This window comes from Pholcus phalangioides, unplaced genomic scaffold (assembly GCF_987345545.1).
Source record: "Pholcus phalangioides strain wild (caught in Gottingen) unplaced genomic scaffold, Ppha-v1.0 ptg000008l_1, whole genome shotgun sequence".
Lineage (NCBI taxonomy): Eukaryota > Metazoa > Arthropoda > Arachnida > Araneae > Pholcidae > Pholcus > Pholcus phalangioides.
In genome coordinates this window covers 37,990,305-38,201,843 of record NW_028301601.1, presented here as the reverse complement: position 1 = coordinate 38,201,843, position 211,539 = coordinate 37,990,305, and the positions used below count along the sequence as shown (strand labels likewise).

The window sequence follows — 211,539 nt, the reverse complement described above, 5'->3', positions numbered from 1 at the left end:
TAATGGAAGAAATTAGGTCAGAATGAATAAAATTTAATGAAAGAAATTATTTCATAATGAATTAAAATTATTGTCAATGAAAGAAATTATTTAAAAAAAATTTTTTAGAAATTATTATTTTTTATTTGTTTATTCTATTTTATTTTTACTATTATTATATTAATTATTATTATTTTCTCTTTCAGCCACCTCGTTGGGCACTCTGCCTGTTGTGGCCTTTGCCTTTGTATTATTTGTATTCAGAGTGAATAAAAATCTTCTATATTATGCCCCCCCCCCCGTTTCGTTTAATAACGAAAAATGCCACAGTATAACATTGTGGCCCGCGTACTTTATAAAATGTTTCAATATGGCCTGCTATGCCTCAAAGGTTGAAGACCACTGCAGTAGCCTCTCGCTAATCCGGTACGTATTAGACCACGGTGTGCCAGATTTTACCGAAATTGCTGGATTAACTTTGAAGAAACCCATTGAAATAATATATGAAATTTCGTGCAAAGACATAGTCAGGACTTGATCAGCAATTAAGAAATATTAGAACGTGTTAAGGGGTTAGGGCATCAGGAGAAAAGTGACACCACACCACCTAAATATCCTGGACTACTGGACGTGCTGGATTAGAGCACGACCGAATTCTCCAGAGACTACTGTAGTTGAATTGAAATGCTCAAATAAAAATTTATCAGATAATTTATATATTTTTAGTTTTGCTTACCGTTATTTTTGAAGACTCTGCAATCTATATCCTAAAGGAAATCTTGAGGATCGGCATGGAAATTTTTTTCATTACAATAACACACATTACAATTACATTAACAATAAACACTTTTCGGTCTGACACAAAGATGTTGTCTACCCAAGCCTCCCTGACCAATCCAAAAATGTAGCTCTTTTTTTTTAGAAAGAAGGAAAAGAAACCCCCTTGATTTTTTTCAGCCGGGGAGGGAGTGTTAAAAGAGAAACAGAAAAATCACGTGATTCAGAATGCATGTCATTCAGCATTCATTTCAAACCCCACTTTTTTTTTGTCATATGGTCGTATGGTTCCAGTCATAGATTGCAAATGTATATGTTGTTTGAACCAGCTTATAGTATTTCATTCAAACAAGTGGGAGACAAAATCACAATAAGAGCTCTACTACATTCATTTTAATTAGTACGAGTGTCTCTTCCTGTCGATGTCGCCGATAGCCATCTTGTCATCCATTATACTGTATACAAAAGCTTACACCAAAGCTGTCGTATTATTGGCGCCTATAAAAGCATTTAATATTGTGGAATGAGACATCTGTTTATGCCTTCACTCCAATTTTCATTTCGGACAGACATTAGGACCTGCTGTTCTCACCCCTCCTCCTGCTTGTGCCCTTAGGGAAATACTGTTTGAAAATGACCCTCCCTGAATGATCGCTTTACAATGTCTCTTCTTTCTTTGTCGGGGAAGAACTGGCCCTTGAGAGCTGCGTCTTGTAAATTGTTCTTTTCTTTCAGTTCCCGTTTTTCTTCCATAACTCTTATAGGTACAGTATACATTAAAAAAAAAAAAATTGCGGTTAAAAAAAAAAAAAGGTAGAGCAGATACTGTACTTAGTTCAAGAGATTTGTTGATGCGCATGTAAATTCATATGTAGGATGAAGCACACAACTATTTGGAGGCCCCCCGCTCTGCCGAGGCCCCAGGCGCGCGTCTCATGCGCCTGTGCGGTAATCCGCCACTGAACATGGGCAGATAAGTTATCCACAACTATGCCAAGCACGTCAAATCAGAGTTCAGTGAACAACCCCCGATTGCGTAGCTTCTCTGTTCTAGCGCTTACGCGAGTGCAAGCCAACTGTAAAGAATTTTGATGCAGTGAAACCAGCTACATCTATAACTAATTATGTCACGAAGGAAACAACTGTAAAGGCTTAAATCTTGTGAGCATTGAAATTGCCGAAAAGGGAAATCTTTCATTCCTTAATTGTGTTCCATTTTTCTTCTCCATCAGGTGTATTTGAAAAGCATAAATGTGTGTAAAAAAATCGACGATTATGATGTCATTATGATATTGTAATTAAAATTATTAATTTTATAATTTAATTAATTTTTTTTAAATTTTTATTAATTTGTATCAATTTTTTTATTTTAAAAAAAAAACCTGGAATTTTTTGAAAATATTACTGGAAAAGTCAGGGAAATTTTTTACGAAAATGAGTATGAACCCTGATTTTGTATGAACCCTGTTTAATATTTTCAGTCAAGAAAAAGTATGGGATATTTTCAAAAATATTGTATTCAAAAAACGGGCTTTTAACTCTAGTTAAATGTGAAGAAAGATTTAAAATATGTTAATTAATATATATATATATTAACATCAAATAGAAATTTTGTTGCCAAGTTTTGAATTTTAGTTTACACTATTCATGAAAACATTTATAATCACAATAGCTTGACTATTCAATCGTAAATATCAGATTTAAAAATATTGGATATTTTCAAAAATATCATATTTACCAGGCATGTAGTGATTTAAATCAACTGGTTTTTTAAAAAAAATCACTGATTTAAATCAATTTATTTCAGATATGAAAAAATATCTGTTTTAATCAAATAAAATTACTTATGCAGCTTTAAAAAGTGATTTAATTTTTTATTAAATTATTTTAAAAATATTTTCAAAAAATATTATTTATAGTATTATAATACAGTCAAACCTCGTTAATGAGTCAGTCTTGGGAGAGCAGAAATATGACTTAGTAAGCGGAGTGACTCGTTAAACGGAGTATGCCATAGCTGTGCCAATGCCTGCCTGAGGACAATTGGGACTTCCAAAAAGTGACCTGATAAGCGGAGTGACGTGTTAACCAGGTGACGCACCAACGAGGTTTGACTGTATATACTAATATATATATATATATACACACAGTAAAACCTTGTTAAGTCATCATTTTTCTTCATGCCTATCTAGCTTTCATAGATGAACAATGTTATTAAACCCTAGTTTACTGGTCACCATGGAAAAGTTCGAGAGAGAGGAACAGATAATTTCTATGGCTTCCTTTAAGAAAAATAGCTTGTTAACAGCATTGTCATATGCTTAAAAGTCATCATAAAAGCCTTATGTACCAAAACAGAACAGTTCAAGTAACGAAAGTTACGCTAGGAAAGTTCATTTGCAGACTAAATTTTTTGAAACATTAAGGACTATTCGAGCAAGACCAGATTTCTGCATGGGCCCCTCTAATTTAGGGCTTCAAATTTAAACAAATTATCCTTGTTGAAAAACCACACATTTTTTGCCAAAGTTGAGGTCTTCTAATGTGTGCTTTTCCCTACTCTGGGCCCTCCACAAGTCCCTGAAAGTGGACCCTGTGTTTGAGATCATCTTGTAGTTAGTATTTGAAAGATTACCTTGATTTCCAAGATTATCTTGTAGTTTCAGGAACAACTGATAAAGAATTAAAACACTAAAATAAAATTTCATCTATATGTAAAATTGATATGCAATAGTTCTGTTGTGAAGAAAAGCTAACTATTCTAACAGTTGCTCTGATTAGTCTAAATTAAAAATTACTAGTATAATCAAAGTGTACCAGTACATTTTAGCACATAATAATTAAGTAATAAAAGCTCTAAAAAGGGGGAAAATATGTTTTTTTTCCCCTTTTCAATCTATAAATTCTATTAATATATCATACAGAAGGTGGAAGTGCACTAATGTAGAGGCAAGATGAAATACTTATTGTCATTCTCTTGAATCTTATGTTAAAATTGGTCAGTTGTTACCAAAATTTGTCAAGACCACAGATCTCAAATAGATAGTCGAATCCTTTTATAACAAACTTCAAGAGACCAGAGATATCGCTTCATTGAAACAATTTCTTTATAAAGGAATTCCAGGTTTTTGCATTGTAACCTATGTAAACTAAAAAAATATCTAAGGGATTAGAAAAGAGATTGTTAAAGCAAGATTTTTTCCTGCTATAACGGTATTCGTTAAAACAGGATTCAACTTTAGTGACATCTCCAGTAAAATCTTAAATATTTGTTTAAAAAGAAATGAGGACATGATTGCGATTCTGAAATCGATAGCCAAAACTATTGATTTTGTACAAAGGAACTATTACTCCCTAGCTGAGGGGTATTCCTAACTATATAGCATGAAAAAGCTGCAAATGAAGATAGAAGTATCAACATCAAACAATAAAAAGGTTTTGTCATCAGAGTATAAAAATATGACCAATCTTAACAGATTATCACTTTGCTGCATTTTTTCTAGCTAATCAGTGTTAATTTCTAATATGGGAATTGATGTCTCAAAAGAAGAGAGAAATAAGGGTCTTGAATTTATCAAACAAAACTGTGGCTCTAGGTTCCTGGCAATTACATTGAAATTTTTGGGGAAGTTGGAACTATTTTATGCTAAAAACATTTTTTTCTTCCTCCCCTAAGGTTGTTGATACAATGTCTGATTTTGAGTAAAAATGTAATTATGGAGAGTGATATGTGATTTTTGAACCTGCTAACCACAGCCAAAGCATCCACTGCCTGTATTGAAAGAATTTTTTCAACATTTGGTGTAGTTCATTCCAGATAGCGAAACAGATTAGCAGACAAAGCTAGTGTTTCTAATGAAGCAAATGAACAATTATTGAGGGTAAAATTATTCAATATGATATACATAAAATATCTATTCGAAAAATGTACTTTTTCTCTTTTTCTTAATAAAATGTTCTGATATAGATCTCAAGTATATTATTCTTTTTCTTTAGTTCGTAAAATTTTGTCTATAATTTCAGTCTATTTTTTAAAGTCATTATTTTTATAAATTAAAATTTTTTTAATTGTATATTTTCTAAGAAAATATAGATTAATGACTAGTGTGATAGTAATATATATATATTTATTTAAATATGTATATATTTTGTTTAAAAAATCATTAAAATTAAAAAAAAATCTGATATAAATAAAAAAAACCCTGATAATTTACGAACCCTGACAGTAGCATATGTTATCACAATCTTACATTAATTGGATGTAAAGTACATTTTATTGGGCAACCAAAAGAAATAGGGAATTCATGTATAATGTGAATGTGTGTATTTAAAAAAAAAAAAGACATGCAAATAGATAGACATGAACCTTTATTAGTACTAGTGAAACTATACAATTTTGTTGAGGACAATCACTGCAAATGCACCGGAGAAGTATAAAAAGTAACTTATAGATCTTTTTTGCGTACAGATCATCTGCACACAATTAAATAAAATTGCTAAAAAAAATAATAAGCACATAAAATAAAAATGACAAGCTGCTTTACATCCATAGTTGCAAGGTGCTCCATTTTTAGCTGCCTCTGGTTGGGGGTGGGGGAAACAAGAGAAATAAGGAGCACCGCTACAACTACAAAATTGAGTCACACATAATTAGCATGTTTAGTCATCCAGGACTACCCAGTTAAAAAAAAATAGCTGCCTGAGATTTTTTTCTTCAAAAAATAAAAACAAAGTTAAAAGACAACGGCTAAACAAAATAATTATCACTGCACAATCTTAAATTAAAACACAACAAACGAACACATAATTTATTTTTTAAGCTTCAAATGAGGTTTGGCACATACGGATATTCATTGAAGATTAAAATCATATTAAAGGAATAGAGAAAAATGTCGCATTGTGTTTCTGCAACACCTGCCTGCTAATATTTACAATATAGCCAAATCACTTGAACAGAGATCAGACTTCTTGGAGTGGAACTTCATAAAGGATTTACCGTGTTTACCAAAAACAGGAAACTATCCAACCCGACCCCACATTTTACCCTTCATACATTTCAAATTTATTTAGAATATTTTTTTACATATTTAATCTATCCTTCAATATGATTTCTCTCCATAAATTTTCTACTGTGAGCTTAATGTGTTAAACCTCATTTGAGGCGTTATATAAACGATCAAATAACGCCCAATCACCACACCTGGCTTTAGTGAATTCCCCATTCTGGAAGTAAGAAAAAATATTTAAAAAAAGTAACCCAAAGTAGAGATGATAGCTCATTTCCCTGACGAACAGCAAACATCCTTGTCTGCTGGATTATTTTCATTTAAAAGGAACATTTCACTGCTCTCGAGGGGGAAGGTTTCAACTGAACAGTTTGGCACATAAAACACTATACCAGCTAGTACAAAAACTGTTTTTTTTCCAACTTTTTTTTTCTTTTTTTTTTCAGGAAAGCGAGCTATTTCTCCATTTTGTGCCATTGGCTCCCTGTTCAAAAAACAAAAGTGCTCATCCAAAAATTTTGGGATGACTATAAAGGATGACGCATCCTTCAGAAGTAAAAACAAGCACTTTTAAAAAATATATATCCCAGTGAAAACACACACACGCGATCATCGAATGTTCATTATTGTCTATTATTTTATAAGCTGTTATGAGATGAAGGATAATAGTCTGGAGATGGCTCTGCTACAGGTTCCGGAGTTGTGTATAACGGATTTGGAAAATCGGGTGGATGTGGCAGTGGACCAGCTACTTTTGGCCTTCTCCTGTAAGCCATCAACCAGCACGATATCGCTACAGCTACTGCAACCAGTGCTAGCAGTGTAGTTATCACTAATGATATTATCAGTCCAAGCTTTGGTAAGCATACATTGTCAATTTCTTCTATAGATGGTCCTGTAGAAAAATTAAAATATGCAGTATTTAAAAAAATGAAGAAACATGTTTTTTTCATTTTAATGAAATTTAATTATAAAATCATCATTTGACTTACCTTCTGTAGGTTGCGATACTTGACTGTCTTTCTTTTCAAAAGTCAAAATTGCATTGGATTGGACCATAATTTCTTCCCTGAGTGCACCTTCCTGGAATCCATCAACTGATAAACCTCTCTCAGGTGCTTGACGCTTCTTTCTTCCAAAAGCATCAATGCCGTCACAATTAACCTATTAAATGTGAAACATATATTGATATTAAATATATTATAAAATAAACTATATACAGTGAAACTGCTACAATGATACTCTGTATGACAATAAATCCCCTTTACAATGATATTTTTTTCAACTCTTGTTTGGAATTGCCTATAGTCTAATATTAAACTCATCTCAGTACAACGATAACCTTTACTACTTACTATAAACTCCTCTGTATATATAACAATATTTTCCGAGGAGATTTCCACACTGAGACAACCATGTCTTTTTATATTTCTTGATCAAAATATTCTTGGTCATATATAACTGATCACATATTTCAGTTTTGAGGATGTCTAATATTATCAGTATTTGGTACAACGTGATCACCTAAAGTGTCATATTGCTACTTTTTGGCATAGTACTGTTACTGTTTTTGTGTGATCGTATCTTTTTTTTTATGATGTGTGTATTGTGATCAACCTCTTTACAGGGGCAATAAAAATCTAACTGAATTTTGTTTATCAATTAATCGATTAAAATTTTTGTGACGAACAAATACTCAAAAGCGCATTTTTAGGTGGTACTAACAATGCTTGATTTTTTAGGAAAGATGCCAACAGCAGCATAATTTTGATGGCACATGATTTTAATGTTGCCTTTCTACATGACTAATCCTTCTACAATATTTTTTCTTGGTCCTCGAAATATTGTTATATTGATGTTTCACTGTAGTATACAGCACTTTTGAGCAAATTTTGGCTGTTAGCGAAACATTCAGATTTCTAAAAAAATCTTATCAGAAGGAGATGTCATTGAGATATCATATGGAGGTCTGTCATCAGACAAACTTGTAATTTTAGGTACATTAATTACAAGTTTGATTCATAACCGAAATGTGCATTTATAACTTGTACCTCAAAGCCAACTTTCCCACTTAAATAATGGAAGTCTTTGAGATTTGTTCCACATTTTTACAAAAAAATATCAACAAAAATCAATCCTCATGGTAATTGTATATTTCATGTAGAACAAAAGTACTGTAATTGCCATAGTAAAGCCAGGGCTTATACAGCTTTGAAAGTTTATTCGGTTTCCCTTAAGTCTAATTCATAGCCAGGACCTATTTAGCACCTTTTTTTAAAGTTTTTTTTAGAAGTGTTGTGAGATGTGATACTTCTTTCAATTTGAGCACAACTCTGGTCTATCGCCATTGGACAATTTAATCCTTTATTTCCTTTCAGGGGTGAGTAAGTTGTGCTGGAAGTATGCGTGTGTGTCTGACAGTCTGTGCGCGTATGAAATTAGCACCACCATCTATATTTCAAATTGTGAGTGAAGTGTAATGACTAAATATTTGTACTATTATATGATCTATTTCTCTCTACGGTGAGACTTTTAACAGATCATTTCAGATCTCTCTGTTTAAATTCTGCTTAGTGATTTGAAGTGGTTCTTTTATGAATGCAGAATATCTAACTGGACTCTTGGGAGGCTTTACTACTAAACCACATATGCAGCACCTCGCCCATATTCCTCGATGGAATTTCTGATGAATGGGTATATGTCGGAATCTGCGTGTGCAAGTTATGAACATAACATGAGGTTTATTTCTGAGGAATGCTCATTATGTTTTGGTTATTGAATGCTGCTATCTGTCTTCCAACTTCAGAAGCAGACAACTGGGCAGGTATTTTTTTTATTGTAGAATCATGAATGAATATTTTGAATGTTGTAGGCCTAATTGCTCTTTGTAGTGAGACTTTTTTTTAAATGGGAGATCAGTGCCTTGAAGTTGGAAAACCACAGCAAACCAACTTCAGCCAACCACTTGGGGAGCCTCTGACAAATGATGATTAACGCAAGGGAGCCACAGCTGAGACAATAGTTTGAGAATCGCAGCACTCTAGTTTCAATTGCCTTTCTCTTTTCCCATTTAAGCCTATAATTTTCTTTTTTTTTCCCCATCTGAAATCTAAAGGGGGTTTGTCTTGTAGGCAATGACGTTGGTCACATAGGGAGTCCATACTTTACTACCTTTATTCTTTGGTATACTTTATTCTTTGCTCCTCTCTTTTTTATTGCTGATTGCCACTCTTCGATGAGCCTATTATTCTCTGGAACTTCACTGGACAGGGAATGTGAACATCAATGCTTGTACAAGTCTCAGGAGAGACATTATACTTATTTATAAATCAACTACAATTTAACTTGTCAGTGCCTCTTCTATCACATTTTAATAAAGTTTCATGAAGACTTATTAACTTACTGGAGGACATGATCCAAAGCAGACCCTTATGTTGCACTGGAAGCGCAAATTATTGCTCGTTGGGAACTTGAAGGCATTGAATCTAGCCATGAGAACTTTTCTATCTGGATCAACTTGCCAGTTGCCGAAAATGCTAGGATCTGTCGCACAACCACTAGAATCTGTCACTTCGTATTGTATTTCTTCATTATCTTCCATTGTCTTCGCGACACAGCTTCTTGCAAAGCCACCATAAATAACTGCAAACAAACAGAATTGTTTTTACTATCGTGATGTAATTGCTGTTTATAAAAACATCTTAACTTTTTTTTAAACAAAGTTTGAATTCTTCAAGATATGTATCAAAGCTATTTTAATATATATATTCAACTCACAGTCTGGCTGCACGTCAACTCTTAACAGAAGATCATCACCGATTTCAGCACTGTTTACTTCATTTCCATCAGCATTTGAGATGGTCATGATGCATGTTGGTGGTGGTCCTGTGTTTGCTATAGTTCCAGATGTTGTGATCATGCTGCAAAAAAATAAATGAAAAGATAAAAAATTCGACACAATAATCGTATATTTTTTAAAGTGTGTTATTTTTTAATAGATATATATTCAGCATATTAAATGGCTGTTCAAGTTTCGAAATAGTGGATTCAATGAAACTTCATGTGTTACCTGACATTGAAGCCGAGTGTAATAGTTTTTTCTCCGGTATTGTAAACACATTTGATATGATACGCTCTTGCCCTGTATGTCATAAGTTTTGGATGTTTCTGTATCACCAAAATAAACGATGCTTCACCCTGTAATAACAAACATAGATTGAAATCGAAGAACCATCAAACTCTCACAAGAGGAAACAATTATTTATAATTTTTGTATGAAGTATGCAAGATGATGTTATGCTTCCTCTAAATTTGTTACTTGGCTGTTCCACCACACCAGTGTGTTTTCCACCATGGGAAAAGTCATAAAAAAGAACTAGAGGCCACAGAAGTCGTGAAATAGAAAAAGACAGAGGTCACAGATATTTTTTTCACGAATCAATTTTTTGATATTTTTCAGAGGCGTATTCATTTCTCAATTGCATTTAAAAAATCATGGCCCTTTATCAAGCTTCCCATCACAAAGCTAGATAACCATGACCATACAGGGGTGGGTGGGTGGCTAAAGATAGTGTTGTCTGGTTTTTTTACTTTAACAACTTTAACTTACATTGATTTACTTTAAAGTTAAGTTGTTTAAAATAAGTCGGTGTCACCAAATAGCAGTATTAAATTGCCAAAGCAAGTATTTAATTGCCTATGGAAAGTAGCAGAATTTTCCTTTGCAGTCAGTGACCATCCATGAATAAGAAACCAAGTTTTCATATTGTATTCAAGCTGATTATTCTGGCTCTTGGTAATAAGGGGGGGGGGGGCACACAAATTCTGACTCTGGATGCAAATAGGTTAAAATGATAGCAGCATGGAATCAGATAACCAAGTATTATTCCCAAAAACATGACTTCATAAAGTTAACAAAATATAGGTAATTAAAATGCTCCCTAAAATGAAAATTTCCAAGTTTGATAAGTATAATTAATAATATAAGATTTTTAAGTAAAATGAATTAATAATAAAAAAATACTGAATAAAAAATACTGCCTCCAAGCCCCGAAATGTTCAGTTAGCAAATTTATCAAAGATTTGGCTTTAAAATAATTGTAATGATGGCAAAAAATTATACTTACATTCACATGAATCAGTCCACATGTGTTGAAAAGTACTTTAAAATCAATTATATCTTTTTCTCTACTGCTCACTATTCTACGACACTGTGGATCTTGGCTGTGTCCTTTGACATATATCACACCATTGAAGCCATCTAATTCGATTGATACCTGAACACCATCAGCCAAACATACAACTGTCGAAATAGAAAGAAAAATTTTGGAAAATGTAAAATAATTTTATGTGTACAAAGCCATACGTTATCAGATTTTATGCTACATTATTTCTAAACATTACCATTTATATATTTATCATGATTTCAACAATTTTTTTTTATTTTCCATCATCAAAATGAGACATTCCTATTACCTGATAGTTCACTTGGTGGCGGCACAGTTCTTGGTATCACAGGTACTGCAATTTAAAAAAAGTATGCTGATTGTATGCATAAGAATAAACAAATCTAAAAAATATACATAGTAAAACAGAGATCTTCAATCCATGGCCTGCGGCCCTTCAAGCTTTTTGCTGTGGCCTGCCAACTATTTTTAGAAAATAGCTACTTTGCATCGAAAATGATTAAATTCCAAAAAAAACGTTAAAAAGAGCTGTGACCACTGGAACTGATGTATATTTAGAACTGCAAGATACTTTCCATATTCAATAGTAATGCTGTGCATTTGATACATTAAAAAACAGTTTTGAGGTCTCTGATTTCATATAGGCTACATACATATGTCGAGAGGCCAAAAACCGTCATCTAAAAGGTATACATAATTGCAGAAATGCTACAAAACACCTTAATGACAGAAAAATTTTAGAGAGAGAGTGTGTGTGTGTGAGTGAATGAATGAATGAGTATTTCGAGAACCAGGTTTAATAACAGAGAATACCATGGCATGACTGAGTGACCTGTGGGCTTTGTGGAAAGCTTAATTTCACCTGCAATGTCTGAAAAGTGGAAGACCCCTGCAGTAGAACTTCAAAATTTGGAAATCAAATACAGTTCAACTTCATTAAGACAAGGTCACAAAAATATTTTGTACAATTGGATTTTGTATTAATGACATTTAATTTGTGCTGAGCGAGTTTGTCTCAACAAGATTCGAACTTGAAATCTCATCCACCATCATATCTGTCTATATACCTCTCTACCACCCTCTATATATATCTCTCCACCCTCTATATTTTATTAAAAGAATAAAAAAAAACCATTTTTATATATACTCTGTTGTATTGGAGTTAGGTTTTAAGTGAGGTAATCTATGTCCCTAAGGGTGGTATTCACCGACTTGATTTAAACTTTAGTCACACAGTTTTTGGATAGGAGATTGACACAGATTGATTAAAAACCTGAACTTAACCAATCTGTGTCGATATTCTATTCAAAAACTGTGACTTATTTAAACCATGCCAATGAATACCATCCCTAAGTCAAACTGTTTCACATCAATAATTATACGTATCCTCATGGATGATGATGGGCAGGAGATAACTATTCAGTGAATGTAAAGAGTCACACTCACCCTCTTCATAGCAACCCCTAGCATCATCATAAGGGTCTCCAACATATTGAGGAGGACAACTGCAAATGGCTTCATGATCTCTGGCAGTGCAAACAGCTTTTTCTCCGCAAATATCGCAAGGGCCTGAAAAAGTATTAAAACACATGAAACAAAAAAATCTTTTTTTTTCCCGGTTAAAATAATATTTGTATGAAAAAGCATGGTAGTTGACAACACCCAACTGTTTTACAATCCATATTATGATTAAAATTAAATCATTTGAAGATTTTTTGATGAAAACTACTTACTCGAACATTGACCAGTACTGAAATCACATTCTTTGTCAGACGGGCAATCATGATGGGATCTGCATCCGTTATCAATGGCTGTACCTAAGAAAACAAGCATACATAACTTAAATAGTCTATAAGGTTTTCGCGGCCATCATTTGATAAAAATTGTTTTTTCGGGTTCGAAGACCGTCGTCCGTTTGAGTTTGTTCTCAACGTTTCCCCAACACTAGTGGTTGGCATCATCAGGAGAATTGATAAACTGGATCAAAGTCAAGTTTTCCGGAGCCTCAGGTTGTATTTATGCACATAAGTGGCTTGAACTACACTATTGTTTTGCGATTGGTCAGTTGATTCTATGGCTGGCAGCGTATTGTAAACAGTTGTTATGCTGGTAGAACCTGATTGGCCGAGAGATGTGGAGTTATCTGATTGGCTGTTGTCATCATTCTGTTGCTGGACCTTGAAGGGTAAGGTTCTTGTTCTTCTGAGAGCTGGTGTCCAGGATCTGCTCAATTTCAAAGTTTCTTCTCTTCTATTATAGCTGTTTTTGTGCTTGTATATTTCAATAGCCTCTCTGTAGATTCGTGGGAAGAAGTGGTCAACATTAGCTATTACCTGTGTTTTGCTGAACTGTACACTGTGGTTGTCGTAAAGCGCATGCTCTGCCACCAGGCCAAACAGAAAAGTCGGCGGTGGCAGAGCATGCGCTTTACGACAACCACAGTGTACAGTTCAGCAAAACACAGGTAATAGCTAATGTTGACCACTTCTTCCCACGAATCTACAGAGAGGCTATTGAAGTATACAAGCACAAAAACAGCTATAATAGAAGAGAAGAAACTTTGAAATTGAGCAGATCCTGGACACCAGCTCTCAGAAGAACAAGAACCTTCCCCTTCAAGGTCCAGCAACAGAATGATGACAACAGCCAATCAGATAACTCCACATCTCTCGGCCAATCAGGTTCTACCAGCATAACAACTGTTTACAATACGCTGCCAGCCATAGAATCAACTGACCAATCGCAAAACAATAGTTAGTTCAAGCCACTTATGTGCATAAATACAACCTGAGGCTCCGGAAAACTTGACTTTGATCCAGTTTATCAATTCTCCTGATGATGCCAACCACTAGTGTTGGGGAAACGTTGAGAACAAACTCAAACGGACGACGGTCTTCGAACCCGAAAAAACAATTTTTATACATAACTTACACAACAAAATAATGTAATATAAAAACAAGCAAAATCAATTAACACAACAAAATAATTACTAAAGTGAAATATAATTTTAAGGATAGAATCAAAACTTACATCCTCTAATGATTGGATCTCCAATGGTATCAGGAGGGCAATAGCAACGATAACCACCCTGAATATTGGTACAACGAGCACTAGGTGCACAAGGCTGTGTTTCACATTCATTGATGTCTATAGAGAAAAAGAAATTAATATGAAATCCAAAAAAAAACTTTTTCAATGGTGTGAGGTCTGCACCTCATGCAGTGTAATTCATCAATTTGTAAAGCATACCTTTACAAAATCCATTTGGCATCAATTCATAGCCTCTTGGACATACACAGAAGCCTTGTTGAGAACCAGTGTATAGACACTCCTCATTTGTTGGACAGGGGTTTGTAGTTGTGCAATTGCGACTCGTTACTACAGAAAGAAGAAAATTGATATTTGAATGCAACAATCGGTCCAAAAAAAATAAAAGGTATAACTAAATTTTCTGGACTTTCAATTAAAAAAGTATGTAACATCGATATTAGGTGGATATTGTATCAAATCTGCATTTCCTTATATGTTTCAGACATTAATATTTTTCTAACACAAGCACTTCTAGCTTAGTATCGTACTAAAATTTATAGTTAGGTGGTTATACTGGCCAAGGTCTTAAAACCACAAAAAATAGAAAATCTGATCCCGAAATATTTTTCTAACCATCAGATTTAATGACGATAGGTCTGAAAGCCATGTCCAGACTGACCTGAGAAAATGAAAGTTCTACAGAATTTCTAAGAATAAAAGGCAAGATGAAATACAAAATAGCTAAAGGGGCAAAAAGATATAAAAAACCACCATCCTTTTTTATGATCTCTAAAGATAAGAGTGATTCAAAATTCCACTGCCAAAATTGAAGAGAAAGGTGTAAATGACAAACATTTCATAGGAACATAATGACAAAAAAAGCCATTTAAAGTAACATACATCAAGGTATGGCTTTGATAACTGCAACAGACAAGCCACAGTTTGCCTGTACCGTGAGAGATTTCCAGACAGACGAGTGCCTGTTCAGGTAATGTTCACCATTTTATGTCGGCAACTGTAAAACTTTTGCTTATGTTGCCTCTGCGGAAGATTCACTAAGAAGAGTTGTGGCAACTGGATATATCCTAAATATGACCCAATGAATGCAGCAGCATTTTCATTCTTGTGGATGGAACTTGGAATACTTCCTGTACGTAGAACTGTTGTTCTTACATTTGTAAGTAAAATAAATCTGATAAATCTTCGAGAAATTTCATGTAAAATGAATGATTAAGCTAACAGAAAATACATTATAAAAAATTCCTCAGACTTGAATAGTTTTAGTGCATGCAGTAAGACTTAGTGCCAACAGTCTGGACATTCTCGGAACTTATCTTTTCCATCTGCATGTGTGTGTGAGAGAAAAATGAGCTGACTAAATCACACAGACTCACACACTACCCCTATGGCTCACGAACCTGACTGCATGGCATACATAGTTTAAAATAAAAGATATGTGTTTAGTATCTCCATCTTCCAATAAATTCTCCTTCATCTAATTGTGAAATGTTTTATGAAACTTAACTTCAAATTTTGGACCGTTTCTGGAACTAATTAAATGATTTTCCATAGAAATCAACCAAAAATTGTGTTTCATCAACAAAGATTTTGGCTTAAAAATGTTATTCCGGAATGAATTATCTTTGTTAGCTGAGGCATCACTATTATGCGATGTGATGTCTGCTGATGGTGTTTACTTCAATATGTTTCTATACAAGTTTTGTTTGTTTTGGTACACCTGACTTTTCCTGCCATTTTGAATATGAAATTTGAATCATCTTTTGCGATCATATATTATTATATAGTTTTGATTAGAAACAGCTTTACTGAATTCCATTTAAAAAATTTTGATAAACACAGTTCTTTTTAAATTATATTAAAATCCAAACAATTAAGGAATAAATTTATTTATGGAAGAACCCTTACTCAAGCAGTAGTCACCCATTCGATCGTATTGTGGTGGGCAACCACATTCTTTGTCATTCAAACAGATCAAATTTCCAGGGCAAGTATAATCCACTCCACACTCTTGAACTATAAAGGAAAAAGTGTAGATATTTATCAAATAAAAACCATACATTTCCTAAACACAATTTCTAGTGAGCTTCATTACCCAAGTTCAGACAAATTATTCCTTACCATAATAACAGTGGATTAGAGGATTGCCCCTATATCTAGGAGGACATGTGCAGGAAGTCTTATGGTTTTCACCTCTGCATATTGCATTTTGCCCGCAAGGATGTCCATGTGTGCATACATCTGAAAGAGGTATAAAAGCTTGTTGGAATGCAGATTTTTTTTTTTTTTGTACACTCCTAGTTTAACACTAAAGTCATAAATCAAATCTATTAGGTCTATTTTAAGAATAAGTATAGTTGATATTTATTGAACAAATTACCATAGCAAGTTCTTGTTGATACATCACACGCCTCATGATACAAGCAATCTCTATTACTCTTGCATCCAGGTTCTTCTCGCAGCCTACATTCTCCACCATATGGTTCACCCTCGTATCCTTCTAAGCAATTACATTCGTAGCTGCCTGGTGTATTTACACATTTTGCATTATGGCCACACAGATCATGACTGGCTTCGGCGCATTCATCAATATCTAGAATTTTCATTCAAAAATTAAATTTATGAAGTGGTGTATGCTCATGCATAATCAAAGATTTTATTTATTCAAGTGTGTATTATAATTATTATGCTCAATTTATGAATACGTACCCATACAAACACCACCGACAAGCAGTCTGTAGCCTCTGGGACATACACAGAAACCAGATTCTCTTCCGGTGTATACGCATCTCTGATTGTCTGGACAAGGATTTGTCGTCGTGCAATTTATGCTTGTCACTAAAACGAAATGAATTATATTAAAATAATGTGTAATATGAACAGAAAATTTATTTGTCAGGTCATCTATAAATGATGTTATTCTTTTCCTGCACGAGAAATAAATCAACAAGGCACGTGCCTGGAACACAATTTTTGATCATCATAATGATTGCCTCTTGATTTGACATGTCTTTGTCACTTGCAACAGTTTTGGAAACTGTTTGAAGCTAGTCATAATTTTGGATGGAAAAAGAACTTGTCCACTGTACACCATTTGTATCAGTTTTTTCCCTTTTTTTTTGGAACCATCAAGAATTTTGGTGAGACATTGATGCAAAACTGGCTTACAATATATGATGAGATAGTGCATAACCTCATATAACGAATGCCATGACGTATGCATGTTTAATTTGTATTAAAGGCAATCCAACAAAGTGTTAGTGTGAATTCTTTTTTGGACAGGCAGGGTATATTCTCTGAAGACAGCACCCATAGAGTGTTTTAATATGTTAGGATTCATATTTTTTTTTTTGCTATCATATTATTAATTAGAAGATATTCGAATAAATATGTATTGTTATAATTGATGGTTTTTAAATCTTTCATTAATAGGAGTGCATGAAAAATAGATTTCAATGTTTCTCATTTATGTAAAACTTATGAAAGATTGTCAAAAAAAAGAGCTTCAGTGCTTTTTGATTGAATTAAAATACTAATGAAAAAAGAATGAATGATATTTTTGAAAAACTGGCTCTTGTGTCTAGCTAAAATCATAAACTTACAGATACAGAAATCAGACATTCGTCTGAAATCTCCAGGGCAGCCGCATGTTCCATCAGGTAAGCACAGCAGATTTCCTGGACAATTGGAATCACTCTGACAATGAGGTCCAACTGAAGCAAAAATGATAAAATGAATGCTCAAGGGAAAAAAAGAATAAGTTCTCAACTTCGACCATCAAACAAAAAAACAAAAATGAGAGTTATAAAACCTACTTGTATAGCAATGTTCAACAGGATTTCCTCGGAATCCCGGCAAGCATTCACATTGCGGACTGTGATCATGCACGGTGCATTCTGCATTGTGACCACATGGATTGCTAACTATACATGGATCTATATGAGAAAAAAAAAGCAGTAATGTTATATTAACTGATTTTACTGACTAACTTGATGGCTTCGATTAGCTATCTTTAGCTATTAGCCTACACTTTGATCGTTGCCAAAAGGCCAAGAAGTTAGTGATCTCTAGATTTAGGCTGAATGCACTTACCATAGCACTGTTCTGCAGCAATGTCACAAGCCAGTCGATATGGGCAATCCAAATCAGATTGGCAATAGCCCTCTCTTCTATGACCTAGATAAATTAAAGTTCAAAGTTAGTTCAATTGTATTTTACTATATAATAACAAAAAGTAAACACACGAGATATATCTCTCTCTACATTCAAAAACATTTCTAATTTACAAAAAAAATAAAAATAAATATGTGTTGTAAACGTTCAAATGCATTCTAATAATATATCCATCCCCTTTATGCTAGAAGCATGAATGTGCAAATTTTCACTTTTTTATCAGCTGGTTGGATATCTTATTTTGCTATCTAAGTTTTGCCTGAAATGTGAATGTATATCCCTATTTTTTTAAAACACATGCTACAAAAACTTTTAAGAAAATAACACCCATAGAGTAACATGGGTATCATTTAAACATCATTTTCCAATTTTCCACATCTTTTTTTTTTCGAAGACATTTCACATTCGTGCTTCTAGCATGGGGGGGGGGACAAAATATTCTTTTAAAATTTACTTATAAGAGATACAATGAAGAAAAACTCACATCCTGAATGGAAAGCTTCTCCAACTGTTCCAGGAGGGCACTGACACCGGTAACTGCCAATGGTGTTAAAGCATTGAGCACCAGTTCCACATGGGAAAGGACTTGTATCACACTCATTAATATCTGAAAATAAAAGAATGAAGCAGTTCTTTTAGATTACTAATGCTATGAGAAATAAAATCATAAAATAAAAACGAGTACACACTAGACGAGACCATGTTCAAAAAATGGAGGGATAAAGCTTAATTTTACATAACAATATTCCTGAGTTAAGTATAGGTGAAACCTTGTTATTTTGGGAGTATCAGGGATTGCAAATACAGGGTGGGCAAAAGTCTGTAGAAACTTTAAAAATGGATAAAAACTGGAAAAATAACCAAAATAAAAAACGGTTTGCAGGGTTAGCATCGCTAGGTCACGAGAATAAAAAAACTCAAAACAACCGATAGGTGGCGTTGGCACGAGCGACTTCAGTGGAAATACGCGAATGAAACGGTTATAAGAACTTGCGCTCCTGATCCACAACCAGTTCACCATTGCAAACGGTGTATGTGGACCTGCTGCATTCTGCTGTTGCAGGATTTGTAACTCAACTGCAATGTGTTATCCATGTGGTGGTCATGTGGAACACATACTGCTGTAATAAACGATTTGGAGGCATTCTGTTTGCTATTTACGTATCTCTTCTTTGACTTGTGTACGTCAGCTCCATCTATTGTCTGTTTTGTATTTTTTCCTGTCAAAAAAGTTCCTGTGACCTAGCGATGCTAACCCTGCAAACTTTTTTATTTTGGTCATTTTTCCGGTTTTTATGAATTTTTAAAGTTTCTACGGACTTTTTGCCCACCCTGTATTAAAATACTATGGTAAAAAATTTTGCTTGATGCCTTTTAAGTTATATGCCTGCATAAAAACTTAAGAGTGATTTGATGAGGCATAACCAGAAAAATTGATTTAATAAAATAACAAGGGGCATTATGGTATGCATTTTATATCAGGTGCAGTAAAATGTGGGAATTCCACTGTATTATGGATATACAGTAACTAATGCATGGCTTATAACAATATTTCTTGAGGGACAGAAAATGTCCATTGGATTAAGCAATAAAATTTTTCTTTCTTTAAAATAAAATTTTACTGCAATGATGTATAAGAGCCAGAATAATTTGTGTGTACAAACCTCTGCAGAGTCCGTTTGACATAAGAACAAAGCCCCTGGGACAAACGCATATTCCAGAAGGATATTCAGATGACACACATTCTTCATGTTCTGGGCATGGGTTGGATGTGCTACAATTCCGACTTGTCACTAGTAATAGGAAGAGGGAAAAATTGTATTAAAAACAATTATATTTGTAATTTGACAATACCAATTAAACTTTCATGAAAAACAACACGCCAATACTACATTACCATTTTTACCACTGCAGATAAATTTTCATCAAATGTGGATATAATATATGCATAAAATACATTTCTGGATCCTTAATGTTAAAAAAACAAATGCATTAGTCCTTAAAAAAGAGATAAACCATTTAATTACTTTAATTTGATATTTAACTTCTACTTACATATACAGAAGAAGCCTCTTTGCTCAAACGGTGATGGACAACCGCAATGAGTGCCACCAAGACATTGCAAATTCCCAGAACATGGATTATGGGATCCACAGGTCTCCACTGGAAATATTAAAAGCACATCATATTAAATTAATGCATTTGTGAGATAAATGTAAGTGCTGCTTCAAAATATTCATTGTATGGCAGATGACCAAAAATAGAATTTGAAATTTCTGAACTGAAATTTGATCTTGCAAGAATTCTTCCGTCTCATTTACATCAGCTGTGCTTTAACATTGATGAATCTAACATCTATTACAGATAAAATGTTAGGTTTTAGTTAAATCCCAGAACTACAGAATAAAAGCATAAGAACAATATTGCTTAATTATTCGAATGGTTGTCTTTATTTCTATATGAATGGACTAAACACTTGTGATCTAAAATACCATTACATAAACCAGTGTTCCCAAAGTGGGAAATATTGCCGCCTGGAAGTCCGGAAGGTGGCAGAAGCTTCAGGTTTAGGATAAGATATGGGTTGACTTGTGTTGGGGGGGATGAGAAGATAACTTTTTTTGAAGAAGAAGAGGGAGAGCACACAAAAAGCTTGGGAAACTTTCTATATTATATTACACTCACAGTATTTACTACTTGTGGGTTTGGAAAACAGTTTTTGATAAATGCACTTACATATGCTGCATTCAATGTATGGGTTGCCAGTCAATCCAGGTGGACAGTAGCATTCGTGATGGTGATTTGATGCTGTGCATTCAGCGCCTCGTCCACATATTCCAGGGCGATTACAAACCTCTGTTCGAATACATATTTGAATATTATACATTATAACTATCATGAATGTCTTGTAAGCAAAATAACAACAATAAAGATTCAATAAATATATGAAATAAAAAGTGTGTGAGTTAATGCCAAAGTTGAGAAAGAGTATGACCACTTATGATTATTATAATCATAAAAAAAGCAAAAATAAAGCATCAAAACTGCACATACCATAACATTCACCAGTTAAACGATTGCAAGCCTCACTATCCTTACAGTCTTCATCTCGTCTGCATACTTTTGGCATTTGGCGACCTGCAAGTAGAATTTCAAAGATTAATATAAAATAATCCATCAGAGCATTATTTGGCAAGCTATTTTTTGTCGCAAGAATTTTTAGCTTAACCAAGTGATAAGCTCAGTTTGCATGGATGTTATTAGACAACATAATTAGATATTAAAAAACATTGATCTTGTTTTTAATTAACATATATGAGAAGGTTAAAATTGGCAATAAAGACTTACATCCTTGCCTGTATGGATCGCCATCCAATCCAACGGGACAGCTACATTTGTAACCACCAGGCAAATTATTGCATATTGCTCCTAGAGCACAGGGGCCTCTGCCTCGTAAACACTCGTTGATGTCTGAAAATATGATTTGAAAGTATGTTTAATAATTTAAAAAGGAGTGTATATATATATAAAGTTTAGTATAAAAAGTCATATTTTGATACATAATGACAATTCCGAATTTGTCTCTGATTCAAGGACAAAAACAGATTAAGAGGTTATATTTATTCCACAATAAATTTACAAGCTGCGTTAACTGCAACAAATGCGAAAGAAATTCATGTTTCCCCTTACCTTTACATTCATGGTTGACACAGACAAAATTCCTTCCACAGTGTGCATCAACTTCACATTCATATTCAACTGCAATGAAATTAAAAACATATTTGTATTTTTCTACCATTTTAAAAAACTTTACATGGTAGTGATGAAAATTACAGCTTTGTTTTTGTTCAGCACTTCTATTCATCAAACTATGTATTTATAATAAAAACATTCTAAATTACAGCATCTACGTTTACTAACAATCTTTCAGGATCATGTAAAATGAGGTTTTTGTATGACTGACCTTGGGTTAACTTATTTTGCATTGCAAGGTTTATTTACATCGCTGCTTTACATACATTAAAACATGACATCTACCAGTTTTATGATTCTTATGTTTTTCTTTTTTTTAAGTGGTAAAGTATTGACAAAATATTTTTTTTTTCAATTTTGATTCCCTTCTAACACAATCTTGCATACATATAAGGTGAATGATTTTGAAAAACAATTTTTGAGATCCATTTCTAAGATGATGAAATATGTTTTTTTTAATACCCAGAACATTTAAATTATGACAATTTTACAACATCATTAATTTTGCAGGTTTTTTTAAGTTGCCAGCTTTTATATTATCTTCATGCAACAAGATGCTTGCTTATAATGCATCAATAAGAGCACTTACTTCTTGTGCACTGTCTAAGAGGATCTCCAGTGTAAGATGGAATACATGCACAAACAGCTTTGTGATCAGCAGCATGGCACTGTGTGTTGACACCGCAAATGCTTCCAATAGTGCAAGGATCTTGGCACAATCTATTAACACATGCTTTATCGAATGGACAGTTACTGTGAGATCTACAACCAGCTGAAAAGAACAAGACAACCGTGTCAAATGACAACAAATAAATAATACAAACAATTGTTTAATCATAATTTTAAAAGCAACATATTTGAGGGGGGGGGGGAGGTGAAGAATTTGCTCTTGAATTTAGTAACAATTTCTGAGAAACAATACAAAGTTTCATTCAACATTTTTCCATATCATCTGCATCATAACAGTCATTAGGTGGTGTGGGATACACACACACACACACACACATCTCAAATAATAAATATCTTCACAACATCCATTCTTCTGTATATCTTGTATTAACAAGTGGAGAGCGACATTCACGTCATTTATACATTAGATCAGTCAACTCCACCAGGGGGGACAGGGTCCTGGAATTGGTGAAAGTCTGCTTTTCTTTTACAGAAATAGAAATAAAAAAAGAAAATTCACACAACAGGCAGCTCCACTACAGCTGAAAATCTAAATAGCATAAGGAATAAGCAAAAATTGTTTGTCCTTCAAAGGGGATCTACAGTTGGTATAAGGACACAGCCCTAGTGGCATTTGGCAAATGCCAGAAGAAAAAACTATTTAAGTTAAAAATAAGTAAATAATAATTAGAGTTCATCATACATTTCAATTACCAAAATATCTTACCTATGCACTCAGACTTGACGCATATCTGACTTACTCCACAGTCACTATCACGACGACATCCTGGCTCTGGAACTGCAACGATTACAGAAAACAAAAACTGTTAGTCCTGTAACTATAAATGCTATTGTTATTTTATAAAACATAAGTTCTCTACAGTTTTTGCATGAGAATATAAGATTCTTGCGGATAGATATGAATCCTTTTTAGTGTAGAAAGAAAGACAGTAATAGTAAAATAAACCTTAATCTCTTAATTGTTTCACTCAGAAACAATTGTATTTTGTTCTCGTGCAATGTGTGTGATCAGCACGTATTCCCAAGAGATCTTTACGATCTGTCCAGGGAATTTGTTAGTGTAAGTATACATCCATGCCCGAACAGGGATTCGAACCCAGACCTGAAATTGATGTTTTTGTGGAGTACCACCAAGACAGAATATCCTAATCGCCAACACCATGTGTAATAAATGTAGTTCGGAATTTTAGCATAATTACTTGGTAAACAGGCAACAGCAGGATCACCAGTATAATCAGCTGGACAACTGCAGTGTGGGCGATGGCTTACAGGTGTGCAGTGTGCATTCTGTCCACAAGCACCACTGAGTTCACAGACCCTTTGGCACTGTGTATGTAAACATGTCATGTCATATGGACAATTGACATCAGAGCGACATCCAGCTGCAAAGGAAATGTATATTCAATTAACATGATTTTCAATTTTTTTTAGAGTATTATATTAAATTGGATCCAGTTTCATTAATATTTCTATAAATTTCAATCATTAAAATTTTTCATAATATAATTTTTATGGTTAAACATAGAAATTTGCATTTAACATTGCTCAACAGACAAAAATATAAATACAGATATACAGTGAAACCTTGCTACAAGGATACTTGATATAATGATAAATCTCTCTACTTGTGTATGTGTGTTTAGAATTTTTTCCAATTCAAAGTACACTTGGTACAACCATAATAAATCCTTCTATGACGATAGTTTTTTAGAGATTTTGAAACTGCTGCAACAATATTTTTATATAGCGCTTGGTTTTGCGAAGTGAATCTCAAAAGTGTAGTGCAGTAAACTCGTTTAGAGGGTTAAATGCCAATAACTGAATTTTATTAATTAGTTGTTATCTTGTGTGGCCATAAATGCTCCAAAGCACACTTCGTGGGGCTACCAACAATATTGATTTAGAACAGATGGCAACACGGCAACATAAATTTGTTGGTGTGTGCAATGATGGTACTGCTCTTGATATAACGATGAGATGGAATGAAGGAAGCGAAAAAGAATTTGACTAACTAATTATGATAAAAACAAGATTTTTCACAGAAATTAGCTCACCAATGCATCTTAGATTCTGGCATATTTGTCCCAGCGAACAATTTCGATCAACTGTACATTCTGGATGGACACGTACTAAGGACAAAAAAATGGTTTAAGTGATCATTGATGAAAATTCATTTATCAATATAAACTGAAAAACGCTTCTTCATATTTATCAATGATATTGAAAAGTGAACCAATTAACTAAAACAAAAATAATAAATGTTTTTTTTTTTCAATTATTCTTTTGTTCTTAGGGGCCGTTCAAGTATGTTACGTAAGCAAATTTTTTGACATTTTTGACCCCCCTCCCCTCCCTTGTCAGCAAAATTTCGTCATCAGCTCTGCCCCTCTGAATCCTAACTCATATTTTCATAAAGGGTGGTTGCTGATTATTATCCAGACCCCCCCCCCCTTGTCATCAAAAGTCAGCAAATCGGAACCCCCCCTCCCCCAATCAATAATGACGTAATACTTTAACGGTCCCTTACCACCATTTTTTGAATAGAAACTACTGAAGATACATACTACCCACGTCCACGCATTTAGGTGTGAAATGTAAAAAAAAAAATCAAATATGAAACTTACTTCTACTGCAGAGAGTATGTGGATTTCCAGTGTAATCAGGAGCACAAGTGCAAATTCTGTCATGGTTGATAGCCTTACAGATTGCATTCTGACCACAAGCACCATACACTGTACATGGATTCTGGCAATAATGATTTATACATGTCTCTTCAAATCTACAATTAGCATCATTCCTGCATCCTCCTAAAATAAGTAGAGAAACATAGAATTTTAAATCAAACACATAGGACAGAAAAAAAAACCAATATGAATACAGATAGCTATTTGCATTCATGTTAATTTTTTCTATCCAAGAAATCTTTTTGAAGAAATTTTTTGATTCTACCCAATAGATAGAAAAGCTCATACTTTTTTATATTAATTTGATTAACCCATTTAAAATCATCTCAAGGTAAGACCGAAACTAGTAAACTAAAAATTTATTTGTGTAATCTTTGAAAATATCACGCCTATGATTTTATTTTTATTTTTTTAATTTCACTTACTTATACATCTTGTATTTTCACAGATCTTGTCCACAGAACAATCCAAGTCATGTTCACATTCTACATCAGGTTGAGCTGCAAAAGAAAGAAATGGACCGACTGAGTAACTTTTAACTATACCAAAGTTTTTGATGATTTAAATTTTATTTTTAAACGGTGCATAAAAACAATTACTGATGGTCCCAGTGCATCTTAATTTAGCATTATTTATTTGATGATACATTATAAAAAAATTTTATCTATCTTCTGAAAAATACACACATTTACAATTGACACCCGCCTTCCCATTAATAATTTTTCCTCAAATGCAAACATGTTAAATATCCGGTAGCTACTACCTCATCACAGACTCCTCTGAAAAATGACCAAAAACTTATGTGGTTGAATTAAAATCAAGTTTTTATAAAGCTAAAAAAACTGATTTCAACATTGGCTTTTAAGACCAGAGAAATATTGCAGAAAATTGGAGTTACAGCATTAATGTAGCTTAGGGTGGAACGTCTCTCCCATGCCCAACTAGACAATGACAGAAAATTGTACTTTACAATAGCTAAAAAACTGAGCAGCAACACTATTTGATAGTGGGTTCATATGGGCACTTTGAACACACACACACCTCAGACAATTATAAATGCAACAGAAACACACACATATAACATAAATTTCCCATCCCACAACAATTAATTAGAAATTCCCCCAAAATAATTTTTATGAGTTAGTTGCATGTGTATGAGTGAAACTTGCACTATATGTCTAAACTTCAATTGTCGGTTAAAATACTATTAAAATGGGAGAAAATTTGGAGGTTCTCTTCATTTACCTATTCTGCATTCTATGTATGCATCTCCTCTGAAATTGCTTGGACATGTGCAGATCGGTCTATGGTTATCAGCATGACATTCTGCATTCCTTCCACAGGTATTTTGTAACAAACATGGATCTGTACATTGACGATTGACACATGCCAAATCATGTGGACAGTTATTGTCATGACGGCAACCAGCTAGAATCAAACACAAGTAAATTAATTCATGAAACAATGGGGTTGTGATAAAGAAATACTGTCATTAAATGAAGATATGAAAATAAAAAGTTTGAAATTTTCGCGTGTTTCCATTTTACGTACATTTCGAAATTTCTTTTGCCATTCTAAATACAGAACAGTACTGATGTAAAATAAGATGTCAGATTTTAAAGATGTTTTATGGCTGTTATTTATTATAGTTAACTAATATTGCTGTGGGATATTTTTCCACCTTGACACTAACACAAACTGGTTATTTCTTTTCATTTGAGGATGATAGTAATAACATGTTATATATATGAACGTATCATATCAATAATAATAACAAGAGCAATGAAAAGGCAAAGACAGTGAGAGACAGGAGCAAAATTTATACAATGAGAAGATAAAGGAAGATTTTTGAGCTTTTCAATGGATGGACTCAAACTTAAACACAGGTGGTGTCTCAGATGAAAAACTGATTTTATGCATTTAAGATTTAAGTTCTAATTAACAAAGAGAAACATCAGAAAGGGAAACATCACTCACCGACACATCTAGTATTTTCACAGATGTAGCCCACATTGCATTGATTATCAACTTCACATTCAGGTTCAACACTCTCTACAAAAACAAATTCAAATGATAAATCCCTAATAGTAACTTTCGCAAATAGAAACTGAACTGAGAGAGATATAAAAAAATAAAGGCTAATCAGATATAGCCTTCTCACATACCCTGTTCACAAACCACATTTGGATTTCCACGGAAACCAGATGGACAAGAGCACTCAGGTTTGTGGTTGATTGGTTTGCATATAGCATTTCTGCCACAAGCTCCAAATATGCTGCAAGGGTTTTGACACACTCTGTTGATGCAAGCTTCTTCAGTACCACAGTTTTCGTCATTTCTACAACCAACTGGAAATAAAATTCAATGAAGTGTTGAAGAAAAGTGGTAACATTTTAAAATACAGTAAAACCTTGATAAGTCGTCACCTCAAGTTATCGAAAAATTATGACGGCTTAAGTGGAGTGACGACTTAAGCGGAGTTCCGTCAGTTTTAATGTGCAATGTTATGAAAATCATATAAATTTAAAGTAATATGACATTTACTAAAGTATGAATCAAAATAACAATATATTAATAAAATTTATAGATTGCGAAAGAAAAAAAATAATAGCAATTTTTTACCTTTTTCATCTGTTATTACTTAAATTATTGTGGTAAAATGTACTGTACACTTTGATTTATACTAGTAATTTTTAATTTAGACTAACAGAGCAACTGTTTGAATATAAGTAGCTTTTCTTCATAACAGAACTCTCTATCGCACATTAATTTTACATATACATCAAATTTAATTTCAGTGTTTGAATTCTTCATCAGTAGTTCATGATGCAACTACAAAGTAATCTCGAACACTTTTGACTTGGTGGAGGGGCCCTGGGCAGGGAAAAGTAAACAGAAGACCTCAACTTGGGAAAGAATGTCTCATTTTTTTCTACAAAGATATTTTGTTTAAATTTCAAACCCTAAATTAGTAGAGCCCATGCTTTCTATGATTATTTATTATCCGTAGCCGTTGCACTTTGACTTTAACTTGATTAATTTGATTCTTCGATTTACATAATTTTTGATTTCCTTGCACTATATGTTATCTTTGACATATTAATAAATTTTGGTTTTGCCGGAGATGCCCTGTCCCCCCCCCCGGGGGGGGGGGCGAAGTGCTTACGTTGCTTCTTGCGACAGAGCTTGGGTGTCTCACGGTTTTTCCATTTTCTTCCATGGAGCCCAGGCAGAAATGAGATCTAGCTTGAACAGTTCCCAATGTTGCAAAAACCTTAGTCTGCAAATGAACTTCCCAGCGTAACTTTCGTTACTTAAACTGTTCTTTTTGGGTATATAGGATTTTATGGTGACTTTTAAGCATATGGCAATGCTGTTAACAAGTTCTTTTTTTAATGGGAGCCATAAAAACAGTCTGTTCCTCTTTCTCAAACTTTTTCATTGTGACGACTTAACCAAAATTAGTGACGAGTAAACGAGGGTTTAATAACATTGTGGTCTATGAGAGCTGGAAAGGTCTGAAGAAAAATGACGACTTATCAGAGTGACGACTTAACGAGGTTTTACTGTATATCCTCTCCATACATAAATTATATACATTTTTTCCATTATTATCTCTCACTCTATGAAACATTGTTTGCGTAATGAAAATTTAAATCGGTTTTTTCATTTTGATTCACTTAAAATAAGCTACGTGAACATACAAATTTTAAATTTACTCCATTTTCACTGGCATTTGGATCATTAAGTTTCAAACTCAAGATACCTTCAATGAACATAATTGTTTTATTTTGTACATCAATGCTTGTTCTAGCAACCACATCGGTTTCTGTCAAAAATGGACGTTATATCAGGTGATCGTTATATCGAAAGGAAAAATATAGGATAGTTGCTATATGAAAATATTCAGGATTTATCCTACCAGTTGTTATAATGGAATGGCTGCTATACCATGGGGTGCCACTATAACAAGCATCGAATGTATAATGTTATGCACAGATTGAATAATATTGTCTCTCACTCTCATAAGATTTAATAACTATCGGAACAATTATTTTGTAATGGTGAACAGTAACTAATTAACCCTGTCTTGAAAATTCAAGATAATTTAAGATTTTAATTTTTTAAATTTACTTATGAAAAAACCTTCCCCCTTTTTTAAATGAATGCAAGTATTACTGCTGTACACAGCAAAGAGGTAGAGGTCTCTTGCATATGCTGATGGTCAAAACATGCACAAAGCCTCTCATAGACTAGTCCTCTTATAGGATGCTTTGAAACGTATTGTAAGATTTTGATTGTTTAAGTGAAAATTGTTGCTTGTCTTTCAAAACACCATGAACTGTGTTAGTCGTAATTCAAAGCTTTACAGTACAGCTTCAAAATCCAGTATATACCATAACCAGCTTTGAAACAAAAATTCCAATGAATATGTTTTCCAGCAAATTCATCAAGTTACACATTAAAAAAAAACAGAGAGAGGATTCTTACTTATACATCTTTCATAAACACATATGTGACGTATAGGACACTGAGGGTCAGATCGGCATTCAGGCTCTTCAACTGAAAATGTACAAAAAAATTGAATTCAAATACTCTGTAAAAGAGAGAGAGGGAGAAAATCTCTAGCATCAGAGTGCACAGCTCACAAAAACAGCATAGTATAACTCTCACCGATTCGACATTCAACCCTTGCATCTCCAACATAGCCAGGATTGCAAGAACAGATAGGCCTATGATTATCAGCTATACACTGAGCATTTATACCACAAACACCAGGCTGTGAACAGACATTTTCACATCTTCGTCTAACGCAAGCAGCTTCTGGTGGACACTGGTAATCATTACGGCAACCCTCTGAAAGGAAAATAATATATTTATAATTTATATGAAAAAACAAAATTAAATTTTTATCGAAATTTAAATGTACCACTTCACTTACATTTTTGTGCCTACAAATATATAGAATTAAAAAATGGTGAACATTTGAAAAATATAAAATATTCAACTTGTTGCAGAAAGACTGATAATAATCAGATTCATTTACCTCTGCACTGTTCTCTTTCACAAATAAAACCATTTCCACATTCAGAATCATCAGTGCATCCAGAAGGTTGTTGTTCTGGGAAAAAGAGTTTGAAAAAAAAATTGTAAATGCAGGCAGGTAATTTATACTGAATAAAGCATTTAAAATTTATCTATGGTCATTGAATACATTGGATGTTTATAGTTGATCCTGCTTAAGCGGTCATTGTGGAGACTATATAATAAAAAAAGCACCAAATAAGGTCCAAATAACGTATATGCCAAGTTTTAAGAATTGCGTCTGCCACAATGGGCACTATACAGGTCGGAGTAGTGTCAGTATAATTCAGCTGATACTACTCCAACCTGTGTAGCACCTGTTGTGGTGGATGTAGTTCATTGAAACTTGATATACACTCATGTCCATAAATTAAGGATAATTCAGAATCACACGGAAATCGAAATCTAAAGTAAAAATTTCACCTGTAGAATTATCACACACATCTGCAAGAATGATATGCAAATTTCAGGAAGCCACCAGATGATGCCGATAGTACGTCACAATGACGAAAGTGTAAGAGAGGGGTATATAAGGAATGGTGGCAAGGAAGTGAAAATGTTCACAAGAGTTCTGTAAGGCGCTCAGTGCCATAAGTGAATAGTTATGACACAGTGCACGCATGTGGATGATTTTTTACGTGGTAGAATTATCGGCCGTCTGGAATGTGGGCGTACTCAGATGGAAGTATCCGAGGAACTTGGAATTGCCCAAAGTGTCATCTGTCAAGGTGGAAAAGTCATAGCACACTTTTCCCCCTCTTTTGACATATGACATAGAGTTTTTGTAATCGAGAGTTATTCATATCATATTTATGTGTGATATTTTTGTGTCAAATAGTAGATATGTGTCATTTGTTTTGTGTTTTAAGAAAATTAGTTTGTTGTTCTTTTTCAGTTTGGAAAACGAGGAGGTTACGCACCTATTTTTAGTACACACAGTATGTGTTTTCAAAATTTTGATTTTCTATACGATCCCGATATCGTAGACTTTGACCGATTATTCTAAATTAATCCTTTGGAATTTTTGCTCCTTGGTGTCAAGTGTGAGCCGATTTTGAGACATCTTCGTTGGAGAAATTAAGAGTTTGTAAAAATTTAAATTTGTTCCAGGATAGTAAAGCAGGAGATGGCCATTTTTAGAACTTTCATTTCCTATCACGAAGGTGACGTGGAGGAAAACTTTTTTTTTTTTGTTTATTTTTGCGGATGGAAACACACAAAATTACCGTTTTTCATGTTTGAAACTTTTTGCCATGTCATCAGAATTTTTCTGGAGGATGAGACATACATGCTGAACTATTTTGTGGAGTCATTAATTAAGTAATTCATTAATAATTTCATTTTTTTTTAAAGGAAACTTACACACGTGCCGTTGATATTTGTTAACGTTGAATTTGGATAATAATTCTGATTGGAAAATATTTAGATAATTCAAGAAAGTGTATTCTATGTATCATCTTGAATTTAAAATCGTGTTAATTAATTTTTTTAATTTTCTTTGTCATATGACGAAATTCTTCCTGTATCATTAATTATGTATCGAAGTATGTCATGTGACCTATCATTGGAACGCGGAATTAATTTCCCATCTAATGGTAAAATTTGATTTGTATTTTTTTAATGATGTGTGTGCGAAATTAAGCGTTTTCTTTTTTGTATAACATTTAGTGCATTGTCCTTGGGATCAGAAGAGTCTCCCCGTAGGAAGAAAATTTTGTTCAGGGCGTTATTTTTGTCCAGATTTTAGACTTGCCCTTTCACCTTAATTGGTCAAAAGTGATGTCGTAAAAATTTACGCCACGAATCAAAGTGTGCGCATTTCGAAGCCACGCCCACTTTTCAATTTATTTATACCCTCCAAACGTCGATGGGTGGGTTCAGTCTTCCATTTTCTCTCGTCTGAAAAAAAACGCGGTCCATTCGATGTTTGTAATGTGAAATCGTTCTCGCGAGATGTTGTCGAGGCGATCCTCTGTCACCATGTCCAGAGCAGAGCCTGAGAGCGTTCTATGCCAGCTGAGAAGGATCTGGAGAGTTTTGTCCTATCTTGGATAGGCCGCCTGTTTCCCGATGTCACGCGAATTTGACTTGAGATCCAAGAACTGTGGCAGTTACCTTTAGAGGATATGGAACACTGATCCCTGGGTGACAGAACGTCGAGTCTCTCGGAATTTGTAAGTATGTGAAGTTATTTCTTGATTTTCTCTCTCATTCACCATCTTTTTTTTTTCGTGGCGGTGATCTGGGAATTTGTAATTTTTTTGTGACTATTATGATTCTTTAAGCTTAGATCCAACTTCCCCCCCCCCCCGTTGAAATTTTCGGTTAAGTATAAAGTTCTTTAAGGTGTCTTAATTCTAATGATCTCTATTACAATGCACTATTTCGGGTTGATTTTGATATGTTTGTTTCGCTGTTTAAGGTAAAGGTTTGTTAAATGTTGATGTTGGAAAAGCATTTTTTCTGCAATGAGAGACTGTTTTGAATTTGCTCAATGTCAGTTTTTGAAGTATTTTAAATGATGCTGCTGTATTGTTGAAATATCTCTTTTGGGAAGAAAAGTAATTAAAATTTAATTATCTTAACTATTATAAATGTGTATGTGTGACTTGTAGTAATTTGGTTCTCTTTACTTGTTTTCATGTGGTAAATCTTAATTAAGATGGAACTCTAGCACTCCCCGTAGATAAGGGTTATTTTGTGGTCAAGGTAACCATGCTCTGTATGCCCTATTCGAATCACTGGCCTGGGTGTTGAAAGATACTCATATAAGGAGCAAAATGGTCATAGTTCTCATAAATAATATTGTTTTGGTGAAATAGTGTCTCTTTTGGAACTAACATGATATAATATATTGGTGCTGTGATTGTAAAATTAAAATTTTTTTTTTTTGATACTAAACATAACACATCTCTAGGCTTTGGCAACGATTCCAAGATAACGGAAATGTCAGTAGACGTTACAGTACAGGTCGCCCCCGAGTAACAACGCCGAATGAAGACCGGTATTTGGCAGTAACTGCCAAAAGAAGCAGACGGAGCACAGCATCCGACCTGTCTCGTCAGCTATCTGCAGCCACGGGTACCACAGTTTCAAGGCAAACCGTCTACAGACGTTTGGGAGATATTGGTCTATATGCTAGCAGGCATGTCAGATGTGTTTCGCTCACTGCAACTCACTGTCAGCATCGATTAGCCTGGAGTATATTGCATGAATATGCAATGTGGACATCGTCACAGTGGGTTTTCCGACGAGTCCAGGTTTACCTTGCAGTCTGATTCACGTCGGACTTCCATATGGAGAACGCCAGGTACCCATTACCACCAAGACAACATCATTGAACGACACCGTTACGGTGGTGCAGCATTGCTCGTTTGGGGTGGAATTATACTGGGTTCCAGAACAGATCTGCATGGAACCATGAAAGCCCAAATTTATCGGTACATCATTCTGGAACAACATGTACGTTTGTTTAGGGGTACCATGGGCGCAGAATTTGTGTTTATGGATGACAACGCCCGACCTCACCGAGCAAACATCGTAAACGAATGCCTTGAATCTGAGGATATAACCCGTACGGAATGGCCAGCATTCTCACCTGACTTGAATCCGATAGAGCATGTGTGGACATGCTTGGCCGACAAGTTGCAGCCCGTCAACCTCGGAGAGCATTGCTTGCTGAGTGGAGTGATCTTCCCCAAGATCAGATCGATAATTTGATACTCAGCATGCCTAGGCGTTGTACGGACTGTATTTCATCCCATGGGAGACATACAATGTATTAACCATCATACCAACCATGTAATATAAAGTTTTTGTAAAGGAGATATATTTTACAATTGCTCCAGGGAGCAAAAATCGTAGTTTTTATGAATGGTATCATACATACACCATCCTTTTTGTTCTTTATCTTTTGTTCAATAAATGGGCTTTATGAATAAGTAATGTTTGTTTTGTTTCTGAACCTTTATTTGCCGGAGCTGGCATTATCCTTAATTTATGGACATGTGTGTATATGTTACTTTGGACCATGGGAAAAAGATAACTGTGATAAAAAAAAAAGTTAACTTGGTGGTCAAAAGTTGAACTATTTTTTTATATTGAATCTTTATCTTCCCCCATGGTCCATATATCCTATATACCAGCTTTCATCAAAATACCACCCTCAGAATGGGAGCTACCTATGTCTGAGTAGTGTCTGTTTATTTATACCACCTTGTAAAAGTAATGTGCTTGTATTACTTGATAAAGACATTCATTCTATTTCCTCAAATTCAAGATATTGTATATGTTTTCAACAAACTTGTCTTACTGAAGTGCAAAGAACACAGTTTAAACAATCAATCAAAAATGTCATCATTGAATGTCACAGAAGGGGAGAGCAATTGATAAAAATGAAGCTTTTTATTTTGTCCTTTCTGAAACTTTATTCACCTCATTGAATTTTTAAATTTGTGTGATTGTTATGAACATACTTACCAATAGTACAACTGCGTCTTGGATCACCAGTGTAACCAGGTGGACAAGTGCATACAGCTTTGTGATCATTAGCGTGGCAATTCGCACCAGTACCACAAGCTCCAAAGAAACTGCAAGGATCTTGGCAGCGTTTGTTAATGCAATCCTTATCGTATGGGCATGTGTGATAAGTCCTACAGGCATCGATGCATCGATTATTTTCACAAATGTGACCAGCACCACAGCCGTCATCGGTGTAGCAGTGATCAGGTGGAACAGGCATACACTGAATATTCGGATCACCAGTTAGTGAGCTAGAGCATATGCAAATTGGACGGTGATTGTTCACTAGGCATTCAGCACCTATTCCACACACTTCTGGATATGAACAAGGGTTTTTGCATTGACCGTTGATGCATCCACTATTATATGGGCAGTTTTCATCTGTACGACAACCATCTAAGGGGAAAAAAATGTGTTAGATAAAAATCTAACAAAAATTAATTAAAAATTAATTTCATGAAATTAATAATTGCACCGTACCAAGACACCGAGAGGCTTCACAAATTTTTCCAAGAGAGCAATCAGTATCAGATAAGCATTCCACTTGTTGTCTTGTTGCTGAAACAAACAAAAATAATGCATCATATTTAATGAAAAATTGTATTTGTTACTGAAAATAAAAGATGCACCTCTAGTGTGCAACATGCTACATATGTACAATTTTATCGCTTACATTCTTTACAATAGTCAAATGGATTTCCTTCAAAGCCTGATTTGCATGTACAATGAGGGCGATGAACAATTGGGCGGCAGTCTGTGTTACGACCACATGGATCTTGGACTGTGCATGGATTAACACAACGGCTACTCACACAAGCTTTGTCATACGTACAGTCTGAATCACGCCTGCATCCAACTAAAAAGATAAGATGTAAGACTCATTAAAACAAATAAAGTTTAAGAAGGAATAAAATTAAAAAAGGACTGCATTTTTTCAACCGAGCAAGGTCTTAAAACTTCAGATTCATGCACAAAAAATAGAACTTACTAATACACTTTCTGTTTTCGCATATCTCTCCCACATTGCAAAATGAATCAGAGCGGCAACCAGTAACAACTGAGAAGAAAGACAGATATATATGTTTACATAATATTTAATTAGAAGCAAGCCAATGAAATCAGCTAAACTCAATAAAGAGTTTTCCTTAAACTCTGTAAATTAGTATGATAACAAAGAAAATTAATAAAAAGACTTAATTATTTCAAATGCTCACACATCAAGCAATGCACATTATTTCTTGGTGTAAGTGCAGCATTGGTTTAATTGTCACAGTAAATAAGAGCATTGAAAAAAAAACATATATTTGTTTGATGTAAGCACTAAACATTTCCAGAATTTAACCGTCATATAATTATTGTTTCCTATCATGCTAAAAAATATGTTTATTAGAAAAATTATTGCTTAATGCTCAGAATCAATTCTGAATAGTTGAAATGCAATTAGATTGGTTGATATTTGAATGTTATATAATAATGTTCATAGTCAATTTTGTGGAAATTAAAATTAGCATAGTTATCATAACCTTGAAAAATCATATCTTTAAAAATGTAAGTGTAGTGGACAGGCTAAAAATATGGGACATGAAATTTGGCTGGCAACACTCTTATCTCTAAATGCTGTGGTGATGATGATATATAATCTTGTATATGCTTCACATATTATGCATTCACATTACGATTATATTTATACAAAAAAAAGTTTTCCCAATTTATTTTTAATTAGAGAATTTTTTGATATTAATTCAGAGCATCAATTTGAAACCTTGATGACATATTGATTTTAAAACACTAAAAATATAATTCAGTCAATTTGGGTGCTTAGCAAGACCTTTTAACCTATGCAATGTAGCCATGTTTGTTGTCGCACAAAATTAAATACTATTTTAGTGCATTATAAACCCTAAATTACTTAGCCTTTAAAATGGTAAAAATAGAGTTATCTGGTTTCCTTCTTGTGCTGGGCTTTCCATTTAATTGATAGTAGTTAAAAAATATAATTTATAAGCAAAAGATAGAGTATATATAAAATAAACTTACTGATACAGTAATCGTTCTCGCAAACTTCATTCGGACCACAATCAGAATTATGCGAGCAGTGACCTCTCTGTTCAGGTAAACATTGAGTCTTAGCATTTCCAGTGTGCTCGAATGGACAAGTACACTGAGCCTGGTGATTAGCTGCTCTGCAGAGTGCTTTGAAACCACAGGCTCCTGGTCTACATGGTGTATCACAACGGCCTTGTATGCAAGCTTTATCATCTGGGCAATGCTGGTTGTATCGACAACCCTCTATAAAAAAAAGAAAAACATTTAAAATAATAATAGTTAAGAATTTTCTGGAAGCTTTAAAACATTTCTGGTAGTGTAATTAATATTAAAAACTTTTCAGCTATAATTTTGTAATTGGATGTAAGCAAAAATTCTCACCAAGACAGCGATTACTGATGCATATTTTTCCAAGACTACAATCTTTGTCAACGTGACATTCCAGTTGAACTGCAAAATGAAAGTAGGATCAAACAATTGTATGGAGTGTATGTATAACTTTTTCTTTCAAAACAAGCTGATCTGCAAAGCCTATTGCGAATTATTTTACCACATAACTTTTGCTGTATTAAACACAATAACACAGTGGAAAGATTTGAAAAGTACTGAATAGTAACGATTGAGTTCTGACTTACTTGCTCTACAGAGAACTTTGGGATCCCCTTCATGATCAGGCGGGCAACGGCATAATGCTGCATGATTAATAGCTCTGCATTCAGCATTGATTCCACATTTTCCTGGTCTACATGGGTTTTGGCATTGGTTTTCAAAGCATTCTTGAGTGAAGCCGCAATCACTGTGACTTCGACATCCATCTAAAAACAACGTGAAAATTAAAATTTTCTGTATAATTAGAGTAAGAACTTGACATCTCAAATAAAAGAGTTGTATAAGTAAATAAATAAGGGATCCCTATATCAATGCTTTAGAACTTACATAAGCATTTAGTGTTTTCACAAATTTGTCCTGGGTTACAATCATTATCGGAAGTACAACCAGGAACAACTGAGAAAAACAAAAAAAGTCAGATGATTAGAAGAAACAACATTCACACAAATAAAAAGATTTAGTCAACTGCTGCATTTATCAAAATGGTTATTGGTTATTGCTTAATCAAAAGTTGGTAGTTTCAATAATAGTGGACATAATTGGAACTTACCTGCACATTTTCCTCCTTGGCACACTTGGCCTGGATTACAGTCACTATTTCGTCTACATTCAGGACCAACTGTTATAAAAAAAGAAATAAATTTACTTTAATTTTGAAGCTTCATATAATTTCAGAATAATGTATATATATAATAAAAAAAAGGTGACTCTTGAGAAATGCTTGAGCAAGAGTATCCTTATGATGAAGAATTAAAATGCCTTACACAGTCAAATCTTGATAAGTCGAATATGTGGTGGCTGATAAAAAACTTGAAGTTATCTTGACATAAGCCTACAAGTCAGTTTGACTTGTAGAAAATTCAGATTTCAGGGAGGGAGAAGGAAGATTTATCAAAATAACAGCAATATTTACCATTATCGTATTAGTGAAACATGTTAAACTTCTAGAGATGAAGAAAAATTTGAGAAAATAATTCATTCTAATTTAATCATATTCAATTATTGGATGAGACTATTTAGAAATAAAATAGGTGCACATACTGTATACAGTACTATACCATAATAAGTATTATGGAAACAGACTCGCATATATTGAATTGACTGTAGTTATGTGCTGATTATTTGCATCAAATGTCATGTCATTCTAGAGCACAGTATGAAAATTATAGTCTGATGTTATGAGACAAGTAGTTCATATAAAGAGTAATGTGGCACTTGCTTGAAAAGAAAAAGGATGCTGTAGCCCAGGTCGATAACATACTTGCCTAAAGTACCAAAGGATGTTTAGAGGTGTTGTGAGTTCGATACACAGTTCAACTTCGTTTATCCATGTCAGAAACTTTCCCGACACAGGAGTACAGACAGAAAAAGATTGCTACGTAGGGAGTCCCACACCAATGGGCTAGCGCACCAATCTTTCTGTGAGTATAGAAAAATCTGTCGTTCGGAATCGGCAATAAATTGTAGGTACTAGTATAATTAACCCTTGTGTGCAGAAAATAACCATGGTGCAACAAAAATGATCAAATGATAGAAAAGGAAATTATTCAACTAGTGCGTGTTTCCAAAACACTAACTTAAGAAGCTGAAACATGCAATGCAAAGCCTGCAGACAGCACAAAGAAGCATGGAAAGATGCATGCTAGGCTTTATATGAAGAGATAGAAAATGAATCACTTGGATAAGAGAAGCCAAACACAGCATATGATGTCATAGAAAGAACTAAATGCTTGGAATGAAAATGAGCTGGACACATTGCTAAAAGACAGGCCAAGAGATAGACTTCATATATTCTGAATTGATATCCCTGAAACATTAGTGTGAAAGAAAGTGCTGTCAAACAAAATGGAGGGATGAGATCAGAAAAATAACTGGAGACAACTAAATGACTGAAGCAATTATGGGCCATTCAAGTATTACGTCAGCATCGATGGTGTGGGAGTTTCGGGTTTGCTGACTTTTGATGACGGGGGGGGGGGGGGTTTGAATGATGCTTATGTCATCAACCACGCTTTATAAAAATATGAAATATCCTTAATGGTATCTTACTCGGTATGCCAAAAACGAGAAAAACCTTTCCCTAATTTGTGGGCACCTGAACTAACGTTCTCCCTATTGATATGTCCTCTATACAGTCATGTTAGTGATCTCTAAATATTCTGCGAACCCTTCAAGTGCTCTATAAATATGTTGCGGGCGACTTGAGTGCTTTGGAACCATGCCATGCATCACTCAAGTGGTTCGTAATTATGGCATGGATTACTTAAGAAATCTGGGAATGTACCGCAGGTAACTTGAATGATGCAGAACTGCACTGCAGGCTACCCAAGTGCTCTAAAACATACCACATGTTATTTAAGGGATCTAAAAATGTGTTATGGGCTGCTTAAATGCTCTGGCATTGTGCCACGAGTTACTTAAGCGATCTGAAAATTTGCTGCTTAGTTCACTTTTACAAAATTATATCTGAGTTGGCAGGCCACATCAGATAACTCCAAGGACCACATTTGGTCGGTGTGCCATAGGTTCAGCATATAGGCTTAGATGGTGAGTCACAATAAATATCTTAAAGATAAATTTTGAGTTCTTAACCTTCAAATAGAATTGAAATTAACAGAAATTGGTTATAATGACATATAAATGTATTCAAAAATTTTAACAGTTTAAAAAATATTTTTTGCATGAAAAATAAATTTTGATTGTCTGAGGGGTGCAGTGGGGCTTGTGCCCCTTCCTCTCCCGCATACCTCTCTGATCCCAATGTGTGCTAGGAGGGGGGCAGAGCTGACGAAATTTTGCTGACGGGGGGGGGTCAAACATGACTAAAAGTCTTGCTGACCTAATACTTGAATGGCTTCCTTAGACAAAGAAAAATGGAAAAATTTAGAGGAGACCTACATACAGGGTTATTGTTGATGAGACGATGAACTCGTTTAAATTTTATAAATCACAACCTTTAACCAACTGTAATGATTACATTTTACTCACTTGGTCGGCATTCAATCTGCGGATTTCCAGTGTAGCCAGCATGGCAAGTGCAATGAGGGCGATGATTTAATGCCTCACAGCGGGCATGTTGACCACAAGCCCTTGGCAATGAGCACACTCGTTGACATTGAGAGTTATAACATCCTTCATCAATTGGGCAGTTTTCATCACTCCTGCATCCAACTTGAAAGTGGAAATACAAGAAAAAAAAAACACGATCAATTATTCAAGCCATATTAAAATTGGTTTTTTAAATACTCATCACAATTAAAATCCACTAATATTGAAGTCAAAAAGTTAAAACTATTACATTGCTCACAATTAACTGAATTATCTAAAAATATTAATAGTAGTTTCTAACAGGATACTTAGGAAAAGTAATCAAAGTTCAGTTGAACATCTTCAGAATAAATAATTACATAAAATCTTTAGACAACAGAAATTTTATTTTTTAAGCTCTCATGTAATCAGAGTATTCAACTTTCAAAATTAATTAAATAGAATTGCATGTTTCCTTTATTTTCATTTGCACGTAATTATTGTAGTCTGCTCTCAGTATTCGAGGATTTCATATTCACCGTCTCTTCCCATTTTTCTGGAAAACACTTTTTTCAGTGCTAGCTCTCGTAATGGAACTAAATATAAATTGTACGTGTTAAATAAATGATTTAATTACCCCTCCTAAAAGTTTTCCCTAGTGCTCCTGGAAGTGTTTCTAAAAGACTATTATTTAAATGAAAAATTATCGTGAAAGTGAAAAAAAGGGGGAAAAATCAAAATATTGACAATGGTTAGCGTCATTTCTGCGTTCCCCATTATTACAGCATCAATGAATCTACAACCAGATATATTAAGAAAAAGAACTTCGATCAGCCATTGTTGTGGCTACACTTGCTATTATATAGCCTTGAATTTACATGTCTATCACTTAGAAAGTGATGTTTTCCTGTGGTTACAATAAAAAAGATATGCAAGTTATGTATTGCATGGCCGTCAGTATTAAAAGTTTACGCTTTCCATTGTTTGCAAAGTTTCTGTATTCACCATGAGCCTTGGAACGTGATCCCCTCCCAAACACTGAGGAATGGCTGGATACTTATATATTTTGAATCTCTAAAAATTTGTGTATTGTAGTATTGGTCTGCTTCTGCGTTATTTTGTAAATGAAGCAATTCTTTTTATATATAAAATTATGTCCAGAAAATAATTTTTACTGGGCCTCAGATCTCAAACTTCTCTTGGAAAACTCTGGATTTACCTTCGTCTGGTTTTCGCAGGACCCTAACATAGCTGTAGTATGGAATGTCCGACTTATAAGTTCTATAGGAAAAAATATTTTTCCAATATCCTGATCGATAATAATTAGAGCCTGGAAGTTTAGGCATTAAAAACGGTCGAAATAGGCAGGCAAAAAGGCACTAAAAAAAGGCATTTATAATTTTTTGGAAGGAAGAAGAATAACAAAAAACAAAGTTATTAAGGGTCCAAAAACTAACTAAAAAATCGATTACATTTAATCCAGCTATTGTTTTAATTGCAGTTTACAATAACTGCATTATTATCCAAGTTAAATTGATTTCAAGCACAAAATAAAGTGTTAGTGAACCCTCAGGATTAGGCTGATTCCAGGGACACCATTATCAGACCTGGAGTCGGTAGAGGAAAATTATGTGTGGGGCTCCCTTGAGTAGCGAATAATTCTCGTTTACTTGTATTATTTGGAATAATAATTATAATTTCTATAGTTGAAACATGGCTATCTTGTTCTACTTTTGCAAAAAAAAGTGACTTTTTTAAAAATATTTTACCATGTATGCAGGACTCCTTCAAACGTGGGGCCCTGTGTGGGTGCATATGTCACACACCCCAGGGCGACTCTTGTCAATTTAATCGAATACTAGGTATGTGTGTCTTTAATAAATAGCCATGGTGTGTGTTGTGCATTTAATGTTTGGTTGTTTAATAATGGCCAGCTCTGTCTGCACCTCCCCACCTTCTGTGAACCATGACGTTAATTTGAGACCTCTTGGGAAAATCATCGGTTCGCTATACCAGCACCAGCTATACCATAGCAGAAAGCCTCAACGCAAAGCTCATGACGTCACCAAAGTCATCCATTTCACCTATAGTCATTGCTGCGTTCATCTGAAACAAATCATTCACTTCTAACACGATCCGGCCAAAGCAATGTTAATGTATGACAACGCCAATCTCTCAGATCACTTGTTTGCATCTAAATGGAGCCGGAAGGGGGGGGGGGAAGTGGGCTTTCTTACGGTACTTAATAATACTGAGAGTTGGAAAATTTTAAGAAAAGCAATTCTTTTGAAGTTTTCAATGTCCAAAATATCCAAGTTTTACAGATTATGGCCTCTGAAATTCACTAATAAACTTAAAGCTATGTTAAAATAGGCATTTATGGCTCAAAAATTTCAAAAAAGGCATTTTACCAAAAAAGTTTGAAAATAGGCAAAAAAAGGCATTTATGGCATTTTGCCTGAACTTCCGAACTCTAATAATAATATACATTCTTTTCTAACATACGGACATAAAAAATACCACCAAATAGTAAACTTTTTCCTGTCTACCCTAAAACTAAGAAATTTCATTTTAGCAGAGAGCAAGGGCATATAGATGTTCTGAAAGATTCTCGGGAAAAAGGAAAACAATGAATGGGAGCCACTATCTGCTATTCTCTTTCCCCCACTTTCTATTGTTAATTTATATATATATATGTGTGTGTGTGTATGTATTCATTTATGCGCACAATTTTCCATTTTATTTTATTTCTCTAATCATTAATATATATGTATCTATTTCTTTTAGTTTGGTCGAACGTATACTCACGCATGCTTTTCAACTGTTTATAATTTGTTTGTTTTTATCTTTTTTACTCTCTCTTTTTGTTTTTGTATATATTTTTTTCCATGCACGTATTTCATATAAAATAGAAATTTAATTGTTCATCTTGTTTCCTTGTAATGGGGGGATTGGCCCAAAACAATAACGATCATTATTATTAATTCTTTTTATAGATCTTTCTATGTTTGAGTTATTGATGTAGCAATCTATCCACACTTACTGAAACATTTGTTTTGACGACAAATGTGACCGAGAAGACAATCTTCATCTTTGCGACATTCAACATCCTCTATCAAAGACAAAATTTGAAATGATTAAAGACAGGGCAACTTTAAAGGTGAAAGAAACTTCAAATTCACAAAATGTTACAAAAAGACTTTTTATTATCTTAATGAGTAAATGAGTATGCTGTTTCTCAAAGGAAATATTATAATTTTTAGATATAGGGACATAATGACCAAAAAGAAACAAAAAATTTGAACATTTATTTAAAATAGTTTCTGAGACATGACAAGATTTCAGTTGAACACATACCTTCACATCTTCTGTTGATACATATTTTTCCATGGCTACAGTCAGCATTAGTTTCACACAAACCATCCACTGTAAATTTAAAAAAAGTTGTTAGTGTGAATAACATGCATAGAATGATTGAGAACTTAAATAACACCAACAAGTTACTGCAGAAAATAATGCCTTCTCTGCAATACAACTTCCAAAATGTTTTCGTATAACAATCCCATTCGTTTTTCAAATAAAAATACAGTAAAACTCCTCTTAACGGTCACCCCTCAGATGCAGTCACCCTTGTTTTATGGCCAAATAAAAACATCCCAGCAAAAGCCTATTTGAATAATGTATTTTGAGTTCCTGTTTAACGGTCGTTCTCAGATATGGACATAGACACGATTTTCATCATTTGTTCTTTTGGACTAAAACCTCTTTATCGACACCAATAGTTGTATATATAATTTTGGTTCAAATTATTCTCACTAGATGGTAGCAAAAGTTTAAATATTTGATCAACTTTTAATATTTGGCTACTTTTGAATGAAATTTTGACTTTAGAGTCTGAAATCATGTGTTGCTTTTTGTGCTCTTATATTTTACATTATTCCACGTTGTTTAATGTGGCCAACTCTAGTAATCGTCACTGTCTATCACTAAGAGAAAAAATTGATGTCAAATACAGTGGAAAACGTAAAATTGGAGTTCATGCTTTTGCAAATGAATTCAATGCATTGATTAAATACATTTTCCTGTAAATGCAATGATGGAAAATCATTGTGTATTTAGTTTCACAGCTTAAGTACATTTTGAAGGCATTGAAATACTCAGCAAAACCCACCAAACTGTGATTGATAAATTTTTCCAAAAGATGTTAATTCAGTATATAAACTTCATATAATATTTCTTTTATAATTTTAATTTTATATCCATGCAGTAATTATATATTTCATGACTTAAAGCGCATCTCTTATTGTCAGAATTTCATTCATGTTCAAATAAAGAACCATTTCAGTTATTGTGAATAGTGTATAATAAAATTAAAACAGGAACTCCCTATGATATGGTCGCCCCTTTTTTTGTGAACAATTTTTTTTGTCCCACGAGTGTCTGCAAAAGAGGGGTTTTACTGTACAAGGCCACAAAAGGCAAAATGCCCAACGAGGTGGCTGAGGAAAAAGATACCCATAAGAAATATGGATGTTGTATATTTCTAAAATACAGCAACTCCCCATTAAAATATAATTATATAAAAACTATATATACACGATAAAATATTATACAATGCCCATAAAAATTATTTATGGTTCTCCTATTACTTTCCTTTTAATATGATGTTGATTTTTGACTACAGGCAGAAATGGGGGTCATTATAATGATCATTGACTGTATTCATAAATGGGAAAATTACGATTAAAATATAACACAAGTTTAAAAAATTATTCCTACTGATGTTGCATGCATCCAAGATCTTATATACTGTCAAACAGGGCCGTAACTATGCTGGGGCAACTGGGACACTGCCCCAGGGCTCCAAGTTGAATAAGGGGAGCCCCAAAAAGTTTATATTTAGTTTTCACAACAACAACCCTTTCACAAAGGACCCCAAGGAAAAGTTTATTCCAGGGTCCCGAAAAGGCACACTACAGCCCTGAGTCAAACCCTGTTGCAACACCCCTGATGTTGTGCCAAACCTGCTTCATGCCAAAAATTTATAATGAAGAAATTTTCACTTTCTAGACCCAACATGTGTAAAACTGTAATTTGATAAAACGCCAAACCCGTTATAGTACCAGAATTTTGTGAAATAAATGGTGGCGTTAAATTGGGGTTCAACTGTAAATATGTTTTATAATTTTATGTTCATGTGAAAAATATTTGTGCATGTAATTGAATTTAATTAGACAATAAAACGCTAAATTGACAATAATGTTTTTCCTGACCTTTTCTGCATTCAAATAATGGATTTCCAACATGATCAGGTGGACATGAACAAATAGCTCTGTGAGCTTCAGCATGACATAATGCCCTGGTGCCACAAGTATCACTGAATTTGCATAGTCGTTGACACTGTCGACTGATGCACACTTCATTGTCATGGCAGCCTTGATCAGATCTGCAACCAACTGAAATGAATTGAAAAATTAAGATCAATCATTGTGTAATTTTAATTCAAGAGACATATCAACATTTATTGAAGATCATGTGTTAATCAAACATACATATAAACCAGATCAGCATTTCACCAGTGCCGTCTTAATGCATGGGCTCACCCAGGTACGGCCCAGGGGCCTCAGAAAAATGAGAAGTAGTTGCATTTTTTGAGAATTGTCCTGAAAAATCATTTGGCCCAGGGACCCATGATGCTCTTAAGACGGCTCTGCATTTCACTTAACCTGGTAACACGATTGTCTGATTTGTCATATAAATTGAAATACTAGAGCATTTTGCATACCCAGACAACGATAGTTCTGGCATATTTTCCCACTTCCACAATCAGTATCAATGATGCATTCAACTGCAATGGAAAATAACAAAGCTCAATTTTCGAGTAAGATATCAGAATGCAGTTTTGCATTTTTTTTAAGAATGATGTAATTTCAAAAAATGAATGAATGTGTGTAAAAAAAAATGCAATAAATTTGACAAATTAACTCTATTTCTTTTAAAGAAAATTATTAATTGAAACACATGATTTTTATGTAAAAACTGGTATTTCATTCACTTGATATAATACAAAATAATGAAAAAAGAAACAGACCCCTTGAGCATTCCACTCTTGGATCGCCAGTGTGTTCTGGAAGACAAGTGCACAATGGACGATGGTTGACTGGCTGGCATTGAGCTTTTGTGCCACAAGCAGTTGGGCTTGCACAGGGATCTAAAAGATAGGAATTTTATTAGGTATATTAAGCATGAACAGTGTTGTTTATTAGAGACCAATGTTCTTTGAAAAAAATACTTCTGAAAAGTTTGATGCTATGATACATGGTGCTACATGTTTTTTTTTTCTTAAATTCATGAAATTCTTTTTTCATTCAGTTTACTGTTTCCCCCTCCTTCCAAAAAAGATCCGGTCTTATATTAATTTTTGCTTCAACAAATGCGTTAGAGTTTATTTTCGGGTAGGGCTTATGTTAGCTGAAAAACCCACGCTAAGGCTTATTTTTTGGTAGAATAGCTATTTCTTTTTTTGAATGATGATTACATAAAAATCAACAAAAAATTGCAAATGCTGAACTGATGTTCAACAGAACATTTGGGTGTTGTTGTTTGAAGTAAACAAGAAGTTCACAGTTCAGATTTTCAGGACCAAATGAGGTGACCCCATATGTCCAAGTCAGCTGGAAATACCCATTACTTCATTTGATTCTCAGCATCAAATTGTACTGGTTGTTTACTTGTTTACTTTGACAATATTATTCATTGTGTAGCCACAAAATATGTCATACGTTTCTTTTTTATTTATCATCAGAAATGTAGTGAGCAGTAACTTTTTCCATTTCCTTTGGTAAAAGCCAAAAACTCAAATTTATCTATTTACATAGACATTCACCTCTCGTCCAAGGATGCCTGCTTGAGTGTTAACAAAAATTTAATTATATATAGCTTATATTATAATTTATTTCAAATATTAATTTTAATGATATCATTTATTTATATTTTTATTTAATAATATGTAAAAATAAAGTCATTATCATTTTATATAGTTTAATTCATTCATTGTGTGTTGCAACAACAAATGTATAATATAATGCATCTGACTGACAATTTCGACTAGGGCTTATTTTCGTAGTAGGTATAATATTAGGAGCATCCTGAAAAATCATGCTAGGGCTTATATTTTGTGAAAATACTGTATTTATTATTTCATTATTGTTACAAAACATGTGATAAATAGCAAAATAACAAGGAAACATGTTTAATAGTATAACTCACTTAAGCATTGATTGTTTATGCATGCTTCAGTCAAAGGACATTCTATATCACGACGACAACCAGCTGCAACAAAGAATAATTTTTTAAAACCAATAAGGCATGGGAAAAAATCTCTCAATTAGATAAAATACTTAAAATTTAATTTACTACATCGATTTCATGAAAAATAAATCCAATGATTGACAGAATTTAAAGAGGGAAGAGCAAAGCAAGTACATACCTAGACATTGACCCAATTCACAAATGAATCCTGTTGGACAACTCTTGTCATTTGTGCATATGACTGTAAGTTGGAAGGAAAATATCAAACATAACTTAATTATAAAACTTTGTTAATAATTTTTAGGGTGGTTATAAGCAGTTAAAACAGCTTGGAAAAATGAAGGATTAACTTACCACTGCATCTTCTTTCAACGCATTTCTCATTGTCAAGGCATTCATTATCACTGCTACATGTAACTATAACGAAACAAAGTTACATGCAGATTAATACATATACATATATTCTCATATATTTACTGTATGAAAATATGAAATGAAAATGACTTTAATAACTATAAATTGTGAAATATAGATTTATTAGACACTATAAAATGTAACACAGTAACTATATGTTACTGTGTTACATTAGTTATACAAAGTTAAAATTAGTTATACAAAGAAAAGAAAAACTAATATAAAAAAGGACAATCAATTAAAAAAAATTTAAATAGTTGTATGACATAGTGCTAATTTGTATGCACTGAAAATGTCATAATATTGTGCATGTGCACACTGTCTATAAGCACAGAAAAATACAAAGTATAGTGCATATAAGTAATTAGGAATTTAATCTCAGTGATAATGCAATGATCATGATCAAAAACTTGTCAATTGCCATCAACCAATAAGGGAGTAATCACAACCACTATTTTGATCAATCGCTTAATAATTCTTTTTCTGATGATTTTCCTTTTAAAATCCTTGCAATAAAAATTTATAAAAGAATAAATTTAAATATTTTTAGTTGCATTTCGAAAAGTCGATAATAAGAAAAGATGAAGCATAAAGAATTTCTGGGTAGATTTGGTGGGATGTACAGGAAAACGTAATAGCAAAAACTTGCAACATACAGCAGAGTTGATGCTTAGTGAGCAAATCAAGTAGCTCATTGGTTAAACTTAGTTGCTGATCCCTGCTCTAGAGTAATAGATTAGAAAAAAAGAGAGAGAGATGGAAGATGTGTTTCAAAATACTAAAGCGTTACAGAAAATAAGATGCTTTTCAAATGCAGATTATAAAAATAATTTTTACTGTTAAACATTTATAAAATTTAATTTTTACCTCGACAGATGGTATCTTCACAATATCTTCCCAAGCCACACCTGTCATCGGCATCACATCTATGTATAACTGAAATGAAAAATCTTATACTTAGTGATTGTAAGTAGCAAAATTATTCATTGCAATGGCCATAGCATATTATTCTTCATGTGATTATATGTTGTGCCTTCATATGCCATATGTTGTTATAACTTCATTTTTAAGTGTTAGACATTTGTTAGACAGTGCTTTGTGTTAGACAGTGCTTTAAAATTTAATTTGCAGTTGGTTGCATTTATAGAATTTAATATCACATCCAAACCGTACCTGAATTCAAATCAGAATATTTTTCTAAAGTTTTTTATCTTTTCAAAATTTGTCAATGTATAGTCATGTATGAAATTGCCTTCAGAAGGCTACAAATCAAGATTGGCCCAAAATTTCAGCAGTAACTAAATGTGTAAAATGTTATTTTATAAGCCATGTAATATGAGTAACATTAAATTTTGAATAAAATCATTCGTACCTCTGTCACACTTGGTGTAGGCATCTCCTTCGAGTCCACTCGGACAAGTACAGTGAATGGAATGACTTATGACATCACAGTTGGCATTTGTACCACATGCTGTTGGACTATCACATGGATCTATAAAAGATAATTAGCATTAAAATGAATACCTGAATAACAACTTATTGGAAGACTTACAGACCCAGAAGAAATTTAGAAATATATTTAATCTGCTTTCATTTCATGGGTGAGTATGCACTTAAACATACGTTTATATAGGGGAAAATGAAGTTCAATAAGAAGTCTCATAATTTTCAATCAACATTGTATGTTAATAAAAAACAATTTAATGCACTTAAAAAACTAAGAAGAGACATTATTTAAAATAAATCATGTTCCTAGAATTTCATAATTGCTAGAGCCTAATTCTATCTTATGAGAGCAATATGGGAATTTACAGAATTCAATAATGAATAAGAACATTTAGGGGCCATAAAAGATATCCATAATATGATAAATATTTTATAAATGATTTGAAAAATAGGCATCTCCTAATAATTTAAAAAATATTACTTACTGATACAATGGTTGTTTATACAAGCCTCGTGGAAAGCACATTCAGTATCTGCTCGGCAACCAACTATAAGATGAATATAATGTGAATTAGTTTTCAATCTATGCAAAGTTTTATGGTGGACATACTAAAAAATGAAAATAATCATATGTGAAATAAATTTTTTTCTTTTTAAAAAAAAAATTTTAATAATTAATTTCATTTTTATTTCCTACTTGGATTCATCAAATGAGTAAGGAATTAGAAATTATGATCTCTCAACAATTTCCATACACAAAATTCTATACACTTTGAGTAACTAACTAAAAATTATTGTAAAAGTTCTGAGAACTGAACTCTTTTAGTTGAGAGTTGAACCCTCAAAAGAAGAATCTGATATAGTCAATAATATTGTAGTTGGTGAAGAGCAAAAGATTGTAGAGCAGAAGATAATGTGCAATCTCTTTCTTCCTCTGTCTCTCTCCAAGTCGTACCTGTACAACATGAAAGTGTTTATGAATAAATACCTCTCTAGACGTCTCCCCCATCATGATTGTCTCTTCTTTAAATGGTTCTGTCAATATCGACATTTTATAGCATACAAATACACAGATAAACAAAATTAAAGATTAATCACTCACCTCTGCAGAAATTCTGTTCACATATTTCACCAGAATAACAGTCCCTGTCTCTGATACACTGCACATAACAACGAGTGTCAATACATTTTTCATTAACCGCACAATCTCGAACTGTATTACAAGGCACTATGGAATAGAAAGACGATATCAGAATATTGAACAGAATTATTGCTAATAACAAAAAATGGGAGTCATTTTTGGCCAGAAACTTTTATTAAAGACTAAACTTCTTTCTTTATCCAAGAATATGCATCAATAGCCTGATACATGCGCGTCTTATGGCAACTTTGTTTGGAAATGAGAAAATAAAATGAAAAATTTACTTCTGCAGCGTCCATTGTGGCATGTAAGTCCTGGTGGACAAGGTTCATTTGCACATACAACTAATGGGCGCATGCAGCCAACGTTAGCATTTGGTCGCCCAACAAAACCTTCTCTACAGCTACAGACAGGACGATGATCATTAACTCTGCATTCTGCATTTGGTCCACAAGTTGCACTTCCCTCGCATGGATCTATGAATGAAATATGAATGTCAATATGGGCAAAAGATAATGAAATACACACAAGTCTTTGTCACGGCCATAATTTAAATTGCACAATAATGTTGATATGTATAAATGCATCCCTGTAAAATAAATCGATATTTATTTTCAGATTCATAATTTTCATAATAATGAAGGTAGTGTCTACTCTCATGTATGATAAATAAATGCATAGCTTCAATTGTGTTTATGTCATAATTATGTACTTACCTCTACATTGATTGCTTACACATGCCAAATGATCAGGACACTGCTCATTTGTTCTGCATCCAACTACAGAGAAAGAAATAAAGAAAGCAGTGAATAGTCAGTGGGAAAAAAAACTATTAAAGATCATTTTCAATAAACAAAAATTATAAAAAATGTAGTATATAAATTGTATTTTTCACTGACATTTACTTATCTATATAGCAAGTCATTATCTATATATATACATAACATTGATTGTCACTTTATATATATTCAATATATGCATATTTCAAAATATATATGAGAATACATATAAGTGTATATACATATATATATATTCTCAATACAAATCTTCAGTTTTCAACCAATCTTCACAAAATTTTGTAGGAATACTAAGCAGAACACAACTTTTAAGATAAGATACTTAATTTTTCTTTAAACTATAAAGATATTAAAATGTATAAATAAATGGTCAAATCATTGTTTCATTGTTTTCTTATTGGTTATGTTGGTGAAGAAGTTTCTTCTCACTAGCAGGAGGGAAACTAATTTTTAAAGACAAAATCTCTGCTGAGAAAATGGCTTCATGCAGAAAGAAAACTTTTTTTTTGTCCCAACGCCTTTGTGGAGACAAAATCTCTGCCTTTTAAAATCAGAGGTCACATGAAGGAGGGAGAGAATTTTTTTTTAAAGAAAAAAATGCTATGATAGGGCCTGGCATAAAAGTTTAGTTAATGCATGATATCCCTCTCTCCTTATACTGAATAGCTTGGAAGTTTAACTAGAGAAAACAGGATAAGACAGTGATCAGCACCCTATTGATTGTGACCCCTATTTCAGTTGCTTGTGAGATCCTTTTTTCTGTGAAGAGGTCTCTTTTGATATGAGTCCCTCACCTCAAGTGTAATTGTGATGACCAATGGATGACTATTGGAGGGAATTTTCTTTTGTGGGGAAACTGCAGAATTAATTTTTTCATGTGATAGGAGTTGGCATTATACATCAAAGAATGGTATAGTTACTGTACCTTGACAATGATTTCTTATGCATATTTCACTGTTTTGACAGTCCTGATCTCTGCGGCACAAAACTATAAAAAAAACAAATTGTTTGAAATAATTTCCTCATCAATTTACAAGTACCACATTTCTTGGCCTATCCTCCACCACACTTACATTAATAAAACATAATTATTGTAAATAATATGATATTGAATTAGAAGGGGGAAACAAAGATGAGCTCACCAAGGCAGTGATTATTAACACACTTTTCTCCAGCACTACATTCACCATCTGTGTTGCATTCAACTGAAAGAGGGAAATTGAAAGAATGGGGCATTAGTTTTGATTTAAAAAGTTGGTTATGAGTAGTTTTTTTTTCTATGAGGACTATAAATATGTAAATGAAGAGATATGTAAGTATGTCACAATTTTTTATATTTTTCCTCTTCTATCTACATTATTTTCATACCTTCACTCTTCATCACTTAAAAACTGAAATAAGCGATAGAAAAATGTCTAGAAATGTTTTAGAGAAGCAAAGTAAAAATAAACTCTATTTTAATACTAAGTTTTTGATCCTTTTTTGAAATTCAAAAACATTAAATATTAAATCAATTCTCACTGTTGGATTAATATAATTTACACTGTTACAATTACTAATATTTAGAGACAGATTTATATCAGGAATAATTAGAGATTAAGTAAGTCTAAATTACATTTATTGGAACAGTTTAAGCAAGTGTGAACCTAAAAGTTTGAAATTTCTCGAGAAATGTAGAACTTTCAAAAGAAAGTAATAAAATCTTTAAATGTGGATTCTTCTTTGGGAGAAGTAAAATAGCAACTGAAATGGATATTTGTATTATAAAACGAGATAATTTTACTTATAAAGCTTGTTAGCCGAAGATTCAATTAACTGTTAAAACTATTTATGTTAAATTAAAACTGAATTAATTTTTATGCACGAGAACTATATGAAAGTATTTAAAAATTTATTAAAGTTTCTCATTAATGAGTTAAGAAGAGATTTTCACCTCTACACTTTCCATCCAAGCAGTAATGATTGAGTGGACAATCAGCTTCAGAAACACATGAAGGCAAAACTGAAAAAAAAAAATTTTACGTTAAGAAATGCAAAAAAAAAGCACTGGGGGAAAAATATATTAATAGATGTAAAAAAAAAAAAAAATAAATAAATAATATATATTTTTTGTAGAAAAATAGTTAAGCTGTGGGTTGCTCAAGCGCTCACTGCTTCGATATTGATTTGTAGCGTGGAGCAGAATCCACAAGAAATACCATATATACTTGTGTGCGCAAGCCAAGTTTTTTTTGTGGAAACATTCGTTCCTCAAGGGAGGGGGGGGGGGGGGTCGGCTTATACTCGGGTCAGTTTTTGATGAGAAAATATCGACCCCAGCAATCAGTAGTCATTTTTGTAGTAGTGAAACCCCACAGAACCGATAATGTCAAAGCCGAGACAAAGAAATCGAAAACATTATTGGCTTTGATAGCAGGTGTGGACTAACGTCGATTGTACAGCCTTTAGATGTGAGCATCAACAAGCCTTTCGGAGACTATTTGAGGAATTTGTGGATCGAATGGACGAGTTCCGATGAGAATGAAACTGTAAAAAGTGGTGCCTTGAAGAAACCTGACACCTGCCTAGTGTGCAAATGGGTACACGAGGCGTGGAATTCTGTTTCCGCCGATCCTTCAAAAAGTGTTGCATCAGCAATGCGATGGATGGAACTGAAGATGATATCCTCTTTGAAAGTGACAATGGCGATGACAACCCAGATGAGGATAAAAACGAAGATACCACACCCCTATGATGATCTGATGGATTACACTTGAAGACTCAGAAGAAATGGATTATAAAGTTTGAATCATTTTCTATTGTTAATTTCCGCAAGTGATTCATTTTGCATGAAAATATAAGGATTTTTTTTTTCTTCAAAATGCACAGATTTTTTGGGGTCGCTTATACACGGGTATTCAATTTATTGCGGTTTTGGTGGTCCTGAAGCGGGGGGGGGAGGGGAGGTGAGCTTATACATGAGTATATACAGTAATTCTAAAATCAAAATTGTAGATACATGTAGTAAGCATAAAGCTCAAGTCGAGCATCCACAATTCCATAACTTTTAAAAATCCTGTGAAATAAGGTTCATGAATGAACTAACTAATGTGTAAATTTCATACTTCTTTGACATGCAATGTTTGGATTTCCAGTAAACCCTGGAGCACAAGTACACTGTTGCCTATGTTGCTGAATCTTGCATAGAGTATTGGTGCCACAAGCAGTTTGACTCTCACATGGATCTGAAATTTAATAGAGTTTTGTTCTTTACAACAAAGAAAGATTTTCTCTAGAAAATCAGAATATATTTCTGAAATAACAAAATATATTTCTGAAATAACAGAATATATTCACTATACTGCACTATAATAATCTATTCATATCCATCAATCAAAAATGCTTCATTATTTCTAAATACAGTAGAGTCTAACTTATCTGAAGTTCCATATTATCCAAGGTCCCACCACAAATGAAAAAACAAAACAAAAAGATCAAGCACCAACTATTGAGCCTCTCAGAATTTGACATAACGACTGAGTTAAGACTAGAAACTGCAGTTAAATACATTGAGCATCAAGGAGAAGCTACAGCAATCGACATAATGATGTTGCAAAGATAGTGACTTGGCAGCGAAGAAATGGCACTCATCAGAAAAGCAGACTCAAAATTTCTTTAAATCATCAAATGACTGAACTTTTCAAGTACTTGTATTTAACTTCAGCATATTCTGTAACTGTAGGTAAATTTTTTCTGTTGTTTTGTTATAAAACATTATTTTTAGGTTTGTAATGATGTTTAATAGACTTTTTCTTAACACCTCCTTATTATCCAACATTTTTGCTTATCTGGGGTTCTGCCAGACCATTTATGTTGGATAAGCACAACTCTAGTAGTAAATAAGAAAGATATTACAAATCAATAATTGTGATCAATATATACGTATAATAGAATAAGTCATAGTCAGCAACTGCAAGATGAATATTTAAAAACTACTTACTTGTACATGTATTTAATATGCAGGCCTCTAATGGTGAACAATCAGAATCAGTTCTACACCCAACTGAAATTTGATAAAAAAAAATTATAATTTAATTATTGTTACTATTATCACCAAACACATTTTACAGCATTAAGAGATGCTACTAAGCCATCATCGTATAATCTTGTTTATGATTTTGATTTCCTATCAGCGTTTGTTGTTTCGATTTTAATTACCTGTTATATGATCTCAGATTGACAATCATTTTTATATATATTTTATTTTTGTTGCCATTGTCCGAAGTGACAATGTTTTGTTGTTTATAATAAAACTTTCCGGATACACCCATCCTTCGGGAACGCTTCGATATCTCTCTGAGATGGGAAGCGGGGTGTGTCTGGTCTTCAAAGGTCAAAGCATTAAGACATGGTATTTTTTCTTCCTAAAATATACTGAGAAATTAAATTAAATTTTTTGGATCTTATGCTGAAACTAATATTTAGAAAGAAAAGTGATTTGTCTCCTCCGTGAATTGAATGTGGGTCCCCTTGCATACTGGGCAAAGTACCCATTTGAAATTGAGATAATTTTTATTAATAAATAAACTTTTTAATAGTTAAAACTTTAGTTAGCCGAGATTTTCCTTTGAAAATATGTTTAAAATTATATTAAAGTTTGTGCCAAGGTTTGTGCATGGGAAAGTTTAAATTACACATTTTTATCTATTATTCTTCCAAAATGCACAAAGAATAAGTGTTTTATGAAATTAAATTTTGCATATTATTTTAATGTTCATGAGTAAAAATGAACTGACATGTTGAACATAACCTTGGACATGTAATGCACTAAATTCCTACAAAAAAAACTTTTTTTGCTAATTTATTAGTTAAAATGCAGTATGAATTCAAGTTAACTGTATTAGAATATTTACTTAATTTTTAAAAAAAAGATATGATCATAACGGATTAATTTTTGATCTTCTTGAAAAATTGTATCTCTCAAGTTCCACTAAATTAAAAAAAAAAAATTTAGGAAAAAATGAATTTTTTTAATATTATAATTAATACATAAACATATATGACTGAAACTAACCTATGCATTTATTTGCTGCACAAATTTCTCTCGACAAGCATTCAGGATCTTCACGACAACCAAGAACACATTGACCTTGATGACATAACTCTTTTGATGCACAATCATTATCAGAACGACAACGCACTGAAAAATAAGCCAGAGTTCATCAAAAGTGGAATCTTGTACCTCTTACTGTTGAAAATAATAAGGAAATTTATTTTTTCCAACAGAAGAGAGATAATACTCACATTTGCACCTTCTATCTAAGCACATGTAGCCAGAACTACAGTCTCTATCTACAGAGCAATCATTTGTAACTGGGAAAGAGAAAAAAAACATGTTTCAAAACTCTAAGAAATCAGTAAATTTAAAGCACTTTCATTCTAAGCAAAACAAAGTGTACGAAAATGAAGAATTTAATAATAGCATACTTCTTATACACCCTCGTGATGAATCCCAAGGATTTCCAGTAAAACCTGGAAGACAATAACATGCAGCTCGATGGTTCTCAACTCTGCATAAAGCATTTATACCACATACTCCTTGTGTCTGACATGGATCTACATTGAAGGGAAAAAAATCAAATTAATGAGAGCATATATAATAAAATGAATTGAACACAAACAATGCATGGAGTATAGACAGCTATAAAAAGAAGTTATATTACTAAAACTAAATAATCTATCTTCAACTTTAATTTTATGCAAATCACACCTTTAATGCAAAAATAGTTTAAGTATAACTTTGATATACATTTGTAATTGATTATTTTTAATTTTCATTATCAATTCTTTTTTTTTTTAATCCAAAAATACATTTATATGTCTTTATGAACACCTTTCCTGAGTATCAAAAAGTTATATCACTAGAAATGTTGACAGTCATACCTCATTCAAGTTCTAATCTAAAATGCAATTCAGCAGTTTTGAATGCATGATACGGTACTTACTTCTGCACATGGGTGGAATAGTAGTTTTATCACAGAATGCAGTGAAAGGACAGTCAGAATCTCCTTGTGGACATTCATTCTCTCCCCGACCTGAAATTAAATTAGGGTTAACTAAACAACTACACAAAAAGGTAAAAACTTTAAAAAAAGCTTCAGTAATTTATGGACACAATCTTGGTGGGGGGATCCTGGAAATAATTGCGCCGAATAAAATAGTAGTAACAGATCATGAAATATATAAAAATGAATCTGGGTAATGGAACAAAATATTTTCATTCATTTTTTGATGTTCCTTCTTCAAATAACTTGCTTCATGTGAAAACAAACTTATATTTCAGGGTTACACTAGATGCCCTATTGACCCAGTGAAAATTTTAAGCAGATTTCCTCTGTTAAAATGAAAAAAAAAGTGGTTTGTAATATTCTAACTTAAATTACTTACATCCAGGATCTGAGTAAGGAGTACCAATGCTTCTTTCTGGTGGACAGAAGCAGTCATATCCTCCAAATTTGTTTTTGCAAATAGCACTGTGGTGGCAAGGTCTGTTTGCACAATAGTCTTTAGGACGACACCCTACAATCGGGTCACCTTCATAACCTTCGTGGCATCTACAAATTGGTGAATGGTTCCTAGATTCACAGAAAGCATTGGGTCCACAGATGTTTTGTAATTTACATGGATCTGGAATGATAGAAGATTATCAATTATACTCTTCAAAAAACTCAGTGAAAGAAATAAAGAAAGTAATATAACAATAATGACACTTACCAACACATTCATATTTTTCACAAACCTCAGCACTCGGACAATCTTCATTACGTAGACACTCAACTGAAAATGCAAAGCTCTTCATTACCAAAAACTTTAAATTAAAAAATTATCCATGCAAAGCAAGAACATGCATACACCCCAAGTGCAAAGGGTAGGTAATAAATACGTACCTGGTTCACAACCCCTGTCCACTGGATCTCCAATGTATCCCTCATCACACCTACAAATTGAAGCATGGCCTCTAGACACACAATGTGCATGTGGTGCACACAGAACCAGATCACATGGATCTAAAATAAAGCAAAATGATAGAAATGAAATATGATGAGAAAAATGGAAAATGATGTAGGATGGGAGCATATAAGAAACCAAACATTTTTGATTTCACACACAGAAAAGATGTGAAAATGAAATTATGTTAAAAAATAATATTTTTAGTAAAAATTTCATAAATATATCAATGAAAGGATTGTATCAGAGAGAGAGATAAAGAGTGATAAACATTTTGGGAGGGAAAAATTCATGTCTTGTAATGAAACCTTGAATAGCTAAATTACAAAGAATTAGGTGTTTCACCAAATCTATTGCCATATTGCAATTGAACTCGCTTATAACAAAGTTGGAAAAAATGACCTAAGTATTGATTATATGCAAACTTCATTATATCTGTACCGTCTTGATAAGCATAGATAAGCCAAACAAAATTCACAAGAAATCAAAAAACTTTGTTATACAAAATGTAAAAATTGGTAATATCCATTTTTGTTGTAAGCAAGTTCGACTGAATTTTCAACTATATGCATTTCTATAGCCAGGGTACTAAAATACTTCAAAATAAAATAATTGTGATCTTATAGAAATATGTAACATCATGAGACATGTAAAAACTCATGAGAGAGAGAGAGAGTGAGAATTTGAGGAAAGAAAATTATTCTCACCCATGCAATCGTTATATCCTTTGTCACTGGCTCGGCAAACCTGATTATCATTGCACTGTGTATCTCCTCCACATCTGTCAACTAAAGAAAAAATTTATAAATCAGGTATTATCTCTTAACCATTTCAAAGTCAGATTGCATAACATGCATAGGCAGAGATTGACTTGGAAGTCGGGGGGGGGGGGTGATGATGATGTCAATTCATATATACATTAAATCAGTCGACTCCACCTTTGATGCTGGGGAAGCATTGACCCCCCCCCCATATCTCTGCCCACGATAACATGCATATAAAACACCATTTGCACACATATAAAACACGTGTAAATGTAAAGCAGATTATGTTATGGACATTGTGTACTCTTTATATCCAAATAAAACCTAAAAATTCATTTCGTGGTACATAAAATTTTTATCCCTACTGATATAACATATTAAGTATGTTGTCAAAGAATCATTTGAATATTCTTTTAATTTTCTTATTAACGAAGGCTATGATTGGTAACAGTAAAATTTACCTGTTATACACTTTCCAGCACTGCACACCTGGTGTTCTGGGCATTCACTGTCAGATAAGCATATAGCTACAAAAATAAATATATTTAAAATCAATCATCGTATAGAAAAATTATTTTAAAAAAATGGATATAAAAACTTGGATTATGAAAGAGTGAAAACATTGCCAGTGAAAAACTTACAAACACAACGGCCAAATTCGCATCTCTCATTTGAGCCACAATCTCTGTCTCCATTGCAGGGTACTGAAATAAGAGAATGAATATGTATTTTTAGTTTGCAAGTATCATGCTGAACTATGAATATGAGTAACACAGATGTATCACAATAAACAGTATGTGACACAGTTCATCTTACCATTGCAAACTCCTTTTTGACACAATTCACCAGCTGGACAATTGATATCAGATTCACAAGATATTATTTCTGGAAAAAAAATCAACAAACAAAATTAGTTATATTAAGCTCCAGAAAAGCTGTTGGACCATTGATTTGAATTTTACAACAAAAATAGCAGAGTTGTAAAAAAATATGTATAGTCCCTGGTAATAAGACCTATCTTGAATTTAAAAACATTATCCCCTGAAATGAGGGATTTTTGTGGCATTTATTTCTCAGTTTCTTTCAACATATTTGCATCTTAAATCATTGAACTTTAAATCCTCAATTAGAAACTTTTGATATTAAAAATGATATTTTTGTTGAAATTGGCTATGCTGTAGTAGTAGTAATGCAAGTAAATTTTGGGACCTTAAAAGTTTTTGGCTAATGAATCATGTGATAAGTGCCACCATAATTTTGTAAGCTTTTCTTTGAAAAACATTCTCAGATAAAAAATCAAAGCTCCTCGTACATTGAGATAACTGCATACTTACTTCGACATCCTGCAACTGGATCACCATAGAATCCATCACGACACCTACAGTTTGCCCCATGATTTTTTGATTGACAGACTGTATTATGACCACAGTTAGCTTGGCTAGAGCAAGCATCTGGAATTTAAAAATATATATACAGTGTAAGTCGTAATCGAAGGAAACAATTTTGTAAATACAGATATTGAGACATTTTTAATTTTATTAGCTATGGGCTTTTTAATTTGCCACTTCATCATCTGCTGAAGATACCAAGAAAGAGTTCATTTGCAATAAGGTGTGGTGCACAGATATTGACCCCCCCCCCCCCAGAAAACCACATTCAGTTACAGTAAAACCTCCCATAACAGTCATCTCCAAACAACAGCCACATTCTCTTTGAACGCAGAATGCATCGCATTTGATTAACATTAAGGTTTAACCCTGAACAAGGATTTCTGAATAATGAAAATAAAAGAATAACAATGCATATCACAAGAAAAATAGTTTTCAATATTTTTCTCTGAAGGAGTTTTTCTTCCTTGAATCCCATGAACACGAATATGAGTGTGGATTTTTCCTTGCATCACAGGGGCAGTTCAAGACATCGTTTCAGTGTCCCTGTGGTGTATAAGCTGCATCAATACAAATGACCATGAAAACTCCAAGCTAGATGAAATGCATTAAATTCATAGACTGGAAATTTCAGACAAAAAAAAATTTTTTCCCCTCATTTACAGCTGATTTGGCACTATTCCTATAGCTGTGCCCCATGCAGCTGCACAGCCCTGCAGCCACACCTGTTACATCAGTGATTTTCAAAATGTGGTTCACAACCTTAGGGTTTCACAAGTAAGTTGCTAACGGGTGCGCCGGATCTTCATGCTAAATTTGCACATTTCCAATGCAGAATAAATATTAGGTGCTGCAAAAATGCTTCTTTTGAGTGATTATAATATTGATTCTTACAATTTTACATGAAAAATCAAAATTTTTAATTTTTTTCCCCTGAGAAATATTGAACTTTTCAGCAATGCCAACCTTTCAAAACAACCACATTTTCTCGATCCTGTTAATGGCAGTTGGTGGGAGGTTTCACTGTAGCAAGAATTTTTATTTTCATTTTAATAGCTTGATGGAACCTCGTGAATTAATTATGCATTTTGTTTATTGCAACATTAAAAAATTTGGCAAAACATACTAAAATTTATAAATTAAAGCTTACCTATGCATTTGTTCTTTTCGCAAACTTGGTTGTCTTTACATTCCTCATTGATGGTACATTCGACTGAAACAATAATAATTAAATTACATTTCATTTTATTAGATAGAAATTTCATTAAATCCATGATTTACAAAGATAAGAATAAATATATATTTCCCTCACGGCAAAAAAAAAAAAATTTCCACTGACCTTTGTTACATCTGTAGTGAGGATCCCCAGTATAGCCAGCAGGGCAAGTACAAACAGATTGGTGTTTGATCGTTCTGCAATTAGCATTAATACCACAAGCTGTTGGTGCTTCACAAGGATCTGAAAAGTGCATGTGTATAGAATTAGATTGATATAAAAAAAATTTCCACCCGAGTACAAAAAATTTGAATTTTTTTCATTACTTCCGAAACTTTTCACCCAATGTTTTTTTTTTTCATGAACCATTGGTTTATAACTCAATTGGTAAGTATATAGTCAATCATAACCAATAAAATGTGTGAATCAGAAAAAAATTCCAAGTTCTGCGATTTGACAGAAAAGATTTTGAATTGTGAACAAGAATGATATCAGAAATATAACTAAATGATACTGTATGATTAATTCTTGGGATAATATGGTTCATGCTCATGGGAAGGACTGAAACTGACCTCTACAATAAGGTTCTCCCTTTACTCGGGTGCATGCTGCTGAATCATCACAATCAGAGTCTCCATTGAAACACATATTTGGATCGTGACACCCTGGTGATATGAGTGGATTTCCAGTAAGACCAGAGGGACACCTGCATGAGAAGCTCCCAGGAGTGTTCTCACAAACAGCAGATGCATGGCACGGATGTTGCTTGCACTCATCAATATCTATAGAATTAGAAAAAAAGGAAAAATTAGTCGAATGAAACAATTCACATCACTATTTACCTCATAAAACTAATCAAAATTAGTGAATAAAATGAATAAAAATGAAATCTATATAATCAAAACACCTCTTTCAATACAATTATATTCCCTTATTTTTGTATTATGTTCCCTTTAATTTCATAAATTTATGTTAGCAAATGTGAAAAGTGTTTCAAAGAAATATAAATTTTAATCAATTGGGTAAGTACAATTTCCATTCAAAACAGATGAAGTAAACCAACAACATACCAATACAGGTTAGGCGACCATTGTTTTCATACCCTGGTTCACATCGGCATGAAGCTTGTCGGTTTCGTACTATGCATGTACCATATGGGCCACAGTTAACTTTGAGGCAAGGACCTGAAAAGTATTTGTACGATTAAAAGTGATTTTGATATTTTAAGAAACTGAACAAGGGTAAAAATATTTCTACAAGTTTGTCATGCTTTTGACAAAACAGAATATTAGAAAAATGTTACAAACTATCAGATTGAATGTTAAACTTCAGTTATATTGATTGATATGGATTAGATTCATTTACATTCATTTACTTACTTTCACAAACAAAGTTTATGCATTGCCTGTCAAAATTACAATCACTGTCTTGAAGACAATCCACTATAAAACGAAAAAAGAAAATTAGTCACATTTTGAAAGTTATTGTCAGGAGACAATACAAATTCTTTGGAATTTTTAATCAACATAGAAAAGGACCACTAAGTCGAGTTAAAGTGGGGAAAAAGCACTATTTTACACCACTTTTCTTGGAAAAATGTACGCCTTAAAAAATTTTGGCTGATGCCTAAATTATTTTTTTACTCATCACGAGGTCACTTCCTCAAATTAAAAGACCCTGAATGCATACATATAAATAGTATCAAGTAAATATTAGATATATTGTAGCAATTTGTCTAAACCAAACAGCATAATAAACTCTGTACAGTATTTCAAAATTTATTCCTATAAAAAAAATATGCATAATAAGCAGAGAAAAACTTGGTGGTAATACCAAAAAAAAAAATGCTGATATTAATGAATTAATTATCATTTTTATTACCTTGGATACATCCTCTTGATAGTTCATATGGATCACCAGTAAAAAGACCAGTTTTAGGACAGAAGCATTGCGGTGCATGATTTGAAACACTGCATTCTGCATTAGGACCACATGGGCTGTCATCACATGGATCTATTACAAGAAAAATTAAGACGTAAATTAGTTCGCATCTAATAGCATTTCAGATATTAGGAAAAAAAGGAGAAAATACGTGAATAAACAAAAGTAAATAATTTACTTACTTATGCATTTTGGAATTCCTTCAGCATCTCTTCCACAAACAGCGCTAGTTGGGCAATCATGATCCCCATTTGGACATTCCCCTTGTGGACGACCTTACAAGTTTGAAAAGAAACACAAATTTATAATTACAAGCAACTTTTGATAAATGTTGATCTCATAAATTCTTTTTTTTTTTTAAATCATGTTACCTAAGTCATTATAGCCATTAGGCCAGAAGAATTTATTGATTGAGATTCTATTCAGGATTTTTCATTCACTAAATGTTTCAATAACATTCATCTCATCCTTACACACAATTTATAAAATTATTTGCTGTGTATTTTATTATTATCACTTAATTTTATTATTATTATTATCACTTAATTTTATTATTATTATTATCACTTAATTTTATTATTATTATTATTATCACTTAATTTTATTATTATTATCACTTAATTTTATTATTATCATCTACATAATTGATTTTTAAAAAGGCAATCAAAACTTACATCCAGTGTAACCATCTCCGATATCTCCTTCTCTGCACTGGCAATAGTAACTACCAGCTGAATTAACACAAAGTGCTGTCGGATGGCAGGGATTTGAAAGGCATTCGTTGTTATCTTTGATAGAAAATATATTATTGTAATTAAACATAATAAAACCCTTTAACATAGAGATAACTACAAATACTTTGTTTTAAACCTGTTATTATTTTATAATGCGAACAGAATTAAAGATATTTACTGTTATTATTTTTTGGCACTTCAACAGCTCTTTTTAAATTTATATGCATTGAATGCGTTGAATGACACAAAATATAGTGCTGGCTTTTAGTAAAAATTGTGAAGGACTCCAAACCCATGAAAAATAGATAGAAATACACCCCCAATTTGAGAAAATGAGGCAAATGAGTTGAGTTTTTCTTCATTTGCCCCCACAGGAGAAAAAATTTTTACATTCTGTAATCAAATTTATAACAAACAGTTTTGTGTCCTAATGGTAATGATGCACCATCCCCCCCCTCCCACATGGAAAAAAAAAATAGACATGCTTCATTCAGTCTTGATTGGACAGTTTTTTTTAAGTATAAAGTTTGTAAGTCTGGATGCAATTGTACTTATTGATACTTATGAGAAAAATTTTACCTTCGCATCCAGTTTGAGTTGGATTAAAGCCAGGTCTACAAGAGCAGCGATTTGAGCTGCAGACCTCATTCAGGCGGCAGTCCCCATCTGTTCGACAGCCAACTAGAAGAGCAAAAAAGAAAAATGTTCATGAATACAGCTAAACAGAAAAAACCTTTCTTATTTTGTCTTATGCTTTCTTTCATGAATCAAAATTTTCACATTCTAATTACCTTGACAGTACTGGTTGATGCACACTTCACCAACAGGGCAGTTACTATCAGTCGAACATATAACTGAAAGGAAAAGTTTTCTTTAAAAATGATATACAGGAACAACAAAAATTGGATATCTCATTTGGTAAATTAACTGGAACAGATTGAATATAATTTAATCTGTTATATTTGTCACTTTTCTTCTTTCTTTGATAGAAGATCAGTGATAAGCTCTGTTCAAACTATCATTTCCTTTCCACAATAGAAAAAAAAAAATCAATGAAACTATATTTTATTTTCCTCATGAGAGAAATTTTTTCCCCAGATATATCAGATATACCAAACCTTTTTTATCCCATGGCCGCCTTTAGATAATATTTTTTTCTTGTGCCTCCTCCCCTCTTATCCAGGAGCAAAAACCTTCCTACTAATTGATTTGAATGTAGCCAAAACTAAATTTCAAAAATGAAGAAAATTTTCATAAATAAGGTCAATCTGGACCCCTGGGTCAGGCGCAGATCCAGAGGAAGGAAGGGGTGATTAAAGATTATTCTTCATAAGACCTGAATTTAAGTGTAGAAAATTGGTCTGTTTCCTTAAAATACAGGCCGATCTAACAAACCTATGCAATAAATCCCCCATATCATCTTGGACCCATTCCTACCTTGAGCTAGAGTTCAATGAACTTCCTTCTTATGAGGGGTTCAGTGCAGGGCCGTCTCAACATCAGGAGCATCTCTCGGTAAAGTGATGTTTTAGGGTCCCATACTCAGCTGGAAATAACAGTTAATATATATGCCTAGTTATACTTGGAAAGGCTATATAGTATGAGCTGTCATCAGTAGACCTTCTATGGGCATAGGCCTATGCATTAAGATGGTAAGATGATGTAGGTTCTAATGGACAGCTTTGCTGGATTCTGATATTAGTCACATTTTTTTCCCCACCATATTTAACTCAGAAGTTATATTTCTTCACTGCTCTCTGTGGCCCCCATAACTACCTTTCATGGCTTTCTTTTCACCTGATTTTCAACTGCGGTCTTCTGAGAATAACCCAGGGCCATATAGCCCCAGGTTGAGAACCACTGAGATATAACATGAATAAAACAAATTATATTTACCCATGCATACTCCATTGACACAGAGTTCGCCATCCACACATTTGCTGCAAGGAGCTCTGCATCGTTCTCCTATGCAATTCAAACCAGTTGGACAGCGAATTGATGATGAGCAAGGTTGGTAAACACGTTTGCATCCTAAAATAGGAGTAGGTGACCCTTCAAATAAGGGTGGACATTCACAAGTTGCCTTATGGTCCCTTACTGTACATATTGCATTTGGCCCGCATACACCTCTGGTATCACATGGATTCTGGCACTTATTTTGTATACAAGCCTCTTTGTAAGGACAGTCATTGTTGTCTCTACAACCAGCCTGGCAGTAGCCACTCGGTATACAAGCTTCTTTAGCTGGGCAACCAGAATGAGCAAAACATGGAAGAACACATCGCTGGTTCAGACAGCGCTCACCAACAGCACATTCGTTATCTCTGTTACAGAAAAGGCGACACTGTCCATCAACGCATGCTTGATTGTCCCTGCACTCTTTGGCATCTCTGCAGAAAACTGAAGTTCTCAAACAAGCAACTTCTGGGTCAGGATTAGCTCTGAAACCTGATGGGCACTGGCATCTTGGCCTGTGATTTACAACATCACAGAAAGCATTAGGTCCACAGTTGAATTGTTCACAAGGATTTTTGCACATGTTTTCACCGCTTACATCTGGTAGGCAAGCTGCATCAGAACGGCAATCTTCATCACCTCTCGGACAAGAATTTGGATGCCTGCAGCCCTCTCCATAGGGATCACCAATGTAATCAAGAGGACACTGGCAAGTATAGCTTCCTTTGGTATCTATACATTTAGCTGATGGGTGACATGGATGGCTGTCACAAAATCTGATAGCCTTGCATCCCTTACCATATGCATCCCCTGTCATACCTGCTGGACACTGACATGTTTTATGGTGGTTTTCAGCGACACAAATAGCGTTCTTTCCACAACCATCTATGCATGGATCTGAAATAAAAATGCATATTTCAGATTTTTTTAAATTTGCCTTTTCTAAAATCAGCCTTTTCTTAAAGCAAGTGAAAATTGTGATGCCTTAATTTGCCAGGACTCTAACTTATAAGCATATTGGTTAAAAATGTGTGCATAAAAGCAAATAAAAAATTAATCAACATGTGTTCTTGATTATTTATTCTTGAAAATGATTCTTATTTATTATTAAAAATCACTTATCATCATCAAAAATCATTCAAGTCAGCATTGCTATATAAAATAATGAAAAGAGTTGACTAATTAAGCATCAGAAAACTTACTTAAACAATAGTATTCTGGAGTGCAGCTTTTATCGAAATGACAATCTTCATCTGTGATACATTCAACTGCAAAGTTAAAGATAAAAATATCAGTTAGTTGATATTGGAAGTCCATAAAACTCTGAATGAATTAATGAAGAAAAATTATCATTTAGCATTCAAGTATGAATCAGGAATGCACAAATACATTCATCATGGAAAAAAAAATTTAAAAAATTTCATTCGCTACTTAATGAAATCTTATTGTAAGTAAATAATAACACAATCTTCTAAAGCTTCAATTTGCATGAAAAATATAAAATCATAAAATATAGGAAGAAAATATGCAATTTCTACTAAGAATTAAAATTATTCTGATTCTTTAAGAAATTTAAACCATTTAATTACAGATTGCAATGAATTTTTTAGCCAAAATTATGCAACCCATAAATGGTCCCATCAAAGGAAGTTTCAAGTGAAACCCACATACTTTAAAAAATTTAATTTTTACTGTATCACCATGTCAAATGACTAAATAAAATTTTTATAATTCACAATATTTTTCACAATAAGTGCTACTAAGCTTATGTTTTGGAGAACCTCATCTAAGAATTTAGCAGTTTTTATACTATATGCGATCTGAGGGCAGTTGCATGTAACAGTTGATGTAGCATGCACGTGAGCATTTATTCAAAAAAAAAAAGATTCAAATTGAGGGCAAGAGTACAATTAAATATTTTTATGCAAACATTCACTTAGATGAAATATATGGCATATTTTCTCATCTATTTAATGTGCATATATATAAATATTCTACAAAAAAACCCCAATTTCAAAGAAAAAAGCCAATTCACTGAAAAGCATTGCAACATTACCTTGTTGGCAACCTCTGACCAAGTCATAAGGATCTCCTACATACAAGCCATGAGGACACTGACATTGTGATATATGTCCTGAGGCAACACATACTGCATTTGGACCACATTGTGCATATTCACAAACATCTGCAAACAAGAGTGGAATTTTGAAAAAGAGAAATAAATTTCAAGTATTCAGTACAAAATTATCAAGTTGAAACACAACTATCTCCTTCCTCTCTCTCTCCATTTCTCAAAAAAAAAAAAAAATCAACATAAATAACCAATCATAACTAAAGCCAATTTTAAATTTACTTTTTTCAAAATTATGTCAATTTTTTTCAGCATTATTTGAATATTGATAAGCAATTTATTAATATTTCAATATGTTATTGTCATTCAATATATATGTATTATTAGTTATATACTGACCCACACACTTTAGAATGCCCTCATCAGACCTTCGGCATTCACTAGCTGACCCACAGTCATCATTCAGTTGGCACTCATTTCGATCAATTGCTAGAAAAAATAAAATAAGAACTATTGAAATATTCATAAAATTTCAATTTCATCACATTTACTGTTGAATTTTTCTCTTTAAACATGTTTGTATCAGCATTGTAGCATGATCCAATCATATTATTGAATACATTATTTTTACTTACGGATACAACCACCACGTTTTCCAGGATCACCGGTAAATCCTTCGGTGCACTTGCATTTTCCCTTATGATTGATAGCAATACAATTCGCATGTGGCGAGCATGAAAAGTCCAAACAGATTTCTGTAATTGAACACATAAAAAAAAGGAATTAGTATCAAATATATGACAGTTTGAAGTATAAAAAAATAGCTGAAAGCCCATCAAAATTTCTCTAATTTTAATGCTATCATGTGGCTTTTACACGATAAGATGTTTCTTTTATTTTAAAACGGTAATAAAAAGTCTGAAAATGAGCTTCTACTTTGAAATATGAATAAAAATAAAGCAAAAGTACTTGAAAACTTATTTTGAATGGAAGACATTAAATTAAAAAAAAAAAGAGTTCTTTTTAATTTTGACACTGCTATCACAATGTCAGAAATAATTGACTGAATTTTAAGTAAGTATCAAAGTAAAAATATATTAAACTACACAAAGGAAACAATTCATAGCTGTCTTCCATCAGAAAATTTGTGATTTCTCTTCAAAAATAGTGTTTGAATATATATATATGAATACCTGCACATTTCATTGTTCCAAAAACATTTGCTTTGCACTGTTCAAAAGATGGGCACTGCATATCTTCTTTGCATTCATCTTGTTCCCTGGCTAGAAACCAAAAGTTGTATCATTAGTTTATGGATAGAGGTTTTGAGTTTTTGAGTAATGTGCAACATTTATCATGTGAAAAATTTGAGCAAAGTTAATCTTCTTTATTAATTTTGAAGTAATGAGATCAAACAACTTTAAAATTCAGAATTCTTATTTTTTTAGAACACTTGTCTATTTTCTCAGTAAGAATAAATAATAAATTTAGGTTAAAGTAACTAAGTTTTTCCCAAAGTGGGTAATACCGCCCTCTAGAGGACAATGGGATAGTCTTGGGGGTGATAGAAGATGCGAGTATAGCACCCATAGGGGAATCTTATGGGTTGGTTGGAGGACGATGGAAAAAAATTATTGAAGAAGAGGGTAATAAAAAGTTTGGGAAACTTAATGTAACTAAATCTATAAATATAAATTCATATTTGCGAAAATGTAAGAAGAAACTGAGATCAATATCAATTTGTGAAAAATAAAGCACATAAAATTTAAGTAAAAAATTATATTTGAATCAAAAAGTGATACACCCACAGAAAATATTTATGCAAAAATCATTTATAGAGATTAATCATTTCATAGCTAAAAATATAAAAATCAGCTCAGCCATATCTATAGTATATCACACATTCAGATTATGGCACTGTTTCGGATTATGACAATAAGAAATACCACATAAATGCATAATCCTCACAAAAATACATGAAAGATATTGACAAACACTGAAATTCACTTATTTTTTTCCTCACAACTTACTAAGACATGATAAATCACTATTGGGATCTCTGACATAACCTTCTTTACATTGACATTCGTAGTGATGGTCTATGGCTTGACATAGTGTGTTGGATCCACAAGGATTGAATGTACATGCATCTATTATTAAAAGAAAGGAATCGAAGGCATAATTATAAAAGTATAAAGAATTATTAAATATGCTTTTATAAAGAGTTCTTGAGTTTCAGTCAGTCAGAACATTTATTTTACATGCATAGATTATAAACAGACTATTACTTTACCCATAAATTAATATAAATATTAATACAAATTTCCCAAAGATACATTATATCTTTGGAATGGAAAAATGAGTTTCAGCCCAGAAAAGAAGTTCTTTATATATTCTTTTTTTAACAGATAGCAGCAAATAAATATTTAAACTAATGTCATAATCATTTAGCATTAATACATCAAGCTTCAGATTTAGAAGGGGAGTAAACAAATTCAATTATGAACAGTATAATAAAAAGAAGAAATCTTTTTCGAATGACTTTTATGCAGATCTTTATTGATAAAATAGTTTAAAAAAAACTGTAATTATATGTTTTTCTTGAAATTTTATTATACATGAAAAATGCTTACCAACACAGTGTTTCACTCCAAAATTATCAGGTTTGCAAACATCTGAATTCCTTCTGCAATCATAGTCTGCCTGACATTCATCACGAACAGGAGCTGTGAAAATGTTTTGTATGTAAGAATGAGATGATTGGAAAAAATTAAATGAATAACGAAATCAAGAGTGAGATAAAAAGTGGTTTTGGAAAAGTAATAAAGACTTACGCTTGCATCCATTCAAAAGATTGTAGGGATCTCCAACATGATCCGGGAGACAATCACATCTGGTTTGATGGCCTTTAGCAGAACACACAGCATTTGGACCACACTGAACATAGTTGCATGCATCTGCAGAATGAAAAAATATATATATATGTCATTCTAGAAATCATAAAGCTTCATTTTTATGGTTTTTTAAAAAATTTATTTTGCAATGTATTCACTAAATGTTTATTTCACTGCAGAATAGCGATAATTACAAACAATTAAGAAAATATTTAATAAATTTTGAAAGAGTAAAAGGAAAACTGTGAGCGAATTCTGTAACTGAAAATCCGAGTGAAGTTACCTCTGCAGTCAAGAAACCCATCATTTACAAGTTGGCATATTTCTTGAGAACCACAATCTTTATCCTCTTCACACAAATTTGGACTTCGCGCTGATGAATAAAAACAAAACATGTATACAGTTAAATAATTCATATGAAATGAAATTGAAGTAGAAAAATAATAAAATGCAATAAGTAAGTAGATGTAATGCTTGATATGGGAACTGTTTACTAATTTATGACATAACAATGAAAATAATAAAGCGAAATCAAATATACCAAGTAAAATCATTTACAGCATTTAAATTAAATGGTTGAGCTAAGGAAAAAATTATTTTTAAATGTTGCTACAAACAGAACTGCTTTCCGTGTGCACTATCTGTAAAGCTTGCTTTGCATTAGAAGTGTAGATTGGGCAATGGTTTAAAATAGTCGAAGAAATGACAGACAACTATGCACCTATGATTAGATTTTTCTCAACAAACAGAGAGGCTTTTAACAATGGACTTGAGAAATTTCATTACTACTTACGAACGCATCCAGTATGAGGATCAATGGGATTTCCTTCAAAACCAGATGGACAACGACATACAGCCAGGTGGTTTTCACCATAGCATTCAGCATTGGGACCACAACGATCAAACATACAGACATCTGAAACAAAAAAATTGTATTTCCAATCATGACTGAGGGGGAATGATTTCTCCTCAAGGTAAAAATGTAAAAAAATATAAAAATTCAAAAAAACTTTGTAATATAATAATTAATTGATCGGAAACTGAAAACTAATTGTTATTCATCATTTACTACAAGAAAATAAATACTCACAAACACATCTTCTAATAGAATCTGTATGTTTCCTGCAGACTTCATCCGACTTGCAATCTTGATCTGAGTTGCAATCATGTGGCACTAAAGAAAAAATGGAATTTTTTAACAAATAATAAACTCAATTCAGAAAATCAGTAATAGTACAAACAACAATAATAATGGCAACAAATAATAATAAAACTATAAATTTTCTTACTCTGGCAACCTTTGATCTCATCATAAGCATTTCCTTCATAATTTGGAAGGCATTCACACCTAGCAACATGATTATCAGATATGCAAGTTGCATGAGGTCCACATCTCACATCTTCACAAGCGTCTGTAAAAAAAAATTCTGAATTTAAAAACTGTTTCATGTTTCCACAGCTCAAACTCTCCTATATTTCTTTCATGAAAAACACTGGAATGAATTCCAGTGACTGTTTTTGGTGAATGGTCAAATGAATTATAATTTCGTTAAATGATAATGTCTTTACACAGGTTAAATTAATAATCAATCTCAATGATAAATTATAAAATGATATCCATATAGTTGAACATTACTCACCAAAGCAGTTCCTGAGACCTGTGATATCTGGTCTGCAAACAGAATTGGATGGACATTGGGAATCGCTATTGCAGAGATCAGGTGCTAAAAAAATAATTAACACTCAATCAATTTTTTTACCTGTAAAGGCAAAGACATAGGCAAAATACATACTATAATAACCTACAGAAACTCCAAAAAGGTATTTGCAACTTACGTCTTGGTTCACATCCAGCATTTCTGTCATATGGATCTCCAAGATAGTCTGGTGGACAGTTGCAAACCACTATGTGAGAAGACACTGAACAGAGAGCATTTCTACCGCACAGAGCCTCAAGACAGCCATCTAAAATTGCAGGGAGAAAAAGTGATGTTAGAAAAAAATGTAAAGCAGTCTTAATCAAGTCTGGATCTTGAACCCTGCCGCAAAAGGCGCCAACTGAAGGGGGGGGTGGAAAATTTTTTTACCACCAAAATATTATTTTCACACTTGAAAATGTCTAGAACTGGATATGATTAATACATTTTGGGTACCAAAAAAACTTAAAACAATAATCACGCACACACAAGGTGCAAAATATACCTATGCAATCTTTAACTCCTTCGCTATTCAAGCGGCAAACTTCTCTACTGCTGCAGTCACTGTCAGTCTTGCATTTGTCTCGAGCTGCATGAAAAATGATCAAAATCTTCATGTCTTTTTGCAAAGGATATGTGAAACATAAGAATGATAACTTCTCTCATAAAATCTGATTTGATTAATTAGAAAGCACTTACGTCTACATCCTTTTTGCAAATCATCACCATTACCAACAAATCCATCTCTGCATTCACAGAATGCTGAATGACCCGTAGCAATACACTGAGCATTTGGTCCACATCTGCGATTTTCACATGGATCTAATTTGTTTTAAAAGAAAATGGAAGCAAATAATCAACTTCAAAGCAGCAATAAACAAATTAAATACTAAAATTAAAACTGTACAAATAAAAAAAACCGATTGAAATAATCTTTTTTAAATTAACATCAAACTTTCAAATGAAGAGAAGCTCATTAAAATTCATTAAAATTCATTTCTGTAAAAACTGAAATCAGCATAAATGATAATCAATTTTATGAAACCAATGAAGACATTAAAGAATAATCGAACATACTTAGACAGTCCCGGATTCCATCTCTTGTAAGTTTACAGACTCTGCTATCAGCACAATCCCTGTCCGCGCTGCATAGATCAGCTGTTTAAAGGGAAAAAATAAAAATTTTACCAATAAGTTTCAAATCAAATACATTAATTAGAAGAAGTGTCATAAATATAGTTTTCCAAACAGACCTCTCTGTTTAAACTAATTTCATGGATGAAACTTATTTTTTAACATTTAGGAATCTAAAAAATAAAAGTGTGAATAAATAATTTACTTGAATCAAAACCTCTGAATTTCTCAGCAAGATACAAAATGCGTTTCAAGGGCAGAAGATCATGTTTAAGAAGTCTTTGCATTTTTCCATTTAAAAAATCTTCCAGAGTCTCTCTCGATTTTTTTCCCACATACTTATAATTTCAAAAGTTTTTCCCCTCCTTAATATATTTAAATTGTTCGTCCTGACAACACTGCATTAAGTAAAATCTACTGTACACATAAAATAAATATTAAGTAACCAAAATTGTTATGAGTTAGTCAAGGGATAAATTTTGATTGTTGATTAAAAATTTCTAAATTAATATTTAAAAATATGTATACAAAAAATATGAAAATAGGGGTTTTCCCTTATGTGCGTGGTGGCCATAGGCTAGGCAGCCACAAAATGTTAAAAAAAGAAAAGAAAATTCAAGCAGATAAAGCTGAAATGTAGCACCATAAAGTTCGAAGCTGGGCTGGAAGAGATCTCGGCAACGGGATAAGTCTGGTGGCAGAGACCCTGGCGTTTATTCAGCACCATAAAGTTTATAAAGAATAAGCGTAAAACAATAGTGAAAAATAGCTACATTATTTTATCACTGACCTTGGCATCCTCTATTTGGATCTCCTGAAAATCCTTGGGGACATTCACATTTAGGACGATGATTTTGTGCAACACAGATTGCATTTGTTCCACACCTCTTAGTTTGACATACATCTAAAAAAAATAGGAAAAATTTAATTTCTAGGTTGCAATATGTCAAGATGTGATGTGCAAAATATACAGGGTATTTCACAAAGAATCACCTGATTTGAAATGCATATATTACGAAAAATATTGAACATAGACACTTAAGATAAATTTTATATTACATGGCTAATCATAAAGTTTTTTTACAAACCAAATGAAAGGTGCTCAATATGACCACCTCGATACACATGGAATATGTTTATATGGTAGTCAAAATCGTCCCAAAATTTGCGAGCATGTTCGCACCCACTGCGAGTGGATTTATGTGAACTATGTGCGAAACTCTATCGGATGCGCTCCATATTTTCGTCTGACATGCAAAGACAGCCAGAGGATTTCCCTTTACACAGACGACCTGTGTCTCAGAATTATTTATACCATCCCCTAATGCTCTAAGCAGTAAGAAGTTCAACACCAGGGTATTGTCAACAAAAAGCACGATAACGTGAGTCCGTAACAGTTGTTACAGACTCACACTTCGCAAAGCTTAGAACACAAAACGGTTTCTGTTGTGCAGTCGCCATCTTGACAAACACTGAAGTGGCGGCCGAGGGAAAAGCGTTAGCGCTACCTGTTGGCAACTGTGTGAAACTTGAGATTTATCTCTTTCTACCTATACATTATTCGTTCAAAATGGATTAAAAGCTCAGGGCTCCCACTCAAAAAATGAGAAAAAGTAGGAAAACGCAGGACTAAAAAGTAGGATGGGGGAGAGTAACCCCCTTAGACAACATAATCATAGCGTAATGGAAAAAAATCCCTAAAAAAGTTTTTTTTTTTTGAAAAAAAAATTTAATTTTCAATTAACTTTTTTTTTCATAGCACCATTTGAGTTTCCTATAAGATTGACTCAAGCCAAAGCAAAATGATAAATGACTTGGTTACAAAACCAATTTTTGGCAAAACAGTGTACTAGCAACCACAGATAATTCTTTGCTGTCTCTCCTCATATAAATTATATTACATTCTTTTTTGGAGTCTTCTAAAGTTCAGAGCTTGTCGACTCTCTTCGACAACGCACAAAAAATTTTGAAGACGTGTGTTTTTTAAGAATGACGCTCCTTTGAGACCACTTTCAAAAGCGCAGTGTGCAAAATGTGTAGATTACAAGATCCGATATAAATAAGGCAAGTTGAACCAGATAGTTTTACTGCGTTGTCCATAATTTTTTAAAGGGATTTGTTCACATTTTACTGTTCAATGCCAGTGTTGACAAATGAAGCACTTCCATTTCTAGCTCTTTGCTGAGCCGCTGTGGTGGTCGAGTGGTTATAGCGACGGACTCGCGATGCGAGGATCCGGGTTCGAACCCCACAGTGGTGGTCGGCTGAAGTGGTTTTCTGTGGTTCCCAACTTCAAGGTGCGAATGCGAGCTGATCTCCCCGTTTAAAAGTCTCGCCACAGAGAGCAACAGGCCTAAAACGTTACAAATATTCAATCATTACACTTCACTCACAATTTGAAGTATAGATGGCAGCACTGAAATATCATACACAACACTACCTACACACTCAGACTGTTAGGTGTACACACTCACTTTGTTCCAGACTCTGCCACGAAGCTGGGCTGGAAGAGATCTCGGCAACGGGATAAGTCCGGTGGCAGAGACCCTGGCGTTCATTCATTCAGCTCTTTGCTGAGCATTGTAAATATTGTTTATTCCTCTTCATGCCTTAAAAATACAGAAGACACTGAATGCTATTGGGTAGCATCAGAATCACCAAACCTAGAATAGGCCTATGTATCCAACTTCTTTGAAATGCAAATTGTTGTTTCACCTATTTGCACCGTAATTTTGAATGATGAATGTTAGTTACTGTCCAAGACCATGAAGTAATAAATACAAAATTATTTTCCCATCCAGACAGAAGTTTTTAATGACTACTATACTTGTTGAACCCTCAAACTAAGCAAATGAAAAATTAATCAACTAAATGGTCCACATACACCCCCCCCCCCCCCAATAACCTTAAAAATGATAAAATTTCTGCTTTGGCAGAATCATTAATTGCATTCTTCAACATTTGTAATATTTGGCAATATATCAATGATTTCCTGCTCAATTAAAATCAACTACACAAATTTTGTCTATAGGATTTGGTAAAAAAGTAGGAAAAGTAGGACACAACCGAGAAAGTAGGACAAAACAGAAAGTAGGACAAAAGTAGGACATTTTACCAAAAAGTAGGAAAAGTAGGACGAGTGGGAGCCCTGAAAGCTGAATAGTTATGATTTTTTTAAATCGGATGATTCTTTTTGAAACACCCTGTACTTTCACATGATTGAAAAGTTATTCACGAGTAACCTATTTCCAATCAATTGTGTACCAATATTGCTAGCAAATTATTTTGCATATTCAAGTCTAAAATATATATATATTAAAAGTTACCTATACAATCCTTGATGCCAGCAGGTGTCTGTCGGCAAACTTTATCAGGTGGGCAGTTGCTGTTAGTTTTACACTTATCTTTTGGTACAGCTAAAAAAATAAAAATCATTAATTTAATTTAAGAAAATCATTATCAAATCTTCACTGAAAATCATATATTTCAAGTCAGACAAAAATACCATTGGGAAGACAAAAGACTGAATATGACTATTGTAAAACAAAACTGAGATTATTCATTCAAAGAGGTTAAAAATAAAATGACACTCACGTTGACATCCAATACTGAAATCAATTGGATTTCCAGAAAAGCCTGGGCGACACTCACAAAGTGATTGATGATCTTTTCCTCGACAAAGAGCATTCAACCCACACTGAGTTGTTTCACAGACATCTGAGGATATTAATTTGATACATCAGCATGAAAAACTACTTCATTAATTAAATAATGTTGAAATGACAAAAATAGTAAATGTCACTCATTGGAAAATAATATCTAGTCTGTACATGTGTAGAAAAAAATTGCCTAAATAAATCATTACTTACATCAATAAAAGTTACACACAACCAATAATTTATCCAATAGTTTCTCAATTTCTCAAAAAACTCACATTATGTTTTTCATCTTAAGTAACTACTGCCAAACCTCTCTATCTCAAAACTAACAAGACCAAAAAAAATTTTGAGATAGAGATATTTTGAGAAATAGATTTTTAGTTAGAAAGGAAAAACATGCCTAAAATGGGAAAAAAATTTATTGGTAAAAACTAAAAAATACCAAACTATTTTACTACATACTAATGAAATTATTGGTTCAATCACACTAACTATTACAATATAAATATATGCAAATATTATTACAATATGTTGTCAACATATTGTTACATATAAACAACAACATACAATTTCAACTTGAAATTTTTTTTGTTCAATTCAAATTTTATTTATATCTCTTGTTTAAAATAATCCGTAACTAAAGTAAATTAATAATAAAGCTTAGCTTCTCTTTGCTTCTTTAGCTCCTTCTCAATACATACATTTATATATTCTCAATTTCATGTATCCTAGCAAGAGCTGCAAATATTTTAGGCCCTATCTTTTCAATTTGCTCCAGAAAATGATGCAGCAATTATTTACAGTGTATGCATTTAAAGCATTTTTCACGCTGTTGCTTTTTCTAATTTGTCTAGAGTATCTTCTGCTGTATTTTTGGCTGAGTTGGCCATACATTCAGCAATAATATTGGTATCCCACAAGGTGCTGCAAGTTTGTAGTGAACCTATCCATTGCCACAAAATCGGAAAATTAAATTTCTAGCTTCAAAAGTGTTTTTTAGTAATGCCCTAATGTTCTAAAATTTCATGTTCAACATTGTTTCTGAGATTTGTTGAAATTTGAATGAACCACCAGATGTGATTCCTTCATCACTGAGATGACTGGTTCCAAACCAGGGTCATCTTAAGAACATCATGGGCTTTCGGGCAAAGTGATTTTTCTGAGGCCCCCACTAGCTAGAAATGCCTACCTAACAAATAATATACTTACTCTTGAAAATTTGAACCAGATCTAGAGACCCCTTTGCATTTGAGGCCCCCGGGCCATGTCCAGGTAGACCAATGCATTAAGACAGCACTGTTCCAAACCTGCAGGTTTCTTGAAACAATTTTGAATTGTTTGTTGGCTGACTTTTTGCCATGCTTGAACAAGCCACCCACCTCCTGTCAATCATGGCATCCACCTATGATTAACTAGATCCATCAACACAATGGACAGTAATGCGAATAATCCTTTCTTATCAGTTTCTTTCAGCTCCACAGAAAAGCCAGATTTATACGAAAGAAAAGTAAATTTCCATGTTTTCTTTTTTATTATCATTGGGCTTGGCCTTTGAGATAGCGTTTTTTTTAAAAACTATTTTCAGACGGAGAGGTGAAAATGCATCATTGATTTAGAACAGTAAATGCAAGGATTTTTTTATTTTTTGAGATACAGTCAAACCTCCCTATCTTGAAACTGACTGGGCCAAAATTTTTTTGAGAAATAGAGTTTTTAAGTAAGAAAGGAAAAACATGCCAAAAATTGCAAAAAATTCAATTGATAAAAACTGAAAAAATAACATATTATATTTTACTACGCATTACGTAAATTACATAATCAATGTTCAATCACACTACATGCAAATACAATCAAATACATTCAAAATTTCTTTTGTTCAATTCACTTTTATTTACATACCTTATTTAAAATAATCAATGCATATTTTTTGCTCTTTGAGCCTTCACAGCATCGTCTTTACAAACAAGAGCTGCAAATATTACTTGCCTTATCTTCTCAGTTTGCTCCAGAACATGGTGCAGCGTTTTTACAGGCATGTGTTTAAACATTTTTCACTGTTTATTTTTTCTAATTCCTCTGGAGCATCTCCTGCTGTATTTTCATTATCCGAGTTGGCCATATATTAAGTAATAATTTCGATATCAGTCATGGTGTTGCAAGTTTGCTGCTACAAAATTGCAGCACCATTGGAAAATGAAATTTCTGGCTTCAAGTGTTTTTTAGTAATGCTCTAATGTTTTGTAATTTCTGACTTTTTGAAAAAAAAGTTAAAATTTATTTCATTAAAATATGCATTTCTCATCGAATATTAAATTTTTAAATTTTAAATGTCTTCACTGTGTGTTTCTTGTATAGCATCAGTTTTTGCCAAGAGCAAGCAATGAACAAGCCATTTACATGGTATCCACCTCATGCCAATTATAGTATCCTTCTGTAATCGACAAGATCCATGAACACCATTAAATGGGCTGCAATATGAATAATATTTTCTTATTAGTTTCTTTCACCTTCAGAGAAAAGCCAAATTTACACAAGAGAAAAGGAATTTCTGAGTTTTTTTTTTGCCATGGCTTGGCCTTTGAGATAGAGAGTTTTGCGAAAATTACTTTGAGACAGAGAGAAATGAAAATGCATTAATTTAACACCGATGTAAATGCGAGGATTTTTTTCACCTTTTTGAGATAGAGTTTTTCAAGAAAGAGAGGTTTGACTGTACATCAGGTAAATCTCTAAGAGCAGTGACACTTTCAAATAGATTATGGAATCTGGGATTAAATCAGTTTAGTTACTATGAAGTACAAATTATGTTATCATTTGTTTTGTGCATGCAATGTTGCTCTATTGAGAGCTATATTTGAGAAATTAAGTACTGTGTAATTTTCTTCATGTCAGAGAATCTTAAAATAAGAAAGAAAAATTAACTGGTGCTATCAGGATGTATTAACATATCATAATATTTGAAATAATCATAAAACATGAAACTTACCAAAGCATTCCTTGTATCCCTTATCACCAGTTCTACAAACTTGGTCATCTGGACATGTCGAACTGTCACTGCAAAGGTCCAGTGGAGGTGCTGAAAAAATTATATAGAAAATTTTACCAGTTACAATAAAAAACAATGAAATTAAACAACTAAAATTAAAAGTAGAAAAAGTTAAAAATGATGTAAAGCTGCTTTGAATATTTGAGTAGAATTTGATAGATTAATTTCATAATTGACTTCAGTACTGTCTATTTATTATTAGGCCAGGATTACATTATGAAAGTTTGATAAAAGTTATTTAATGAAGCTTGAAAAATTCAACCAATGAGCCTATTGGCTACATTCGCTCAAATACGCTTATTGGTTTCATTTTCCAAGTTTTGTAAATGTTTTATCAAACTTTTATAGTGTAATCCTTGCCTCACACTCAAATTCTATAAATAATTTGCATTATTTTGACTTTCCATGCTTGGGAACCAGAGATAAAGAGCGTGATATTAAAAGTAGACATCGATTGTATTGAATTCATTTACTTAATTTTAACAATTACTTAAACAATTTTGAAAAAATTACTTAAACAATTTTGAAACAATTACTTAAACAATTTTGAAAAAATTACTTAAACAATTACTTAAACAATTTTGAAACAATTTTGAAACAATTACTTAAACAATTTTGAAACAATTACTTAAACAATTACTTAAACAATTTTGAAACAATTACTTAAACAATTTTGAAACAATTACTTAAACAATTTTGAAACAATTACTTAAACAATTTTGAAACAATTACTTAATTTTAACAAATTCAGTAAAAAAAATCAATTTGCAGATAAAACAGAGAATTGGAACTTTCACATAATAAAATTTTCCACAACTTACGTTGACATCCTCTTTGAATATCATAGGCATCGCCGGTGAATCCCTGTCGACACTCACATACAGCAATGTGTCTCTTGCCTTCACAAATTGCATTTGGACCGCATTGGACACCTTCACAAACAACTACAGGAAAAACAATAATATGGACAGATTTTATTATTATTCATAGACTTGGCTTACATTATTCATGTACGTTGGTTTTTGTCTCAGAAAGTCATAAAATCATTACTGATTTAATTTTATTGTCACAAAATGCTAGTATAATATCTAAACAAAAGTTGAAGTTTATAGTAATTTTCATAAATTTTCTATGAATACAACCAATGTTTTTTTCGCAACTGCAAGCATATTCAGTTATCCACTGAAATAAAATGCAGTGAAACCTCAATATAACGATACTCTGCAGACTAAGAAAAATATCATTGTAGAGGGATTATCGTTATATCGAGAGGCAGTAGTTTAAAAAAGGCACCTATTAAAATAAATAAATATTTATAACATGAATGTCGCTCTCCACTTGTTAATACAAGATATACGGAAGACTGGATGTTGTGAAGATATTTATTATTTCAGATGTTTATTTTTTAAGGAAGGAAAAAACTCATCTTTGCCTCCACCGGGAGTCGAACCCGGGTCCCTCGATTGCCGGACGAGTGCTCTGACCACTAAGCTACAGAGGAGATAGAGATTTTCCTTCGCTAGAGCGTATATATATGCCGAACGGAACCGTGCAATGGACGGTGAAACCGATCAGCTAATAGCTCATTGACGACGAGCCACCAGAGGGCTATATATATAACATGAATGTCGCTCTCCACTTGTTAATACAAGATATACGGAAGACTGGATGTTGTGAAGATATTTATTATTTCAGATGTTTATTTTTTAAGGAAGGAAAAAACTCATCTCTGCCTCCACCGGGAGTCGAACCCGGGTCCCTCGATTGCCGGACGAGTGCTCTGACCACTAAGCTACAGAGGAGATAGAGATTTTCCTTTGTTCGTCGTCAATGAGCTATTAGCTGATCGGTTTCACCGTCCATTGCACGGTTCCGTTCGGCATATATATACGCTCTAGCGAAGGAAAATCTCTATCTCCTCTGTAGCTTAGTGGTCAGAGCACTCGTCCGGCAATCGAGGGACCCGGGTTCGACTCCCGGTGGAGGCAGAGATGAGTTTTTTCCTTCCTTAAAAAATAAACATCTGAAATAATAAATATCTTCACAACATCCAGTCTTCCGTATATCTTGTATTAACAAGTGGAGAGCGACATTCATGTTATATATATAGCCCTCTGGTGGCTCGTCGTCAATGAGCTATTAGCTGATCGGTTTCACCGTCCATTGCACGGTTCCGTTCGGCATATATATACGCTCTAGCGAAGGAAAATCTCTATCTCCTCTGTAGCTTAGTGGTCAGAGCACTCGTCCGGCAATCGAGGGACCCGGGTTCGACTCCCGGTGGAGGCAGAGATGAGTTTTTTCCTTCCTTAAAAAATAAACATCTGAAATAATAAATAAATATTGTACTTACCCACACAATCCCTTATTCCAGTTGCAGTGAGGAGTTTACAAACTTCATCACTTCTGCACTCATCATCATTTTGACAACGATCAGTTAAATGCGCTAAAATGAAATCGAAAAAAAAATTGAAATGTATCAATGGCAGCAAGATATATTCAAATATATAGAGAGATTATGTGTAAGTGGATTGATAGATTATACAATGTTACGGGTCCACAAAATGAAATTAGAGCAAAAATTCACTCATATTTGAGTTTGTGAAGATTTCAACAAAATATGCCTATCTTTTGCATTCGTAAATAAACAAGTAAGTCACTACAATGATACGTGGCTGTCAGTAGCTACACTGATAAATGAAAAAACCATTTCATAGCCAAATAAAGTATGTAACTTAGCCAAATAAAGGAAATATGATTAGTAACTTACGGTTACAACCAACAAGCGCATCACCAGTAAAACCTTGTGGGCATTCACAGATTGGCCTATGACCTCGACCATGACACAAAGCATTCAAACCACAAAGTTGTTCAGAACACACATCTGAAAGAAATATATACATATATTTACAGTTTGACTAAGCAATTTTTAAAGTACATAAAAGAAATACATGAAAAGTTTATCATCACTCTCAGAGTAAAAATATCAAAAAATGTTGAAAATTGAATATGGTTGATTAATATTCATATAAACACAAATGCTCACTTTCACAAATTCTTACTCCTCCAGCAGTTGACTTACAAATATGTGAATCTGGGCAATTGGAGCTCACTTCACACTCATGTGGACTCAAAGCTACAGTAAAAAAATAACTAGGTTGAAATTATGCCTCAGAAAGAGTGACATAATCAAAATAAAGTGAAAATCTAAATTTTAGTGGGAAAACTAGCAGGATTTTCAAGTGTTACAAATTATAATTTAAATACAGACACTCATCAGCATACAAACACTTGTCTGATGTATTTAATTTAATATTTAGTTTATTAATGTACTGAAATATTTGACGATTTTGGAAAATTCTAGATTCACATCTATAATGTTTGGCATAATTGTTATGACAATACCCGTCTACTGGGCCGCAACTAGAAGCTTGGTCACCCGGGGCAAGCACAGATTTTTGTGTTTCCTTTTGTAATGTTGAAGAACAGGTTTAAGGGTGAAATTTATACCCCTCTTGTTTAGCACTCAGGGCCAGTGGTGGATTAATTGCAAAAGAAAATATTGGGCTCCTTAAATTTCCCTTTCTTAAATTTCAGTCAATTTAGAAGTTGGAGGCTGGGACGCACTCCCGTCATTAAATCTGCCTCTATCCGGGGAACCAGACATGCTTGTTCTCCCCCCCCCCCCCCAGTTGCAGACCCGCTCATCTATCCCTTTAGTTTCAGCCCTAATTGCAGAATTGGGTATTCAAAGAAATGAGATATAAAATTGATAAAACATTGAAATAATTTCAAAAAGGGTGCAGCCTACTATTACTATAGTAATAGTAAGTATACTAGTATACCATACATGCACCTCTTACACATTACTTCGAGGAATTTCTAATGAATCAGTACATGTCGGATTGTATTGTGGGAGTGTGTGTATATGCATGGTCCTAATGTATGTATGTTGTTAGAATTGTCATAGTTTTGTGTTCTTGTTGGTGCTGCCACCTGTGTCATACATATTTTGAAGTAGAAATGGCAAATGCTTGAATTTTCATGTTATGTAAGTACCATTTTGAAGGTCTGCCTGCTCTCTGTGGAGACACTTTTTGAAATGGGGGAATGGTTTGCATTCATGTCTCAAAGTTAGAAAATCACAAAAAAAACTGACTTTAGCTGAACACCATTGTGCTGTCAGCAGGATTTAAACCTGGATCTTCACGATCCAGCACGATGCCCAAACAACCTAGTACAGCAGTGGTGTAGAGCACTGCATGTCCCTCATAACATATCATCTGGATAAGACAAAGTGACCAAGCAGAGCATGAAAAAGTACTTTGAAGATTTATAAATAGTTTTGAATATCTCTTGAGAAATAGAGAGAATTTTTACACATCAGTGAAAAACTTGTGGATATGGCAAAAAGGTTGAATTCAAAAGCAAAAAGTGAGGGCCACAGGCATCATCCAAAAAATTGATGCTTGAAAAGTATTCAGCTACAGTAATGCACTTGATAGAGTTAGAAACTGGTAAAACAGATGGAGATCTTTTAGTGAAATTTATATTTCCATCACAACCACACCCTCCAGAGCACTGAGCTCACATCGCTAATTTGACAGACCTGGTCATGATTGGTTTGCTGAGTTCAATTCAGTGAAATTTATGAAGACCTTCAGATTAAAAAAATAGAGGAAAATGCAGCCTTATTTAAGAAAAGGAAATACATATTTATGAGGGAAAATCTATCTATGAAGTTTTTTTTTCAAAATGTTTTTAAGTTTCGATTGAATAGATTTTGAATCACAATCTGTATCAGTTATAAGAATAAAAATTTCTTTAAAAATTATTTTTTTTAACTTAAGCATATGGTCAATGGGACTGCTCCATTTCTGATTCCAATCAACAAACTCTCAATTTCACTTGACACAATTTGGATTCATGAACAATGCTTGGAATGTATCCTGTTCATAAGTTGAGAAGTATATAGAAATGTCCTCTCTACTTGTTAACACAAGATTCATAGAAAGACTGATTATTTGTGGAGATGGTGATTACAAGGAAGAAAATTCATATCAATTCCGTGGGGGGGGGGGGGGAAGCAGAGACTAATTTTCTTCCTTGTAATCATCATCTCTACAAATAACCAGTCTTTCACTGAATTTTGTGTTAACAAGTGGAGAGGACATTTCTATATACATGTGGCCATCTGGTGGCCTATATCATTCACAAGCTATTAGTTGATTGCTTCCGCCGTCCATGTACGGAGCTTTTCAACATTATATATATATATATGCTCCAAGGTTGAAATATTCTATCTGTTTCTATAGATTAGTTGGTGGAGCACTCATCTGGCAAATGAGAGACAGGGGGTCGAGTCCCTGTGTGGGCAGAGATGAGTTTTCTTCCTTGTAATCATCATCTTCACAAATAACCAGTCTTTCGATGAATTTTAAGTTGAGAAGTGGCTGTATATCTACATGCTTAAGGCAGGATTACACTATAAAAGTTTGATAAAAGATCTTTTACAAAACTGGAAAAAAAACAATCAATAAGCCTATTTGTTTACATTCGATCAAATGCAACCAATGTGCTTATTGGTTGCATTTTTGATGTTTTATAAATGAATTTTTGTGAAACTTTTGTAGTGTGATCCTGGCCTTAGAATGTATTATTATGATATTACTCTCTATCTAACCACTTACGTTGGCATCCTTGGATGAGATCATTAGGATCACCCACCATGTCTGATGGACACTGACAAACTGCTTGATGGTTCTGCCCATTACAAATAGCATTTCGACCGCATACCACTGATGCTGATTCACAAACATCTAAATGTTCATTAGAAAATAAAAATTAACAAAAATGTGCTTATAAATAGATGTATAGAGAAGCAGATAAAAAGGGGTAGAATTACAGATATCGATATGCTGGTTCAAGACGGCAGCAACTCAAAGTTCCCTGTTTTGAGATATCAGCATTTTGAAGACTCACTTTTTATGAAAGGGGGAGCGTATAAGCAGAGTTTAGAGTTGAGGGTATTGGGGGAATATTTACACACGTTTTCACCATTCTCATTGTCTGCATCACTCAAAAATACAATTCTTTGAGTTGTTGTTGTCTTGAACCAGCCAATTGATATGCATAGATACACAAAAAAAAGTGGGGAGTAGGGTAAAATTCTTATTCAGATTTTTGAAAATACTGACCAAAGCATTGCAGTAATCCATCAGTATTTGATTGACATATGGAGTTTCCACCACATCCTTCATTGTCTTCACATTCATTTGGACTAATCACTGGTGAGTCAGTTGATGCTGAAAAAATATAGGGTAACAGTTAATATTAAAAAATAAAATTTAAATATGAAAACTTTCATTTGGGTGAGTAAATGGATATTCCACGCAATATAAATACTCACTACTGCATCCAACAGCAAGGTTGCTTGGCTGACCAGACATTCCTTGGGTACACAAGCATGTCCCTCGAACACAATTAGCATTGGGACCACAAAGTATACCCAGACAAGCATCTACGATGAAAAAAATACCGAATATTTTTTATTTGTAACCTCAATAACTTACAGAGCAGGAAGAGACACCAGCAAGATAAGGTACCAATTTATTTTAAAAAATAAGTACTATGATCATTTTTTTAAAAATGAAATAGAATTATTAAAAAACCACATGATTTTAAGCTTGTGTGTATAAATTAATCAGCCATTTGAATGTTTGCAAAATGAATTGCACGTCTCATAAAATAAAATAAGAGGTACATGCAGATTTAGCATTCATTTATTTTGTCATTAATTTTAATACCTTGACAAACTCCGCCAGAACCACAGATCTCTCCACCTCCACAAGCAGCATCTGAAGTACATGCACAACTTTGTCCAGGTTCACAGGCTACATTTGCAGGTGCTGTAAAAACAATTGATAAAATTACCTGAAATGAGTGAAAATAATGAGGGTGCACAAAGAAATGTAAAAATTTCTTAATTAAAACTGTATCTTTCATTACTAAATCATAACTTTGTACATAGAATCTTATATTCTTGTCAGAATATGAGATTCAAAACCAGTATGTTTCATCTGATAAAGGGACATTCTCATTTAATTATATAATTTTTTATGTTTTTGCACTAATATCTTATTCTTGATCATCATTCTCATTGATTATATATGCCAAAGTTTTAGACAAAAAAAATGTTAATTTTGAGCTCTGGATCAACCATAATATTCAATCTGGAACAGGAAAAATTGACCTTTATTATACAAGTTATAATAATCAATGTATTTCGTGTACTTGTGCAGTAAGTTTGAAAATTTCATAACATTTTGAACCAGCATAAACTAATAAACATTTTAAAACTGTATGTAAACATAGTTAATGAAATTTGTATTTATATTATTTATATAAATTATCTTGAATGTATTAAGTATGTAATTCATATAAATATTGAAGTGAATAATTTTAAAATTCTAGTGAACAGTATACTTTAAAAATTTCGGCATGTGAAAAATGGGTTTTTATTTATTTATTTCTAGATACAACTTGTTTTGTAGGTACAAAACACTAGAGCTATTTTGAAATGACAAACTTCAGCACTTACTACATGAGAACAATGGATTGCCTGTTGTTCCTGATGGACAAGCACATAAGAAACTTCCAACACTATTAATACAGTTGGCACCAGTACCACAAGGATTGCTTCCAAGACACTCATTCACATCTAAGTATGAATGAAAAAATATTACCATGAAACACTTTCTTAATATTAATTTTTACATTAAGTATTTTTCTCATTTCAGAAGTGAAAACGGCTTCAAGCAATTTTTAAGCGGATATCAATGTCAGAATATAAGCTATACCTGTGCAACCCAGGAAAGGATTTCCTTGAAGTCCAGCAGGACATACACAGTCTATACGATTAGGACCTTCAACACATTGAGCATTTTCACCACATCTTGTCTCTCCACATCTTTGAGATGTACCTAAGAAGAGTTTCCAGGAAAAATAATTTATCACCATTTAACTTCAAAATAAAGTTTTATGACATGATCTTTTGTTATGAATATTTTAAATTATAAGATGAAAGGAATTTAAATCTCAACCTTATGAATGCCTCCGCAAATATTATCAAAGAAACTTACCACAGACTGAATATGGATTTCCAGAAAAACCAGGATTGCATTGGCATCTATTTGGCATTGAATATGTGCAATGAGCGTTGACACCACAACCAGGAACACAAAGAGGTGGTAAAAGAGCTATAATACAAAAAGGAAAAAAAATGAGTATTTATAGAAATAGAAATAGTTTATTAAGAAAAAAAAAAACCAATATATATAAATATATAAATACAGTATTCTACTCAAGGGATCGATTATGCAATAATAATCCATGCTGAAGAGTTATAATCTGTCCATTAATGTGGCAAAATTAATGACTCAAAAGAGTTTTTTTAATCATTTTTCATCAGTCTTTTCCTTTCATTTGCTTATTATAATTTTATTATATCCTTAATAAAATCATAACAATCAAATTAAAAAAATTTGTACATCAACTTACGAGGAACACAGAGAACAGCAGGATTTCCAATAAAAAATGGCAGGCAAATACAATTTCCAGTGTTGATATCACAACGTGATCCAACACCACAGCTGACACCATCGCAACGTTCTAATTTAAATGAAGAAAAATGTTATTATACATTCACTTTTTTTAGTATATTTTTTCAAATGGTTATTCCCAATATACCAGCACTTTAATAATACACTAAAAGCTCTTAAACTGATATGAGACTACTGTTAAAAAACAAAAACTGACAACCTACCAACACATGCATTTTCCGCACATACTTGAGACTGACCACATGGACGTGAAGTACTGCATCCTCGATCTATAAATATCAAAAGATAACCATGAAAATTTGACTTTTATAATGCTGAATGAATGAATGAACGCCAGAACTTTGCTACTGGACTTATCCCGTTGCCGAGATCTCTTCCAGCCCATAGAATGACATGCTGTAATTTCCAGAAGATTGGTAAAAAGATTGTGCATTCAAACTGCCCCTGATAAGTAGTTTTTTTATTGAAAGACTCTGCAGAAAGCGAAAAAGTCCTTTGAAGCAATAAGTCAGGGATGCACAACCTCTAGCCTGTGTGTCAAAGGGTTTCATCTGGCCTATGAAAGGTGCTTCCGTAAAAAGTATCAATACACACAACACAATAAATAAATACATAGGCTGATTATATTTCCTTCATAAAAATATGGGACATTGGGAATCAGGACTGGCCAATACTGCCAAAATATTGTCAAAGGAAAGTTATGTTGCCAATTATAGTCAAACGTTGTCAAAGGCAAATAAAGTTGCCACTTACTGAAACATATTGTCTAAGTAAAGCTCTCAATTATAGCCAAAAAATTGTCAAAGGCAAGTGGAATTGCCATTTTCATCCAAAAGAATTGTCAAAGACAAGTAATCCTCCAAAAAACATATATGTTTGACAAATATGTGAAATGAATACAGTCGAGTCCAGTTATAACGAACTCCAAGAGACCGGAAAAATCACTTCTTTATAACGAAATTTCGTTATAAAGGAATTTCAGATTTTTTTGCATTGTTCCTATGTAAACTTATTTGAGGAATTAGAAAAGTGTTTGTTAAAACAAGATTTTTGCTATTACGGTATTCGTTAAAACAAGATTTGACTGCATATGTATATGACTATAATATTAATTACATTTTTGATAGAGTCATAATTGCCATAATATAATTTATAAGTCATAAAAATAATTGTAATTCTTGATTCCAAAAATTCAACAAAGCCTTGTTGAAAATGGAGAAAAAACAGGACATTTCATAAAAAAGTTGGGGTCACCAAAATTACAGGAATATCCAAAAAATACGGGCCACATGGCTACTCTTTATATGCAAGCTTCTGGCCTGTGAGTCACAGAAATACTGCATACCTGTCCAGTGGACTGAAAAGGTTGTGCATACCAGCAATAATGATTATTGTATAACAACTCATTTTTTTTGTAGTAATGTTACATTGAGATTTGATTTATAGGTATTATAAAATTATAGGAAATAATCTTATAATAGTATTATAATAATTTATAGGGAAAAAAGGAAATAAAAATGCTTATGATGTGTACCTGGATAGCATCCGCCACCAGCCCATGGATTGCCAACAAATCCTTGAAGGCAATGGCAAACGCCCTGGTTATGAGAATTGACAATACAATGAGCATTCACACCACACCATACACCTGAACAAGCTGTAAAAAGGGGAAAAAAATGATTACAGGATTAGAATTCATCAAAGTGCAATACATTTACATAATGACTAGAATTTTGCTAATCATAGAAATCTTATAAAATAATTATGAATAATAAAAAATATATTTTTAGGTATTAAAGTAAATTCTTGAGGCGAAAACTAGGCAATACACAATACTTTGGTTCGAAAAATTTAGTGGTAATATTGAGATGAACTTACTGAAAAAGTTTAACTCATCAATAAAAAAAAAAAATCAAGACTTTTTTGTTACAATTATTCCCTAAAATAAACAGATTATTTATTGTTCAATAAAAATTATTATTAAACTCACATACGGGAAGATAGTATTAATTATCCATTCCTAAAATCAAAATTATGCTTCAGAATGTGCAGATTTGATAAATATTTTTATATGCTTACGTGATACACATCCTCTTTCAAGATCATTTGGATTGCCCGAAAATCCTGGACGACACCTACAAACAGCATTATGGTCATCAGCAAAGCAATCAGCGTTTGGTCCACACCAGGCTGTGGAGCAAGGATCTGGGCGAAAAAATATGAATCAATAAAATAAAATAAATTCAAACCAAAGACTTGAAATGCTGACAGATTTTTTTTCTGTAGATCCTAAATTTTCAACTCCTTGCTTTGTTATCTTATATAATCGAAATCCTTATGGTAAGTTTACTTCCACAAAATGAAGTGAACATACCAACACAAGCTCCACCTCGAGCATCACAGGCTGCATTTCGAGGACACTGTCTATCTGATGTACAACCAGTCGCTCCACGACCTATGAAAATGAATATTACAAGTTTAATTAAAGTGAATTCAACGAGCCTTTATCACAAGTGTGTGAATGTCTATAAAAAATTTATTTAAAAATCTTTCCTAAACTCAAATGGGAAAAAAACAATGACGATTGTCACAAAGAATCTGGATGTATTTGACCTCTTACAAATGAAGTTAATTATCTATTATAAGGATCAGTTTGAAAAAATTGAAATAAAGGTGGAGAAAAATCAGTTTGTGTCACTGATATGTTAAAACATATGCAAGACGTTTAAACCATCCTTTACTTCACAAGTAAATGTTTCAGCCAAATGTGTTTATTCAACTGAACCATAAATAATCATAAAAAAACTATGTCAAGAGTGAATGGAGTATTCATCTCACACATATAACAATATAAACAACGTAAAATTTTTAAAAATCTTTAAATCTTAAAAATCTTTTCTATTGATGTAAGAAAGTAGTTTCATTTGTTTTAAAATTGATAAGGATGGATATAAATTTTTTTCACGCTGGTTTTATGTTGGAGTTAAACAGTAACATATTGTTGAACATGTTGAATTGAATGTACTAATCTGGCATACATCAGACCTGGGTATGCCAGAGTACCCAAAACTGCCAGATTACAGGAAGTTAATTGAAAAAGACCATTTAAATAATATGAACTTTTGCGCACACACACACATGCAGTGAAATGTTTTTCTCCCCTACACTGAAAGAAAAAACACCAAATTACACCGGGCCGGACTGACACACAACCAGATTATAGAGAGTCTACTGTGGTTTAATGACAGCACAGATGTGAGGAAGAAAACTTACATCCATCTTGATAAGCATCACCAGAAGTACCAGGTGGACATTCACATTGGTACCCTCCAACAATATTGATGCATACTGCTCCCACTGAACATGGACCATTAGGATCAAGTGGAAGGTCTGCAATGCACTCATTTATATCTGAAATTGAGATGGTTTGATTCGAAATAGGTCAAATTAAACATGAATGCAAATCACTAAATTTTCCATGAAAAACAGTAATTTTGAACGGCTGGAAAAGTAATGAAAGTAATATATAGCTCGGTTCAAATACAGAAATATTCAATAAGAAAAGCTTTCGTGTGAAAAACTGCTAACTATATTTTTTAACAACGGAAATTTTCTTATGCAATAACAGACAAAATATGAGAGTAAAGTGTATATAAGAAAAGAAAAATCAAACATGCAAATAACTAAAGTATACTGTTTATCCATGTTTACCTTGACAAGCATTGTTTGGGTCACCTGTGCAGCCTGGTATACAAACACATCTTGGGCCACCACCTTTAGTCAATTCACATTTAGCATATTGACCGCATGAATGCCATTCACATGGATCTGTGAAACAATGAAAATATTTGATAAGCAAACAACAATCAAATAAATGAAGTAATTAAATTTAATACACAACTGATTATTTAATGGCCTAACTACACTAACGTTTGCAATCTGATCCTTCAGCAACATATGGTGGCAGGCACTGGCACTGGCCTTTCACACATTCCATATTTGCAGGGCAACTATTAGGTCCACGACATTCGATTTCTGCAAAATAAATAATTAATATATATATATATACATACACCTCTCTTTTCTTAATTATAATAACTAACATATTTGTGAAATATATGGCTATAGAAGTTTTTGGCTCAATAAAATTCAAATTAGACAAATTAGATTGTTTCATGCCACCAAAATTCATTATTATGATGAATAATTTGAATGATGGCATTCTATGTTTTGCTTTTAAATGGCTTGTAAAATGCATCACGAAGAAAAGCTATACCTATTCTGCTACAGCCTTGCCTTGGATTTCCTGTATAACCAGCTGAACAAAGACATTGATATGCTCCAGGAAGGTTCACACATTCAGCATATGATCCACAAAGAGACCAATCTTTAATTTCAGTGCATTCATCAATATCTGTTTCAAAAAAATGTTGAATAATAGTTCATATTGACTCCTGAAAATTTTAGTTCATTGATTTTTATATGTGGCTTAATACAACGTTTATAAGCATCACTCTTACCTCTACAGAAACCGGTAGCATCCATTGTATATCCTCTAGGACATATGCAAAATCCATATCCAACTCCGGTATACACACATTCCTGATTCTCAGGGCAAGGATTGGTCGTAGAACAGTTTCTACTGACCACTGCAGAGAAAGAACTCAGCATCAGAAATGCAATCATTTGAATAATTTTTAATGCAATTGAATAAATGTTCTTAAACACCCAAAATATTTCATATGGAAAGGTGAAATTTGATTCACTGTTTAGTCAAATTTTTAGTACCCAAATGCAAAAAGAGGTTTAAGTATTTCACTCACAGATACAATATTCTCCTTCCTGTACAAAAGGGGCACGGCATCCACAATGTTCTCCTTGATGTCCATCATCCAAACAAATAGTGTTTCCAGGGCATTGATTGTCACGTGTACAAGATATCACTGAAAAAATATATACACATCATCAAATTCAAAGTTTTCATAGGATTAATAACATTTCAAGATGGGTAAAATGTAAATATAATGGCTTACATTCAGGGTAACAAGCACTGTATGGGTTTCCAATGTGTCCAGGAGGACATCTGCATATGTAACTGCCTTCCATGTTGAGACAGAAAGCATGTTGACCACATGGAGATTTATCTCTCACTTCTGTGCATTCATTGATATCTGCATCAATGGGAAAGGGAAAAACAGCTATAAAACATTGCTGAACTATATAAAATGTATATAAGTTTGCTTAATTTTTTAAATGTAGAGCTGCATTTTGATTTGATTTTACCTCTGCATTTTCCTGAACTGGAGTCGGTTGTATAGCCTCTCTTGCAAACACATTGAGGAGATGAGCCCACTGTGACACATTCTTGCTTTGCTGGACAGGGCTTTGATTCAGAACAAGCTATTAGAGATGAATCTGCAGAAAATTCAAGGGAAAAGAACATTTTTGTCAAATTTAAATGTTCAAAGCACACTGACCGACACAAATTAAAACAAAGCAGTGTACACATTCAAAACAAATAAAAATATAATAATATATATATATATATATATATATATATTTGAAATTTATTAATTTATATCATAACACGTAGATTAAGTTCTGATAAGTAATATAAAAAATAAACAGCATGATAACTCACCAATTTTTATGCAGCCTCTATATGGATCACCTTCAAAACCACTGGGACATATGCATTCATATGAACCAGGTACATTACGGCACACAGCATTTTGACCACATACCCTTCCACCAGTGTTGCACTCATCAATGTCTGTGAAGTTTGAAAGAATGATGCATAATTATTTTTGGAAGACTGATAAAAAGTTTTGACAAAAAGTGTTAAGGCAAAACACAATGTATACATGACACATTACTACTACTACTTAACTCTTTAACGCCCTGATAGAAAACCTGGGAGGGTCATAAAAATACCAAGTTTTTTGTGTTCAAAGTGGACTCGTCCAAATTTCGGCCACTTTCCCTCTCCCCACCCTTTCTCCATGAGTTTCTATTCATGTCACCCTTTGCATTGACGTTCAAACTTTCATTTCAATGGATTTTCGGGAGATAATTTGTCTATTGAAAACACCCCTTTCCTCACAGTATTATCTCTTTGTAAAATGCATCGAGTACCCTTAGTCCATTCTCAAGGAACATTCTAGTACATCAGCTTTTAAAATCCCATTGATAGGGCGTTGCGGTTGTCTTTTCCGTTCCCGCCTCTGACAAGAGCTTTCATCTTCTTCCCGTTGGTGAAAAAAGCCCACCAAAACATACCCATACCCCCTAGCTGGGCCGACTTGAGGCGGTTATGGGCATTAACCTACTCTGCCGACTTCGGGCGATCTGGGCATTATAGAGTTAACCATAAACACCTTGGGCACATTCCTTTGCAAAATTTTTAACAAATTGGTACATGCCTGAATACATGTTCTGAGCGTATGTGTGGCCCTAGCATATTTATGTTGCCGGAGTAGCGCTTGTTTTGTGTTACTGTTGGTGCTGCCATCTGTCTTTCAATATTTTAAAATGAGGATGGTAAATGCTTGAATTTTCATGTTCAGTAAGTATTATATTGTAGGTCTACCTACTCTGTGCAGAAAATAATTTTCAAAGGGGAAGGGGACTGGCTCATCACTGATAAAATGATAAGTAAGGGACTTGAACAATAGCTAGCTCAGCCAAAATGTGATTGGTCATGCCCAAACAGCCTTTTTTAATAATTAAACATCAAGGAAAAATATTTCTCTTTTCTGGAAACACACACATCCTTTTGTGCTTGTTTGGAATCTCTTACCTGGGTATGTGATTGGCTTTCACCTTTACATTTGAAGAAAAGGTAAGGGCTGATTAGATGTAGCATGTAGGATGTAACTACAATTCTACTTATTCATATAGTTTAGGTTATTTATAGCTTGAATAGTTAATTTATAAGGTTTTAGTTAAATAGAAAATTAATTTGTAAGAACAATTGGAAAGAAGAAAAATCATGTATATTACATAAGCACAAATAAAAATTCTTACCAATGCATCCCGGCAAACTGTTGCTTCGTCCTGTATAACCAGGAGAGCAAACACAAACAGTTTCTCTATTCAGATCCAGCTGACATGTTGCATGGTCTCCACAAAAGATTTCATCACATGGATCTGCAAATATACAGGTCATTTCAAAATATGAAGCACAGAGTACCAAAATAGTTATTATATTACCAAAAAAAAGATTAGTTTTCAGAATTTCAACTTAGATACACATAAAATAACAACAAAATTCTTTTCAAAGTATATTCAACCAAGATATAACATTATAATAAAGGAATCTTTTGCAGTTAAAACACCAAACAAAAGGATAGAATATTTGTTTTAAATTGAAGAAAATGTTCAAGGCTAACAAAACTACATACGTTTGCACTCTTCACCAAAATATGGTTCTGGACAATTACATTGGTTTCTACTGCATACAGAGTTTCCTCTGCAAGATCTATCATCTGTACACTGTACAACAGCAGTACCTGTTATAAGAGAAGGACAAATGAAAATTGAATAAAATTTTTAAAAAAATATTTTTTTGTGATAAGAAATTAAATAAAAAAACACAATCCATGAAAAATAATTAAGTTATTGCTAATTATGTATTAAACTTTCCAATTAGAGAATCTCACAAATGTGATCCAAGAACAACTTATTTGAGGTTTTCCTAAACAACTTAAAATATGAATTCTACAATAGAATGAAAAATTAGAAAATGTGTATTTCTATAATTTAATAATGAAACTCTTACATCTGTTGAATGGATCTCCAGATGTTCCGGGTGGGCATCGACATTCAAAGCTTCCAGGGCGGTTCGTGCAAATTGCAGATATTCCACATTTTCCATTTGGACCAAAAGCTTGTGAGCATTCATTGATGTCTAGATAAAAGAAAACAAAAAAAATTACAGCCAGTGATTTAGACCATAAAAAACAAAAAAATTGATATAAATTTTTTTAAGTTGGAAATCATTCATTGAACTCACCTTGGCACTTCACTCTTCCATTTCCAGTGAATCCAGGAGGACAATCACAAGTAAAGCTGCCTAGTGTATTGGTACATATAGCTCCTTCACCACACTGTCCACTTGGTCCGAACCGTCTATCACACTCATTTATATCTAGATGTAAAATATAAGAATTCACTTTTGTATGAGTTCATATTTAAATAAGAGTGTTCATTTAAAAACTTGTGACTATTATTGTCTCCTATCTTTTTAAAAATTAGGCAACTTGATGACACGTTCACGAAAATAAGACTAACCTTCACAGTATCTGAAAGGATCACCGGTGAATCCTGGTGGACAGTAACAGTGGTAACTACCAGGAACATTGCCGCATATTGCTCCTTGTCCACAAAGTCCTGAAGGTCCATGATTCACATCACATTCATTTATATCTATATATTAAAATAAAGAATGAAAATGAATTACATAAAAATATTGGTTAAAATAAATTTCTAAATGCAAGTGCATGAAAGATATGTATATGCATGCATACTTATGCTAGAGTCTCGATTGTACAGAGTGAATTAAATTTTAAAACTTTGCAGATGGTGAATTTAATTTTCATTTTATCTCAAAAACTAGAGCCAACCTGTCAAAACCAATGCAAGATTCGGAATCAGCAGTCCCAGTATGCACTAAAATCATTAAAATTTCCTTTAAGAACATGATTTGTTGTTGTTGTTATTCAGTGTTATTAATCTACACATATAAAATTGATTTTGTGTTTGCGTGTGTTATAGAATACACAGAAAATCAATTTTATATGTATAGTTTATCAATTATATATATATATATATATATATATATATATATATATACCAAAGGGGAACCTGGCTTAAACAATAGACTACTTTACAAGTTTGTCAGGGCTGGGAAAATGCCCAAAGTAGACAAAAAAACCTGGGCAGCACCAGATATTTTTGCTAGTAAAGAATAATTTGAATACCTTGGCAGCCAGCAGCTATATTCAATGGGTCAAAGGTGTATCCCAAATTGCAAATGCAAGCAGCTTCTTGACCATTAACTTGACAAGTTGCATGCTCTCCACAATCAACATCAGAACATGGTGCTACAGAATTAAGAAATACAAACAAATATCAGAACAAATGGTTCATCTCAAAAATGCATCTCACAAATTTTAAAATCAGGAAGAATATTTTTCTGTGTTAATTTTTATGGTAATTTTTTTACCTTACTTAAGCAGAAAAGAATTTGTGATTGCTATTAATTATCATTCATATTATGTGACGTTGAAAATAAGCAAGAATATTTGCAGTAGCACTGAGTGTGAGTAAAATCAACTTGTTTCAATATCATGTGCAGTATATTTTACCAACGAGTTGAAAAAATTTAATTGTTCATGATTTAAACAGATATACAAAACATTCACACTCAGAGCAAGTCAGAGCTGCCACAAAATGGGAAAGTCAAGAACAGAAAGGAGACATTAACTACAATTTTACAGCACTGAAATGTTAATAATTGAAATAAAATTAGAACTCACATTTGCATGCAATCTTTGCATCTCCAATCAAATTGTTTGGACACACACACTGGTAACTGCCATCATTGTTTATGCATTTGGCATTCTTTCCACAAGGGAAACGCCCAAAGAGACATTCATTGATGTCTACACGAAACAAAATAAAAAATAATTAATGAAGTGCATAGATCAAAGAAAATGTATAGACTTGTACTTCTACTTTGGAAATAAATTGATAGATTTTCTATCATCTAAATGTTTCCATACCTTTGCATTGGCTTTCCCTAGTAGATGATATCTTTTCATATCCTTGCTTACATTCACAGCTGTAACCCCCAACAACATTTCTGCATGTAGCACTTCTTCCACAAATATTTGGTGTTCGACATTCATCAATATCTAAGCAAAAAAGAAACATTTATGAAAAAATTTATAACTTGGAAGATCGGAAATAGATACAAAATAATATTAATAATAATTAGAATAAGTGAAAATTTCCAATCATATGGGGGGTGCCCTTGTTTGTTGACTTGTGACCCTATGTCAAGGCTCCATCTACCTGTAAAAGGACATTGTGAACACATGTAGATCAGCGTGAATGGGTAAAGTTGATGGCGTATAACAAGAAATCCGTTTTTTAAGGGAGAGTTTAGATGCTATAATTTCATTCTAGCATTTGCAAAGGAAAGGATAATATTCACAATAAAAGAAGAAAAAAAGATGCAGATAAAAAAACTGACAAGTTCCCATGTACCAAAGATGAATGAAGGTAGAAAAGAGTGAGGCAAATTTTTTTTTAGAAGATTTTCTACTTTGCCAGCTGCTAATTCGTTTGGTTTCGCATGGGAAAGAAAAAGAGAAGGAAATGGAGCTTCTCGATAGAATTCATCACACTGAACGTTTTAAATAGGAAAAAATTCATTGTACCTATGAAAGAAAATAATTGATATTTCTCTGGAAAGGGAAGCATCTTTTGACCCTTTGAAAAAACTCCATGCAGTAAAATTGTTATTGCCGTCTCCACTACGAACCCAAATGCATTGTGACGAGTCTTTTTCTTTCTTTTTTTTAAGGCTCGCACCAACACCCCCTCCCCCCAAAGAACAGGAAAGAGAGACACCCACACCCCCCATGGCCTCCACAAGGGTGGGGCTGACAGCAGGGCTGCCCTTACCAGATGCTGGGCTCCGGTGCGAAAATAATAGAGAGGCCAGAGGCATATTGATAATTTCGGGGCAATTAGCCCCGAATTTTATATATTCTGTGGAAGAGGAGAATCAAAAATTCACAAAAATTCATAACAAAAAAATCATGAAAATTCCAGAATAAATGCAATGAATAAATGAAATATTTCCAGCACTGAAAAATATTCAGAATAAATGCAATAAATAAATCCAGCATCCAACAAATTTCAGAATAAATGCAAGAAACATATTTGCAGAAATTTATCAAAATTCAAAATAAATGCATGAATTAATTCCAGAAATTTATGAAAATCTCAGAATTTTTTAAAATAAATGATGGAAGTTCAGAAAATTCCAGAATTATGGGAAGGGGTTATTATATATATTCATGTGTATATATTGTTTATAATTTGTGTTAATTGCATTTTTAATTGGGTTGCTGTTTTTTTTAAAATATATGACATCCATATTTTTATGGGCATCTTTTTATCAGCCACCTCGTTGGGCATTTTGCCTGTTATGGCGTTGTATTTGTATATTACTGTAAGTGCGGGGCCTTCCTAAACGCGGGGCCCGGTGTGACTGCACCTTTTGCACACCCCTTAAGTCCGCTCTGTCTGACAGGGCTCCAGCCCTGCGGCCCAGCACGATTCCCATCATTTATTGTTTCTCCACGCTATAAATGTAGTATAGAAGGGCCCATGAAAACTCTGGCCGGGGGGCCCTGCTCTTTTTTAGGGAGTGTTACTGGAGCTCTAGTGAGTTCCAGCACTTCTGAGGGCAACTTGGCCATCAAGGACCTACCACATACTCCCGCGCCATTCCAAAAGAGGAAAAAACCGTATTTTGCCTAAATTATGCCATCGTTTATAATGGGTACGTATTCAGTGATTACCGGTCCGACCCCTAAGTCGTCGTCCCCCCCCACGCTACGGCCTTGATATTCAGTACATACCTCACGCGAAAGTCTGAATTTTTTTTTTTTACATTGAATACACTCTAATTATTTGACATCTATAAAGGGGACCACTTCCATGAAAATCTAACTAATGCGCGGAATTAGAGGAAGAATTCATCCTCCCCGAGCAGGAGGCTAAAGGCTTGCTTTCGCACAGGGTCCTGAGTGTGGTAACAACGTTCCCGATGACACACATAATCGTTCGTACAGTAAGTTCAAAACATCTTTCCACTTAGGGCTATTCTCGCTTTCTTTTGGGAAAAAATATACAGCAGAACTAGAGGGGGGCTATTTTTTATATTGGAAAATGATGCTTTTTGAATAGACGCCATCATCATCACTTTGAGGGACAGGCACAGGATGTCCCATAGAAATAAATGTTAAACTTGCCGATTTTACAGTAGAAATGCGGAAATTAAGTGGGGATTTCCACCACATCAATAATTTTAAAAATTTACGAAACATTGAGTTTGCTTAAAGATACGAAGCCAAAAAAATTAAATATAAAATAATTAGCCGGACCTACTTTCCACACATGCATTGATTTCAATTTTTTATTTATATCTTCTTGAGTGTGAAATTAAAGTTTGTCCCCTTATATTGACTTTCAATATTCAACTGCAGCAATTGATATAAATTTTTAAGGTTTAGTTTCTTTTTTAAATTATTAATAATGGCCCATAAATTGCATTGAAATAATTCCGCAGCAATTGATATAATTGGACAGGCAGATAAATAACTTGAACTTCAAAAAAAAAAAAAAATAGAAATATTTAGCGCCTATTAATGAAAAAATATCTATTTCATTTCTACATCTCCTCAATTTATATTTCTTCTTTCACCAAGGCCGTAGCGTACCTTGTCGGCGTCGCAGGGCAGACATTTTCTTGGGGGGGGGGGGGGGCTTACTTCACACCGGCTGTAGTTTTTGCGGTTTATGTTCAACAAAGACGTTTATTATCTTTAGACTTTCATTAACTTTAATTATCTTACCAAGGGTCCCCTAGCAAACTCTCGTGGGACTGTACCTCTAAAAAGGAAAAAATGATACAAAATAAGTATACATTTTCTGTGAGGTCCCTATTTGGCCCGCTGCCCCGGTTGCCTCAGCCTAGTTACGGCCCTGTCTTTCACTCTTTCATGAGCTGCGGAGGAAGTTGCCATGTTGGTTGCTTTGGATGCGGTTTGTATGTCTCAAAAAAAGAGGAAAATATCAGATCCAAAAGGCCTCATTAATTAAGTTCAAAGAAAAGTGATTAAACATTTTATTTTACAACAGCAAAAGGGGGAAAAAATGAATACTCTTGAATTAGATACTGAATCTCTTGCAAAAAAAGTGAAGAAAACTTTTTTCTTTTTTTAATCATTACGTTAATTCTTTAGTCTATGCATCACCCCCTTCTTAAGAAATTTTTTACCTCTCATCGCCCCCCCCAACTCAAGTGAAAGCATAGGATCCCATGTTAAATCCGTAGCCCACTTTGGAAAACACTACGTTAATATAATGACATAAAAATTATTCAAACTCACCAACACAATTTATTCCTGATATCTGGAAACCTGTTTTACATTGACAACGGCCCCTAATGCATTGAGCATTATCCGTGCACTCGTAATTTCCTTGGCAATGCACATCGACTTTAACTGCACAGAAGAAGAAAAATGTAATTCAACTCGCACAAATATGAGAACAAAAAAGCATTGAAATTGAGCTGGAAAAAGAGACTGGATTCGATGTCGAGCGAATTTTATTACCTCTCGTACAAGCTTCTCTGGCGTTTCCATCATATCCATCGACACAAGAGCACTCGTAGCTCCCTGGTATATTTCTGCAGATCGCATTTTCCGGACAAGGGTGCTCCAAACATTCATCAATATCTGATCGAAACATATTACCATAAGTTCACAAGGCAAATTAACACATATTAATAAAAATTCGTGCTAATTTTTCATAAAGATAATTTCATCAGGACAATGCTAGAAGGTGTGACGACACTCGCTGGTGACTTAAAACATAGGGTTACCAGACGTCCTCATTTGGGAGCTCAATTACTATTCTAGCCACACAATTTCAGGTGCTCCATAACGGAAAAGTTCTGAACACTTCCTTTCGGATATTCCTTTGGGACTGCTGGAAGGCAGGACTTTTCAGTCCCTCCAGGCTACAAAGTTTTTGTTTGTTATATGTGTGTATTTATTTTTTGTGTATTACATGTTTGTATTCGTGTACAAAAAAAAAGAAGCAGCATCCAATACTATTGTTTGCTTAGCACAGGGGTTCTCAACCTGTGCTCCACGGAGCTCTTAGGGTTACTTGTACACTTCCCATGGGGCTCTGCGGCCGCTCCAGGACAATAAAATAAATCAGTAAATTTGATAAATAAATAAAAAAGGGGACTTAGGGGCTCCGTCATTGAAATTGTAAACAAAAAAGGGTTCCGCGAGTCAAAAAAGGTTACTACGTTTCACTACTAAACCACACATGCACCTCGTCCATATTCCTCTGTGGAACCTCTAACGAATTGGTACATGCGGGAATGTGCGTGTACGTGTAGTGAAACCTCACGTGAAGTTTGTTTTTCGTAATGCTTGTTATGTGTAGTGCTGCCATCTACCACCAGTTTTTCCAATCTCTGAGTGAAGTGTAATGATTGAGAATTTATCGTTGTAGGCTTGTTGCTCTCTGTGGCGAGACTTTTTAATGGGGAGATCGACTCGCATTTGCGCCTCGAAGTTGGGAACCACAGGAAACCAACTTCAGCCGACCACCACTGCGGCGACTGTGGGTTCAAGTCAAAAAAGGTTGAGAACCGCTTTCTTAGCACAAACTGATGACGTGCACTGGGAGGAGGTTACCCAAGGGTGACTCAACAGCACGATGGTCTCCCGCGCAATGTAACATTGCTTGGCCCTTCTACCTGGCACAAAATACCCCAACCTATCAATTTATATACTTTTCAAAATCGTAGCACCACATGCCTAATATCGTGCGTGTTGACCTATGCAACCGAGGCCTCCGGGGCCGTGCTCGGATGGGCCAATTCGTTAAAACGGCAATGGGGTTGCCCCTCATTCTTGCATGCAGTGCAAAGAAAATGGGTGCCCCAACATTCAATGAGCGTATTCCTTAATGAATACCCTCCGCTGAAAAGCACCCTCTACACTACACGATACCGTAATTGAAAGCGGTTCTTTGGTTGAAAGCTCTGTTTTGGTTGACAAACAATTGTTTTTCTTTGTAGGTGTCGTGGTGCCATCTGTTACAAACACGTGCAAGTGACGCTGCCCATTCGTCCTCATTCCGAAATTTGGTAACCCTACGTTATACAGGAGGGATATATCTTACATCCCTCCTGGAGTACAAAAATCTTAGCTGAATATAATATAAATTTGTATATATGGTCTCTTACCGACGCAAACCTGCAGCGCGTTTCCGGTGTACCCTTCGAGACAACTGCACTTGTATGATCCGATCGTGTTGAAGCACTGCGAGTTGAGCCCACATGCGTTTGGCCGCAAACATTCGTCGTCATCTGCAATCGATTTTAATTCGTTTAAATAGAGAATAAAAATTTCAGAAATTTAAATTATTCAGTTAACGCCGCACACATTGTCATGTGCCTCATCACCATAACTTACCGTGGCATCCCGCCGACAGGTAGGGGTCACCAACGTGGCCCGCTTTGCATCGGCACGTGTAACTTCCTGGAGTATTCGCACATTCAGCATTGGCTCCACAAGCGTGAGGGCATTCGTCGATGTCTGGGAAAATGTGAAAATGATTATGATGATTTCTTGTTAACATTCATGACATTCACAAAAAATAATAATAAATAATGAAAAATTGGTAATCGTATTGCTTGACATCAACATCTTAACGCATAAGCCCAGAGTGGATATAGGGGAAGAAGAGCTCCGCGATAATGAGATCTGGTACTATGATGTTCGAGAATAAGTGGTCAGAGAGGTGTATTTTAAGGGGGCGGGGACTGAGCGGACTATAGGCCAGGGTCGTAGGGGGAGGAGGATTTTAATAAATGGTAGTCAAACCACCATGAAATTATAACGGGAGACAGCGGAAAAATTTATACAGCTCACAGGTGGCAAAGCTATAAATCCGCCTCTGGGGCTAGGACTGTACATCCGGTCTGCTGGGGGGGGGGGGGGTGGGGGAGATCTCAGGGTATCGTTTACCCGGAGGCCCGCAGTTGGTCCAGAATATCACCGGAATGTCATTCAGAATTATGTACTGATAATTGAACGTGAAAACTTACTTTTTATTTGAATTCTCGACCGACACTAGAAAGTGTTTTATCTTATTTTCATTCTTTGTATTCAATTCCGGAACCTAGATGTCGTTATAGTTCCAGTGAATTCGAGAGCGTTCGAAGATTTTAGAAACTTAATCATAGCCCATGATCATGAAGGCATCCCGCAGAACTATCCATCAGCAGGGCCGTCAGTCTCAACAGCATCATTAGCCCCTCAGACAAAGTGATATTGCGAGCTCCCCCCTCATCGGACTGAAAATACTAGCATCCAATTTACATACTTATTCTCGAAAATCATAGTTCCAGATGCCATTATCGTGAAACCTCTTACACCTCAGAGGGCCATGACCGGATGGATCCATTCATTAAAAGACTGTGCCCATTAGGCAGATACCTACCTACGCATCCAGAAGCAGGATTACCCGTGTAACCTTCCGGACACTGACAGTAATAACCACCGACAGTATTTATGCACTGAGCACCTTTTCCGCACGGAGGTTTAGGTCCGAAACACTCGTCGACGTCCGCGCAACCGGCATCTGGTGTCGGACTGCCAGTGTAGCCTCTAGGACAACTGCACGTGTAACCACCTTTAGTGTTCGTACATTGAGCTCCGTGGCCGCAAGGATTTCTCCGACATTCGTCCAAATCTGCAATTAAATAAAACTCAATAAGTTAGAAATTAACCAAGCAGTAAATTATAAAATACCGAGGAATAACAATAATAATAATATTGATAACCACAATGGTCTCATACACGGGTATAGTTCTTTCAAGTCCGTATCAAGGACTTGGGGGACCAGACTCCCAAGTCCTCCCCACCGAAATGCGAGACAATGACCGAAAAAAGGGAAAAGATGTCCAAATATATTGTTCTATCACTTTGTCCCCCCCCTCCCCGAAATGAAAGTGTTCCCCCCCCAAACGAAATTTCTGACTACGGGCCTGAGTTCTTTACAATACAGACAGACATGACAGCTGATCTCCCAGAGAGACAATCTTGGGATGGTTTGTGCTCGTTCCCCAAATGGATGGATAGTCTAGGAAAGCTCTTTACAATACGGAAAAACTCGGTTATAACGACACCTCACCCACATACATCACTAATTGGTAGTCCCAGCCAGAATTCCCCTTAGAGAATAACGTTTGTGAGCTTTGCTTACTATGTCGATCAGAACTTAACGACCTCGGTTTTAACGAAACATTTTTCGTCACATTTGCTTCCGGTTTCACTGTGTTTTTCCTAGAAATTCCTAAAATTTGGGCTCATCACATCAAGGGAATGTTCATATACTGTATATTGTCCTATTATACCTAACGATTAAAAAAAAGAGAGTTATTGCATGTTTGACGCACCTAATTGCTGATTTGTATGAACGTATACGAGGCATTCTCGTAATTTTGGCAGATTTTTTTTTTACAATAAAACGTCCCGTTATTCAATGAAGCTTCTTTTAATTTTCAATCTTTACTAGAATCGGGGATGGTGATAATTTTATTTGATATTTTACATAATACTATACATAAATATGACTATAAATATAAATATTCATCTTATATATTTGTCATGGTTTTTTTTTTCAACTTTCGGGAAGTACATTTCAAACAATATTTGGCAATGTCGCTGCCAATCGGCAAAATTTTTTGTGAGAATTGACTACGTCTCGTATTTCTGATTCTAATTCCACGTGTTTTTCTCGCTTAACTTGATGCACAATACTTTATTGCATATAATTAGGGTAATCATGACCCTGTATTTCAAAACAAAAGAAAAAAAAGAAACATTCCCGTGTTTCCTTGTTTTTATGAAAATGTCCTGCCTTCTCCCTTGCATTCCAATGAGGCCAACACAAAACTTCATTCTTCAAAGATCAAGGATGAAATTATTTTCCCCAGCTTATGTAAATTTATAAATTTTTCTAATGATAATCATAATTATAAATATCAACAATCATCTCACATATTTGCCCTGTAAAACATGTTTTTTTTCATGAATTGCATTTCAAACTACTGCATTCTGCTGTAGCAATTTATTTCCCACCATTTGGCAATTTTGTAGTGATTTCAGTCATTATTAGCAAGTCTGCTTTTCTACGGCATCATTTTTGACGCCATTTGACGACTTTCTGTATTTGGAATCCCTAATTCCCGTATTTTATAATCTAGGAAATATGGTCAAAGTATACATATGGTCAAATACATCCAGTCATACTTTTCATTCTTACAAGGTCTAAAAAACGTCAAACTTGGTTATAACAATACCTCGGTTGTAACGAAAAAAGTTCGTATAAAAAAATATGCGATGTCGTTATAGTTTGACTGTTATAGTTTCGAATGTTTAACTTGTATGCCAAAATATGAAGCATTAAAGAAAAATGGAACACTTGCCATAGCATTGCGCGAAAGGATCACCGTCGTAGCCGATTGGACAGAAGCATCTGTAACTCCCGGGGATGTTTTCACATTGAGCACCTTGACCACAGGCTGATGGATCTAAGCATTCGTCGATATCTGTAATAAAACGATCGATACACTCATTTTCCCCAACAATTGGTACCTATTTCAATTCAACGGAAAACCAGCAATTGTTTCTCCAGTGATAAGCAGAATAAATTATGGCAGGGAAAATACCTGTGCAAGAAACTGTTGCATTTCCAGTGTATCCAGGAAGGCATTTGCATATGAAATGGCCAGGTAAATTGCAACACTCTGCATTATCAGCGCAAATTGCCGCTAAAGATGGAATCTCACACTCGTTGATATCTGCATAAAAAACAGAGAAAACACTTATGCGATTTGCTTTCTTTAAAATTATATACAAAATATATAACTCGAAAAACCAATTACATGACACATTTCTTGGATCAATCAAATCTGTCATAGATGATCGCGATATTCTAATAATAGCGGCTACACGAGACAAAACAATGATAATGGTTCTCGAATTACGTTTTAGAATAGTTTACTTATATAAGTTTATAGATTATTGTTATTTTTTTTTTGCAATTGTCAATATTTACCATCTGTATACCATATTTACCACCCATGTATTATCATCTTTCGTATGGAATTGAAGTAATTTGGGAATGACGAATCGTCGTCCATGTGATTCGATACCGTTTAAGGGTGAAGAAAGATAATTCTAAAGAAATAAAACACACAGTCAAGTGAGCGCAGGGGTGGGCCGAAATTCTCCCCCCCCCCTACTTTTCAAAAATTGAACAAAGTAAGGAGGTATTTGTGTGTGTGCGCCAACAGGGCTGGAGAAATCTCTAAAAATTTCGACGCTCGACTTGAATTTATACAGTGAAACCTCGCTGCAACGACAAATCCCCTCTACAATATTTTTCAAAATCTTTTTGTAATGGCCGATAGTCTAATGTTAAACTCCTCTCGATACAACGATATCCATCCGCTATAACGATATTTTTTTGAGGAGATTTAGACACTGTTACTACGATATTTTTTATATTTTGCTCACAATCACCTTTAATATATTTTTAAATTCTTCACCAGTTTTTGTTCTTTCGAAGGTGTCTACTAGCATCGGTGTTTTGCACTATATCTATCTACCCTCCGAAAGTGTTAATGGAGTTGCCGTGAAGCTATTTTTTGTGTAGTACACAATAGGATTGAACAGTAAACTACTTCACGGAGACAAATAATTAACTGAATTTTATTCATCAACAATACAATTTTTTTGCTGTGAATAAACACTCCTTAATGCAATTTATGGTTGTACTAACAACGCTAATTTAGAAGAGGTGCCAGCAACAGCATAAATTTGGATGATAACGCCAGATGATAATGCTATTTTTTGATGTAACGATTAACTTTTCTATAACCATATTTTTTTTCTTGTCACACAGAGTATCGTTATATAGAGGACGTGCAAGGATTTGGCAAGAAATTTGGATTATCTCTATTTAACGAATCAGCGATAAATCTGGTAACCTTGTCTTAACCTAACCCTTACGTTGGGGGAAAAAAAGAAGTGGGGGAAAGAAAAATATATAAAAAGGAAAAGTATAATAGATAGGGTAGATAAAAGAGGGTTTTTTAAGTGTCCTCTCTTCACCCTCACCCTACGTGTTTTCTTTAGCTTTTACACACACACACACACACGCACACACACACATATATATATATATATATATATAGTAGAAAGATACATTATAAAGAAAGGAGGGAAAGAAAAAGCAACTTCCGTAGATAACAGGGTTGCTATAAAGCTTCGTGATGGTGAAGAGAGAGGAAAGAAAACAGAGAACTTGTTTGAATTTATTCCGCTGGTGTTTGGACGCGATATTACGCCCGTGATCGTAAAGAGGTTAAAAGCAGCTTCATTTCTATGAACCGTCCCCTATCGACAAAATTTAGAAACTACTATAAATTGGAATTAAAAAATCCTAATTCATGATATAAACTACATACACGCACACATGATTTTTACGCATATTTTAAAAAGTCTTGTGACTTTCGATCCACACCGTGCTACATACCAGTCACACGCTAGTATTATTTTCGAAACAGGATTCAGAGAGGGTAAATTTTTCTCTCCTACTTCGCAACATGCTTATCCCATTCTTTGAATCGTTCTAAAACTTAACGGTCAAAAAGAAAGAGAAATACGTAATCGTATTTCATTTCTAAATGGACTAATTCAACCGGTTTTTTTAGTATAGTATAATATAACTTTATAACCGGTTCGAATGTGGAAAATAACAATAATAAAAAAAGAACCTCACAAAAAGATAAGAGAAATTTTTGTTTTCTTATAGAAACAAAACAAAAAATAAGAAAAAACAAGAAATTTTATCTCTCTTCTTTTATCTCAATTTTATATTGTTTTTTAGCTTAGCCCTATGTACTGTTCGTCCAACACGGTTTGTGCACAGTAAGCACTCAAGCATCAATCACTGCCTTATAATCAAGGAATTGGAATCGGAAGAGGGCTGGTCCCACGAATCCGCAAATTTTCTTTCAAATACGATTCATTAAAAGCTATCACTAGCTATAGATGTGGGAGCCATGTCGGTTCGTGTGCGATTCTTATCGGGATAAAGTGCTCATAATTGATTATAGACATTGGGCCTTCCTTGAAAAAAGAGAAACAAAAGTTCAGGGGTTGGAATTATGACCATGAATTTCTGTAGGCTATTTTATATATTTTTATTATAAAGGGACTTTCCATGCATTTTAAAATTATCTCCTCAGTGTTTAAAATGAGATATTCGATGGATTTGAAATACTCGGAGCATTTTAGATATTAGCTACTGAGGAATTTTAAAATTCTTAACAATAGATTTTGCATGCATTAAAATTTTTTTAAATAGACTTTGCGTAAAATTTTTTGTTACATGAATTTTGCATGCATTAGATATTAAAAAAATTAAAAGGATTTTTGGATGCATTAAAATTTTTTAAATAGATTTTGCAGACATTAAAGAAATTTGAATGGAATTTATATACGTGCATTAAAATAACTTTGGAGTTTGTACGCATTAAAAAATTTAAATTGATTCTGCGTGCAAATTTTTTTTTTTAAATGAACTTCGCACGCGTAGAAAAAGTTTTAATGATCAGCTTTACGAGCATTTTAAAATTTAGAATAATGTACTTTGCATGCATTTGAAAAATACCTTTGCGTATATTCCGAAAAGAGGGGGGGGGGGGGGCCTTCAATATAATTTAAAAGTTTCCTTTGCATATATTTTGAAAAGAGGCTTAGGACGTATATGCATTTGTAAATGTTTACTTACCGTGACATTCAAAGCCGTCTCCTTCATAGCCAGGAAAGCAGGAACAGTAGAAACTGCCCATAGTATTCGTGCAGTGAGCGAATACGTCACACGGTCGATATTTACATTCGTTTTCGTCTAAACGAGGGATGAAAAAAATAAAAGTATTATTCAAAATAATGACTCCTTACACTCAATCAAATTAACTTGCGGTACATTTACTTTCTCAGAAAAAGTTTCGTAAAAAATTATAATAAATCTTTTCGAACTAAATGGTTTTTTGTTGTTGCATATATTCTTTAATTTTTTATCTGTATCACTTGAGCTGTGTTCTTTGTTTTCCTGACAACCCACGAAGAAGGTCTATCACGATTGAAACAATTTAGTAGAACTGAAACATACCAAAGAATATTAAGAAAAATTGCTCTTAGAATTCTCACCTGGCATTTCACAACCTTTGCCGCCATAGCCGTCGTTACAATAGCACAGGTTGTCGAGGCATACTCCGTTGATGCACCGGGCCATCTTCGGGTGACAAGAATCTAAATCGGATGAATAGTTGATACAGGTCAATTAGATACTACAGTATTATTATAACTCAGATATAATTCAAGATCATCCGCAAGTGCTTCTCAACGTCAGTGGGGCAGCTGATTTTTCGAAATTGAAGGAGAATTAAACTATAATAATTATCATTCATTTCGTAATTGAAAATATTAATCATGCAACTGTGATACAACAGGGGTTATCGTATCCATTCTTAAGCTACGGCCATTTTAATGCTAAGTAGATAGGTGATTTGGAAAATAAAATCTGAATTCCCGTAAAAATTTTTCTGGGGAATTTCTAACAATCGGTACATGCTGGAGCGAGTATTATGAGTGTATGTGCGGCTGTGGTGATGCCATCTGTCTTCCATAATTTGAAGTGAAGATGGCAGATGCTTGAATTTTCACTCTATGTAAGTATGTTGAAGGTCTGCCTGCTTTCTACAGAGAGACAAAAATTATAACTACTGATGGTTTCCCATTTTTGATATTCTGTTTACGACGACTATTTTAAAAACGAATAATCGAACTCAGTAGATTTTAAATTTCCGATCAATATCTTAATACAGTGCAGAAATGGGCGGGCACGAGCATATACAGGGTGCATAGGTAACAGGGCGTATGACATTTTACTGGCAAACCATTGATCCTAGAGGCATACTTCCAATTAGAAAAAATATCCAAATAACGTGTAGTATATTGATACGTCATTCATGTTGCAAAGGGTTTTGTATAGTTACTAAAATGTCAACATTTTTATTGTAGTAACTATACAACGCTTTGCAACATGAATGACATATAAAGTATATACCACACGTTATTTGGATACTTTTTAATTGGAAGTATGCCTCTAAGATCAAGGGTTTGGCAGTAAAATGCCCTACGCCCTGTTACCTATGCACTCTGCATATCGGCCATTCCTAACTCCAATGCACTTTGGTGCTTGTGAGTAAGCAATAGTTTAAAATGCTTGTTATATAATACTAATTTTCTAATTAAATCTCTCACTTATTTTGTTGTTTTCAATGTCATGCAATTCTATCGAGTGGCAAAACGTTATCCGATATTAATGTGGAGGTTGTACACTACTGTAATAAAATTTCACTATGAGAAATCCGTGTGGATATTTCAGTTGGAATCATTTTTCCAGAAAATCCAAAAATAAAAAAATTTTGAGTTAAAAATTCATACATTCAAGTGATATCAACACATTGTACATCAGACACATATTTATGATAACTGATAAGTATTTTAGCGTATAATTACATCATACATTAATTTCATTAACAATGATTAGGTTGCGCATGATAACTTAATAATTGCTCTTGAAAGCGTTATGCGATTATTATGGACATGCTTTTGTAAACAAGGAGGGAGGGAGAGGACAAATTTACCGTATATACTCGTGTATAAGCCGAGTTTTTTTTGTGGAAAAATGATGGTGGGGGGGGGGGGGAAAGGGGGGAGGTCGGCTTATACTCGGGTCAGTTTTTGATGAGAAAATATCGATCCCGGCAATCAAATACAAATACAAATACAAATACGACGCCACAACAGGCAAATTGCCCAACGAGGTGGCTGACTTAAGAACATCATGGATCCCCGAGCCATTTTTTGGAGGCCCTACCTACTACTGCTACACCACACCCCACCCCCAGTGGAACCCCCAACGAATCGGTACATGCGGGAATGTGCGTGTACGTGTAGTGCAACCTAACGTAAAGTTTGTTTCTGTGTAATGCCTGTTATGTGTAGTGCTGTCATCTGCCCCCAGTTTTTCTAACTGTGAGTGAAGTGTTATGGTTGAATGATTTACCGTTGTAGGACTGTTGCTCTCTGTGGCGAGACTTTTTAACGGGGAGATCGGCTCGCATTTGCGCCTTGAAGTTGGGAACCACAGAAAACCAACTTCAGCCGACCACCACTGTGGGGTTCGAACCCGGATCCTCGCATCACGAGTCCGACACTATAACCACTCGACCAGCCATTTTTGAAACCGGCATTATTCATATGGGATATGTTCAAACACCACAGAACTGATAATGTCAAAGCTGAAGCAAAGAAATCAAAAACATTATTGGTTGGTGGTGTCTAACGCGCGTTGATTGTACAGCCTTTAGATGTGAGCATCAACAAGCCTCTCAAAGACTATTTGAGGAATTTGTGGATCGAATGGATGAGTTCCGATGATAAATAAACTACCAAAAGTGGTGCCATGAAGAAACCTGACATTGGCCTATAGTGTACCAATGGGTACATGAAGCGTGGAATTCTGTTTCCATCGAAATTATCATCCGATCCTTCAAAAAGTGTTGCATCAGCAATTCGATGGACGGAACTGAAGATGTCAAGATGATATTCCCTTTGAAAGTGACAATGGCGATGACAGCCCAGATGAAGATAAAAACGAAGGTGCCGCACCCCCTATGATGATCTGATGGATTACCATGAGCTTGGAGACTTGAGAACCGGATTAAAAAGTTTGAATCATTTTCTATTGTAAATTTTCGTAAGAGTTATTCATTTTGCATGAAAATATAAGAATTTTTTTCTCCGAAATGTGCACGGATTTTTTGGGGGTCGGCTTATACACGGGTTTTCAATTTATTGCGGTTTTGGTGGTCCTGAAGTGGGGGGTCGGCTTATATACGAGTATATACGGTATATATATAAAAGCGCGTACATATGCATACTCTAGCACGGAGTAAAAGCTTAAGCAAAATAACAAAAATTTGGTTATAAACTTGTGCAGATTGGCTTATTCTTTATGGTGGGGAATGTTTTTTTAAATGGAGGAAAACGTCGAATTCAATGAAATAAAAAAAAAAAAAAAGCCATGATTTCAGAATTGAATTTTCTTCATCGGAATCGTATTCATGGATGGCTGACTCACAAAGAAACATGAGCTCCATTTGTTGACAATCGCAATCATCACGTTCACATGTCAAAAGGTATCTGCAAACCCTGCTTGTTACGTTACACATGTAATAACTCGCGAGTTCGAGTTACAGCTTTCTTCCTCGTGTCACTAAAGAAGATGTGAAGATGGCTTCGAGTCGTATAATACGGTACTGTAATACTTCGACTACTTAATTATGGGCTGTCATACTCAGAAGCGGATTTGTCGTTTTGCCTCCAGTGAGCTACACCAATTTTGTCACCTTTCTCACATTCTATTCTAGGTTTCTATACAACCTATTCCCGAAATTGGCCGATCCTCTGAACTTCCCATTCTGAGCTATAGCCCACTCAGATCCCCTATAAATACGTCTCAGGATCCTATTGTGAACGACTACAACAAGCAATGTTCATCTCCTCATGACAATGATGTGAAATAATTTAATCTTATTTGTAATTGGACGGCTAATCAAGTGACATATAGTCTGTGTGCACTTGAACCAAGTACCAAACTGAATAGATAACTGAATCGAAGATAACTTTAAATAACTTTTTCGGTTTTGATCCATGGAGCTTAGTTTCTTTTATATAAAAGCCGTCCAATTAAATATTGCCAATTACAAAAATTTCACGACAAACAGACTGAATAGCCCTGATGGCTGAAATAACTTATACGTAGAGACTTTCTAAATATTACTGTCCAAGCAAGCGAACTCGGAAAGAAAATTTTGCTGGTCTCTATTTACTGTCGACACCTGGAACCATTTTTTGAAGTTAAGGGAGGCTGCGAAGCCTCTACTTCAGTGTGTCACGCTACCGTGCGTGTTATAAGGAAAGTAAAAGTCGTGTCTTCGTAGTATATTGGTTAGTGCACTTGCCCGGATTACGGGGGAACCGGGGTTGGATTTTCGGTGAAGACTTGATATCTTCTTGATATCTGTCTCGAGTATTCAAAAAGTCCTTTTACTTGATGTACTATGAGCTAAGAAAAATCATCTATCTCTACACTAGGGGTTCTTAACCTTTTGTCATCCATGCTTAATTTTATACGCCAATAAGATTGGGCCCACGTGCCCTTGCAATGAAGATCAAGAACCTGCTTACAAAATACAACATGTAATATTCAGTACATAGCGATACAAAACAATTGAGTTAATTGTTTTTTTCCCCAGAAATCTTTCCAATGACTCGCAAGGGGAAAAACCCCTGTTCTTTATACTAAGCTTGAGGCACCAGAAGTTTCACTGTTTTTGTAGACTAATGGCTAAAGCCCTCAATCTCAATTGAATGAGAGGTGTACCTTCATTACTTCTTTCAGCTTTCTCACTACACCTGATATCTGGTAGGGTGAATGAAGCATTGTTCAGAGAGCCTCAAATACAAACAATATATATTCGCTAACTAATCAAAACCTTTTCGGCTAAGTCATGCAGCCTGTCTGATGTGCCTAGGACCCTTGAGTCGAAGCTGAACCTTTACGGGTCAACATTATAGAGAGAATTGAGAGAATACAAATGACGGTCATGAATCTGAATCATGACCCGAAATCTGACGAGGAAGAATATAAAAAATAATCTATATGGAAAAAAATATTTTTAGAAGGGAAGCAATTGATGATTATATATACTATATTCTCAAAGCAAAGAAGTGGAAGTTAAAGCAAAACTACTGGATGCGTGACATAAAACAAAATAAAATAAAAAATTAGATGCGATTTGCGGATGCAAAAAAATGGCGTATATATGTAACTATAGACGCAATTGCTGTTAGCGGATGCATGCTGCACTACTGTTGTTAATTAATTACAGTTATTAAAAGATTGATTAACTAATGATTTCAGGCTGTGGCGGGAAGCTGGCGCTTTGCTGTAACGGGGGGATCAAAATTTACTTACCGCAGTCTTTGACGCAATTGTCTGAAAGAAAATTGCCACATTTTTGAGAAAAAAATTTCATTTGAAAAAAACAAAACATCGTAATTCATGAATCGCAAAACAAAAATTCATATTCTATAAAAGAATAAAAATGCGTAAATTGTGTGTTACACTATGAACAAAAATTGTGTGTTACACTATGAACAAAAATTGTCTGCCATCAAATAAAGATTAACATGTTTCCCACCAAAAATCTGCTTGATCATTACCCTTACCAGAAAAGCAATATGATTATGACAATCTTAATTTTACAAAAACATTTGAAGTTTGCTTTTTTCTTTCGCGGAATTTTTCTCTGACTATAAAATATGTATTTTCATATTTCTCTGACTTTTTGCTAACATTTTACGTTTCCTCAGATTTTTCCTCGGCATGTTTCATTTCCCTGTCCTTTCCAGGTCGCTGGTCTTGAAGGGGTTCCAAAATAAGTGTTTAAATCCTTCAATTGTTTTAAGCGTATAAAGGGGAGCGTGTTTGTCATTCATGGGAGCGTGTTTGTCATTCATGTTTGCTGCTCTAAGTGATGTAATCGATGAAAAGAAAAACAGGATAGGAAACAGCAGTTGGTTATAGGGACAATACTCACTTCCCACTTTTGCTCGAAGATGGTGCATATGCCAGCCTCTGGTATTTGGAGCTTTACTTTCATTATGTCGAGCGTTTCTCAACCTCTTTACACTGGCTGAACTTTTGAAATTATATCCATGTTCAAGGGAACCACACTTGGAAATAGTTCTCTTGAACTACGCTTGTGTGAACAGATGGCTACTGTTATGCATTATTATTTCACGCGAAATCCCAGTTGAGAGACCCCTTGTTTATTGTATTAAAAAACGATTGCGAAAAAAATTGTGATGCGAGATAGCCCGAAATCTTTCGAGAACATTAATAGTATCAAGTTAATGTTATTTGGGAGTACTGATTTCCGAAAGTTAATTTTTTATATATATTGAAAACAACAGAGATGCGAATAATAGTGATAATGATGGTATGATAATATGGTGCTGTACTCACTTCTGTCGGTGCATTTCAATTCGTTCGCTACCTCGTCAGAGCCGAGAAAGCACTGAGGTATGCCGTCGCACAGTTTTGAAAGCTCGAATAGTTGCAACACGTCCACGGATTCATTGACCTGACAGCCAAAGAATCCATCTTCCAAGTTTAGGACGAAAATTTCTCTTTGTAAATACGGATTTGGATAGTGTGGCCTATACTGCGCTGTAACCTATAATGGAAGAGTAAAGAAATAAAAATAATTTTATTAATTCACAGAAAAATAATGAATACTTATGCACGTCACTGATATTATCGCATTTTAACCCCAGCGGCCTCTTATATCGGAATTTTAATGTAGTTGGCCAGTTAAAATGAGTCGTAGTCATCTTCGGTCTTTTTACCAAAGCAACTACCGGTTACAGGAGCGATTTGCGACCGTTTCGCCCTTGAAAGTGTCGGTATTGTGTTCTGTACTACTTTTGTGAAAACCCTAACTGTGCGGGTACGAGCATGTTACTGCCATACGTGTTATGTGCTCAGATGTTGCCATCTATCTTTCAAATCGGAAATCTGGCAAATTGAGTGAATATTCTCTGAGTGTAATATAATGGGGGTCTGGTGCTCGCTGTGGTGATACCGTCTTCGGAGCGTGTTAGGTTTTTGTTGATATGGTTTGATACCATTGAACCACTCAATATCAAGAAAGAATCTAACACACCGTGTTTCTTATACTCTTTCCGCCCATGGGCACCTTCTGAACCATATTTTCTTCTCATAGCCACTGTGTCTTCGTCATTGAGCCGCCCTAGGCCAACTGTTAGCGTTCAGTGAGCTTCATTCATTAATTCATTCGTTCAGCGAGCTTCATTCATTCATTCGTTCAGTGAGCTTCATTCATTCATTCATTCATTCTTTCAGTGAGCTTCATTCATTCGTTCAGTGAGCTTCATTCATTCATTCATTCGTTCAGTGAGCTTCATTCATTCATTCATTCGTTCAGTGAGCTTCATTCATTCATTCATTCGTTCAGTGAGCTTCATTCATTCATTCATTCGTTCAGTGAGCTTCCTTCTTTTTGTGGTTCTATGCAGGAAAGCCTCAAAATCATGGGCCACCGTACGAAGGGATGTTATAGAGCAATAGTGCGTAAACTTTTTGAAGCGCGACCCCACCTTTTGACCAAAAAAATTATCTGCTACCCCTACACAGGCTGACCCGCGACCTTAGCATGGGCTGATCATTTGTCCTGGTTTTCCGGCACATCCCAGTTTTTTGCTAGTAAATGAACTGTCCCGAAAGCCGTTTTTGGAACGCTTGTTTCGTTTTCGAGAAGGCGATGTTGACTTCCAAAGATATTCAATTTTTTTTCATATCAAATAACTATTTACTTTGCTTTTTGATGTACTTAGTGTCCCTTATGCAAGATAGAAGTGAAGTGAGTCGTATGGTTCTAGATTTTCGTATACAGGGTGATTAAGAAAGAATCATCCGATTTCAAAATGATTCTACACTTGAAATCGACCATTAAAATTTTTTTTTCATAAAACGTAGACGCATTCTTTCTCTCCCCCCCCCCTACATATATTCGCATATCACTTATCATTCTAGTGTGTGATTTTAGTTTTTAAGAAATATACAATTTTGAAATCAGGGGATTCTGTCTAAAAAAAAGTCACCCTGAAAAAAAAGTTCTAACTTGATATCGTCCGCCGCATGACAGAAGCACAATGTACTAATTTTCCTTTTTTTTATATGAGCTGTTTGGATGCCTTGTTTTGCTATCTAAGTTGTGCCTGAAACGCGAATGTAACACACATTCAATGTTTCAATAATGCCCTACACACGTGACAAAACATTTTAGGATAAAGTAACTGGTAGAGTAAACATTCAAACGTCATTTCCTTTCCCACATTCGTGATTCTGGCATGACGGAGCCGATAGTATTGATTATTGTACAAGTAGAATTTGATACAATCACATTGAATGATACATGGTATAATTAGATCAGCTGAATAAAGGCATTCTTTAGTTTTGGCTCATTTTTCAATAAAAACGAATTTCTTATTTGGAAATTTTCATTTTGGAGAATCTCTCTCGACCCCCCCCCCCCCCCGTGGGGTCGTGGGACACCGTGCATCAGGATGGTCCTGGATTTATTGGCAGTTCTGGGTTCTGAAAAGTCACACTTTTCTCCACCAAATTTCACTTAAAAGCTTTATCTTTTCACATCTCTTTTTTTTTTTTCAGTGCTCTCTGTGGCCCCACTTAACCACCTGTCACGGCTCCCTTTTCATTTGATTTTAACCCGTGGCACCCCTGCCCTTTATAGCATCCCAGGACACCAAGAACCACTTATCCTGTATATCGAAACAGAGTGTTGAAAAAAAATAATTTAAAAGTGGAAATTCTCGGACGGAAATTTATTGGCCAGAATATATAAAAATGTGGGAACAGAAATCGTTTGAATCTCACACACATTATGGTTAGTCATTATCATCAATACTTTGGAGAAGTTTATTATCATCAAAAAGAGAGAAGTGGTGCCGAAAGAAATATCAGCAATCCTGATTTTATGTGTGAAACAACACTTTACTCATGGCTAGCTTCGAAGAGTGTACGAGCGGAATAGTCCGCGCACAAATAAATAGAGGCATAACAAATTGTTGTAGGGAATGACACTGTTCATGTCCACCTGCAATTCGCTTTACGGTCGAACGAGATTTCATTTTGCCTTCTCACGCTGTAGGAGGAAAGGCCCCCCAAACATATAATATGACGATTCGGAAAGGATTTGACGGACCCGACCACCGTCGAAGACGTATTAATGTTATTTGATGATACTTTGAAGCAAAAAAAAGAAAAATAGATGGAACTAAATTCGTTTCACAAAGACGCGGAAATGAACAAAATTGTAAGGTACGTGATACACGATTTTCTTTTTTTCTCGATGGAATCGAGAGCCGAAACGCATTGTGCGTTCAGCGTAAAATTGATTCGTGATCCACTTCTTCATTTCCACAACCCCCTTCACCACAGACACACTGAATAACGAAAATTGTCATCAAATGACCATCTAGCCCACTACATACGTATATGTATTTGAAATTACGAGTTTGCGGCTCCCTCGAGGAATTCCGACACGACAGCAGCAATTACCAGAGACACTCTCACTGATATAAAACGTAGATGTTTGCAATGGAATGTTTATATTCACTGGAATTGGAATGTGTATATGTGTGTACGAATCGCACCGTCATTTAATTTTCCCAGAGGTGATTGCTACTCGGCAAAGTATTTACGTTATTAACTGCATATCCGTTGAAATAGGCTCTTACTATATACGAGTCGTGACCATATAAGGGGGCGACTCGCAGGGCGCAGGATGAACGCTGATATTTTTCATTTTTAAAACCATAAATTTATTGAAAAGTGGCCAGCAAATATCCTTACGTTGAGCTCTGCATACAATGGACCATTGGTTTCCAAAGCGTGGGTACCAACCCCCCTCAGGAGATCCCGTTTGTAAACTAGAGATGGAGGGTCGCGAGAGGATTTACAAAATTAAAACATGTTGACAAGAAATTTATTTTTAATTAAATAATAGTAAACCAAATAATTTTAATTCAAACCAATAAATGCCCTAACTCTTCTCACTGAACAATTTTACTTAGATGTAATACTTTTTTACAATCATCAATACATATTTTGAATAAATAAAAATTCTTGCCGTAAGGGGTTGGGGGTTTCACCGATACAATTCTTGGCTAAAGGGGTCGAAGGTGTCAATGATAAATACTTGGTTTTTAAGAGGGTGTTAACTTGTTTTTTATTGAAGCAACGATAAAATTCCTGTCAAAAGGGGAAATAATGATCATCGATAACGTAGCACCGATGAAATTTCTGTGAAAAAAGATCGTCTCTCAAAAAAGCATCGTTTCCCAACCTTTTTTCTCCCATCGACTCCCCAACGCAATCTAACCCATAGGATCCTATGTTATACCCGTTGCTTCTACCGCCTCCGTGAAACATTCCATCGCCCCCAAGGGGGCGTTAACGCCCACGTTGGGAATCACTGCTGGTCAAAAGGGATCGGGAGTGTGACCGATGAAATTCTTTTTTGGAAACGGGAGGGGGGGGGGGACATCGATAAAGTCTTATTATTAAGGGGAGTGCCACCGATATAAAACTCTTGTCAAAAACCAAGGTGCTCCGATAAAGTTCTTATTTGAAATAAAAGGGGAGGGGGGGGGGTCACCGATAAAATTATCATCAAAAGGATTCAGGAAGTCGCAGGCCAAATTCTTATTTAAAAGAACCCAGTGGAGGTCACCAATAAAAATTATACCAAAAAGAAGGGATCACGCTTCAAAAATGCTTGAGAAACACTGCAGTAGACTACATCGACTTATTCTCACTTCATTTTTGTCGCACATTCATTATTGCACATCGGTGCCTACAGTACATAATCAATTCAGACGCTTTTTCTTCCTTTTGTCCTTCTTACAGACGCGACAAGTTGGTGAGCAAACACCCTGAAGGGAGGACTACTTGCTTGCTCTGGTGACATTTCCTTTTCACAGTTGCAAACACTAAAGATCCCGACAACAAAATCGACGAAAAATTATGACGTAAAATCCGAAAAAAATCACTGCGTTTCCATCGACATTATTAATAAGGTTCATTACAACATTCAAAAAAATTCTCTATAGGATTCGGCCCAGACCGTCTATTATTGGCATTAAAGTCAAGGTGTCCTAACAACCGAACACCTCTTATGAAAGCAACAGCACCTCTCTGTCATCCTTTTGAAAGCACACAAGCAAAGAACTTTTTTTATTTCTATAGTCCGTTTCAGGTTAACTTTGCAGTGAAGGGGAAGCTACGAGGGAACCGCATCACTCGTTGCTATGGGAACGAAAGCCTCTTAACCAATGTATCGATGCGCGGCCTCGGTAAGGTATGGCCGATTCTCGCCAATCTCACTGATAAAAATCTTTTTTTACGTGTAACGTAATTGCACAGTTAAATTAGTAATAATTATAGAATTAAAAGAAAACCACTGCCGATACTTTCAGAAATTAAAGTGAGGTTTTTGAAATCATTTGTTTTGTTTTTTGATTAGAAAGTGTTTTAAAATTTAGAAAAAAATAATTATCTTCTATCAGCGTGTCACTTACTCTTCATTGATATGCCGTAAGTAACATTAAAAATTTCAAAAAAGTCATATATTTTTCTGCAATATTTCCCTTCCCTCAGCTGAAATTTATTTCCAAAAAAAAATCTAAACAATATTATGAAAGCAACGTGTAATTTTAAAATATTGTATATTAACCATGGCTCTCAAAAACTTGGGGATTTTTAATTTTTTCTTCAATTTATATGGAAAAAATTAATGTTAAATAAATTAAGAAGAAGCAGGTTAACTCTGTTTTCACGTGTAAATGCAGGAATAGCACCAAATAATAATAATGATACGGAAAAGTTTAGAATTTTTTTACTCACTTTTCTTGCCGAAATTTCCGTCACTCGACCTCCCCCTTCCCCGAACGGTATACGTCGATGCCACTTGTTTTCCCGACAGCTTTAGTCTTTTGTTACGGTTGATGTGCTGCTCATGGTTATTACGGATTATTCTTATGGAGAATATTTACAGAATATTTATTATGGAGAATATATACAACGAATATTCAAAAACCAAAAATATAGTATTCAGGAATGGAAGAGCAGAGAACTTTAGCGTGGCTATCTCTGGTGAAAATTAAGACACAACTGTCACATAACAGATGAAAGCCCAAACCAATGTGGACCCCCCCCCCACTCATTTATTGTATCTGAAGAGACGCTAAAGGCAAGGGGCATGAGGAGAAACAGGTGGGTGGAAGATGGCGTCCGTTCGTGCGAGTGGAAGTCGCGACTCTGTCAACACTCTCCGTGATCGGAAACTAAAACTATCCCATAAACATGGCAAAAAATAAATAATTAAAAAAAGGAGCACCTATAACCAAAACTTCTGCACCCATAGAGGGCCTCTCACAAGTCACAATAGTATCGGCACTCTCGTGGAAGAGAAACACTTCTTGTAATCTATGAGTAAATATCTGAACTCACTGAAGCCTATTTTTAGGAGAAAATAAAACTGATTGAATATTCGTTTTTATGTAAGCCTACAACTGCATGTGAAACTGAATGAAAAATTGTATCGTTATGGAAAATTCAACCAAATAACGAAAAAAAAAATGTATATATACAGTATATAATTGTGTAACGAAAAAAAACACGACAGTGATATTGGCGGGGGAAATTTCTAGGATATTGCGCCAGAGTGTCGTTGCGTTGCTATGGATTTTTAATAATGGTAACCAATATTTTTTATAATTTAAAAATTTTAAACAAGTAAACATCGGTTCAAAACGATTTTTTTTCAGTATTTTTTTCAAAATCATAGAAAAAATTGAAATATTCTGTATAAAGGTTCATCATAAACCTCCGATATATGAGAACTATATTTTGCGGCGAAGGAATACACTCTCTACCTTTCTCTTCACTGCAAAGTTAACCTGAAACAGACTATAATAGTTTTTTCTTTTATCAAGTTGTCGACGTCGTAGAAGACAACTTCGGAGGTTGTAGGAGGTTTTACACGCTGCTTTTTGTACAGGCTATCTCTGGATCATTAATTTCGGGGTCGATGCCGTAGCTCCTGACACCGACTGCTTTTTTTCTTTCTAACACGCATCCCCGATGTAGCATGACCCCAGAATCACACCTTACTAGGTCTCCACCTGGCATTGTGGCCCCATCTTGTTCTTCTCAGACGACACAAATAAATAAAATAAATAAGAGTGAATATCTATATCGCTCCGTTAAGATGGCCGCTGCGGCCCCAACTTTTTTTTTTCATCCGAAATCCTTCTTTTCAACTTTTTTTGTGTGTGCGTGCGTGTGGACATTTTCTTTCTTTTTCGTTTTTGGCAGCGAATCACTGAACCCGAAAAACTTATGAAAAAAAGAAAAAAAAAATTGAAAAATCGATCATGGGCAGATCGGGAGAATAACGCTTCAAATAGCGTGATGTACGATTCATTTGTTCAAGAGACGAGCAAGTTGTTGTCGAAAGTTCACTAAAGATGTGAATTATTCAACTCGATAACAGGCGATTTTCACGAGTTCAGTGTTTCTCAAAAAAAAAACACCAAAAAAAAAACCTATCGAGATCATTGGTCGATATTTATTCACCGAAACGATGCTATTTGGAACTTGCAAGAAAAATACAAGTACTATGGCCATAACAGGCAAAATGCCCAACGAGGTGACGGAAGAAAGATGATCATAAAAAAATATGGATGTCAATTATATCAAAATACAGCAACCTAAAATAACAGCAATTATCACGAAAAACTAACAATTACGATAAAATATAATACACTGCCCACAAAAAATTATGGTTGTCTTATTTAAGTGTGGATAGTTTCTCGATTTATCCCGATATGCGCATCGTATTTATTTTTAAACGTGTCAATTGTAGTAGAATGGACGACATCGGGAGCTAAGCTATTCCATTCATTTACAACCCTGTTTGAAAAAATTCCCAGCGACTCCATAACCTGCAGTTGTCCCTCACCAATCGATACTGGTATTCCCTTGTCGAAGCACCCAATTGACGGTGTATTGACTCATAGTCCATCCTATCCGTCCCGTTGAAAATTTTAAACGCTTCGATCATAACCCCCGCCACCTGCGTTCTTTCAATGTCAGCATATTCAACAAATCAAGTTCCTCAAGTGTCTCAAGGACACTTCCTTGAGGGACTTTGAAAATTTACTCATTTATTAAAATTTACTTAATCCACTTATAAAAGCTGATAAGCGATTAGGTCGTAATGACGCCAGTAATAATAACATACGTATTTACTTACTCATCTGATACGCAATATTTATTTTACGATCTGATTACGATCCTATTATCCAATAAGAATTTTCTTAATTTCCCCACAGAAAAAAGTCTAAATAAAACGCCTTTTTTGCTCCTCAGAGATTCCGAAGGAGATCGATTTCACAATACGTCAGACTCGTTTTGGTATCAGAGGCGTTCTCCACAGTTTAACGCACCTTGTACCAGAAGAATTCTTGACGTGTCATCATCTTGAAAGAAGGGTGCAGTTTAAAAAGGAACAAAGAAGAAGAATAACCAAGAGAAAGAGTTTGAAAGGGCCCATACCACCATCTTGGCATCCACTTGGCCACCAATTACAGCGCGCCTCTTAAGTATTTGAAAAGGGTGGAATTTTCTGTGAAGTAAAATTTTTTTGATTGATTAGTCAGGTTTCGGGGCCATTGATCCGACTGACCGCGAGTTAACTTCCATCATCTGCGTCGAGATTTACGTCAGCCTCTTCTCTTTTCGTCGAAATTATAGATGATCGAAAGCAAATAAATGGAAGTCACCGTTTAATGGAACAGTTTCGAAACGAAAGATTGGACGGAAAATCGTTTAAACAGCAAGCAATAGCTCTCTGATGCTGTTTTACGGCTTCTCTCTAACGGGAATTTAACCATTTATCTACCACATTATGAAAAATGAAATAATTATGCAAATTTTTTTGGTAGGTAATTTTAGTTCTAATTAACACTTTCGGCTCATTCATTGAATTTGGTAAAATCATGCTGCCAAACCAACTCCCAATTTTTAAATACAGGTTGTCCTACAAGTGCTAATGCGGTCTTTATCTCATCAACCTTCCGTCGAAAAGGTATGATTCCAATTTAAAAAATGCTCAGTGATCGTTCAAAAATTACAGAAATTACAAATACACAGTGCTTTCTAATTGGACTTTAGATGAAATGGGGACCGTATAGAAATGTAGATTTTTTATTTTGTTACACACTGTATTTTCACTCTAAAAAGTGGAACAGGGTAATTTTTGAACGTTTTTTAAGAATTTTTTTAACAGAAACTATACCTGTACGACGGGCGGTTGATGAGACAAAAGCCGCATTAGCAACTTACAGGACACCCCATCCCCATATACTAGCATATTATACCATGAAATGATGGTTCTGTCCTAATAAATATAGTATTTTAGGGGAATTCGGCAGGACCCTAAAAAGAAGTAAAAATGAACTCGACTGAAACTGAATAAAGAAAAGAATAAAAGAAAAAGAACAATAATTTATTTCATGCATTTAATGTGGGAACATTTTGTAAGAGCAGTATTTTACAGCATTACACAAAAGTGTGATGCAGTAAACGCTTTTAAAGAGGCGAAACATCTTACTGAAAAAATTGTATTAACATATTTAACACCTCCACGTACAGGCTTTTGGCAACGGATTTGGATCATCTATATTTGAGGTATCGGTGATAAATCTGGTAACCTTGACCTAACCTAGCCGCACATTAGAAAAAAGAAGAAGGGGAAAAAAAACAGAAGAAGAAAAGGCTGGAAAAGAGTAAATAGAAAAGAAGAAAACAGTGTAATAGATAAGTTGATACCAGAATATGTAGTGGATTCCTTTTTACACCTTCACCTTTCGTTCTTCAAGTATATAATATAAAGATACATTATATATGGGGGGGGGGGGATCAGTGACAGTATAGAAAAAACGGGATGATGAGGAGAGAGGAAAGAAAACACAGAGAAATGAATGAATGAATGAAACGTCAGAACTTTGCCACTGGATTTATCCCGTTGCCGAGATCTCTGCCAGCCCAGCTTCATGGCCGAGTCCCGAACACTTTATTTTCAGTCAAAAAAGAAAAAAAGTAGCAAACATACAAGAGAAAAGTTCCGGGTTTCGTTGAGAAGGATGAATGTACATATATTAGAATGAAGGTATATTTTAGAAGCAATTGGAGGCGCCCACGCCATCTCATCTGCTATCTTACGCTTTTCATGTTATATACATAGGATACAACAAATAAACAAAACGAGAATCTTATTGTATAATATAAAATATCTATCGGGGCGAATCATCTCACTTAACCCCTTGTTAGTGAGCAAATGGGTTTGATAGGATGGGCAGCGTAACTCAGAGAGAGAAATGACTAATCTGCATCTTCTTGAAAATCATAGTGCCAGATCTAATTATGATGGAGGCCCCCCCCCCCCCCCACCATGAATTTTGAGATAATCGGCCAGGTTGTGCTCGGGTGGGGCCAGTGAGTTCGGAATCCCGGTAGAGGAGCGCTGGTTAATACTAACCGTATTTAGATATTTAGATAAGAAAGCCCGGTATTGAAAGAAAGTGAAAAAAAGAGGAGCTTATACACGAACTCTAAAAAACTTTCACCATTTTTTATTAATTTTATTTTGGGCAACTGCAGGCATTCCGCTTCGCCAGCCAGCAGCATCGCATCACGACGGAAAATTGATGATGATGGGCTTGTGGAAGGAACGGCCTTGAGAAAAGCAATGGCCTTCGAATGAACGCCCTCTGGTGGTCAACAACCATTATTTCTTAAAGATAAAAATAAAATACCTGTTACGTGTGTGTGTGAAAAGACTTTTGTTTAATAAAATTTATCTTCTCCCTCTTAAACCTGTTTTATAACTTTGCCCCCCCCCCCTATATTCTATTCTCTTCTTTCATTTTAACTCACTCACTTATATGGGGAATAGAACGGAGGGAGATAACACATATTGGAAATTAACCATACGGGCAATACTTCTTTTTTCCAATAATTGTCAGAAACAAATTTCTGCCCGTTCATTTCTGGGTCAGCCATTGTGCTGTAAATTAATAAGTGAAATTCAGAAATTCACGCGCATTAATTTTCAATCATGACGGGTCTTCGTCTACAAGAAAAATTACAACTTTCATATCTCAGAACCATACTATCGTATGTCCATTTCATACAATATGTCCTCTTTTCGAACTGTAAAATCACTCAAATATACGAGAGTATGGTTCTGAGGTACAGATATATGTTACGGTAAATGTAATAAATCGGCTTTTTTAATGACAACCGGTTACTATGCATACTTACCAAACGTCTTTGGTATGTTTGATAAATTAATCACTTTTACCGGCAAATATGCATAATAACTAATCTGTGATTATGTACAGTCGAATCCCGTTTTAACGAATACCGTTATAGCGAAAATCTCGTTTTAACGAACGCTTTTCTAATACCCCAAATAAGTTTACATAGGAAGAAATCTAGGTAATCTGGAATTAATTTATAACGAAATTTCGTTTTAACAAAGTAATTCCTGCGGGCTCTTGGCGTTCATTATAGCGGGATTCGATTGTATAATCAACCCTCCTAGAAGTAGTATCTAGGAGGCTTTGGTGTAATACCCTACTGTGTAATTGGTATTACGCTTGGGTATTACGCATAATCGACGACAAAACTGATAACTTTTTAGTACTTGTTAAATTTACCAACGACCCCAACGATGGGTATTATGCATAATCACCGGTAAAAGTGATTAATTTAGGTAAATTTATCAAACCAAAAAAATGCTCGGCGATTATGCCGAATAATAATCGGATTTATCAATATTTCGGGGAACACTAAGGGTCCACTGAAAACCCGGAGGAACGCTGCTGACAGTGAGAACGATTCAATGGTTTCTCCAGAGCTCTTCTTCATATCCATCAATGCATTTCCTCCACATGTTGCAGCAGGGCCCCCAGGATGGGATCTTTGGCGAGCCCCTCCATTGTGCATTTTTTAGTGAGAAAACACAAAAATTATGAAAATCGTTCTGGCCCTCGGGGAGCCATGTCAGTCCCCCCATGTGGGGGCCATGCATTAATGCGTATGCGTAGCAGTCTCCGCCTCTATACACAGGGCTCAATTACCACATGGGCAAGTGAGGTATTTGCCCGAGGCTCGAAATTTAGCACATATAAAAACAGCTCATATTCTAGTGGCTAACCAAGATTTTGGACACTAGTTGAAGCCCCTGCCTCCCGGTTGCCGCTTGTTACACGACCTCTATATGTCATAATCATGCTCTGTCAACACCAGCTAAAGCAGAAAGCCTCACCCCGACCCGAGATTCGTGACGTCATCGTCATACGTCCTCGAAACCTGTCTTTCCTGTAAAATCGTTTTCCAGCAGCACTACAAACGAGCAACACACACACTGTAACGCCGATATGTTATATATATGACCCACGTTGCTATTACATTTTTTCTTAATGTTATAGAAAAAGACAAGGCCACAACTAGATGTTTGGTCACCCGGGGCAAGTACGCATTTTGGCGCCCCCTTGTAATGTTGAAGGAGAGGTTTGAAAATAAAATTTGCGCCCCCTCTGGTTCAACGCCCGGGGCATGAGACCCTCCTGCTCCCCCCACCCTAGTTGTGGCCCTGGAAAAAGAGGTCGAATTAGTAAAGAATTAAGAACTCGAATATAGACGAGTTTATACTTATAATTCAACATTATTTTCAAGTATCAATTAGGGCTAGAGTTTTTAATAAAAACTTAACAGTATTTGAAAAAATTACCCTTTGACCTGAAAACTTTCCCCAAGAGTATTAATTTTTCATAATTTCTGCTTTAGCTGGTGTTGGCGCTGTTATCGATCGTGGCTCCCCTAGGCCAGGATTTTCAGCGAATTCCCGTATCGATTTTCCGTTCGAAAATTCCACCATTAGAGAAAATTTAAAAAATATAGGATTGATTACCCCCACAATTATTCTCAGCATTAGATTTTCAGACAACATGCGCTATATTGACTATGCATTATTGCAAGCGTTCCATTATAACGGTTGGAACTGTAAGTCCCCAATGTTTTCCTATTCTTCTCATGTTATTTTCCAACGACAAAAAAACATTAAATGCAATGTAGTGTCTGAAATTTACTCTGCCCGTATCTTTTTTGCAAAGAAATAAATGAAATCCATCAGTTTGTCTTACTTTGGTGTTGGAGAGTTCGGAACATTAGTGCGCGCGCATGCATTATTACAACTTTCCTATTCCTTTCTGACCTGATTTATTTCCATTGCAACTACATTCGTTTTATAACAAAATTAATAATATAATTTTTAATTTCCCACCAAATATGGAATTCTCTTTGAAAAGCTAATTTTTTTCCCCGATACCATGACGTCTCAATATATCGTCTGTTTTTGGTGAAACAATGGGGGTCGTTATAACGAGTGGCGACTGTTACGGTCCATTTCCAATAACTTGTGTCTTCGCGAAGTGGTCAGTCTGAAGTTTGGGCAATAAGCCAAAGACGCTAGACTTCGGGAACTTTTGGACCGAAACAGATATAACAATTCCTTCCCTCTTTCTTGATCAAGAGGGTGTCGTTAATATTATCATTATCATTTCGCTTTTCGACCCGCTTATTTTGAGCAAGAACAACACAATGACCGATTGCCCTCGACTTAGTGCACTATCAATGAATATCTCATCAATGCGATGGGTACAGGCGTCTTATAGGTGCAGTAGCAGATAACACGTTAACATTGAGGACGCGTCGTAAGTTACCCCCGTTTAACCTTAATTACGGAAAAGATGTCTTTTAATCACGCGGAAGTTTGAATGATTCTTTGAACTATAACTGCTCGGTCAATGCGTCGGTTCAGGCGCAACTTCTCTTTTTCGTGAATAATTTTTTGAAAAGCGTCTTTTCCCAACGTGGGTTCGATGGCAAGTCAACCAACCAACTGACTCATGGAGGCAGAATCCTACGGACTACCCACAATAAGAATTCGAGTGATAAAGTTTATGCCCACGCGTGGTAGTCGCCCCTTTCCACCGGTTCTTTTCTCCCGATTTCGGGTTTCTGTGTGGTATAATTTTTTTATATTTTATTTCACTCTGTAGGGCAGGGCAACTGTATTTCAATACACCCGTCTCGTAGCTCAGATCAGGAAGTTGACAAACGGCGTGCGTTCGTTCTCACAAGAGGAAAAAAACACACCCACGTCTTGAACTCGCGCGGAAAAAAGACGTAGGTAGAAAGTCCTCGGTTCTGATGTTGCTGTTCAATTCACAGCCGCTTATCTATTAAGTTGCCGTTGTGTTGAGCTACGGATTCCCATCACCATTTTAATGCATCAATCTTCTTTGTCGTCGTTCTTCCTTCCACACCCTCCCCCCCTCCTTCTCTCAACTAATTGAGATGGTGAAGGACGCCAATGTCGTTCAATGTTATTCACCCGACCTTTACTTCAAGCATTTGCGGCCCTCACCATTGAAAATCAGTTTTGGCCAAAACGATCCACATTACAGATAAAATATACGTTTCGCCCCAACGATCTTCATCACCATCACCACGATAGAAAGTGTGTCGATGTGCAGGAGAATCATAATTAAAGTAGAGACGTTTTGAGCTCGATCGTGAAAACTCTATTGGGCCAAACTCGATTAAACTCAATGTAAATGCTATTTAATGTTTTGATTTTTACAAGAAAAAGAAACGTTAAAGATTTTCACCTCAAAGGCCTCACCTCAAAATGTGGCGATACAAGCTTCATTTGTTTGGAGAGGAATAGGCATAAGAAACACGGAAAATTAATGTTGAAAAATTTTATAGTGGCATTGATATTTTCAACTTGCATTTCACATTTTGCAACAAGCCCGTGTTCTCAAACATTTCCTTGATACACCAAGTGCAATGTAATCAGGACCTCAACTAGGGAGGAGCAGGCGGGTCTGGTGCCCTGGATGCTGGACCAGAAGGGGGGGGGGAGTCGAATTCATTCTTTAACTGCTTCTTCTACACGCCAGAGGTGCCAAAATTCCAGCTTGGCCCGGGTGACAAAATATCTAGTTGCGTCCCAGAATGCAATCTCCAAGTTTTCAAAAGTATAAGTTTTCAAAAATAGAAAATGTGAAAATGCTAACTTTTTCACTATGTTTCTAATGCTTCTCTATTTTTCACACCTATTTCCAGACGGGAAAAAAAAGTCAATTTAGTTACTGGTGGTGAAAATTGAAACTTTGACTCAAAAGAACAAAATGCAACCGGCATCTAAATTTCCTCAATAAATTTCTTTCCCATCTTATTTGATCATTGTCACCATGAAGATCAGGGATTCTTAACCTTTTGTGTTTCACGGACCTGCTATGTCATTAAGATGAAGTCTTTGATTCCCCCCAATAAATTCCATGCCAATAAAATGAAGGCCACAGACCCCTTTACAGAATAATACTCAGTATACCTACGTATAGCAATATAAAAACAATGAGCTGTGTGTGAATATTTTCTGATTTAAATCTCACGGACCCCTGGTTAAGAACCCCCGATGTAAATCAAAATTGGATTTTAATATAGGAGAAGCATTGTGAAAATATTCCTTATATTCATGGAGCCACATTCCGAAACTTGCCGATAAAGCCCTTCCGAAAAAAGAAGCTTTTAATAATTTTCCCCGATGTGCCTGGCAATTGATACCAAGGATCGATCGATCGATCATTATCGCGTACCAAATAATAGCCGAATCGGTAAATATAATTTTTTCGTTCCTCGAAAAAAAACCCGTTCGTCCATTCGTCCTAAAATTAACGGGACATATATTCTGTGAAACACCAAACGGCAGAAAGAAACGGTCTTCACATTTTTTTGTTTCCTCTTCTATTTTTGGTAAGTAATAAGAATTTCTCTTCTATAACAATATTACGTTTGCCGTTAATGAGAAACTGATGAGAGATAACGAAGCCCGACTTCTCATATTACGAAGAAAAATAATGTAGTAATTGAATTGAATAATGTCTGTGTATACAGCTTCTACTCTTATTACAAGGACAAGAAGAAGAAGAAGAAGAAAATAAAAATAAACTCCCCGTGATCTCGCAGCAGTTGCCTAATAAGAAGCCAAACAAGGACCAGATAGCAGTTATAATGATAAAGTGCGAAGATACCTAGTTTCATTCAACGCATGAATAAAATTCGAATGAAATAAAAAAAAGATTCTTGTATACAATTCTTGAGAGAATAAAGAGCGCTACTAACGGATTTTCCAGCAATTTTCTTTTGAAAGAAAGAGCCTTTTTTTTCTGTGTTTTTCTTTAAACTGTAATTGCTGCTCTTCCACGGTCTTTTCTTATTCTGGTTTCCAGTATGTATTACATATAGAGATGGCCGCTACTGCCACATATATAAGCTTGTCATATAGAATGAAGACTAATAAAGAAAATATGGGTGTCTGGTTTTGGACGGGACTTGAAGGTTGACTAAACAAAGAAACTCATCGATCATTGATACTGAATCGATTTCATTGATACTGAATCGATTTCATTGTACATTTAAAAAAAAGTGTGTTCAATTTAAGAGGTTCAATTGCAGGTAGGGGGGGGGGGAGGTCGTTTTGTGATATATTTAATTACATTTCACAAAACACTTCTTCTTATGCTGGTGAATTTCAGCTGTAATGGTTTGTAATCGTTTCTTCTAGACGCAACACTGCCACGATATTGCAACCCTATCGAGGACAAGATTATTTCATACACCCATCCACATTTCGCGTTCTTGTTGTTTTTAAATCCTCTCTCTTCAGTACACTGTATATATACATGTATATAAACCCAGAAGAGAGAAAAACTCTTTTTCTTTTTCACCACCCCCTTGTATTAGAGACAGACAAAGGAAAGGGAAGGGAAAAGAATCTGTTTAATTCTCTCGAACACCATTTGCTTTAAAAATGTGACAAATGATTCCACATTCGGCAATTTTCTGCAACTGAAGAACGAGTTAATTCCAGTCAGACGAGGTTGGACTGAGATACATCTCAGTCCCCCCGCTTACGATGTGTTAAAAAGTAGAGGATATTCAATGCTGGAAAATCACAGTCCACGACGTCGTCAAAACTTGACGAGTCAGATAAAATAGACATTTTTATTCGTCAAGATTAACATTGATGGGTTTGAGATCAACACAGGTATTTGCACAGAGATTTCTAAAGAAAAAGGGTTAAATCGGAGTTTACTGTACGGGGCCTGACTGTATGTTAAATAAAAGAAAAGTTGAAAAGTTTCGAGTAAAATAAAAGGTGCAGAAGTGTTGCCATTAATAAATTTAACACCGAAAAATCATTTTAATCATTTTAATCATTTGCAATTTCAAAGATTTTTTTTTATGTTCAGTGGAAATATGCTGAACTAATCACTAGAAGCAGGACAACAAATGAACTAAAAACATTCTCAATTGGATTTATCGTCGAGATATCAATCGTCCGAAAAGGTTCCTCTTCTAACAACACTCCAAAACTGTTTTCGTCTATGAAGTATCGATAGCCCGTTATTATAACACATACTTATTTCCCTTGTTTTGTGTGCATTCGAGGCATATTCAGACTAAAGAGTGAGAATAAAACTGCTCAATAAGAATGAAGAATGAATAAATAAGGACGTGATACTCACTGTCGTCGTTAGACAAATGCTTATGACGGCTCCTAAAAGCATCTCCGTCACGCCTGTTGGGAGATAGAAAAGAGAAAAAATTAATCAACATGTATATATATATATAAAACACTTCGGACAATAGTCATGTTTCAGTATTGCATTAAATAAATGAAATTGTTACATATACACGCTACCACATGTGCATAATCGTTCAAACAAGTAGAGAGGTGATTCCAAAACACCGTTCCGAGCCAAATCGTAAGATATTTTGCAGGTGAAATATCTTTTCAAACCCGAAAATCCATTTCTTAGAATTTTTAAGATGTATTTGCATTTTTTTATACTCAAAAAATATTAAAAACACAAATATCAGCAAATCTTTATTTTTTTCTTTTCAAATTTTCAATTCTTTTTTGAATTTTGTTTCAGTTCGTTTAAATTTTTTCAGCCAACACGATGCACAGGGTATATATATTCATATCCCCATATAAATTTTTTTTCTAATTTCAATTTTATAGCTAATTTCATGTAATAAATTACACTTTTCCCGGAGGCACTTTCTCCTGGAAACCATCTTTAAAACTCCCCGAAAGTTCAACTTTATGCGCTGCCCTCTGATGGAAGCCCCCAAAGTTCACACGTATTCACCGTATTTCTAATTCAAAACTTACACACAATTAATGAATAATAAACGATAGAAACGAACACGATATTTATCTATAAAAGTTCAAATTTCAGCGAATGAATCATGATTCAAGTGCATTAAAAATCATAATTTTCCTTTTTTACTCAATCGAAAGATCTTTGAAATTCATTGATTTTAATCAAACACTAATCAAAAATTACCTGTTTAAAAACAATAATTTTTTCTTGTAATATTTTCATCTTTTTTTTTATAAATCTTCCGAGTGAGAAAAAAAACGACGGAGCTTTTGCTGTTGGATAATTCTAATCAGGCTTATATTACAAAAAGAATTTTTGTAATACTCCAGATTTTAGAGAAATATGAAATAAATAACGAAGAAGGAGAGAGGCGCTGGAACCCTGGTTGCATGGAAATTTTCAGTGCGTCTCATCAGGTTTTCTTAATCAGTACGTAGGGCTGAATTATATTCACACTACATTACACTAATATGGTTACAACCAGGGCCGCAACTTGGAACGAAAATTTAGTCCGTCGTTCGAGGCCAGTGTCCATTTAGGCACGCCCCCCCCCCGGGTGATTTTGAATGGTAAAACATTAAACTCAGCGCCCTTTCCTATTCAGTCTCACACACAGCCGCTGTGGTGGTCGAGTGGTCGTAATGACGGACTAGCGTCGCGAGGGCCCGGGTTCGAACCCCACCGTCACCACAGTGGTGGTCGGTTGAAGTTGGCTTTGTGTGGTTCCCAACTTCCAGGCGCGAGTGCGAGCCGATATCCCGTTTAAAAAAAGTCTCGCCATAGAGAGCAGCAGATCCACAAACAGTGCAAATCAATCATAACACATTACTCACTTCAATTCTGAAATATAGATGGCGGCACTAGAAAAATCGAAACAACACTACATAAGCACTCAGACTGTGAGGTACACATAGACGGTGATAGACCTGAGTTGCGCTCGGTTTGGAAGAAAAGTCTCGGGCACTATACCCTCCCCTCCCCTAGCAACGGGGTCCCCTGGTTACAATATTCAGTGACTTTTTGCCCTTTTTCTGTCCTTTCAACTTGAATTTGATGCCCTTCTTAGAGCGGCGCATTTGTCGCATGACCCAAGAGCCCCATCTCCCGATAATTATATAAATTTTTAAATTTTTATAGTGAGAATTTGCAGAGAAAAATCGCTGCAAAAATGGTCCCGCGATCGACGGATTGTCGATCCTTACGCCACACTGTTTTGACGAAATTGGCATCATCTCGTTGATCATCCAGTCACTCACAAAAACAAGAGACACGTAAATCATGAGAAATAGATTCCAATATCGAAACTAGACCTTGAAATGCAAATATAATAAAACTCTTCTTTTGCAGACACCGGCGGAACAAAAAATTCTTCCGTAAAACAGGGGTGATCGTAAATGAGTTGTTATTGAAGAAATTTGAATAAAGGGTATTACCCGTGAAAAGGGGGGGGGGTTACTATACATATTTAATTAATGAACACAGGCTACTCCACAACATGTTTCTTTGCAAAAAACATAATCAAGCTCATTCAAAACGATTTCTTGGTGTCATCACGTTTAACACATCTTCGGAGGTGGAGTCGGATATGCGTAAAATTCTTGTTTGTGGTTTTGAGCTGAGGAAAATGATTGGATTAAAGGGGTGTCAAACAAGATGTATCTCCCACGACGTTATCCGCTTAATGAATTTCGTTTTCAAGTGAAATTTGTGTCAAGAAGAGTGGACATAACTCCAACCATAATCACAGCTTTGCCGACCAATGATGATGATTTAAATGCGACACGGCACGTAGTTATTCCTATATGAGGTGAGACTGTTCGAATACAATATGCGTGGATGCGTCCGAGATTAATGACCGCTCGCACCCGAAGAAAAAAAAAACCAAAACTGCTCATTCATTGATGTTGGGTGATTATGATTTGTTTTGTAATCACCTATTCGGAAGAAGGCACCCTATTGACTTCCGGTATGACTCTTGCCACGGATAAGCGTTGCTCGTTCCACGGAAAGGTTCACTGATCCTGAGTGTTTATGCATGCACGGCTGAAGTAGCACGAATTTAATACGAGAGAGAGATAGAGGGATATTCCCGAACCTCCTGCCTAGACCGTAACCTTCTGCACCATCCTTGCATTGCATGTGTGATTTACTCATTACCAACTCCAAATTGAAGAGCAAACAAGGAATGAAGTGCGTACGATGCTCATTCTGGCCCGAGATTTATCCTATATCCCAGAGGTAAAGGTTGCGTCACAGACACGGCCCGCAAGTTTTTTAAAAATGTTTAAAAACGTTTAAAATGTTTTAAAAATGTTTAAAAATGTTTTAAAAACGTCTTTAACATCGTTAAATTGTAATATGTAGTACCTATTTGGTCTTTTGAAAACCAAACTCGAAGATGTATTCGTGTACCATAACTCGGTATATTTGTCTAAACGAGATTTATCCGTAGATAACGTTCGCTTCTATTTGCGCCAGAGCCTCTCTTACACAAAGCGAGCACTCTTTGACTCTTCTAATTTTCTCTGACTCATTAATTTATTCACATTATCATAACCTCTTTATTCCTGAACCAAAACTGGCTTTAAAACCTAAACCAAAAAAATCTTTTGTTATTGATTTGTGTTTATTGCTTGTTAAAATGCCCCTTAAAATTAGTTTCATTTAAAAAATAATAATAATAATTAATTTGGGTCCATACCTTTACTTGAACAAGTACACACATGTGTACCTCAGGTCTTGAAAAAAGAACAATTAAAAACCATTAAAAACCGTTTAACCTGAGGGTGCACATACGTGGACCTCTAGAACAAAGAGGAAACATTAAACATTTGAAAAGATTAAGCCCACCCTTATATAGAGGAGATATATTATACCTCCTTTTTTATTATACGTTTTTTTTTACAGTGAATCCGGGGCTCGGTGCACTCGCTCATCCCCAAGGACAGCTCCGATTTGCCACGTGCACTTTTTGAGAAATATATATAGAGAGAAAAAACAATTTTTCTTTTCCGAAAGATCTTTCTTTACCCTGAAGATGAATTCCAGCCAGTAGGATTTCCTTTTGTTGGATTAGGACCAGTAAATTTGTCTAAACGGGATCTATCAGTTACGATATATCAGATACGATACCATTGACGTTTATATCTGCATCTCATACCTGCGAGCCAAATGCGACCCGTCAAGGGGTTCCATCTGGCTCACGAAAAGTGTTCCGGAAGAAAAGAATTAACACACACACACACACAAAAATGATATACAGTGGCTCTCGCTTATAACTTTTTTCAAAACCCGCCAAGAAAAAAAGAAATAAAACGTTGTAAGCGAGAAAATGCTTTAAACGGAAAATCTCGATGAGTAAGAGTTGGGATCACGAAAATAAGTCGTACTAAACGGGAAACATTCTAATGGGGAACGTTATAAGGGGGATCCACTGTTTATACTCCAAGGCTGAATATACTGTATTTCTTCGAGAAAAATACGGAGAAATTATGATCCTCAAATCATCGCCAAAAAAGTTTCTAAAAGTAACTACAGTCTTTCCCGCTTATAAAGTTCTCACTTGGAACGTTTTCCCACTTAGTAAGACGAATTTTCGTGGGGTCCAACAGCTCTAACTATATAATTCTCATTAAGATTTCCCGTTTAAAGCGTTTTTCCGCTTACAACGTTTTTCATGAAGGGCTTTTTAAGACGTTATAAGCGGGATCCACTGTAATAAATGCGCCAACATTGCCATTTATCATTGAAAAATTGCCAAGGGCGGGAAGTGAAGTGCTACTGCAAATAGCAGTTAGAATGATATCCACGAAAAATGTTTAGTTCGACACATATGTGAGATGAATATATATTTCTATTACTAATTTATATTATAATTTATAAGTTATGAAAACAATCTCGCTCCTTGATAAGTGTAGAATAAATTAAAGATAAAAAAAAAGTGAAGAATGAAAATTGAAGTACGTTTCTTCCAAAAAACGGGACATTTTCATTTGAGAATTCAGGATGGAACGATATATACGGGGTAATTATAAAAAAACTATCCCGACATATGGGCCCCTAACTATCATACCATTCACAGAAACTGAATGAAATTTTGGCATAAGGTATTTTGAGGTATGCGCTCAAGAATGATATGGAAAACAACAGTGTCACTCTAACAGTTACGGTTACAGTGAGAAAATTTCGAAAATATCAAATGGCAACACCAAGTTTTTTGTATTGGAATGCGATCTCCATACTGTAAGTAAATAGCGTTGGAATGGCACCTGTAGCACGAAAATCCCCGGAGCTAGGCAAGGAAAAAGTAAAAAGGACTTTGCCGTGCACCAGAGCATTAATGTTCGTTTCATTCGGCTGAGATGCCAGCCTGATTAGTCCTCCACAAGGTCATGTGGAAAATTTGTGAAACACAATAAAATGCTTTATTTTATGCCGCTTCTCTGTCCTTATTGGTTGTCCTCACTTTTAGCCTATCTACCGCCGGTGATTTTCATGCTACAGTTGCCGTTCGAAGGGTTTTTCACAATGGAGATCACATTCCAATACAAAAAACTTGGTGTTGCCATTTGATATTTTCGAAATTTTCTCACTGTAACCGTAACTGTTAGAGTGACACTGTTGTTTTTCATATCATTCTTAAGCGCATACATCAAAATACCTTATGCCAGAATTTCATTCAGTTTCTGTGAATGGTATGATAGTTAGGGGCTCATATGTCGGGATAGTTCTTTTATAATCACCCTGTATATATGTAGCAGTTTCTGTCCCAATAGATATCACGTATCTGGACCGAAAAGTTTGGTAAACACTTCGCTAACTTTTCGGAAATGCATTCGGTTCGGTAAAGATATGAAAGACGTATTCACTCAAAGAGGACGTTATCTCTGTTTTTTTCCGATCTTTGATGGCATTGAGGAAAAAGACATTAGGAAAATAGGTTCCTCCTTGGATAAGTGGATGATTCAGGAACTTGGCGATTTGTCGTCACGAATGAGAGAAACGGATTTTGTGTGTGCGTGTCGCATCATTTCCCATTTGAACTTGAGGGGTTGTTGTTATGATGTAAAGACGACGAAATGCAATAAATGCATGCGTTTGTTTGATTTGTCGCGTGACAGTTGCCGGAGGAGGAAAAAGGTGAAGGTCATTCACGTCTTCTTGTGTTGTGAGTCGCTCGGTGTTCTTCCCGGTAAAAAGAAAGGTGTTGTTGTTATGTTATCGGGTATGTGTGACTTCGGATGAGCACCGATCAGATGAACTGTGAAAACTGCTAAAGAATTTCCACAGCGAGTTGATTTTTTCCCCCGATTCGTTTCGGTTACGTGGGCAGGCACGGCGCCGACATAATCCCCTTCGTACGAGCATACGCGGATTTGCCGAGAAAAATCGTCGGTGTGACATTTCTGCGAGGGGTACAATACCCATCCCCCTGGTTTATTCGTACTATTCCTGCTGTTTGCTCATCACCGAAGCAAGTCAGTTAGTTAGTCGTCGAGTCTGTGTGAGCGGAACTGTGAAATCTTGCGGCACACTAATTCCAGTATCTGTATTTCGGGATGCGCGTGTGTGTGTGGAGACGAGTCCAACCCCCAAAAAGTGTTTACATGAGCGAAAGAAAGAGTCAACGCCTCCATTAAATTCCGTCAGAAGGAACTAATGCTTTCTTCTTTTCTTTTATTTAATACGTATATACTGTATATACTCTTCGGGATGCGGAGGAATTAAAGGAACCAGTTTGGGGCTCAACGGATAACAAATCATGATGTTCCTTGACAACACCGAGAGAAAAGGTGAAGTAACTAAAAACCAGTTCTTCTGTTCATTCCATTCGATTGGCGCCCAGGGATGCTGATGCCTCAGAAAGTGGCCGATGTTGGTTTATCAAAAAAAAAAAAAATCGCCCATGTGGGGCCCTTCATCCACCATCGCATAAAAATTCTTTGAGGATAACAATCGGATTCTCCAATATGGTCTAACCACTTTATCTCACACAGCCAAGAAGGGCTTGAATTTAAATGCCTGTGCGTGTGTGTGGCTGAAATGGAATCTAATCCCTTGACCAAATTTGCTGAAATCATGTAGCTACATGTTACGGTGAAAGGGATAAACCCGGTGGGCATGCATATACAGTAAAACACCCTCTTAACGGTCACCCCTGTTTTACGGCCAAATGAAAATTTCCCGTCGAATAGCCTATTTAAATAATGTATTTCAAATCCCTGTTTAACTGTAACTCTCAGATACGGTCACGGAGAGGATTTTCATCACTCGCTCATTGGAGTAAAACCCCTGTACGGACACCAATAATTACAATTTTCGAAATAGATGGCAGCAAAAGCTTTAACACTCATATTTGGCTACTTTTGAATAAAATTTTGGCTTAAAGTTCGTTAAAGTTTTGCAACTCTGATTGCCGTTTAGGATCTGAAGTCACGTGTTGCTGGTTGTTCTCGTATATTTTCTTACAGTGTTTAATATGGCCAGCTGCAGTAATCGTCGCTCTCTATCACTAAGACAAAAAAATTGATGTCTTGAATACAGTGAAAAATGTAAAATTGGAGTTCTTGCAAATGAATTTAATGCATTGATTAAATAAATTTTCCCTTAAACACAATGACGGAAAGTCATTGGATTTAGTCTCGCAGCTTGAAATATATTTTAAAGGAGTTGAAATATTCAGCAAAACAAACAAAACATCGATTGATCAGTTTTTCCAAAGATGTAAATTCAGTGTGTAAACTTTGTATTGCATTTCTCTTTTGTAATTTTATAATTGCTTATCTATGCAATAATTATGTATTTTCATGACTTACAAGTGCATCTCCTATTGTCAGAGCTTCATTCATTATATAGCGAATCATTTCTGTTATTGTTATTCGATGTAATACAATTTTAACCGAAACCCCTTCTGATACTGTCACCCCTCTTTCACGGACAATTTTTTTCGTGGCCCGTGAGTGTCCGCAAAAGAGGGTTTTTAGTATGTGTATATACATATATATAATCACACAGAGATAATTCTTGTCAGTTTGATAAATTTTGTTCATATATTGTGAGTTTATGACCTTTTTCCTGTGATTATGTGTAATTCCCACTTGTACAGGTAAATACAGTACAATAAATCGTCAACTTAGCGGACATTATACAAAAACTTCAGTCTAGGATGATGAATTCGATCGATAATGTTGGTTATGTTTGCACATGTGAAAAAACCAACAACACACGACTGATTAAAATTTTTCATGTGTGTTTCTATCTTCTTCACACTTATTTCAATTTAATTTTTGTGGCAAAACATGTGAAGTGCACGCATCACATATGAACAAAACTGATAGATAATTGAATTAGTGTGATATTTCCGTAATTTTTACATATTCATCAAATTTGCCAACTTCATTTGGAAATTATGCATAATCACTGATAAAAGTGATGAATGTACCAAAATGTATCGAATTTACCGAGACGAATAGCGATTATGCATTTTACCAATCACATATACCTTAACATATGCCTGGGCCAGTGGTTCTCAATGTTCGAAAGCCCGCGGCCCGGATGATGTCTCTTTTTGTACTCAATCGGTAGTAAATTGCCTATGGCGATAGACCGGAGTTGTGCTCGGTTTGAATGAATGAATGAATGTCTCTTTTGTGAGAGGAAAATCCAGCCCGCGACACACGACTAATGGGAAATGAATGAGAAAAAATGAAACAGCAAATCGCGAACGGCCCGGTTTGACCAATGTCAGGGATCAGAACCGGGCCACGGCCAGCTGCTGGAAAACGCTCAGTCATGGGATTTAAGAAGGGAGCTGGGAAACTTCTCCATTTAGGGTCTAGTTTAGGATCTAAACTAGTGGTTCTTGAAATGTGCGTAGCGGCTCCTACGGGCGTCATCAACCTCTGTCAGGAGAAGTTGGTGTAATGATTTGCGCCTGTGTTTTAAAGTGATTCTTTCATCGAATATTCTTGGCAGCCACGAATAAACAATGGTAAGGCCAAAGGAGCAGTGGATGGAAAAGGTTTCAGAACCACTGTCCTAAACTGATGGTCGAGGAAAACTGCACTTCAAATCCTTGTTGTGCATTTCTCTGAACTCTTCTTCGGTCAACTGCTCGCTCATTAATTTTTTTGAAGTCTACATTTCCATATTTTGCCATCGGCTGAACTCAAGTTTACAAATTTTCAAAAAAAAGATAAAATAACTTTACAGCTGAGACATCCTCAAAGAGTAAAGGATGCCTTTGAGTAGTTTCAAACTGAAAAAAGAGCATTTTTCTTTATCAGGATTGTGAAGTCCTCCCAAAGTGCAAGCAAAGCCCAAGACTGCACTTTGTTCACCTGTATGTAAGGCGGCTACTGTACTAAAGTAACACATCGCATGAACTATACGAGGAATGCAAGAACAGGTCCAAATTGGAATCGTGGGAGTGGTGATTTACATAGGAATCCCTCGCGGGAAACGATTTTCACCCCTTTACATACATATTCACTCCTCTGCATGCACTGCCAAGTGATTCATTAAAAACCCGTTCCCTTTAACGAATGAATTGCGATTCCTAATCAATTTGCATTTCATTACGTGAAATAACATGGTTAAGCATGTCATGAGATGCCATCTTTCTCTTTTTTTTGAAGAAAACGTATACGTTGCGCAAAACATGACTCGCTCCAGTAGAGCAGCGTTTCTTAATCTCTTTACGGAAAGCTTGGAATTACACGCATGTTCCAAGAATCACCTACAGAATATTCATGGTCTAGTGGTTTCTAAAAGGTGGTCCTCAAGGTCGCTAAGGGGATCCACGGATTCAGGCGTACGCAGAATTTTTTCGAGGGGGTTTTCAAATTTTTTTTCCTTCTGAGTGGGGTTTACGTTTTTTTCTGCAAAACAACACTATAATCTTGGCTCAAGAAGGGGGGGGGGCCCTTTACGTACGCGAATGCACGGAATGTGTTTCACAAAAGCAAAAAACAGCTATACAAAAATTGAAATGAAATGGGTAACGAGCGGCTATGGTATAATTTAGGGAATCCTTGGGTTTCTCGACGGTTAGTCCGGTTGACCAGTGGAAGCTACTACGAGCGAAAACAAGTCGCGCGTGTGCACAAGACTACTATAGCGGTCTTACGATGAACTTTCCTATTCATAGCTTACTGAATAGGAACTGACGACTTTTCTAAGCACTGACTTGATAGAAATAGGGTAGCGTTTCTCAACCAGTGGCTTCCTTGCACCCATAAGGTGAGATAGCCCTACGTAGAACCTATGCAAGAGGAAAGCTCCGTAAGCTCTTCAATTTAAATCTTTGTTCGCTATAAATTTACTCAAAAAATCTATTATATAAGTGCAGAGGGTCTCACTTTTGGAGGATTGGATGAGGGTGGAGGTTGAGGGTCTGGATCAAACGGGGGGGGGGCATGGGCGAAAAAGGTTAAGAAGCACTGCTCTACACCATTGCTATTTTTCGTGGAAATTCTAGCAATGTCTCGGTTGAAAAACACGCAGTAGTGTGTGTGTGTGTTGCATGTCAGCGGTCCTTTAGGAGTGGGGGGGGGGAAGGAAGAATAGGCAATCTGATAGTTTTTTTTGTGGTTTTTATAAGTAGAAATATTATATAAATACCAAAAAAGAAAACCCAGAGTCAATTGGTTTGATGCTATTTGACTTAAAAACACTTTTTGAAAGGTTTTCTAGACCGGACCAAGAGAAAAGATTACAAAAAGTAAATGCGGTCATTTGCCTTGTGAAGGAGAATAATAAAAAAAGAAGTAAGTGTGTGTGTGTGTGTCTCTGGGGGGTAAGTATGTGATGTGTCCGTCCGTTTCTGATCCTCAAGGTCACTTTCACTATTCGGCCACAGAAAAAACAGAAGAAAAGAGTCACAGTATAATTCAGGTGATAACGTATTATAACGTTTCCCGCACACGAAAAAAAAAAACCACAAAAAAAAAAAAAAAAAAATCGGAATTAACTCTAGTCGAAGCATTATATATTTTTTCTGCTTAGATAGAGGGCCAGGGCAGTAAACATCAGGTAAGTCATGACTCAGCAAAAGTAAGTGTCGGGGGTGGGCAGTGTCCAAGACAAAGAAGCAAGTGGCGTAACAAGGTATGAAAAAAAACGTTATTTTTTTCTGTATAGTTCGATGCCAGTGGTGGAAAAAAGAAGCGGCGGATGCGGGAGGAGAATCGAAAAAAGAAGAAGAAGAGGCGTAAGAATAAGAAAAGTTCGGAGTTGAAGGACGTCCAAAAAGTCAGTTCACAAAGCTTAACCCCTCCATAGACACATACGTACCTATCTCAGAATAAAAGGGGGGGGGGGAGATTAAGCCTCACTCTATCCTTTGGAAAAGCTGATCATGGCGAGTGACATCAAGGGATATTATAGGAGAAAAAAAACCAAAAAAAAACCACATTTAGTAGTAGATGAGGAACGGTGAAAGGGAAGGGGAGGGGGTAGACACGCCAAAAGAACCACAGGTTGTCACGATCTGGATGCAACCAATAACGGGTTGTACATAATAAACCACCTTCATCAACCTTCAGTTGACTCTTGAGGTCGAGTTGTGGAGACCGAACAATTCGTCATCATCATTCTCCAAACATTATGATGACGCTCTTCTCGTTCAAAAATCGACGTAAAAATGAGGTCTGGCATCATTCCGAGAACTTCATTACGATACCGTGCAGTCAAACTCGGTTATAACAACACGGGATTCGTATATGTAAAGAAAGATGTAGACTTGTTAATACAAGATATGAAGGAAATTGGTTGTTACGTAGAGATGATAATTTTTAGCAAGAAAAATTCACCTTTGCCAGGAAGAAATCTGAGATCAAGAAGAAATCGATTTGCTTCTATAGCGTAGTGGTAGCACACTCATCCGTAATGCGCGAGGGCGTAGGTTCGTGCTCCCGTATAGCAGAAGTTCTTAACCTATGGGTCGTGACCCAAACTTGGGTTGCAATGGCTCCTCAGATGGGTCGTAGGAACCTACTTACTATACAGGACTGAAAAACATTTCCTTATAAATGGGAAATAATTTTATAATTGATGGAAAAATAACTCAAGAATTAAGGAAAAATAATTCTAAAATTAATGGAAAAAATATGAAAAATGATAATTGTGTGAAAATTAAAGAGAGAAATAATTCCAGAATTAATGAAAGTTCAGAATTTATGAGAGAAATAATTTAAGAACTATTGGAGGCTTTGACTTGACCTCCTCCCTATTAGATTCAGGTTCCTGGGCTCAAGCCCTGTTGGCCCACTTGTTAAGATACTATGGACTGGGTTTTACTAGATTCAAAAAAACTAAACATGCAGTTAATCAGAAGTATTTAATAAGAATTTTTAAAATCAAAATTAGTCGATGGGTCGCGAAATTTATCATGTTGTTGATTTTGGGTCGGGGCTGAAAAGGGTTAAGAACCCCTACCGTAGAGGCAGAAATGAACTTTTCTTTCTAAAAATTATCATCTCTACAAAACAACCACTTTCTTGCGTATCTTGTACAGGGGTCTCAGCAGAATCTGGTGTTTTTGCTGACTGAGAAACTCCTGCAGAAAGAAGTATAGTTAAACATCTTTAATCCTTTCAACGGCCTAGCAAAAATCATTTAACTCCAATGTCATATCTAGTTTTTTTCCTTATGAAATGGGCTTTCTTCCAAATTTCAGTGGGTGCAAAGTAAGGAGAGGGGGCAGAAAAATGTGTTTCATTGAGAAATCAGATTTACAAAACTTATCTGGGTTTGTCATTGCCAAAGTATAAGGCTTTTTTTTTTAAGAAGGCGAGGTATCTCGACAATGACACTGACAGAGTTAATCTTTCAAATATACTTTCTGAGTTTCAGTTTTTTGTCTCTTCATAGAATTTGTCCCGGACAAAATTGAGCTTGAATGAGGAAAAAAACAAAAACAAAAAAACTTATTGTCATTACATTGCTATGTACTGAATATTATTTTGTAAAGGAGTCCGTGCCCTTCGTTACACCAGTACGAAGGACAGGCCAGCCATATGTATATATATAATATATATTTGTTACGGTAAATGTGAAAAATCGGTTATTATTAGAGATACGTAAATTTCACAAAAAAAATCAGAAATTTCTCAAAAAAAATTTTTTTAAATCAGAAATTTCGCATTTATTCCCAAAAAAAATTCAGGTCAGAAATTTCGTAATTTGTTCACAAAAAATAAAAATGTTAAAAAATAAATAAAATGTATTTAAAAAAATAGAACATCATAGGTCTTCGGCTGAAATGATTGTTCTGAGGCCCCCTCCCCCTACCTTGCTAGAAATGCTTACTCTCGATAATTTGAACCAGATTTCATTTTCATGAGGGCCCCTCTGCACTTGAGGTTTATGGGCCGTGCTCGGTTGAACCCATGCATTAAGACGACACTGGTTGGATGTCATGTTTTAAGTAAATTTATTTTATGCTGCTCTTTTTTTCTGCTGCTGCGTCTTCAGCAGAATACTATGCCGTTCATTAATTCCAACATACAGTAGAGTCCCGTTTATCCGACCTTTCGTATTATCCGACGTCCCACCGCAAAAAAAAAAAAAAAAAAAAAAAGATCAAGCACCAACTGTTGAGCTTTCAGAATTTCACATAACAACGGAGTTAAGGCTCTAGAAAATGCAATTAAATACATTGAGCAACAAGAAGAAGCTACAGGAATCGACATAATGATGCTGCAAAGATGGCGAGATTTGGCAGCGAAGAAACGGCACTCGTCAGGATCTCGTACGACTCGTACGATCAAAAAGTTTTTTAAATCATCACAGGACTGAACTTTTTAAGTACTGTATTTAAGTACAAAATATTCTTTAACTAAGTTGATTTTCTCACTCAAGTTTTTCTGTGAACATGATTATTAGGTTCGTAATGTGCAAAATTATAACATAGTTTGACGTTTAATAGGCTTTTCCTTAATACCTCCGTATTATCCGACGTTCTGCCGGTCCGTTTATGTCGGATAAGCGAGACTCTACTGTACTCATTTGTCAATTTTTTTTCTCGTAAAAATGCTTTTGAAATTTGAGCCCAAAAGATTTCAAATCTACAAACTTACTCCACAAAACATGTGCGAATGGGAAGTTTGATCTTTTCAAAACATTGTCGATTAGTATAATTTTCCTACAGAACTCGGAAACGGAAGTCAAGTGAACCCGTATTTTAGGAGCTAGAATTTCATTGTCAAAACTTATTTTTAAGAAACTTATGCTGGAATAATCGTCTTCATATGTATTGAGAAAAGCATCAATATGATATTAGCTCAAATGAATCACACCTTTGAACCACAACTTATACAGTGATACTTTTTTTCTTTTTGGTAGCTTAAATACGTAGCTTAAAAGTTATCTTCGTCTTGGCCACAGCAGAATTAAATTCTTTGAATTCTTTAATGAATGCGTCACCCACAAGATTCACTTTATGTGTCCAACATTCTTTCAAGTGTCAATTATAGCTTGGAAACACACGGAAGAAGTAACGATAAAATTTAAATTATCGAGATTTCGCAAAAAAAGTAGTAAAAATTCAAATTTTTGCATTTATTTCGTGAATTTCGCATTTATCGCGGTTATTTCGTAAATACGAAATTTACGTATCCTAGTTATTATACATAAAAACCGGTTATCATGCATACTTACCAATCGTCTTGGTAAGTTTGATAAATTTACCACTTTTCCCACGAATATGCATAATATCTAAGCGTCGTTGGTAAATTTGATAAATACTTGAAATTTATCGCCTTTCACCTGTTATTATGCATAATACCCTAGTGAATTTGATGAATATGAAAAATTTCAAATGAATCTAATATGTGTGATGAATATAGTCGGACCCCGATATAATGATAACAAATTTTACGATCGTATCCCGATATAATGACGCAAGACACGTACGAATTATCATGTACAGTATATCATATAGTACAAGATTCATCATGTTTACCAACGACGTAACGATTGGGCACTATGCATAATCACCGGTAAAAGTGACAAATTTAGGGAAATTTATCAAACTCGCCCAAGTTCTTCGTAAGTATGCATAATAACCGGTTATTATGTAATAACCGCATTTTATCACATTTACCGTAACATATTAATATAATATATGGCCTATTCTATTATATATATACTATATACGAAGGTTTTTAACAGCTGGCTGATGCAAAGATATATTTAGGAAAGAGAGAAAATTCTACTGCCCTTGCAGGAAATCGTACCTACGTCCTCTCCTCGGATAAGTCACCATCTGGTGGCAGCGTCAGCAATCTCGAGCTTTGACCTGAATTAGGTCCGACCGCCCATGTACGGTTCCGTTCACTGCACACTAGCTCCAAGGAAAGATTGAAATCTTCGTTGCCTTTGTAGTCTAGTGGTCTAGGGCGCTCTCCCGCAAGGGCAGTATAATTTTATTTTTTCCTAAATATATTTTCGCATCAGCCAGCTGTGAAAAACCTTCGTATAGATATCGGCATCATCCTCGGATGTACTATATAGGCTCTGCACGAAAAATTTGTCTAAGAAATAAAGTAAAAAATCCCCGGGGTATAAAGAATGAGGTAACATAAACTCTTCGGGATTTGGAAAACAGTTTCCGCCACCATTTTTGCAACAAGTGATTAATCCCATCTCAACCGAATAGAAAATGCCAAAAGGAGTCGGTTGATTTTTCCAGTTGATAGAAATCGATGGTGAGTGGGATATCGATGAGATTCGGTTAGCATCACTCGCTTCATCGAGTCGAACAGTCGAAGCCTCGGGAAGAGTTGAGCGAAAAAATGAATCTCATTGAACACCACAGGAAATCCGTGAGACACCAGGCGCTACGCAAACTATTTTAATGATTTTTTTTCTTTTGAAAGAGGAGCGTTGTATAGATGTGATACGAAGTATACGAAAGAGTAAGTAAGCACTTGTTAACTAAGTGGCAATAGCCTAGCCCTTTGAGAAAATTTATTCAGCCTGAGAACAACTTTTCTTTATCAATGGTTGCTGCTGTTGTAGTCTGAGCTTCACGCTCGAATAACGTGAGAGAGAGAGAGAGAGAGAGAGAGCACATGATTCAGGAATCCAGGTCTGGTCTGAGAAGCGCTGAATAGTGACACGAACAAAAAAAAAACCTTTTGTTTTGTGCGTAAACGCATTAGTACGCGTGCAATCGACAAAGCGTCGAAAGCGTGAAATTCCACGATGAATAATAACAATATTGAGATATTTTATAGAATTTCTATTCCGGTATCTGCGATTATTTCAGCTTAAAACCATTTCGGAAAACTATTACAATTTTGCATTTTGTTTTAAATATTTAAAACAAAATAATTAATAAATAATTTGTATATACAAAAATACAAAATAGTCAATGTACACCGAATGTACTACGTACAATCGAAAACCTTGAAAGTAATGCTGGATTCATCGGGCATCAATCAGGCGTTCGCGCGTGTCAAAATGGGGCTTCCATCACAAAGCCGATACGATCACGCTCTGTAGACCTGGGGCAATATTCTAAGGAAGCCACTGGCGGAAATCAAGTCTAAGGGCATGGCAAGTGCTTAAGGAGGGCTACCGAGAGCCGTGGAAAAATTTAGACATGAAGAAATAAAGCTTTTTAAGTGAAACATGTGTATATATAAGTGTCAGGGTCCTTTCAGAATTCTTCAAAACCAGAGCCATTCTAATCCATATCATGGCCACGGGTGAAAATCGAATGGAAATTGAACCATGACAGGTGGTTTGGGGCGGTGGGGGGGGGGGGACACAGTAAGCCGTAAAAAAAAATCAGATATGAAGAAATAAAGTTCTCTTAAGTGAAATATAATGGGAAAAGGTGTGACTCTTTTCCAGATTTCAGCAGAACTGCCCATGAAACCAGGGCCATTTCCAGCTATGAGACCATTCGGGGATAGCCTGAGGGGGTCTCATGTCCATAGGGGGCTCACAAGATGAGATGTGGTTGTACGATTTTTCGAGACTAAATACTCAAGCTGTTACTTCCAGCTAATTACGGGGCATCAGACCATCACTTTCCCCGAGGTCCCACGATGTTGAGACAGCCCTGCATAGAGCTCCTGGAGAGGAAAGCTCGCTGAACTCTAGCCTAGAGGTCCAGAGACCGACCTTAGTTATAAACTTTTTTTTTTTTTGCCGCTGTGGTGGTCGAATGGTCACAGTGACGAACTCGCATCGCGAGGTCCCGGGTTCGAACCCCACCGTCGCCACAGGGGTGATCGGCTGAAGTTGGCTTTGTGTTTGTTCCCAACTTCAATGCGCGAATGCGAGCCGATCTCCCCTTTAAAAAGTCTCACCACAGAGAGCAACAGACCTACAAACATTGCAAATGTAATTCAATCATAACACATCACTCACTTCACCTCTGAAATACAGATGGCAAAATCAAACACAACACTAGATATGCACCCAGACTGTTAGATACTCCTGAAAATTTACTGGGTGGGGAAACCAAACTACAAACTTGCCCCGTGTGATAGAGTCCATTCTTGTTTCTGGTATTAGGACACCACAGGCCAATACCTCCTATATACTGTAGCTTATACTATACTGTACGTAGTTTAGGAGGTATTGCTCAGACAAAAGCTGCATTAAGAGTCTTCAAGCGGCTTTGGCTCATGTCAGACCCTGTCTGTTCCCTCAATTTTTCTTAGTATCTTCGTTGCACGTTGCAAAGGCATGGCTCAAAGAGTGACAGTGTCTAAACAAAACCCTATGCTGCCGCCCGGGTGCACCTCACCCCTTGCACCCACGCTTAAGTCACCTCTTTATATCAAGGTAGCGCTTAAAGAAAAGCTTATTTCTGGTCAGTTGAAAAAAAAATATTCTGAAGCGTTCGAGCCTTTCCTGTGAAATTTTGGTCTACCCTTTGGAATGTACAGTAAGATCGATATTAGCATCTTAGACAGTATTCATCGATATTGCCGTTATGAAGAGAAAAGTTCAAGCAGAAATTTAAGGCTGGTCACGTATCGCTAAAATAAATGAATAGTGCCAGAATATAGCTGAATCCAGTAAAGATCGTGAGGTGGGTCTCTCCTTCAATAGAAAAACTAGAGGTCGCTGCTAGAGGTGAAAGTCGTAACGTAGTTTCTTCGACGTTTGACCGACGACCCCGCGAAAGTTGCTGTTTCCATAAAGTATTTTTTGAGGAAAACTTCTTTTACTGCTTCAGTACTATTACTAGTTTGGAATTTCTACGGTGTAATAGCTTTCTTCCTAACCTTCTAGACGTGAAAAAGGGGCTGTCTTGCTACTGCATCGTTCGGGGATGGGCTCAAATGTCCAAGGAAATAAAACGTTCACCAAGCTCAATATAAATATCTGCGAGCCTCATTCAAATGGCTTCGTTATACGCAGGCCTTTAACACGCGAATACTTTCGAAAATAAAACAACAAAGAGCCCCTTTCATCCACACTTCACGCCGAATTTCAATTCAAAACTTATGCCGAGGTCACATCTACAATAAAGCATTTTCATAGAAATTCTTGCACATGAGTTACAACAAATAGTTGGCGGATGGAATTCCAAACCATAAATGACCAACATCAACGATTTATCATTATTCGAGAAAAAAAAAAGAATATCGTAAATTCAGTTTCATTGCGCGGTCTATCAGACCTCATTATATATAATAAGAGAAGCCAAGTAATGTACGAATTATTTGGTTATGAAAACTCGGTTGCAACGGCATCGAAGATTCTACGAAATTTTCTTGTTATAACCGAGGTTGAAGTTTTTATACAGAACTAGCTGTTAACCACGGCTTCACCCACGTGGATTTGGAAATCTGAAAATTGCTCGGCGATGATTTCCCCAATGTAACATTTGAACCCCTCATGACCCCGTTCTTGGGGGTTGAATTTTCGGAAATCACTTCTTAGCGAGTCTCTATATTATAAAATAAAACTGCTGCTAAAATTTCATATTTATAGCTTCACCGGTTTCGGCTCGGCGATGATGAATCAGCCAAGACAGGTTCTTTTATACATAGACAATTAATCCTTGGTGCAAAATAATGAGCTATAGAAATTTTGCAGTGAATTTCCATGTGCCCGATGTGCGGTCGCGTGGGCATCGTGAGGATCTAGGTTCGAACTGCGTCGACGCACAGTGGTAATCAGCTGAAGTTGGTTTTCTGCAGTTTTCCAACTTCGAGGCGTGAATGCGAGCTGGTCTACCATTTAAAGAAATCTCTCGGCAGAGAACGGGAAGACCTACAACACGATACTCACATGACATAAAAATTCAAGTATTTTCCATCTTTGCTATAAAATATGGAAGACAGATGGCAGCAACAGCAAGGCCAAGAAACCCAAGCACAAACAACGTAAATACGCGAGGGCTTAGAACATGCACTCAGAACACATTCCGGTGTGTACCAATTCGTTAGAAATTCCGCAGAGGAATGTGTACGAGGTTCAAAGTACAGTTAAGTAGTAATAATGAATTGGAAGGCATTTCCCGAAAAAAAGAAAAGAATTAAACATGATGAGAAGATGAATATTTAGATGTCTATAGACGCTGACGTAAGCAATGGAGAGATTTTGGGGTTAACCCCACCGCTCCATTGAGCTGTGATTATAGTGCCGTTGTTAAGCGACAGCCGTTGTGGTGGTCGAGTGGTCATAGTAAGTGACTCGCGCGGGTTCGAACGCCACTGTCGTCACAGTGGTGGTCGGTTGAAGTTGGTTTTCTGTGGCGCAAATGCGGGCCGATCACCCCATTAAAAAGTCTCGCCATAGAGAGCAACAGCCTGCAACGATACATTTATTCAATCATACCACTTCACGCATAGTTAGAAATACAGATGGCAGATGGCGACACTACACATAACAAGCATTACACAGAAACAAACGTCACGTCAGGTTCACTACACGTACACGCACATTCCAACATGTCAACACGTCATTCTCCAACCAATTCATTAGAAATTCCGCAGAGAAATGTTGACGACGTGCATGTGTGGTTTAGCAGCAGCAGCAGTAGTAGTAGTAAAAAAAAAATGACCTCCTTCCCTTTCGGAAGGAGAAAAATTATGAAAACCTAAACGGTATATTAAAACGTCTTCTCGCTTACAACGTTTCTTCACGATGGGGTTTTTTTTTTGGAATACGTTATAAGCGGAGCTCACTATAAATAATTCATAAAATACGCAAATTATCTCCATTCGTGATTTTAGTAAAGATTGAAAATTAAAGTAAGCTCCATTCACAAACAAGACATCTTGATAAGAATTAGGCAAAAGCTAGGCGATGATGCCCCGTTTTAGCGGGGGGTCAAACATGTAGTAAATCTATTATTAGGTATCGAAAAAAGGAAACAGACTTAATCTGTTGAGCTCTAATCTCTGTGGAAAGCGATGAAAAAAAACCGAAAGCAAAGTGACGAAAAAATGTCGTTATATCCAAGGTCATTGCATTTTCTTCGAAGCTCATTAACATTATTTTTCATCGGAATTAGAGGTGAAAACAAATTAGTGACGTTAGAACGAAACTGTAGTTACAACTGATGTCGTTATAACCGAATTCGACTGTATTTTAAACGATTCAAATAGGGAAAAAGACGCAGAGAAATGCTTTTTTTTTCTCCTCCCGTTTCTTTCTAATCATAGATCTTCCGTCATTTTGATTTATTTTACCGCGATGGAAAGTTGAGAGAGACCTTCAACGAGTGAAATGCCAGAACCTTCATCTCATTGTTATTTAAAATAATAATACTAAAAAATAGAGGAAGAAAGAGAGAAGAAAGGCTCGACATATTCGCATTCAATTCAGTTTCTAGCGATAAAGTCGGCACATGAGATAGTGTGTGTGTTTGCAAGTATGACAACAGGATCCCCAAGGCTGACCAGTTTTTTTTTTTCTATTTTCTGTAACATGATTGGTCGAGACCCGAGAGATTCGCCCACGCGCAAAACAAAATTTCAGAATTTTTAAAACGGACGGGGAAAGAAACGAAATGCCCACGAACATGGTTCGAAAAAATCCGCCATAATTTTCTTATTTCAATCGGATATATTTTCGCACGCTATTATTCTATACAACACGTGGAAGTTCCTGGTTAGATATTTTTGTTCCTTCACAATATTTTAAGTTATGGCCAGTTTTATTTTTTATTTTTTGGGTATGTCTCTGGTAATTTTGTGTCTTATAACCATAATAAGCATATATATTACACATTATAGGAAAAATTTAAATTTGTTTGTTTGTTTTGGTGAGTGATCGAGAATTGATATCATATGTGGATTGTTGAAATGCATTCTTTTGTGCTTTCCGTCCAGAAGGAAAGAAATAAACGTTCTTTTATACAGCGTACTGCACTAAGGCCAAGATTACACTGTAAAAGTTCGATAAAAGTTCTTTTATAAAACTTGAAAAATGCAACTAATAATCGTAGTGGTTACATTCGCGCAAATGCAACCGATAGTCTTATTGGCTGCATTTTTTAAATTTTATAAAATATCTTTTATCAAATTTTTATAGTGTAATCCCGGCCTAATTCAGATTCGTCTAGTGGTTGTCGAATTGCGAGGCGCGTCTACTTATAAGAAGGCGACGAACTTTTTTAAAAGGGGCGCAAAACTTTACCAATTTTTAAATGACAGGGTATTTTTAAACTAAGTTTCTGACCGAATAGGGCACATTAAAGAAAAGTTGTCCCAGCTAAATGGAAATATTTTAAACGCTTGCGTATCAGACATTACCACACTGCACCACAATGAAATCATTTTACGCTACTCATTTGGTGATTACAAGATACACGTGAAAACTAATGGTATTTTGTGAATGCCTCTGTAGGTTTGGTTACCCGACCAAATAGGCCGCATTGCAATGCAAGAGTGTTCAAGAGTGTTCAGATATATTCACGTTAAAATTTAAGGCCGTGTCAATATGACACACCCCTTATCTTTTTTTTATATTTTCTTCAAAACTACATTGTGATAAGCACTACTGCGATAGGAGCAATGCATGGAAATAATAATTAAGATGAATAATGATTTTGGAAGCTCGGGAAAAATGCTTGAAGATTTCAAAATTTCATGGAAAAAAAACAGGAAAAAAAGATCGAAAACCTTTGAACCAGAGGCTTTTCTTTCATAATGTCCTCAGCATTGAAACCAATTAAATGACTCGATGGAGATTCTATTAACGTGCATTAACTTGCAACGTCATTCGACAGCTTTGGGGGTAAAAAGAAATGTTTGTGTATTAAGAGGTTGTACAGAATTTCCTGTATTAAAAACACAAAATAAGCCCCGTCTTTTTTATTGTCATGTATTGTATTGCAATGTCTGGGGCTCAAAAACTTTTATTTTACTGTAACAAACATTTTGCGACACGATCATGTGAAACGTCATTCTACAGCCAAACTTGGTAAAAACGACCATTATTAACAACACAAACGACATCGAAGATTTTTTGAAATTTCGTCTTTATAACCAGTTAGTTGTTGACGTTTTCCAAGCCATTTTAAATATGAAAAATATACTGAGATGCAATCAAAGACGAAAATATAACTATATAAAATTGTGTTGTTATATCCGAGATCGTTAAGTTTTCATCAACGTTAAATTGAACTGGTGATACGCGCGAACTGAAACGTTGGAAACCCATACGGGGTAAAATTTCTATATGACGAACTTCAACAATGAATAGCAAATTTTTCTATTTCACAAAATTTTACCGAAACGGTTACATTTTTGTTAATTTATTATGTAAAATATTACGTTTCTATAACGGAGTGATTGAAGGAAACGACACACACACACACACACACACACATATATATATATATATATACAGTATATCATCAGTACACGGAGACTCGACTGTGCATGCATATTTCAAGCGTCAAACCTGTAATCAAGTTAACCGAGAAATGGAAATTGCCAACAAAACGCAAACTTAAATAAGAATAAGACCACATACGAGTGATTCAAGAAGCTTAACAAACGCACACACAAACGAGATTTTATACCTACAACAGATAATTTGCGGTGGAATATCACGGATGAAACATTAACGGCGAGAAAGTTGTGCACACGCACGCACAAAAACCGCGTAGAGAAAGTTCTAAATTTTTCAAGAGATTACTTTTAATTTTACTTTTAGAGCATTTAATTAAGCATTTAAAAAATAATAACAAAGAATAATCGTGGGGTTTTCTTTAAAAAAAAACAGATTTTTTTAACAATATCGAGAGCCCTTTGCCCTCTCTTCGGGATCAAATTGCAACACTGAATGAATCACCACCTTCTCAAAAATTGTTGCACACCCAAGGACCTCGAACTAGTCCAGTTTTCAATACTACTCTCTGTCTCGACGTGTGGTGCGGCGGCCATCTTCGCGCGTGTCTAAAAAAGTTTCGCAAAAATTCCAGTTTTTCTTTTCTTTTCTCTCCTTTAAATGGTATATAACAGCTGATCTATCTCTGTACACGTACACGCCCACTCAAATAACAAAACAAAAAAAACCCAACTCATTTTATTATTATTATGATAAGCTTTCGCCAACGCCTCTGCAACTGACCCATTTAGCATCAAAACTGTTTGTCCTTCTAATCGATGACGACACAACAACAGCCTCCATTCACTTTTTCTTTTCCTCAATGGAGAAAAAAGAAAAAGAAATATAGCCGAAGAATTATGGCTTATGAAAAACAAGGATGAGGAATATTTGCAACCGACCTTATGATGTGACATACGATAAATACTTCCATGCATATCATTGTCTTTCTTTTTATGTCTTTCTCTCTGCTTCTGGTTTTTTTTTTCCGAGCAATTATCTGTTGCTTTCTTTTTCTTCGTTAGAGAAATTTTCAAGAACAAATGAGACCAATATGGTGTTAATAATAGTAATCGTGAATACATGATGCGTACATGAATGTGCACGTGTTTGCGTTCGAATGCCGCAATTGTTGCCGAAAAGAAACATTTGGTATTCCGCGAGCAGTCTTTATTTATGCCCCAATTAAGTGAGCAATTAGCTAATTATGCTCCAATTAAGTGAGTTGGTGGTTTTCAAAAGATGGTTCGAGGATCCCCGGAGTGACAACAAATGATGGGGCAAGGGGCGGCGGATGTGGGGTAGTATGGACTGAATTTGACACTTCAATAACAGACAACGAACACAAGTAACCACCAACCAGCCCGTTTTAACAATAAAAATCCTTTGAAATATACTGCATACCTCTAAAATTCCCTTGAAATACGTGGTCTCCTAAATAAATTCGTACATGTTCTAGAGCAGTGTTTTTCAATTTTCCACCTATGGCCCCTTTAGACCTTATCTACATATTTTCTTGTCGTGGCTCCCCTTGTCTTATCCAGAAACTCTTCCTCTATCCAGGAGCGAGATCCTTCTTAAATACAAAGCCACAACAAGTAAAATCTGTGCTCACGTAGCAAAATGTTATGTCACGCATTCCGGAGTCTCATTCGTTAAAATTTTGGAAGGTGGCAAAATTTCGTCTTTCACTTCCAGTTCATGAGGAAACAACGGAGGCAAATTGCAACGAGTCGAAAACCCACAGTATCTAATGTTGGCAAAATATTATTTACAAAATTTCCATTGTAAAATTTTAAAAAAGCGACATAATATTTTACCAGTTGAGCACAGAAATGCCCACCGAGGTATCTGAAAAAAGATGCCAATAAATATATGGATGCCACATACATTTAAAATACAGTAACCCAAAATATTATAGCAATTATCACGAAAAAAACTAATAAATATGATAAAATGTAATTTTAATACAATGCCCATAGAAAATGTTTATGGTTGTCTCATCTAAGTATGAATAGCTTCTCGATTTATCCCAATCTATTTCTTTTTAAACGTGTCAATCGTGTTAGAATTCACGATTCCCGGAGGTAAGCCAATCCAGCTAACAACACTGTTAGAGAAAACTCCACGTGACACTACAACCTGCAGTTGTCTCTCACCAATTGATACTGGTGTCCCCTTGTCGAAGATTGACGGTGAAAATTTTATACCCTTAGATCATATCCCCCCCCCCCCCCCCGACACCTACGTTCTTCCAATGTAAACAATGCTCAAAAAATCAAGTTTTTTTTCATAGCTCAAGCGCCGTGTGCCGATAAGAGCCTGCAACTTATTGAATCGATTTTTTTTCAGTAAATTTATAGTGAATAAAAATTGTATAAATGAGGTCAAGAGCTCCCGACTAGAGCGGAGTTAGCTTCCTTCTTGCCCTGGCTGTATGCAGAACTGCTTCAACCTTATGGGTCTCCTGGGTTAAGTGTCGTTCTGGAGGTTCCGTAAATATCCGGAAGTTATCATCATGTTTGTCCTATCATACTTTACTTAAAAACGCTTGATTTCTTCACATCTAATTTTTTTCCACAGCGGCCTGTGATCCGCCCCCCCCCTTAAGCATTGCCATACCCTTAGACTTGATTTCTACTCATGGGCTTTTCAGAATTTATCATGACCACAGCGTAGCACCAGGTTGAGAACCACTATTCTAGAGAACCCCCTACAGCCGTGGTTCTCAACTTTTGTTTCCTGCGGTTCCCTTGCCCTAATAAGACACGTAGTAATTTTGCGGCTCCCCAGAATAATCTAACAAAGAGCCGCTTCATGGTATCGAATAGGCATGCGTTAATAAAGAAAGCTCACCGCGGTGCCCTGACGATGGTTGGTGACGCGGCAAATAGCCGCGGTGCACCCTTCAGTACCCTGCCCTAAATAGAAAACGTTCTCTAAAACATTTACCAGAACTAATTGATATTAATTCCAGAACTATTCATTGATTCATTGATATTAATTGATAATTCTCGCGGAACTCCTAGCGATGTCTCTTGGGATCTTAGGGGATCCGCGACACCCCAGTTCAAGAACGCTGTTCCACGTGAGTGGCTTTTTTACCAACTCTTGCCCAGGGCAGCAGACCACTTTCACTGACGTTTCCGACCCGCTTTGCTTCCCACTCTCTCTATTTTTCAGGTTTTTTTTCCGGGGACTTTCGAAACTAAATCAGATTATTATTTTAGTGGGTGTCCAACAATGTGGAGGACTTCCTCTGTTTTTTTGTTGTTGCCGTTTTTTCTCTTTCTTCTTGTGTGAATGAAAGAGAATAAGCAGAAGGAGAAGAAACAAGAACTAGGCCAACGGAGACACGTCAGAGCGTCGAGGCGAAATTTATTTCTCGTAGACGGAATCGAATTTTTTTAGGTCATTGCTAACCGGAGACTGCCGTTTTAATGGCGGATACTCACACGGAGCGCAATAACTATCCGCACGAACGAACGAAGGGATGAAATTAATTTATGATGACCACCACGCAACATGACGCGAGATGTCAGTCGTCTCCGTTGTTTCGCCCGGACAGAGTGAATCTCGTTATATCGAGAAATGGTCTTATTCTTCTTAAATTACTTCGTTCGCATGGTCGAAATTGGCGATTGTTTTGCAGGACACGAGCGATGCAGTCATATTTGACAACCGGAAACTTGAGGAAAATCTTAATTTATCTGATATTTTGAACGCGTCTTTTTTATTTTCGTTAGATTTCAGATTCTTCTCTCACTATGAGAGAGAAAAAACGAATAAACTATTCGTTTAGAGAAAAAATCTCTAAACGAATAATCATTTTTTTCCTGCAGGATTCAGCAACAACAGTCACAAACCTAAAAAATGTATATATATGCAAATAAGAGCGGTTTTCGAGACGCGAATGAAAGCCGGTCTCCCATTTGGAAAAGTCTTTCCGCAGAGAGTAGGCAGATCTCCAACATGATATTTACATTAACATGAAAACTCCAGCATTTACAATCTTCACTTCAAAATCTGGAAAACAAATGGCAGCACCAGCAAGAACACGAAACAGGCACAACTCTGACAACATAAATACATTAGGGATCCCTCCCACAAACACACTCAGAACTCTTGCCATAGATATTCATAAATTCAGATCCGAACTCGGTACAAACATTAAATATACGGTTAAGTATACAATATTGAATACAATAAATACAATATTGAAATATTTCGAAATTTTTTTGATTTTTATTGGCTTTTTCACCTGAAGGTTCTTTATTCCTACAAGCTGGACACACAGGATTGCACATGGGAAAGGATTAGGGGTCATTGCAGGGCTGAACAAATCTCGAAAAATGTACATGTCCGACTCGAAATAATACATGCCCGAATCGGTCATGTGATTCAAATACGGTATATGCCATACATAGTTCACAAGCCCTTACAAGGTGGAGGCTGCTATCAGGTCCGGAGCAATTGGTATTACGTAATTTTTAGTTTTGTGGTGGTACACATTTCTTTAAAAATCTTACCAGGTCTCCCGCTATAATTCTTGGCTGGTGAGCATGTCAAAAATATTTGCTTAGGCGGTGTAAATAAGGCGAATGACTCACATTTTCGGTATGATATACTCTGTGAATCGATATAATTTAAAGCTAGAGTTAATTTCAGCAGTTAAAAAACTGAAAATTTGAATTAAAATCCTCCAGAGGAGTTCTTACGAGATGCATATGTACGGTTAAAAATTTGTATCTAAAAAAAATCCAAACAAAATATACACATAGGTGTTTCCATCCCCCCCCCCCCAACTCTTTTTCCGGCGAGCTTTGTTTTTTCACGGCCCGTTGCGGCTTCGTCTTTCACGACTTCATCTTGTCCCAATACTGCGAATATACACTTTTTCCCTCGTATTCCTTTCACATATATTTTTTACCCTCCATTATTCTGTTCCAGCCATGGTCCCCACAGGGGTGGCGCTGACAGGGCTCGGGATGATTCTCATCGTTTTTTGTTTTTTTCACGCTATAAATTCATCATAAAGGGGCCCGTAAAAGCCAAGTCTGGGGGACCCGCTAAAGATTTCAGTCTGGGGGGGGGGGCACGTGCTTTAGGATGTGAGGGTCGTGGTTCCAGCCACCTTGTTGGTCAATTTGTCTGTTGTGGCTTGTGATTTGAATATGTAATTGTAACCTGTCATTAGGATAACCAAACGTCTCGGTTTGAAGGACTTATCCCGGTGTATCAGCCAAATTTTGAGCTTTTCTGAATCGTAAAAATATACGACAATTTAGTCGTAAATGAGCTATATTTATAAAAAAAACTGGCTATATTTGGCGATCTCGCCAATTGAAATACGTATGGTCACCCCAGTTACATTTGGGGACATCGTAAAATTGCAATACACGTCTTGTGTATGCGTACACTGTTTTTTAAATTAGCAGTTGTAAGAGGTTGTTACCTTTGAGAGGTTTTAAAATTTCCCTGATCCGCATTAAAACTGCCACAGTGGAAGTCAGTTAACACTCTACAAAATGTCACACATTTTTTCAAGAATAATAATTTTCTTCCCGTTTTTCTCAGGTGATAGTGAAAAAAAAATAAAACCCCCCAACACAAAGAATAAAGAGCGAGAGAGAAATAACGCAAAGAAAACTATATCTTTATCTGTTATTTATACGGTACGTACATATATTCCCATATTACTCCAAAGCGGAGCTAGTTGGGGTCGGCGTTGCCGTAATAAGAGGGTTTTAAGGACGCGAGATATACCGTAATTATCGGCATGAACGGCATCAAATTAGGCGAGATATCTCGTTATCGCAGCTGCAAGGATTAAAGTGAATGTATGTAAAAATGACTGCGCTTACTACATTAAAGCGGCTCATTTGATTTCTATTGAAACGTTCAGCCACATGCGTACTGTATGCGCATGTGTATATGCGAACGTTGGAAAGGTTTTGGTAGTTTTTAGTATGCTCGTATACGGGTGGTAACTTTTCCAGTTAATGAAAATACAATGAGGAAAAAGGTTATTTCCAAATGAGATATATCGCAATAGCGGCGCAGTTGAATCGATGGATGCGATATACACCCTCATAACGATCAATCATCGATTGTCAGATGTGTTTTGGGGATAGCTACAACAAAAATAGAAATGAAATAAGAGTGGGCGTCAATCGCTTTCACGGGCGACACGTTTTCGCGACAAGCGACTCAGGAATGTAAACTCGAATCTCTTTCCTCGTTATTACTTCATTCGATTACCGTAGCGCGGGCCCCATTCTCTTGTCTCGAAGTAGGGCGAACGCCGAGACTTTTTTTTTTTTGTGAAACAGAAACTGGCGTAACTTCGGTAGAGCAGCAGCAGCAGCTGAGCGCACGTTTCGCAGGTTTTTCGCAGCGGCAACAGTTCAGGTTCTTATAAGGAAAAGGGTCACGAACAAACACCATCTTTTTCCAGACCAGACACCGCAACATTTCGAGAACATTTCCCTTGCGCGAATGAAGTGTCCTTGGAGCATGAGAAAATTCTATTATTCATCCGCATTATCGAAAAATAATAAAGCTAAGCTATCAAGAAATACATGTTATTTCCATCCAACTCTTGTTTCATAACGTGTGTTTTCAGTATATTTTGTAGCATCACTTAATCATATTTTTTGACCCCATTTCCAACAAATTACTCTTCTTTGCTTCTTCATGTTTAATTACAGTGCGCTCTCCGATGCAAATTAAAGTTAGTGTGAAGTCCGAAAACTGATAACATGCACATGCAATTGATGCGTCTAGATACGTGGCGTGTCACATGGTTGAAAGAGGGTTTTTATACGCAAGAAACAGAAGTTGATAGTGGTTTTAGAGCATTTTAGAGTTGGTAAAAGCATGAAACGTATGAAATTTAAAGTATAGAAAATTGAGATAAGTAAGATAAGTAAAATTATCGAACATGAACCTAAAAAAGCTACATCGCAGTAACGAGCATCCTATAAATATTGTATTTATAGCATCCTATAAATATTGTATTTATAGCATCCTATAAATATTGTATTTATAGCATCCTATAAATATTGTATTTATAGGATGGCATATATTGTCTTGTATGTCATGTCAAGACGACGAATAATCAGTCCTTGCTAGAGGTCGGCAATAGTAGATGTATAGATAGAACCATCGGCCCCCACCACACACACACACACACACCATCTACACACTTTATAAGAGGGGCAGCAACTAGATGCTTGGTCACCCGGGGCAAGCGCGCATTTTGACGTTCCCTTGTAATGTTGAAGGAGAGGTTTCAGAATGAAATTTGCGCCCCTTGGGTCTAGCGACCGGGGCACGAGCACGAGATCCGCCTTCTTCCCCCTTGTAGCGGCCCTGTTCAGGAACAGTGTTTCTTCAACCTTTCTCAACCCGAGGACCAGTTGTATGTCTGGAATATAATTCGACGGACCACCAATTTACAACATGGGTGGTATAACCATATATCCCGTCATCTCTCATATTTGTCGTGTCCACTGTTTTTTTCGGGAATTACATTTAAACTTAATGTCAGTTCCGGTAGTCTTTAATTTCCCGCTCATTCGTAATTTTCTGCCAGTTCAGTAACAATTTGTGATTTTACCGGACATCGGTGATGTCCCGTATTTTTCCGATTTCAGATTATAATTTCTTGCATTTTGCTCAGTTAAATACATTGTGAAATACATTTTTATTTACTGCGAATGCCGCAGTCCTTCATTTTCCCCCTCTCTCCAGCAATTTTATCAATTATTAGCTGATTTTTGTCGTGAATTGAATTTTTAGCTACAATTAGCGATACCCCATATTTAGTTTCGCAATTCACCGTATTTTTCTGGATGAGATATGGATATTCCAAGTATGAAAATCTAATTTTTTCTTGTTTGAACCCATAAGGGGGATATCAGTAATATCCATTACAACGATAGAATAATTTTTCATCCGGATAAAGTTAAAATTATCAAGTCTGCTCGTGGACCACTTGTACTATCGACCGATGGAATCATAGGTTCAGGAACGCTGATCAGTAATATGATAATGAGGAAAAGTATGTGTAAAATAGAAGAAGGCAAAAAAACCATTTCCAACACTCAATACAAATACAACGCCACAACAGGCAAAATGCTCAATGAGGTGGCTGAGAAAAAGATGCCCATAACAAATATGTGGATGCCATATATTTCTAAAATACAGCCAATTATAAGAACTAAAAACTATATATACATGATCAAATATTATACGATGCCCATAAAAATACTTATGGTTGTCTTATTGTAAGTATGGATAGCTTCTCGATTTACCCCAACATCTTTATCGTATTTCTTTTTAAACGCGTCAATTGTGTTAGAATTTACTACGCCCGGGGGTTTATGCTATTCCATTTATTAACAACCCTATTGGAGAAAAATTGCCTGCGACACCACAACCTAGTCCCTTACCAATATATACTGCTCCCCTTATCAAAGCAGCTGATTGACGGCGTAAATTTACTGTAGCCGAGGTATGTTTGTCTACATATACGCAAATTTATATTTATGCTCATCACAACTTTGAACCGAACGCACTGTATTTACTTAATTGATTGAGGTAATATTATTACATCAAAATCTACAAGGCAAATCGGGAAATTTTCACTTTTGGGCGGGCAATCCGACAACTTAACAAATAGACAGAAACAAAAATGAAGAAGAAAATGATTGACGATGAGCACGAAGGATAAACGAGTCTGGCACATCCACGGCCTTTTCGGAAAAAGAAAGCAAAGCGGAACAACATCTAAATTGGCATCTGTGACTATACCAACCAGCGCTCGCAGCTATGCATGCAATCAGTGATGGATGCTCAGATCTGTCGACTGAAGTAATTATTCCAGACACAACAAGAAAAAAATAAGCAAATTCACTGGAGAGTTCTCCTCGCCAGAGAAAAAGAACGCGTGCATCTGTAGCAAGAGATAAAAGTCGAACAACTCGCAAGAAGAAGAGAATATTTAGAAGTGCATTAGGAATAAATGGAGTAAAACTCCAGAGCCGCAGCAAACAAGCAGATAGCAGCATATGTCGAAGAGAGGGGAGTCGTGGTGCATGATGGCGTGCAACATTTGAATTCTACTTCTATTTCCCACGTACGGTATGTATCTCGCCAGCGAACAACCAACTCCAGAAAAGAAAACGAGGTACGTACGATGATGGAAGAGAGGAAAGGCATTGCTGCTGCTGTTGTTGAAATTGCTGGTGGTTTCACGCACGAGTGACCTACGCGTAGGAACTAACTATTGTACTACTTGGTAAACTGGCGACTCGAGAAGAGAAATCTTTACGTCGTACGTTTTTGCATTGTATGTACATGTGCATATTACAATATATATATTATAATACACCCTCAACGTTTTCTTATTTTAAGTGCAGAAAAAAAAACTCAAAGAAAAATTTGCCAGCGTCTATGCGCGTTTATGCAAATCAACGAGGATGCTTTTAGCTTTAAGAAGACAAAGAACGTACCCTCGAGGCAAGAATCTATACATTGTAAAAGACCTATGAAGCGGCAAGAAGTTCACGAAGCGTCAAAAAATAAGAACTTTCAATTAATATCACGTTCTCAACACACGTGTGGATTTTTTTTTTTCCTGTTTTTTATATAGTTCTTACAAATCTACTCGATTCCTATTACCTCTTTCAATAAAGAAAATGTGAAGAAAGCTATAAATCCTAAAATACCAAACGCTGCTTTTTTTCAGATAAAGCTGGGGTAAAAGTTCATGTGTGTGAAGTTTTTACTTTAACTATGATTCAGGCAGTCGAGTCAGTTCAGCTGATGTGGCAACTGCTCTACCACGCAAGATGTTTTTTTGAGCTATTCCCTGAACTCAAAGCAATAGGAGTCCAGTTCTAGAAAACGGGGAGAACATGCGCCTAATTAATCGATCATTGGTTAATATTGATACAAAAAAATATTCGAATACATGTATGAGGTCAGCATTACGCTATAGCCCGAGTGGCATGGTGGTAAGATGCTCGTCTACCATCGTGAAGGTTGTTGTCAGGGTCCCGGGTTCGAACCCAAGGGAGGATATAGATAAGATATTTTCCCTAACGAACTCGAGGCGACCACCGATAGACAGCGCCTTCACTTCCAACGCATCTCACTAATGGCAGTAAATTGCAATATAGCGATATGGCCAGAGTTGGTGTTTGGTGAAATATAAGTAGTATTACGCTATAAAAGTTCTTTGACACAGGTCTTTTATAAAAAATAAGTTTAACAAAGAAATATGATAGTGTAATGTAAACTTTGACAAAAGACATGCTTTGTCGAAGTTTTTTTTTTTCAAAGTTATCCCATCCAATATTTGACAGCGGATTTTATCGAGAGTGAGATGATGCTTCTCAGCATTCCCTCCAAAAAGAAAAATTTTTGTGGATATTATGCCGAATGAACTCGGAAAAAGCAGTCAAATTTTTTTTTTTCAAAAGATTTTATGTTGATGCACTTTCTATTCCGCAATTTCAACCTCTGAAAACCATCATCCGCTCATGCCAGAAGCATGAATGAGCAAATTTCCAAAACGAGGGAAATGACGTCTGAATGTTTACTCTACACATGTGTCATTTCCCTAAAATGCTTTATAACATGCGTTTCAATAAGGGTTAAACATTCGGGTTACTGACAAAACTTAGATAGCAAAATAAAGGATCCAACCAGCTGGTAACTCAAAAAGTGAAAATATGTACATTCATGAGAGGCACGATACATACTTTGTGGTTTGGTCAAATAAAATTTTCTGGAGCAGCACCCCCACTAATTTTAGCCACGAGCTGCCACTACAGAGGTGTCCAAACCAGAATGTTTTACTCCATACGAACATCACAGATTTGAAATTCTCCATGGTGCTCGACATGCTGACTACAAAAACCAGAAACAAACGCGATTGGATGCTTATAACGAAATATTAAAGCTTCTTTTTCTTCCTATTCTTCAAAATCGAAGCCATCACAAAGAATGCGTTTGCGTTTGTTTATAAATTGCAGAATCGTTGAGCGCATACTTTGAATGATATGTGTGCGAGTTTGACAACGATCCGACTATTGATTAAAGCTGCAGAATGTCCGGAATAGACTCGATTATTTTAGGCCTATTTTGAGTGTGGAAAAGAAAATTACGAGACTGAGAGTATGACGAGTTCTTTGGACGCAGGAAAGGTGGCATTAGAGGGTGCTATTAGATGGACATTCAAATGCTAATTAGGACAAATGACGGCATTAGCAGGATCGACAAGTTTCTGATGATGGTCTGTCACCTCATGAAGGACATAATGTCCTTCCCGTATATCCAAGAGGGAGGGAGGGAATATCGCAGAAGTAGTGAAGCATTAAAAATTCCTTTTCAAAAAATTACATTAAAAATAAAAAAAAACACTTAGGCCGGCATTACACTATAAAAGTTTTAGAAAAGTTCTTTTATAAAACTTGAAAAATGCAACCAATAAGATATAGGTTGCATTTGCTCGAATGTAACCAATATGCTTATTGGTTGGATTTTTTAAGTTTTATAAAAGAGCTATTATCAAACTTTTATAGTGTAATCCCGGCCTTACAGTATAAAATTTTAATAAAAGTTATTTTATAAAACTTGAAAAAAATGCAACCAATAAGCGTATCTTATATTTGTTTGTGTGGGCAATAGCTTTTTATTGCATTACACGAAAGTGTAATAAAATAAAGACTTACGGGGCGAAACAACTAACTGAATTTTATTAATTAACATATTCGAAAAACTAGTTATCCCACACTTGTCATTTCATCGGTAATCGTAAAGTAGTTACGGCAGCCTTCAAAATCTAACACCCAAAATGTTACGGAGTTAAAAGGAAGTGGTACTTTAAAGTACCGTCAGTAGTCAAAAGGTTAAAAGAGCCGCTAGAGCAAAAAGCTTCAAAAACACACCAGTTCTATTCGAAATGGCATCGTCGAGCTAGAAAATAACCACAATTCAGTTGAATAAAGTCGGTTTCGGTGTCAGTCAGAGAGTGAAATTCAGTTCGATAATGAATTTTCCTAGTTCCTCTAGCCCTAACCCGTTACTGGAATCTGACGGAAATAACCCGAAAACACGTTTATATATAATCGAAAAGAGAAACGTGTGCCGTATTAACAGTTTTGAATATTTCTGTAACAGCTGCTGGCAGTAAACAAAAATGATAAATTTTGGCTACCTCAAACGTAAAGAAGTCACAAACAGATCGGCGACCCACGACAATTTGAAAATCGAGCATACGACAATTCATCAATGCGGTTATTGCACTTCAAGAATAACATTACGTCACTGGCAAACACAACAATTTTTCATTGCACGATGACACTCTTTTACTTGCAAAAAAATAGTAAAAATCCCTGTCACCACACTCTAGGAACGCGTGACGTCCCGATCCTTGGAGTGGCCGGCGATCTATGTACAAAGAGAAAGATACACTATTTCCAATGAGTTCTTTTAACCTCTGCGATCCAACAGGTACGTCACCAGAAACGTCACGTACAACACTCTCATTTATATTATGTTCTTTACTTTGTTTGGGGCATCGAATACAAAATACATAATATGAATTTTTTTTTGAATCCAAGCTTCCGGAGTAGTAGCGGGGAGAGGTGTCTCAATTTTGACAACGGTAAAAATTACCCATTAAAGCTGATGTTAGCCGATCGCTTATCACAAAAAAGCTTCCTGGGAGAGATTGAAGGTGAAAATTTAGTTGTCTAAACGTATATACAGTATTTGCTAAGTATTATAAATCCAAGGACTTTGAACTACGGTTTCTTTCTATCCTGTAGTTTCGGTTTTGCGATAGGATCGTCGAGCCAAGCACGTAAAAGCGGCGGAATTAGATAAGCTCGACATCTGCATACCAATGGCGAAGGACACACACACACAGAGGAAACTACAGAAGACAATAACTCTAACGTAGACAATGAACACCATCAATCTGAAGGAAGCCTCACACAACATCGATGGTCTGTCTCCACAAATGATACGTAATATGCATTATAAACAAAGTCAAGTCCACTGGTAACAAACGATATAAACAATATGAAAAAAAATAACAATATATAAATGCATATATGTAAAACAAAGATCAGTGATGAGGTCGATTAAAGAATTAGTACTTCGCGATGCAGTAAAATATAAAAAGTAAATGCTTAAAAGAAAAAACGTGATTGGCGTGTCATTTCCTCGATAAACATCGCCAAATCAAGCGAGGAATAGCTATATTTAAGCAGAAGTTTCATTTAAGTAGACAATATTCGTTCTAAAACCATTGATCAGGATGTGAATAATCCAAAGTCAGGTATATCAAATCGACGTTCCTCCATGGGGGAGATTCTCAGAATGTGAACACAAGTGAAGTTTCATTCAAGAGTTCTCAAAGTAGTTTACGTTATCATCATACTGGTAAATAATCAGGAGGCACGCGCGAATCCTTGAAGCTTAAGTGGGAGCAGCGAAAAGTTGTCCAATTTCTATTCTGGAACTGAATTTGCCGATATCAGTAAGCGTTATATACCAGTGATAAGATTTTTTAATTTTTTATCTACCGCATTATGAAAAGTGGAATAAGAAAATGACAATAAATAAATACAACGTATTTTAAAAGTAAAATATAATGATAATAATAAATAATTATTATATAAATTATTTGGTAGTCATTTTAGTTCTAATTAAGGGCCCCGCAAGTCGATTTTTCAGAAATTATTTTGAAAAATGCTCCATTTCAACGCAAATCAAATGGAAAAAAATTCCGTATCAATTTGTTCTTCTAAAATAAAAAAAGAAAAGAAATAAATTATAATGTAAACGAGAAAAAAATAATTTAAACGCGATTTGCTCACATTACGGTTTTCGAGCATGCCTGTGTAAGATTGAAAAAAACTAAAAAAAAGAAAAATTTTTTATTCATCAAAATGGTAATTTTCTTTGTCTCACTATATCTCACTATATCTTACTTGCTGTTTCAAGGAAACATATTTTCTTGATATTATATTGAGGTGAACTCAGAAAAAGAAGTCATCTGGTGTCCGCCGGGACGTGAACCCAGGCCCCTCTTGCAAACCGGGCAAGCATCTACACCACTGGAGACACGACCCGCCTTCCTTATTGCATACACTGTGGCGTGAAGCACTGAAGTAGAAGCATTAGTAGCCTCTCTTAACTTCCAGCAAATGGCCCCCAGGTCGGACGATAGAGAGAGATAGACGGCTGTTTTTCTCAGCCCAAGATACCAAGCATTTTTTCATGCCCAAGATATCATAAGTGTTTGTTTAAAATAAAGAAATTTCTGTAATTTTGTAAGAATTTTTATACGGCATGTGTTAATAAAATTAACCTCGAACGTAGATATCTAACCATTCGTTAGAATTTTATGAATTTTAAAATTTTGAACAAAAAAGTTAAATTTCAAAAATTCGAATCCAACTTTTTTTTAAAAAATACTTCCCATTTGTCAATCACTAAATCAGTTTATTTTTTGCTCCTCGGAACCGTAGCTTTCGCCGTTTCATCTCATGAAATTACTCAAAATCCTACGTGACAATACTTCAATTAATAAACAATAAACTAATATAATAATAAATCCAACATATACGTACTGAGAGACATATGTATTGAGGAAAAACAGACATTTTATTGCAAATTTTTTTCCCATTGATTTTTTTTCCCACTCAAAACAAATGAAATTATACTAAAAAATTTTTTTACCATTTTATTGTCATTTCAAAATGATATCAATTTAAATAAAGAAATTGTGTATTTACCTGTGAGATGAAATTCTGTAGCAATTTCACATATAACAGAAATTATTTTAACTATTTCTTTGTAACGATTTTTATTTATTTTTGATAAATTTCGTATTTTTCCTATCCCGGTTAACAAGATGGTACCGGAAGATAAGAAGGGGAACTATAGACTGTGCTGTTTTTACTCAGTTTCCCGGGCTTTGAATATTTTTTTAGTAGCGCCGTATAAGGGAGAACGGGCAACTCGACTCGTTCAAGTCGAGTCAACTCGAGCTCGATTTTAGTTTCTCCGCGTGAGGAAGGCCTGATTATAAGAGGTGTGAATTAAAAAATCTATCTAAAATTGATTCCAATTCGACGAAACATTGAAGATCTGGAGCGGAGAGGGGGGGGGGGCAGTGTGGGTAAATAAAGAGAAAGTACTGCTCGGGCAACGCCACTGGGCAGCAACGATTTCAAGATTGGTGTTCAAAGGAATTTCAAGAAGAGGGATGGAGCTCTTTTAAAGACGAGGGCAACGTCCCCTCCACGGGAGTTTCTATCTTTATGAAACACAAGGTTAGGTGGTAAGAATTCGGAATTGTTGATATTACTATGTAACCAGGTTTCAATGACAGCACTAACAATATGGATTCGAAAGAATGAATTTTATTAGTAATGCTTTGAAGGCGTTTTTTTGAGGTGCTACAAGGGAATTTGAAGGGGCGAGGCCTAAAGGGGTAGTGGAGAAAGATTGAGGGAAGATTTGATCTGAGAAGAACACGTTCAAAGTTCTTTTCTGGAAGAACCAATTAACCGATTGATACGAATTTTTTTTCATTTGATTTGTAATTAAATGAAATATCTTTCAAAGACATTTTTGAAAAATCATCATTTTGAGGCTTTACGCCCTTTAAAGACGAAAAAAAAAGAATATTTTTTGCCAACAGTTAATTGCATAACGAGTTATCTAACCTGGTACTTTAAAGTACCGTGGGTAGATAAAGTGTTAAACACTGTATAGAAATATGAAATTTGGAGGCGTGCGAAGTTTCTGAGTACCGGCAATGCCACGAAGTATTTGGGATATAAAATTAAATTGTTAATAGAAATTACATCTAATTCAATGGAGTAACTGGAATAAACGAACGTTATGGAGTAATTATTTTAAGTTTTAAATTTAATACGTTTCTGAATATTCATTCGAATGAAAAAAGAGCAAAAATTCCAACGAGGGTATCCGAAATGCCTCTGATCATATCCCGTAATTACATTGAGTGAGATAGAGAATAATTTCCTACCAGAAGCGACGAAATGCGAGTTTTGAGCCACGGTAGAAATAAAAAAAATAAAATAAAAGGTCTCGCGAGAGGTCGCACACGAGAAAAAGTGTTATAAGGTTGCTTCTGGCTCTTTATAAAACAATCGACTTAATTGAGGTGTTCGCGAGAGAAATACCATTCCAGGGGCACCGTGGTGTGGCTCCCAAAACAATCGGTAAACAAGAACAACATTTGGCGGCTCATGATCTCAGGATATCGCCATAAATGACAATCTGCTATTGAAGTGTTGATCACTTTCAGAAAAACTGACAGTCGATTTCTCTGATGGAAAATCCCGTTTTTGGGGTCTTTTGATTTGGTTTCTGATTTTATTCAGAGAAACACTCCATCAGTCACTCATTATTATTGACAAACAGTGCCGTGCGACTTTCTTTCTTTTTTTTTGCAAGCTGATTCGAAGCGATTCTCCTCATCTTTATGCAGTCCAATATCATGACGTATCACAGTACGAACGAGTACAAATTAAAGAGAAAGAACGAAAAAGAAATGGAAATTTAGTGCATTGTTTCAAAGTAATATTTCCCTATTTACACGCATAGATATTATCAGGCAAGGACCGGATTCATGTGAGAAGGACGATAAAATAAGTTTAATTTATAATGAATTATCTATTATAGAAATTTCCAGATGGGTAATTAATTGTTGCGTAAAGTCAAGTCAAAACGAAAGCTGTATTCAGTGTCAGTGGTTAGAGCCAGGGGTGGGGTGCTGTGGGTGCTCGGAACGATAATTTTCGGCATGGGTCCGAGCAACCCCCCCCCCCTCCCAGAATTAAATTCAGAAATGAAAATTTCCTATATTAAACATTAGACGAGCATCCACGGGTTCAAAACACCTTCGACATCCCCTGGTCAATGCACTTTAGTTCAACTTTTATGGCCCTCAGCATTTTATAGCTCGGTGCGGTTGCACCCCCCCCCCCCTTTGCACCTGCTCCAGTCGGCCCTCTTTGTTGTTTTTTTTGTATCAAAAATATCAGTCTAACGTCTTATTAACAAACACATACATATATTTTATGAGCTCTGTGGTAGCCCGGTCCGGTCTCGACGGCGATATGTCAAGAGAAATATTTGTCGTTCATTTCCAGGTTCTTTCTTACACATTCTTTTGGGCATTTTCTATTGAATTATTTCTGCATAACTCGCGACATAAACGAACGTCACAGAAAATAAAAATGAAAGGGGTGTTTATTTTGGCGTGGATCGTTGGCGCGTTTCGTGAGCAAGCACCTTGACGCCAGCAGGCTCTCGCCTCAACAATCCGTCGTCGAAGGGGCAACAACCGGCCAAAGACCCCTGCTGGCTGGTGAAATGCCTTTCTTATTGCGCGCCCTAACCGACACACGCTTCTTCTTCTTCGACTGGACTCGCTCTCTCTTTAGCTCGTGAGAGAATGAGACACTCCACAACAGAGACATGTTTCTCTCTCTCTCTCTTTTTTTACTCTTTATAACTCTCATCTTACACTTCCTCGAAAGATAACTCGAAACAGAATTATATTATGAACCTTTCTTTTTTTTAGATGATTCAAAAAAGAAGTCGTTTAAAGATGAGAATGTAATGCAAAGAAACGGTTTAAACACGAATTCGTTTAAACAGAACCTTTTTTTTTCCAATCGATTGAAATAGGAGACATAGGAGACGAATGACACAAGTATAATTATAATATCAAACTAAATAGATATTTTTACTATTATTATTATTATTGTGATAATTAGTATAATTTGCATTTAAAAAAACACCAACTTCAAACTTCTAGATCGTTTTTGGTGGTACACGTGACCGATCCATCAATGTATTTGGCGATCTCGAGTTCAATTAAGAACTTTGCCGGCGTGGAAACAACAAAATAAGTACAAAAAGTAATTTAAATTGCCGAAATCGAAGAAAAGATAGAGATAGAAAAATTGATTTACGGCTCGAGAGGTGAGGTTTATTTCATTGGAATTGTGGCTCAATTCAATCATTTCGATGAAGAATAGAGAAATGTATTTTATGAAGTAAGAAATTACGATGATATTCATAATCCGTTGAAAATGCATTAAAAAAAATACACGGCGTCAGCTGCTACTTTTTTCCCCATCAATTTATTTGATGTGCGTTTTTCCCCTTTTATTCATTTTAAAGGCAATTCATTCATGACATATGTAATCACTCAACTTTCCCACCGCCGTCAATAACAAAGTTCATGAAATATCCTTCAAAATTAATCATTACGCGTTTTTTTTCTTCTGTTTTTTTCCAATTCTTTCCTCCATTTTATTGTTTGATATTCATTTAAAGAGAAATTTTTTTTCCCGGCATTCGTTTCCGCAAACATTTTTCAACTTATTCAATGGATTTTTTCCGCTTATTTATCCACACAATTTCACAATAAATAATTGCAATATTTCCAATTTCAAACAAAAGAGTTATTTCCTAGGTAATTTATTTGAAAGTACAATCAAATATATTCGTAAATTGAGGTGAAGTATTCATAGAAGGGTTAATTATTTTCACATTTTTGTGAAACATAATTTCTTCTTCACAATACTTTTTGTTTCAGGGTTTTTCTAAGTGTGAGGAGCGTCTCGATACTGGACTTTTAAAACTACGCTAAGACTGGGCTTATAAAATTTTCATAAAAGTTCTTTTATAAAACTTTAAAAATGAGGCCACAATAAACGCATCGGTTGAATTGGAACGAATGTAATCAATACACTTATTGGTCACAGTTTTCAACTTTTATGAAATAACTTTTATCAAACTTTTATAACGTAATCCGGCAAGTTATAGAAAAGTTCTTTTGTTAAAATTTGAAAAATGAAACGAATAAGCTTATCAGTTGCATTCGAGCAAATGTAACCGATCAGCTTCTTCGTTACATTTCTCAAGTTTTGTAAAAGAGCTTTTATACAACGTTTTACAACTGCTGATCGGTGAAAAGAATTAAAAAATTTCGCGCAAAGGCAAAAGATACATAAAAAGGAGAAATAATTCGAGAACCAGCAAAAAATACAAAATTTTCGCAGAAATAATTTGCTGACCGGCAAAAGATACATAAATAGCAGTGATCTTTCGTTATAACGACTATGCGCTATTGCGACTGTTCCATTATAACGACAGGTGCGACAAATCCCAAATGTTTGCCTATTAACCCCAATGTTAATTTTCATCCATTATAACGACATACTGAGGCCATTCAGTTCAATGCAATGTTTGAGCTCATCTTTCAGCACCGCCTCCTTTCTACTAAGAAACTAACAAAATATGTCTTTGATGTGTTTGAACTTGATCTCTGATACAAGATATACGGAAGACTGAATGTTGTGAAGATATTTATTATTTGAGATGTTAATTTTTTTTTCCGGTATATAAAAGAGCGCGGATTAATTGGTATTACACTTTGGTTATTACATTTTTTAACCCGATGCACTTTCATCGCAACTGCTTAATCGAAAAATGAATTGCGCATTTTCTTTTATCCTTTTCAAAAAAAGAGTTGTCTTAAGAATCGCATTTTTTTCCAAACTTTCGATATAACGACCTCTCAATATAACGCCCATTTTACGAGGAACGATATGGTTCGTTATAAAACGAGTGTCGGGTGTAAATTGCGGACTGACGAAAAATTAACGAATACGAGGAATAATTTGCTGACCTGCAAAAAATGCATCAAGTAGGAGAAATCCAAGACGTGGAGGTCCTAAATCTTCTAAGAAATGTATGTGCAAGCAAAGCACCAGGACCAGATGATATTTATCCCAGGGTTCTCAGGGAAGGTGCTAATGAATTGTTGGGGCCAGTCGCACAGATATACAGGAGTAGTGTTGCTGAGGGTATCGTCCCGAGAGATTGGAAACTGGCTAACGTTGTTCCTATATTTAAGAAGGGTAGTAGAGAAGTGGTGTCTAATTATCGTCCAGTGAGTTTGACGAGCTCCCTCTCGAAAATTTTGGAAATTATCATCAAAAGGCAGTTTGTGAAGTGGATAGACGAGAATAATGTATTGTCGGATAATCAGCATGGGTTCAGGAAGGGGAAGTCATGTGTAACTAACCTCCTTTGCTTCTATGATTACGTGACTAAGGCTTTGGGTAAGAGCAAAAATGTCGACGTGGTTTACCTTGATTTCCAGAAGGCATTCGATCGGGTCCAACATGGCAAACTCTTGAAGCGTTTACACGAGATTGGAATAGGGGGCAACTTGCTGAATTGGATAGAATCGTGGTTAAGAGATAGGTCACAACGAGTTATGGTGAACGGGGAATTCTCTGGTTGGACAGACGTCACAAGTGGAGTTCCTCAGGGAAGTGTCCTTGGCCCCATACTTTTTTCACTTTTTATCGATAAACTCGATCAGGGTATCGATGGAATTACTAGCAAATTCGCAGATGATGTGAAGCTAATGGGGGTAATCGGGAATGAAAGCGATAGGGAGTTGCTCCAGACCAACTTAAACAAGATTGCAGCATGGGCAAATGAATGGAGCATGACGTTTAGCGTAGATAAGTGCATGGTCGCTCATTTTGGTTCGAACAACCCACGGTTCTCTTACGAGTTGAATGGTGTCACTATCCCGGATGCAACTAGAGTCACCGATTTGGGAATTCTCATTGACGAGCGACTTAAGTTTTCTGAACATTGTTCAGCGGTTGTCAAAAAATCGAATAGAATGCTTGGTCTCATTTTCAAAAAGGTCTCTTCGCGTTCTCCTAAAGTCATTCTTCCTCTTTTTCGAGGCTTAGTTCGTCCTGGACTGGAGTATGCTGTAAGGTTTTGGAGACCATACCTACAGAGGGACATAGACTTGGTTGAAGGGGTGCAGAGAAGAGCTACGCGTGTCCTTATTGGCACACAGGGCTTGAGTTATGAAGAAAGACTTCATTTTTTGAATATGTTTACATTGGATGAACGCAGGTGTCGAGGAGATATGATCGAAGTGTTCAAAATTTTCAATGGGATGGATAGGATGGACCATGAACTTTTAGTACACCGCCAATCGACTGCTTTTACAAGGGGACACCAGTATCGATTGGTGAGGGACAATGCAAGGTTATGGTGTCGCAGGGAATTTTTCTCCAATAGGGTTGTTAATAAATGGAATAGCTTACCCCCGGAGGTAGTAAATTGTAACACAATTGACACGTTTAAAAAGAAATACGATAAACATGTTGGGGTAAATCGGGAAGCTATCCATTCTTAGAATAAGACAACCATAAGTATTCTTTATGGGCATTGTATAATATTTTATCATGTGTATATATTGTTTGTAATTTGTGTTAATTGCATTTTTAATTGGGTTGCTGTATTTTTGAAACATATGACAACCATATTTTTATGGGCATCTTTTTATCAGCCACCTCGTTGGGCATTTTGCCTGTTGTGGTGTTGTATTTGTATTTGTATTTGTATAAATAGTTTTAGAAACGGCAAAAAATACATTATTAAGAGAAATAATTTGCTGACTGGGAAAAATCAGAGTAGAGAAAATACAATTTTTACAGGCCCAGTAAGACAGAAATAGAAACCAATATATAGACTAAAATTATATATTTTTCTATTAAATCTACGATTAAGTAGTGGCTACATACATGCAGTGGGGGAAATATTTCCCAGACCAGCAGGAAATTATCACGGATCAGTTTTTGAAATTTTTTTTAAAGTACTTGTTATATAGAAACAGGGCATGAGGAGGCATTTACACACAAATTTTGAAACCGGAAGGGAATCCCGTTCGGATTTTAATAGCGCCAGGAAGCTATGCAATAAAAAGCACCCTGTTCTGGCATGTAAATCAATAATAAGTGATTTTCAAAGTGTGTACGTGAGATACTTACATTGGGCACAAAATTATGTTATGAATATTAATTAGAAATTAGAACGTAGAACATTTCCCTTCATGGAATAATAGCAGTTTATGGACAATGGAGTAAGTATTTGTTTCAAGTGATAAATATGATATGAATAAAAATATTACCTTATATTTAACATTGGAAAAGGAAGAACAAGAAGAAACAATTTCAACTAAGGTGCTTGGAGCACCTAATTTTATTCCTAAAAGCGTAGGAATTAGTTCGTAAAACTGCAAGTGAGTCCTATTTTTTCTGATGAAGTTATAAGACGATCAGTGGCGTAACGACGGGTTACTGCATATTTGACATTCGAATGTCTCGAAGAAGTCGATTGAGCAAGTTTGAAAGGACAGTTTGGAGATCCTTTACTCGTGAAATTTTAGGCATGTCATGCGTCAATAAATGAATTGTGTCTAATCTTGGATTTAAAGAGATGTTTTCTCTTCTTATTACATCACAATTGCGTTAAGAGGCGAAACAGCTTTCGTAATTCTGAATAACGAAAAGAATTAAACTGTGCCCATCACCATACTTTTTTTTCTAAAATATTCGTCATATCACATCAAAGGTGCTGTTGAATCACGTTAAATGCTCCAAATTGTTTAAATGCTTCAAGCTCTTAATGGTTGACTTTTATAGCCTCTTCCCCTGAAGGGGCCATTACCCACGATAACAAATTTCCAAATGGAGATCTTTTTCTGATTAATTACGAGGTGAAAGGCACGCATTTTGTTTCGAAAGCAAGACTAATCTGCGTATTTTTACGCTCGAATGCGCATTAAAATGCGTAATTACCATATTGTAGATGGGAAAGTTCATATCTCTTCGGATTTCACGACTTTCTTCGATGCGGAAAAGGTTTCGATAACATCTAGCAGAGATTGTAAATTGCGATGGATACCAACTCAATTTTTGCACGAGATCCTCGATTTACGCACGCGGTCAATTTGCTACGCCGGGTATTATATGTTATAGATCGCATTACTCGCCATTCGATGGCTACCGAAGCTGCATTTCGATCTCCATGGCTTACGAAGCTTGGAAATATGATATGCACATGCTCACGGATCACGCTCCATTGAGGAAAATAAACCGAGATGGATTTTTTTTCGCCAAGTTTCCGAGCTGGGAAAAATACTCATTCTCTTTAAATGTATTATACTTCAACACGACACGCATGTTAATTCCATTTAACTTGGTTTAATGTTTTCACTCAAGCAGCCGAGGAATTGATGAAATGGACACCGGACATAGAAGGTAGAAATTTCGAAAATTTCAATCCACAGGAAGAGTCGGTTATGACACTGATGAGAAATCTGTGTGTGTGTGTCTAAGCAATCGTAATTACTGGATCTTTTTTTGTGTTCAAAGGAAAGACAGTGTTTCTGTGATACTGACCTTCGAATGCCATCGACCGATTCGAATCACTGCCAGAGCGTGTTCAGACACAGTGAGCAAGCAGATCCGCCGCTCATTCCTCATTAATTTCGAACAACTCTTCACACCTCCCTTTTCCTTCTTCTTACGATTCCAACGTTTGCCAAAAAAGAAAAAAGTTTGTCCAGGATAAAAAAAAAACCCATCAATATAACACAAGCGGTAAAATGACACATTCTATTGTGACAGTTTTTCTGTAGGAGTCCAACACGGGACATGTACTCGATCTCTATAATGAGATCATCGCAGCTCGAAAAGAAATGATCCCGCGTGACGAGTTTAGTCCGATCCGATTTTTTTTCTTTTACCAGCTGGAGAATAATATTACTCTACTGTTAATCATAAAATCGTATAACATGAATGTATAAAAAAACCAATGACTTGGTGAAATAACATTGATGAGCCAGTATAAAAATAAGAGAAACCAAGTTAGATATTGCGACCAGTGGCATTTTAATGGGCAGGAGGCCAACAGCCTGACAGGAATTAATTCGTTCATCAATTTTGGATCTTCATTAACACTAAAATTATAATTTCAATGATTCTGAGGATTTCAATTAATTCTGAAATAACGAAATAGACATTTTCTGGATATTATACCGCGGTGAACTCGGTGATATTTCTCACTCCTTCTACCGTCCGACCTGAGGGTAGGAGCGTTAATCGAGTCTACTAATGCCTCTACTTCAGCGCCTCACACCACAGTGCATGAAACAAGGAAGGCAGGGTTGTGTCCCCAATGGTGTATATGTCACTGGTCACAATCTTTAACTTGATTTCTCTTATTATTATAGTGTGCTCATCAGTGTTATTTCACTAAGTCAATGGTTTTTTTATACATTCATGTTTATATGAAAAAATTGGAGTATTTTAAACTTACTAATTTTCACAACAACTGTTTTAATAATTATGCAATTGTTGCAACTATTCTGAATGTTTAACAATTGTTTCAATAACTTTGAAATTGTTTCAATTATTGTAAAACCGTTTCAATAATTCTGAAGTTATGGATTGCATTGGTTCTCATTAAAATTTATATTTGTTCGGTGTGCTCATTTTTGCCCCCAGTATTTTTGAGTATATGTGTACATTCCGTAAGACGTTACTTGATTAATTATTGTCTTCCACGACTGATCTTGTTATGGCAGGGAAAGGGGAGTTTTTTAAACTCGGGGCTCCAGGAAGGGAGATAAGCCGATCTTTCCCTTTAAAAAGTCTCGCCGGAGGAAGCAACAGGCCTACAACGGTACAATTATTCAATCATTGCACTTCACTCATAGTTAGAAAAATTGACGGCAGATGGCGGCACTACACATAACAAGCATTACTCAGTCCTTCCCGTTTGGTTCACAACACGTACCACACGCATATTCCAACAAGTACTGATTCGGTAGAAATTCCGCAGAGAAATGTGGGCGAGGTGCATGTATGGTTTAGTAGTAGTAGTAGTAGTACATCGCCTCGGTTTCGTGAGTGTATCGAAGAAGAACCAATCGCACCGGGATGAAATACAATCGATCCATTTTCCTATTCCGTCAGTAGCGTAATAAAGATAATGCGAAACCACCCGAATCAATATCGATGGGGCTTTGAATGACCGACCAGAAAAGATTCGGCAAATGTTTAAAGTCTTTAATATGTATAAGATGAAGATGGCTATGGTCGGACGGACCTGTCTCGATCTCATATACCTTTGAAATAGTGAGAGAGTTGAAAACAGCCCACGGACAGAAATCGATCCGGCGTTAATGCTAACCACGGTACGCTGCGGGAATAATATATTTGGACGATAAGAAAAGGAGCGCTCCAAAGACTTTCGGACATGCTCTGCAATGAATGATAGATCATATTTTGCAGCAGCGACACCGAAATTCCGCGTCGCCATCGCGATTCATTTACCTGTTTTTTTGCGAAAGAGAAATCCTACGCAGCAGCGATGTAATAAGTTATCAAGTCGGCCGCCCACGAAAGAAACCATTTAACCGTTAAGCATTTTTTTTCTCACTTTCTTCCGCTTTTGGAAGCCATTGCCTCTATAAAAAATGTGCACCGATAGAAAAAATGAACTTAAATCGTTGGGAAGAGCTTCCACGGACCCACGAGACATGGATAAATGTTGAAGCACCTTTAAATTCAAATTTTTCAAAGAGGCAACTGTGCTAGATAACCTTGAAATGAACGTACCTATTCGTTTACCGAACAGGATATATATATATATATATATATCTGCTGAATATATAAATGATGATAAAATAGATCTCTCTCTCTCTCTCTCGTACGTGCCAAGACGGCTGTGGGTCAGATTTGGTGGATTCTGCTCGTTGACCTCCTCAGCGATAGGTCATATCCTGCTTGCTTAATGCGATCAGGTAGTGGAACTTCTCTCGCATGGGACTAAAAAACCGCAATCGATCCTCTCGCAGTCTGGTGGCTTTAAGAAATTTCGAGTAAAAAAAGAGTGCAGTATTTGGGCTCGGATAAGGTTTTCTCTGAAAGCACTGACGTCGGGTAATTGAACCGCTTCTTGACTTTGGTTGAAATGATAACTTTCCCTATCAGGTCTTGACAAATCACGATTTTTCTTTTCATTTTTGCAGGACATAGCGATCCCCCTTTCGTGTTGGAAAATACACCGATATGAATCCCAAATTTTTTTTTTTTTTTGTTGTCCCGACTCGTATTTAGTTTCCACATATTTAAGAATCCAGTTTCAAGTTCCACAATTTAAGGTGCCAACATCAATTTTTTAGTCACCATGGTGACCTGGAATTTGTCCTGTTAAGCCTAAAAGGCCCGCCGCACAGGGTATTTTCCAACGTAACTATTCACGCCATTCCCAAAAGTAAGAGGATGGAAATTTCTGACACGCTGTATCTGATAGACCAGAAAGAAAAAAAGACGTTTCATTCTTCACCTCATTTATCGTGTGAGGTGGAATGCCCTCAGCTATATGATCAAATGTTTCGATCACACAAAATATGATCAAAAGGTTGAGGGGAAACTCAATGCTCTTTACGGAAGGAAATTTTCAATTTCTTTTTTGCAGTGGCTAACTTGAGCTTCTAAAGTCTGCACAAACTGCCTCTACCATGCTCCACAGTCTTTATCTATCTCTTCAACATGATGCTTACATGAAATAAAAATTCAAGCATTTTCACTTCAAAACACGAAAGACAGATGTGGTAGCACTAGCGGGAACACGAAACAAGTGCAACACTGACAGCATGAATACGTTAGGAGTCCCGCATATACATACATTCACACAACACGTTCCGACATGTACCGATTCACTAGAAATTCCGCAAAGAAATGTATGCTAGGCACATGTACGGTTAAATAGTAGTAGTCTTTACCTATCAAGATAATGTTTAAAAAAAGCCTGTTACTAATTAGTTTTAGGATTCAGAAGCTCTTGTGCCATCTCAGAGAGACGCGCCTGTTTGACAACCCCTGCCTCAAGCCATAGTACACACATGCAGTAATTCATTTGCTGTGCTCGAGTGACCTGATGGTAAGATACTCGTCTTCGACCGTGTAGGTTGCCGTCAGGTCCCAAGTTCGCGCTAGGGAGGAATACCGATAAGATATTTTCCTAACAAGCACAAGGCGACCACCGATAGATGGTCGCCCGTTCATTCCCACCCCAACTCGTAAGCGGCAGTGAACTGCGTACAGCGATGTGGCCGGAGTTGGTGTGTGATAAAGTAGCAGTTTTCATTTACTGCATTATTAAAAAAAATTAATAGATAATGATCATATTTGTATTATTATATTTTTTTCAAAAAATAAAAACATAAAATGTCAGCAAATATTCATTTTTCCAATTTTTTCTTCAATTTTTTAATTTTCCCCCTTTTGTGAAGAGATGATTCCCTTCGTTCAAATTTTTTTCAGTCAAAAGGAGATGCGGGGTATATCCATCTTCGCATTCATTTTTTTCCAGTATTTTATTGCTAAATTTTATGTAATAAATCACACTTTTTTCGGAATCACTTTCTCCTGGAAGCCATCTTTAAAACCCCCTGAAAGCCCTCAGGCTCACAAAGTTCATGTACACCATATTTCTAACTCAAAGCTTACACAATCCTTTAAGTCAGAGCTTAAATCCCTGAGGTCAATCGCACATTTGCAACTCACACATTTGTGGCACTAGGGTCTGAAAGAGTTATTATACAACATAAATGGTTCTTGGGAACATGCTAGGTGTGTCGGTAATGAGTTGATTGCACTTGTGACTGCTATATACATGATTTTTCCAAATCACACATTATAAAATCATTGATGTCAGCTATAATTTCTAATCCTTGGTGTATATCAAAAGGGAGTTTTTTTTCAATGAAAGTCATTCGGAATGAAACTCGGAAGCTTAATCCGTATATTCTGAATAGCATGTAAGACATAGCGATGCCTCGTAATAATTCCCCAGGTCGAGGCGTCTTTGGGAGGAACGGACACGTTTATGAAGTTAATTAAACATAAATGCGCCAGAAACACCTTTTCTTGGAGTGGAGCAAAGGAGGGCAAAAAGTGAAAAAGAAAGGGAAGTTGATCGAGAGGTTCGAACCCGACCCTTTGAACCTGCTTTTAAGGTGAATAGTTGGCATGGAAGATTATGACGACGCTGGAGGGTGAGAAAGGGAGAGAGAGAGTGTGTGAGGAGTTTCTGCTCGAACATATCATCATCGGGTTACATCCCGGTACAACCAGGTCGACTTTCTCTCCATGCCATTCGATATCGAAAGTACAAGTGGTTTATTACGTATGTCGATCGACGAACCCTAAGGCTGAACAACGAGACGATAGATGATATATTCGGAGGGATGAGAGTTGTTTGAAGGCATTCGTGCCCCGGGCACGTGCGAGAGGGAAAAGGGACATCATCTCTTAACAACCACACGCATACACTCTTTCTGCCTTCAATAATATCATCATCGATATCCAAAGTAGATTATGAAAAAGTCGGGTTTCAGAACATACTGTAGGTCTTGTCTCGGACGGACAACGAACGATTTCAATCAAAAACACTCTCCGTAAAGGAATTCGCCAACTTGTAAAACTGACTATCTTCAGATAAGCGCCAGTTCTAACATACAAGAAAAATTTTTCATGGAAGAACATTTGTCCACAAACGTAATCTACTGATTTTTCTTTAGTTCCTACAAGTTTTGCGGTTGCATATCACAAATAAATGGGTCGAACAAGCGTGAAGTTTGCCAACTTTTGCGTTGGCGGTGCCTTTGGGTGTTTATGAGTTGGTTCATGATGAAGTAAAAAAAAAACTGCAAATTAATTCGACTCGGTACGGAATTCGGTCACTGTTTGAATCTCGCATCGAGGCCGATGAGATATTATTATAAACGGATTATGCAATCGTTGAATCGAGACATTCTTCGCCGAAAATACTAAAACTAAAATCCTATTTGAAAGTACTTGATTGGTGTCTCGGGATTTCTCTCTACTTTGAATAATGGGAATAATTTTCAAATAATAATAAACCATTGTAAAGAGTTGTCTCTGCATCGTTAGAGAAACATTGCTTGCAATCACTATAACAAATGCGCGTCTCAAAAAATCATTGATAAAGTCAATTGTCGTCGAAGTGTGCTTGATGATTTTGTTTTGTCTGTTTCTCCAGCTTTGTCAAGTTTTGAAGTACCCTATAGATCAGTGGTTCTCTAACTTTTGCCACCAGGGGCTCACCAGCGTAGTGTAAAAGAGAACTGCTTCAAAGCATTGAATAGGCAATCATGAATTTCCACAGCTCGCCACGACGCTAGTTCTTGACAACAGTTGGTGAAGTCCCTATCAGACGCGACGTACTCTTTTCGAAACACAGCTATAGATACAGTAGTTTTGAAATAACCCAGTAGTAGCCGGTATCCTGTTCGGCACCCATACAAAATTTGATAAAGAGCTGTCAAAGGTTGTAGATTTATACTGCAAACACTAAACAGGTGTATAGAAATCAATTATTACTGTACAAACCAGGGGTGGCAGGTTTTTGACGCATGGTGGTTTTTGATGGTTTACAGTGTCACGTAAAAAGCCTCCGTCAAAAACCTCTGTAAAAAACTGTCAAAAAACTCAAAAATTGCATTTTCAATATAAAAATTCCCATTGGAAATGCACACATTAATTGCATGTAATGTTTAAAGTGACTATGTTATACAAAGAATAAATATTTAATATGATTGTAAAATAATTTTCCACTCACGACAGAACTATTTTGGACAATATACGTTTTTTTTTCTTATAAAATATACAATTTGAATGAAGCGTAGCATGAACGCTGAGAGGAAAACTATGGAATGATTTGATATTCTTCAATTCAAGATGATTCTTCCCCTTCCAAAATTTCAACTGCTTATACATGTTGTATAGATAAACATCTGCTGTACTCGTTTTAAAACAGATGGGTGTTTGAAAAGTTCTTTTAGGCCATATATGTAATTTTGATTTCTGTTACTATTAAATTATCTAGACATTCACTGATACCTAAAACAATACCCTTATTGTATATAATATTAGAATATATCTAGCATTCAAAAGTCTAAATTGTAGGACTAAAATATCCTTTTATTTGGCAATGCTGGCTTGTATATGGTGCTTACGAAACTCCTGTAACGTATTCTTAGTGCAAAATTAAGAATGACTAAGTGACTATGATATGGTATATTTACTAGCATTTATAATGCATTGGTTTTGTAATTGAAGCTGTATCTGAAAGTGCAAAACAATGCTTTGTGTGTATCGAGTCCTGCCAGCCCTGCTTTGGTTGAAAATATTCTTTAAAACTCTGGATTTATACAACCTTAGCTAAGAAATTTTAGGTGAGATTAAATGAGTTTAATTAGTGTATTAACAGACACTGTGTCACAGAGTTTTTAATATGGAACAAAATTTTGGGTAGAGATGAGAAAATTTAAAACATCAAAATACATATTTTGCGCTCAATAATTCTAATTCAAAACATAAAACTTGTTAATCTATATAAAAGTAAGTATTTTGTTACGTAACATATCTATCAGGTTAAAAAAAACTATTTGACAATATTGACAGTAAGTTTTAGACTGTTTCAATACTGAGTTAGTTTCTGGTGTCAAAACCTAACTCTGATCTCCCATCGCAAATAGTTTGAATAAACAGCTCTATTTTGCCAAGTAAATTGAACACAGGTAATCAGTAGTTTAAATAAAATTACACGTTATCTGTTCTAGACTCTTTTTACGTCAAACAATTCAAAATTTCAAATTATAACTAATATGTTGTTTTAATTATTGTAATAAATTAATGTTTAAAAATAAAACATTGTCATATGGGAAAAATTAAATTTTTCCTCCTAATATATACCTATTGTGTTCAAAACATTATCCAAAAGCATTCATTTAGGTTTTCGACACTTTTGATGATTTTTGACGGTTTTAACCAGTTCTTGACGATTGTCATGTCAAAAAGAAGCATCCCTGGTATAAAAACATGAAAAAATGTTTCCTGTATGGTTTTTGAACTTGACCATGTTCATGGAAACAACATACAAATTAGAAAGCAATAGGCTTTCTGGATGTTATGCCGAGGTGAGCTTGAAAATAGTGTCGTTTCTCTCCACCGGCAAACGACAGTTTTTTCCAAGTTCACCTCGGCATAATATCCAGAAAGCATATTGATTTCACGGATTTTAGCCGAGCAAAAAATCATCATCATCCAAAAAAAAGAATTGAACAAAGTTTATTCGAAAAAGTTAAATTTTTTTTTCATTTATATGACATGAGTGTCATAAATTGAAAACAATTTTTTATTTAAAACAAATAATTTATGTCAAACACATGAAATTTTTGTTTCGTGAATTAGTTTTTTTCACACCTTCAGGGGAAAAAAATCGTGTTCAAACAAAAACTATTTTTTTTCTAATTAAATGAAACTTACGTTCGCAATTGAGAACATTGGTCGTTAAAAGGTTTTTAATTAAGCAGAAAAATTGCGGAAATTATAAGAAAAATCAGTAATCACAATCTGACATTTTTTTGCATGAGTAACGTGATTAAAAGCAGGGAAACCCAAATACGGTTTTGATGCAAAAAATCAACTTCAAAGAAAATTTTACGCGCGTCTTCATTTTTCGAACGATTCTGAAGAAATCTTCGAAGATGTTCAAAACTCGAATCAAGACGTAAAACAACAAAAAATACGGTCATGGTCATGACATTTTACGCGTTTTATTTGTTTTTCATTTTCTCTCTACACATAGAACTGTATAAAATGGGTATTCGGCCTATCAAGCTGGGATTTATGTCGTTCTGATGGCATGCGTGTCATTGATTAAGAAGAAAGAAAAGCAAATAATAGTAGAAAAATAATCATTTGCCTTGATGTATGAAATAATTTTTCGTATATTGAGACCAAAAAATGAAATTAATTTCAAAAAAAGCAAATGCAAAAGAAGCAAAAGTTATAGGGAAGTGTCGTTGAGAGAAGCGCCAGTATTCAGTTTGGAACTATACAAATACTCAGGATGCCTAAATAAACGGGCTTTAATATGAAGGCTTTCAAAGATTAAAAAGTTGAAAGGATGAGAAAAATGAACGACAAAAACACAAAATCCTTTGAGGATTGGATGAGTAATTTTTATTGAAAATGTAGCCATATTTGATGTCTTCAGAAAATAATTTTTAACGCTTAGACTTGAAAGAAGAGGAAGAAAGAATTGTGAAATATATTTACTGCAGCAGTTGAGAGAGATTTTGAAGATGAGAGAGAGTGAGTTGTGTTGCTGTGCCTGCAGGTTTCTCCGAATATCTGCAATCATGTTAACCATCCATGTCGAAGAATGTCAGCTCTTCTTTCGCATGACTTGATTCGGTGGCGCGGAAATAAAAAAATCGTAGCTGAAAGGCGCGTCCGCAAAAATAAAATCCTTGCGTGAACTTTATTTACCGCTTTCAAGAAGAGAAAACCCTCGGTTTATAATCTCATTATACTATTTATAAATTATATGCTATATTATTTCAGGAATCTGTTTCCTTCAGAAACTTGTGGTGGGACGTCTCTAGGATTTATAAATCCAATGGCGATCTGGAGAATTCATTCCCATATTTGTTTTTCAGATTTTACAGTTCAGTCAAGCCGCGCTTGTGCGGGTTGCTTTTCAAAATATTGACTCAGAGAAGCTGAACACATATTTGAAATTTGAATCAAGGATGAAAACGATAATTATATCGCTTCGTACAAAAAGGGCACAATTAAATTTTTAACAAATTTCACTTTTACACATTTTTGACTTTGGTACACGCTTCTACATGTCATATACCAAAAAGACATCGATTTGTGATGCCTAGTAAAACATATCCATAGCTGAAGTTTCAAAATTTATGCACAAAAGGCTGCAGCTTTTATGCACAAGCGTCTAAAAGACTTGGGCAACTTTTGCCGTTTGATTAAAAATTGGTTTTTGTGACTAATGCCATTTTGCATAAAGCGGTTTGAGTTTTATGAAACCAAGGCGCATACGTTGAAGTAGGCTCTGAAATGAATTCCAGAAGTTTCTTCAAACAACAAACAATTTTGGAGAGATCAGGAAATCAAGGATGATGCTGAATCAAGTATCCCTTTTTTCGTAGTGGTTCTCGAACTTTTGTCACCCGTGGTTTCCTTGCCCAATTCATGGTTCATCTGCGGTTTCCCAGCATGGGTTCCCACTAGAGTGAGGCTGACAAAGCTCACTATGAGGCCCGGCAAATTTTTTTTTTCACACTGTAAATTTATTATGGAAGGGCCCGTGAAAAATCTGACCGGGAATCTGCCAAAGATCCACCAGGGGCCAGCCAAGGAGCCCTGTTACAGGATATGGGCCATGCTCAGTAAAATAGTTGAGTAGATATTTTCATTTATAAAAGAACCACTTCAAAGTATAAGTAGGAACACAAATCAATATCTCCAGTTCAGTGATGCTCGTAAGAGCCGCGACGCTCACTTGAGAAACACTGGTATATAGGGATCCATATCTTCTTGGAACTCTGGAAATCTTTCTACGTACAATGGACAGAAACAGAACAATGATTGACAATCATGCAAAAAGAACCCTCTTTCATTGTCATAGAAAAATATTTCATCAATGTTTTGAGCTCAAATTGTGTAAAATCTCTTTGAGAAAGTCCCGCAAAAGTGAAAAATGGGTAGCTATAAGTGAAGTTTAATTTTGTTGACGTTAAAAAGGATGTTCATTAGCGTTATTTTCTATGGGAAAGACATAAATTAGAGTTGATCCGAGTTACCGAGTTATATGTTATTACATGCTTGTACATGGTTTTTCTGCTGCATGTAATAGACAAGTTAGAACTTTGCGATGAAATATTTTAACAAAAAAGGTATTTCAACGGCGATGAGAGCACGCAATCCTGGTTCGTAGGAAAATATATATTTAAAAAAAAGATAAAAGAAAATATCTAGCGCAAGTATTATTACGTTTACGGAACAAGTCGGAGCATAAAAGAAAGACAGAACATACATGTGTTTGGAGAAACAGATCACCAGATAGGTATCGATATCCTTTGGCATGATAACAAAAGAAACAAGTATCAATCAGATAAGATTTATTTAAAAAAAAGACAAAAGCCCACCTGACCAGTTGAACAACAAAAGCTAAATCAACAGCAAAGTTAATATCCACACATCATCGCAATATACAGCACACAATAGCACTTCCATCTTAATGAAGCTCAAATTGATTAATGCGCAATTTTATAGCGCAATTTATAGTATTTTAAAAATATAAATTTGTAATTTAATATTCCAAAATATTGCCCAACCGGCCATAAAACCACCTCAAAGGCTTGTTTTGTAAAACAATCGACGAGTGAAAAATATAACCAATTGTACAAAAATCCGGTGCCGCCTGAAGGGGTAGAACAGAACAAACTATTGAGAAAGTGAGAAGCATTACCAAACAATGTCAATATTTTAAAAATATTATAGCAGAAACATACGCTGTTTTAGAACAGCGGTTCTCAACCTGTGCTCCGCGGAGCCTTTCGGACTCCTTGTGCACTCTCCAGGGGCACCGCGGCTGCTCGAGGAAATTTTTTAATTTCCAGTAAATTAACCAGTAAAATTAACCAAATTAAGTAATTAACCAGTAAAATTAACCAAATTAAGTAATTAACCAGTAAAATTAACCAAATTAAGTAATTAACCAGTAAAATTTAAAAAATAGTTATATAAATATTTTTAAATAGTAAAAATTAATCAGTAACTTTAATGAATTATTAAAAAATGGGATCCTACGGGGTTCCGCCATAGAATTTTTTTACTAAAAGGGCTCCGCGAGTCAAAAAAGGTTGAGAACCGCTGTTTTAGAATACTGTTCAACGTTGATTTGGAACATTCATCATTTTAGAAAATTTTCGGGAATTCGTTTTTGGAACATTGTCGAATCACATTATTGCTATGAATGCGTTGTTTCATGAAAATATTGAGAATTCATTGTTTCAGAAAATTGTCAGGAATTCATTGGTTTTTTTTTCCTCTTTTTTGGGAATTCATTGGTTTTTTTTCCCTCTTTTTTGGGAATTCATTGGTTTTTTTCCCCTCTTTTTTGGGAATTCATTGGTTTTTACCCTTTTTTGGGAATTCATTGGTTTTTACCCTTTTTTGGGAATTCATTGCTTTGGAAAATTGTCAGGAATTCAGTATTTTTGAGCATTGTTAAAGATGCGTTATCACCCAAATAAACTTTTAAAAATTTTCAAAGACCATAGGTGATATCAAGATACTACTGTTGCCAGACGTTTTTTCACAATTCGGGCAATAATTGATGGTTTCGGATTTTGTTATAAGTTGTCAAGAGTCAATTATTATAAAATATCCATTGTTATTAGACAGGGTTATACAAACGAATTCAGGATTTTTCAACCTTATGAAATTTTGGTACTTCGCCTACTTCAGAGTACAGTATCACTATTGCGATGATGACCATATCCAAATTTTCATTCTATTACAAAAGAGCTCGGATATATACACAACGTTTTTTGCTTGCGGGCCACGTTACGAGCCGTATGAGAAGTGGATCACTACTTCGACGACCACATATGGATAAAATATACTGATGAAATTTATGTAAGAATTTTTTTTTTTTGATTGGTGCTCAAAGATATTTTCTTGATAATTATTGTTAATGCACATACATATAATATCCAGTTCCATATTCTTTATCGAAATAAAGGAATATATTAGAAGGGAGAGTTATATTGTGGGGGCTGGATGAGATTCTTGAATGATCTTTATGTGGAAAGAAGTTTCTGTAATTCTATAATCAGAAGCGGGCTTTAGTCGGTTGAGGCCCCGGGCGCTAGAGAATATATTGGCCCCTTAAATTAGAAAAAAAAGAGTAAAATTTTTGTTTTTCGGGGCCCTTCAGAAGTCGGTCCTCGGGCGCGTACCCGGTGTGCTCACCGTTAAATCCACTTCTGCCTATAATATATAAGCTTCTTGATTTAATTTTTACACTATAGATGTATTTATGGTACGGTATTCATTTTGAAGCTAGGCCTAAACATTCAGACCATACGGAATTCATGAACGAAATTTTAGAGAATCAAAAGACACGTACTTGCCTCGAGGCGGCGAAATTTAGATCGAAATGAATGAGAACGCTTTAAACTGAACACTCGTTGAGCAACATGAAACACGGTGTATATTTATTCCTGTCAAACTAAACTAATTAACACAAAACAATGGCTTCTTGCTTCGTTCCCATTCCAGAAGCATAATAACAAATAATGTCACCGCCCTCTCTTTTTTCCTGAAAACCGTTTACTGCGTGTAACACATAAATAACTTGAAATTACGCGCCCACAATTAAGTAAAAGTAGCGAGTTTTTTGTCGTTTCTTTCTCGATTATACATTTCGATTCAATGAAAACACATAAGCACAAAAAAAAAACCTCTCAAGATATATTTTAAGTCAAAAAAGTACATAGATGAATGCACATAAAATATTATTCAATTAAAATGGCAAGAATAACCGTTTAGTGCCCATTTATACGAGAATTCAGATAGGATAAGCGAAGATATTGCCTAACGTTTATTTTAAATATTTACACTAATTTAATGGAAAGTTTTTACAAGGAACCCGCCAGTTATACTGGACTTTGAGGGCCACAGCTCGAAGATGTGAGGGGCCATGAAGACATTATATTCACACGCGCGCAAGTGATTCTTAATTATGCATATATCATTCACGATTTTGAGTTGGCAGTCTGCTAACAACAATAATTATTTCGGAAAATAATGTTTTTCGAGTATCGGGCATGAAGTACAGAACCTATTTGCTTTTTCGAACTTAATTTGCAAAGTATGGCGTGGAAAATGTATCCCGTAAGAATATGAATTCCTGTTTCTTCCTAATTTTATTCATAATAAGAAAATTTAATCCCTCATCTATCACATTATGAAAAATAGAGAGGGCAGAAAATGATAGAGTGAAAATAAAAATATAATGATAATAAAAAATATAATTATCATGTAAATTATTTGGTAGGTCATTTTTAGTACAAAGTTTTAGTTACATTTTAGTACATTTAAGACAAAAAAAAGAAAAAAGATGCCGTTTTTTCAAGCAATTAGTTACATAACAAATCATCTAACCCCTGGTACTTTAGCTTCAGCAGAAAAAAAAAAAGTTAAAAAACAATGCTAAAACGGGAAACATTCATCTCTTTTATATCTAAAGCCAAACTTAGGTATTTTGTGGCCTGGTGAATAGTAAAAAAACCAATTCACTGTTTAATTTTAGGGACAATATCCATATTTATGGCTTCTACAAGGAAGAGGCTCAAGGACGGACCTCAAACCAAGAGTTTCGGAGACAAATTCTTTTTCTTTACAACTTTATTTAGTGTTATTCACTAGAAAGTGTAGGGGCCCTCAATCTTGAGGTCCTTGTCCGTATGCATGTTTATTGATAAGACGTAAAAAGACACATTTTCTATATGGCATTCAAAATTTATGCAATGTTAAGCCGTGGAAGAGTTGAAATGAAATATTTAAAATAAATGTGTTTTAATCCCCCGTTTTCACGGCCCTTGATATTGGTAGCCCCAATTGTGGACCGAAACAAACAACGTGACACCTTTCGTCCAAGCCAGTCGATACCATAATATCAATCATCGGATCATAATAATCCAAGTCGAAATATGGTAACCGTTGGATATTTTCTTATAGGATATCTCTTCCACGCACGAAGAGATCTGCAAATGAATAAAAAAGTTGGTGGTAGTTTTTTTTGTTTTCAAGGGAGCGGGCGGACGTTAAACAAAGGCAAAAAGCGGATGTTACGTCATTACCGCTATCATCTGCTGCGAGCTCTGGGGGCCCACCCTGTTTTACGAACGGTTTCGGCTCCAACGCAAAATGATTCAAACAATAACGAGAAAAAGGTTCTAGCTAATAGATTTAAACCTCACAAGCAAATTAACCATAATTTACGGGGGGGGGGGGGAGGGGGGTTTAGACACGGACGTCATGGTAATGATGCGATCTCGACGAGTCTCTAGTGATAATTCAATCGTGTCTTCTACATTCAGTTAAATATGTGAAATTTACAGTGATAGTCCGAAATGATATCCAAATGACAAGTTGAATCCATGAAAGCACAAAGTATGCAATTCGTAACCTCCTACGCTATTTAAATCTCCACTGAATTCGGTGAGTATTATTCCGTATGGTCACACTTGTTTTCGGCATTTCCAATATCACACCTTAAATCTTGCAATATTTTTTTGGAAATTTCTCGAATACGCACGTCCAGATCGCCGAGCAGGATTTCCAGTTGCGGCCACTCGCGGCAAGTAGGGCACAAGTGCTTACGCCGAGCTCACGAATTGAGAACAAACACAGATACAATAATATCACAATCCTAGGAAATAACGACTCAAATTTAAAGGGATTCACAACACAACAATCGTCAAACTTACCCATCGCATCGACGGCATGGAAGCTGGTTCCTTTGGATGAGGTCTTCTTCTGTTTATGGTAACAATCCCAATAGTTTGCGTTTCGTTATTATTATTGTTGTTTTTTTTTTTTTTTCCTTCAAGCACCAAACTGTAGGGCTAACGAACGACTTAGCAGCGGCCCTTATCCCTTTCCTCGACTGACTGTGACAAGATTTTTCTCTCAGTTTCCTTACCTGCTGGAAGACTGGTCACGTGCGGCAACCTGTTGTGCTACGTCACGCGAAGGAGAACCTCTCATTGGTGCAGCAATTGAAGGACCCCGTCGTCGTCGCAACTTTGAAGCTGGTTTTCCTTTGACCATGTATGTACGTTCGTATGGAGGTGGAAAGAGATGTTGCGCCGACGATTTAGTTGCCATGATTCACTGAACTTGCCGAGGACGGCTCTCCTTCTTCCCCTTCTGGGATGGAATCACAGGAAGATGATGTTCAATTCCTTCTCTCTTTTTTTTCCATGATGTCATTCGTGCGACGTTGCGTCACGCAGGTGATACATGGACACGAACTCCAGCTGCTGCTGTGTGATTTGCACATTTCCAAACTACGGATAGATGAAAATAGATTATCACATAGATGCTGAAGAAGATTTCTCGTATCGATGGGAATAGAGTTTATTAATCGCAGACTATTACAATTGAATCTGTCAACTTGGACAAATCCGTAGATTGAATGGTTTTGAATTATGGGGGAGGGGAGTCCATCTCGCACATTCACCTATTTACTCTTCCTTTAGCCAAAGAACCGATATTATTATCTGGCGGGTGTAGACATGACAAGTTACCAGAGTGAGTGACTACGAGGAATTTCAAAATGATTAAATGTTCCAAAACTATTGAATATATTCAACGAAGTGAGCAAATTCTTAGAGCAGAAGTATCTTCAACCTACTGTAGTACCGTAATGCTCACAGGTAAAGCACCAAAACTATGCCTGCGTATGAGTTTTTTTAGTCACTGATTAACCGATCAAACGCTCAATTGGAAGAAAAATCAATGATTTGCATCAGTGATTAGCACCTATGCACCTAGGTTGTCTTATTATGGATGCTCTTCGTTCGATGTGGGTTATAGGAAGTGCTCGCTACTCGGAAAAGACCACTGTCAAAAACTAATTTAAGAAACACATTATCCACACACCAGCAACGGTTTACAAATGAGGGTGCCTGGAGCAACAGTGCCTGGGTCCACGGCCCAGTTGTAGAATTATAAAGCGAATTAATGCTTAGATAAAAAAATATATATAAATAAATAACTTAAAAAGAAAAGTTTTAATTAAATTTACGCGCAAAAGAGCACAGCTGCAACGTTGGAAGACTGCAGTAGTAATATTGTTTTGATTTGACAAAAATTGTACTTGTGGCGACAGCTCTCGATAGGGGTATGAAATGTTGCTTTAGTTCTTTTGAAGTCCAGTAAATTGCATTGTACTTATCGCATCACATCACATTCACTAGAACTACTACCACTTTATCGTACACACACCTCGTATATATTCCACTAAGGAATTTCTAACAAATTGGTACATGAAAGAATGAGTGCTTCATGCATAGGTCTTGTCAGAGTTGTGCTTGTTACTACTACATTTACTTGTACTGGATAAAATGCCCTCCATTGTTCGAGAACATTCTCGGTGATAGATGGCTGTAGTTTCTGCTGCTGTGAATGGGGGTCTATGACAAACACCAATATTACCGGGAGTCCAAGACTAAAAGTCGGGGGTCCATGTCAGACGCCAAATTTTCTTGGTGGTCCATAACTAAAAGTATCTGAGAACCGCCGATCTACAGGGAATGATTTATCAGCAGTTACAGAGACAGATTTACACAGAGTAACTAAAAAATCGTTTATACTTTGTCGATGTACCAACTTTTTTGAGCAGTACCAGGTGAGCAAAAACAATTTTACGGCCCTTTGTCTAAATAATTTTGTAGACGGTTACAATTTCTGTATACCTACATGGCCACATGGCCATACACAAAGCGAGAGGCGGACATGGCTAATAGTCTAGAGAAATCCGATGATCAACTTTTTTTTTTTCATTTTCCGTATAAATTTACTAGAACATCGATAGGGGACCCAGTAAAAATCTGATCTAAAGGTGTCTGTGAAAAACTCTGGCCTAGGAAGGTTCTCTGCTGTATTTATTAACAAGTCACGAAACGCATGTTTTCATATAATTTATCCATGAATTGATAGAATCTTAGGCTATTGCTTGGGCAGTCAAATGAAAGGCGTGAGCAATGAACTTTAATCACGTTTTACGATCAATGATATTTGGCGGCCCGTCGGAACCACAACTTTTGCTTAGGTTCAGTCCACAGTCGGACACATGATGTTGAAGAATTCACGACATATTCAGTCCCGCTGTCTTAGATTTAGGTTTGACCGAAAAGAATTTATTCGCATTTCATGCAAATTTTAGCAACTTTCGCAATGGAAGAAAAAAAACTAAATTTTCAGCCGAAGTTTTTTCATACATGAACATGAATTTGAGATTTTTCAAATCAAATCAACTTTATTCATTCAATACACAAAAAAAATTAAAATGACTTTATGAGAAACATATTTACCACTAGACTCTACTGCTGTGGTTCCCAACCTTTTTTTTTCCCTTCCGCCTTCCGACACCCCCAGAGCAATGCGATTTACCTTCCCCCACCCGATTGATATTTCATCTTCATCTGTTAGAAAATTCAGGGTTTTTTGTAATTGATTATATTAATTATCCAATAATTAATTAATTTTATTTACTGTTTACTGTTTTTTCGGCTATGAATAATGTTTAATTTTGCTTAATTTTTTTGAAATGAATTCAAAAACGAAACTAAAAAAACTTACTAATTTTTTAACAACATTTTTTAAGATTTGGAGAAAAAAGTTCATTGAATAGCTCGTCACTTATTGCGACACAACAACTATAAATTAATATTTCTTTGGCACGACTAAATTTTTTGACTTTTTTTTTGAGTCGCGTGTGTTCACGACACTATCAAATCTAAGCAGTACGGTTTTGTTTACAACATGCAAATAACACGAGTTGCGAAAGTAAACAAGAAATATTTTATGTAAATAATGGTATTTTTTCAACCGAAAACAAGTACGATCGCTAATCGAAAAAAAGACTTTTACAACAGCTGAAGTCAGAAGAGGAGGCTAAAAAATATTGGTGTGATTCATATTTTTTTAGGAATTGGAAAATTCAATTTTTATCATCATTTAATTTTCCTGAATAACATATTGTAATTTTTTTCCATCTCGCACTCTAAAAAATGCTCTCTCGTACCACTTGGGGGTGCACGCACCCCCGGTTGAGAACCACTAGATGGTAAATATGTTTCTCATAAAGTCATTTTAATTTTTTTACAGCATGTGTTCTTAACCTTTTCACTTCCACGGATTTCTTGTGTCAGTAGAGTGAAGACAATGGACCCCTTCTCTGAAAAGCACTTTTAAACACATATAAAATATAAGAAAACAAAAACTACGAAACAGGCATATAACGAGTATGTATTTCTTCTTCGCCACCTTTGAAATAAACAGAAAACTTGTTTGAGGACGGCATTACACTATAAAAGTTGAGATGATAAAAGATTTCTTTACAAAACTTTTATAGTGAAATGCTAACCTAAAGCAGAATCGTAAGAGACCGGGTATATTTTCAAAGTTGGACACGTTTGCACATTAACAAAATTTGTTTATGAATGAAAATCAGTGGCGACAGTTCTCGGGTTAAAATTCGTGAAGACATCAGATGTTTCCCGATGGACAAAAAATGTGTGTGTGCGAGCGATAAATGAAATTAAATGCACGTTATATGTGTACTTTAAGCACATTCCACTATATACCGTCGTTGTTGTTTATTTTTACACAAACAAAATCTTTTAAAAATTCGATGATTCAAAGACTTGCTGGTGATAAAGTTAGCAACTTTATGGCTATTAACAAAATTTTTCTTTGTTGCCAGTGCATATCTGCGCAAAACGCAATAAGAGACAATGATTTGAGGAGCTTCTTTTTTCACGAAAGTAGCGAAACCAGATTTATTACGAAGCATTGCAAGAGCTCCATCAATGCAAATTGAATGACGTTTCTCTTTCCGATCAGAATTTTGTCAGTGAAAAAATGTTTTCAACATTTCGAAAACATCGATAGACTTTGTAGTTTACGAAAGAGGCTCACAAAATAGGAATTCTTCTTTGATTGTTTCAACATGCACAAAGTGAGCAAAAAAACATGAAGCTGGTAACATTGAGAGATGTCAGTAGTTTTATATTTTCTCTCAATCAAGATCGTGGAACCCCTAAAATACTCTCACGGATCCCTAAGAGGTCCATGGACCCCCGGTAAAGAAACCATTATCTGGAAGCAAAGGTCTGCACAGAAAATTGAAAAAACTACATTAATGCTAAGGAATAAATAAAAAATATAAAATAAACAAAACATTTTTTTAAAAAGAAAAAATAACCGTTTCGGTAAATGCGTGATAAATTGGTTGTAATACATAAATAACCTATGCATACTTACCAATCGTCTTGGTAAGTTTCATAAATTTATCACTTTTACAGGTAAATAAATATGCATAAAAAACTCAAGCGTCACTGGTAGATTGGATAAATACTTGAAATTTATCATCTTTATCTGTGATTATACATGATACCCTAGTGTAATTGGTGAATTTGATAAACATGGAAAAATTTCAAATGTGTGTGTGATGGATATAGTTGGACCCCAATATAATGATAATATATTTTACGATCGTACCCTGATATGTATAATGTATGATGCATATGTAATACGTATAATTCATACATGTATAATACGTATACATGTATGCATTATCATGTGTAGTATATCATATAGTGCGATCTATCATGTTGATCAACGACGCGACACTTGGGCATAATCTCCGATAAAAAGTGATAATTGTTTTTAGTACTTATTAAATTTAACATCGACGGTAGGGTACTATGCATAATCGCCGGTAAAAATTACTAATTTATGAGAATTTATCAAACTTGCCAAAATGTTTGGTGATTATGCATAATAACTAGTTAGTATGTATAATAACCGGATTTATCACATTTGTCGTAACATATACAACATAAACTAGAGAAAAATATTTGTCAAGTAAAAAAAATGAATGAGACACAACAGAAATGAGACAAAATTGAGGCAGTATGATGAAAAATGCAAACGAAACGAGACATTAAATATTTAAAAAAAATGTTTTGATTTTAATTTCATAAATGTGCGCTGATTATATTGTTTTATTAGGAAATGTTTTCATTCCTTTAAAAATGCGTTTTAGTAGGATAAGGTAACGTATACATGTCTCTAAATTGTAAAATAGCGAAGAAAGAAGCCTTCTGAGGCCCTGAAAAGAAGAGTGAAAGGAATCGACCGGAAAAAAGAAAAGAAACTCTCTCTTTCTGAAGGAAACAATCGTCGGAAACTCACTTACTTATTACTCACTGGGGAAAGTCCTCTTCTTCTTGTATATGTACATCACTTTCTTCCATGTATACAATGGAATATATATATATGCATACTCGTATATATATAAAATGATTGTAGAAATATATGTTTGAATACACACGTTTTTATGGCAATGTCCTCTTTTGTTCTTCTCTGGGATGGGATAAAAAAGGGCAGCGGGTATACAATGCTATAAAATGGAATACATACCAAAACATTCCTTACAGTGAACGAAGCTGTTTATTCGAAGCTGTTTATTTAAAGTTTATTTATTTATTTTCACTCTCGTGTGTAAAAACTTAGAATTAGACGATTGGACTGATCTGTACTCAAAACCGATGTGCAGTATTTGTTGCAAGCTAATTGATCATTTTTGTCGCACCACGGTCATTTTCTGCACACGAGAGCTAATTAGACCGGGACCTGCAATTTATTGCCGGTTCCGAACGGCAGGCTTGTTTTTTATACTCATCGAAAGGTTGGTGCGCTAACCCCTCGATGAGGGGCACCCTGCGATAGCAATTTTTTCTGCGGTCACATCGCCGTTTTTATTGTACCCCTGTGTCAGGAAAGTTTTCTGACAAGGACGAACCGGGTATCGAACTCGTGATACCTCTAAACATTCAAGCTAATTGAAAATCAGGATTATTGCAATCAGCCTGAATGAAACCGAACTGTTTGTGCAAACGATTGCAAAACATTTTCTAATAAGCTTAAATTACAGTGAAGGCTCATTGATTACAGTGGTCCTAAAGAAATATTATGCTGATTAGTGAAGAGGGAGAGAAATGATGTTACTTCCCGCTGTTCATGCAAAGTACAACACTATAGACTACAGGTAGAGATTATAATATACAGATATCATCATATATGTTTCACAACCCAATTCAATTCTCCGACAATTGCCCCGGCAAATCGTCATTGGAGGTATCCATTGAAAGTCTTGGTCACAGTTTGTCCCGCGGGTCTTTTGGGCCGTGACGTGTCGCCCCCTTATTGTTCTATGTGCCGTGTTGCCAGTCTACTGGATCTTGTCGTAGGCTGCTCTGGTCTAGTCGTCTATCCTTCTCCTGTGCAGTCCGCGGACTCCGCGGGTTTATACACTACCTCCTATATACATATGTATATAGGAGGTAGTGGTTTATATCTGGGCGTACTTTGTAGGGGGGGGGGGTCAGCGGAATTATTTTCATTTGCAGTGATACCTCAGCTAACGAACGCCTCTGTTTGTGAAGACTTATTTTCAGTTAACGAAGAAATTATTTTTTGATTTTTTCCCCTTGGTCAACGAATACGGATTCAGCTAATGAGCATTTCCGTTGATATGGATGCACGCGCTAACATAAAATAGCCGCGTCGGGAGCTGAATTTTACCGCCAATCATCACATCAGAGATATTGGCATTCGAGCCCAATTAATTCTTGTACAACTCGGAATCTTCTGCCAGACGTACCTCTACTTTTCTTACTGAAAGTTTTTGAACCATTTCATGTAAAACGAAAGAGCCAATAGAAAACGCATTGAATGATAAAACTCATAGTCTCAGAGCACGCGTTCTTTCAGTGCAAGACTCTTAGCAGAACATCTGAACAGTATGGTCATTGTAGTGACGGACTCGCATCGCGGGGACTCGGGTTCGAGCCCCACCGTCGCCACAGTGGTGGTCGGCTGAAGTTGGTTTTCTGTGGTTCCCAACTTCGAGGCGCAAATGCGAGCTGATCTCCCCGTTAAAAAGTCTCGCCACAGAGAGCAACAGGCCTACAAACAGTACAAATATTCAGTCACTACACATCACTCACTTCACTTCTGAGATATAGATGGCAGCACTGAAAAATCATGCACAACACTAGATACGCACTAAGACTGTTAGGTACACACACTTACACTTCCGGCACAACTCACTAGGTATAAATTGCCCATGGCGATAGACCTGAGTTGTGCTCGGCTTAAAAAAAAAAAAAGTATGGTCATTGTAGGAGACTATATTTTTCCATCTGCATGTACATGACATAGAAATGAACTGACCAAATCGATGGGAGTTCTGACCACCCTCATCACCAGCTTTGATCTGCTAAAGCTGGTGTTGGTTGTGTATGTAGTGTAAAATAAAACGATCTTTAAGTATCTCATCTTCCTGTAAATTCTCATTTATTCAATTCTGAAGCTTTTCATTTCAGCCTTTGGTCAGTTTTTGTCTTTTTTATAGCACTCCTTCGTGTTTTTAAAAAACTCATCTTTAAATTTTGGGCCGCATATGGAACCAATCAAACGATCTTACATAGAAAACTATAGGAAATCACGTTTCGCCTAACGAACGTGATTTCGGAACGAATTATCTTCGTTAGCCGAGGTATCACTGTAATAATTTCAGGAACCTGAAACTACTTTAATACTCTTCTGTGCGTTCAACCCTTTTCAGCACCCAAAAATTCATTCGTGTACCATCCTAAGAGTCATATCCGAGTGTGGAACAATATTATCGAAACTACTGTATAAAAAGGAACGCAACCTGCTCTTTCTCATCCCCGAAATCTCTATTTATGAGATTGTTCTCTGACAAAGTATGATAACGTATGAATACCTGAGCTCTACATGCTTATAGCATTTTGGAAAACTGTCTTTTTTTTTCTTTTATCCGTCGTCATTCCTCAAAGAATCTATGGCTTCTTGCCCGAACTTCCAGGTAATTCACCTAATCTTTACACAGGTTATTGTCCCATCCTCTCCACTGTATTAGTAGTGTAGTAGTGCACAAGAGAGAGAAAACACGCCATTTTTTTTTCATCACAGCGTTATATAATTACTGTTTTCGAACTAAATTCCAGTCTGTTATTAATTATATTTAATTACTGACACTAATAATTATTTGTCAGGTAATAAATTAAAAAAAAAGGAGGTGGGACGGGAGAATGAATGTTTGACATACTGAGGCCCCGAAAAAAAAAAGTGGGGGGGGGGGCGATTGGGTCTTATCACTACGACACGAAAATATGATAGAAGTGACACTAAAATCTCTCCCGTCTTCATTATTACAGCAATTATGACCATCATTGTAATCACTTTCCTTCGCTGACGACTCTATGGGGTATTTTAAAGACTAGATTTTTTCGATGTCATACCTAGGAGATTATGAAGTTCATGGGCCCTCTGGTCGACCTCATGTTTTTACACTTTTATTTAACAAGAAATCAATAGAAGCAATAAAAAAGCCCTCCATCTTTTTTACGAGTCCGCCAAAAATCTTGTCTTGAAAGGTCCGCGCGCACCGCCTGTTCTGCCCATAAGCGTGACCCGCCCCCCCCCCACTCCAGGGGTGATTTCCCTACCCGTCTGGAACCTAAATTTGACACTTATTTACCTAATTTTGACATAATTTCATCAGCGACTTCCCACTCCCGGGTCGGCTCGAGACCAAATCTCTACCCGTTCGGGACTTCATTTTGGCGCCCCCTGCCACTCCCTTACACATTACCGTATCCATTTCCAACTATTCCTTAAAAAATCACTTTTTTCAATCTTTTCATTTTGGTGCGGGCAAGGACCAGCGCCATTTTTGGCCATAATTTATGGCGGACACTGTCCAAGGAAAGAAAACACCGTGATCGGCAGTGAATCCCTGCTGAGCAAAAATTTTGTCCGTTAGGGGCCGTTCAAGTATTACGTCATCATCGATGGGGGGGGGGGGTTCCAATTTTCTGACTTTTGATGACAAGGGGGGGAGGGGGGTTTTGGATAATGCTTACGTCATCAACCACTCTTTGTGAAAATATGAGTTGGATTCAGAGGGGCAGAGCTGATGACGAAATTATGCTCACAATGGGAGGGGGTCAGTGTTTTGCTGAATTTTGCTGACAAGGGGGGGGGGGTCAAAAATGGCTAAACATTTGCTTACGTAATACTTGAACGGTCCCTTAACGGAGGGGTAGGTATCCGTTAATAGATGATAAGATAAATTTAATCTCTGTATACCGAGAAATTTAACCGTTTGTCTGCGGAAATATTCGAAATTAAGTTTTTTTTATGTGCGAGGAAAATTCGCCATTTTTGCCCCTTAGCACTCCTCCTAGAGCAGCCAGAAATAATTTTCCATAATTTTTTTGGTCAATAAATAATTTTTTCGTCCTTTCCTTTCGGATTTGGCAACCCCCTCAGAGCGGTGCCCTTGGACTGGGCCAAGAGCAGCCCCCTGGACCTCCTCTTTCGACAATAATTTTATCGGCAGCCTCCCTTTCTTTCGCAGAAATTTTTTTCAGCGACCCCCGCCCAGCTCTGCCCCTACCAGGGTCGAAACTGGGGGGGGGGCAACTGCCCCAGGAGGAAAAATTTAGCAGGTTGTAGTTTTAGGTAGTAACAAAGAACACCCTTATAAAATTATAGAGTTTTAAAGTTGTGGGGACGGCGAAAATTCTACTTACGGCCCGGGCCCCCCTACTGTAATAGAACATCTTCAGAATAAACTTTGACTGTGCTGCTATCGACTCCGCCCCAAAGCTGGGCTGAAAGAGATCTTGGCACCGTGACAAGTCCAGTGGCGTTCGTTCATTGATTCGTGTCACTTGCTATCAAATAGTTTCTTGATATCAATTCAATTCTTTATCTTTTCAGACAAATGTTGAAAACATTGAGCTCCAGAATTAATGAAAGAAATGATTTCGGAAATAATGAAAGAAATAGTTTCTAGAATTTTCGAAACAAATAATTTCAGAATTGGTGAAAAAAAACCTTATAAATCAATGAGAGAAATGATTTCGTAATTTGTGAAAAAAACTGTAGCAGAATTAATAAAAGAATAATTGCATAATTATTGAAGGAAATTATTTCAAGATTCATGATCAAATGGAAGAAATAATTTCATTTTCAATGAAAAGGGAATAATTACAGAAAAATATTATTACAGAATAATTTAAAGTGATTTCAGATTAAAATTAACCACAACCAAAAATCAAGTTCATCATCTGATCAGAAACTTTTCCAGAATTGACGAAAAAAATATTTTAGAACCAATCAAAATTAATAATTTCGGAATAAACAAAAGTCTGCAATCGTTTTTATCCTGTTTTACTCCGAGGCCCCATTGGCCGCATATACATAACTAGAGCCTGGGTTATATGCAAATGCATATGCACATGTGTATTTGCATATTTTCGAATTTTTTAAACTTTTTTAAAATTTTTAGTGCATATTTTGCGTTTTTAACTGCATATTTGCATATTTATAGAACATATTTCGCCACTTTTTTAGTGCATGTAATTCGGGCTCTATACATAACTAAGACGTCTTTGAAAATTATACGAGAAACTCTTGTAAATCTGAGGGGGGGGGGCGCGATTCTATCCTACAATTATAAATACCTCAGTAGGAGTTGGTTGCTCGTGGGCAATGTCCATCTGGCCCGTGGTGTCTGAAAGGTTGAAGACACCTGTCGTAGGGGTCACGACTCACACTTTGGGGACCACTGTTGCTCTTACCGCCCCATACCCAACATCACTAAGGTGACGATATCACATACTGACGAAAACACCGATACAGTTTTGCTTGTTTCGCATGTCATTATTTCTCTTGTATTAACTGGTATTTCCCACCTTCGCTGGTGACGGTCGAATTTTCCTTTCCGCTCTGGGCGAAATGTGACACGACGGTTCGAAATATTTCTCTGGGAATGAATGGTATGATTTATTTGGCGAAGTGGTTGGTGGTGGTGTGGCTTCCTTTTCTGTCACATTCAACAGAAATGATCTTTACTTCCAAATACACTCACATAATTCAGAAAAGAAGAAAACTTTACAGAGCAAATACATGCTGCGAAACTCGGTTGTAACGCCATCGAACATTCCGCGAACATCTGGGGGGGACCGTTTTTCGTTATTATTATCAAGGTGTATAACATACATGCTCAACCTTTAGGAGAGTGTGGGGCCACTTCATGGGTTTGAAAACGTGTCGCGGGCCACTTAAGTGATGTGAAAGTGTACCACGGGACGCTTAAGTGGTCTGGACGCGTATCACGGGCCGGTCAGGTGCTGCAGCTGTGTCGTGGGCCGCTTAAGCACCGAAGGTCACTAAATGATGTGGAATTGCATCGCAGGCCACTGAAGCGATCTGTAAACGTGACGCGGGTATAAGTGATCTGTTAACAGTTATCTGTTAATGTGCCACTTGCTTTATTTTTACAAAACTATATTCGAAGTCGCGGGCCACATCAGATGACTCCAAGGGCCCCACGTGCCATTTTTTGGACATATATGGTGTATAACATACATGCTCAACCCATGGGCGAAGTGTTGCCCTCGGAGTTATTTGATGTGGCCCGCAACCTCGAACCTAATTTTGTAAAAATGAACTAAGCGGCACATTCCCAGATCACTTGAATGATCCGTGGCATATTTACAAATCACTCGAGTGAATTGCGGTACAGTTCCAGATCACTCAAGTGATGATTGGTTAATTTTCGGATCATCCATGTGTACATTTATAGATTAGTGGGCCGTGACGCGTTTTCAAATCATTGAAGTGGCCCACACTTTCGTAAAGGTTGAACACCTTTGGTGCATAGGAAAATATGGAGCTCGATTCTCAAAGTTCATCGGATATATTCCGAGTATTTTATTCACATGAATAAAATGCATTTTTTCTCTCAGTCTATAGCAATGGTTCTTAACCCGGGGGTTCGTAAGCTTTGATGCTGAATATTATTATACAAAGGTATCCGCGTGTCCTTCACTTTATTGGCAAGACTAGCCTTCGTCTTATTGGCACAAAGGGTCCGTGGAACGCATAAGGTTAAGAACCCCTGGTCTGTGGTGAAAGTAAATCGTGGCACTCTAACGATAGATCAAATTCGAGGGGTTCAAGAGCCTCCTTTTTTATGACCGAACTAAAAGAAATGGACGTTATCACGTCTTTGAAATGCAAAAGAATTGAAGGTTTGGGATTCGGCGGCGGCGGCTTCGGACAATTCAGATGAATCCAAGTGTCAAAGGTTGAAGGTGGTAAAATTCTCCATTTCAACAGCCAGCCGCCATTCTTCTTCCTCTGTTTCGTATCGATTTGCGCAAAAAAAAGCTGCGAAAGAGTCCATATACGTATGTTTGTGTGCGAGAGTATCATCCAATGTATATAAAAATGGTATAATAAACTTGAGAGATAAATAATGTTGTTGGGTGGGGGGAAGGGAGGGGGGGGGGCTGTCGAAGAACATTGACCTCAGCACTCGATATCATATTTCACGCCCACCGCGATTTTCGAGCGAAACTATTGTGTCTAACGAGTTAACCGAATGCGATGATGAACACGATAAAGAAGCTGTAAAAAAATAGACGCTCTGAAGGCAACCAAAGTAACATCAGGCGACCAAAAGAATGTATTGTATGCGAGTTTGTGTACGTTTCTACACACACGGGTATTTTTTTTTTTTTCTCGCTATTATTATTACTGCATTGCAGAAGAGGGGGAAAAAGAATGTGTGTGTGTGTGTGTGTGTGTCTACCTATCAATATTCCCATATAACGACTTCCTCGTCTGCTTCAAGACATTATACTACGCCTTTTTTTTCATATTCATATCTACTTAAGGACTATTTGAAAAACATTTGAGCACCAACAAGTCATTAGAATCGAGAGATAACGGCGATACCAATCGCCACAATACAGGTGGATGTGCAACAGAAGAATATGTCGTCGCCATAAAGCATATTTTGCACGCGCGTATTTCGATATACAAATATATATATATATTTTTGGAATTTGTACCCGTTGGAAATCCATCAAATACAACTTCCGAAAGGGTGAAGTTATTTGTCAGGGTAGAACAAATGACGATAAAGGCTGCTTTAGGCCAGGGATCTCATTTTTAATTGGAGATTAGATCCCGTGTATTGTTTCAAGACGGGCTATGGGCTGAATATAATAGCAACTCTTTAACATCCCTTTACCTCAGTGTCCAAGACACCCGTAACCTCCATTCTTTTTCAGGTGCTTCTCAAGGAAGTGGAGGGCAATAAGTGAAATTCACAAGGTGACAGACAGATTGATCATTCGTGTCGGGGACGGCGTTCGCAGAATTGACCTTTTAAAGGGACACAACAAATTTGGGGGAACGGCACAAGGTAACTCTTCCAGAGAAATTTTAAGTTCAAAAAAGCATTTCAAACTAACAGAAATTGATTAAGATAGCATTTTTATGAAGGGTTTTTTTTATTTCGATATTTTATTTTTCTACAAAAATATATGAAAATATTTTCAATTTTTGATAGTCTTCAGGGGAAAGAACGCCCCCCCCCCCCTACACCTCACTGTACGCACGTCTCTGGTTCGGTTTGACGAACTTCAGCATGATAGTGCAAAAACTTTTCACACTTGCACTCGACATTCCAGAAAATTTGTGGTTTTTGCGGCACAGTGCAGACGTCACGATTTCTTCCAACATGTCTGACTATTTACGGTGGTTCCCAGCTCAAGGATAAACGCCGCAGTACTTTGGAAAGACTACTACTACTAAACCAAACATGCACCTCGTCCATATTCCTCTGCGAAACTCTAACGAACTGGTACATGTTGGAATACGCGTGTACGTATATTGAACCTTCCGTGAAGTTTGTTTCGGTGTAATGCGTGTCATGTGTAGTGCTGCCATCTGAAATGAATTTTTTAACTATGATTTTTTTCCCAGCTCATGGTGAGTGAGTGTAATGAATGAATAAAATTGTAACGCTGTAGGCCTATTGCTTTCAGCGGCGAGACTTTTTAACAGGAAGATCGGCTCGCATTCGCGCCTCGAAGTTGGGAACTGCAGGAAACCAACTTCAGCCGACCACCACTGCGGCGACGGTGGGGTTTGAACCCGAATCCTCGCCCGTCACTATGACCACTCGACCACCGCAGCGGCCCTTGAAAAGACTGCTTGGGGTCACTTCCAGTTGTCTCGTTTTTGCTGATTAAATCCTAAAAAAAAGCAGGAGGACCCTAACAACTCCCCCCCCCCCCCACCCTTCCGAATTGCGACATGAAGTAATGGGTCCATTTTTTCTATAGTCATCTTCTACAACAGGCGTTCTAAATATTCTTGTATTCCCTGGACCCTTTGTGCAAACGCGAATAAGACAATGTTTACCTCCATATTGCGCATTTGGGTAACATTATCAATAAGGGGACGGTGGAAGTTATTGGTGAGTAATATAAAATCCTATTTGTGTTGACTAAGTTTTGAGGCGATGGGGGGAAAAATTTTGAAGAAAGGGACAGTACACAAAACAAAAAAGTTTGGGACACTGCTATAGCTAAACTGCTATATGTTAAGACCACGGAACTCTTTAGAAAATAATGGTCAGAATTTTTTTGTAAAAACAATGAATTCGTCGTTTTTTACAGTTGTTTTTCCCTCTAAATTCACGGACCCCCTCCCCCCCCCCCCGAAAGTTCTCCAAAAACCCCTGTAAGAACCGTGTTCTACGACGACCATTGACCGCACCAATGTGAAGCCGTAAAAGTGGACCGGATTGGATGGCCGGCTTGCTCTTTATTGAGACCTACTCTTTCGGAACAAGTTGTGTCACACTGATGTAACCTGCATTACACAGTGCAAAACAACACACATTCAGCTTTTATAAATTACGCTGTGTATATTTCCGGCAGTCCACGTTCTTTATCCGTTTGATCAACCCGATAGAGAGAGAGTCTCATTTTTTGTTGTTTTTACAACCGTCTAAACTGCAACCCAATCATTCGATATAAAAAGTTGGATAAATTCGGTATAAATATTGATGGGAACGAATAGAACTGGTTAGTCATCGTCTTCATAAATCGGACACAGATATATTATACGAGACGTATATCAATAAGTACGTTTCGAGAAATCGTAATGTTGATGCTCTTTTATGAATTTTGCTTCCGCGTTTATGGAGACCGCAGTTTAATAAGATCGCGGCAAAGATCGTTTCAACGCGCAAAAGAACAAAAGGCTATTTGCATAATCTTTCGGATGGACGACAAACCGAATGGTACTTTTTTTTTGTATTCTTGTCACTGATTCCGATGG

At 35.6% G+C, this 211,539-nt stretch overlaps 1 protein-coding gene across 2 annotated transcripts; it reads right to left on the bottom strand.

Annotated features, from left to right (window-relative positions):
- Nucleotides 1-5,107: 5,107 nt before the first annotated feature.
- LOC149084255 (uncharacterized) lies at nucleotides 5,108-196,159 on the bottom strand. Of its 2 annotated transcripts, XM_089234616.1 has the most exons (156): nucleotides 195,993-196,159; nucleotides 135,176-135,228; nucleotides 117,867-118,077; nucleotides 116,814-116,834; nucleotides 111,914-112,015; nucleotides 111,495-111,611; nucleotides 108,364-108,495; nucleotides 108,121-108,243; nucleotides 106,131-106,382; nucleotides 105,101-105,223; nucleotides 104,872-104,994; nucleotides 103,217-103,339; nucleotides 102,992-103,105; nucleotides 99,587-99,718; nucleotides 99,341-99,466; nucleotides 98,783-98,905; nucleotides 98,094-98,228; nucleotides 97,816-97,950; nucleotides 97,582-97,710; nucleotides 97,205-97,312; nucleotides 96,828-96,950; nucleotides 95,443-95,574; nucleotides 95,085-95,216; nucleotides 94,835-94,972; nucleotides 94,625-94,744; nucleotides 94,322-94,450; nucleotides 94,078-94,215; nucleotides 93,732-93,836; nucleotides 93,513-93,629; nucleotides 93,075-93,212; nucleotides 92,176-92,256; nucleotides 91,881-92,006; nucleotides 91,336-91,458; nucleotides 90,005-90,070; nucleotides 89,740-89,850; nucleotides 89,322-89,438; nucleotides 89,040-89,162; nucleotides 88,781-88,900; nucleotides 87,987-88,088; nucleotides 87,590-87,700; nucleotides 87,378-87,485; nucleotides 86,871-86,999; nucleotides 84,227-84,316; nucleotides 83,951-84,064; nucleotides 83,534-83,626; nucleotides 82,002-82,124; nucleotides 81,121-81,210; nucleotides 78,070-78,192; nucleotides 77,802-77,891; nucleotides 75,266-75,379; nucleotides 74,419-74,499; nucleotides 74,041-74,163; nucleotides 73,847-73,930; nucleotides 73,481-73,609; nucleotides 73,285-73,368; nucleotides 72,934-73,056; nucleotides 72,735-72,818; nucleotides 72,438-72,560; nucleotides 71,928-72,017; nucleotides 71,585-71,707; nucleotides 71,384-71,476; nucleotides 70,781-70,900; nucleotides 69,944-70,033; nucleotides 69,386-69,505; nucleotides 69,150-69,239; nucleotides 68,736-68,864; nucleotides 67,882-67,947; nucleotides 66,620-67,576; nucleotides 65,515-65,577; nucleotides 65,303-65,404; nucleotides 64,664-64,777; nucleotides 64,172-64,264; nucleotides 63,930-64,061; nucleotides 63,428-63,490; nucleotides 63,119-63,232; nucleotides 62,621-62,830; nucleotides 62,172-62,291; nucleotides 61,983-62,045; nucleotides 60,779-60,895; nucleotides 60,261-60,329; nucleotides 60,086-60,148; nucleotides 59,906-59,971; nucleotides 59,388-59,468; nucleotides 58,620-58,739; nucleotides 58,447-58,509; nucleotides 58,120-58,359; nucleotides 57,678-57,767; nucleotides 57,160-57,288; nucleotides 56,977-57,045; nucleotides 56,747-56,872; nucleotides 55,673-55,735; nucleotides 54,798-54,917; nucleotides 53,627-53,695; nucleotides 52,836-52,898; nucleotides 52,619-52,681; nucleotides 51,613-51,675; nucleotides 51,181-51,372; nucleotides 50,858-50,983; nucleotides 50,241-50,303; nucleotides 49,682-49,801; nucleotides 49,177-49,245; nucleotides 48,250-48,312; nucleotides 48,074-48,136; nucleotides 47,854-47,916; nucleotides 46,676-46,795; nucleotides 46,370-46,432; nucleotides 45,858-46,040; nucleotides 43,942-44,010; nucleotides 43,628-43,696; nucleotides 40,546-40,728; nucleotides 38,108-38,176; nucleotides 37,885-37,953; nucleotides 37,584-37,763; nucleotides 37,330-37,398; nucleotides 36,940-37,191; nucleotides 35,891-35,959; nucleotides 35,576-35,758; nucleotides 35,383-35,460; nucleotides 34,861-35,298; nucleotides 30,344-30,418; nucleotides 29,971-30,153; nucleotides 29,788-29,859; nucleotides 27,462-27,644; nucleotides 27,274-27,348; nucleotides 26,542-26,724; nucleotides 25,722-25,796; nucleotides 25,237-25,419; nucleotides 24,667-24,741; nucleotides 23,812-23,994; nucleotides 23,319-23,390; nucleotides 22,512-22,694; nucleotides 21,860-21,928; nucleotides 21,518-21,640; nucleotides 21,224-21,307; nucleotides 20,906-21,025; nucleotides 20,225-20,332; nucleotides 19,834-19,962; nucleotides 18,654-18,776; nucleotides 18,089-18,172; nucleotides 17,812-17,931; nucleotides 17,599-17,709; nucleotides 16,706-16,834; nucleotides 16,377-16,589; nucleotides 16,118-16,237; nucleotides 15,905-16,012; nucleotides 14,198-14,326; nucleotides 13,979-14,095; nucleotides 12,682-12,765; nucleotides 12,395-12,517; nucleotides 11,238-11,282; nucleotides 10,889-11,064; nucleotides 9,832-9,959; nucleotides 9,540-9,682; nucleotides 9,166-9,404; nucleotides 6,755-6,926; nucleotides 5,108-6,657 (listed from the first exon to the last, which is right to left on the bottom strand). In XM_089234616.1, the coding sequence occupies exons 1-156, from the start codon at nucleotides 195,994-195,996 to the stop codon at nucleotides 6,401-6,403; spliced, it is 18,918 nt and encodes a 6,305-aa protein (XP_089090742.1). In that variant the 5' UTR covers nucleotides 195,997-196,159; the 3' UTR covers nucleotides 5,108-6,400. The 2 variants fall into 2 exon arrangements, with proteins under 2 accessions (XP_089090742.1, XP_089090743.1); XM_089234617.1 differs by lacking the exon at nucleotides 116,814-116,834.
- Between the last annotated feature and the right edge of the window lie 15,380 nt (nucleotides 196,160-211,539).

Coding starts and splice junctions, on each gene's coding strand:
- LOC149084255 (XM_089234616.1), bottom strand. Junction 88,089..88,780: donor CAATCCATTGTTCTCATGTA/GTAAGTGCTGAA, acceptor TTGTTTTTACAG/CACCTGCAAATGTAGCCTGT. Junction 11,065..11,237: donor GCCACCAAGTGAACTATCAG/GTAATAGGAATG, acceptor CTATTTCGACAG/TTGTATGTTTGGCTGATGGT.